General features: G+C 40.4%; 2 protein-coding genes across 8 annotated transcripts; both read left to right on the forward strand.

Annotated features, from left to right (window-relative positions):
• Positions 1-73,287: 73,287 nt before the first annotated feature.
• On the forward strand, positions 73,288-110,098 carry tom1l1 (target of myb1 like 1 membrane trafficking protein). Of its 4 annotated transcripts, XM_031893991.1 has the most exons (17): positions 73,378-73,607; positions 82,321-82,408; positions 89,451-89,537; positions 91,243-91,321; positions 92,926-93,075; positions 93,962-94,090; positions 94,686-94,760; positions 97,251-97,367; positions 99,805-99,938; positions 101,602-101,662; positions 102,211-102,364; positions 102,635-102,716; positions 105,209-105,263; positions 106,523-106,628; positions 107,817-107,898; positions 108,106-108,184; positions 109,388-110,098. In XM_031893991.1, the coding sequence occupies exons 3-16, from the start codon at positions 89,500-89,502 to the stop codon at positions 108,170-108,172; spliced, it is 1,329 nt and encodes a 442-aa protein (XP_031749851.1). In that variant the 5' UTR covers positions 73,378-73,607; positions 82,321-82,408; positions 89,451-89,499; the 3' UTR covers positions 108,173-108,184; positions 109,388-110,098.
• Positions 110,099-118,915: 8,817 nt separating this feature from the next.
• Positions 118,916-208,173, forward strand: stxbp4 (syntaxin binding protein 4). Of its 4 annotated transcripts, XR_001925405.2 has the most exons (18): positions 118,916-119,023; positions 121,585-121,641; positions 123,550-123,682; positions 125,596-125,702; positions 126,458-126,605; positions 128,687-128,732; positions 130,260-130,339; positions 137,565-137,661; positions 138,835-138,956; positions 139,354-139,440; positions 149,473-149,538; positions 154,918-155,094; positions 156,414-156,530; positions 158,632-158,681; positions 161,037-161,170; positions 168,872-169,031; positions 186,056-186,113; positions 206,470-206,484. XR_001925405.2 is itself a non-coding variant. In NM_001044504.1 (17 exon segments), coding segments are annotated over 16 exon segments (1,551 nt in total). In that variant the 5' UTR covers positions 118,970-119,023; positions 121,585-121,618; the 3' UTR covers positions 206,576-206,938.
• Positions 208,174-248,342: the final 40,169 nt, after the last annotated feature.

Here is a 248,342-nt window from a genome sequence, read left to right on the forward strand (position 1 = left end):
AAGTGGAAGCTTTGAGGGGATTTTAAGGTATTTCATGAACAAAACGCTACCTTTTGGAAAAGCCAAAAGACAGAAATGATGGATGGTTTGGGGTATGTTCGTCTTGGGGCCTTTTCATGCCAAACATTTAGTCAAACTATGCACATCGGGCATCAAACTGTTCAGCGGACCCCTACCTTTTGCATTTAGGCAGTTTCATTTCAGTATATAAGGTTTCGTGGTGGGTAAGATGCTGCAAAACAAAAGCTTGGAGGTGATTTTTTCCAAAATCATCAAAATCGCCAAATTTAGCAAAGCTGTGCGGCTGGGTATTTCATGCTATATAGATAGGTGTAGCCTTCCTGGAATCGGGGGCATGTGCGCTTTCCAAAAACACGTGGCTTTATGGGGTACACTTTTTTTTGTTTGTTTTTTACGCCACATTGAATGCTCCAAATGTGTTGATTTTTACCTTAGATTAAACGACAGAAATGATGGATGGTTTGGGGTATGTTCGTCTTGGGGCCTTTTCATGCCAAACATTTAGTCAAACTATGCACATCGGGCATCAAACTGTTCAGCGGACCCCTACCTTTCACATTTAGGCAGTTTCATTTCAGTATATAAGGTTTCGTGGTGGGTAAGATGCTGCAAAACAAAAGCTTGGAGGTGATTTTTTCCAAAATCATCAAAATCGCCAAATTTAGCAAAGCTGTGCCGCTGGGTATTTCATGCTATATAGATAGGTGTAGCCTTCCTGGAATCGGGGGCATGTGCGAATTCCAAAAACACGTGGCTTTGTGGGGTACACTTTTCTTTGTTTGTTTTTTACGCCACATTCAGTGCTCCAAATGTGTTGATTTTTACCTTAGATTAAATGACAGAAATGATGGATGGTTTGGGGTATGTTCGTCTTGGGGCCTTTTCATGCCAAACATTTAGTCAAACTATGCACATCGGGCATCAAACTGTTCAGCGGACCCCTACCTTTCACATTTAGGCAGTTTCATTCTAGTATATAAGGTTACGTTGGGGGTTCGATGCTGCAAAATGGAAGCTTGGAGGTGATTTTTGCCAGTGTGCAGCCTTCCTGGATTCAGGGGTGCTTTTTGGGGTGCACGTACTTATGTTTGGCTTTACCCTACAGATAATGCTTAAAATTTGTTGATTTTGCCCTAGCTGAAATGACAGAAATGTCAGATAATATGAGGGTACCTCTCTCTTGGGGTCTCTGCATGCTAAATACTTAGGTCAACCTATGCACATTGGACATGAAACTGTTCCATGGGCTCCAGGCATTCATGTTTTACCCTGGTATATAATACTGTGTGAGAGATGAGATTCTAGAAAGCGGAAGCCCTGAGGCGGTTTTCAGGTTCTTCATCAAAAGCACTAAATTTGGGAAAGCTTTGCGACTCAGTAGTTTGGATTAGATATTCACGCTTATTTCGTATTCGCCCAGTGTGATCACAGGCCCATTCAGTTATTATTAGAATGTTCTCTACTTGTTTTAAATAAATAGGTTTTTTTTATTTGCACCGCTGCCTTCTATTTGGTGATGTGACTGGCGTGCGCCAAGCCATAGTTTCCTATGGGAGAAAGAAAGATTCATTACGGACAATACCTGGATCATCCCATAATGTGTTTTTTAAAGCAAGAGGTTTTCTCCACAGAGCCCCCCAGCAGCCCAATAAATAGGGGCTGTCTGTGGAAACTTACAGCAGCCCTTGTGGAATTTGAAAGAACCCCCAATTGCCAGTCTGCAGTAAGCATTGTAATTTAGAGCTTCCCCCGTTCCATAAGATTTGAGTGGGGACAGCGCGTAATTGTGTTTCAATGGGGACAGTACAGCGCCATCTGTTGGTTGTCGGTGAGGTGCGCACCCCCCCTTCCTCCCTCCATAGCACTAGCAATGTGATGCAGGAGATGCTGGGGTGGGATTGCTAATAGGGCCTTAGAGCGGCCCCCCGTTTGCAGGCCAATAAATGTGGAGTGTCTGTGGCGTGTTAGAGCAGCAAGGCCTGTGTGATTTGAAAGAATCCCCACATTGATGCTTCTCCTCATTCCCCGGGATGTCCCACAAGAGTTGCTAGGTGCCACAGCAGTCAGACAGGAAGCTGGGAGAGCCAGCAAGCCTTGGCACAGGCATGTGATTTGCATGTCAGTTGTGTTGCTTGATGTTGCTAGAAAGAGGGCAAGAAGGTGATTTGTGCTTTGCCTGGGAAAGCGGAGGAAGCGGCTGGGCTAGTGTTTAGGACATGCACAAGTGCATGCAGCTGACTTTGACTTGAAAGCACAAGTCTCCCCAACTTGCCATTCTCTGCAATTGGTGGGGTATAAATACCAGTGGCTCGTGCCACTTGTTTCAGCTGAGGGGTTCACCGCTCATGCGTGTCAATATCGTGCCTTGCCTTCCATTCATAGGGACAGTCTATAGGGGGGTCAGGCGGGGTGGATCATGCTACTCTGCCTTGACATACAGCCAGGCGGTGTGGTGGACGGCTGGTACACCCACGAAATGGCTTACAATAGGGCAATCCATAGGCATGGCATCATAATGACACATAGCGAGCGATGGGCCCCTTACAGCTTTTCTTTTTACCCACCCCTCCTTTGTACATGTGGCCCCCCTCTACCAGCACTCTTCTACATTATATTCAACACATTCATATTCTCAGGCAATTTGCAATTGGTCCTCTTTTATTTTCAATGCTTTTTCAGTTATTTAGCTTTTTGTTCAGCAGCTCTCCATTTGGTATTTCAGCAGCAATCTGGTTGCTAGGGCATTTTACCCTAGCAACCAGGGAGTGGTTTAAACAAGAGACGGGAATATCAGTAGTTAAGTATTGCTCTGCGAGGCTACAATTTCATTATTATTGTCATTTTTTATTACTTATTTTTCCATGCAGGCCCCTTAACTATTGATATTCCCATCTATCTCTTGTTTAAACCACTACCTGGTTGCTAGGGTAAAATGCCCTAGCAACCAGATTGCTGCTGAAATACCAAATGGAGAGCTGCTGAACAAAAAGCTAAATAACTGAAAAACCATTGAAAATAAAAGAGGACCAATTGCAAATTGTCTCAGAATATCAATTTCTTCATTATATTGAAGACATTGATATTCTGAGGCAATTTGCAATTGGTTGCTAGGGTAAAATGCCCTAGCAACCAGATTGCTGCTGAAATACCAGATGGAGAGCTGCTGAACAAAAAGCTAAATAACTGAAAAACCATTGAAAATAAAAGAGGACCAATTGCAAATTGTCTCAGAATATCAATTTCTTCATTATATTGAAGACATTGATATTCTGAGGCAATTTGCAATTGGTTGCTAGGGCATTTTACCCTAGCAACCAGGTAGTGGTTTAAACAAGAGACGGGAATATCAATAGTTAAGTATTGCTCTGCGAGGCTACAATTTCATTATTTTTGTAATTTTGTATTACTTACTTTTCCATGCAGGCCCCTTAACTATTGATATTCCCGTCTCCTGTTTAAACCACTACCTGGTTGCTAGGGTAAAATGCCCTAGCAACCAGATTGCTGCTGAAATACCAAATGGAGAGCTGCTGAACAAAAAGCTAAATAACTGAAAAACCATTGAAAATAAAAGAGGACCAACTGCAAAATGTCTCAGAATATCAATTTCTTCATTATATTGAAGACATTGATATTCTGAGGCAATTTGCAATTGGTTGCTAGGGTAAAATGCCCTAGCAACCAGATTGCTGCTGAAATACCAGATGGAGAGCTGCTGAACAAAAAGCTAAATAACTGAAAAACCATTGAAAATAAAAGAGGACCAATTGCAAATTGTCTCAGAATATCAACGTCTTCAATATATTCAAAGTTAATTTAAAGGTGAACTACCCCTTGATGAATCATTGGCGTGACATTGCCAGCAGGGAAAATATTCTTTTATTGGGGAATCATAGCACTTGGTCTGCAGGCCTCTCCACCCAGGGCTCCCAGGTGACTCGTGGGCTAATACCTGTGCCCCCCAAAATGTATTGTTTAGGGCAAAAGGTTAGTTTTCCAGGTTTCAAAGACTGTGCTTGGTGCTATGGCAGCTCCAGCACAGTTCCCATATATCAATAAATACAAGGCCGAAAAAGCTGCCATAGTGCGGGTAGTAAATAGCTGGGGCTTGCAGGGAGAGGTCAAGGTTTGGGCCGATTTCAAGGGGGCGGCATTTTTGGAAGGTGAAGGTGTGGGTCATTGGCATTACCTTGCATGCAGGGGAAACGTACTTCTACGCCGCTGGCGTAGCGATGAGAGATGCAAAGCACTCTGACAGCAAAGTGGGCTATTTAGTACTTGAAGTGAGTTGGGGCCTCTACACGTCAGATACTTTGGTGATCCTATGCACAATGGGCATGAAACTGTTTGGGGGGACCCCTGGCATCTATGTATAGAATGTTGCTGGCCTATGATATGTAGGAGAAAGTGGAAGCTTTGAGGGGATTTAAGGTATTTCATGAACAAAACGCTACCTTTTGGAAAAGCCAAAAGACAGAAATGATGGATGGTTTGGGGTATGTTCGTCTTGGGGCCTTTTCATGCCAAAACATTTAGTCAAACTATGCACATCGGGCATCAAACTGTTCAGCGGACCCCTACCTTTTGCATTTAGGCAGTTTCATTTCAGTATATAAGGTTTCGTGGTGGGTAAGATGCTGCAAAACAAAAGCTTGGAGGTGATTTTTCCAAAATCATCAAAATCGCCAAATTTAGCCAAAGCTGTGCGGCTGGGTATTTCATGCTATATTAGATAGGTGTAGCCTTCCTGGAATCGGCGGGCATGGTGCGCTTTCCAAAAACACGTGGCTTTATGGGGTACACTTTTTTTTGTTTGTTTTTTACGCCACATTGAATGCTCCAAATGTGTTGATTTTTACCTTAGATTAAACGACAGAAATGATGGATGGTTTGGGGTATGTTCGTCTTGGGGCCTTTTCATGCCAAACATTTAGTCAAACTATGCACATCGGGCATCAAAACTGTTCAGCGGAACCCCACCTTTCACATTTAGGCAGTTTCATTTCAGTATATAAGGTTTCGTGGTGGGTAAGATGCTGCAAAACAAAAGCTTGGAGGTGATTTTTTCCAAATCATCAAAATCGCCAAAATTTAGCAAAGCTGTGCCGCTGGGTATTTCATGCTATATAGATAGGTGTAGCCTTCCTGGAATCGGGGGCATGTGCGAATTCCAAAAACACGTGGCTTTGTGGGGGTACACTTTTCTTTGTTTGTTTTTTACGCCACATTCAGTGCTCCAAATGTGTTGATTTTTACCTTAGATTAAAATGACAGAAATGATGGTATGGTTTGGGGTATGTTCGTCTTGGGCCTTTTCATGCCAAACATTTAGTCAAACTATGCACATCGGGCATCAAACTGTTCAGCGGACCCCTACCTTTCACATTTAGGCAGTTTCATTCTAGTATATAAGGTTACGTTGGGGGTTCGATGCTGCAAAATGGAAGCTTGGAGGTGATTTTTGCCAGTGTGCAGCCTTCCTGGATTCAGGGCGTGCTTTTTGGGTGCACGTACTTATGTTTGGCTTTACCCTACAGATAATGCTTAAAATTTGTTGATTTTGCCCTAGCTGAAATGACAGAAATGTCAGATAATATGAGGGTACCTCTCTCTTGAGGGTCCCTGCATGCTAAATACTTTAAGGTCAACCTATGCACATTGGACATGAAACTGTTTCCATGGGCTCCAGGCATTCATGTTTTAACCCTGGTATATAATACTGTGTGGAGAGATGAGATTCTAGAAAGCGGAAGCCTTGAGGCGGTTTTCAGGTTCTTCATCAAAAGCACTTAAATTTGGGAAAGCTTTGCGACTCAGTAGTTTGGATTAGATATTCACGCTTATTTCGTATTCGCCAGTGTGATCACAGGCCCATTCAGTTATTATTAGAATGTTCTTCTACTTGTTTTAAATAAATAGGTTTTTTTTATTTGCACCGCTGCCTTCTATTTGGTGATTGTGACTGGCGTGCGCCAAAGCCATAGTTTCCTATGGGAGAAGAAAGATTCATTACGGACAATACCTGGATCATCCCATAATGTGTTTTTTAAAGCAAGAGGTTTTTCTCCACAGAGCCCGCCCAGCAGCCCAATCAAATAGGGGCTGTCTGTGAGAAACTTACAGCAGCCCTTGTGGAATTTGAAAGAACCCCAATTGCCAGTCTGCAGTAAGCATTGTAATTTAGAGCTTCCCCGTTCCATACAGATTTGAGTGGGGACAGCGCGTAATTGTGTTTCAATGGGGACAGTACAGCGCCATCTGTTGGTTGTCGGTGAGGTGCGCACCCCCCCTTCCCTCCCTCCATAGCACTAGCAATGTGATGCAGGAGATGCTGGGGTGGGATTGCTAATAGGGCCTTAGAGCGGCCCCCCGTTTGCAGGCCAATAAATGTGGAGTGTCTGTGGCGTGTTAGAGCAGCAAGGCCTGTGTGATTTGAAAGAATCCCCACATTGATGCTTCTCCTCATTCCCCGGGATGTCCCACGAAGAGTTGCTAGGTTGCCACAGCAGTCAGACAGGAAGCTGGGAGAGCCAGCAAGCCTTGGCACAGGCATGTGATTTGCATGTCAGTTGTGTTGGCTTGATGTTGCTAGAAAGAGGGCAAGAAGGTGATTTGTGCTTTGCCTGGGAAAGCGGAGAAGTGGCTGGGCTAGTGTTTAGGACATGCACAAGTGCATGCAGCTGACTTTGACTTGAAAGCACAAGTCTCCCCAACTTGCCATTCTCTGCAATTGGTGGGGGTATAAATACCAGTGGCTCGTGCCACTTGTTTCAGCTGAGGGGTTCACCGCTCATGCGTGGTCAATATCGTGCCTTGCCTTCCATTCATAGGGACAGTCTATAGGGGGGTCAGGCGGGGTGGATCATGCTACTCTGCCTTGACATACAGCCAGGCGGGTGTGGTGGACGGCTGGTACACCCACGAAATGGCTTACAATAGGGCAATCCATAGGCATGGCATCATAATGACACATAGCGAGCGATGGGCCCCTTACAGCTTTTCTTTTTACCCACCCCTCCTTTGTACATGTGGCCCCCCTCTACCAGCACTCTTCTACATTATATTCAACACATTCATATTCTCAGGCAATTTGCAATTGGTCCTCTTTTATTTTCAATGCTTTTTCAGTTATTTAGCTTTTTGTTCAGCAGCTCTCCATTTGGTATTTCAGCAGCAATCTGGTTGCTAGGGCATTTTACCCTAGCAACCAGGTAGTGGTTTAAACAAGAGACGGGAATATCAGTAGTTAAGTATTGCTCTGCGAGGCTACAATTTCATTATTATTGTCATTTTTTATTACTTATTTTTCCATGCAGGCCCCTTAACTATTGATATTCCCATCTATCTCTTGTTTAAACCACTACCTGGTTGCTAGGGTAAAATGCCCTAGCAACCAGATTGCTGCTGAAATACCAAATGGAGAGCTGCTGAACAAAAAGCTAAATAACTGAAAAACCATTGAAAATAAAAGAGGACCAATTGCAAATTGTCTCAGAATATCAATTTCTTCATTATATTGAAGACATTGATATTCTGAGGCAATTTGCAATTGGTTGCTAGGGTAAAATGCCCTAGCAACCAGATTGCTGCTGAAATACCAGATGGAGAGCTGCTGAACAAAAAGCTAAATAACTGAAAAACCATTGAAAATAAAAGAGGACCAATTGCAAATTGTCTCAGAATATCAATTTCTTCATTATATTGAAGACATTGATATTCTGAGGCAATTTGCAATTGGTCCTCTTTTATTTTTAATGGTGTTTTCAGTTATTTAGGTTTTTGTTCAGCAGCTCTCCATCTGGTATTTCAGCAGCAATCTGGTTGCTAGGGCATTTTACCCTAGCAACCAGGTAGTGGTTTAAACAAGAGACGGGAATATCAGTAGTTAAGTATTGCTCTGCGAGGCTACAATTTCATTATTACTGTATATACTCGAGTATAAGACTAGTTTTTTAGCACCCAAAATGTGCTGAAAAAGTCACCCTCGGCTTATACTCGAGTTGGGTGCCATGGGTCCCTCCAGATTAGCGCACCCTCTGTCCTTTGTGTGCAAATTAGGCCCCCCGCAACCAGACCCTCCAGTGCCCTGGCCCGCTCCCAGTTACAATACTTATTTCCCCTTATTTTGGGACTGCCACCAGTTTGCCAATGTGCAATAGCGTGTGATAGTACTCATTGTTTTTGTTAACCCTCTTCTCCACTTACAGAGCTAGTTTACTGTTTTTCTTTTAAATAAATATTTAAAAACATATACCCCACTGATGCCTCAATTAATGTAATTTTATTGGTATTTATTTTGATTATTGAAAATTAGCAGTAGCTGCTGCATTTCCCACCCTAGGCTTATACTCGAGTCAATACGTTTTTCCAGTTTTCGTAGGTAAAATTAGGTACCTCGGCTTATATTCGGATCGGCTTATACTCGAGTATATATGGTATTGTAATTTTGTATTGCTTATTTTTCCATGCAGGCCCCTTAACTATTGATATTCCCATCTCTTGTTTAAACTACTACCTGGTTGCTAGGGTAAAATGCCCTAGCAACCAGATTGCTACTGAAATACCAAATGGAGAGCTGCTGAACAGAAAGCTAAATAACTGAAAAACCATTGAAAATAAAAGAGGACCAATTGCAAATTCTCTCAGAATATCAATTTCTTCATTATATTGAAGACATTGATATTCTGAGGAAATTTGCAAATGGTCCTCTTTTATTTTCAATGGTTTTTCAGTTATTTAGCTTTTTGTTCAGCAGCTCTCCATTTGGTATTTCAGCAGCAATCTGGTTGCTAGGGCATTTTACCCTATGTAGGAGAGGAGATGCTAGAAAGTGGAAGCTTTGAGGGGATTTTAAGGTATTTCATTAAAAAAACGCTACCTTTTGGAAAAGCCAAAAGACAGAAATGATGGATGGTTTGGGGTATGTTCGTCTTGGGGCCTTTTCATGCCAAACATTTAGTCAAACTATGCACATTGGGCATCAAACTGTTCAGCGGACCCCTACCTTTCACATTTAGGCAGTTTCATTTCAGTATATAAGGTTTCGTGGTGGGTAAGATGCTGCAAAACAAAAGCTTGGAGGTGATTTTTTCCAAAATCATCAAAATCGCCAAATTTAGCAAAGCTGTGCGGCTGGGTATTTCATGCTATATAGATAGGTGTAGCCTTCCTGGAATCGGTGGCATGTGCGCTTTCCAAAAACACGTGGCTTTATGGGGTACACTTTTTTTTGTTTGTTTTTTACGCCACATTGAATGCTCCAAATGTGTTGATTTTTACCTTAGATTAAATGACAGAAATGATGGATGGTTTGGGGTATGTTCGTCTTGGGGCCTTTTCATGCCAAACATTTAGTCAAACTATGCACATCGGGCATCAAACTGTTCAGCGGACCCCTACCTTTCACATTTAGGCAGTTTCATTCTAGTATATAAGGTTACGTTGGGGGTTCGATGCTGCAAAATGGATGCTTGGAGGTGATTTTTGCCAGTGTGCAGCCTTCCTGGATTCAGGGGTGCTTTTTGGGGTGCACGTACTTATGTTTGGCTTTACCCTACAGATAATGCTTAAAATTTGTTGATTTTGCCCTAGCTGAAATGACAGAAATGTCAGATAATATGAGGGTACCTCTCTCTTGGGGTCCCTGCATGCTAAATACTTAGGTCAACCTATGCACATTGGACATGAAACTGTTCCATGGGCTCCAGGCATTCATGTTTTACCCTGGTATATAATACTGTGTGAGAGATGAGATTCTAGAAAGCGGAAGCCTTGAGGCGATTTTCAGGTTCTTCATCAAAAGCGCTAAATTTGGGAAAGCTTTGCCACTCAGTAGTTTGGATTAGATATTCACGCTTATTTCGTATTCGCCCAGTGTGATCACAGGCCCATTCAGTTATTATTAGAATGTTCTCTACTTGTTTTAAATAAATATGTTTTTTTTATTTGCACCGCTGCCTTCTATTTGGTGATGTGACTGGCGTGCGCCAAGCCATAGTTTCCTATGGGAGAAAGAAAGATTTATTACGGACAATACCTGGATCATCCCATAATGTGTTTTTTAAAGCAAGAGGTTTTCTCCACAGAGCCCCCCAGCAGCCCAATAAATAGGGGCTGTCTGTGGAAACTTACAGCAGCCCTTGTGGAATTTGAAAGAACCCCCAATTGCCAGTCTGCAGTAAGCATTGTAATTTAGAGCTTCCCCCGTTCCATAAGATTTCAGTGGGGACAGCGCGTAATTGTGTTTCAATGGGGACAGTACAGCGCCATCTGTTGGTTGTCGGTGAGGTGCGCACCCCCCCCCCCTTCCTCCCTCCATAGCACTAGCAATGTGATGCAGGAGATGCTGGGGTGGGATTGCTAATAGGGCCTTAGAGCCGCCCCCCGTTTGCAGGCCAATAAATGTGGAGTGTCTGTGGCGTGTTAGAGCAGCAAGGCCTGTGTGATTTGAAAGAATCCCCACATTGATGCTTCTCCTCATTCCCCGGGATGTCCCACAAGAGTTGCTAGGTGCCACAGCAGTCAGACAGGAAGCTGGGAGAGCCAGCAAGCCTTGGCACAGGCATGTGATTTGCATGTCAGTTGTGTTGCTTGATGTTGCTAGAAAGAGGGCAAGAAGCTGATTTGTGCTTTGCCTGGGAAAGCGGAGGAAGTGGCTGGGCTAGTGTTTAGGACACGCACAAGTGCATGCAGCTGACTTTGACTTGAAAGCACAAGTCTCCCCAACTTGCCATTCTCTGCAATTGGTGGGGTATAAATACAGCTGGCTCGTGCCACTTGTTTCAGCTGAGGGGTTCACCGCTCATGCGTGTCAATATCGTGCCTTGCCTTCCATTCATAGGGACAGTCTATAGGGGGGTCAGGCAGGGTGGATCGTGCTGCCCTGCCTTGACATACAGCCAGGCGGTGTGATGTACTAGCCCATCCACGAAATGGCTTACAATAGGGGAAGCTGGACAGGCAATGGCATCATAATGACACATAGCGAGCGATGGGCCCCTTACAGCTTTTCTTTTTACCCACCCCTCCTTTGTACATGTGGCCCCCCTCTACCAGCACTCTTCTACATTATATTGAAGACATTCATATTCTGAGGCAATTTGCAATTGGTCCTCTTTTTTATTTTCAATGGATTTTCAGTTATTTAGCTTTTTGTTCAGCAGCTCTCCATTTGGTATTTCAGCAGCAATCTGGTTGCTAGGGCATTTTACCCTAGCAACCAGGTAGTGGTTTAAACAAGAGACGGGAATATCAGTAGTTAAGTATTGCTCTGCGAGGCTACAATTTTTTATTATTATTGTAATTTTTTATTACTTATTTTTCCATGCACGCCCCTTAACTATTGATATTCCCATCTCATTACATTACATTACATTAACATTTATTTATAAAGCGCCAACATATTCCGCAGCGCTGTACAATAAGTGGGTTACATACATTGGACATACAGAGTAACATATAAAGCAATCAATAACCGATACAAGAGGTGAAGAGGGCCCTGCCCAAAAGAGCTTACAATCTACAAGGAGAAAGGGTTGAGACAGAAGGTGTGGGAATGGGCATGACCAGAGTTGTGAGAGGTGGGGCACAGGGTATTGCTAAACTAGATTAGGGTAGGCTTCTCTAAATAAATGTGTTTTTAGAGATTTCTTGAAGGCAGAGAGATTGGGAGAAAGTCTGACAGATTGTGGGAGTGAATTCCAGAGAAGGGGGGCAGCCCTTGCAAAGTCTTGAATGCGAGCGTGTGAGGAGGGAATGAGAGAGGAGTTGAGGAGCAGGTCAGTAGAGGAGCGTAACAAGCGGGTTGGATGGTACCTAGAGATGAGTTCAGAGATGTAGGGTGGGGCAGAGTTATGGACTGCTTTAAATGTGAGGGTCAATAGCTTGAATTTTATCCTGGATGGTAGGGGAAGCCAGTGCAGGGATTGGCAGAGCGGCATGGCAGAGGAGGAGCGGTTGGAGAGGTGTATGAGCCTGGCAGCAGTATTCATTATGGACTGGAGAGGGGACAGTCTTTGGAGGGGAAGGCCAATTAATAGGGAGTTACAGTAGTCCAGGCGAGATATTATAAGAGAGTGAATAAGAATTTTGGCAGCATCTTGGGTGATAAATGATCGGATTTTGGAGATATTTCTTAGGTGAAAGTGACATGATTTGATAAGTGATTGGATATGAGGGGTGAAGGACAGGGCAGAATCAAGGATAACCCCAAGGCACCGGGCCTGGGAAGATGGGGTGATGGTAGAATTCTTAACCGTTATAGATACCTCGGGAACAATGTGGGCGTTGGATGGGGGAAAGAGAACCAGTTCAGTTTTAGAGAGGTTTAATTTGAGGTAACGTTGGGACATCCAAGTGGAGATAGCGGACAGGCAGGAAGAGACGCGAGTTAGAAGCTCTGGGTTGAGATCAGGAGAGGAAAGATAGATCTGAGTATCGTCAGCATAGAGGTGGTACTGAAAGCCAAAAGAACTGATTCGTTTGCCAAGTGAGGAGGTATAGAGAGAAAATAGACTCGCAAATAAACAAAATTTCTGTGTTTGTGCCTTTAATTAAAAAATTAAATTTTATTTGGTATAGTTAAAAATATAATTACATAACACCTACTTTATATTAAATAAATACTTAAAAAACCACATGGCAATATTCGGCCATAGTGGAAAAATCCATTACACACCACTAGTGCGAAAGGAAAAAATCAGCAAAAGTATTTAGGTTCTTATAGTAATCACAAGAACAGAACATATTCTTAGACGCTGAGATTTCCTGAGAGGAGGTGAAAAGATTGGGAAAAACGGGGGAGGGAGAGAGACCGTGGTGGGGAGAGGGAATAGCCCAGGAGCGTTTGTTAATTCCTGAAAAATCCCCAATTCAATTTTATTAGAGGTTAATTAATTCTTACTAAACTGCTCAATATGCTAGTTGCATTTATCACTACTGGATTAAGCTGCACTCAAAACAAAATATAGTTACAAAGTATCAGAGACATGTTAGTACTCGCACTCAGCTGTGGACATAGCAACACCAGCGGCAAATTGTATCAGAGGCTCCGCTGCCGTCTGCTGAGGCTTTGAAAAACTGATACTATGCAAGGTCGCACTTGTTACAAATCATGCGCTTGTCAGCCGGCTCCGAGTTAACATCAATCATAGCTTGAGGGTCCGTGCTGACACCCGCCCGCTCTGCAAAGTGCCGTGTGCTGAGACTGAGCGTTCCCTTTGATTACGGGACATACGTTCTTTGCCTCGCACCCCCCACACCCAGACTGTTAAAGGAACAGACCTCCCCCAGCCCTCACAGTGCGGCTAGCGCTCGCCGCAAAACCCCCCAGGCAGATCAATCCTGTCCCTGAGGAGAAGCTCTCTCCGTGTCCCCCACCTCCCAATCACCCACCAGTACCCGCCCAACGCGTTTCGTCACGTGACCCGTGACTTCTTCAGAAGGTGTGCATGTATGAGATCATGGGTATAGAAAGATAATGTATGTAGAATTGAGTTTGAATACGGTGTTGACTGTATAAAAATATAGTCACTCATACCCTATAGTCTCAACTATTGAGAAATAGTGAATTTCAAATTAGACTTTTCAATATGGCTGGTTTCCTCTCCACGCCAATTAACTTGGAAGATTGGCAGAAAGAGGCTGATGGGGCTTTTCAAGCCGATCCATCTCTTTCAGACCATGATACTGCTGATGTAAAGGGGCTATTCTACAAGCTTACAAAAATCTATAAGCAACAAATCAGAAAATGGTGGGAGGTAACAAGCCTCAAAAAGTATTTGGAACACGATATGATTCCAAGAGGCCTAAGGTTACAGGTGGCTCCGGCCTCACATATAACCTCAGAATCCTTTCGGGAACGATGGGAGGGCATCTTGCTCCCTCGATCTGATGGGTTTACTCCTAGAACATGAAATAGAAAATCTAGAGACCTCCAATCTGAAGCTTGATAGCGCGATTAAAGAAGCACAGGAACTAAATGATAACCCCAGCTTCAATTCATTGGAGCTTAAACTAAAATCCTCAATTGATAGTTTTTGGAAGTATATCCGAGACCGGAAACACAAAAAATTCATGAGAGACAGGGGTGATTATGAAAAGGGAAATGTGTATAAGAGGTCTGTAAAAAACATGAGCCACAAATATCGTGGCCCTGCCTCTGATCTCGACTCCTCATCAGATGATGAAAGGTACAGAACGAGTGACAGTGAAGATGGCAACATAAGACCCATCCTCAAAACAGATAGGGGTAAACCCAGACGAAAAGAGGTTTCTTTTTTAGGGGAGTCTCTAGATGGGACCCCAGGAGAACAACCCACCCCCAAATTACGAGACAGAAACACTTGGGGGTATCGTCGATCGAGGGGTCGGAGGGGCAGGTGACTACTGCCACCCCATCCGATCACCCTGCCCCTAAAACACAGTCCTCCCAACAGACACAAGTAGTGAACCTATCTTCCTTTGAATTGAATCTTAATCATATTAAACTTCTGCAGAGAGGCCTTAACTTTGTCCCTAATAAAGATATGAATAAATTTGAGTGGATAAAAGACATAAATCTTTTTGCTAGGAAACTAGCACTATTTAAGTATTTTAAGAATAAAGAGGACAAGGAAATGCGAAAACTAGGCCTCACCAGTGATGATTTACCGATATTAAGGGTATTAGAAGCACTACAGTATGAAAACGAAGTTGAGGTGAGAGGGGTATCAAGTCATTATAAAAAGCAAAGCGAGTTTACGCCCAACATTGCATTATATTCACATATCGACGCATTTGTTAACTTGGTTACCTCTGAAATCGAGAAATTGAGAATTACAAAGGGCACAGGGAATCTCTCCCCAGACCTTATTGTGGCTTTAGAGGAGCTAAAGAAATGTGATCATATTGAGATCAAACCTGCTGATAAAGGGGGAAATGTGGTAGTGATGGAAAAATCAGATTATAAAAATATGGCCCTTGATTTACTTACAGATAAAAATAGCTATGAAGTCCTGAGCAGTGACCCCACAGCCACATATCTCGTTACCCTAAAGACCTTGCTAGAAAAAGGCAAAAGTGCAGGACTTATCTCTAAGAAGGATTTTCTCTTTATGTTTCATCAATATCCCCTCATCGCGACTTTTTATTGTCTACCCAAAGTGCACAAACAAACGGCTAAATTAAAAGGCCGCCCTATTGTTTCGGGAAATGGTTCCCTTACAGAGAATGTGAGTAAGTTCATAGATACATACCTGGCACCGTTTGTTCTGGATTTACCCTCATATCTGAGGGATACGAAGGATATAATTCATGAATTACAAGGGGTTAAATTGGACCCCACTTGCCATCTGGTAAGTATCGATGTGGAGGCGTTATATACGAGTATCCCACATGATTTGGGTCTTGTTGCCAGTAAACACTTTCTTATGAAGAAGTATGATGAAGAGAAAATAAGTTTCCTAAGTGATCTTTTACAATTTGTACTTACGCATAACTACTTTCTCTTTGATGGTAGATTCTACCATCAGACCAGGGGAACCGCGATGGGGAGTTCTTGTGCCCCCAGTTATGCGAATTTATACCTAGGCTGGTGGGAAGAGAGCGGTGCACTCCACCCAGGCAGAAATCCCTTTTTTCATAGGATTAAGCTATGGAAAAGGTATATGGACGACATTCTGATTGTGTGGCAGGGAAATAAAGATGAGTTTGAAAACATGCTTGCCTTTCTCAATGAGAATGAGCTTGGTCTATTTTTCACCAGTGACTTTGGAGACCAATATCTGCCCTTTTTGGACCTTGGTTTAGCAGTTACCTCACAAGGTACAATTTCTACTACAATATATCGTAAACCAACTTCTACTAACAGTTTGTTACACTTCTCAAGTTTTCATCCCACACCCCTGAAGAGGGGGATACCGGTGGGACAATATTTAAGATTACGTAGAAATTGTACGGATTTGGATGACTTTAAGACCAAGGCTGCTGACCTAAGGGATAGATTTATCCAAAGGGGCTATCCCAAACGTTGGTTGAAAAGGGCATACAAGAGGGCACTTGATTCGGATCGGCAAACTCTTTTGTTTGCAAATAAGGACTCCAACATTGAGTCAAAACCAGATATTAGATGCATAGGCACGTACAATAATCAATGGCCTAGCATCAAATCCATTTTACAGAGACATTGGAGTGTCTTAAAAGGAGATCGAGACTTGGGGCCAATCTTGCCCCATGTGCCAAATCTGGTGGCAAGGAGATCCACCAGTTTAGGGGATCTACTTGTACATAGTCACTATAGTGAATTCAAAGAATCACCAGCACATTTTCTCACACCTACGGTGGGCTCCTACAAGTGTCACAGATGTGAGGCTTGCCAATACATGGCACCAATGAAAAGTTTTCAGCAACCCGGCTCCTCACACATTTTTCAAATCAGACAATTTATCAACTGTCGCACTACAGGAGTTATATATGTAGGTATGTGCAGCTGTCCCATGTTATACGTTGGAAAAACCTTTAGGGAACTACGTAAGAGAGTTCTTGAGCATATAGGTACTATCATTAATAATAAGGAAACTCCCATCGCTAGACATATAAGAGACTTTCATCGTTCAGATGTAACCGCGATATCTTTCTTCGGTATTGAAAAAGTTAAGCTAGGACAAAGGAAGGGAAATATTGATAATCTGTTGCTAAAAAAAGAATACGAATGGATTTACCGACTGAAATCAAGAGCACCGATGGGTTTAAATGAGGGATTTACGTTTATCCCTTTTATACAGAAAAGATGAGCTTGTCCCCTTTGAGAGCTATTGTGCACTTAGATGTCAGTAGCAGGTCTGGAAGAAAAAAAAACTATTAAATATTCTATATTGTGGCCAATAGATGGCGCTAATACACTATGTATATATACCACTGATAGTGAGACACTCATTCATTGATTGCCCCTGAAGAAGTCACGGGTCACGTGACGAAACGCGTTGGGCGGGTACTGGTGGGTGATTGCTGCTGAAATACCAGATGGAGAGCTGCTGAACAAAAAGCTAATTAACTGAAAAACCATTGAAAATAAAAGAGGACCAATTGCAAATTGTCTCAGAATATCAATTTCTTCATTATATTGAAGACATTGATATTCTGAGGCAATTTGCAATTGGTCCTCTTTTATTTTCAATGGTTTTTCAGTTATTTAGCTTTTTGTTCAGCAGCTCTCCATTTGGTATTTCAGCAGCAATCTGGATGCTAGGGCATTTTACCCTAGCAACCAGGTAGTGGTTTAAACAAGAGACGGGAATATCAGTAGTTAAGTATTGCTCTGCGAGGCTACAATTTCATTATTATTGTAATTTTTTATTACTTATTTTTCCATGCAGGCCCCTTAACTATTGATATTCCCATCTCTTGTTTCCTGTTATTTGCACCCCAGGAACTTTATCCATGCTTGTGTTGCTCCCCAACATTTGAATGTTGCTCAGTGGTGTAAAAGGTTGGGGATCCCTGCTATATAGGAAACACCAGCTGGGTACTGGGCCCAGTTGGGTTCTCTCTAGGGCTCTGTAGTATTTTATGTTTCAGCACAATAATGCCTCCATGTTTAAAACCAGGTCCAGGTTTGCTGAGATGGGAATGGGAGAAGAACCTGACTGCACAGAGCTCTAGAACCTTGAGAGTGAACCAATGCAACTCGCAGCAACAATGTTCCATCATCTATACCAGGGGTCCCCAACTTTTTTTACTCATGAGCAACAGTCAAATGTAAAAAGACTTGGGGAGCAACACAAGAACCATAAAAGTTCATGGAGGAGCCAAATAAGGGCTGTGATTGGCTATTAGGCAGCCTCTATGCACCCTATCAGCTTACAGGGGCTTTATTTGGTAGGAAATCTTGTTTTTATTCAACCAAAACTTGCCCCCAAGTCAGGAATTCAAAAATAACTCCCTGGTTTGGGGGCACTGAGAGCAACATCCAAGGGGTTGGGGAGCAACATACTGCCCCCGAGCCACGGGTTGGGGATCACTGGTCTAGTGGGAACCTTCCCAGAGGAGTGGGGGCAGTTATAGCAGCAAACAGAGAGGCAACTTCATATGAATCCCCTTGGTTTGAGAATGATATTGGACAGGCTAGTGCAGGTCTGGACTGGAATACAAAAACAGAAACCCAACAAAGTTCCGTCACCAAGTCCAGAACTTGAATATGAGTTTTTCAGAGAAAGAAGATGCAGAGCGATATGACAACAATTGCCATTGTCTCCGGTTCCTAGAATCAAGGTGCCATGCAAGGAGGCTCCCATCTCATTTCCAGTCCAGCGGCAAGTAGTTCTGCAGTGTAAGCATTAGGGTTCCGGGTAGTCATTGGAAGCTGATTGTGCTTTAGTAAAGGCGACAGTTGTATGAGTATGGAGTTACCCACAGCATGTAGCAGATCATGGCCCCCTGGTACCTTCTGGTGGCCACTGATCCATCGCTGCTTGGGGTTCCTCCGGGTTGCGCTTGGCATCAATGGGGTTTAGGAATGGGTTTTCCTGGTGTGGTGTTTTGAGGACACCTTGTTCCAGATCAATGCAGCACTGAGAGGAGAAACCAGAGTACAATATGGCAGGGAATGGGAGTGGGATACTGAGCTTGTAACAACCTTTATATCATGGCCTTTCTGTTGTGTTATTCCATATGTAGAAAGGACTTGGGGTATTATGTGACATCATTGGGGTGTGGGGTAGTTCACCTTTACATGAGCAATTCCAGCTGTTTAATGGGGATTTACTGACCCCCGGAAGCCAAAAAAAAAAATACTGCTCTATGAGAGTACTATTTAGTTGTTGTTTTTTAATTATTATTATTAAGTCTCTTTCTACTCAGAGCTCTCTTATTCATATTCCAATGTTCCACTAATAACACTATGTGGTTGCTATGGTATTTTATACCAACTGCTAAAAGTCCAAACTGAAGAGCTTCTAAGCAAAAAGCTAAATGATTAAAAAACACATAATAAAAAATTAAGGCCAACTGCAAGTTGTATCAAGATATCACTCTCTACATTATACAGGTATGGGACCTGTTATCCAGAATGCTCGGGACCTGGGGTTTTCCGGATAAGGGGTCTTTCCGTAATTTTGATCTCCATAACTTAAGTCTGTTAAAAACCCAATAGGTTTGTTCTGCCCCCAATAAGGGGTAATTATATCTTAGTTGGGATCAAGTACAGGTACTGTTTTATTATTACAGAGAAAGGGGAATCATTTAACCATTAAATAAACCCAATAGGACTGTTCTGCCCCCAATAAGGGGTAATTATATCTTAGTTGGGATCAAGTACAGGTACTGTTTTATTATTACAGAGAAAAGGGAATCATTTAACCATTAAATAAACCCAATAGGACCGTTCTGCCCCCAATAAGGGGTAATTATATCTTAGTTGGGATCAAGTACAAGGTACTGTTTTATTATTACAGAGAAAAGGGAATCATTTAACCATTAAATAAACCCAATAGGGCTGTTCTGCCCCAATAAGGGGTAATTATATCTTAGTTGGGATCAAGTACAGATGCTGTACCGTAGCTGGGTAGATACTATTGGTTAAACAGAAGCAGCCATAAGACCTACCTTAAGAGACACCAGTGTCCTGAGGCCAAGACAGATCTCTGTCAGGTCATCGTCTGAGGAGGGAAAAAAACAAAGTTATGCACCGGGATGCCTTTTACTGGCCTATTGGCCGGCTCAAGTGGGGGTGGGTGTTGTAAGTGGGAAAATACCATTGTAGCCCTAAATCTGAGAGCATATGGTACCTCTTGCCCCCGTTGCATTACTTACCCACAATCACTGCTTCACCCGTTAGTCTCTCTGGTCCCAGTTCAATGTCTACTCTGAGCTCCTTCGGAAGAGTCTTCTGTCCATTCTGCTCTGAGGGCCCCATTCTGCAAGCATAAGGCACATCTTACATACCCTGTGCCCCCCTAGCCCTAAGGGTACTGCCCCATTCCAATGAGCTTTCTCCTGAACAACTGTAGGGGGGACACCTGGGGAGGGCGGCTTGGTTATACACGCAAAGACTTCATGGGATGAAAGGGAGGAATGAAGAAGGAGACAAGGGGAAGAAGATAGATGGACAAGAGGGCAATGAATAATAGGGTGGTGGGGGTTAAATTGGTGTATATAGAAGAGGAGATGAGTACAGGTATGGGATCCATTAACCAGAAAGATCCGAATTATGGAAAGCCTGTCTCCCATAGACTCCATTTTAATCAAATAATTTGGATTTTAAAATTGATTCCCTTTCTCTGTAATAATAAAACAGTACCTGTACTTGATCCCAACTAAGATATAATTACCCCTTATTGGGGCAGAACAGCCCTATTGGGTTTATTTAATGGTTAAATGATTCCCTTTTCTCTGTAATAATAAAACAGTACCTGTACTTGATCCCAACTAAGATATAATTACCCCTTATTGGGGGCAGAACAGCCCTATTGGGTTTAATTAATGGATAAATGATTCCCTTTTCTCTGTAATAATAAAACAGTACCTGTACTTGATCCCAACTAAGATATAATTACCCCTTATTGGGGCAGAACAGCCCTATTGGGTTTATTTAATGGTTAAATGATTCCCTTTTCTCTGTAATAATAAAACAGTACCCGTACTTGATCCCAACTAAGATATAATTACCCCTTATTGGGGCAGAACAGCCCTATTGGGTTTATTTAATGGTTAAATGATTCCCTTTTCTCTGTAATAATAAAACAGTACCTGTACTTGATCCCAACTAAGATAAAATTAATCGTTATTGGAAGAAAAACAATCCTATTGGATTTAATTAATGCTTTATTGATTTTGTTTTTAGTAGACTTAAGATGTGGAGATCCAAATTACGGAAAGACCCCTTATCCTGCGCACTCTTGGTCCTGCACATTCTGGATAACAGGTTCTATACCTGTAGTTGCTTCTTTTTGCTCCTCCTATAGACAACTCTGGGACTGGTCCAGCTGGAGGGGGGGTTAAAGGGGTTGTTCACCTTTTAATTAAAGTTTAGAATAATGTAGACTGCTGTTCTAAGACAATTTGCAGTTGGTCTTCATTTTTTTTTAATGAATTTACTTTTTGTTCAGCAGCTCTCCAGTTTAAAATTTCAGCAGTCGTGGTTGCTAGGGTTCAAATTACCTTAGCAACCAGGGACTGGTTTGAATAAGAGACTGATCTATTCATAGAAGAGGGGGTGGATAGAAAAATGAGTAATAAAAAGGAGCAAATAATTAAAAAAAACTATAGAAAATAAATAATGAAGCCCAATTGAAACGTTACTTAGAATTGGCCATTCTACAACATACTAAAATTTTAATGTAAAGGGGGAGCCTATGTGAAAAAAACACAAACAATTTGTTTTGTAGTTTATAATTCTCCTAAAATTGTGGCCCCCACCCCACCCTGGTTGCTCTTACCCCAGATGAGGTTCTGTTGATGTTCCGTGCATAGCTTGGCCTTTGCGTCATGGCCACAAACCTGTGTGCAGAAAGGACACCCCCATTCTTATATATATACACATATATATATATATATCCCCACCTTATTACCCCTGCCTTTTCAATAGGGACATGTATAAAATCAATCATCCACCCCCCCCCCCCCGACCCATATTGATGCTGGAACCCAGTGGTTTAAAGGGGCAGTTCACCATTAAGTTCAACTTTTAGTATGTTATAGAATGCCCAATTCTAAACAACCTTTCAGTTGGTCTTCATTATTTGTTTTTCAGAGTTTTTAAATGATTTGCCTTTTTCTTCTAACTCTGTGCAGCTTGCAAATGGGGGGGTCACTGACCCCTGAGCCCAGGGCCGGAACTAGGGGTAGGCAGAAGAGGCACCTAGGGGCAACAGTGAGTGGGCGCCAGGCAGGCACCTCATCTTTCACTTACCCCTATTTCCATGCCCTTTACCCCCACCGTTCACCCACCTCCAGTGACCCCCGCAGCCCCACATATGGGAGGGGGGGATGGGCCAAGCTGGCTGGCTTGCCTAGGGTGCCCGGCTGGCTTGCCTTGGGTGCCCGGCTGGCTTGCCTTGGGTGCCCGGCTGGCTTGCCTTGGGTGCCCGGGTGGCTTGCCTAGGGTGCCTGGATGGCTTGGCCCGGCACTGCCTGAGGAAAAAAACTATTGCTCTGTGAATATGAAGTATTGTTACTTTATATTACTTATTTATATAGTCAGGCCCTCTCCTATTCATTTATCAGTCTTTCATTCAAACCACAACCCTGGTTGCTAAGGTAATTTGGATCCTAGCAACCAAACAGCTGCTGAAACGCCAAGCTGGAGAGCTGCTGGGCAAAGCTGAAATAATTTAAAAAAAACTACAAATAAAAAAAAAATGAAGACCAATTGCAAATTGTCTCAAAGGTAAACAACCCTCAGTTAAAAGGAGCTGTTGGTGGGAGCAGATTCTGCTCATTGGGGTAACACATTTACTCCCATTAGTCTAACTGGCCAATCAGGGCTCATCTCAGTATTAGCAGGTATACAAGTAGTTGCTAGGGGTTGTACCTTGCAGGGTATGAGTAGAGCTTGTTCCTTCCAGCCACCGGGGGTCTCCTCACCCAACTTAGTTGGCTGTATCGTCTCATCACCCTGGGGGGGTGCATCTCTCCCCCTGTTGCACGGGGAAGTTGGAAATACAGGGTTATCGCTTTCGATGCTCAGGCTGCCCCCCATGAGCCGTCTCTGGATCACACTGTGTGGCTGCTGCAATCAGATTGGACCTTGATTATAAAAATAGTAATGTACTGTTACCCTGCACTAGTAACCTAGGTCTATATGTTTCAGAAACCCTACTATAGTTTATATAAATACCCCGCTGTGTAGCCCCGGGGGCAGCCATTCCTGCACTGGTAATGCTGGGGTGTTTGCTACAGAAACGCTACTATAGTTTATATAAATACCCCGCTGTGTAGCCCCGGGGGCAGCCATTCCTGCACTGGTACAGCTGGGGTGTTTGCTACAGAAACCCTACTATAGTTTATATAAATACCCCGCTGTGTAGCCCCGGGGGCAGCCGTTCCTGCACTGGTACAGCTGGGGTGTTTGCTACAGGAACCCTACTATAGTTTATATAAATACCCCGCTGTGTAGCCCCGGGGGCAGCCATTCCTGCACTGGTACAGCTGGGGTGTTTGCTACAGAAACCCTACTATAGTTTATATAAATACCCCGCTGTGTAGCCCCGGGGGCAGACGTTCATGCACCAGTACAGCTGGGGTGTTTGCTACAGAAACCCTACTATAGTTTATATAAATACCCCGCTGTGTAGCCCCGGGGGCAGTCATTCCTGCACTGGTACAGCTGGGGTGTTTGCTACAGAAAAGGAAAGAGACAGACACTGTGACAGTTACACATAACTATTAACCCAATGAGAATGAGAAATGAATAGATATTGGGAAGTTGTATCAGGAGTCAGAACCAGCAGTGTAGAGAAGTGAAAGGGAAACACACAGTAAGAGTTACATATAACTATTAACCCAATGAGAATGAGGAATGAATGGATATTGGGAAGTTGGGAAGTTGTATCAGGAGTCCGAACCAGCAGTGCAGAGAACATAAAGGGACAGACAGACACAGTCACAGTTACACATAACTATAAACCCAGTGAGAATAAGGAAGGAATTGATATTGGGGAGTTGTATCAGGAGTCAGAACCAGCAGTGCAGAGAACATAAAGGGACAGACAGACACAGTCACAGTTACACATAACTATAAACCCAGTGAGAATGAGGAATGAATGGATATTGGGGAGTTGTATCAGGAGTCAGAACCAGCAGTGTAGAGATGGGAAAGTGACGGACAAACACAGTGAGAGTTACACATAACTATAAACCATGTGAGAATGAGGAATGAATGGATATTGGGGAGTTGTATCAGGTGTCGGAACCAGCAGTGCAGAGAAGAGAATGGGACAGAGAGACACGGTAACAGTTACACATAACTATAAACCCAGTGAGAATGAGGAATGAATGGATATTGGGAAGTTGTATCAGGAGTCGGAACCAGAAGTACAGAGAATGGAAAGGGACAGACACAGTGAGAGTTACACATTACTATAAACACAGCTAGAAGGAGGAATGAATGGATATTGGGGAGTTGTATCAGGAGTCGGAACCAGCAGTGCAGAGAAGAGAATGGGACAGAGAGACATAGTTACAGTTACACATAACAATAAACCCAGTGAGAATGAGGAATGAATGGATATTGGGGAGTTGTATCAGGAGTCGGAACCAGCAGTGTAGAGAAGGTAAAGGGACAGACACAGTGACAGTTACACTTAACTATAAACCCAGTGAGAATGAGGAATTAATTGATATTGGGGAGTTGTATCAGGAGTCAGAACCAGCAGTGCAGAGAACATAAAGGGACAGAGAGACACGGTGACAGTTACACATAACTATAAACCCAGTGAGAATGAGGAATGAATTGATATTGGGGAGTTGTATCAGGAGTCGGAACCAGCAGTGCAGAGATGGGAAAGGGACAGACACAGTGACAGTTACACATTACTATAAACACAGGTAGAAGGAGGAATGAATGGATATTGGGGAGTTGTATCAGGAGTCGGAACCAGCAGTGCAGAGAAGAGAATGGGATAGAGAGACACGGTAACAGTTACACATAACTATAAACCCAGTGAGAATGAGGAATGAATGGATATTGGGAAGTTGTATCAGGAGTCGGAACCAGAAGTGCAGAGAAGGGAAAGGGACGGACAGACACAGTGACAGTTAGACAGATCTATAAACCAAGTGAGAATGAGGAATGAATGGATATTGGGAAGTTGTGTCAGGAGTCAGAACCAGCAGTGCAGAGATGGGAAAGGGACAGACAGACACAGTGACAGTTACACATAACTATAAACCCAGTGAGAATAAGGAATTAATTGATATTGGGAAGTTGTATCAGGAGTCAGAACCAGCAGTGCAGAGAAGGGAAAGGGACAGACAGACACAGGGAGAGCTACACATAACTATAAACCCAGTGAGAATAACGAATGAATTGATATTGGGGAGTTGTATCAGGAGTCAGAACCAGCAGTGCAGAGATGGGAAAGGGACGGACAGACACAGGGAGAGCTACACATAACTATAAACCCAGTGAGAATAACGAATGAATTGATATTGGGGAGTTGTATCAGGAGTCAGGACCAGCAGTGCAGAGAACATAAAGGGACAGAGAGACACAGTGACAGTTACACATAACTATAAACCCAATGAGAATGAGGAATGAATGGATATTGGGGAGTTGTATCAGGAGTCAGAACCAGCAGTGCAGAGAAGGGAAAGGGACAGACACTGTGACAGTTACACATAACTATTAACCCAATGAGAATGAGAAATGAATGGATATTGGGAAGTTGTATCAGGAGTCAGAACCAGCAGTGTAGAGAAGTGAAAGGAAAACACACAGTAAGAGTTACACATAACTATTAACCCAATGAGAATGAGGAATGAATGGATATTCGGGAGTTGGATCAGGAGTCAGAACCAGCAGTGCAAAGAAGGGAAAGGGACAGACAGACACTGTGACAGTTTCACATATCTATAAACCAAGTGAGAATGAGGAATGAATGAATATTGGGAAGTTGTATCAGGAGTCCGAACCAGCAGTGCAGAGAACATAAAGGGACAGACAGACACAGTGACAGTTACATATAACTATAAACCCAGTGAGAATGAGGAATGAATGGATATTGGGGAGTTGTATCAGGAGTCAGAACCAGCAGTGCAGAGAACATAAAGGGACAGAGAGACACGGTGACAGTTACATATAACTATAAACCCAGTGAGAATGAGGAATGAATGGATATTGGGAAGTTGTATCAGGAGTCAGAAACAGCAGTGCAGAGATGGGAAAGGGACGGACAGACACAGTGACAGTTACATATAACTATAAACCCAGTGAGAATGAGGAATTAATTGATATTGGGAAGTTGTATCAGGAGTCAGAAACAGCAGTGCAGAGATGGGAAAGGGACGGACAGACACAGTGACAGTTACATATAACTATAAACCCAGTGAGAATGAGGAATTAATTGATATTGGGAAGTTGTATCAGGAGTCAGAAACAGCAGTGCAGAGATGGGAAAGGGACAGACAGACACAGGGAGAGTTACACATTACTTTAAACCCAATGAGAATGAGGAATGAATGGATATTGGGAAGTTGTATCAGGAGTCAGAACCAGCAGTGCAGAGAAAGGAAAGGGACAGACAGACACAGTGACAGTTACACATAACTATAAACCCAGTGAGAATGAGGAATTAATTGATATTGGGAAGTTGTATCAGGAGTCAGAACCAGCAGTGTAGAGAAGAGAAAGTGAGAGACAGACACAGTGACAGTTACACATTTCTATAAACACAGGTAGAAAGAGGAATGAATGAAGGAATATTGGGGAGTTGTATCAGGAGTCGGAACCAGCAGTGCAGAGAAGAGAATGGAACAGAGAGACATAGTTACAGTTACACATAACAATAAACCCAGTGAGAATGAGGAATGAATGGATATTGGGAAGTTATATCAGGAGTCAGATCCAGCAGTGCAGAGAAGGGAAAGGGACAGAAACAGTGAGAGTTACACATTACTATAAACACAGTGAGAAGGAGGAATGAATGGATATTGGGAAGTTGTATCAGGAGTCGGAACCAGCAGTGCAGAGAAGAGAATGGGACAGAGAGACACAGTGACAGTTACACATATCTATAAACCAAGTGAGAATGAGGAATGAATGGATATTGGGAAGTTGTATCAGGAGTCGGAACCAGAAGTGCAGAGAAGGGAAAGGGACAGACAGACATTGTGAAAGTTACACATAACTATAAACCCAGTGAGAAAGAGGAATGAATAAATATTGGGAAGTTGTATCAAGAGTCAGAACCAACAGTGCAGAGATGGGAAAGGGACGGACAGACACAGGGAGAGTTACACATAACTATAAACCCAGTGAGAATGAGGAATGAATGGATATTGGGAAATTGTATCAGGAGTCAGAACCAGCAGTGCAGAGAACATAAAGGGACAGAGAGACACGGTGACAGTTACACTTAACTATAAACCCAGTGCGAATAACGAATGAATTGATATTGGGGAGTTGTATCAGGAGTCAGAACCAGCAGTGCAGAGAACATAAAGGGACAGAGAGACACAGTGACAGTTACACATAACTGTAAACCCAATGAGAATGAGGAATGAATGGATATTGGGGAGTTTTATCAGGAGTCAGAACCAGCAGTGCAGAGATGGGAAAAGGACAGACAGACACAGTGACAGTTAAACATAACTATAAACCCAGTGAGAATGAGGAATGAATGGGTATTGGGAAGTTGTATCAGGAGTCAGAACCAGCAGTGTAGAGATGGGAAAGTGACGGACAAACACAGTGAGAGTTACACATAACTATAGACCCAGTGAGAATGAGGAATTAATTGATATTGGGAAGTTGTATCAGGAGTCAGAAACAGCAGTGCAGAGATGGGAAAGGGACGGACAGACACAGTGACAGTTACATATAACTATAAACCCAGTGAGAATGAGGAATTAATTGATATTGGGAAGTTGTATCAGGAGTCAGAAACAGCAGTGCAGAGATGGGAAAGGGACAGACAGACACAGGGAGAGTTACACATTACTTTAAACCCAATGAGAATGAGGAATGAATGGATATTGGGAAGTTGTATCAGGAGTCAGAACCAGCAGTGCAGAGAAAGGAAAGGGACAGACAGACACAGTGACAGTTACACATAACTATAAACCCAGTGAGAATGAGGAATTAATTGATATTGGGAAGTTGTATCAGGAGTCAGAACCAGCAGTGTAGAGAAGAGAAAGTGAGAGACAGACACAGTGACAGTTACACATTTCTATAAACACAGGTAGAAAGAGGAATGAATGAAGGAATATTGGGGAGTTGTATCAGGAGTCGGAACCAGCAGTGCAGAGAAGAGAATGGAACAGAGAGACATAGTTACAGTTACACATAACAATAAACCCAGTGAGAATGAGGAATGAATGGATATTGGGAAGTTGTATCAGGAGTCAGATCCAGCAGTGCAGAGAAGGGAAAGGGACAGAAACAGTGAGAGTTACACATTACTATAAACACAGTGAGAAGGAGGAATGAATGGATATTGGGAAGTTGTATCAGGAGTCGGAACCAGCAGTGCAGAGAAGAGAATGGGACAGAGAGACACAGTGACAGTTACACATATCTATAAACCAAGTGAGAATGAGGAATGAATGGATATTGGGAAGTTGTATCAGGAGTCGGAACCAGAAGTGCAGAGAAGGGAAAGGGACAGACAGACATTGTGAAAGTTACACATAACTATAAACCCAGTGAGAAAGAGGAATGAATAAATATTGGGAAGTTGTATCAAGAGTCAGAACCAACAGTGCAGAGATGGGAAAGGGACGGACAGACACAGGGAGAGTTACACATAACTATAAACCCAGTGAGAATGAGGAATGAATGGATATTGGGAAATTGTATCAGGAGTCAGAACCAGCAGTGCAGAGAACATAAAGGGACAGAGAGACACGGTGACAGTTACACTTAACTATAAACCCAGTGCGAATAACGAATGAATTGATATTGGGGAGTTGTATCAGGAGTCAGAACCAGCAGTGCAGAGAACATAAAGGGACAGAGAGACACAGTGACAGTTACACATAACTGTAAACCCAATGAGAATGAGGAATGAATGGATATTGGGGAGTTTTATCAGGAGTCAGAACCAGCAGTGCAGAGATGGGAAAAGGACAGACAGACACAGTGACAGTTAAACATAACTATAAACCCAGTGAGAATGAGGAATGAATGGGTATTGGGAAGTTGTGTCAGGAGTCAGAACCAGCAGTGCAGAGAAAGGAAAGAGACAGACACTGTGACAGTTACACATAACTATTAACCCAATGAGAATGAGAAATGAATAGATATTGGGGAGTTGTATCAGGAGTCAGAACCAGCAGTGTAGAGAAGTGAAAGGGAAACACACAGTAAGAGTTACATATAACTATTAATGAATGAGAATGAGGAGGGAATGGATATTCGGGAGTTGGATCAGGAGTCAGAACCAGCAGTGCAGAGAAGGGAAAGGGACAGACAGACACTGTGACAGTTTCACATATCTATAAACCAAGTGAGAATGAGGAATGAATGGATATTGGGAAGTTGTATCAGGAGTCAGAACCAGCAGTGCAGAGAACATAAAGGGACAGACAGACACAGTCACAGTTACACATAACTATAAACCCAGTGAGAATGAGGAATGAATGGATATTGGGGAGTTGTATCAGGAGTCAGAACCAGCAGTGTAGAGATGGGAAAGTGACGGACAAACACAGTGAGAGTTACACATAACTATAAACCATGTGAGAATAAGGAATGAATGGATATTGGGGAGTTGTATCAGGTGTCGGAACCAGCAGTGCAGAGAAGAGAATGGGACAGAGAGACACGGTAACAGTTACACATAACTATAAACCCAGTGAGAATGAGGAATGAATGGATATTGGGAAGTTGTATCAGGAGTCGGAACCAGAAGTACAGAGAATGGAAAGGGACAGACACAGTGACAGTTACACATAACTATAAACCCAGTGAGAATGAGGAATGAATGGATATTGGGGAGTTTTATCAGGAGTCGGAACCAGATGTGCAGAGAAGGGAAAGGGACAGACACAGTGAGAGTTACACATTGCTATAAACACAGGTAGAAGGAGGAATGAATGGATATTGGGGAGTTGTATCAGGAGTCGGAACCAGCAGTGCAGAGAAGAGAATGGGACAGAGAGACACGGTAACAGTTACACATAACTATAAACCCAGTGAGAATGAGGAATGAATGGATATTGGGAAGTTGTATCAGGAGTCGGAACCAGAAGTGCAGAGAAGGGAAAGGGACAGACAGACACTGTGACAGTTACACATAACTATAAACCCAGTGAGAATAAGGAATGAATTGATATTGGGGAGTTGTATCAGGAGTTAGAACCAGCAGTGCAGAGAACATAAGGGGACAGAGAGACACGTGACAGTTACACTTAACTATAAACCCATTGAGAATGAGGAATGAATGGATATTGGGGAGTTTTATCAGGAGTCAGAACCAGCAGTGCAGAGATGGGAAAAGGACAGACAGACACAGTGACAGTTAAACATAACTATAAACCCAGTGAGAATGAGGAATGAATGGGTATTGGGAAGTTGTGTCAGGAGTCAGAACCAGCAGTGCAGAGAAAGGAAAGAGACAGACACTGTGACAGTTACACATAACTATTAACCCAATGAGAATGAGAAATGAATAGATATTGGGGAGTTGTATCAGGAGTCAGAACCAGCAGTGTAGAGAAGTGAAAGGGAAACACACAGTAAGAGTTACATATAACTATTAATGAATGAGAATGAGGAGGGAATGGATATTCGGGAGTTGGATCAGGAGTCAGAACCAGCAGTGCAGAGAAGGGAAAGGGACAGACAGACACTGTGACAGTTTCACATATCTATAAACCAAGTGAGAATGAGGAATGAATGGATATTGGGAAGTTGTATCAGGAGTCAGAACCAGCAGTGCAGAGAACATAAAGGGACAGACAGACACAGTCACAGTTACACATAACTATAAACCCAGTGAGAATGAGGAATGAATGGATATTGGGGAGTTGTATCAGGAGTCAGAACCAGCAGTGTAGAGATGGGAAAGTGACGGACAAACACAGTGAGAGTTACACATAACTATAAACCATGTGAGAATAAGGAATGAATGGATATTGGGGAGTTGTATCAGGTGTCGGAACCAGCAGTGCAGAGAAGAGAATGGGACAGAGAGACACGGTAACAGTTACACATAACTATAAACCCAGTGAGAATGAGGAATGAATGGATATTGGGAAGTTGTATCAGGAGTCGGAACCAGAAGTACAGAGAATGGAAAGGGACAGACACAGTGACAGTTACACATAACTATAAACCCAGTGAGAATGAGGAATGAATGGATATTGGGGAGTTTTATCAGGAGTCGGAACCAGATGTGCAGAGAAGGGAAAGGGACAGACACAGTGAGAGTTACACATTGCTATAAACACAGGTAGAAGGAGGAATGAATGGATATTGGGGAGTTGTATCAGGAGTCGGAACCAGCAGTGCAGAGAAGAGAATGGGACAGAGAGACACGGTAACAGTTACACATAACTATAAACCCAGTGAGAATGAGGAATGAATGGATATTGGGAAGTTGTATCAGGAGTCGGAACCAGAAGTGCAGAGAAGGGAAAGGGACAGACAGACACTGTGACAGTTACACATAACTATAAACCCAGTGAGAATAAGGAATGAATTGATATTGGGGAGTTGTATCAGGAGTTAGAACCAGCAGTGCAGAGAACATAAGGGGACAGAGAGACACGTGACAGTTACACTTAACTATAAACCCATTGAGAATGAGGAATGAATGGATATTGGGGAGTTTATCAGGAGTCAGAACCAGCAGTGCAGAGATGGGAAAGGGACAGACAGACACAGGGACAGTTACACATAACTATAAACCCAGTGAGAATAAGGAATGAATTGATATTGGGGAGTTGTATCAGGAGTTAGAACCAGCAGTGCAGAGAACATAAGGGGACAGAGAGACACGTGACAGTTACACTTAACTATAAACCCATTGAGAATGAGGAATGAATGGATATTGGGGAGTTTTATCAGGAGTCAGAACCAGCAGTGCAGAGATGGGAAAAGGACAGACAGACACAGTGACAGTTAAACATAACTATAAACCCAGTGAGAATGAGGAATGAATGGGTATTGGGAAGTTGTGTCAGGAGTCAGAACCAGCAGTGCAGAGAAAGGAAAGAGACAGACACTGTGACAGTTACACATAACTATTAACCCAATGAGAATGAGAAATGAATAGATATTGGGGAGTTGTATCAGGAGTCAGAACCAGCAGTGTAGAGAAGTGAAAGGGAAACACACAGTAAGAGTTACATATAACTATTAATGAATGAGAATGAGGAGGGAATGGATATTCGGGAGTTGGATCAGGAGTCAGAACCAGCAGTGCAGAGAAGGGAAAGGGACAGACAGACACTGTGACAGTTTCACATATCTATAAACCAAGTGAGAATGAGGAATGAATGGATATTGGGAAGTTGTATCAGGAGTCAGAACCAGCAGTGCAGAGAACATAAAGGGACAGACAGACACAGTCACAGTTACACATAACTATAAACCCAGTGAGAATGAGGAATGAATGGATATTGGGGAGTTGTATCAGGAGTCAGAACCAGCAGTGTAGAGATGGGAAAGTGACGGACAAACACAGTGAGAGTTACACATAACTATAAACCATGTGAGAATAAGGAATGAATGGATATTGGGGAGTTGTATCAGGTGTCGGAACCAGCAGTGCAGAGAAGAGAATGGGACAGAGAGACACGGTAACAGTTACACATAACTATAAACCCAGTGAGAATGAGGAATGAATGGATATTGGGAAGTTGTATCAGGAGTCGGAACCAGAAGTACAGAGAATGGAAAGGGACAGACACAGTGACAGTTACACATAACTATAAACCCAGTGAGAATGAGGAATGAATGGATATTGGGGAGTTTTATCAGGAGTCGGAACCAGATGTGCAGAGAAGGGAAAGGGACAGACACAGTGAGAGTTACACATTGCTATAAACACAGGTAGAAGGAGGAATGAATGGATATTGGGGAGTTGTATCAGGAGTCGGAACCAGCAGTGCAGAGAAGAGAATGGGACAGAGAGACACGGTAACAGTTACACATAACTATAAACCCAGTGAGAATGAGGAATGAATGGATATTGGGAAGTTGTATCAGGAGTCGGAACCAGAAGTGCAGAGAAGGGAAAGGGACAGACAGACACTGTGACAGTTACACATAACTATAAACCCAGTGAGAATAAGGAATGAATTGATATTGGGGAGTTGTATCAGGAGTTAGAACCAGCAGTGCAGAGAACATAAGGGGACAGAGAGACACGTGACAGTTACACTTAACTATAAACCCATTGAGAATGAGGAATGAATGGATATTGGGGAGTTTATCAGGAGTCAGAACCAGCAGTGCAGAGATGGGAAAGGGACAGACAGACACAGGGACAGTTACACATAACTATAAACCCAGTGAGAAAGAGCAATGAATTGATATTGGGGAGTTGTATCAGGAGTCACAACCAGCAGTACAGAGAACATAAAGGGACAGAGAGACACGATGACAGTTACACTTAACTATAAACCCATTGAGAATGAGGAATTAATGGATATTGGGGAGTTTATCAGGAGTCAGAACCAGCAGTGCAGAGATGGGAAAGGGACAGACAGACACAGTGACAGGTACACATATCTATAAACCAAGTGAGAATGAGGAATGAATGGATATTGGGAAGTTGTGTCAGGAGTCAGAACCAGCAGTGCAGAGATGGGAAAGGGACAGACAGACACAGTGACAGTTACACATAACTATAAACCCAGTGAGAAAAAGGAATTAATTGATATTGGGAAGTTGTATCAGGAGTCAGAACCAGCAGTGCAGAGAAGGGAAAGGGACAGACACAGTGAGAGGTACACATTACTATAAACACAGGTAGAAGGAGGAATGAATTGATATTGGGGAGTTGTATCAGGAGTCAGAACCAGCAGTGCAGAGAACATAATGGGACAGACAGACACAATGACAGTTACACATAACTATAAACCAAGTGAGAATAAGGAATGAATTGATATTGGGGAGTTGTATCAGGAGTCAGAACCAGCAGTGCAGAGAACATAAAGGGACAGAGAGACACGTGACAGTTACACATAACTATAAACCCAGTGAGAATGAGGAATGAATGGATATTGGGGAGTTTTATCAGGAGTCAGAACCAGCAGTGCAGAGATGGGAAAGGGACAGACAGACACAGTGACAGTTACACATAACTATAAACGCAGTGAGAATGAGGAATGAATGGATATTCGGGAGTTGTATCAGAAGTCAGAACCAGCAGTGCAGAGAAGAGAATAGGACAGAGAGAAACGGTAACAGTTACACATAACTATAAACCCAGTGAGAATGAGGAATGAATGGATATTGGGAAGTTGTATCAAGAGTCGGAACCAGAAGTGCAGAGAAGGGAAAGGGACAGACAGACACTGTGACAGTTACACATATCTATAAACCAAGTGAGAATGAGGAATGAATGGATATTGGGAAGTTGTATCAGGAGTCAGAACCAGCAGTGCAGAGAAGGGAAAGGGACGGACAGACACAGTGACAGTTACACATATCTATAAACCAAGTGAGAATGAAGAATGAATGGATATTGGGAAGTTGTGTCACGAGTCAGAACCAGCAGTGCAGAGATGGGAAAGGGACAGACACAGTGAGAGTTACACATTACTATAAACACAGGTAGAAGGAGGAATGAATGGATATTGGGGAGTTGTATCAGGAGTCGGAACCAGAAGTGCAGAGATGGGAAAGGGACGGACAGACACAGGGAGAGCTACACATAACTATAAGCCCAGTGAGAATGAGGAATGAATCGATATTGGGAAGTTGTATCAGGGGTCAGAACCAGCAGTGCAGAGATGGGAAAGGGACGGACAGACACAGGGAGAGTTACACATAACTATAAACCCAGTGAGAATGAGGAATGAATGGATATTGGGAAGTTGTATCAGGGGTCAGAACCAGCAGTGCAGAGATGGGAAAGGGACGGACAGACACAGGGAGAGTTACACATAACTATAAACCCAGTGAGAATGCGGAATGAATAGATATTGGGAAGTTGTATCAGGAGTCAGAACCAGCAGTGCAGAGAACATAAAGGGACAGACAGACACAATGACAGTTACACATAACTATAAACCAAGTGAGAATAAGGAATTAATTGATATTGGGGAGTTGTATCAGGAGTCAGAACCAGCAGTGCAGAGAACATAAAGGGACAGAGAGACATGTGACAGTTACACATAACTATAAACCCAGTGAGAATAAGGAATGAATGGATATTGGGGAGTTGTATCAGGAGTCAGAACCAGCAGTGCAGAGAAGGGAAAGGGACAGACACACAGTAAGAGTTACACATAACTATAATCCCAGTGAGAATGAGGAATGAATGGATATTCAGGAGTCGTATCAGGAGTCAGAACCAGCAGTGCAGAGATGGGAAAGGGACAGACAGACACAGTGAGAGTTACACATAACTATAAACCCAGTGAGAATAAGGAATGAATGGATATTGGGGAGTTGTATCAGGAGTCAGAACCAGCAGTGTAGAGAAGGGAAAGGGACAGACAGACATAGTGACAGTTACACATAACTATAAACCCAGTGAGAATGAGGAATGAATGGGTATTGGGGTGTTTTATCAGGAGTCAGAACCAGCAGTGCAGAGAAGGGAAAAGGACAGACACAGAGACAGTTACACATAACCCACATTAACATTAACCCACTCCTGTCCCTGACCCACAATACCATAACCCACCCTAACCCACAAAACGTTAACCCACGCCTGACCCGCAATACCATAACCCACATCCCACCCTAACCAACAAACATTAACCCATTCCTGACCCGCAATACCATTACCCACATTCCACCCTAACTCACAAAACGTTAACCCACTCCTGACCCGCAATGCCATAACCCACATCCCACCCTAACCCACAAACATTAACCCATTCCTGTCCCGCAATACCATTACCCACATTCCACCCTAACTCACAAAACGTTAACCCACTCCTGACCCGCAATGCCATAACCCACATCCCACCCTAACCCACAAACATTAACCCATTCCTGACCCGCAATACCATTACCCACATTCCACCCTAACTCACAAAACGTTAACCCACTCCTGACCCACAATGCCGTAAACCACATCCCACTGTAACCCACAAACATTAACCCACTTCTGACCCGCAATACCATAACACACATCCCACCCTAATCCACAAACATTAACCCATTCCTGACCCGCAATACCATTACCCACATTCCACCCTAACTCACAAAACGTTAACCCACTCCTGACCCGCAATGCCGTAACCCACATCCCACCCTAACCCACAAACATTAACCCATTCCTGACCCGCAATACCATAACCCACATCCCACCCTAACCCACAAAATGTTAACCCACTCCTGACCCGCAATACCATAACCACATCCCACTGTAACCCACAAACATTAACCCAGTCCTGACCCCGCATTACCATAACCCACATCCCACCCCAACACACAAACACTAACCCACTTCTGACCCGCATTACCATAACCCACATCCCACCCTAACCCACAAACACTAACCCATTCCTTACCCGCAATACCATAACCCACATCCCACCCTAACCCACAAACACTAACCCACTCCTGACCTGCAATACCATAACCCACATCCCACCCTAACCCACAAAACGTTAACCCACTCCTGACCCATAATACCATAACCCATATCCCACCCTAACTCACAAACATTAACCCACTCCTGACCCGTTATACCATAACCCACATCCCACCCTCACCCACAAAACGTTAACCCACTCCTGACCCGCAATACCATAACCCACATCCCACCCTAACCCACAAAATATTAACCCACTCGATGGCCCTAGAGTAGCAGCATGGGAATCCATGATCAACAAAGCTATACCCCTATACAAGCTAACGTACATAAGGAGGGGGTGCCCTCAAAAATTTGATAAAATATGGTCACCATGGATAGACGCAGAACCCCCCTAAGATATGCAGGTCAGGGAAGTGCCCCTCCCATATCCCCCCCTTGAATAACCTACACACCCAGACACAAGGTAACAGTGTAACCCCAATATCTCACTAAGGCCCTGAAGGGCATGCTAGTAACCAGAAACACAGCTTGAATGGCAAATAGCATCGGTATCTGCAAAGAAGGCACTGCAATGTTATTATTGTTATGTTGTTATTCACTTTATTTACTTTCTGTACAACAAGTAAATGACAATGGAAACAATATACTGCAAACTATGTACATTTACACTCAATAAAAGAATTGTTAAAAAAACAATATTTACCCAGTCCTGACCCGCCATACCATAACCCACATCCCACCGTAACCTACAAAACGTTAACTCACTCCTGACCCGCAATACCATAACCCACATCCCACTGTACCCCACAAAACGTTAACCCACTCCTGACCCGCAATACCATAACCCACATCCCACTGTAACCCACAAAACGTTAACCCACTCCTGACCCACAATACCATAACCTACATCCCACCCTTACACAGAAACACTTACCCACTCCTGACCCCGCAATACCATAACCCACATGCCACCGTAACCCACAAAATGTTAACCCACTCCTGACCCGCAATACCATAACCCACATCCCACTGTAACCCACAAACACTAACCCACTCCTGTCCCGCAATACCCTAACCCACATTCCACTGTAACCCACAAACACTAACCCACTCCTGTCCCGCAATAACATAACCCACATCCCACTGTAACCCACAAACACTAACCCACTCCTGTCCCGCAATAACATAACCCACATCCCACTGTAACCCACAAACATTAACCCACTCCTGACCCGTTATACCATAACCCACATCCCACCCTCACCCACAAAACGTTAACCCACTCCTGACCCGCAATACCATAACCCACATCCCACCCTAACCCACAAAATATTAACCCACTCGATGGCCCTAGAGTAGCAGCATGGGAATCCATGATCAACAAAGCTATACCCCTATACAAGCTAACGTACATAAGGAGGGGGTGCCCTCAAAAATTTGATAAAATATGGTCACCATGGATAGACGCAGAACCCCCCTAAGATATGCAGGTCAGGGAAGTGCCCCTCCCATATCCCCCCCTTGAATAACCTACACACCCAGACACAAGGTAACAGTGTAACCCCAATATCTCACTAAGGCCCTGAAGGGCATGCTAGTAACCAGAAACACAGCTTGAATGGCAAATAGCATCGGTATCTGCAAAGAAGGCACTGCAATGTTATTATTGTTATGTTGTTATTCACTTTATTTACTTTCTGTACAACAAGTAAATGACAATGGAAACAATATACTGCAAACTATGTACATTTACACTCAATAAAAGAATTGTTAAAAAAACAATATTTACCCAGTCCTGACCCGCCATACCATAACCCACATCCCACCGTAACCTACAAAACGTTAACTCACTCCTGACCCGCAATACCATAACCCACATCCCACTGTACCCCACAAAACGTTAACCCACTCCTGACCCGCAATACCATAACCCACATCCCACTGTAACCCACAAAACGTTAACCCACTCCTGACCCACAATACCATAACCTACATCCCACCCTTACACAGAAACACTTACCCACTCCTGACCCCGCAATACCATAACCCACATGCCACCGTAACCCACAAAATGTTAACCCACTCCTGACCCGCAATACCATAACCCACATCCCACTGTAACCCACAAACACTAACCCACTCCTGTCCCGCAATACCCTAACCCACATTCCACTGTAACCCACAAACACTAACCCACTCCTGTCCCGCAATAACATAACCCACATCCCACTGTAACCCACAAACACTAACCCACTCCTGTCCCGCAATACCATAACCCACATCCCACTTTAACCCACAAACATTAACCCACTCCTGTCCCGCAATACCATAACCCACATCCCACCCTAACCCACAAGACATTAACCCACTCCTGCAGTTGTTAGAAGATGCTTATATCTATGATGAAGAGAACATGGAGGGCTGCCATCGGGACCACGATGTTTAAGATGTTTTGTGGGGGCCCAAGGATGGTAATTAGGCCCCCTATTTATGCCCCCGACCCTCCCCCGATGGCTGCCTCGTTGTTCTCGTTTCAGTGCTTCGTTCCTAAGGAGAGATTGTTCAGTGTTATCCATGGAGTAGGTGAGTATATAATAATTCTGCAATTTGTTCGTTTACTGTGACCCTGACCTGCAATTCCATAACCCACATCCCACTGTAACCCACAAACACTAACCCACTCCTGACTCACAATACCCTAACCCACATCCCACTGTAACCAACAAACACTAACCCACTCCTGTCCCGCAATACCATAACCCACATCGCACCCTAACCCACAAACACTAACCCACTCTTGACCCCGCAATACCATAACCTACACCCCACCCTAACACACTAACCTTAACCCACTCCTGACCCGCAATTCCATAACCCACATCCCACCCTAACCCACAAACACTAACCCACTCTTGACCCCGCAATACCATAACCCACATCCCACCCTAACCCACAAACACTAACCCACTCCTGACCCGCAATACCATAACCCACATCCCACCCTAACTCACAAACACTAACCCACTCCTGACCCGCAATACCATAACCCACATCCCACCCTAACCCACAAACATTAACCCACTCTTGATCCCGCAATTCCATAACCCACATCCCACCCTAACTCACAAGATAATAACTTACATCTGCAGTTGTTAGAAGATGATGAAGAGAACATGGAGGGCTGCCATCGGGACCACGATGTTAAAGATGTTTTGTGGGGGCCCAAGGATGGTAATTAGGCCCCCCTATTTATGCCCCCGACCCTCCCCCGATGGCTGCCTTGTTGTTCTCGTTTCAGTGCTTCGTTCCTAAGGAGAGATTGTTCAGTGTTATCCATGGAGTAGGTGAGTATATAATAATTCTGCAATTTGTTCGTTTACTGTGACCCTGACCTGCAATTCCATAACCCACATCCCACTGTAACCCACAAACACTAACCCACTCCTGTCCCGCAATACCATAACCCACATCGCACCCTTGTTCCTTGTTACTCTTTGCATTTATATGCATGTTTTATATCACGTTCCCTTTTGCTGCTAATTTAAAGGCCAACTACAACTGTCTAATTATAACATGTTCTCCCCTCTCAGATGTTTGTCTCTCCTGTAGATTTAGCCCAGTGTAGTGAGCTCTGCCCTAATCCAATCTAAAGGTGCCCATACACGGGCCGACTATAGCTAATCGGTCCGTGTATGGGCACTCCCGACTAGCCTGCCCGACCGATATCTGGCCTCAAATCGGCCAGATCTCGATCGGGCAGGTTAGAAAATCTGGTCGGATCGGGGACCGCATTGGCTCGTTGATGCGGTCCCCGAACCGATTGCCCCATTGCCGCAATCCGATCGGATTATTTTTTTAATAACATGTTCTCCCCTCTCAGATGTTTGTCTCTCCTGTAGATTTAGCCCAGTTTAGTGAGCTCTGCCCTAATCCAATCTTAGTCTTTATTCTTGGTGGCTTTAGTTATAGAATGATATTGTATGTAGGAAAGCAGGAGAATATTGTAGGAATGGGAACAGTAAATGGTTACAGTCTGTGCATCACATGAACTATAATGAGAATGAGCAGTTCCCCTACCTCTGTGCAGGTGTTGGGCGATATTCCTCTGCACCCCCCTTTCACCCCGGAGCTCGGCAATGAAAGGGTGCGTGAGTATCTGCCTTGCACATGGTCTCCTGCCTGGGTCTCTCTGCAGGCACTCGCTGATAAAGAAGCGGAACTCGTCGCTCCTGGAAAAAAAAATGGTGGTAAAATTATAATTGTTTGTGTTACATTTCCCAGAGTTCACAGTGTGACGACTCCCTGATCCTGCCGCTCTGTACCCAACCCAATCACAGCACAGGCAGCAATAGGGGGTGAGCCCCTTCCCTTCTTAGGGTTCCACTGCTCTGCCTGAAATGGGGGGCTATTGCGCTTACTTGGTTTTGCCTATATCTTAGCCCGGTTTGTATTGGCTGCCAGATACCGGCCCCAAGATCTCAAGCTCAGCACGAGAGTCTGCATTTGCGCATAGAGCTACACATATTACGCATCACCTTCACCCTTATTTCAGCCCGGACTGGGATACAAAATAGGCCCTGGCATTTCATATACACAGAGGCCAAAACAGCCCCCCAGCCCAATAAATAGCCACTGCCTATGACATCTCACAGCATTTACCTGCCCTCACTTATTTCCCATTTATCCCTTCCCTTCCTTACTTTACCTCATATCCCAATGTCCCCCTCACCATAAAGTCTATATTGCCCATTTACCCACCTTTCCTGACTCTCTCATTCATACACCTTCTTACACCCTTTCCTTTCCCCACCCGCTCCACCTAACTGCCTATTCCATTTCCCCACCCTCTCCACCTAACTGCCTATTCCATTTCCCCACCCTCTCCACATAACTGCCTATTCCATTTCCCCACCCTCTCTACCTAACTGCCTATTCCATTTCCCCACCCTCTCTACCTAACTGCCTATTCCATTTCCCCACCCTCTCCACCTAACTGCCTATTCCATTTCCCCACCCTCTCTACCTAACTGCCTATTCCATTTCCCCACCCTCTCCACCTAACTGCCTATTCTACCCTCTTGCTGCCTTTTCCTATTCTAGTGAAAGTGACTCACCAATTGCCCCGTGAAGATAATGATGGAATGGGACCTCTTGTTATATGCTGGATCAGCTTCTGCTTGGGAAGTTTTCTGAATGCTAGGATGTAAAGATACAACACAAAAACATGATGACTGATGAATACAACATTTGGGGCGATTTACTTAAATTGACATTTTTAAGCTTTTTCGAATCCTGTAAATTCTCTAACTCAATTTTATGTGTTTTAAAATCTTATTAAATGGGTACATTTTCAGGTTTGAAAAGTCAAATTCCAGTTTCTTTGCCTCAAAAAATTGTGTATTATGGAAACACAGCAAATTCAAATATTAGTATATCGGCCCCTTTATTTTTAATATTTAATAATACTCTATGTGACGGCGTGACACATAAATGCCCCCTGCCCATTCTACTAACAGTTCTACATGCAGTACAGTACACACACACACACACTCTATAGGGTTTACTTACGGAGATGTCCTTCCGCCATTTCAATGGCTGCGATCCCTAGTGACCAGATGTCAGCCTGGATATTACAATATGGGGGAAAAGACGAGTATTAGAGAAGATTATACACAGAGTACATGAAAATAATTCCAGTTGCAGATGATTTGGATACTTCTGATACCTATCCACCCACACCCTGATAGTGATTCTATTTGGCTTGCACAATAACAAATCCATTAGAAGCCTATAATCCAGTAGTGAATTGCTGTGACTTTTATGTCTAGAAAATGACCCCAAATTCCCCAAACTGAGAGTCTGGAGTGTTACATGGAGTGTGACATCCCCATAAAGCATAAGCAGTCTAATGGAGTTGGTTTCTATTATTCTTGTGTCCTGCACTTAAAATGCATTTCACTCTCTCATTTCAGATTCTCGTATCACAGAAACCACATTACGGCTCTGGATTCTCTGTTATGAGAGGGGTAAGTAAAGTGAGTGGAACATTTACACTGTTCACCCTGTGTAAGTGACATAGTTTAAAGCTTAATATATAAAAACTCGCCCATGTTCTATTCCTTTCTATGGGATTTTTAGAAGTGTATTTATCAAATGGTGAGTTCTAACTTTCATTCATTGATAAATTGGCTTCTAAAAATCCCATAGGAATGAATAGAAAGTGAGTTTTTCTGTGTAATCTCACATTTTGCTAAATATGCCCCTAACTCTAAACTAAAAAGAGAGAGAAGACATGACAATACCTTATGGTCATACTCGCCGCTGTTTTGGGCAAAATGAGCCAGTACTTCCGGAGCCATGTATGCCATGGTCCCCGAAGTGCTGGCGCTCCTTCCTCCGATGGTCGCAAAGCAAAACTCGCCTAAAATTGTATGACAAAAGCAGGAATGTTAATGTTTAGTTAGAAATACAAGCCAGCAGTAAACACCACGGAGAAAAAAATATCCTTGTGTCGCTTACCGATCTTCACCTCTCCGGATGAGGAGATGACGATGTGTTCGGGCTTGATGTCGTGATGGATTATATTCTTCTCTTCCAGATGGTTAAGGCCCTGAGAAATCAAGAAAGCAAAAGTAAGTATATAAATATTTTGTACTCTTTGATTAACAGGAAGGAGTTTAACAGGTGACCTACCTTTATCACATTCTTGCAAATATAGGCGATCCATCTTTCGCCTAAGGTCCTTTTGGTGGCAATTAGATCTTCTACAGTCGCACCGGTACAAAGCTCTGTAGCAATCTAGAAGAAAAAGAAAGAATATTTGGCCAACTATTTTAGTTACCTACAATTTTATTGGGAACCCGAGGAAAAGGCTTTGTGGCTTTAAGTCTTGGGGTGACTGCAGTATCATCTACATCTGACTCTTTCTTACCAAACTGGATCATGTTTGGATCCAAAATGCTAGCTTGTGTATTAGATCAGTTACAGTTGGCATGTTTGCTGCATAAATGTGTAACCTCTCCGAATCAACTTTTCCTTACCCATAGTCCTCCATGTTTCGATGAGGCCTTATGATAAAAGGCCCCATAGAAGTCGACGATGTTCCGATGGCCAGATACAATTTGAAGGATTCCGACTTCTTTTTCGATCTCCTGTTGCTTCTAGTTTCAAACAAAAGAAACAAGGTAAATAAAATGGATACAATAACAGTTTCAAACACCCCAACCTAACTTGTCGTTATGAAAAATGACAGCTTTGTAAAATCCCTACGTGAGTATTGTATAATATGACCGAGACCCCTTGTGTTCTTTTATATCAAACTGCATTTGTTATTTTACCGTTACATAGTTATTAGGGGCCAGGGTATTTCACTGACTGTATTTGGTTAGCAAGTTCTCTTTCTACTGATAACCATAATGTAGGTATAACAAAAGACTAATTAGTATCTAATTAGAGTAATAATGAAGACACATTACCTTCTGATGTTTAATTATTATAATGGCCACTTCCAGTTGTTTTCTTTGGTGCCATCCCTGTTACAAAAGTAGGGAAAGAAGCTCAGTGATCATTACTAACGGAATGCTATGGGAAAGCAAAAAGCTATACAGTAGCATGTAAATATGGAAAGAACAAAGCTGTAGAGAGCACAACCAATGGACAGAATTACCCAAAAGCATGACACAAAATGCCTCATTTTAACACTGAATAAAATATCTTACAATGTAGACAACTCCGTTGGGGTCCTGCCCGATTGGCTCCCCTAGCTTCAAATACCTCCCGGGCTCCTGAAAAATAACATTGTATTTGAAAATGTGATAATCAAACTAATATTATTCAGCTGGACAAATAACCTTTGTAACATGAGAGAAGCACAGAAGGTATAGGAGGAACTTGTGAAACAGGGTGGAAGACTGGGGGCTGGAAAATGGAAGCCAAACTGTGAATGTTGTGGCAAAATACAGCTTTACAGCTACTTACTGGGTATTTCTCAGAGAGTGGGGTGATGTTATCCTCCTGAGGAAGAGAAAAAAAAGGGTTTAATCAGAGCAACTCTTTTTGTGGAACTGCTAACATTATATTTTGTAGAACAAGGAAAGGATTCATTCATTCTTAAAGTAAATCCCCAGCTAACGGAGAACCCTCTGTATGAAAAAATCCTCTGATTGCAGGACTATGTATAGTGAAGCCTGGATCTTGGCTTTAGTCTGCATGTTCTAGAAGGGCAATGAGAGGTCTGAGAGGCTGTAACGGAGGCAAAAAGTGGTGACCAACCGCCCCACTGAGCACTTGTGCATTTGACATTCAGGTAAGAGTGGAATGGGGCCTACATAAGAGTTTGTATGATGTGGTGGGATTGGGGGCCTGCACGGGGCCTGAATAGGTTTAAAATGGTTTAATGATATATTGAGAGAAAAATATTAAATTTAGCTCAAACCTCCTCAATCTGCTCCACCTCCTTCTCGCTCAGTTTCATTGCTGAGCTCTCCGTTTGGCTGGTGTCTGTGCCAGTTTCCATCGGTGACACCTGGGAAATATAAATACAGTTTGGCAACATTAGTAAGTACAGAGCCCCAGTGGCTCCCTGCTCCCTTACTTGTGCATTTGATTGGTGGCTGCAAACTCTGCAGAACCTAACCCCCCCAATGTTAGTGTTAGTCTGAGGGGCTTAAATTGCCAACTCAAAGTGGCTTTTTTTGTTTGGTATTTAATTCATTGCTGCTTACCTCAATGGTCTCTAGCTGAGGTTCCTCACAGCTTTCCAAGGGTTCCTAGTTAAAGAAGAAAACATCATTGTATAAGATTAACTCAATTCAGTAGAGAATATGATCAAATAAATCTGTTCAATTACTTTAATTATATAATGAATTATGATCAGTGTCTTTTTCTTCTCATTGGTTATTACCTTGTAGCTGCTCGCCTCAGCTTGTTCTTCACAATCCTGGATAAAAGACAGAAAAATGCAAGTACATTTAATAAATGGTATCAGTTTAAGCAATAACTGCACCATTTTTTGCTCAACCACAACTTGAGGCTGTAAATGAGCTCGACAGAGTGGTGCTTATTTACTTGTATAGGGGGAATGGCAGATGTGGTGGATTCTCGGCCTGAGATTAAATTCAGGCTGAATATCTTCCCCCTGTACCCCAAAAAGCTTATTGCTGTGCCTGCACCTGGAGCCATTGTGTTGGCTGGAGCTATACTCAGGAGTTTCCCACCAAAATCCACTCTGTTTGCCTGAACCCAAGGCAGCGCAATGGCTCCGGGCGCAGGCACATCAAGTATTTAGGGACATGGGGTCGGATTCCCAGCCTGTGTTAACAAATTGCCCCCCCAAAGTGAATCCAAAATGTCTTTCTCTATTGTGACCCTATTATTTTTTCTTACCTGGCAGATGTCCGGTTCCAGGATTTCTGGAGTCTCCTTAATAAAGAAAAGGTAAGAGAAAGATGTTTCACGTTGTAATAAAGAAGCTAATATACAGTCTTGCATAAAATATAGGGGGATTTTTATTTGCCCCTACTCTCCCCTCCCCGGCAGTAGCCTATGAGTTACATTGTATGAGTGTATGTAATCATAGCAGCCAATAATAGTTTTTTCATTTTCTAATTTATACAAGATAGAAGACCGCTAAGTAACAGATGCTGACTGGTTGGTATGGGCAACTGCATTTGAGCAAGTTAGCCTCAGTTACACTATGTTAGTAGATAAGGTTCCCTGTTAGGTAAATGTGATTATTATCCTTTACAGATATTGTTCATGAACCCTGTAGCTGAAATAAAAACACATTGGGACCCCTGCAAACTTTTTGGCCCCCGTACCTCACAGGTGTTGATTGGAGGGTCTCCGCTCTCTTCCAAGGGTTCCTGGTTAAGAAGGAAAACCTCAGATCAGCAGAGAAGATGATAAAAATGCATTTTTTTTTTATTCATGTGTTATTTTCTGCTTACCTGTGAGTGGCAGGGGCCGGTGTCGGGGCTCTCCTGCCCAGTCACGTCTTCCTCCTGTTTAAAACAGAAAAATATTGTAAAACAAATTTTTATGGCTAAAATTAAAGCAAAGTGTGTAAAAGTGTTATTTGATATAAATATGTGAGAAATAGAAGGTGTATGTTGCTGTGTAACACAGGGCATAATAAGGAGGTGGGACAGACTCACCAACGCTGAAGTCAACAAATTGCCTCCCCAAAGTGAATTTGCATTTGATATTCTTTTAAAATATCTTTTTCTATTGTTAATATATGTTAATAAATGAACTGAACCCACAATTAAAGAAGAAATGCAACACCCAAACGTCTACATTTGCATTACCCATAAATCAGAGCTACGTAGTGGGGTGGATGGTTGTTACATTTGGTTCTGGCCTTTCTATTAAGAAACAACTAACATTTAGGACTGGGTGGAATGGGGCCTATATAGGAGTTTGGGAGATGTAGGGGCCCAAATAGGTTTAAAAAGCTATAATGTTATATTGAGGGCAAAATGATCATTCAAAATACAATTCATTGCTGCTTACCTCAAAGGTCTCTAGCTGAGGTTCCTCACAGCTTTCCAAGTTAAAGAAGAAAACATCATTGTATAAGATCAACTCATTGTAGTAGAGAATATGATCAAATACATCTGTTTTATTACTTTAATTATATAATGAATTATGATCAGTGTCTTTTTTCTCTCATTGGTTATTACCTTGTAGCTGCTCGCCTCAGCTTGTTCTTCACAATCCTGGTTAAAAGACAGTAAAATGCAAGTACATTTAATAAATGGTATAAGTTTGTGCATTATAGCTTTTCCCAAACAAAAGTATATTTCTTTGTTCTGACCCTATTATTTTTTCTTACCTGACAGATCTCCGTGTCCAGGATTTCTGGAGTCTCCTGATTAAAAAAAGGTAAGAGAAAGATGTTGCACACTGTTATTTCTGTTTTAAAGAAGCTAATATACAGTCTTGCATAAAATATGGGATGATTTTTTTTTGCCCCTACTCTCCCCTCCCCGGCAGTAGCCTATGAGTTACATTGTATGAGTGTATGTAATCATAGCAGCCAATCATGTTTTTTTCATTTTCTAATTTATACAAGATAGAAGACCGCTAAGTAACAGATGCTGACTGGTTGGTATGGGCAACTGCATTTGGGCAAGTTAGCCTCAGTTACACTATGTTAGTAGATAAGGTTCCCTGTTAGGTAAATGTGATTATTATCCTTTACAGATATTATTCATGAACCCTGTAGCTCAAATAAAAACACATTGGGACCCCTGCAAACATTTAGGCCCCAGTACCTCACAGGTGTTCATGGGAGGGTCCTCCTGCTCTTCCAAGGGTTCCTGGGTAAGAAAGAAAACCTCAGATCAGCAGAGAAGATGATAAAAATGCATCTTTTTCATTAATTAATCTTGCAACAAAATGCTTTTCAGAAAATATAATTAAGGCTATAATAAAAAAGTGCACTGAAACCTTTAGCTCAAACCTTATTCAAGGCTTTAGGGTAATAACACACAGGATGTTTTGTCACCTGTGATAAATCTTGGCTACCGTGGGTGACAAACCAGCCCTTGCGCCCTTCCCGCTGGCTAATGTGCAAATTGCGGGTGGGAAACATGTGGCACAGCTACTTTCCCAAATAGCCCAACGTTTTCTCAAGAGGCAACTTCAGGCTACTTGGCAAAGTAACCGCGTGTGTTTTCCCACCAGCGATTTGCACTTTGGGAGGGGAGATTAAGTCGCCTGCAGTAAAGCGAGTTTTATCCCGGGCGACTATTCTCCTGGTGTATCATTAGTTTGAGTATTTATTTCCCTTTCAAAGAGTTCAGGCTGGCAGGTGTTAGTGCCATATTCCTGAGGTATCTGGGGGAGTTAATATATATTAATAAATGAACTGTACCCTCAATTAAAGAAGAAATGCAACACCCAAACGTCTACTTTTGCATTACCCATAAATCAGAGCTACGTAGTGGGGTGGATGGTTGTTACATTTGGTTCTGGCCTTTATGTTAAGAAACAACTAACATTTAGGCATGGGTGGAATGGGGCCTATATAGGAGTTTGGGAGATGTAGGGGCCCAAATAGGTTTAAAAAGCTATAATATTATATTGAGGGCAAAATGATCATTCAAAATACAATTCATTGCTGCTTACCTCAAAGGTCTCTAGCTGAGGTTCCTCACAGCTTTCCAAGGGTTCCTAGTTAAAGAAGAAAACATCATTGTATAAGATCAACTCAATTCAGTAGAGAATATAATCAAATAAATCTGTTTAATTATTTTAATTATATAATGAATTATGATCAGTGTCTTTTTTCTCTCATTGGTTATTACCTTGTAGCTGCTCGCCTCAGCTTGTTCTTCACAATCCTGGTTAAAAGACAGTAAAATGCAAGTACATTTAATAAATGGTATCAGTTTGTGCATTATAGCTTTTCCCAAGCAAAAGTTTGGGAAGTAGGCGGTGCCTAACAAATTGCCACCCCGAAGTGATTCTAAAATGTTTTTCTCTATTGTGACCCTATTATTTTTTCTTACCTGACAGATGTCCATTGTCAGGATTTCTGGAGTCTCCTGATTAAAAAAAAGTAAGAGAAAGATGTTGCACATTGTATTTTTTCTTTTTTTAAGAAGCTAATATACAGTCTTGCATAAAATATAGGGTGATATTTATTTGCCCCTACTCTCCCCTCTCTTATGCTTACCCGGCAGTAGCCTATGAGTTACATTGTATGAGTGTATGTAATCATAGCAGCCAATCATATTTTTTTCATTTTCTAATTTATACAAGATAGAAGACCGCTAAGTAACAGATGCTGACTGGCTGGTATGGGCAACTGCATTTGGGCAAGTTAGCCTCAGTTACACTATGTTAGTAGATAAGGTTCCCTGTTAGGTAAATATGATAATTATTCTTTACAGATATTATTCATGAACCCTGTAGCTGAAATAAAAACACATTGGGACCCCTGCAAACTTTTTGCCCCCGTACCTCACAGGTGTTGATGGGAGGGTCCTCCTGCTCTTCCAAGGGTTCCTGGGTAAGAAAGAAAACCTCAGATCAGCAGAGAAGATTATAAAAATGCATCTTTTCCATTCATGTGTTATTTTCTGCTTACCTGTGAGTGGCAGGGGCCGGTGTCGGGGCTCTCCTGCCCAATCACTTCTTCATCCTGTTTAAGACAGAAAAAAAGATTGTAAAAATATTTCTCAAGGCTGAAAGTAAAGCAAAGTTTGGGAAAGTCTTATTTGATATAAATATATGAGAAATACAAGGTGTATGTTGCTGTGTAACACAGGGCATAATAAGGAGGTGGGACAGACTCACCAACGCTGAAGTCGTCGGTGCCTAACAAATTGCCTCCCCAAAGTGAATCTAAAATGTCTTTCTCTATTGTGACCCTATTATTTTTCCTTACCTGACAGATCTCCGTGTCCAGGATTTCTGGAGTCTCCTGATTAAAAATGGTAAGAGAAAGATGTTGCAGGTTGTAATAAAGAAGCTAATATACAGTCTTACATGAAATATAAGGTGATTTTTATTTGCCCCTATTGTTCATGAACCCTTTAGCTTGAATAAAAACACATTGGGACCCCAGCAAACTTTTTGCCCTGTACCTCACAGGTGTTGATGGGAGGGTCTCCACATTCATCCAAGGGTTCCTGGTTAAGAAAGAAAACCTCAGATCAGCAGAGAAGATGATAAAAATGCATCTTGTTCATTCATGTGTTATTTTCTGCTTACCTGTGAGTGGCAGGGGCCGGTGTCGGGGCTCTCCTGCCCAATCACTTCTTCATCCTGTTAAAGACAGAAAAAAAGATTGTAAAACAAATTTTCATGGCTGAAAGTAAAGCAGAGTTTGGGAAAGTGTTATTTGATATAAATATGTGAGAAATAGAAGGTGTATGTTGCTGTGTAACACAGGGCATAATAAGGAGGTGGGACAGACTCACCAACGCTGAAGTCATCGGTGCCTAACAAATTGCCCCCCCAAAGTGAATCTGCATTTGATATTCTCTATTGTGACCCTATTATTTTTTCTTACCTGACAGATCTTCATGTCCAGGATTTCTGGAGTCTCCTGATTAAAGAAAAGGTAAGAGAAAGATGTTGCTCGTTGTAATAAAGAAGCTAATATACAGTCTTGTATAAAATATAGGGTGATTTTCATTTGCCGCTACTCTCCCCTCTCTTATGCTTACCCGGCAGTTCTCTATCGCCGGCATCTCTTCTGGCTCTGGTTTCTCCTCCTAAGAGAAATAAAGTTACCTGATCAGTTTACTATAACTCTGTAGTTTAGTATCTAAAAAAGACCCGGTACAAAACAAATTCACTAAACTACCAAAAACCAAACCATTTCATGTATGTTTATTTTTTACTACTTACTTGGCAGGTGTTTTTGCCAGGGATTTCTGGTTGTTCCTGGTAAAGAGATAAAAGTCAAGTTATCAAATTAACTGAGCTTTTTAGAAAGAAGTTAAAATCAGTTATATGTAATATTCAGGGACTGGTGTTTTATTATTGAATTATTTATTACTCACGTGGCAAACGGCGTTGCCAGGTCCAAATGATGGTACTAGCTTAAACCTGGCGCACTTTTTGCCAGTCAAAAAAAGTCATATTAAGTTTTATACGTTCATGGTTTTTAAAAAAAAAAAAATCTTGAATTTTCCTCGGATAACCTTAATACAGGTATTGGACCCCTTATCCGGAAACCCATTATCCAGAAAGTTCCGAATTACGGAAAGGCCATCTCACATAGACTCCATTTTAATCAAATAATTCACATTTTAAAAAAATATTTCCTTTTTCTCTCTAATAATTAAACAAAACCTTGTACTTGATCCCAACTAAGATATAATAAATCCTTTTTAGATGTAAAACAATCCTATTGGGTTGTATTGATTTTTTAGTAGATTTCAGTATGGAGATCCAAATTACGGAAAGACCCCTTATCCGGAATACCCTTGGTACTTAGCATTCTGGAGAATGGGTCCTATACCTGTACCTTGTAGCGTTAGTACAGGTATAGGATCAGTTATCCGGAAACATGTTATCCAGAAAGCTCTGAATTAAGGGAAGGCCGTCTCCCATAGACCCCTTTATAAACAAGTAAATCAAAGTTTCCCAAAAAAAGAATTGCTCTGTAGTAATAAAACAGTACCTTGTAATTGGTTCTTACTAAGATATAATAAATCCTTTATAAACAATCCTTTTAGGTTTATTTAATGTTTAAATGATTTTTAAATAGACCTATAGTATGGAGAACCAAATTACAGAAAGATCACTTATCTGGAAAACCCCAGGTTCAGAGCATTCTGGATAACAGATCCCATACCTGTAATAGGCTGCTCTCAATGCAAAATTGTGATCCTAAAGTTGGAGCTGCTTGTATGATTTTATCTATATGGTTTTGTTATTTACAGGTCTCCTTCCCTTCAAGATACCACGATGAGCTCCAGTCACACCCAGAAGAACCGAGGGGACTCCACTCCGCTGCCTCCAATCAAATGGTTTGTGTGGTTCTCCAGTTTCTCTTTGCCATATGCCACACATCACCCTAGCTCCGCTAACTGCTCTTCCTGAATCCCCTTGATAGACTTTGTCTATATAGTGTGTATGTGTGTATGTGTGTATGTATATATATATATATATATATACACACACACACATACATGACTTTTTTCAATAACACTTATTTCTTTTTGCACTAAGCCCCTGTGTGTGCGATACTCCTTCTATACATTTTTACATTTAACCTGCACCCAGGGCATTTGAACTGGTGTAGGCTTTGCTCCTCTCTACTATGTATATATAGAATACAGAGTATTAGTCCACTGGCTTGACCAGTAGTAAGGGTGAAGACACGGAGTTACTTAGTAGCAGCTACTTATCGCCAGAAAATACCCTGCCATAGACAATACAAAAGAGGGGCCTGGATGAGTTTTTGAACAAGCAGAATATCCAAGGCTATTGTGATACTAATATCTACAGTTAGTATTACTGGTTGTATATATAGTTTATGTATGTGAGTGTATAGATTGGTAAGTATAGGTTGTGTGCTGGGTTTACTCGGATGGGTTGAACTTGATGGACAATGGTCTTTTTTCAACCCTATGTAACTATGTAAAAATACTGAGAATTGCCTCTGCTAAAGCACACGTAGAGACAATTATCAAAAAAAAAAATCTGCATTGTCTATTTTAGTAGCCGTGACTAGTAGCTGCTACTAGTAGCTCAGTGTGTCTTCCCCCTTATTACTGGTCAAGCCAGTGGACTAATACTCTGTATACAATATATACATACATACGTAATATATATATGTATACATATATAGTTGTGCCTCGAATTAATCGAATTAATCCCCGCAATGCCATCCCACTGGCTAGAATGTAAAGAACCGGTGGGATGGCATACGCAGCGTCGCGATTTGCCGAAGTCTCCTAAAGTTTCCTCTCAAGGCAACCTTGGCGACTTTGACAAATCGCTGCACCCCGTATGCTATCCCCCCGGTGATTTACATTCTACCCAGTGGGATGGCATTGCGGGGAGATTAGTCGCCTGTGACAACGGAGATTAAAAATCTCCCCGTGTGTCACTGCCTTAAAAGTCAGTGGAAGGCAACGGACAGTTTTGGGTGGAAGAAGCTCCCCGTGTGCCATCAGCCTTCAAGAGATGGAACATGAAAGCTCAGAGATAAGGTTGTTGAACAGCGACAGACAAACACCCCTTCCTACCTGTATCTTATACTGGGGAATGGCAAGTGCCATACTGAGTGCACATGGAGAGGTGACAAGGGGACAGTGGCATTGACTCGACTATGGAAAGCAGAGGAACCTCAAGCTGCAGAATCCATCACTTCACAGTGGAACAAGGAAAGGGAGGGGTTAGGCCATATTGTGAGCCTAAGGGGGGGGTAAAGTCCCTGTGAGCAGAAACAGAATACCATGGTTTCCTTTCAGTCTGTGGAATCAGGTATGGCAGTTTAGATGTTTTAATGCACCTTTTTCACATAAGCCCAATTGAATGAACATCAAACATGTAGGATATTTTCCCTTTAAATGAACCCTCCAGTGTCACAGGCAGTTTGTCACTTTAATGGATTGGGTTACCTGTAAGGAGATAATTCCCGAGTTCTTTGCCATGCATTGGCATTTAGCTCAGTTCATATGTTCTATAGAGCTGTGACTGGGGCACTACTGGCCATACCTTGAAGCACAAAGGAAACTTTTGTTTGGGATTTACTTCTCAGTGGGAGCTGCAGTTGCTTTTAGAACAGAGATTTTTTTGTTCAGACCACCCTCTTCTCTCTACTCTTGTAGCTGCCGATATGGGTCCCTTGGACCAATTCCGCAGCTTATTGGCCCGTGTAGGGACAGGAACAAGGGGCCTGCCCGACCGATATCTGGCCTGAAATTGGATTTAGTCGGATCAGGGACTGCATCGGCAAGTTGATGGGGTCCCTGAACCAACTGCGCCCATTGCTCCTGTTATAATTCAATCGTTTGGCCCTGGGGGGGAATTAGCCTACATATTCCCAATATCGCCCACCCGTAGGTGGGGATATTGGGAGAAAATCCGCTTGCTTGGCGACCTCGCCAAGTGAGTGGATCTTAACCTGTGTGGCCGCCTTTAGTTCGAAACAAAGTCATACGTATACAAACATTAACTCTTCCTAAGTTCGAGAGATAAGCAAGACTATAAGGCTTATGCCTTCCCACCTCAAATTGCCTTTTTGTTTGGCTCCAAGGTGGCGGCCCCTCAGTCCCAATAAAGATAAGGCTAATGTCCCACGGGGAGATGTCTATGCAGTGCTTACTGCTTGTGGGCTGAGCCCCACCCACGGAATTGCCATGCGTAATATAAGTAATTGACATAGGATTCACAATGAGCTGTTAGTCATGTATCTGCTCCAGTCAGCAAGAGTTTTGTGAGGGGAAGGAGTTTTAGGCTAATGTCCCACAGTGACATTTAGTCTCTGCAATTTTTAATAAGAGAGTTCCAGCAACAAGTCACTTGCCTTTTCCTAACAAGCGATTACTAGAGATTTCAACAACGGAGCGATTTCTATTTCCCACAAATCCAGGTGTCCTATTCCCCGGCCACAATTAGATATTACATTCAGTGCAATGGGGAAATCACAGCGACTTCCCGCTCAGTGGGTTTTACTGTGTGTAGTAAGGCACGATGGTATGAGGGGTAGGAGCAGTAACTGGCAATACTGTGTGTAGTAAGGCAAGATGGTATAAGGGGTAGGAGCAGTAACTGGCAATACTGTGTGTAGTAAGGCAAGATGGTATGAGGGGTAGGAGCAGTAACTGGCAATACTGTGTGTAGTAAGGCAAGATGGTATGAGGGGTAGGAGCAGTAACTGGCAATACTGTGTGTAGTAAGGCAAGATGGTATGAGGGGTAGGAGCAGTAACTGGCAATACTGTGTGTAGTAAGGCACGATGGTATGAGGGGTAGGAGCAGTAACTGGCAATACTGTGTGTAGTAAGGCAAGATGGTATGAGGGGTAGGAGCAGTAACTGGCAATACTGTGTGTAGTAAGGCAAGATGGTATGAGTGGTAGGAACAGTAACTGGCAATACTGTGTGTAGTAAGGCAAGATGGTATGAGGGGTAGGAGCAGTAACTGGCAATACTGTGTGTAGTAAGGCAAGATGGTATGAGGGGCAGGAGCAGTAACTGGCAATACTGTGTGTAGTAAGGCAAGATGGTATGAGGGGTAGGAGCAGTAACTGGCAATACTGTGTGTAGTAAGGCACGATGGTATGAGGGGTAGGAGCTGTAACTGGCAATACTGTGGGTAGTAAGGCAAGATGGTATGAGGGGTAGGAGCAGTAACTGGCAATATTGTGTGTAGTAAGGCACGATGGTATGAGGGGTAGGAGCTGTAACTGGCAATACTGTGGGTAGTAAGGCAAGATGGTATTAGGGGCAGGAGCAGTAACTGGCAATACTGTGGGTAGTAAGGCAAGATGGTATGAGGGGTAGGAGCAGTAACTGGCAATACTGTGTGTAGTAAGGCAAGATGGTATGAGGGGTAGGAGCAGTAACTGGCAATACTGTGTGTAGTAAGGCAAGATGGTATGAGGGGTAGGAGCAGTAACTGGCAATACTGTGGGTAGTAAGGCAAGATGGTATGAGGGGTAGGAGCAGTAACTGGCAATACTGTGGGTAGTAAGGCACGATGGTATGAGGGGTAGGAGCAGTAACTGGCAATACTGTGGGTAGTAAGGCAAGATGGTATGAGGGGCAGGAGCAGTAACTGGCAATACTGTGTGTAGTAAGGCAAGATGGTATGAGGGGTAGGAGCAGTAACTGGCAATACTGTGTGTAGTAAGGCACGATGGTATGAGGGGTAGGAGCTGTAACTGGCAATACTGTGGGTAGTAAGGCAAGATGGTATGAGGGGTAGGAGCAGTAACTGGCAATATTGTGTGTAGTAAGGCACGATGGTATGAGGGGTAGGAGCAGTAACTGGCAATACTGTGGGTAGTAAGGCAAGATGGTATGAGGGGTAGGAGCAGTAACTGGCAATATTGTGTGTAGTAAGGCACGATGGTATGAGGGGTAGGAGCTGTAACTGGCAATACTGTGGGTAGTAAGGCAAGATGGTATGAGGGGTAGGAGCAGTAACCGGCAATACTGTGTGTAGTAAGGTAAGATGGTATTAGGGGCAGGAGCAGTAACTGGCAATACTGTGGGTAGTAAGGCAAGATGGTATGAGGGGTAGGAGCAGTAACTGGCAATACTGTGTGTAGTAAGGCACGATGGTATGAGGGGTAGGAGCAGTAACTGGCAATACTGTGTGTAGTAAGGCACGATGGTATGAGGGGTAGGAGCAGTAACTGGCAATACTGGGTGTAGTAAGGCACGATGGTATGAGGGGTAGGAGCTGTAACTGGCAATACTGTGTGTAGTAAGGCAAGATGGTATGAGGGGTAGGAGCAGTAACTGGCAATACTGTGTGTAGTAAGGCAAGATGGTATGAGGGGCAGGAGCAGTAACTGGCAATACTGTGTGTAGTAAGGCACGATGGTATGAGGGGCAGGAGCAGTAACTGGCAATATTGTGTGTAGTAAGGCAAGATGGTATGAGGGGTAGGAGCAGTAACTGGCAATACTGTGTGTAGTAAGGCACGATGGTATGAGGGGTAGGAGCAGTAACTGGCAATACTGTGTGTAGTAAGGCAAGATGGTATGAGGGGTAGGAGCAGTAACTGGCAATACTGTTTGTAGTAAGACAAGATGGTATGAGGGGCAGGAGCAGTAACTGGCAATACTGTGTGTAGTAAGGCAAGATGGTATGAGGGGTAGGAGCAGTAACTGGCAATACTGTGTGTAGTAAGGCAAGATGGTATGAGGGGTAGGAGCAGTAACTGGCAATACTGTGTGTAGTAAGGCACGATGGTATGAGGGGTAGGAGCAGTAACTGGCAATACTGTGTGTAGTAAGGCACGATGGTATGAGGGGTAGGAGCAGTAACTGGCAATACTGTTTGAAGTAAGACAAGATGGTATGAGGGGTAGGAGCAGTAACTGGCAATACTGTGTGTAGTAAGGCAAGATGGTATGAGGGGTAGGAGCAGTAACTGGCAATACTGTGTGTAGTAAGGCACGATGGTATGAGGGGTAGGAGCAGTAACTGGCAATACTGTGTGTAGTAAGGCAAGATGGTATGAGGGGTAGGAGCAGTAACTGGCAATACTGTGTGTAGTAAGGCAAGATGGTATGAGTGGTAGGAACAGTAACTGGCAATACTGTGTGTAGTAAGGCAAGATGGTATGAGGGGTAGGAGCAGTAACTGGCAATACTGTGTGTAGTAAGGCACGATGGTATGAGGGGTAGGAGCTGTAACTGGCAATACTGTGGGTAGTAAGGCACGATGGTATGAGGGGTAGGAGCAGTAACTGGCAATACTGTGTGTAGTAAGGCAAGATGGTATGAGGGGTAGGAGCAGTAACTGGCAATACTGTTTGTAGTAAGGTAAGATGGTATGAGGGGTAGGAGCAGTAACTGGCAATACTGTGTGTAGTAAGGCACGATGGTATGAGGGGCAGGAGCAGTAACTGGCAATACTGTGTGTAGTAAGACAAGATGGTATGAGGGGTAGGAGCAGTAACTGGCAATACTGTGTGTAGTAAGGCACGATGGTATGAGGGGCAGGAGCAGTAACTGGCAATACTGTGTGTAGTAAGGCACGATGGTATGAGGGGTAGGAGCAGTAACTGGCAATACTGTGTGTAGTAAGGCAAGATGGTATGAGGGGTAGGAGCAGTAACTGGCAATACTGTGTGTAGTAAGGCAAGATGGTATGAGTGGTAGGAACAGTAACTGGCAATACTGTGTGTAGTAAGGCAAGATGGTATGAGGGGTAGGAGCAGTAACTGGCAATACTGTGTGTAGTAAGGCACGATGGTATGAGGGGTAGGAGCTGTAACTGGCAATACTGTGGGTAGTAAGGCACGATGGTATGAGGGGTAGGAGCAGTAACTGGCAATACTGTGTGTAGTAAGGCAAGATGGTATGAGGGGTAGGAGCAGTAACTGGCAATACTGTTTGTAGTAAGGTAAGATGGTATGAGGGGTAGGAGCAGTAACTGGCAATACTGTGTGTAGTAAGGCACGATGGTATGAGGGGCAGGAGCAGTAACTGGCAATACTGTGTGTAGTAAGGCACGATGGTATGAGGGGTAGGAGCAGTAACTGGCAATACTGTGTGTAGTAAGGCACGATGGTATGAGGGGCAGGAGCAGTAACTGGCAATACTGTGGGTAGTAAGGCACGATGGTATGAGGGGTAGGAGCAGTAACTGGCAATACTGTGTGTAGTAAGGCACGATGGTATGAGGGGCAGGAGCAGTAACTGGCAATACTGTGGGTAGTAAGGCACGATGGTATGAGGGGTAGGAGCAGTAACTGGCAATACTGTGTGTAGTAAGGCAAGATGGTATGAGGGGTAGGAGCAGTAACTGGCAATACTGTGGGTAGTAAGGCACGATGGTATGAGGGGTAGGAGCAGTAACTGGCAATACTGTGTGTAGTAAGGCAAGATGGTATGAGGGGTAGGAGCAGTAACTGGCAATACTGTGGGTAGTAAGGCAAGATGGTATGAGGGGTAGGAGCAGTAACTGGCAATATTGTGTGTAGTAAGGCACGATGGTATGAGGGGTAGGAGCTGTAACTGGCAATACTGTGGGTAGTAAGGCAAGATGGTATGAGGGGTAGGAGCAGTAACCGGCAATACTGTGTGTAGTAAGGTAAGATGGTATTAGGGGCAGGAGCAGTAACTGGCAATACTGTGGGTAGTAAGGCAAGATGGTATGAGGGGTAGGAGCAGTAACTGGCAATACTGTGTGTAGTAAGGCACGATGGTATGAGGGGTAGGAGCAGTAACTGGCAATACTGTGTGTAGTAAGGCACGATGGTATGAGGGGTAGGAGCAGTAACTGGCAATACTGGGTGTAGTAAGGCACGATGGTATGAGGGGTAGGAGCTGTAACTGGCAATACTGTGTGTAGTAAGGCAAGATGGTATGAGGGGTAGGAGCAGTAACTGGCAATACTGTGTGTAGTAAGGCAAGATGGTATGAGGGGCAGGAGCAGTAACTGGCAATACTGTGTGTAGTAAGGCACGATGGTATGAGGGGCAGGAGCAGTAACTGGCAATATTGTGTGTAGTAAGGCAAGATGGTATGAGGGGTAGGAGCAGTAACTGGCAATACTGTGTGTAGTAAGGCACGATGGTATGAGGGGTAGGAGCAGTAACTGGCAATACTGTGTGTAGTAAGGCAAGATGGTATGAGGGGTAGGAGCAGTAACTGGCAATACTGTTTGTAGTAAGACAAGATGGTATGAGGGGCAGGAGCAGTAACTGGCAATACTGTGTGTAGTAAGGCAAGATGGTATGAGGGTAGGAGCAGTAACTGGCAATACTGTGTGTAGTAAGGCAAGATGGTATGAGGGGTAGGAGCAGTAACTGGCAATACTGTGTGTAGTAAGGCACGATGGTATGAGGGGTAGGAGCAGTAACTGGCAATACTGTTTGTAGTAAGACAAGATGGTATGAGGGGTAGGAGCAGTAACTGGCAATACTGTGTGTAGTAAGGCAAGATGGTATGAGGGGTAGGAGCAGTAACTGGCAATACTGTGTGTAGTAAGGCACGATGGTATGAGGGGTAGGAGCAGTAACTGGCAATACTGTGTGTAGTAAGGCAAGATGGTATAAGGGGTAGGAGCAGTAACTGGCAATACTGTGTGTAGTAAGGCAAGATGGTATGAGGGGTAGGAGCAGTAACTGGCAATACTGTGTGTAGTAAGGCACGATGGTATGAGGGGTAGGAGCAGTAACTGGCAATACTGTGTGTAGTAAGGCAAGATGGTATGAGGGGTAGGAGCAGTAACTGGCAATACTGTGTGTAGTAAGGCAAGATGGTATGAGTGGTAGGAACAGTAACTGGCAATACTGTGTGTAGTAAGGCAAGATGGTATGAGGGGTAGGAGCAGTAACTGGCAATACTGTGTGTAGTAAGGCACGATGGTATGAGGGGTAGGAGCTGTAACTGGCAATACTGTGGGTAGTAAGGCACGATGGTATGAGGGGTAGGAGCAGTAACTGGCAATACTGTGTGTAGTAAGGCAAGATGGTATGAGGGGTAGGAGCAGTAACTGGCAATACTGTGTGTAGTAAGGCACGATGGTATGAGGGGTAGGAACAGTAACTGGCAATACTGTGTGTAGTAAGGCAAGATGGTATGAGGGGTAGGAGCAGTAACTGGCAATACTGTGTGTAGTAAGGCAAGATGGTATGAGTGGTAGGAACAGTAACTGGCAATACTGTGTGTAGTAAGGCAAGATGGTATGAGGGGTAGGAGCAGTAACTGGCAATACTGTGTGTAGTAAGGCACGATGGTATGAGGGGTAGGAGCTGTAACTGGCAATACTGTGGGTAGTAAGGCACGATGGTATGAGGGGTAGGAGCAGTAACTGGCAATACTGTGTGTAGTAAGGCAAGATGGTATGAGGGGTAGGAGCAGTAACTGGCAATACTGTTTGTAGTAAGGTAAGATGGTATGAGGGGTAGGAGCAGTAACTGGCAATACTGTGTGTAGTAAGGCACGATGGTATGAGGGGCAGGAGCAGTAACTGGCAATACTGTGTGTAGTAAGGCACGATGGTATGAGGGGCAGGAGCAGTAACTGGCAATACTGTGGGTAGTAAGGCACGATGGTATGAGGGGTAGGAGCAGTAACTGGCAATACTGTGTGTAGTAAGGCACGATGGTATGAGGGGCAGGAGCAGTAACTGGCAATACTGTGGGTAGTAAGGCACGATGGTATGAGGGGTAGGAGCAGTAACTGGCAATACTGTGTGTAGTAAGGCAAGATGGTATGAGGGGTAGGAGCAGTAACTGGCAATACTGTGTGTAGTAAGGCAAGATGGTATGAGGGGTAGGAGCAGTAACTGGCAATACTGTGTGTAGTAAGGCAAGATGGTATGAGGGGTAGGAGCAGTAACTGGCAATACTGTGGGTAGTAAGGCAAGATGGTATGAGGGGTAGGAGCAGTAACTGGCAATACTGTGGGTAGTAAGGTAAGATGGTATGAGGGGTAGGAGCAGTAACTGGCAATACTGTGTGTAGTAAGGCACGATGGTATGAGGGGTAGGAGCAGTAACTGGCAATACTGTTTGTAGTAAGGTAAGATGGTATGAGGGGTAGGAGCAGTAACTGGCAATACTGTGTGTAGTAAGGCACGATGGTATGAGGGGTAGGAGCAGTAACTGGCAATACTGTGTGTAGTAAGGCACAATGGTATTAGGGGTAGGAGCAGTAACTGGCAATACTGTGTGTAGTAAGGCACGATGGTATGAGGGGTAGGAGCAGTAACTGGCAATACTGTGTGTAGTAAGGCAAGATGGTATGAGGGGTAGGAGCAGTAACTGGCAATACTGTGTGTAGTAAGGCACGATGGTATGAGGGGTAGGAGCAGTAACTGGCAATACTGTGTGTAGTAAGGCAAGATGGTATGAGGGGTAGGAGCAGTAACTGGCAATACTGTGTGTAGTAAGGCAAGATGGTATGAGGGGTAGGAGCAGTAACTGGCAATACTGTGTGTAGTAAGGCAAGATGGTATGAGGGGCAGGAGCAGTAACTGGCAATACTGTGTGTAGTAAGGCAAGATGGTATGAGGGGTAGGAGCAGTAACTGGCAATACTGTGTGTAGTAAGGCACGATGGTATGAGGGGTAGGAGCTGTAACTGGCAATACTGTGGGTAGTAAGGCAAGATGGTATGAGGGGTAGGAGCAGTAACTGGCAATATTGTGTGTAGTAAGGCACGATGGTATGAGGGGTAGGAGCAGTAACTGGCAATACTGTGGGTAGTAAGGCAAGATGGTATGAGGGGTAGGAGCAGTAACTGGCAATACTGTGGGTAGTAAGGCAAGATGGTATGAGGGGTAGGAGCAGTAACTGGCAATATTGTGTGTAGTAAGGCACGATGGTATGAGGGGTAGGAGCTGTAACTGGCAATACTGTGGGTAGTAAGGCAAGATGGTATGAGGGGTAGGAGCAGTAACCGGCAATACTGTGTGTAGTAAGGTAAGATGGTATTAGGGGCAGGAGCAGTAACTGGCAATACTGTGGGTAGTAAGGCAAGATGGTATGAGGGGTAGGAGCAGTAACTGGCAATACTGTGTGTAGTAAGGCACGATGGTATGAGGGGTAGGAGCAGTAACTGGCAATACTGGGTGTAGTAAGGCACGATGGTATGAGGGGTAGGAGCTGTAACTGGCAATACTGTGTGTAGTAAGGCAAGATGGTATGAGGGGTAGGAGCAGTAACTGGCAATACTGTGTGTAGTAAGGCAAGATGGTATGAGGGGCAGGAGCAGTAACTGGCAATACTGTGTGTAGTAAGGCACGATGGTATGAGGGGTAGGAGCAGTAACTGGCAATATTGTGTGTAGTAAGGCAAGATGGTATGAGGGGTAGGAGCAGTAACTGGCAATACTGTGTGTAGTAAGGCACGATGGTATGAGGGGTAGGAGCAGTAACTGGCAATACTGTTTGTAGTAAGACAAGATGGTATGAGGGGTAGGAGCAGTAACTGGCAATACTGTGTGTAGTAAGGCACGATGGTATGAGGGGTAGGAGCAGTAACTGGCAATACTGTTTGTAGTAAGACAAGATGGTATGAGGGGTAGGAGCAGTAACTGGCAATACTGTGTGTAGTAAGGCACGATGGTATGAGGGGCAGGAGCAGTAACTGGCAATACTGTGTGTAGTAAGGCACGATGGTATGAGGGGTAGGAGCAGTAACTGGCAATACTGTGTGTAGTAAGGCACGATGGTATGAGGGGTAGGAGCAGTAACTGGCAATACTGTGTGTAGTAAGGCAAGATGGTATGAGGGGTAGGAGCAGTAACTGGCAATACTGTGTGTAGTAAGGCAAGATGGTATGAGTGGTAGGAACAGTAACTGGCAATACTGTGTGTAGTAAGGCAAGATGGTATGAGGGGTAGGAGCAGTAACTGGCAATACTGTGTGTAGTAAGGCACGATGGTATGAGGGGTAGGAGCTGTAACTGGCAATACTGTGGGTAGTAAGGCACGATGGTATGAGGGGTAGGAGCAGTAACTGGCAATATTGTGTGTAGTAAGGCACGATGGTATGAGGGGTAGGAGCAGTAACTGGCAATACTGTGGGTAGTAAGGCAAGATGGTATGAGGGGTAGGAGCAGTAACTGGCAATATTGTGTGTAGTAAGGCACGATGGTATGAGGGGTAGGAGCTGTAACTGGCAATACTGTGGGTAGTAAGGCAAGATGGTATGAGGGGTAGGAGCAGTAACCGGCAATACTGTGTGTAGTAAGGTAAGATGGTATTAGGGGCAGGAGCAGTAACTGGCAATACTGTGGGTAGTAAGGCAAGATGGTATGAGGGGTAGGAGCAGTAACTGGCAATACTGTGTGTAGTAAGGCACGATGGTATGAGGGGTAGGAGCTGTAACTGGCAATACTGTGTGTAGTAAGGCAAGATGGTATGAGGGGCAGGAGCAGTAACTGGCAATACTGTGTGTAGTAAGGCACGATGGTATGAGGGGCAGGAGCAGTAACTGGCAATATTGTGTGTAGTAAGGCAAGATGGTATGAGGGGTAGGAGCAGTAACTGGCAATACTGTTTGTAGTAAGACAAGATGGTATGAGGGGTAGGAGCAGTAACTGGCAATACTGTGGGTAGTAAGGCACGATGGTATGAGGGGTAGGAGCAGTAACTGGCAATACTGTGGGTAGTAAGGCACGATGGTATGAGGGGTAGGAGCAGTAACTGGCAATACTGTGGGTAGTAAGGCAAGATGGTATGAGGGGTAGGAGCAGTAACTGGCAATACTGTGTGTAGTAAGGCACGATGGTATGAGGGGTAGGAGCAGTAACTGGCAATACTGTTTGTAGTAAGGTAAGATGGTATGAGGGGTAGGAGCAGTAACTGGCAATACTGTGTGTAGTAAGGCACGATGGTATGAGGGGTAGGAGCAGTAACTTGCAATACTGTGGGTAGTAAGGCACAATGGTATTAGGGGTAGGAGCAGTAACTGGCAATACTGTGTGTAGTAAGGCACGATGGTATTAGGGGTAGGAGCAGTAACTGGCAATACTGTGTGTAGTAAGGCAAGATGGTATGAGGGGTAGGAGCAGTAACTTGCAATACTGTGGGTAGTAAGGCACGATGGTATGAGGGGTAGGAGCAGTAACTGGCAATACTGTGGGTAGTAAGGCAAGATGGTATGAGGGGTAGGAGCAGTAACTGGCAATACTGTGGGTAGTAAGGCAAGATGGTATGAGGGGTAGGAGCAGTAACTGGCAATACTGTGTGTAGTAAGGCACAATGGTATGAGGGGTAGGAGCAGTAACTGGCAATACTGTGTGTAGTAAGGCACGATGGTATGAGGGGCAGGAGCAGTAACTGGCAATACTGTGTGTAGTAAGGCACAATGGTATGAGGGGTAGGAGCAGTAACTGGCAATACTGTGTGTAGTAAGGCACGATGGTATGAGGGGTAGGAGCAGTAACTGGCAATACTGTGGGTAGTAAGGCACGATGGTATGAGGGGCAGGAGCAGTAACTGGCAATACTGTGTGTAGTAAGGCACGATTGTGTGAGAAAAGAATGACTACCTCAACTTTCCTATTAGTGTCAAAGGGCAACCATGCAATGTTCCTGCCGAGTATGAGGAAATACCTGTGTTGGAAAAGTTTTACGTTATGTCTGTGTGTGTAGCAAGCCAATCTTGGAATGCATTCCGACTGTAGCTTTGCCTTTAGAGGCAAGTTAAATCAATCCTGATAAAGCTGAGCATAGTGTGTGTGTAAAGTAGGGTCAATAAATGTCCAACCGGTACTCATGCAAACAAGTGCAGTCCAATGTATTCATTGCAGGCTGATTAGTTCTCATATACTGGTATGGGATCCGTTATCTGGAAACCCGATATCTTGATCCCAACTAAGATATAATTACCCCTTATTGGGGGCAGAACAGCCCTATTGGGTTTATTTAATGGTTAAATGATTCCCTTTTCTCTGTAATAATAAAACAGTACCTGTACTTGATCCCAACTAAGATATGAATAATCTTTATTGGATGCAAAACAATCCTAAATTTAGCAAAGCTGTGCCGCTGGGTATTTCATGCTATATAGATAGGTGTAGCCTTCCTGGAATCGGGGGCATGTGCGAATTCCAAAAACACGTGGCTTTGTGGGGTACACTTTTTTTTGTTTGTTTTTTATGCCACATTGAATGCTCCAAATGTGTTGATTTTTACCTTAGATTAAATGCAGAAATGATGGATGGTTTGGGGTTATGTTCGTCTTGGGGCCTTTTCATGCCAAACATTTAGTCAAACTATGCACATCGGGCATCAAACTGTTCAGCGGACCCCTACCTTTCACATTTAGGCAGTTTCATTCTAGTATATAAGGTTACGTTGGGGGTTCGATGCTGCAAAATGGAAGCTTGGAGGTGATTTTTGCCAGTGTGCAGCCTTCCTGGATTCAGGGGTGCTTTTTGGGGTGCACGTACTTATGTTTGGCTTTACCCTACAGATAATGCTTAAAATTTGTTGATTTTGCCCTAGCTGAAATGACAGAAATGTCAGATAATATGAGGGTACCTCTCTCTTGGGGTCTCTGCATGCTAAATACTTAGGTCAACCTATGCACATTGGACATGAAACTGTTCCATGGGCTCCAGGCATTCATGTTTTACCCTGGTATATAATACTGTGTGAGAGATGAGATTCTAGAAAGCGGAAGCCTTGAGGCGGTTTTCAGGTTCTTCATCAAAAGCGCTAAATTTGGGAAAGCTTTGCGACTCAGTAGTTTGGATTAGATATTCACGCTTATTTCGTATTCGCCCAGTGTGATCACAGGCCCATTCAGTTATTATTAGAATGTTCTCTACTTGTTTTAAATAAATAGGTTTTTTTTATTTGCACCGCTGCCTTCTATTTGGTGATGTGACTGGCGTGCGCCAAGCCATAGTTTCCTATGGGAGAAAGAAAGATTCATTACGGACAATACCTGGATCATCCCATAATGTGTTTTTTAAAGCAAGAGGTTTTCTCCACAGAGCCCCCCAGCAGCCCAATAAATAGGGGCTGTCTGTGGAAACTTACAGCAGCCCTTGTGGAATTTGAAAGAACCCCCAATTGCCAGTCTGCAGTAAGCATTGTAATTTAGAGCTTCCCCCGTTCCATAAGATTTCAGTGGGGACAGCGCGTAATTGTGTTTCAATGGGGACAGTACAGCGCCATCTGTTGGTTGTCGGTGAGGTGCGCACCCCCCCTTCCTCCCTCCATAGCACTAGCAATGTGATGCAGGAGATGCTGGGGTGGGATTGCTAATAGGGCCTTAGAGCGGCCCCCCGTTTGCAGGCCAATAAATGTGGAGTGTCTGTGGCGTGTTAGAGCAGCAAGGCCTGTGTGATTTGAAAGAATCCCCACATTGATGCTTCTCCTCATTCCCCGGGATGTCCCACAAGAGTTGCTAGGTGCCACAGCAGTCAGACAGGAAGCTGGGAGAGCCAGCAAGCCTTGGCACAGGCATGTGATTTGCATGTCAGTTGTGTTGCTTGATGTTGCTAGAAAGAGGGCAAGAAGCTGATTTGTGCTTTGCCTGGGAAAGCGGAGGAAGTGGCTGGGCTAGTGTTTAGGACACGCACAAGTGCATGCAGCTGACTTTGACTTGAAACCACAAGTCTCCCCAACTTGCCATTCTCTGCAATTGGTGGGGTATAAATACAGCTGGCTCGCGCCACTTGTTTCAGCTGAGGGGTTCACCGCTCATGCGTGTCAATATCATGCCTTGCCTTCCATTCATAGGGACAGTCTATAGGGGGGTCAGGCAGGGTGGATCGTGCTGCCCTGCCTTGACATACAGCCAGGCGGTGTGATGTACCAGCCTATCCACGAAATGGCTTACAATAGGGGAAGCTGGACAGGCAATGGCATCATAATGACACATAGCGAGTGATGGGCCCCTTACAGCTTTTCTTTTTACCCACCTCTCCTTTGTACATGTGGCCCCCCCTCTACCAGCACTCTTGTACATTATATTGAAGACATTGATATTCTGAGGCAATTTGCAATTGGTCCTCTTTTATTTTCAATGGTTTTTCAGTTATTTAGCTTTTTGTTCAGCAGCTCTCCATTTGGTATTTCAGCAGCAATCTGGTTGCTAGGGCATTTTACCCTAGCAACCAGGTAGTGGTTTAAACAAGAGATGGGAATATCAATAGTTAAGGGGCCTGCATGGAAAAGTAAGTAATAAAAAATTACAATAATACTGAAATTGTAGCCTCGCAGAGCAATACTTAACTACTGATATTCCCGTCTCTTGTTTAAACCACTACCTGGTTGCTAGGGTAAAATGCCCTAGCAACCAGATTGCTGCTGAAATACCAAATGGAGAGCTGCTGAACAAAAAGCTAAATAACTGAAAAACCATTGAAAATAAAAGAGAACCAATTGCAAATTGTCTCAGAATATCAACGTCTTCAATAAATTCAAAGTTAATTTAAAGGTGAACTACCCCTTGATGAATCATTGGCGTGACATTGCCAGCAGGGAAAATATTCTTTTATTGGGGAATCATGGTACTTGGTCTGCAGGCCTCTCCACCCAGGGCTCCCAGGTGACTCGTGGGCTAATACCTGTGCTAATACCTGTGCCCCCCAAAATGTTGTTGTTGTTTAGGGCAAAAGGTTAGTTTTCCAGGTTTCAAAGACTGTTCTTGGTGCTATGGCAGCTCCAGCACAGTTCCCATATATCAATAAATACAAGGCCGGAAAAGCTGCCATAGTGCGGGTAGTAAATAGCTGGGGCTTGCAGGGAGAGGTCAAGGTTTGGGCCGATTTCAAGGGGGCTGCATTTTTGGAAGGTGAAGGTGTGGGTCATTGGCATTACCTTGCATGCAGGGGAAACGTACTTCTACGCCGCTGGCGTAGCGATGAGAGATGCAAAGCACTCTGACAGGAAAGTGGGCTTTTTAGTACTTGAAGTGAGTTGGGGCCTCTACATGTCAGATACTTTGGTGATCCTATGCACAATGGGCATGAAACTGTTTGGGGGACCCCTGGCATCTATGTATAGAATGTTGCTGCCTATTGATATGTAGGAGAAAGTGGAAGCTTTGAGGGGATTTTAAGGTATTTCATTAAAAAAACGCTACCTTTTGGAAAAGCTTTGCGACTCAACAGCTTGGAGTAGAAAGATGCGGTTACCCATTTCGGAATGGCTCAAATATGTACTTTCCAAAAACATATGACTTACTTGGGTGAGCGTACTGGTTTTGAACCTTCACCTCACATAAAGTGCTGTAAAAGTGACGCAGTAGCTGAAATGATAGAAAGGATAAGATCGTTTGGGGTATAATTATCTAGGGGCCCCTTCAATCCAAACACTTAGGTAAGCCTAAGTATGCCAAAGTCATGGATATCTCCCAATTTAGCAAAGCTTTGCAGCGGACATGGGTATCCTTCCTGGAATCGGGGGCATGTGCGCTTTCCAAAAACACGTGGCTTTGTGGGGTACACTTTTCTTTGTTTGTTTTTTACGCCACATTCAGTGCTCCAAATGTGTTGATTTTTACCTTAGATTAAATGACAGAAATGATGGATGGTTTGGGGTATGTTCGTCTTGGGGCCTTTTCATATAGTTACATAGTTACATAGCGTTGAAAAAAGACCAGTGTCCATCAAGTTCAACCCATCCAAGTAAACCCAGCACACACAACCCCCACCTACCAATCTATACACTCACATACATAAACTATAAATACAACCACTAGTACTAACTGTAGATATTAGTATCACAATAGCCTTGGATATTCTGATTGTTCAAGAACTCATCCATGCCCCTCTTAAAGGCATTAACAGAGTCTGCCATTACCACATCACTAGGAAGGGCATTCCCCAACCTCACTGCCCTCACCGTTAAAAACCACCTACGCTGCTTCAAATGGAAGCTCCGTTCCTCTAATCTAAAGGGGTGACCTCTGGTGCATTGATTGTTTTTATGGGAAAAAGAACATCCCCCAACTGCCTATAATCCCCTCTAATGTACTTGTACAGAGTAATCATGTCCCCTCGCAAGCGCCTCTTTTCCAGAGAAAACAACCCCAACCTCGACAGTCTAACCTCATAGTTTAAATCTTCCATCCCCTTTACCAGTTTAGTTGCACGTCTCTGCACTCTCTCCAGCTCATTAATATCCTTCTTAAGGACTGGAGCCCAAAACTGCACTGCATACTCAAGGTGAGGCCTTACCAGGGACCTATAAAGGGGCAAAATTATGTTCTCATCCCTTGAGTCAATGCCCTTTTTTATACAAGACAGCACTTTATTTGCTTTAGTAGCCACAGAATGACACTGCCTGGAATTAGACAACTTGTTATCAAAAAAAACCCCAGATCCTTCTCCATTAAGGAAACCCCCAACACACTACCATTCAGTAGATAGTTTGCGTTTATATTATTCCTACCAAAATGCATAACTTTGCACTTATCAACATTGAACCTCATTTTCCAGTTTGCTGCCCAGTTTTCCAATTTTGTCAAATCGCTCTGCAAAGCGGCAGCATCCTGCATGGAACTTATAGTTTTGCACAATTTAGTGTCATCAGCAAAAATAGAAACAGTACTGTCTATGCCCCCCTCCAGGTCATTAATAAACAAGTTAAAAAGCAAAGGACCAAGGACTGACCCCTGCGGTACTCCACTAACCACACTGGTCCAATTAGAAAATGTTCCATTTACCACCACTCTTTGTACTCTATCCTTCAGCCAGTTCTCTATCCAATTACAAATATTTAGTGATGGGCGAAAAGTTTCGCCAGGCATGGATTCGCGGCGAATTTCCGCGTTTCGCCATTGGCGGATTGTTTCGCGAAACGGATGAAAAATTTCGCCGCGGAAAAATTCGCCGCACGTCCAAAAATTGTCGCCGGCGTCAAAAAAGAATAGTCGCGGGCGACAAAATAATAGCCGCGGGCGACGAAACAAGAGCCGCGCGACGAAACAAGAGCCCCGCGCCACGAAACAATAGCCGCGCGCGACGAAACAATAGCCGTGCGACAAAATAATAGCTGCGGGCGACGAAATAATAGCCGCGCGACAAAACAATAGCCACGGGCGACGAAACAAGAGCCGCGCGCGACGAAATAATAGCCGCGCGACAAAACAATAGCCGCGGGCGACGAAACAAGAGCCGCGCAACGAAACAAGAGCCGCGGGCGACGAAACAAGAGCCGCGCGCGACGAAACAAGAGCCGCGCGCAACGAAACAAGAGCCGCGCGCGACGAAATAATAGCCGCGGGAAACGAAACAATAGCCGCGGGAGACGAAACAATAGCCGCGCGACAAAATAATAGCTGCGGGCGACAATTTTTTTTGTCGCACGACATTTTCGCCGTTTCGCGAATTTTTCGCCGTTTCGCGGATCTTTTCAAAGATTCGCGAATTTTCCGGCGAAGCGAAACGGAACAGATTCACTCATCACTACAAATATTATGTTCTAGGCCAATATTCCTTAATTTGATCATTAACCTTCTGTGAGGTACTGTATCAAACGCTTTAGCAAAGTCCAAGTAGATGACATCAACTGCCATTCCAGCATCAAGGTTCCTGCTCACCTCCTCATAAAAGGCGACTAAATTAGTCTGGAAAGATCTGTTACGCATAAAACCATGCTGGCACAAACTTATAGTATTGTGAACTGCAATGTATTCAAGTACCCCATCCCTTATTACCCCTTCCAAAAGTTTTCCTACTACTGATGTCAGACTAACAGGCCTAGAGTTTTCAGGCTGAGAACGGGATCCCTTTTTAAATAACGGCACCACATTAGCAATCCGCCAGTCTCTCGGCACCATGCCAGACCTCAATGAATCCTGAAAAATTAAGTGAAGAGGTTTGGCAATCACAGCGCTCAGCTCATTTAATACCCTGGGATGAATCCCATCTGGTCCTGGACCTTTGTTTACCTTTACATGTTCAAGTCTCTTTTGAATTTCCTCCTGAGTGACCCACGCGTCAGTAGCTAAATTACTAGCACTGGGTATATTAAAAGGGAAGCCTTCATTATCTGGCTCCTCAGATGTATAGACAGATCAAAAATAAGAGTTAACAATTTCCGCTTTTTCCCAGTTCTCATCAACCAACTTACCCCCCCGTGATAATAAGGTTCCCACCCCTTCTTGCTTCATTTTTTTACTATTCACATAATTAAAAAATAATTTTGGATTCTTTTTACTCCTAGCTGCAATATCCCTTTCCATCTCTATTTTAGCTTGCCTGATAGCTTTTTTGCATGCTTTATTTGCTTCCTTGTACCTGATGAAAGTTTCTGCTGTCCCAGCTAACTTGAATGCCCTAAAAGCGCGTCTTTTCTTACCAACCTCGACTTGCTTGCTTTGCGATGCCTCTCCTTGCTTACAAGGGGGATATACTGTTGTGTATACCTGCAAAGCAATGTTTTAAAGATGTTCCATTTTCCTTCTGTGTCTAACCCCATGAAAAGCCTTTCCCAGTTGACACATTGCAGAGATGCCCTTATACTGGCAAAGTCTGCACGTCTAAAATTGAGCGTTTTAGTTACTCCCTTATAGAGCTGTCTCTGCAGCATTATCTCAAAGGAGACCATGTTGTGATCACTGTTCCCCAGATGCTCACCCACACAAATGTTAGAGATGAGTTCATTATTATTAGAAATCACCAGGTCCAAAATAGTCATTCTTAGTGGGTTCTTGAACCGCCTGAAATAAAAAGTTGTCATTTAGCATATTTACAAACCTACTAGCTTTTTCTGACTTAGCCACCCCATTACTCCAGTCAATGTCCGGATAATTAAAGTCCCCCATAATAACAACTTGACCCAGTTTTGAAGCCTCCTCCATTTGCAACAATAGCTGGGCCTCATCCCCCTCATCTATACGGGGTGGTTTATAACATACACCAATGACCATTTTCTTTGTGACCTTCAGCCCTACTGAAATTTCTACCCAAAGAGATTCGACGTTTTCATTGGTAATGTCTTTATTACATGGCTTTAAATCTGACTTTACGTAAAGACAAACCCCTCCACCATTTTTAATCCCTCTGTCCATCCTAAAAAGTGTATAACCATTTAAATTCACAGCCCAGTCGCATTTATCATCCCACCAGGTCTCAGTGATACCTATTAAATCATAATTTTCAATACATGCAATAGCCTGCAGCTCCCCTAATTTACCCAACAAGCTACGCGCATTAGCCAGCATGCAGCGGAGATTACTACTTCTCCCTCTGATGTTTACATTAGCTAATGGACAGTTAGAGCTAAGGCTCCTTATCTGATAAACTATATGCCCCCCTCACTCCTCCCCCACAACCCTTTGCTAGTCCCCCTGCCCCGTCTACACTAATTTTCCCATAGAACTCTAGCTCACCCCCCCCTTGTCTAGTTTAAACACTCCTCCAACCTCTTAACCATTCTCTCCCCTAGCACAGCAGACCCCCTTCCATTGAGGTGCAATCCGTCACGGCTGTATAGATTGTTCCCCAAGGAAAAGGAACCCAAACCCTTCCTTTCTACACCAAGACTTTAGCCACGCATTTAGCTCCCTAAGCTCCCGCTGTCTCCCTAAACTTGCACGTGGCACCGGCAAAATTTCCGAAAAAATGACATTGGAGGACCTTTGCTTAATCTTAGAGCCTAGATCCCTGAACTCACTCTTTAAGGTCCCCCACCTACCGTTCATTTTGTCGTTAGTACCGATATGTACCAAGACAGCCGGGTCATGCCCAGCCCCTCCCAATAATGTGTCAACCCGATCAACCACATGCCGAACCCTGGCACCAGGAAGACAGCAAACTGTCCGGTTGAAGCGATTCGCTTGACAGATTACCCTGTCCACTTTCATAATGATTGAATCCCCTATAACCACCATCTGTTTAGGCCTAGCTCTGCTCTCCTCCCCACCACTACTAGAGAAACTGGTCTCCCGGCTGTTAGAGAGATCAGCCTCATCTAGAACCGCCAGTCCAGAGTTCACACTCCCATCTTCTTCACACAATCTGGCAAATCTGTTGGGATGCGCAAACCCTGGAGCAGCCTCCCTTTTCCTTTTACCCACAATAGATTATTTATAGTTTCAAAATAAATGTACACCTTTAAAATTATTTTTAAAAAACTTGAACATTAAATATTGACTAATTAAAAAGAAAGATCAGGCATAAGTTGCAGTTTGAATACATGTTTATTTACAAAACTATTCCTCTTTAATAAAGGAAATATATGACAGTGATTACAGTAGATATGATACATAATATAGTTTCGCTGTAAAGATTGCGAAAGGCCCCCTCCCTTCCCTGTTATCATCATCCTCTCCCATATGTCTCACGTGAGCACCTGTGGCTGTTTGCTGAGATCCTGTTGCACTAAGTACCTCCTCCCCGGGCCCTGCCCTTTCTCCTGACACAGGTAAGGCTGAATACTCTGCCTTCAGCAAAAAAAACTTTTAAGTCTTGTTAGGAGATTACATGGAAACAGCAAACACAGAAAAGGGTTTATTCCTGGGATTTGGATTCACATTTATTCACATTTAAAGACCTGCCTATTGAATGCTTCCTGCACCGGGGGAAATCTGTGTTTAACCATCATGGCTTTTGGGAAGAGTTCCAAGGATCCGTTCAGCACTCCCGTGGGACACTTAATTGGTATGTAACAGGGAGCTGTTTTGGTGTGTCAGTCCTCCTTTCTTACACACGAATCAATCCAGTAGAAGATTTTTGAAGTAGACTGTCTATGGTGTAAATAACTGTATGTGTACATATATACAGTGTATATAGATATGTATCTGTTTATATATTTCTACTCCTATGTGCAAAGCCTCAAAACCAGCAGTGTAGAGAATAGCAAGGAAAAGGCAGACATTGCTTTTAGTGGCAACTTAATTTACAAATAACTGGATAACGTTTGAACATTGGTGATGAATGTATATTGGAAAGTTGCTCAGAATAAGGTTTTCTTTCATTAGAAAACATTTTATATTTCGCTTTACAACTCACTCAATACAATACTGCCATTCCTATTAATATATGTTGCTGCTCTGTCTGTTTTCTCAGTTTGAAGCAGCAAGTCATCATTCCAGACACAGAAAAACTAGACAAATAAGGGAAAATCATATCATACATACCAAGATTTTCCTTTCCTGGACTGTAACATGGCAGTGGGCACCAATGGGAACCTGTGCCCACTGCCATTTGAAGAAACAGGAAAAGGGAAAATAATATCATACTTACCGAGATTTTCCTTTCTGGACTGTAACATGGCAGTAGGCACAGGTTCCCATTGGTGCCCACTGCCATGTAAAGGAACAGGAAACTAGATCCAGGCTGCTGCATTTGGGGATTTGACCAGCAAATTAAGCAAATGGATGTATTAGCTTGTGGGACTGTAGCTCCCCCTTTAAAGGGATTGTTCACCTTTGAATTAACTTTTAGTATGATGTAGAAAGTGATATTCTGAAACAATTTGCAATTAGTCTTTATTTATTATGTGTATTTTTTAAATTATTTAGCTTTTTGTTCAGCATCTCTCCAGTTTGGAATTTTAACAGCTATCTGGTTGCTAGGGTCCTAATCACCCTGGCAACCAAGCAGTGATGTGAGGGAGAGATTGGAGTATGAATAGAAGAGGGCCTGAATAGAAAGAAAAGTAATACAATTTAACAATAAATTTGTAGCCTCACAGAACAATCGTTTTTAAGCTTCTGGGTCAGTATCCCCCTTTGGAAAGCTGGAAAGAGTTGGAAGAAAAGTGCTAATAATTTAGAAACTATAACAAATAAAAAATGAAGACCAATTGAAAAGTTGCTAAGAACTGGCCATTCTATAACGTACTAAATGTTAATAAATTAAGGGCTGATCTTTTTCCGAAATTGCAGTGGCCAACTTGCACTTTTCCCCACAGTACATAAAACAGCTTTCAGTAAAGGTACTTGTGACAAAATGAACTCCTTGTTCCTGCCTATAGTTGTGCTTGGCATCACTTAGTCTTTCCCACCTTCTGTTCCAAATCAGGGACTGCTGTGCCTATTGACACAGGGGAACCCTGGAGCTACCACTACCTCCTGAGCAGACAGTAGCTCCAAGTTTCCCTTTGTGCCCTGTGCAAATCAGCGCAGCATAGCTGTGCTCAATGAAAAGAAATGTAACTCGCACACCCAACACTGGAAATGATGCCAGGCATACTTAGAAAATATTCTGTGCAATTGCACCCGATTTGCAGTGAAGCCTATGCTCAGTTTCGTCCATTTTTTGTGAATCCGACACAATTGCAGTAGACACAGAGTAATTGCTTCAAGAGAATCACCCATTTACTTCTGCAATGAAACAGGAATTCTGGGCAAAAACATAGCTATCACACTTGAAATTGCACTTTGCTCATTGCACTTAAGGGCATAAATGAGCCCTTTTGTATTGCATATCACTGAGAATACATTCTTTGAAGTTAATTTAGGAAAGAAGGTATTCCATGCACAGGCTTGCTTGCTCTGTGCTTATGCAGGTTTTTTTTTAGTACTATACAAACTATAATTCTGCCTGAAGATAACATTCTGGAATAATAGATAAAGAAAGTAATTTTCTTAACTTTCATTACACTTTGTTTCACTACATTCCATAGACCTGGATAACATTTATGGCATGTGAAAGTCCAGTGGTTGCTATGGTAGTCAGGGTAAACAAGGGGCATTTAAAAGAACACCAGCCTGTGAAATATTTGATGTTTAGGCAATCCCTTTAAGGCTCCCATAGTTGTAAATGTATGTTGGAAAATCATAGATGTACAGAAAAATTACTTAGTGTGCTTTGTAGAGATCTTAAAAGGGATCTAAACCCAAATATTAATATTTTTCTGCACATATTTGCAGCTGACATTTTCTGAGTTCTAGATATTCACAGTTTCAGACTGCTCATATCATGCTTTAGGCTCAGTATCTCTAAGTTGCTGTGCCACCTAGCCTCCGAAGGGTTAACCATGCATGGTTGACCATGCAAGACGGCTTCTCCAACAGAAACTTCTCAGCACAGTCTCCTTTAGCCTAATGAAACCTGCCTAACTGCTAGTTCATTCAGAAAAAACAAACAAAAAACACCTGAAGCCTCTCTAATTTGCCTCAGAGGGGGAAAGAAAATTGGAAATCCCAAGAGGTACAAAATGATAATATACCTGGTTAAGCGCCCCTTCTCTTGTACATACAATCCCAGCATAGCCAGCCTTTTTTCTGATAAATGAGACCTTCCATACCCTTAATCAGCTTAATAGCCCTGCTTGTATATTTAATTAATATCATTTTTAAAGATTTAATAGCCAAAAGTGCACTGCATATTATTGATAGGGCCTAACTTGGGGAAGAATGATTGCTTGCTACAGTAAGTTTATTATCCACAAGTACTCCCAGATCCTCCTCCATTAGGGTGATGCCACACAAGGCGTAGGGCTGAAAATTTAGCCCTACGCCTGCTACTTGTGCCTGCACCGGAATGAATGGAATAAGCTTGGGTACAGGCACATGTAGCCGATATATGCATAAAAACGCGAGACTTTGCATTCTCTCGTGTTTTCATGCGTATATCGGCTACATGTGCCTGCACCCGAGCATATTCCATTCATGTTAGAAAATTGTTAGAGATAACTAGATCCAATATTGGGTCCTTTTTGGTTTAGTTTTAAGCAATGACATGTCGTTGTCATTTATATATACTGTTTCCAATAACTGTGCTAGCAGTATTACTTTTTCACAATCAATTTCTGGATGATTAAAATCCCCCTTTGATAAGACTTGTCCCAGTCTTGTAGCCCTTTTTATTTGTGACAGTAAGAGGGAAGTAGAGGCTTCTTTCAAATTCTCCTATCAGTGATTTGCTGCTGGCCGAATGCATCCTCAGGAGAGGTCATTGGATTCTTGTCAGATCACTGACAGGACTCAATAATTCCATAATGGGAATGTTCTGAGTTGGACAGAAGATGCTTATTACCTCCTGCCCTTTAAAAATTATAGGACACAAAGAGACATGTTCAGAGCAGTGCCTCTTGGAAATGATGCCTGTATAATCACTTACCCCTACAGCAGCCAGCCAGCACAGCAGCTGAAAGTCACATATTAACACTCCCCCATACCACCAGTGCACACTGTGGCCAAGGCTACCCCTTCCAGTGTGCCATGGAACTGGTTTCAGGTAGCGGTTGGGGAACTAGTACAGGTATGGGACCTGTTATCCAGAATGCTTGGGACCTGGGGCTTTCTGGATAAGGGATTTTGCCATAATTTGGATCTCAATAACTTAAATCTGCTAAAAATCATTTAAATATTAAATAAACCCAATAGTCTTGTTTTGCCTCCAATAAGGATTAATTATATCTTGGTTGGGATCAAGTACAAGGTACTGTTTCATTATTACAGATAAAAAGGAAATTTTTTTTTAAAATTAGAACACTTTGCTTATAATGGAGTCTATGGGAGATGGCCTTTCTGTAAATTGGAGCTTTCTGGATAACGGGTTTTTCGGATAAGGGATCCCATACCTGTATAGGGAGGCAGTACCAAGCAGAACTGTGGTCCACTGGGATTTTTTCCATTAGCCTTGTCTAGGGAGCTATTTGTACAGAACTTTTGCCATTTAATTAATAAATGACCCACTTAGTATTCTAATTAGGGTTCCACCTTTTCTGGCAAAAAAAAAATACCAGCCTTTAACCTTTTCTCCTATTAATAACATTGGCACAGGAGATCATTTTTGCCAGCCAGGTGGCAAGCCTAATTCTAATGCAAAGAAAAAACATAGAGGATGTTACCTAAAGGACATTAAAATCAATAAAAACCTTAGAAAGATTTAAAAAGTAGGACTGGACTGGGTGCAGCCAGGCCTAGCATTATCTATACAGATCATGCTGAACAGGAGACAAGTGAGACATCTCATTATCTGGAAACTGGTTATCTAGAAAGCATCACATTATGGGAAGGTCATTTTCCATAGACTTCATTTGAATCGATTATATTAAGTAAAATATTATTAATTACATTATAAAAAATTTGAAACATATTTTTTCTCTTATTAATAAAATCGTACCTTGTACTTGATTCCAGCTAGGATATAATTGATCCTTATTGTAGGTAAAGCAATCCTTTGGTGTTTATTTAATGCTTAAATGATTTCTTAGTAGATCTAAAGTATAAAGATCCAAATGACAGAAAGACCTATTACTGTATATACTCAAGTATAAGCCTAGTTTTTCAGCACCCAAAATGTGCTGAAAAAGTCACCCTCGGCTTATACTCGACTCAGGTGCCATGGGTCCCTCCAGACTAGCACCTTCTGTCCTTTGTGTGCAAATTAGGCCACCTGCAACCAGACCCTCCTGTGCCCTGGCCCGCTCCCAGTCGCAATACTTATTTCCCCTTACACGTCATCCGGGACCAGGTCCGCTGCCAGTTTGCCAATGTGCAATGAGCGTGGGGTAGTACTCATATTGTTTTTGTTGACCCTCTTCTTCACTTACAGAGCTAGTTTACTGTTTTTCTTTAAAATAAATATTTAAAAACATATACCCCACTGATGCCTCAATTAATGTAATTTTATTGGTATTTATTTTGATTATTGAAACTTAGCAGCAGCTGCTGCATTTCCCACCCTAGGCTTATACTCGAGTCAATAAGTTCTTCCAGTTTTCTTAGGTAAAATTGGATACCTCGGCTTATATTTGGATCGGCTTATACTCGAGTATATACGGTATCCGGAAACCCCAAGATCCCGAGCATTCTGGATAACAGGTCCCATACCTGTGTGTGTATATCTATATAAAAGATGATCCTTTTGTATACTTCACCCAGGCATATTATATTATCTATACACGTGAGTGCCTGCTATCATTGTTTTATATATATATATATATATATATATATATATATATATATATATATATATATATATATATAATCATAACCACTCAGATTTCCCATGCATTGCACAGTACTAAATGTCTTGTGTTGCTATAGCAGCAACACACTGGGCAGCCTACCTCCCACCTCAGACACTAGACCTACATTCTTGTTTTTCTTTAAAGGGGTCGTTCACCTTTGAAATAACTTTTAGTATGATGTAGAAAATTATATTTTGAGACATTATGCAATTGTTTTTCATTTTTAATTATTTATGGTTTTTGTGTTATTTACCTTTTTATTCAGCAGCTTTCCAGTTTGCAATTTCAGCAATCTGGTTGCTATGGTCCAAATTACCCTAGCAACCATGCACTGAATTGAATGAGAGACTGGAATATAAATAGGAGGGGTTCTGAATAGAAAACAGCAATAACAACAAATTTGTAGCTTTACAAAGCATTTTTTTACATGGTGTCAGTGTAGGCTGTAATGTAAAGTTGGATCAGATAGAGTCTGATGGTGTGGTTAGTTCCTACATCTTAGGGCTGTGACACACAGGGAGATTAATTGCCGCGTGACTAATCTCCCCGAAATGCCATCCCACCGGCTTGAATGTAAATCGCCAGTGGGATGGCATACGTGGTGCCGAAATCACCGAAGTTTCCTCTCAAGGCAACTTCGCTGATTTCGGCAAATTGCGATGCCACGTATGCCATCCCACCAGCGATTTACATTCTAGCCGGTGGGATGGAATTTCGGGGATTCTCCCCGTCTGTCACAGCCCATAATCCGACTGTATTTCAATGAGAGAAGTCTGTCAGACACCATCAGATTTTATCCTTCTGGATGAAAATGCAGCATGCAGTGTTTCCCTTCCAACAGGCGTGTTGTGTCGGACGACAGATCTTCCATGTTGTTTACACATCATATTTTTCTATCAGTTCCATTATATTTTAGCCCATGAAAATACAACCAACTAGTAGGATACGTTTTGTCTGCCCGACATTCCACTAAAGATGGAAACAGGATCCTCTGAATTCTATATCACTGCTAATACTCTATAATTGCTATCAGAGTAGGTTGTCTGATTTTGTCACACTCCGGGGAGCACACCTTACAAGATATACATCACCAGAAGCTCTCCGACTATCAAACGAAACACATTTCGCAGGTAGAAATCTGCCAACCCTTTCTCTCTAGGTGACAGGGCTTTACATTTATATCACATTATTACAAGAGGGGCAACGTCTTCTTGAGCATTTATGGTTGCAAAGGGTGACCCAAGTTATTCTTGATATATTATCACATGTGCACAGTGTGCCTTATACACCCTCTTTGCAGTCCAGATAAACGTAGGCCTAGCAAGGCTTTTTTTGTCTTCTTATTATACTGTATACACAAATCTCTGAACTATAGACAAGGATGCCGGGAGTCCTTATGCAATAATTCTGGAGTGCTGCAGGTTTCCATTCCCACATGTTGTAAATAAAATGTTTTTTTCCCTCTTATTAATAAATGACTCATGCTGCTCTGTTGCTCACTTCAGTTGAATTGTTATTATATATTATTATATATGCATGGTGTAACATCACATGGGATTCAGTAATCTTCACTGTGTTCTATTGTTTATGGAGCTCAGCCCTCTCATGTTAGGGAAATAGCACTACAGAAGCAGCTGTGACTTCACTGGCCTAAAGTACTCTTGTACTTTATATTGTATATTATATATACTTTATATTGTACAGCTTGCTTTATAGGCCAGAAAATCCTACATTGCTTGTTCATGGCAATACAAGTATGGGACCTGTTATCCAGAATGCTTGGGACCTAGGGTTTTCCGGATTAGTTGTCTTTCCATAATTTGGATCATCATACCTTAAGTCTTTAAAAAAAAAAAATCATTAAATAAACTTAGTAGGATTGATTGCCACCAGTAAGGATTCATGTAGCTTTGTTACCCTCAACTACAAAGTACTGTTTTATTGTTACAGAGAACATGCGTTTTTTAAAAACTGAATTATTTGATTGAAATTAGCTTTCTTTTTGTTTTGTTTTTTACTCTGGAATAATAATGAATTTAAATGAGGATAGAGAATAGTTATGAAAATACAAAGCAGCTGGAATTTGGAACAAGAGGTGACATTCATTAGTCCTGGGTGGAAGCTGCACTCTACAGATAAGCGGAGGCCACAGGTAGAAGAGCTGGCAGTAGTGCCGACATCCTTTCCTAACGGCAACACTGTGCAAGTGAGCAAACAGCCTGTGCAGTGACACAAACACTCATTCTTTGAAATTACTTGGACATGTCTTCACCTGCTTATTAAAAAGAATGCTAGTGAAGGAATTGAAACTTATTTTTGGTATCCTATTACACATACATGTATGCATTCATTTAAACCACCCTATGCTATAAAGTTAATTTCTGGTGCACAGTGACTGCTCATATTTAACCCCAGCCAGAGATTTTTTTAAGGGGAATTCTATTACTTATATATTATATAGCCCTTGTTCAACATGAGATTAACAAATAGGGCTTGTGTTGAACATAATCTTTGCCTATTGTATTATTAATAAACAAAATCTATGGTTTTAGTTATTTTTTTGAGTGAAAGAGAGACATTAAAGCTGCTCAATGTTTGGTTCTTGCAAGGTAGATAATTTAATAACTAACATATAACCCCCTTCCTTCCCTCTGTGTTGTGACTGTTTTGTTAGGAGGATTCCATTATGCATTGTGATTATCTGGTATGTACTGGTATGCTAATTATATCTTTCTCACAAGGACAAAACATGGAGCCGTTTAATTTCCCTGTTTAGCTCAAGCATTACAAAAACTATAATTTTTCTTGATTAAAACAATAATCAAGATGTATGTTCAGCACAAACCTTATTCATTAAACTGATGTTGAACCACTGGGTATACTGTCTCTTTAGTACATTGGATTGTGGGATGCTCCATGGATAGTCTAAAGATTACTGGTGCTTTTTTTTTTTTTTAACCCCTTACCTAGAAGTAATGTTTTATAGCCTTCGGGCTAATGTCAGTTTAGATTATTATGGGAATTTGTGACATATAATGAGAGGTATATTAATCTCCACTGTTTTTCACCTGATAATCGTGGCTGCTGAAATGTTTAGTCTGACATTTAAAGGCAAGTAATTTAGTTTAATAATCTATTAATAATCTGCAACGTATCATGGTATCCAGATAGGTTAGCAAAGCATATAAAATTTAGCAACCTGATTGCTCCTATCACATACATGCCATCCCAAATAATATACTGACAATGGAACCGGTTGGTTTAGTTCTACCCTTACCTCAACAGAATTGCCAGGTGTCCCATTCTGTTATAAACAAAAGACCTTAAAAGAGGGGCTTTTATTACATATTCACGTTTACTATTTACCTGTAAATACTGCAGCTTGTTTACTGTATATACTGCATAATAAAACTTTGTTCTCATTCCAGTTTGTTTTCATTCTTCTAGCTCTGCAAAGTTGCAGGTTCACCTATTTTAGTGCATAACTATAGCAGAGAAATTTCATGCACTCAACACCTGCCTTGACTAGGAACTAAGTTAAGGGTTCCATATAGGGTCAGACTGGGACACCGGGAAAAATCCTGGTGGCCCAGACCTGACTGTTCCTCCCCTGACGCGTTTACGCAAGCGTGGCACCCCCCAGGCCTACCCTGGTTCCAATATGTGTTCCACCTAGAGGTGCACTCCCATGTGCCCCAGCAATGTACCACCTCTTCCCTCGCAGATACAATTTGCACCCAAATGCTAAACAGTTTCCAAACAGCATCTTTAAAACTTAGCTATCTGGTGCAAAATTGTGTGGCTGATAGTGCTGGACACAGGATTGCACTGAAATTCTGGGAGATCATGTTATACTCCTTTTACTAAATGAACTTTTATCTCCCAGCATCTGGGTAAAGAATAGCATTATCTTTATACTTAAAGGGCTGCCTGAAAATACAAAGCCAACTGCTTAAATAGCTCTTTAGGCACACCGATTAATGTGCGCTTCTGCTAAGAAAAATGGGCAGTAAAGCAACTCCCAGTGGTCAGTTGGCTATAGTCTACAAGCTCATGAGGCTGCAGCCCTGAAAATATTAGTAGGGTGGTATTTTAGGTATTTAATTTTTTCTAATGGGTGAACTATTGAAATCTTTTTAAGATATGACCTGCAAAGCTTACTAAACTATACAGTTTTCCAGGTGCCTCACAATACCTGTTGGAAAATGAGACATTTAGAAACTGAAGTTTTACAAGTCTGTAAACTTCTGCAAACTTCAAAGTTCTTCTGCAAACTTCAAAGTTTATTAGAGATTAGCATAGGTCACAGTTAGAACTTTCATAAGATTACTAGAAAACTGAGAATTCATGAAGCAGCTCTAGCAGGTAATTAACTATTAAGCCACATAAATTAATTTCCAGCATATCTGTTCTCCTACCGATACCCTGTGCTGTCTGTGTACAATAAAGTAGGTTTAGTAATTTAGCTGCAATTACTTGTTAGTAATAACAAGTAATTGCAGCTACAGTGTGTTCCCTAACCAAGTAATCTAATGTCCTTGTCTATTGATGAGCACATTTTTTCGGCAAGCATGGGTTTGCCACAAATTTCAGCATTTCGCCATTGGCAAATGTTTTCACAAAACCACTACAAAAATTTTCCACAATAAAAAAAAAATTGCAGAGGGAGAAAAAGTCACAGTCACGTTAAAGTTGCAAGGTAGCTGTACAGTGTGACTAAGCACATTTTTACTTGTGCTTTCCGATGACCAGTATGCAAAAACTAGCTGCCAAATGTTTGTCCTTGCAAATGTTTAAAGGCAAGTTACTGCTCCTGTGGTTGATGCTATTCTTGTGGTCCCTAAGCATCACAGTCTAAAACAGAACTGCTTGCTCCAGGTAGAGGAGAACAGTTGCCTATTCTTACTTTGTTGTTTGGAGCAACGTGGTTGACGTTGACATCCCAGAAGGCTCATCAAAGCTGGCCAATCAACAAGCTGCAGGTAATGAGAAGAGCTTAATTTAATCTAACCTTTAAGTTAGAAACAGACAGTCTTGAGTGTTTCTGGCAAGATCCAACTAGCTATATCCATGGGCAATTTATTTAAACTTCATAGTTTTCGGCATCGAAATATAATTTTTTGCTTTAAAGTTTTAAACAAGGTATGTTTAGTTATGAGTCTAATATTAGTGTGGTTTTGTTATGTCTGTAATTATTATGGCATATTTTGTCCATAAATTCATTGGAATAAGTTTGTGTAGGAACAAAAGGAACTGAAAAACAGATTCTTTAGGTAGAAGCTAGGCAGATAAAATACAGAATAACTGGGCACAAACTGCTTCTAGATATGGTTACAGTAAGTCATCTGAGCCAGGGAACAACTAGATAGTTTATATTCAGGTGTCAGATCACTTTAAGCTTTATATAAATTTTATCTCCATTGTTTTTTTTTTACAGCAAAAATGTGCTTCCTGAAATAAGTATAGGCTACGCCAATAGCTAACCATAAAAAACATATACCCAAGTGTCTAGTAAGTGAAAATGCACTAGTTTCACTAGTTTGTTTATGCAAACAATGAGATCAATCTCTAATCAATATAGCACTATAAAAATAAAATGATTACATATAATAAAACTGAAAAGGAACAGGTGTGGTCACGCAACATTTCTCCTGGCAACAGATCAGTCACTTTGTACTGCAATAAAACCAAGATTTTGGAGCAAAAAATTGTTTACGTGCGGAGGATAAAAATAATTGTTAAAGTCAAATTAATATTGGTCTTTTGTTCGTATTGATCAATAATCTTGGTACAAAGATATCAGATGGGATCATCCGCCCACTATATATGTACTGAAAACTACACAAAGCAATTTATGGCAAATCTGTGCCCCTTAGAGCCATATACTGTCAGGTTAGGGAGCCCTGTACTTAACACCTACCTACCTGGCGTACCAGGGAAGCCCCGCCCATATACTGCTCCTCCAGCATGCAGTGCTCCATACATAGAGGCGTACAACTCCTTACACTCCATTCTATTAGCACAAAGTCAATGACCTAAGGCAGTAAACCACATCTCACTGCCAAGGAGCAGCGTGGAAGTAAAAAGTTCTTTCTTGCTCCTGTTTTTTTTTTTTGTTTGTTTTTTTTACCTTAAGCCTTGCCACATCTTAGGAGCCCTCTGTTATGCCTATCCTTTAATAGTTGCTTGTCTTTTTATAATACTCCACTTCACAAGACTTACTGAACTTAAATGCCCTTCAGACTAATGTTTGGGTGCAATCCAGTAAACCAGTTCAGATAAACAGCATCTTATGATAAAAAAAAAAATACTACTGACTTATCCATTCAGCCATTTATTGACTTGAGGCCTCTAACAATATAATAATAACAACATATCACTCAAGAGCCTTTGATAACTTTAAAATATATCTCTATAACAGGTGCTTAGTGATGTCATATACCTGATGTAAAATATGAGAATAAGTCACCTTGATGTTCCAAGTTTGTATAAAATCATTGTCTGCAGCTACATTATTTATTATGGCTACAGAGTATTAATACAGTGTCATTATTATTTACAACAAGCATTGCCTGGGATAAAAATTGTTAACAGGGAAAGGGTAAAAAAACAGTGAATCCAAGGAGAGAGACACGTGAAAAGTATTAAAGGAGAAGGAAAGGTAAAAACTAAGTAAGCTTTATCAGAAAGGTCTAAATACAGCCATAAGCACTTACAGAAACGCTGCACTGAGTCCTCTGTCAAAAGATTTGTTGTGCCAGAGACACGCAGCGCTCTGCGCTTTCCCCTCTCCTGCTCCCCCCTCCCTCAATAATAAGAACTCACTCCCCCCATTTAGGAATGTGGATCTGAGCCAATCAGCAGGAAGCTTCCTCGTAGTCTTACGAAGTCGTATGTTCACTTGGTCTGGGTGTCTGTGCAGGAGTGAGGCATTTTGGGAACTTTCTTTACACAGCTCAGCGTTTTTTCTTACTGTTTGGCTTCTGATCATCTGAACAGGAGAAATATGGGGAGACGTAAGGGCACTACTAAGACAACTGAAGGTATGCCTGCAGCTTGAGATTAACTCTTTATTAGCCTTTCCTTCTCCTTTAAAAGGGGTTCTGCCATCTCTGTTTTCATTTTCCCCTACAAAGGGAATGAATGAAGACCTGATATGTACAGACTAAACGTGGTATATGTTGAAAGGTTTACTACCTGCTCTGCATTTGTTATCCTTACATTAACAGTAATTGATATGACTAAATAGGTGCCTGATATATCATTTGAAAATCACTCTCTCTTTTATTCTATTTGCTGTTGGACATCAGTGAGTTTGTTTGAATTTTATCCTATTTCTAGCAACTTCTCTCATTATGTGATGGTATTTTATAGATCCATAGCATAGAACTGGGCAGAAGAACCTGTTAGGTCAAAGATGCCCTTTGGTGCCCTTTCTTATTCTCTGTATTTATTATTGCTGTAAATATTAAAGTACAGGTATGGGATCCCTTATCCAGAAACCCATTATGCAGAAAGTTCTGAATTACAGAAAGGCCATCTCCTATAGACTCCATTATAAGCAAATAATTCTAATTTTTAAAAATGATTTCCTTTTTTTCTATAATAATAAAACAGTACCTTGTACTTGATCCCAACTAAAATATAATTAATCCTTATTTGAGGCAAAACAATCCTATTGGGTTTAATTAATGTTTTAATCATTTTTTGGTGGATTTAAGTTATGGAGATCCAAATTACGGAAAGATCCCTTATCCCCAGGTCCCAAGCATTTTGGATAACAGGTCCCATGCCTGTATTTTATGTGCACTGAGACGTGCAGAAGTCATGTTGTATAACTTGAAACAGTAGGCCTATGTCTGAGCAACTTCATTTTCAACTTTAGTGCTTTATGTAAATAACTTGTGGTCTCTTTGCATGAGGATACAATTACAATAGTTGCTAAGAACTGGTGTCAGGCAGGGCAAGGCTGAAGTCTACGCTAATATTTATTTAACAGGGACAATCCAGCTTCAGAAAGAGAAACAGTGGAGAAAACGTTCTCTCTGGGCATTTGTATTGTAGAACCAGAATTGCTGCTGTATGCTTTTTCTCTTCTATAATGTGTTTTATCTTTGGGAACTTGTTGGTTGGAAATTGGTAACCTATTAATCCAATCGCTTCTCTGTTCAGCAGCATATAAAAACACTGTGATAAATTAGTATCTTTATTGCTCTTACACAGCAGTGTTTTAAAGAAGAACTAATAATGAAAATGGCTACAAATGCTGTCTACTATATAGTAAATGTAATTTACCAGTCTAAATATTCTGTATCTCCATTACAGTAATGATCCAGGCCTTTAAAGTTGTGCACAGGGTCTCATCATTTGGATTTTTGTCAGTGACACGCACATGCTCAGTGTGTTCTGGGAAGCTGGTGAGAAGCCAAGCTTAGGGGTTGTCGCAAATTATCAAGCAGAAAATGATGTCCATCTCTCATAGAAGCTGATGCTACAGGGCTGTTTATTAAATTCTGATGCAGATTGCATTGGCTGTATAGCTGCCATGTAAGGAGAATCAGAGTGAATTACTAATAAGCCTTAAATGATGATAACTAACAGCACCACGGAATATTTGCTGTAAATCAGCTATAAGGAAGATGGGGAGCTTCTGGGGGCATCTTGACTGCTTAAGGGCTGTGGTTGTTTTGGGCAGGTACAGAACATAATATGCAACATTTCTACCCTACTTCTTTCTTACTCTTTAGTTTACCTTTAACCTGTTGTAATTACCCCCTGGTCCAGGCTGCAAGTATTTCAAGGGTTTCCTTGATTCATCAAAGAAGGGTTTGGTTTAAGTTGCTAAGGACATAACTCTTGCTTTGAATGGACCCTTAAATGTAAAAATAGCAAACCTGTGTCAAATGTATTCCTATGCATTGTGCAGCATCCAAGTTTTGTGGCCAGTAGCAGTAACAAGACTGACTTTTCCTACTCAACATTGCTTAATAGCTGCTTAGAGCTGCAAAATCACATTGCTTGGCTTCATATGCCCATGTGATATGTTTGTGGTCCACTTGCTGCAGCAGTGATTGCTGTTCTGTCTGTATCTGTTGGTTTGTATGAGCCATAAATCAAGCTCAGCGTGTTTTGTGTTCAGGGGCCAAAGCATCAAAATATAATCCATTATTCATATTTTAGGATCTGTACATGATATATATATTTTTGGCAATAATATTTGAGTAAGTTATTAAACAGTTCAGAAGATGTGGCATGCATGTACAGTATATGACAACCATAGAGCACATTAAAGAAGTCTGTAAAAGAATTTGCCTTGAGTATATGTGACGATTCTGTGCATTTTTTTCAGTATTTAGAGTCGTATATGTTGACACAGAATTGGACAGGCATATTTAAAAAGTTTTTAAAAAATACATAGGACTTATTCTCTATGAAAAGTGCTTGAACATTGCATACAGCAATGCAGAAAGCTCTTGCTCCCCTTTTCATTTCAACAATAAACTGCACTGTGTACCTTTAAAGCCCCCTCAACCCCGCTGAGGTTGATATTAATCCTGTAAATGTTCTGGTAGTCTATTTCCTGAATTTGTTATTTCAGTACATATTTATATACTTGGAATATCTTTAGCCTGACTTATATTCATACTGTGAGTTCTGTGCCAAATAATTCTGAACAATGATGTCTTTTTATGTAAGCTCAGAGTTTGGAGGCCAGGCCAGGCATACATTTAATATATTTGCTTACTTGCACTGTGAAATTTGCAAGAAATGCAGATAAATATGTTCTGTCAACAGAAAAAGTTATTGTGTTTAATCTACTACTAAGACTTGATGGCAGGGTATTTCTCATTCTGATTACTCACACTGGCAGCCAGTTTGGCCCTAAACCGACCATTTGGATGAACCTGTTTACCTTCCAGGCAACACAATCAGTTAAAAAGATATAAAAAATTGCTTTTCTATCATGCCTGAAATGAAATCTGCTCAATTCCAGACAGGTTTCAATTGGAAATCGGGTCTTTTGAGTGAACTGGGTAAGTGCCAGTCAGTTTGGCCAGCTAGGTCTTCATGTATATACCCAACTATAGACAAAGAGAAACAGGTAATATGTTCATATTGAGGGAATATTTAGTCATAAGTACCAGTACATACACCCCAATTGTGCAAGCAGTTGTCCTGCATATGTACCCACTATGTTGTGGTGCCAGCATGCAGCATGTTTGGGTGCAAAGAAGCCCTGTCTTTAAGCACAGGACTCTACATAGAATGCAGCTATAACCACCTGAACCACAGTAAACCGCTAGTAAAGAGCATTGCTTGTGGGCAACCTGTGCCCAAACGCACATTATTTAGCACCATGCACCAATCTTTGCACCTGTATAATCAGGATAGCAGCAGGTAATCTCACAGTGGAATGCTTGGATAGAATAGTAGGTGGCTGATGCACCACTTTAATAAATTATCCCACATCATTTTTACACAAGTAATGTAAATATGTATATCCAAACAATGCTTTACACATTTATAGTAATAAAATGTACATTTTTTTTACATGTTTTATTTTGATGTATTTATTTAGATATTCACACAGCCAGTACTCTACAAAATGAAGACTGGGGTCAGTTTATGAATATATGTGATGTCATCAATACAACAGCAGATGGGTAAGTCTTTTATTCAGAATTTCATATATTGAAACACATATTAGCACATTTATCTACTCCACCGACCCCTTCGATGTTGCTCCCACTGGCCTCAAAGCAAGTGCACATTTTTTAATTTCTTGAATGACTTGACGGCAAGTTTTGGAGACATAAAGACCATGTGTACTTGCGCAACAGAACACCCTGTAGGCTACCAGTCCATATTGGGCTACCAAATAACCAATTACAGCCCTTATTAGATACCCTGTAGAAACTTTTTTTCATGCTTACATGGCTCCCCAACTTTCTTTCTATTTGTTTCTTGTGGTAAAAAAGGTTGGGGACCCCTGGTCTACTCAAAGTCCTGTGGAATTTGGAAAAACATGCATAAATTGTCCCTTAAAAGAAAAAATTGTAAGCGTAATACATTTTTTGTACATATTGTGGTCTTTCTTATTTACCTTGTAGTTTATAAGATGTTTTATTATTCAATTGTTTCATTTATTTTTCTTTTTTTAGAAAAATGTACTGGTATTGTGAGCCCCATACTAATATCAATAATATGGTTGAGAGACAAATTGTTGGTTTGTGTTTTACCTGCTCTAACAGATTCTACTGCCAGTCAAAGATTTGTAATGGGCAAATGCCAAGCAGCAAAATAAAGTTGTTAGCAGCAGAAATGTTCCCCCATTTGTGAATACATTAGTGGGACTGAGCAAGTAGGAAACAATGTTTATGCATACAACTTTATTGGTGTACTCCACAAATGTTTTTGTATACACTGGCGCTTGCATCCATGAATGTATGTCTTAGGGGGACCAGCGCCAGGAAAAAATATTAGGCTGAAAATGCAGTAATTAAATATTTAATATCGCAAAAGTCATAAGGAAAAATAGATTTTACCAAACACTGGGAGCATCCCAGGAGTCTTAGAAGATTCTCTCACTTGCAGCCATTGTTGGCTAACAGATTTGTTGTATTGGTCACAGTTATGCTCTGATCATAGCTGTGGTGCAAAACAAAATGCGTAGCTATAAAGAAAAAAAACTGACTTTAATTTAAAGCATTATATTTTATTCTGGACATTACTAACATTCTTGGCCATTATTATACAAAAGATTTTCCCACACTGTTATGTTATCTGATTGTGAGCCAATGCATTATTGCTACATCCTCTTACTGTACCTGTGTTTATTTTCCATGGTTGCAAAACTATTATGAAGACAAAGTCCAATAATATTAATCATTTACAGAAGTAAATTGTCCTGCTGTTGGGAATAATGTAGAAAGGATATACAGTCATAAGCACCAGCAAATGCAAAAACTGTAACATGGCCGTACAGGATCCGATCTATGCTGCTGGGTTGTTTTAGTGAATCAAAGGTATCCCTGTTCAGGATCTCTTCAGTTTGGAATTTTAGCAGCTACTTTGTTGCTATGGCCTTGTTGACCTTAGCAACCAGATCGTGACTGAAAGGCAAGTAATAAAAAGTAACAATAATAATAAAATTGTAAGATCCCAGAGCAATAGTTTTTGGCTGCTGGGATCAGTGACATTTGAAAGCTGGAAAGACGTAGAAGTGGAATGCAAATAATTTTAAAACTATAAAAATAAATAATAAAGACCAGTTGCACAGTTAAAGGTAAACCACCCCTTTACATTTTTTGGCCATATAAAACCAAAAACCCTGTATAAGTGTATTACAAAATGCTTTCTATATTTTAGGCCAAAAGATGCAGTCAAGGCTTTTAGGAAAAGGATATGCAGAAACTACAACCAGAAGGAAGTGAAATTTTCACTTTTGGTAAGTAGTAGGAGGATTCCATTATAAACTGTGATTGTTCCAAGAAAAGGAAGGCTTGCTCTCATTCCTTCAAAGAACAATTGCTGCTAGTTTAAAACTAGGGCATTGATTAGGTTAGCCACTGCTAGAGAGAACTTTGTGACCCCAATAGTAGCTGTTTTGGGGGTTTATTGGGCTGAAAACAGATCTCCAAGTGATTCACTTTCTCTGTTTCAAACCAAAGAAAAGAATTAGTGTGAATGAGAAACACTTTCCTTATGTACCAGAAAACCGTTGCCTTAGTTAATTTTGCTTACTTGTGGCACCCCTTACTGTAGCATACTGCTCACTGACTCCGTTCCTCTCACAGATAAGTCCAAGATGAATCTTCACCAATACCTGACATTACTCCAGACATATCAGGGAGATGATGTGACTTGGTGAGCAGTACAACAGAAAGAGGGCCTGCAGGGGTCAACATTAAATTCTGATAGTAGTGCATCCTAAATGTGGAAAGTGTCTAAAACAGATAATCAATATTACACTCACATTTAACTGTATTTGATGAAGATACCACCATGGGCAATAATACATGGCTTGAAAAAGGGCTAAATAAAGTCCAAAATTTTGCCTGGGGCACCCAGCCTGACATAATGCACAAACAAATCATCACTTAAGCTGGTATTTAGACTTCATTTTCTAATTTGAGCAATGTTACTTTTGTGGAAAAAGCATAGCATACACCAGATAAACCGTGGAACGTATTTTATTATTGTGAAACAAACTCTTTGGTTAATGCCACATTAGTGCAAACTAGAATGCTATATTTATTCTGTAGAATGCGTTACCATGCCTGAGTAAACAGCCCTAAAATCTCTTTCTGTTTAAAATAGTATCTGCTACTGATGTCAGCCTGCAAGCTGCTGTCTGGTAGCTTGGGGCTCAGATTACAGCAGGGATGGTAGGTGGTAGAGGGAAGGGGGAGAGGGAGAGAGGAGCAAGCTGAGCAGGCTCAAGCCTGATTCCTGGAAGATTGAGCTGAGAGAAGGGAGTCTAATACAGAAGCCAATGTGTACACAATAGAAAGAAAGAAATGCATTGTTTCTTTTCACAGAGAACTCAGAGCAGCAGTACTGTGAGTGTTTATGGCTGTATTTACATAGACCTTTTCTTTCTAACTTAGTTTTAACCTTTCATTTTTCTTTGTCTGCAAAACAACATTCAAACATTAAATAAACCCAGTGGGATTGTTTTGCCACCAATATGGATTCATGCAGTTTAAGGTGGCCATACACTGTAAGATCTGCTGGTTTGACGACCTCCCCAAACGAGTTGGCCTTCCTGTAAATTGGAGCTTTCTGGATAACAGGTTTCCAGATATACTAATAGATTTGATGTTCCAAAATAACAATAAATGTACTGTATTTTTATTTATGCATATGAGTGGAAGTTTCCATTGTGGCTACCTTTGAATGCTAAAAAAAATATCTATATACACATAATATGCAGTATGTGTGATGGTGTGTATATACATGTATATTTTAACTCTTATAATATGTCAGATCAGCAAATTAGGTACACCAGTAGTATTCTGTTACTACTTTAATCATTCATATTCTGTGCAGCTGCTGGAGATGTGCATGCAGAATTGTGTCCCTACGTTCCATTCCTTGGTGCTGAAGAAGGACTTTTCCAAGGATGTGCTTGTCAAAATGTTAAACCCAAAATACAATCTACCAGTGAGCCTGCAAAATAAAATCCTTTTTTTAATTATGGTAAGTTTATTAATATTTAAATAAGCAGACAATAAACCGTGTAGTATATAAATACTAATACACTGCCACAAAATGAGTCTCACTGCCACAAAATGAGTCTCAATGCCACATGTACATTTACCAAGGACATATTACCAAATAAATACACATCTGTACACATGCAGTTTCATTCTGATAAACAACAACATTTAAAAACAAAAAAAAAAATTGTGAATAAAACTTTGCCCATGTCTATTGTGCAGTCTTAGGTCTTGGACTTGGCTGAGCATGATCTGTATTGATCTCTCCAAAAGAAGTAGAACTGTAACTTACTGATAAAGTTCTCTCTTCTCTGCTCTCTCAGTAGGGGATTTCTCATACCAGGACTTGGCAGGCAGCCTAATAAAAAACATTCACACTGAACTAGTTCTGTCCATGCCTTCCCTTTCCTGCTTCATTTGGATATCTTTGACACCATTGGCTGGCAAGATTCAGCCAATCGGATCAATGAAATGCAAAAGAAGAGGGAGAGGGCAGGCATGTTAACTTCCTATTTGGGCAGAATGCAAGTTGGTGTCAGCAATCCCTTCTGAAGGCAGAGGAGAGAGCACAGGAAAGAGATTTAGTAGCATTGATTCTGGTCTGTTACATCAAAAGTACACAGTTTAAAAAATAAAGATGAATTACAAAAATGTTTATTTCTGACAGGGGCTCTTCAAATTCAGACAGTTGTGTGAAGGTAAATATCCCCTTAGTGGTCTGCATCTATTAACACAGCAAACGTGCTCCTAAATAATTTGGTGCAGCCCTGTAAAGAACAATCTTTGATATTTCAGGGTATTCTGGTGGCATAATTTTTATAAATAGTTATTTTATGTTTAATTATGAATGTACTATATTTACACAGACATGGTCACATGATCCAAAATGGAAAATCAATGCAACTGAGATAAGAGAAGTGTATCTAGAGCTGATTAAAAGGGGAATCAAATTCCCATCCTTGCAAGAAAATGGAGAAATGCTGGAAACACAAGAGGTGAGTGTGAGAAAGGATTACAGGGTTTGGATTACAGTAGCATCTAAAGGATGCCCCCCCTCCAGCCCCTTATATGTGTCCCCTTATATGTGAGTCTCATTTGCCTTCTTCCACTGATGCTGTTGGGCTGGATGTAGGGCCAAGATTCAACAGATTGGATGCACTGTTTACATTGGTCCTCCAGCCAAATGGATCCTTGCCTTTTCACAAGCCCTTGATTTAGCAACTATGAAGGAAGGCATATCAGAGTCTGACATGAGTAAATAATGGGTGCTGGGGGTGGGCAAAGGTTTTGTTTTAGAAATTATAAGGAGTGCAGTACAGATATTTGCCTGAAAAAGTTTGACTGCACCACAATAACTTTAAGGATAGTTCATTAGTTTTGGGCTGTTTGGCTACATTATAGATTGCTATGATACTTTAGTCTTAAAAAGTGACTGTGTTTGTTTTTTCATGCTTTATATGTGTTTTGTGTTTACTTTACAAAAGGCCACCTAACTTTTTGATAGTTGTATTTTAAGGCAATTGCAATTAGTCCTTATTTTGTGATTTTTTTTTTTGTGTGCTTTGAACATGACTTTTGTATTTTTTGCAGTCTCCCAAGCAATCAATCCAATCCCCACTCTCCCATCATTCAAAAGCTGATTTACACAACCTTACTCCTGAGCAGGTATAGTATAAAGTCAATAATGTACTCCTGTTTCTTTACAAAGCCACTTCCAGAGAAAGCCATTTACTACACAGGAAAAAAGATCAAATAAGAAAATTGTAGCACTTTTTTCTTCCCTATTGACCAGACCCCAACAAATGAACCCCTGAAGGCTAATAATTCTGTTAAATAACCACTGCAAGATTACATTATACATAACATGAGAATGCATGGTACAGCAATACTCTATATATTCTGCTTCTGTATAAGTAAATCTTCACAGCTTCTTTCTCCTGTGGTGGACAGTTTACCATAAATTCATGTGTTTATTAACTAGAAGCTACCAGGTCTTTAAAATATCTATTTAGTAGTACAGCTGTGGCATCCTGACACACAAACTAAGTATAATGTGCCTTTTCCTCTAGACTAGCTAGTACTAGCTAGTGTCTATGTAAGAACCCCACTCCCAGCACAATACAGGTGACATAGAACCTGCACAGGTTAAAAATAACATTGCCACCATCATGTTGTATATAAAATACACAGCTTTTTATCTGTTAGTTAAACATAGGATAGCAATACATAAATCTAATTATTCACTGTGGGAGGCTTTATACCAAAACAATATACTGCAGGGATGGTAAGACACAAGGCCTCATTTACTAGTGCCTAAGGGGAGCATAAAAATACAGTTAAATGGCTCTTGGTTGCTTAAATATATTGCCCATCTCCAAATTAGTGTGCAAGATACCTGCTCCGGCAAATTCTAGTACAAAGCATAGGAGATATTTAGACTGGAATGTGGCATATTGGTCAATTACGAATGGGTATTGAGGGAGGGTTTGTCCAATGTTTCTCTTTGCAAGAATGCTTGAAAATAAAACCATAATAATCAGTCAACAATGGAAGTTTCTCTTCTTACCTTGCAAAATGTAATTGCTTTTATTTTTCATGTTAGGAGCTTAGTGTCTGTTAATCATAAATAAAATATCTATATCTATTTACCCTGGTTTATTAGATCTTAAATAGAAATAAGAGTAATTCTCAACTTTGAATTTGTTCAGCAGAGGTGATGTCATCTTTCCTCAGAATTTTTAGAGCAAAATATGTATTGTAGGTTGAGTGCTCTACAAGGAAAACCTGGAATAAAAGAGTGATGTTAGTTAACTCCCCTTCCCCCTAAACTTCACACCAATATTACAGCTAAAAAAATACATTTGTTGGTTTAAGGATACAAATTTTAATGGTAGAGTGAATTATTTGATATGTAAACACTGTTATTTAGAAATAAAAAGTATACCATAAATATTATGACAAAATCCCTTTCTTCAAATAGAACATTAGGCTGTAAATGTACTGTTATGCATGACGGAAACTTTGCAATTCATTGCAACGTATGTTTCCAACATAAATTGATCTGTTATGCAAGTATGACTAGCATTGGCTGAACAAATGGGTAGCAAATATTAGTGGGATGCAATGAAAACTTCATCAGGGTGCAAAGTTTATCGATTCATGGATATCATTTAATTTGTCATATTAATATAGGGCAGATATAGCACATATGCCCCCATTTATCTTTGCTTGCCATGTGGCCACAATACCTGGTGCCAATGTACGCTTATGTGACTTCTAAACTTGCCCACTTTGTTCTTGGAGGCAAGAAAATAATCTAAAGACTGGTTTAATAAAAGGCCAGATAGGAGCGTACCAACAGGGTAAATTATAAACAATGTGATCTGATGTCTTAAAGGGGACCTGTCACCCTAAGAATTAACTCAAAATTGTTTTCTATATTGTTAGTTGAGCAACATAAACTTTACTTACTCTATAAAAATAATATAAATCTTGTTTCATTCCATTGTGGAATTACTCAATCAAAGCAAGCAGGCCGAGGCCATTTTGTGGACACAGTTATGAAGGCAAGCTTTGTATCATGCCAAAATCTTGTTTATGTGCCAGAATGGGGGACTTGATGCCCAGGCCCATGCACTGGCTACACAATTAGATGATGAGGAGGGAGGGGAAAAGTGAGATGTGCAGTGATCTAGGTAGTGCTGAATGGAAAGCTAAAGTTATTGTCTGCCCCGCCTCTGCCTAAAGCATAGAGGCGGGGCAGGCAATATATGATTGACAGCTGGGATTTTTAAATGCCTTTATAATGGGTTTGGATGTGTTAATATAAAAATGAATATGGGTTTGATGTTTAATTTGAAAAGGACTTTTATTATACAACTTTTTATGTCTGGGTGACAGGTCCACTTTAATATGCCTTTTGTCAGAATATTAATTGCTGGAAAATGTACAAAAAAATCAGATCTTGTGGGTTATATTACTTTAAATTCTTCTGACATTAGAATGAGCACCAAAGATGGAATTGGCTCACCTATTCACACAGAATTTGGTCAATTAAATGCAAACATTTCCTCAATATCACCCATTCTAACTTTTATTGCTGCAGTGGTTGAGAACCCAAAGTGCTAAAACATTTTTTCCTGTTGTTTTTGCCAGATAGGTAAGTTGTACAGCGAAATGGATATGGTGAGAATGAACGTGAAGGTAATGTCAGAGATTTTACTAGAAACTAGACTTGGAGCTGAAAATCCTGAGGACATGGACCTTTTAGAGGTAAGAAGGGAAAAAAATGAAAATTTTTGATAAAAACAATGCAAAGATAATTAATATGACAACCTAAGCTACTGATTTTGAGACTTTTTTTTTTACTATGATCCAGTTGATAGTCTACCTTGTTGTGGTTAGGATATGGTCAGACTAACCTCTCCATTAGTTTAGCAATTCATGCAGAATAGAACTTCCATTGTAAAAAGATGATGCACAATCTGACAAACTGGAAAACTGCAGAATAATTTCTTTTGTTTTGAAGACATGCACAGCATCTTTTGATTTTATATCACCGTTTTCAACATTCATGACTGGTGAGCATACTGTGCATTTAACTGCCATGGCCAAGTCATGCCAAGGCCTCTTACTGTATGTTCCCCTGGAGTTGTATGTAGTGTAAGCCTCATATCCACTATTAGGTAAATAATGATGATGACCAACAGAGAGAGAGATGCAATGTTTCTTATTTATTTCTTAATATTTACAAACAAGGAAATGATCTGTTATGACTTACAGAAAATATGTAATAGGGAACAAAGTTGGCCTAGGTAACACTGATGTTTGATTTTAAGAGGTGACCAGCAAATGCCACATGCAAATTGTTTGCTATTGGTGACTAGACCTATAACCCTGCACCTTTTATCATATAACCCCAGTATTGTGACTGGGTACTTTTGAAGATGTGACAACTTGGACAAAAAATATAATAAATGTGTGACTTTTTATGCCAAGAGGTGCAGGCACTTGCCTGATGAACAAAGGGTTAGGCTTAACTCTGAGCCAGATAATTGCAGAGCTGCTGTACTTAAAAAAGGCATGGGTCCACATCTTGGTGCTCTTTCCTGGACTCCATATGTCTGTGAAGGGAGTGTGGCCCTGGTTCCTGTGTAACCTTGTACAGTAAAGCAAGGATCCCTTTATGAATACCTCCCAACTGTCCCGATTTTCACGGGGCAGTCCCAATTTATCCAGCTCAGCCCGCAGTTCCAGATTCTTTCTGAAAAGTCCCTCATTTCCCTTTGATATCCTGCACTGAACCTGCACTAAACTAAAAAAGATACAATATTTCTCAAACTTAATTAAAAAAGTAGCTTTTGGCAGAGAGCCCAGAAAAGTCAACAAGCTACACCTGCACTTAGATACTATTGTAACTGATAAGCTAAACAGGTTTCTTGGGAGAACTGAGACTTGCATCTTAAAGGACAAGTTCACCTTTTTTAGGAAAACTGTAATAACACATAAAACAAGACCCCAAAACCCCAAGAAATGTGTTCAAATGGTATTTAAGGGGTGTGGTCACAAAAATGGGCACAACATTTCTTTTTGTCCCTCTTTCCAAGTGTTTATTTTGGATCTGAGAGTCTAGTTATTTCCCTGTTCTACGATGGTTCTGTTGTATCAACAATAAAGAGAGGTGAATACCTGGTGTTTAAAAAAAAAAAAAAAAAAAAATATATATATATATATTATAATAATATTAATGTACAGCTAATCCTCCATCTAACCATTGCTAACCAACATAGATTAGTACATTCTGCCACAGTAGATAAAAAGAATCATGAACTGTGTTTAAAAACCCTCACTTATTTTGGTCCTCCACCCATTTTTATGTTGTAGTATGTTCTCTCATATATTTCATTCATCCTATGGCAGGTTAAACATATATTTATAAGCAGGCCCATTTTGTTAATGTAGCACTCTTTAAATTAACCTTGAGCATTCCATCCTTCTGAATAAAATTGTATTTACAAAATTCCAGGCAGTGTGTCAGGAGTGCTGATTACTGTTAGGCATAATACACACCCTGTTAAATACTAGGATATTAGAAGTCACTGACTGTATAAACGCACAAGGCCTCAGGCTGAATGCTTTAATATAGGTCATGGAAATCCAAGGTGACTTTAGGTAGCATTGTAATTAACCGTATGGGACACTATTATTACATGAGGTGTGGTAGGGTAGGGATGTGCTGTGTGAATATACTGTAGATGGGAAAATGGCAAAGAGATCTAGAAGTAAGAGAGCAGCCTAGGCCACTTCATTTAGCATGACGCCATTGTGCATGTCACACACATCAATTATTGGCTGGACTTCAGAAGACAGACCACATACATTTTTATATCTAAACATATCACAAATTACTCAAAGAAGCTTGCATGTCTAGCTAGGTGTATGTGGACTGAGGCCATAGGGCTTATTTACAATGCTCGAAGCAGGATGCAATAATCCAAATATTAGTCCCTATTGTCAAAATGCTTATTTGGGCAATAGAGACTTTCAGGAAAGTGTAAAGGAGGCCTTATATGTAGACCTAGAACCAAATTTAAAGAAACACCTATTTTCTTTAACAAGTCCCTATTGTCAAAATGCTTATTTGGACGTTAGAGACCTTATTAATCTTACCATTACAAACACAGATTTTTTTTCTTTTGGCATTTAACAGGAACTGCATAAAGCATGTCTGGAAATGCAAAGGAGGATTCTCACACTTGTAGAAACAGTGCAAAATGAAGATGTCATTATTGAACTGGTGCAAGTAAATGATGACTTGAATAATGTTTTCCTAAGGCATGAAAGGTAATCCCATATTTTTATATACAGTTACATATTGTGCCTTGTGATGCAGTTCCACAAAGCACTATAGACTAGAACTGAACTGCACTACATATCTTAGATGGGACCATACCAATGTTTTAAGGGGAACAATGATCTTTTTGTGAATACCTCCTTTAATACAGGACCTTGCTAGCCCTTCCTACTGCTGACTGGTATTGCTTTCTACAATTTTTTATCTACAAGTGCCTTATACCTTAATACATCAGTGATTTGATAAAGGGTATAAGTAGCCTGGACCTTTATTATTGGCTCATATCAGCCATGTAAGCTCTGCTAACATCCCTTTAAACCTGCATTAACATGTTGCTTTATCAGTTGTCTCAAGTCACAACTGATTCTGGTACTGATGTAATTTCGTTCTGGTTCCACAAAGATTGTTTTAGTATCTAACCCCATCCCATTTATACAGGTATGCATGAAAGTTACCTAAAATGAACGTGTTTAACATGAAAACCTTATGCCTGGAGTCAGTTTCCATTCACATTAACGACAGGAGGCACAGTAGGGACAGTATCAGTCATTTCCCTGCTGCATGAAGTACACTAGTGGACAAATATTGCATATGCTATAAACCTAAGGTTGGACAAACATTTTGGCAGAAAAGTGATAGGTTGTGGTGTAGCCCTTATATGCAGTCCATTCGTCAAAAGGATTTTATATCACAACTAATTGCACTTCACAAATACTAATACAAATTTTCTATAAAATAATGTCATAAATTTAGTTTTCCCTTGCATTTAGAACAAGAGGAAAAAAACCTTTGTTACAAATTCAAGAGAAAATCATTCAGTCCTGTAAGTGTTCAAAAACTGTCCCTATATGTGAGTAAATACCTGATCCCAAGATGTATCAGGTTGTGATTTGTGAGCAACATGTTGCTCCCCAACCTCTTGGATGTTGCTCCCAGTGGCCTCAAAGTAGGTGCTTGTTTTTGAATTTCTGGCTTTGAGGCAAGTTTTGGTTGCATAAAAACCAGGTGTACTGCCAAACAGAGCCTCCTGTAGGCTGCCAGTACACATAGGAGCTACCAAATAGGCAATCCCCGCCCTTATTTGGCACTGTCATGAATATTTTTATTCATGTTGCTCCCCAACTCTCTTTATACTTGAGTGTGGCTCACAGGTATAAGCGGTTGGGGATCCATGGACTAGAGCGTCAACTGTAGGGACATCACTTGACTGCACAGGTTAAGTAAGTGATACAGAGAGGGGAAACCGGATCAAGTCTCTATGGGCTCTTCACACTGGCTTTCTAAGTAAATTACCCAATTTTTGAATGTAGGAGACTGTAGTAAAGCATATTGAGCTATGAACTGTTCTATGAACTGAGATTTTTTGGAGGAGTGAGGAGAGGAGTTTGGTCACAGCAGTTGCGTTTATTCTGAAAGCTGAGGAGTGCCTGTTGGGGGACTCTAGTTATACCTATTGGCATCTGGGACTGGGCATTTACTCACATATACGGACAATTTTTGAACACTTACACTTTTTGATATTGTTGTACTACATACAGTATAATTAGAGAAAGATTGCTTGTTGATTGATTGGGAGCACAGGTTACGTGTTTTGCTGTTTATTACATTTGTTAGTATTGCATTTTGTATAAACTAAACAAAATCATTTTGCAGGTTCTCCCGTGCCAAAGCTAATCAGTCGGCAGAACACAGAAGACAGGCTGAAATAATGACGGTTAGATACTGTTATCGTTCAGTGTGTGCTTAATGCATAGATTACACATACTGTACAGCCTGCAGTGGAGATTCAACTTTATTCCAATTCCTTCCTCTGCTTTTTCTCTCATGCTAGTACTCTTACTACCTGTTCCTGCTTCTTACCAGCCTTACCCATAGCTTAAACATGCAGATACTCAGATAGTGATGTTGATTTTAATAAAATTGTGTTGATCCTGAATGCTTGCTTGGTGGATACAACTTCTACACAGATAGATCCCTATAAGAGAGATTTAAAGCATTGCTTGATTTAGATAATTTCCAATCAATATTAAATAAGTAGACATGCATTATGGCATTGATTTCGGATATCTCTCGTAGCAAAAATAGTGAACAACATTTTGATTTTTATGTCCTTCCCCACCCCTTCATTTTTATTACTTTTTTTCATTGTTGACAATTTAATGCCCCGTCAACCAAGCTACCAAGAATATATAGTATCACACAATATTTTATAATGTGCATAATAGTGGTAGTTTGGGATTAACCTGTAGTTTGTTTTTGCAGTTTGATGACAATGGTCCTACAGCTCCTTTGTCTGAACTGATAGACTTGAATGTACCATCAGGCCCTGTGCATCCTGTCCATTCTAATGGTTTCCTTCTGCCAGCTCCTACTATGCCAATGCACCCTTGGCCAACACACACTCCTCATTTTCCAGGTAAATTTAAAATGGTCCTTTTGTTTGAATAGATAGACCTAGATGTACCTTCAGAACCCATTCAGCACTTGTAGACTAATGACTGGACAGTTTTCTCTTACTTTAGAGAGCCATTAAAGTTTAGATTAACATGGCCTTGCAATAAAAAGCTATCAAGGCAAAAATGTATTTTCCACTGAGATTTTATGAGTAGAGATATAGAAAGCATAGCAAAGCTGTATTAGCAATTACTGCCAAGAATTTTAATACTTATGGTATTTGAAAATACAGATAAAAGTGGTCTGGAGAACCGGGTTCCTTTCCTTTATCCACAGATGGATTTACAAGGACTACGGGAAGCAGTAGATACAAGGTGAGCAAACTAACTTAATCATTTCTCTGATATAAAAATATTTGCCCTTTTATATTATCTATCAATAGGCTTCCTCTTTAAGAACATCTCCCTCTCTGTATCTATATCTGGTCTAGATCATGGTAAATGTCAAAGAAAAACTGTTGGATAGGTCAGTTTGATTGAAGTGGTTTATTTCACGTGAAAGGAGTAGACAGACAGACGCATTGACGTTGTCCCTACAACATGCTACTCTTGCTGATACAGCCAAAAGAGACATGAAATTGATAGTGAGAGCTTTATATCAGAGACAAAAATGTGGTCTCACCTTATTCTGGCGCCAAAGGTCTCAGTATCCTTTTCACTCTCCGGTATGGCTGTTCTGCAATTTCCTCACTCCCGGGTTTCGGCACCAAAGCTGTCAAGGAAAAACTGTTGGATAGGCCAGTTTGATTGTAGCTACATTTTATTCGTACGTACGAAGGCAGTATCCAGACATTCTTAAATGAGAATTGTCTATGAGCTGATACTACATTGAATAACCCAAAGCATGTTTGTCTTATAGTCCTGAAACAGTCTTATCAGTAGTTAGCTTTGTTATCTCTAAGAACAGAACAGGCAAAGAGGCCCAGTTGACATCACCCAACACACTTTTCACAAGTTTGCGGACTCATCATAAATGTTTTTACAACAGCAAACAGAAACATTCTTATACAATGTATTTCACAACCCTTCTAATATTAAATGATATGAACAAGATGGAGAAAAGAAACAAGATGGTTTCTTTTTTCTCTAACATAAACATCTAGCTACAGCTGCAGAGAACAGCCTAGGGAATAGTGGTGTGTCAGCATGATCTCAGCAATGTCATTGATGTGGTGGTTCTGTTACTCATCTGTCATTATGTACTGCACTTGGCATTTCCCTAGTGACAAGCAAGTATCCCTGGAGAATTGCTTCCAGCATTTGGTGTTCACACTCTTTCATAGTTACCACTGAAGAGTGTGAAGTCATGAATGCATCAGGAAAGAGTACTGTGTATACCATGTAGTTAAGTGCTAAACTGCAGTGCATCGAAGACTGTGTTATTTATTACAGAAAATTATATACTGGTACCTGCCAAATAAAGATAAGTTACGACTATAGCATCCAGTGATGTGACCTTTTTAATAAGCTGTGCTTGATGTCACAGGCTTTTCATATGATATACAGTACTGATATTTAGTTAACTGATTCAGTCTCTTTCTTGCTTAGCCTGTTACGTTGCCCCGATACATAAACATCATAAGCACTTTCCATGTACCTTACAGCTGCCTACATTGTTCTTTGTAATGCAGCAGAAAGCTTAGCTCCTGCTATCAAGGCAGAATCTGTGCTGCAAATGGATTGTCAACTGTAGGGAGTAGTGATGAGAGAATTTTTTTTTCCAAACAAGGTTTGCAAAATTCTGAATTTTGCCATTGGTAGATTTTTTCGCAAACGGCCGTAAAAATTCTCCACAGAAAAAACATGCCAAGTGAGAAAAATACGCAGTTTCTGCAAATCTTTCAGCAAAACGATACAAGGCAGATTCGCTCATCACTAGTAGGGAGTAACCATTACATGCAAGAGACCAGACACAAATAGACTCTTTGTTTTGTGCTATCTGATTGGTGGGCAGACCTTTATTTATATTCATATTTTACATAACATGTTAATGTTATACTTGAGATGGTTTTGCTACATGACCAATCAGATTTAAGCACATTTGAATTACATTAGTATGATACGATACAACTTAAAAAAAACCATTTCCCCTAATTATTGTACCTTGAAGAGTACACTTTAAATCAATAGTTTGTTCAAACAGAGATGTTTGGTAACCAAAATTACATTTTTGTGGTCCCTCATAGATCAGCTCATATCGATTTTCTAGCTTCACTGTTTTACCCTTTTTTGTCATTAGTTTTTTCAGTTTTATCGAAGAGCTTATATGTAGTGATAAACAAATTTTTTCGCCAGACATAGATTTGCAACAAAATTCCACATATCACCACTGTCGTATTCTTTTGTGGAACGATCAAAGGAAAATTTGTGATTGTGTCAAAAAAAAAGTCACAAAAAAACCCACAACTTTTTGTGTCATGTTTCGTAAATTCTTCTGCGTTTCCCATTTTTTTCTGAAGTTTTGTGAATTTTCCGGTGAAGCGAAATGGGACAGATTTGCTCATCACTACTTATGTGAAAGTTAAATTAATACACATATCCTTATGTTCCTATAACATTATCACTGCCAAACGCGTTCAAACAAACAAGGTTTTATACAATTTTCTGTACATTTATGGTGGCCCAATAATACCAGCTGGCGTCTATGTACCATGGATATTGGTCTGATCAGATCTGACACCTTCATCTTCTAATGAATGACGATAATTGAAGAGGACACTCATTGTACCCACTGTAATCTGCAAGTAATTATTCCCTACAGGTTGTCTTCAAAGGATCACAAACTTAATTGTGTCTCTACTTCACAGATTTGAACTAGGAGTCCAGTTGCCAGAAGTACCTCCACAGAACATATATGACAATGTAAGTACATAAGCTGTTTGTAAATGAATACTTAAATGTCTAAATTGTTAATGTATGGAATAACTGCATCTACCATAGCATAGACAGCCATCCGGGGTAAAAAAAAAACACATTTTGATTAGTGCCTGTTACCCAGTTGTCATTGTGTGACTGAAAGGGGGATTAGTTAGTCAAGCTGGCACAATTGGGACTTTTTATATTAAAGGAGATGCAGTGCAGATGCAGAGAACAGTTTCACGTTAATTTGTAGAGAGGTCTTAAATTTTAGCCTGAAAGGGACCAATGAAATGGGTTGTTCACCTTAAAATGACTATAATAAATAAAGTAACATAAGCACATTAACAGAGGTTAACTTCCACATAGTTTGGATTACTTTTTAGGAAACTAGAAAAAATGCAACATTTTCTGTCCTCATGAATTTTATCCTTGGTAGACCAGTGGTTGATTCTATTTTCATTTTACAGTGAGTGTGTGTACTCCTTTAAAAGATGTAGTGGCTTCCTTAGTGGCCGACTAGAAGATTCAATTAGTGGCGGTCAGAGCCTGCCTTTTCTGTGGACTGAGGAACTATGACCTCTATGATTTTCCCTTATTGCAAAGTATAAATTAAGACGAGAATTGTTCTTAGTCTGAGAAAGACAGTGCCCTACATTGTCTGATGGATCAGATGCAGTTTAACCAGGGCATCTGATTATTGTAGGACCTTAACATAAGTTTTCACCCGGTGGCCATTTTCCCTCTGACGCATCATCAGTTACATTTAAATCTGCAAACAGCATACGTGCACAAAGACCCCCATTTAGCATAATTTCATCAAGAATGCAGGCTCACACAGGCAGAACTTACTTTGATAAAAAGTTCTGCTTGGATTGAGCACTGTAATGGCAAAGCTGAGCTCAGGAGAGGAGGTTAGGTGAAAAAAATAGGAGCAGACAGCTAGAGCAGAGTTTCTACGGGAAACAGCAATGCCATGTCTTCATTGGCTGCTAGAATGGTGTGAGTGTGTTTAGTAATCGGAGCTGGGAAGAACTGAGCATGCCCAGGAGCCAACAGCCAAAGTAAATTCCTGAGGGAGGGACCAAGTGGTATAGAGGAGAAGAATAAATCTAAGTGATTAAGGGGATGCTGCAGCCTTACTATTAACAACCAGAGTGCCAGTTATTTACAGATTTCAAAGAGGCTGTTCACCAATATATTTTTGTGTGTAGGGTTTACATGTCCTTTAAATATTTTTATTTTTTCTTCACGACTGCCTGCAGACTCCAGCAGAACCAACTCTCCTTCCGACAGTTCCTGCCCTCAGCCCGACTGTTCTTCTAATACCGAATAACCCAACATCCAAACAACTAGCAGAAAACAAATCAGGTATATGTGCTGTATGTCAGTGGGGAATGTAAAAATGCCATGCAAAATATATTCGAAAAATAGAATTACCTATTGTGTCCCAGAATGCAGTGCAAATCAAACATGTGCATTTCAAATTCTCCACTCTATATAAAAAGCAACAACTTGTTTATTCAAGAAATACATGCTTGCAATGTTTTATAATGGTAGATATTTTAATTAATAGCACAGGAGGTGTTGGGGTGACTTAATCTAGGCCCCCACCATCCTGTACTGTTAGCAAGTTTAATTTAGTTCTCAAAACTACCCTTCCCATCATACATTTTGACTGTTTGTTAAAAGGGACACCATCATGTTTTGCCTTGTGGTATCCCTGTCATTATAAAAAAAAGTGGCTGTACAGATGCCCAAACACTTACCCATCACTACCTTTAATAGTTGTGGTTACCCTAGTGCTACTGGTTACAGACTAAAAGTGTGCACCAACCCAACTTTAAGTTAAGGCAGCTGTAATTAAATGTGTTTCCCATCATGCACTAACACACAAATAAGCATTTAGGTTTGATTTACATCAGTAACCCATTGCTTTGCTGGTCCATCAGTGTCATAGGTGGATTTCAATAAGGCTGGGGGATGCCAAGCCTCCCCAAACCTGCTTGGCACTTCTTTTGGCTTCTGCAATCAGAGCATAGCTCTCCTGCAGACAGAAAAATTGACTAATCAAGGCATAGATGTAGGCAGGGCTGGGGAGATATTTCAAAAAGGATCTGCAGGCTGTAACTTTACCCAAGATCCTCACCAACGCCAGATAGGTTTTGAAAGTTTTTGAAGGTTTGAAAATCCCAATGGATGAGGAGTGCATCAGCGTGTTTATGTAGTCCAATACAATCGCATTGGCCAGATTTGGCCCAGCGAGTGGGTGACCTTACAAAATGAGCATATCTTCCTTGGGCCATTGAATAGATGCTTATCTAAATAGTCACACTAAAGCCAACTAACATTTACTAGAGAAGGTTGCCGTATATTTATGTGTGTGTGTATATATATATATTTTTTTTTGTTATTTAAAAAATGTTCTGTACTGCACATTTATTCTCGATTTATTCTTTCGACACATATCCCATAAGCAAACATCATCTTAATTGGCTTGTGTAATAATTCTCTTTTGTGGGGATTATAATAAATTGTGATGTCTGTTTTATTTTTCAGGTGCATCAGAGAACAATTCTTTGTTGCCAAACTACTATGAACTGTTAGAATTTGATCCATTGGCTGAAAGTAATAGAACCGAGTAAGTATACTTTAGTTCAGGTATAGGAAACAACTGTAAGAACAGAGCCATTAAACTCATTTACAACCTTTAGGCATTTTAGTGCCTTGTGTACAGTATGTATGTTTACAGCTTTATAGCCTGGGTTCAGCTCAATGAACCCAGACTTAGGATATAATAATTTCTGACTGTGGCAAGCTCTGATCCCTTTTTTTTTTTTAATTCCAGAGTCATATATGAAGAAATTGATACTTCATTGTGGAGGAAAACTGCAAATAGTGGCGCTGAGTGTTAGCATTTAATACCTGTAAGTTCTAGCTGACTTCGCTGTAGGCTGGAATGTAAAAACCTATTCACTGAAGTAGTTATTGTTTTAAAACAGTTGCATTTTGAGGACTTGAAATGTCCTCAGATGATTCAATTTGTATCAGTATTTTGCAAAAATAATAGTAAGTAATTTATCAGTTTGTAAGGCACCCCACCCCCGAGTGATGATAAACACTTAAGTCAGACCTTAGGTAAGCACTTTCCTTTTTCAGGGACCCTTGTGATTAGTTTGGGCTTTGCACATGTACAGTAGCGTAAAATCAGAACTTATATTGTGAAATAACCCTTGGCCGGAGACAGTGGCATAACTAGATGTTACTGGGCCTCACAGCAAATGTAGAACCCAAAACATTGGCAAGTTGACCCATTCTACCAAGATGTATTAAAATTGCTAATTTATTAGGGTCTTACTGGGCCTACTTGCTATTGCAGGGTCTGCTTTACCAGATTACCACCCTGGGCCAGTGTGCTTTTCAGCCAAGAGGAACACCAACCTGAGGCCTAAGCAAAGTAATTATAATCACTGAAAGGGGTTGCTCCCAGTGATTTGTTTCCATGCCAAAATCACCATATTCACTTGGGCTTGTGATGCATCCGCTAGTATATCAGTCTTCTTCACCATAGATGCAGCCAAATGTGCACCAGCAATCACTCTTCAGGATCCAGGAGGCTTCTTTTTCTTATTCATATATATCCTTTAGGGCTCTGGCACACGAGGAGATTTGTCGCCGGCGATTTTTAAAAGAGCGATTTGGCGACAAGACGCCAATGCTAAATCAAGGGAAATCGCCAGCGTCAAAAAATAAGAGGCTACTTCAAATCGCCTGCTGTTTCAAATCGCACACAGACCCTTTTCTGAGCGACTTGAGTAAACATGAGGGGGGGTTAACTGTTGAGTGTACCATGGGTAGCAGATCGCCTGGAGCTCAACTCGCATGAAATCTCTTTGTGGGTATTGTCGTGGCGACTTGTCGCCAAAGCGCCAGGGGGAAAAAACGCAGGCGACAAATCTCGTGTGCCAGAGCCCTTACATAAGTTCCAGGACCACATGTGTATAGAGAATGATTCACTATATTTTATCATTTCTTATTGTTGATATATTTTGGGAGGTTAATGTAGGAAAAAAGGTCTATAATATTGATAAGAAGTCTATAAACTGAGAAATATTTATTTTTCTTTGCAGAGCAAATCTCAACATATTTATGGAAGATGTTTTTAGCCAATGATAGGAGATGGGATGGAATACTCCCGAATATTTTTCTATGTGATGCTTTACTCTTTGGCCTAATAGTGGAGAAAACCTAAGCCATCCGATTAGACAGAGGTTTTTCATTAGGCTGCCAACCAACAAAATCTATTCATCTAGTCCTAAATCAGATTTAAATTCATTATGCCAAGAACGACATACTGAATGGCTTGACCCTGCTCTCAAATACAGCACTATTCTTTTTCTGTAGATCATCAATTGTTTACCTTTTTTTTTTCATTTTTCCAATATCACAAATGACATCTCATGCATCCACCTCAAACATTCTGACTTCAATAGTGAGCATTCAGTGTCCTTGCACAAAGAAATCTAAGGGGGAAAAGGATTGCCAAACACCCTTTGTATTCCATTGAATTAAAACAGTTAAAACTACAAAATCAAATTAATGCAGGTATACGGGTTTCAGTATACAGTAATATATGCAAAAAAACAGAGAGCAGTAACCAATGCTCCAAAAGGAATTACATAGTACTTGTAAATAAAATATAGTTATACACGGGGGAAAATACCCACCAGGCACCCCAGTCTATGGGTTTATGGTATTGCACTAAAAAAGAAGAAAATGGGGGTTCCCTAAACAAAATAGAGAATAATAAAATAAAGTTAAAAGCTCATTTATTTAGGACAGCGTTTTTCAACCGCTGTTCCGCGGCGAGATGTTGCCTGGTGTGCCGTAGGCAGGGCCGCAATTTTTACTTTCAAAGGGGGCCCGGCGATGCTACAGTTTCTTAGTAGCCCCCTTTAATAAAATCCGGGCCCTGTCATTGGTTGCGCCCCGTGTGTACGGGTGACGTCAGTACGCACGGGGCGCAACGTTATAAAAGGGCCTGTGTGCGGTCTCGTGTAGGCAGAAGTGCAGAGGCGGCGCGCGTGCGGGGAAGATGCTGCTGAAGCCGCCGAAGAGCAGAAGTAAAATGCTGCTGGGCACCAATGTATTAGGGGGGGCCACGGGGCACACTGACTTATGGGGGCACTGCTGCTGGGCACCAATGTACTAGGGGGGCTGGCTCTTGGCACCAATGTACTGGGGGGCACTGCTGCTGGGCACCAATGTACTAGGGGGGCACTGCTCTTGGCACCAATGTACTAGGGGGGCACTGCTGCTGGGCACCAATGTACTAGGGGGGCACTGCTGCTGGGCACCATTGTACTAGGGGGGCACTGCTCTTGGCACCAATGTACTAGGGGGGCACTGCTGCTGGGCACCAATGTACTAGGGGGGCACTGCTCTTGGCACCAATGTACTAGGGGGGCACTGCTCTTGGCACCAATGTACTAGGGGGGCACTGCTGCTGGGCACCAGTGTACTAGGGGGGCACTGCTGCTGGGCACAGAGTTAAATTTTTTAATATTTTCTAATGGTGGTGTGCCTCGTGATTTTTTTCATGAAACAAGTGTGCCTTTGCCCAAAAAAGGTTGAAAAACACTGATTTAGGACAAAAAAAAGCCTAACACTTTTCGTGCCTGTTGAGGGCACTTTTTGTTATCATTCTCAACTTTGTTTGAGGAACCCACATTTTCTTCTTTGTGAGTGTGATTCAAAATGTTCCAACCCTAACAAGACAAATACAGGCATAGGACATTTTTCCTGAATGCTAGGGTCCAAGGGTTTCTGGATAAGGGATCATTCCGTATTTTGGTTCTCCATACTACTAAAGTCTACTAAAAAATACAAACATGCACACATGTACCTACTTGATATAGTCCTAGGTTATTACTGATTCAACCAGCATTGGCAACAAGCAAGCACACGTAGTTGCCACTACACTTCCTTATGTTGCCATTTAAAGGCACTTTTTTATTGAAATTAATACTGTACAGCTAATTTATATTCCATATTCAGGTAAATGATATAATATCTGGAATGCTTGTGGCCAGGGATGTTCCAGTGATATTTCTGAAATGTAGATCCCCATACCTTAAGTTAAGGTACTGTTTTATTAATAGGAATTCCAAATCTGCACATATATAGCACTTGAGAATTTAAAGCAGATGTGTTCTACCTATTGAGTGGGTTTCCTCCAGGTACTTTGGATTTCCCCCATACCCAAGAACATATAGAAAGATTGATTCACTTCTAAAAAATTAACCACATTGTGTGAATGCCATAACAACCTCAGATTGTCAATAGACTGATGCCCAATATTTGTAAAAGTGCTTCACTATATATATATGTATAGAAATAAAGGATAAGACTAACAATGTGCTTACAAATGTTTCCTCTTTATTCATTGGTTGCAGGATGGACAATATTTTAGAAGGGTATTCTTTTTAAGTACAGTCCTTGTGTGATATATAATGACCTAACATTTAAATCAGAATGTAGGACTATATACAGTATTTTACACAGTCTGGGCCACAATCTTTTGCCTTTTTTTCTGAAGCTACCCTTAGACGCTGTGTTTAGCCTGGCTTCCAGCCAATGGCATATGGACACTAATTTAAGAGGCAGGATGAAAACAACAGCTAATCAGCAATAAAGAGTGAACACATTTTTTTTTTTAAAAGCTCTAATCTAGCTAACCATTTCATCAGTATGCACTATATGCCACTACTACCCACTGACAGCAATTGTCAGTCCCACATCTTTCGTATTGCTGACACCTGATATTGCCCATCCCCACACGTTGTAGATTATAAACTCTTTTGAGCAGTTCCATCTTTCTGTATTAACTAGTATTTTCATGTTTTAGGTATACACCCATCTATAAATACAGCACCATGGGATATTTGGCATTTTGTATGTTATTAATCAGCAATATTATAATAATAATAATAACAAGAAAAGGGGCATAGGAAGAAAACAAAAAGCAGAATAGGACTAATTTTACTGCTGAGAGCTTCCAATCATCTGAAACAGAATAGACACTCCCTTTGTGTCTTTTGCATTTGGCACACTACATACACTCTCGTGCACCATTCTCCTCCTTTCTTTCTATTTTACTTCTCTTTACATCAGCTCTCTGATACATTTTCCCTCTTGCGTTCTACTTGAATTTTTCTGTTATCTCCCTCATTTCATTATCCTAAATTATTCTTCTGCCATGCACTGGTTTTTTTTCCTTCGTAACTTTTGCTCCTTTTTGCTCTCCACTCTACCCTGTCCTCATCCTCTTCTCTTTCCTCAATAAATCAGTTTTTATTTTCACCCCTTATACTTTCTTTGCTTAAGTGCAAATTAGGGGCACTCTAGAGCAGCTTGATGGGGATATGTATGTATGTATATTTATTTATTAAGCGCTACTTAGGTACGCAGCGCTGTATAGTAGAATACATTAATACAAACAGGGGGTTAATAAGATAATAGATAAATACAAAGTATAATAATAAATACAGATAAATACAGCAGCAATAAGTTAAGAGTCGAGGACACAAGAGGAAGGAAGTCCCTGCCCCGTAGAGCTTACAATCTATATGGGAGGGGTAACTAACAGACACAAATAGGCAAATATAAGTGCTGTAGGTCACAGTGGGTGACACTACAATATAAGTGCCAGTTCCCTGATTAGGTGCTGGGCGAGTGCTCCAAAAGGTAGTCTTTAACCTTAGTTTTAAAAAGACTGAGGGAGGATTCTCTCCGGAGGAAATCAGGGAGGGCATTCCAAATGTAAGGGGCAGCCAGGCAGAAAGGTTTAAGGCGGGAAACAGCAGTAGCAGTGGGGGGCGCAACCAAACGATTGCTCTGCGAGGAACGAAGGAGTCGGCCAGGAACATACGGAGACACAAGGGAAGAGATGTAGTGAGGAGCAGAGGAACGGAGGGCTTTGAAGGTTAGGAGAAGGAGTTTGTAGGATATTCTTTGTTTAATAGGAAGCCACGATAAGGACTTTAGCAGGATTTTAGGATATGTATTTAGCCAGTGTCTCTGACTCTGCATATTCTATTCCCAGGTGCATGTCAGAAACAATAGGGTTAGAGAACACCACAGGTTTATGTGGGATGAAGCCACAAAAAAAATTGTTTACCCCCTCCCCGAAACTATATATTTTTTAACCCTTTAAGTTGCCAGCAGAATTTCACATTTCAGTTCCCCTCAGTGCCAGACATTTTTTGAAAATTTTGTGCTCTCTCATTTTAGGGTGTTAGTTTAAGTAGGAAAACTATATATAATTTTTTTTAAGAGAACCTGAGATTTCCACATATGCCTGAGTTTTTGTGTATTTATACTTCTGGAACAAGATTCAGAGCTCTAAATATTAAAAAAAAAATAAAATAAAATTGCTATTTATCATGGTATTGGGATTTATAACAGTAAAATTGTTTATTTTATGGGCAAAATTCCAACTGATTAAAAAAGCTTTGTGTCTCTTAAACATGCCAATACCAGATATGTAAAGTGTTATGGAGATTTCTGACTTCTATAGATCAAAAACTCACAGCAGTAAATTACCAAATTTTCAAAGCAATACAGCAGAATACGGCATACTTTAGATTCCAAAGCCAAAAATCCTGGAACATTCCCAGGTTTACCCCAGGAAACCATATATTTTGGAAAAGTACACATTCTGCCAAAATGAAATGGGTAACCATTTCTATTAAAGAACTAAAAACAAATCACCTAAAAGCTTCCACGTTCAAGCATCTTATCTCCCACAAAGCATTAGGTACCAAGAAAAAATATCCTAAATATGAAAGCCAAGGGTCCACTAAATTTTCACTTCTTGCGCTCTGGCCACTGCAATGTAAGCTCCCAGTATGTATATCTACATGTGTGACATGACCCCAACTTGCAGGACAGCAGCAAAGAATGACTGAAGTTTATGAGAACACAAGGTTGGGGGTACTTGGGAAAGTAAGAAAATGGCTAACCTTGTTTTTCTGTGCCAAAATCCTTTTAATTAGAATCCAGCAACATTGCCAACATTTGGGGACTCATGGTTAAAAAACTGAAGAGTAGTGGGTTCATAATATTACAGGGTTATGGGAGATAGCTCTTAGTACAAGTTGATCCAGGTACTGGTCCGATTGCCATCTTGGAGTCAGAAAGGAATTTTTTCCCCCTTTGCAGCAAGAGAGGCTTCAGATGGGGTTTTTTTTTTTGCTTTCCTCTGGATCAACTAGCAGTTAGGCAAGTTATATAAAGACATTTCAGGTTGAACTTGATGAATGTAGTTACTATGTTTTTTATATATATTTGCCATGAATTTCAGAGAATGTTCAGTTATAGAGACTTGCCTCTGCATTCCACATCAAAGCATAAAAGAGCATATTACCCTCTTTGTAGCAAGATCTACCAACATAACTGACATGCAAATGACCTGCACATTCTGCTTGCTTCTTCTGAATGGACCCCATTATATGTGTATAAAAGGACCATAGATATTAGATTCTATGTTCTGGTGCAATTCCGGGTGAGGAAAAGCCACTCCTTCACACCTCACTTGTTTCCCAGCCCCTAGGCAACAAGCAGAGACGGGGAATGAGTGGCTCCTGGGGTGCGATGGCCTAGAGGCCGCATAGGAAATGGCAGGCATGTGGATACTATGTGCCTGTCGCTTCCTGGTCTTCTACCTTCCCCCAGCACTGCCCTCTTACTGGATCAAGAACAGAAGATGTGGGTTCCCATTTTGGATTCACCCGAATGTGTACTTTCCCAAAATATTTGGTTTTGGGGGTCAAGTAATTTTCTGGGCATTTTGTATGCACTAACTTCCTTTTGGGGTCTCTAAATGCCAGATACTTTGGTAATCCTATGCACAATGGGCATCAAACTGTTCAGTGAGCCCTTGGATTTTTATATTTAGAATGTTTTTTCTTGGTACCTAATGCTACATGGGAGACAAGATGTTGAACGTGGAAGCTTTGAGGCGCTTTTTGGTTATTTCCTCAAAAACTGACAATTTTTGGAAAGCATTGTGACACCATACTTTGGAGTAGAAAGACATGGGTACCCGTTTTGCCCAAATGTGTACTTTCCAAAAATATATGGTTTTGGGGGGTCAATCTATTTTTTTGTGTTTTTACCCCACAAAAAATGCAGAAAATATGTTGAATTTTCAGTAGCTGAAGTGATTGCTTTTTAATGGTAATTAGAGCTCTAAATCTTGTTCTAGAAGTGGAAATACACAACAACTCAGGCATATTTGGAAAGCTCAGGTCTCCTGAAAAAAAAATGATATTTATCTAAATTAACCTTCCCCCCTGCCCCAGTAAATGCCCCTAAAATGAGAGAGCACAAAATGTTAAAAAAAAATGCCTGGCACTGAGCGTAGCTGAAACTTGAAATTCTGATGGCACTTAAAGGGTTAAAGCAATAAATGAAATATCTCTTATGAAGGAAATTACAGCTTCACTCCACAATAAGTATAATTACTATTATCCAGTTTGGTCCCCCTTGAAGAACTGTGTGAAAGCCCAAGAGGCCTCAGATAAATAATAGACTATTAATCAGTAAGATTTGTTAAAATAATGAATTTATTTTTAGCTAATTAAAATACTAGCATAGATTAGGTGGTGTATACATAAACGTTATAAATATAGTGTTATGCTTAGCTTGTGGACCAAGTCAGTTATTATTTTCTTTTGTTTAACAAGACTTGGGGGCGATCTTCTCCGTTTATTTTACACAGCTTTTTAAGCCGTTTTTTCAGCGAATTCGTTGTATACAGCTTAATGAATATGCCCCTTAATATCTGCTTGATTAAGATATAAGTATAAAGTGTTTTACAATATTTAGCTAAAATGATGACGATTTCACTTGGGTTTGCACAAAACCTCTTTCAATTTTGGTCACTTCCTAAGAGAGGCTCTGATAGCGGCAGATACTGTTGGCAACCAGGAAAAACTTTTTTTTCAAGTTCCATGGCACAAGCCAGAACTGTGAGCGGCAAATACAGATAACATCTAAGGAAACTGGAAGCTGAGGTGGCAGAGGGCATGGCAAGAAACCAACACAGAAGTCTTCTCTTATTCTCTAGGAGGTGCAAGCAAGAGAAAAAGATTTTAAGGGGATCTACTACAACTTACTAGCAGCTTCTGAATGTGTTACGCCGACTCCCAACTCCCACAAGGCAGCTTTGTGTGTTTCACTGCACTTACTTGTAGTCATCATGCCAGTCTTGCATGATGAGACTTGTGGCCTTGGGATTTTCTCTAAGATAGGTGGCTATGAACCTGAAGTTAACATTTTTGTGGGAGGTGTAAGTAGCATTCTAGGAGTATGGGCTGTGTTTGGCCATGCAGGCACCCTAGCAGCCGTGACAGCAGAGGGCTGGTAATCCCCAGAGGACTGTCCCCCTTGTCCACCCCTAATCGCACCACTGTTCCTAGACTTCCATGCATGGTCCAGGAACAGGTGGGTGAGGGCAGGGAATAAAATTGGTGGGGCAGAACGTTTTGTTTAGTGAGGATGTCACACACAGACCATGCCACAGAGTCGGGCTAGGGAATATACAACTCAAATGCCCAAGAAGTTCCACCCGAAAGTGGCTTCATTGGTTGGGTGTAATGAGCAACTCAGATTCACTAATGAATATCTCAGCATGCACCATGCTCAGCTTTTAGGGGGATGCTAAATTCAGCAGATGGGATAAAGACAGGACAGGAAATAAATCTGTGCTAGCAGCTTGCACATCACAGACCGTTACTGGCTTATTGGATAGGAAAATAAATGGTTGGTTTAGAGTCCTGTGGATGGTCCGTGTGTACCCTGCAGGGGGAGAGGGATGGGATACAGGGAGGATGTGGGCTGCTTAGCAGAGGCGGGCCAAGCCAACTCGCTCCCACCGTTCCCCCAACATGTGCACGAATGCTTGGATGCGCAGGGACCTCATGGAGTGGGAGAGCAGAAAATCAACGGCAGGGATAAGAGATCCCAGATTAGGGGTTGTCAAAAAAGGTACCTGCCTAGCCCCTTCACTGTTGAACCCTAGGCAGGTGCCTCCTCTGCCTACCCCTAGTTCTGGCCCTACTGCTTAGTTAGAACTCCATTCTGTGCTATGGGGTGTTAGAACTTAGCATTAGCACTGAGAGAAGGAGCACAGGAGGAGTGGTATAATCACCACGGGGCCAAAATGTGTAGCTCCTGTTTGTTTAAAAACTGCACCGACCTAGGGAAATTTCTGTAGAAGCTCCTTGACAACATCTTCTACAGCTTCTTCCATCTTCACCAGGTAAGTGCATATGCAGTAGAGTGAAAGTTGACCTCCCGCTCGCTCATTATGTGCATGCGTGTGATGCAACTCACCCCCATAAGTCACACGCATTCGCATAATGAGCAAGTTATTGCACTCCCTCGTTATGCTCATGCAAGTGCCACAACATGGCTGCCATCCTAGTACTGTAGGGGCTATTATTTTTTTAAAAAAACAACACTATGGTCTCCCCTAACATGAGTGCAGGCTCTATTAGCCCAAACCCCTGGTGGGGGAAGCAATTTTTGGGTGATAGGTGCCCTTTAAATTTGTTTGACCAGTTTTTGCTCATTTTTAGATGAGCACATCTGGAACAGGTATTTGATAATTTATCCAGAATCCAATTATCCAGAAAGCTCTGAATTATGGGAATAAATTATGGGAGTAAATATTTTAAAACACAATTTCTATGCAATAACAAAACAGTACCTTGTACTTGATTCTAGCTCAGATATAGTTAATCCTTATTGGAAGCACAACAAATTTATTGGGTTTATTTAATGTTTAAAATATTTATTAGTAGACAAAGTATGGAGAGCCAAATTATGGAAAGACCCCTTATTCAGAAAACTTGTCTAGGATATCTATCTAGGTAGGATATCTATCCATACTTTAAGGGTAAAAACACATGGAGCTAGTAGTAGCGGCTACTTTTTCACAGCTACAGAACACCAGAAATCCCCTGCCATTGACAATACTGAGAATTGCCTCTGCTAAAACACACGTAGGGATAAATATCAGTAATTTATCAGCATTGTCTATTTTAGTAGCATCATGTAGCTGCTACTAGTAGCTCTGTGTGTCTTCACCCTTATTCCTACTCTTCTTTTTCTTCTGCTTTTTTTCTATCCAGGCTTAGATACTAAACCCACTTAAAACCTAATTTCTTTATGGCTTCCACCCTAAGTGGTACACTCCTGAAAGAAACAATGTTTTTGGAATTGTATTTTTGTTCTGAGAGATCACATTAATAAAAAAAACAGTGCTGGGATCACCTTTCTTTTATTTAGGTTTTTACAATTATTTCCATACAAGAACCTTGAGTGCTGCCTGGTTTTCAAGATGCCCCTAATAAAAGACTAGGTTGTGGAACTTTTGTTACTTTTATACCCTCCTTTCCCCCTTCACCTGGTTCCTGGGGAGAGCAACCTCATAGCACTTTACATTAAAACAGGAGAGCTGCCGAATATAAATAACTAAACTGCAGTTTTTCTACATTTACGCTATATTATTTACTAAAATGGTTATCATTGCGATGTGACTGTTACGCCGACTCGCCGCCCCCACAATGCGACTTCCTGTGCGTCACTGCGATTTATTTGAAGTCGTGACGCCAGTCTCGCGTGATGAGACTTGTGGCCTTGGGATTTTCTGTAAGACAAGAGGCTAAGAACATGCACTTAATGGTTTTGCTGGAATTGTAAGTAGCGTTTTGAGAGTGTGGGCTGTTTGGGACACCGGAACTGTTGGGCAGTATGGAAGCTGTGTGGGGGAGGGGTCATGCAAACGTGTGGGGTTGGTCCTGAAGCCGTCAGATTCCGGGCAAATTCCAGGTGTCGGGGGACAGGTGTGCTAAGGGTAGGGAATTAACTTCAGTGAAGTTATCACACACAGACCAAACCAGTGAACATACAGCTCAACTTCCCAAGAAGTTTTGCCAGAAAGTGGCATTCATTGGTTTGGGTAACTACAACCTGTGTACTGAGCAACTCGCTAATAAACTACATCTCCCAGAATGCAACACGCTTAGCTTTGCTGGGGAAGCTGAATTCTGCAGAGGTGCTACAGACTGGACCTACTGTTTTACATACACATGGGAGCAGGAAATAAATCTGTGCTAGCAGAGTGCACCTCACATTTGTCATAATAAACATGTCTGCTCTCTATAGGGAGTTGTATTTTATCAACCGCTACATGCAGCGTTCCTTTACCTAGTCTATTGGAAATGGAAATTATTTTTATGTTGCACTTTTCTCCACTGGGACTCTTAGTTTTATACAGCAATCATTGTAGCCATTATATGCGGCTAAGTATGGAACGCTCGGAAATTAAGTTACTTTTTTAAGGCTTAAAAGGAGTTTCCACTGGGAATCAAACCAGGGTCTATAGCCTGAGATCTCTTCCTCCTGACTGCTATTGGCTTTAGTAAAATTTGTGTGCATTTTTCTATTTTATGTAATATAAGGTGTAGAGTTAGCTACAGGTCTAGTCGCCTATAACAGCCAATCGGCACGTAGCATTTAGCGGCTTCCTCTTTAAAGAACATATTCTTGGGATTATTGCACCTGGGCAATATTTATCCCTTTTATTGCTCATAGGGATTAGAAACAAATATGCTGCGGTAACAAATGGCTAATAAATTACAGCACACTATTTTACAGGCATCCAGCCGAGTACTTATAAGTGCAAAATGTGTAATATTCCTTTACTTCTAGTACGTTTTAGGGTGTTTTTAACTTTCATATTGTCTTTGCTTTTTTTATTTATTTGTCTTCTGTCTTTTTCAAGTGTTGGTCACTAAGATGTCTCTGAATTTTGAAAGAGGACGACAAGCATTCTGGACTCAGAGGGATCTGAGTCCGGAATGCTTGTCGTCCTCTTTCAAAATTCAGAGATATCTCCTTTCAGCTGCGGGTTCGGGGCTGCAAGCACCCGGACCACTACGGAACTTTGGTGAGCATTCGTTGATTTCTTTGCTTCCGAACCACCTGCTTATTATATCCAGACCTTAAGCGACTGACTCGGGGTTTTTACACCCGAGTCAGACCAACCATTTGGTATTTACTTTTCTGATTATTTTTATTTATTAAATTGGTGGATAGGCTTTGTCCAGTGGCCAGGTTGTGCTTATCGTAGCCAATTTGGCCGGCTGCTGGTTCATGTATTAGTTCAATATATTAGTTATATCTAATCATTTTTTAGTTCGTTTTATTTTCTGTTTGCGGAGAAACTCAACACAAGTTCACGCTCATAGAGCGTTACAATTTTGTACATTGGTCACTAAGATGGATGCTTAGTTTAGAGTCCTATGGATGGTTTGTGGGTACCCCTCAGGGGGAGTCGGGAGGGAGGATGTGGGCTGCTTAGTTATGAAGAAATAAAAGTATAATTCTGTTCTGTGCTATGGGGGATTAGAACTCGGCATCACACTGAGGACTCTCACACTCCACAGGATCATAAAAGAAAAAAGAATTGTCACCGGGACGGGAGGGATGTGTGTAAACATGCTAGTGATTATAATTGCTACCATGATACCCCAGGCTGGTGCTCCTGTTTGCTAAAAACTGCACTGAGCTATGGCAATTTCTGTAGAAGCTCCTTGACGGCATCATTTACAGCTTTTTCTTCACAAGGCAGGTGCATGCACAGTAAAGTAAAAGTTCAGCTTACATTACTTTGCATGAACCTGCCCACACATGGACAACAGACGGGGTGATGATCTTGGTGAATGAGCTTCTGCAGAAATATCTTGAGCCAGTGCATTTTTGGCTAACAGGAGAACTGCCTGGGGTATCAGGTAAGTAATTATAATCACTGCCCAACATTTGCCACCCTCCAGCGATTTCTTTAGTTTTTCTTTAAAGGAGAAGGAAAGGCTAATATAAAGAGTTAATCTCAAGCTGCAGGCATACCTTCACTTCTCTCAATAGTGCCCTTAAGTCTCCCCATATTTCTCCCGTTCAGATGATCAGAAGCCTCATAGGAAAAAAAACGCTGAGCTCTGTAAAGAAAGCTCCCATAATGCCTCGCTCCTGCACCTAGACCAAGACCGGTGTACATGCTCAGTTTGTAGACTATGAAGAAGTTTTTACCTTTTCTTCTCCTTTAAGGTCTTTTTTTAATAAGTGGTAACTATCATTAGTGCTTGGTAAAATACCAAGCCACTATGTTTAGATTATAAACTAGCGCTGCTTATACTCCTTATGCAAGTACTGGGGAAAAAAACAATCTACCCATGCTAATTTTTTCTTTGTTTTTCAGGTAAAATCTCTGGACCTGACATGAAAACAGCAACATGGCCAACTTCATTCAGTTGAGGTAAATGGTAATATAAATTTGTTTGACCAGTTTTTGCTTATTTTTGGATTAACAGGTCTGCTATACAGGTATATGATCAGTTATCCAGAAATCTATTATCCAGAAAGCTCTGAATTACGGGAAGGCCATATCCCATAGACTCAATTTTAATCAAATATTTTAAAATATATTTATATATTATATATATTATATATATATTTTTCCTGTAATAATAAAACAGTACCTTGTACTTGATCCCAACTCAGACATGATTAATCCCTCTTGGGGGCACAAAAAATGTATTAGGTTTATTAATGTTTATTAATGTTTAAAAGATTTATTAGTAGTCTTAAAGGAATACTGTCATGGGAAAACATGTTTTTTTTCAAAACATATCAGTTAATAGAGCTTCTGCAGCAGAATCCTGTATTGAAATCTGTTTTCCAACAACACCTTTTTTTTTATATTTAATTTTGAAATTTCACATGGGGCTAGCCATATTCTTCATTTCCCAGAGTGCCACGGCCATGTGAATTCTTCATGTGAAACTTATGTCCCACTTTATTGCTAAACCGCAAGTTGGAGTGATATCACCCCCCTCCCAGCAGCCGATCAGCAGAACAATGGGAAGGGAGCTAGACAGCAGCTCCCAGTAGGTATCAGAATTGCACTCAATTATAAGAAATCCAAGTCCGGATTGAGACTCCTCCAGTTACATGGGAGTAGGAGAAATAGGTTATCTGAAAGCAATTCTAATGTGTAGCGTTGGATCTTTCTGAAAGTTCAGAAAAACACATTTGTTGGTTCAAGAATAACATTTAAAATGGGTTGTTTGCTATGTAAACTGTAATTTAGAAATAAAAAATACACCGTAAAAATACACCGTTTAAAATCCCTTTAAAGTATGGTGATCCAAATTCCTGAAATTTCTTTCGTACTTTAGTGGCAAATCCTTTCCACTGTCACCTGGTCCCATGGGGCAGCAATCTTATGAATAGAAACTTCCATTAAAAAAAAACAGAAGAGCTGCTGAATATAAATAATTATAACTTCAGTTTTACTTAGAGTAGTCTCTATACGTTACTGAAATATTAATGTTTCTCCAGCTTTTGTCTTTAATATCACATTATTTTTTATTGTGATTTCACCTTAGATTTTTATTATACACTGTTAGGGGTTCATAACTTGTGACCAGGGCCAGGGCCCAAAATGGATCCCATTGATGGTCTAGTTGTCAATTCCAGGCAAACCTTGCCCCTTTTATTCCCTATAAGTAAGTTATATGCAGACCTGTTTTAAAGGAGAAAGAAAGGTAAAATTGTTGAGGGGTGCCAAACGCTAGGCATTCCACAGTGATTGTATTTACCTGATAACCCGGGCTGGTGCTTCTGTTAGCACAAAACTCTCCTGACCCGGGGTTTTTCTCAGCAATCACCATAGAGCGATCCTCTTCTTCTACTTTATCTTTCTTCACTACCCTGGCCCAATGCATGTGCAGTAAAGTAAACTTGTAAATACAATCATTGGGGATGCCTAACCCAGTGATTTTAACCTTTCCTTCTTCTTTAATAAACTGTTAAAAATTTTTTTTATAATTTTTCTTTTTTATAATGTTCTTTTTTTTTTATTGCTTACGGTATATTTCTCTTGAGGCCCTCTACTAGTCCTTTTCTGCCCACCCTGTCTTCCAAACTGGGGCCTGGTTGCTAGTGCAATTAAGCCCTGGTAACCAGATAGCAGTTTAAATTCCCAGCCTTACATAATAATAAAAAAAAATCCAAATAATTAAAAAAAAAAAAAAAAATAATTCTTAGTAAATTACATATCTTTCCCAGTACTGGTTCAAATAAAGGATTGTTTAGGTAAGGTGAGTAAAGGCGGCAGGTGTTAATGTCAGTACTTTTTAATAGCTTTTTGCTTCTTGTCTAGTGAGGACCCCGTCCAGATAATTACTGTAACCAAAGAAACCAGTCTTGGCCTGAGCCTTGTTGGTGGCATTAGCAGAGCGGAAGAGCCGCTGATCTACATTAAGGATATCATTCCTGGGGGAGACTGTCATAAGGTGATTATCTCTTTTAGATCCTCTTGTTGATATTATTTGTACCTTGTATGCCTGCAAGCCTGGAGCTTTTGGATCTGTTTTGATATAGAGCTCACTTACTAGCACTAGAGGCAAGCATGGGCAGCTTTACTGGGCACAATTTTGCGCCTAAGTCACCTGGACAGAAGCACTTGTCCGGGCAAAAAAAAAAAGTTTGTGATGTAACAGGGGGAACCAATATGTTAGATCCCCCCACCCCTGTGTTTTAACCTTTACTTGTCCTTTTAATGTGCTCAGAAGAGCAATTTTACATTAATTATTTTCACATCCATGTTGTTGGATGGTCTGATCAAATTTTGCCTTTCATTTTCAATCTATATATTATTCATGTATGTCGGTAGCCAAGTTTAAAGTTCATCTTTTAATACTCTGATAAACATGCACTTTTTACAACTTGAATTGCCATGTGTATATAATTTACACACATACACAAATGTCAGCATCAGTAACTCACAAAGCCACAATCCAAACTGTATTGTAATCATAATTTCTACCACTGGAGGTCAGCATGATCTTGTGTATAGAAAACTGGCATTCCGAAAATAAAAAAGCATGGAGATGTTTCTCTAGCCTCACATGACTCATGTATTCTGCTCAGGATTATGCTTCTTGATGCAAAATATAACCCAAGCGTCCGTGTAAACCAAATGAATGAGCGTATATATGAGGCTGAATGCTGATGTTGGATGATAATTCCTGTATCACAGTTGGCATTCCGAACGTCAGGGCTTGGTGCAGACCATTAATGTTCTTCCATGCCCTTCCATCTCCCCAAACCAGCTCTTTATAAACCCTTTTTTGTGCATGAGGTCACTATCATGCTGAAAGAGTAAAAAGTAAGAAGCACAGAATTATCCATTAATGTATGCTGTAGCATTATGTTTTTGTGTTACCAGGGACCTTAGCCAAACCATGAAAAACAGCCCAGACTATTAATTCTCCACCAATCTTTACAGTACAATGCATTTCATCACTGTACACACTTTATGGGTGAAACTATCTTTGGTGGTAGTGTTTTGTTATTGGGGAAAAGTCCTCTTTACAGAAAACAGCCATATAGTGACTGTTGCTAAATGTAAACTGTCAATATAAGATATAAGAAATGAAATTGTCTGCTTTAGTGTTTTAGCAAATCCATGGTAAGTTAAAACCTGTGTATCATACAGTGACATTTATATTAAATACATTGCACATTAAGATGTGGGAAGTGAGAGCTTATAACTTTGTCACTTCTTCATTCCCAGCTCTAATATTTAATGTGTTAACCAGGTCACCAACTAAGGATCACAGACCAGGATTTATTATCTTATCTACAGCTACCCAAACCTGGCAAAAAGCTATATCTTATTAGAACTTTTAGTAGATTTTGTTCCTTTTTGAAGCATAAATCACAATTTTTTTTTCTTTTAAACTGTTGCTAAACTATAACTTCAAGTATCTTCTAAGAGCCACCATAAAGCTATTGTAGGAAGCCAGGACAAAGTTGCTCTCCTGCTTGGCTATGACTGCAAGGGAGTCCGATACAGGGTGGCAAGCGTCCTATGGTGGTGCCCACCAGTGCTGCTGAGTGTGTGCCATCCTGTATAGAAGTCTAAAGTTTTGCCGTGCTGAAGAATTCCATCAAACATATATCACCATATGTCATTTTTAAATCACATCAGATGCGCAGTCCAGCCCTACAAAATTAAAAAAATCATATGTAGCATTACAATACACTAAGCAAAGTTTGTAATGTGTTTTATTGTCACAGAGCATGGTGTTGCATACAGGATAATGTCAGAGGTCACAGAGCAATTATTGCCATAAAAATAGCTCAAACGTGATATTATGAATGCATCCATTACAATAATTTTTTTCTTTATTTTTCAACTAAGGATGGGCGACTAAAATCAGGAGATCAGCTTGTATCTGTAAATAAGGAATTGTTGGTTGGTGTGTCATGTGAGCAAGCAAAATGCATATTAAACAGAGCAAAATTAAGGTATTTATTGTTTGAGTTAAGTGTTGAATATAGAAATAACTGGATTTCTGCATCTGGAAAAGAGTTTAAACCGGGTTTTCTTATTACACATAAAACCAAGGGCACATTGAGTGGATTGTCTGCTTTCCTTTGCCTGCATTTATGCACATGTAGAGGAAAGGAGATTTGCTTTTATGCGCTTCTTCCTGTTTGCCAAATGCATACCATGTAACATTTTTTTTTCCACTTATTGGAGTCCAAAATTTCATCCATCATTACTGTTAAAGAGATACTGACACAAAAAACAAACCATTTTTTACATGTATTATAATGTTGTCTTTGCATGCCTGATGCTTTTACATTACCTGATCACCGAAGTTTCTCTGTGGGGGCTGCCGTATTTGTGCAGCGGCAGTAATCCGTTCACATTAGAAGCTATAACTGGCAGGTTGAAAGGGGACAGCCAGGTTTAGGAAATTTAAGTAACTATTATTTACAAAAGCTTGTCTATCTGCAAAAAACAATCAACATGACCTATAGGTAACTTTTAATGTACATTCATAAGAATACTACAAGAGTAGTTTTTTTTAGTGTCAGTATCACTTTAAGATGACTTAAGTTGGTGCTGTAATCTGTTATCGAATGCTGATGCTTCTGGTAGGCATTCCATAGTCAGCTGACTAGCACCCATTCAGTGATAATTTCTTTTAATATTGTGGGGCTTGGGGCCAATTTGTGTGAATAAATAGCAACTACTATTTTCTCCATATGTCTAGGAAAGGCCCTGTTTGGGAGATTGCTTATATTCGACCAGTTGAGGAGCTTCAGAATCATATTTTACCGGCAGATGGATGTGTCAAAGGTGCAATGGATTTTATGCCAAACAGGATCTCTAGTCCCAGTGCTGCCAAAGCCAATCTATCAGTAAGTTAAATTCATTTGCTCCCTGTAAAAATACAAAGAACCATCCTGGGCATTATTACCTGTGAGTATGAGCTGTCATATTGCCTTATTCAGCCTGGGTAATCCTGAAGGGTTTACAATACTAAACTCATTATTTATGGCCACTGATTTTGCTGTTGTAAAAGCAATGATCGAGTAACCTTCAGATGATAAGTAACCGACCATCTGAATACTGATGTGCTTTACACTCTTCACCTCTTCCTTTTTTCATTTCTTGATTGTAAGCTCACAAATCTAATTTAGAGGGCCCAGTACTTAATACCAGGCTGTAATTGGACTTTTTGTGTAGTGGTTTTGAAAGAGCGCATAATAAGTGGGGATACTGCTTTGTTCTAACCCAGGAGAGCTGGACAGAATGGCAAAAGTGTCCCCAAGGCTTCTCTGTTCAATTGTATCTATTCAGTCATGCTGAGTGATAAAGTTAATTTAACGGTGAACAACCTTTAATTCTTAGTATAATGTAGATAATGCTATTCTGAGACAATATGCAATTGGTCTTCATTTTGTATTATTTGCGGTTTTTATTATAATTATTATAATAAATAATAATAATTAGGTTTTTGCACAGCAGCTCTTCAGTATGGAATTTCTGCAGCTAGGCGGTTGCTAGTGTCTAATTTAACTTAGCAACCAGTCATTGGTCTGAAAGACAAGAATAATGATAGAAGAGGACATAAATGGGAGATAGCTCTCAGTACAAGTTGATCCAGGGACTGGTCCGATTGCCATCTTGGAGTCAGGAAGGAATTTTTTCCTCTCTGCGGCAAATTAGAGAGGTTTCAGATGGGGTTTTTTGCCTTCCTCTGGATCAACTAGCAGTTAGGCAGGTTATATATAGGCATTATGGTTGAACGTGATGGACGTATGTCTTTTTTTCAACCCAACTTACTATGTCTACTATATCTACAGTTAGTACTAGTGGTTGTATTTATAGTTTATGTATGTGAGTGTATAGATTGGTAGGTGTGGGTTAGGTGTGCTGGGTTTACTTGGATGGGTTGAACTTGATGGACACTGGTCTTTTTTCAACCCTATGTAACTATGTAACTATGTAAAATAGAAAGATAAGTTATAAAAAGTAACAATGAAATTGTAGCCTTGCAAAGCAATAGTTGTTTTTGGCTGCTGGCGTCAGTGGCCCCCATTTGAAAACTGCTAAAAATAGGTAATTCTATAACATAATAAAAGTTAACCTCAGAAGAGTCAGTAAATAAAGAAGCTGTAGTTGCTTTTTAGCGTGTTCATGAAAGTGTTATTAGATGTATTAGATCTGCAGGTTTAAGTCTGTTTCCCTTGGAGAAGTCATTAAAGGAGAAAGAAAGGTAAAAACTAAGTAAGCTTTATCAGAAAGGCTGTAAATACAGCCATAAGCACTCACAGAAAAGCTGCACTGACTTCTCTGTGAAAAGATTTCTTGTGTCTGTAATTCATGTGCCAGAGACACACAGTTCTCTGCTGTCTCATTTCTCCTGCTCCCCCCTCCCTTAAGAATGTTAAGAATTCACTCCCCCCCTTAGGAATGTGGATCTGAGCCAATCAGCAGGAAGCTGACTCATAGTCTAACTAACTGAGCATGTTCACTTGGTCTGGGTGTCTGTGCAGGAGCGAGGCATTATTGGAACTTTCTTTACACAGCTTTGCGTTATTTCTTCCTGTTTGGCTTCTGATCATCTGAACAGGTGAAATATGGGGAGACTTAAGGGCACTATTGAGACAACTGAAAGTATGCCTGCAGCTTGAGATTAACTCTTTATTAGCCTTTCCTTCTCCTTTTAAAAGGGATCTGTCCCAGTTCTATTTTATTACATTTTTATGCTATACTAAATATTGCTGCTGTCTAACATATGTCTAACAAGCTATATACATATATACAGTTTTTGCAAAATGAAATAATTTGGGGGCAGTTGTGTAGTTGTCACTTCTGCCTTTCTTGCTCTTCAAAGAAACAAATACACTAAACACTATCGCAAATAAATATGGACTTATATTCAAAAGGTAAAACAACTTTACAAACTAACTTTTTTGTGTTTCTTTGGAACCAGAGTGAGAGCATTAAGAGCCAACATGCTGCAGAAAGCCCACTGTCAGGTAATGTTCGTCTTGCTACTTTTTAGGTTTTTACATTTGATGGATGTAGAACCGCTAGGCACAATGCAGCTTTACACAAAAGGCCCTGATACTGTTATGTAAATAATAGATTATATTTTTCGCTCATAAAAAAGGCAATATAGCAGGCCTAATTTTGTACAAGTTGTTGAGGTAACAAATATGAGCCATCCTCACAGCCACTGTCTAGGTGTTGTAATCAATAGAGTCTATGAAACACACAATAGATGTCTCAGACAAGATCAAGTTTCCATGGAAGCTGGATTCTGTCATTTTTGTACCTTGTTTAGCAGATTGCATTTCCTATTCCATTTTACAGAACAGAAAAAGAAAGTGTGTTGGAGTTGTTATAGCAGTAATGGATTGTAAAATATAAGAGGAAAAATATATTTCTTTCTATTTTAGTTAGACTTGTGTAAAAATGTGCATAAACACGATCTTCCAAAAATAAATATTTTCTTAAATATAAGCAGACATGATTTTACACATTGAAAGGAAACCACAATTGTCTGCCTATACTGCAAAAAACAGTTCACCTCATCCCCTCCCTTAGGCTCATAGTCATCCATCCCCCTCCCTCACCTTGTTCCATTGTAAACTGAAGGATTCTTGGGCTTGAAATTTCTCTTTTCTCCGCAATTTCTTTGCATTACACACTTAAATGGAAAGCAAAAGGACTTCAAGTCCCAGAATTCATCATTCATTACATAATATGTTGGCATTTTATTAATATAGAGAATACGTTAATAACAGCCCTGCAGCACTCAGAGAAGCACAAGTGATACTGACTGGCCCAAACTCACCACAGCACCTCAGTTGGGCATACTTGCCCAAATAAACAAAAACCCTTAGGGCCACGGCACATGGGAAGATTAGTCACCTGCGGTTGAATCTCTGCTACTGCGAGTGGCTACTCTCCCTGATATGCCTTTCTACTGGCATTAAAGTAAATTGCCAGTGGGAATACATATGCAGGGCTTTGTTTCCTGAATTTTTCTGTGTAGGATTCACTTTATTGACGATGGGAAGGCATTTCTGGAGATTTGCCTGCAATACCAGAGATTTAAGCGCAGGCGCCTAATCTTTCCGTGTGCCTTCACCCTTAGGGCACTGGCATAGGGAGATTAATCACCCAATCGTTAAATTAAGCGCTGTATATGCCTTCCCACTGGCTGGTGGGGATTTGATGCTTGTGGTATCTGAGATTTAACCATGGGTGACTAATCTCCCTGTAGGCCATGGCCCTTAAAAGTTTATGTAAAAGTTTGTGAGTTTATTAATATGTTTTATCATATATGTTTTGTATTTTTATGCTTGGGATAGCCAGACTGATAACAGAACATTTGCTTTTACTAATGAATCATATATTAAAGTTATTTATGGCATATCTGTTCTACTACAGGAATTGCAAATATTTAAATAACAGTACCCAGTAAACTGCACACTGTGTGTAATGACCATTGACCCCCTTTATTTATTTACCATATGCACTTTTGTTTTCCTTCTTAGCTGCTAGCCAGACATATGGTGAGGAAGAACAACTCTCACTGAATCCTTCTATTCGAATTAAAGTAGAAAAACTAGAAATGGTAAGTGATGTAACTTATTTAAGTAGATTAGTGGAGTGGTAGATGTCTGTACTTTTGAAGTAAAAAAAAAAATATATATATACAGTGGTGTGAAAAACTATTTGCCCCCTTCCTGATTTCTTATTCTTTTGCATGTTTGTCACACAAAATGTTTCTGATCATCAAACACATTTAACTATTAGTCAAAGGTAACACAAGTAAACACAAAATGCAGTTTTTAAATGAGGGTTTTTATTATTTAGGGAGAAAAAAATCCAAACCTACATGGCCCTGTGTGAAAAAGTAATTGCCCCCTGAACCTAATAACTGGTTGGGCCACCCTTAGCAGCAATAACTGCAATCAAGCATTTGCGATAACTTGCAACGAGTCTTTTACAGCTCTCTGGAGGAATTTTGGCCCACTCATCTTTGCAGAATTGTTGTAATTCAGCTTTATTTGAGGGTTTTCTAGCATGAACCGCCTTTTTAAGGTCATGCCACAACATCTCAATAGGATTCAGGTCAGGACTTTGACTAGGCCACTCCAAAGTCTTCATTTTGTTTTTCTTCAGCCATTCAGAGGTGGATTTGCTGGTTTGTTTTGGGTCATTGTCCTGCTGCAGCACCCAAGATCGCTTCAGCTTGAGTTGTCGAACAGATGGCCGGACATTCTCCTTCAGGATTTTTTGGTAGACAGTAGAATTTATGGTTCCATCTATCACAGCAAGCCTTCCAGGTCCTGAAGCAGCAAAACAACCCCAGACCATCACACTACCACCACCATATTTTACTGTTGGTATGATGTTCTTTTTCTGAAATGCTGCGTTACTTTTACGCCAGATGTAACGGGACACGCACCTTCCAAAAAGTTCAACTTTTGTCTCGTCGGTCCACAAGGTATTTTCCCAAAAGTCTTGGCAATCATTGAGATGTTTTTTAGCAAAATTGAGATGAGCCATAATGTTCTTTTTGCTTAAAAGTGCTTTGCGCCTTGGAAATCTGCCATGCAGGCCATTTTTGCCCTGTCCGTTTCTTATGGTGGAGTTGTGAACACTGACCTTAATTGAGGCAAGTGAGGCCTGCAGTTCTTTAGATGTTATCCTGGGGTCTTTTGTGGCCTCTCAGATGAGTTGTCTCTGCGCTCTTGGGGTAATTTTGGTTGGCCGGCCACTCCTGGGAAGGTTCACCACTGTTCCATGTTTTTGCCATTTGTGGATAATGGCTCTCACTGTGGTTCGCTGGAGTCCCAAAGCTTTAGAAATGGCTTTATAACCTTTACCAGACTGATAGATCTCAATTACTTTTGTTCTCATTTGTTCCTGAATTTCTTTGGATCTTGGCATGATGTCTAGCTTTTGAGGTGCTTTTGGGCTACTTCTCTGTGTCAGGTAGCTCCTATTTAAGTGATTTCTTGATTGAAACAGGTGTGGCAGTAATCAGGCCTGGGGGTGACTACAGAAATTGATATTGAAATTGAAAATTGAAATTGATAAACCACAGTTAAGTTATTTTTTAACAAGGGGGGCAATCACTTTTTCACACAGGGCCATGTAGATTTGGAGTTTTTTTTCTCCCTTAATAATGTAAACCTTCATTTAAAAACTGCATTTTGTGTTCAATTATGTTATCTTTGACTAATAGTTAACGGTTTTTGATGAGCAGAAACATTTAAGTGTGACAAACATGCAAAAGAATAAGAAATCAGGAAGGGGGCAAATAGTTTTTCACACCACTGTATATATATAATTTTTTTTTTTTTTTATAAAAAGATCCTTAAGATAATATACCCCCTTTTTGACATGAACCCATTTAGTTGGGCTTATGTAGAAAAGGTGCATAAACAATCTGAGCATCCAGATATACAGTGGAGGAAATAATTATTTGACCCCTCACTGATTTTGTAAGTTTGTCCAATGACAAAGAAATGAAAAGTCTCAGAACAGTATCATTTCAATGGTAGGTTTATTTTAACAGTGGCAGATAGCACATCAAAAGGAAAATCGAAAAAATAACTTTAAATAAAAGATAGCAACTGATTTGCATTTCATTGAGTGAAATAAGTTTTTGAACCCTCTAACAAAAAAAGACTTAATACTTAGTGGAAAAACCCTTGTTTGCAAGCACAGAGGTCAAACGTTTCTTGTAATTGATGACCAAGTTTGCGCACATTTTAGGAGGAATGTTGGTCCACTCCTCTTTGCAGATCATCTCTAAATCCCTAAGGTTTCGAGGCTGTCTCTGTGCAACTCTGAGCTTGAGCTCCCTCCATAGGTTTTCTATTGGATTAAGGTCCGGAGACTGACTAGGCCACTCCATGACCTTAATGTGCTTCTTCTTGAGCCACTCCTTTGTTGCCTTTGCTGTATGTTTTGGGTCATTGTCGTGCTGGAACACCCCATCCACGACCCATTTTCAGTTTCCTGGCAGAGGGAAGGAGGTTGTCGTTCAGGATTTCACGATACATGGCTCCGTCCATTTTCCCGTTAATGCGAATAAGTTGTCCTGTGCCCTTAGCAGAAGAACACCCCCAAAGAAAAATGTTTCCACCCCCATGCTTGACTGTGGGGACGGTGTTTTGGGGGTCATAGGCAGCATTTTTCTTCCTCCAAACACAGCGAGTTGAGTTAATGCCAAAGAGCTCTATTTTGGTCTCATCAGACCACAGGACCTTCTCCCAGTCACTCACAGAATCATTCAGGTGTTCATTGGCAAACTTCAGACGGGCCTGCACATGTGCCTTCTTGAGCAGGGGGACCTTGCGAGCCCTGCAGGATTTTAATCCATTGCGGTGTAATGTGTTTCCAATGGTTTTCTTGGTGACTGTGGTCCCTGCTAATTTGAGGTCATTAACTAACTCCTCCCGTGTAGTTCTAGGATGCTTTTTCACCTTTCTCAGAATCATTGACACCCCACGAGGTGAGATCTTGCGTGGAGCCCCAGAGCGAGGTCGATTGATGGTCATTTTGTGCTCCTTCCATTTTCGAACAATCGCACCAACAGTTGTCACCTTCTCTCCCAGCTTCTTGCTAATGGTTTTGTAGCCCATTCCAGCCTTGTGCAGGTCTACAATTTTGTCTCTGACATCCTTGGACAGCTCTTTGGTCTTTCCCATGTTGGAGAGTTTGGAGTCTGCTTGATTGATTGATTCTGTGGACAGGTGTCTTTTATACAGGTGACTAGTTAAGACAGGTGTCCTTAATGAGGTTGACTAATTGAGTAGAAGTGTCTAACCACTCTGTGGGAGCCAGAACTCTTAATGGTTGGTAGGGGTTCAAAAACTTATTTCACTCAATGAAATGCAAATCAGTTGCTATCTTTTATTTAAAGTTATTTTTTCGATTTTCCTTTTGATGTGCTATCTGCCACTGTTAAAATAAACCTACCATTGAAATGATACTGTTCTGAGACTTTTCATTTCTTTGTCATTGGACAAACTTACAAAATCAGTGAGGGGTCAAATAATGATTTCCTCCACTGTAAATATAAATCACACCTGATTCCACAGATTGTAGGTCACAATAACTCCAATGGGCTGTTTCCCAATATATTGAGAGTGTAATGCAGCCCCCTTTCTAACTTTGTTCTATTGAAAAGTGATAGATTCTGGAACTTGAAGTCCATGTGCTTATCATAGTGGGTAGTTCACAGACTCTTTAGAAAGCAGAGGGTCTTCAATCCATCACTTAACAATGAAACAAGATAAGGTTGGAGTTGCAATATATTGAGACTCTATGGGGGCTTTTATGGTTTTCTTTCAATCTGTGGAATTAGGAATGTCTGAGTTAAATTAGAATGCATATATATATTTCTTTGTAGCAGTTTAGAGAGTGTTTGTTCACATTTTGTACATAAGCCCAGTTGAACGAGACAATATATATACTTCTTAAACAGGCTGATCCTTTAGCCCCCAGGCAATGCTAGTGTACCCATGCTGACTAGATGGCAAAGATCTGTGCATGTGATCTGGTGTTGCCCTTTCATAGAGGCACTGTAGTCTTCCAAGTTATGGGTAACTTATATTTTAATACTTATTGTCCATTTCATGTAAATATGTCAAATAGCATTTACTGTACCTCTGTTAATTCATGATTTCTTTTTGAGAAATAACCTTACAGAATTTCAAAAGGCTGTTTAAAAGTATCTGGTAAGATCAGGTTTGTGTGCAGTACAGATTTTTGGAATGCTGCCTACTTAAATGGCACATATCAACCCCATACTGTTTCCCCCACCAGAGGTGCAGGCTAATGGAGCTCGCTCTCCATTTAGGGAGAGGGGGGGGGGGGGACAAAATGGGGGTGATAGGTGGACTTTAAATAGGGTTATCTCAATGTAGTAACCTTCATTAACTAATCAGCATAAACCCATAAAGCATATATTAGTCTCTTGTAGTTAAAATGCTGCATCAGTGTCAGGCTGCTGATGAGTTTTATAGACCAAGGAGAATTTTACATTGTTATAAACTATTACTATTATAGGGCCACTTTACCTCAATTTTTTATTTGGTTAATGGAAATAATAAGAGCCGAATGCATCATTTATTTAGCTTTTGCTTGTTTCTTTCTAAGCTGCTATTTACTCTCACCTGGTTACTTGTATAGGATCTCTTATCCAGAATGTTAAGAACCTTTTTTTTTTTTCCTTTGACAAGCGATCTTTATGTAATTTGGGTCACAAAACCTTAAGTCTGCTAAAGATCATTCAAACCTTAAATAAATCCAATAGGATTGTTTTCCTACCAATATGGATCCATGCAACTCTTTTACCATTAAGTACAAGGTACTGTTAAATTATTATAGAAAATAGAAAAATATTTAGAAAATTAGAATTTTTTGCTCAGTATAGACTATACTGATAATTTCTGAGCTTTCTGAATAATGCATCCCATATATGTTTTCCCTTAAAAAATAGGATCCCATTTATGCAATATGAAGTTAATATGAATTCCTGATGCCAGACCTGAAAATCAGTTTGAGCATTGGGAGTGGAAACTTTTTGTTGCCCTAAATAATCATGCAGCTGTATCAGGATGACGACATAAAGGACAAAAAATGTAAACAAATCTACAAGAGTGTATATATAGTAGAAAGTGAAAATGCAGACTACTTGATACACATTTCTTTTAAAACAAATAAATACATAACTTTACAAAGAAGAAACTAAGCTTTATGGGTTGAGATTGTTTTTTTTTTCTGGATCAGCTAGCAGTTAGGCAGGTTTCATTTAGACAAAAAAGATGAACTTGATAAGTTTCAAATTTTTTTTTTAACCCATGTTACTGTGTTACTACCCTTAGTTGCCAAGTTTTTGTGTCTGCTTAACCACAATTTGTATGAAAGGCATGTAGACAATAATACATTTATAGCTTATTGTGTATGTCGTGCAGAAGTTTTCTCCTGCAGGCAACTTTGTGCGAGGTAGCATTGATTTATCACAGGCAACTTAGCTCTCCATGGGGCATTAGCCTAAGAGCCAAAAAGGATCTAGGTGATTTTTTTCCCCTCCATATTTTAGTTTTATCTTACAAAAGCATACCTAAAATCACTGCAAGATGGATCATTTAAAGTAGAGCTCCGTAGATGCTGTCATGGCATTTAGATTTAAATTAATCTTTTAAATGCAGCCTTGCAAGAAAGACCAAAAGCATGTGATTTTAAAAGCTTAATGTCAACTCAAAAGACAAAAATTCTAACAACAAGAGTTGGCGCCCAATAACCACCCAGTGAGTGTGTGATAAATTCAAATTTATTACAAAAGATACTTGTGTATTACAACAGGATTACAATTCAATAGTGATATAATCACAATTCATTAATGATACAGATAAATACTAATTCATGCAGACCCACTATATAAAAAAATATCAATTAAAAATAATAACACAAATGAGCAATAAATTGGTTGACCCACACTCTAAACTAATATCTATTCCAGGTGCAGAATAAAATACCTAAACACAAGTTTATTGATTGTATGGGAGACCACACTAAAAACCTAAGGGCAAAACACCTTAGGAAACCTATTCTAAAAATCCCATATAGACAGAAGAAAAACCAGAATTAATACACATGAGAAACACTGAGGTCAAATTACTTATCCCACATATCTATTGCAAAAGGTATCGAGATTTTAGGTTAAAAACAAAGAAGAGGAAAAACCATGTATCAAACCCTAATTATCAGCAGATAAAAAAAATCAATTCCCCACTCTAAGAATACTCAGCCTAGGCAAATAAAGCTTGCAGGGTAACAGGGGAAGTACGTCTGTATTGATGCATAAAATACGCCCTATACCTAAATGTTCAATGAATCTTACAATACTGTGTGGGCAAGGAATAGGAGAGCTAGCCTAGGGAGAGTTATATATAATCCCAAGACTTTAATTAAAAAACTCAAAAGACACTCTTTTCTCTTTGATAATGAGAACTATAAAGGGCTTAACTAAGAAGCACGTTTATTCTCATTTAGGTGTTTTGCTGCTGATGTTTTTGATGATATTTTATAGATTTTAATGATGGGGAGTTTGTCTGCTTTGCAAAGAGAGGGCAAGGGTGCCTAAGCTCCCATCATTGCACACTAGGCATGTACCTTTTCTGCCTACCCCTAGTTCCGAACCTAGTTGTGGCATGCAACAACAACGATTCAAGCGTAGCAATGGTATGAGCAATGTCAGGATTTGGGAGGCAAGGCAAAATCCAGATGGGGCACTCTTCTAGTTACTCTTGTAACTAAAGTAAAATATCTGTTCATGTTAGTTTGGACACGGTATGACTAAATGAAAAAACACTTCTCAGACTAATTTGTCACCTACAAGGATGTCAACAGGTGCTTTTTCTTTTTGAGAAAATATGCTGCTCCCATCTGCAGTATTCCTTCTTGTATCAGGGCCTAATCTTATTGTAATACATTTGGACAAAGAATCCACCACTTATAAAGGACTCTTCTCTCATTCGGAAGAAGATCATTGACTCTGTTTTGTACTTATAACTTTGGTCAGAAAGAATGAAGGCCCATGGTGAGTGGAGGAAGCAGTTAGATTTATGCATTCTACAGAGCACAACCAAATGCTTTAATAACCTACTTTAGAGTTTTAAAGGTGCTTAGTTTTAATCTGCACTTTTTTTGTCCCACTCACCTCCCATCTAATTAATCCATTGTTGGTTTACTCAGGATATTGTGGCACAGGACAAAGCATGCACCTAGACTATATTTTTGCTTGGATTGATTTTTCTTTTCACTTCTCTGTGCAGGCCCTCAATTACCTTGGAATTCACCCAAATGAAGAACAAAAAAGGTTAATGAAGCAAGACCTAAAAATTGATGCAAATGGGACTGTAGAGTATGGAGGTAATAGTTCTGTTTTATTTTTTACACTATACACAAAGCACCCCAACATCTTTAGAAACGTACTGCCTCCTCAGATTAGGTCTTGACCATTAACCAAGATAATATATAAGGCTAAAGGGAAGTTCTGTCTGACTTTATGGCCGACATCCTAGCTATGACCTACCACAGTAGACTTCATTCATTAGAACAGTATTTTAAGCCATTGTTGTTTTTATGTAGTGTTACTTAATCCAACACTGCTGCATTTCAGTCACTTTAGATTAAAACCATGCATCAAAAAATGTCTGCTTGCCACCTGTATAGCACCAGTTATTGGCTTCATTTGGAGCTCATAAAAGTAGTAAGTGGTAGCTTCAGCCCTTAAGACTAACTTCACTTGGTTTTGTACCCAGTTCAAGTGGATGTGTCAGATGGACCTTGACAACCTATACATAAATGATCCTAGTGAGTCATTTGTACATTTTGTGTAGCATGAACATAAGACTAACTTCACTTGGGTTTGTACCCAGTTCAAGTGAATGTGTCAGGACCTTGACAACCTATAAATAAATGATCCTAGTGAGTCATTTTTACATTTTATTCATGTGTAGCATGAACATACAAACAGAATTAGACAACCAAAAAAGTATGGAGTGCAAACCAGTACCAGAGCTAAATTTTAATGCCTGCAAATAAATAACACATTGGGTGCCAAGACATTCCTGCAATGACCTCTTGGCAACCTTTGCCTTTTATTAAAAAAATATTATTTCTAGTGTCCCTCCAGTTTTCTCTAAAATGCATATTATTTAGTATTAATTCTAATGTAGTTAACCGTATTTTTTATTTATAACACACATGTCCATGTATTCATGCAGTTATGATGGTTATATGTCTGAACAGAGAAAAAATTCCACCCATCTGCTGCATAATGTGTAAAACAAGGATTGTTAACCTGGGGGTCAAGATGCAAAAATGGTTTGTCGGTTTGGTGGCTCCATAAATAAAGTGAATTTCTTCCTTGAATAGAAGACCGTAATTAAGCAAAACTAAAATCTAAATTATCAACAGGGTGCTTAAATGAGAAGGAAACCTCAAATCACTAGGACGTGCCAAATTGTTAGGAACCCCATAGTGATAGTAGAGACTTGTCCAGAATAGGAGGTTTGCAACTTTTTTTTTTATTTCCCACAGACTTTGTACAGGTGGCCAGAAAACTCTTCACATTGCAAATAAAGGAAGGAGATTTTAAGCAGGAGATGACTCTTTCTGAAGACCGTGACATCACAAGCCTAATAGACTCAAATGCCAATAAAGTAAGTGGTCTTCAGCCTCTCAGCCCCTCCATTTTGCTTGCAGAGGTGCCCACACCGAGGGCCTGAACTAGGGGTAGGCAGAAGAAGCAGCTGCCCAGGGCACAGGTAGGGAGGATTTGCAATTCCAATAATAAAATACACTCATTATGTTCTCTGCTCCCTCCTGGCTTACTCTAGCTTTCTAAAAGTGCTAGTAGAAGCAGGACTGTCAAACACTGACCAATACTGGCTGCAGATTTGTTCCTTCTTGTCTAAACTTGCAGACCATCCAGCCATGGATTGTTTATCCCACCTGTCCATTTATTTGTCCTTGCCAAATTATAAGTGGGGTCCAAATTTAAGTTGCAGAGCCCAGTAACTTTAAGCCCACTGTATAACTGTCCATTCTTCATTGTAGGATTCATTGCATCCATCAGTTTCTGACGACCCAGAACAACTGAGGAGAGAGAGAAATGAGGCATATGCAGAGCTGAAAAAGTTGAAGGTAAAACATTGTTGAATATCGGATTGAGGAAATTGCTGTTAACCTCAGGAGGGCAAGATAAAAACTCATTGTGATCACTGTCATCATTTCTGTAATGTGAAATCTTGCATTAAAAAAAGATGGTGCTTGTTCTATTTTGGGATGAACCAAATTGGTAGGTGCTGATGCCAAACTCCAGCACTGCACAGGAAAGAACTAAATTTGACTACTTAAAGGACATGGAAAGGCTAAGTCACTTGGGGGTGCCAAAATGTTAGGCGCCCCCAAGTGACTTTAGTCGCCTACCTTTTACCCCGGGCTGGTGCCCCTGTTGGGAGAGAACAGCACCAGCCCGGGGTAGCTGCAGCGCTTCCTTCTTCCTGCTTCGTGAGCACACGCATGCGCAGTAGAGTGAAAAGTCGAACTTTAACAGAGATGTCGGCTTTTCACTCTACTGCGCATGCACCTACCGCATAGCCGCAGCTTAACGAAGCAGGAAGGAGGAAGCGCATCGCTCCAGATAACCCGGGCTGGTGCTGTTTTCTCCTTACAGGGGCACCAGCCCGGGGTACAAGGTAAGTGATTAAAGTCACTTGGGGGTGCCTAACATTTTGGCACCCCCAAATGACTTTGCCTTTCCTTGTCCTGTAAAGTAGTTAAATCAATTTGAATAAAACATTTATAACTTTTAAAAGGATTTTATACAAAAAAAACTTTAATGGCTGTCAGAAACCTGATCTTTTATATATTTCGAACAATAAATCCATCAAATTTGAAAAAAAAAAAAGATTTTCTTGTTATTTTGACTCCAGATTAACAAAGTGATTATACCTTCTCCTATCAGGGCAATGACATAATGTTCTATTTGTCACCTGCATTTGTTCGCAGCTACAAAACTCCATAAAATACCCTGCCATAGACAACACAGAGAATCGTCTCTGGTAAAACACTCAAATCACGCCTTCATATACATTTTTTAGTGATTACTAGATTTGAGTGTTTTAGAAGGGTATTGCCTCAACAAAACATGGATAAAAAATAGCATTGTGTGTTATTACCCTTAGTGATAAGGTCAAATATATAGTCATTTTACTGTGCTTGTACTGTTTCCATCTATAAATTAATACAAGATACCAGTTTTTAACACACTGGCAGCCTGGTCAGACATTTTCCAGCCACTCCTGGGTATACAGCCTAATGCCAGCATTTAACTGCAAGCCAAATGAATGGTAGCAGCAGAGCAATTATGGCACTATCACCCTCTGAATTTAGTGAAGCAAAATTTTTTGTCAGACTTGTATAAAACAGGTCATATCACCACTCACCAATACGTGGCACTGTAGAATAGAGTCAGCAATCCAGTTAGGCACATCTGACAACAGTAAAGAAAAAACCATGAAAAATATACACATGTATGAAACTTACGTAGGATGTACCATCTCAGTGTTGCTATGATGCCTTTTGAAAGTGATGATTGAGTTGTTTAGACACAGATGATGAATTTCTTTCTTTATTGTATGTGTTCCATACCCTTTTTCAGGGAACTGTGATAGTTATCTCACAGTGCTTTGCAACTCACACATTGAAGTACTGATTGTGAGACCTGTTTTATAGCTAACACACTGCAAATTAGCAGTCAACCAATCTGTCATCAGTGTAGCCACCTATTTAATTGTGATTTAGTTTCTTCAAAAATAATAATCTTTTATTTATTTGTTATTTTGTCCACAGCCTTTGCATTTGTGTTTTGGCCTGGGATGTTTTTTTGTTTTTGGTTTTTTTTTAAATCAAAAACTACAAGATATGCACTGCAACATAAAATAAATCATTTACAGTAGAATTCATTAAAATGTAAAATCATAGAAATATACTGTGCGTTATAAACAGGCTGAACCACAGAAAAACTGTGTAAAATAGAGGTTTCACTGTACTTGCTTCCAGTGGAGATAAATTTGTCTATATACTATACAGATGCATACATGGCACTGTAAATCTTCACAATACATTAATAGTACAAATATACCCAGTAGCAAAAAATAAGTAGCACACCAGTGACACACCAGGAAGGAGGGTTCCGCCTTTTAGAGCTTGTAATCTAAATCTGTATATCTGACTGGATGTGCTTAGAACTTTTGCAGTACTGCCAGTTCCATATTAAAGGAACGGTAACACCCAAAAATGAAAAACTCTTAAAACTAATTAAAATATAATGTATTGTTGCCCACGCAGTTTTGAGGGAAATTACTGTCTATTTAAAAAAGTAGATGCATATCTTGCGCTTAAAGGACAATGAAAGGTTAATATAAATTAAAAGTAAGTCTAAAGGCATTCCTTTTAAGTACTTACTGCATATCTAAATTCCCAGATTCCTGCTTGCTTCTCTGAGATGTGGTGCTGGCAGCCTATAGCAGTGTGAAGACTCCAGTGACATCACTGAAATCTCTCTCCCCTTCCTGTAGGCTGCCAGCGGCAGCCTTCCTATTCTCTGAGCATGTGTGTAACTTGATCCTGTCTCCTGTTCTGAACTACACATGTCCACCAGCCAATCAGAAGCAGATCTGGCAGAAGGGAGGGGGGGAGGGAATGAAACACATGTGCAGTATGAAGCAAGGAGGGAAAGGAAGGGAGAATACCTTTTTAGAGATGGCTTCCTGTTCTAGAAAATGTGAAGTAAGTGTGATTGAGTAAATATTTGATTAGGTGAGCCAAAAGTGTGGCGTTTTTACTAAACAATAGGAGGACTATTGGGCAGTATGCTTTTTACATTTTGACTTGCATTCTCCTTTAAGGCCTTCTGTTAATTCCAGACTGTACATTCTGTAGCCCTCTCAAATCGCTTGTTTTAGCAACTTGTGAATCTGATTTTGAGTGGTCTTGGTTTATAAATAACTGACTCCTGTCCGCATATGTACTTTCAACATAAATTTCTTAAACACATTTTTACTTGTCCCCTGAAAAATGCAAAAAATGGGGATTGTAATGAATGTTGGTGTTGACTAATTGTAGGCCCATGGTAACCCTAACCTGCCTAGTGCCAACCTGACCACAACCTGACCTTTACGTCAAGTCCTTCGAGAGAAGTCGAGGAGTCGGAGGAAATTTTGGGTACCTGGAGTTGGAGTCGGCAGAAAATGAACCGACTCCGACTCCTACTAAATTTAAATGGGAATAAAAAAAAAATAAATAAAGCAACTTTAAATGTCCCAATTCACAAACAGTCATAATTAATTACTTCTCTGCTATAAGAATAAAGCCCAATGCACGCAGTGCATAAACGAACACGTTGAGTGACCATGAAGCTTTTCATTGACTGTATGCTTCACTAAATGGGACGTAACGCACAATTAAGGTGCGGCAGCTCCACTGCGTTGTGTTCCTCTGTTACAGGGAACACAATGACCACTGTGAACCTAGCCTAACTCTCACTGATAACTAATTAAGTAAAAAAAAATTGCAGGACTAGAAATACTTGTATACGTGAAGGGAAATTATAACTGCTGTAATTCAGCTGTAATGTTAGCTTAAACTTTAAACATGACTATGGGATTCTAGGGAAATCATTAGGGGTATAGATAAAATTGTCTATCAGTTTATTATCAGTTCAGTTGTGTTTTAAGTGCCCCTTCCCCCCTGCCCCTTCCTGGATGGATAAAATACATTAGCATATTAAAAACAGAGGAGTCGGAAGTATCAGAAACTGAGGAGTCGGAGTCGGAAAATTTATCTACCGACTCCACAGCCCTGTTTTAAACTCACCCCGCCCATCGTATCACATATAAAATTGATGTTGGGACACCATTACCACTGGGAAGGCCTGCACCCTGCCACTAGAGGTAATTTGCCCTCTTGAGCAGCTCTTGGGCTGGCTTCCTCACCTCTAGTTTGTGCAGGGCCGGAAATAGGGGTAGGCAGAAGAGACATGTGCCTAGGTTGCATTGATGGAGAGGCCCTAGGCACATAACTAATTTCTGCCTACCCCTAGTCAAAGCACTCCAGTCCCAGTGATGCTCACAGTCCTGCCCACATCCCTGGGCTCCTCCCCCGATTGTTCTGCAATTGCGCTGAAGTCTGTTTGATATTTCCAGTTTTTGGCATGTGAGCAACGCATGTTTCTCATTTCTTAGACACAAGGAATATGTCCACTGATGCAGTGCTCTCATTAGGAACTTTATCAAGGCTCAATAAAGGCCCTAACAAGGACTAAAACGTCTGCTTTCCTTTGTACAAAGGAATAGAAAATGTTATACAAGATATAACCATATTTGTGTGCTGGTCCTAATTATATTTTAGAGTTATATATCACTTTTTGACCATGTACCTTGTTTTTTATTTCTTGAGCATTGGAGTGCAGGCACTTAATGAAAGCGTTCATATATACAGTGGTGCTTGAAAGTTTGTGAACCCTTTAAAATTGTCTATATTTTTATACAAATGTGACCTAAAACATCTGATTTTTCTAAAAGTAGATTAAGAAAATGTAGTTAAATAAAACAAATTAATCATCAAAATTAATCATCATTACTGTATATTTGGTCATGTGTATTGAAAAAAATGATCCAATAACATATATGCATAGGATTATCATATAATTTGAAGGTGAAATCAGAGTCTGATGTTTTCAGTGGGGGTGACAGTGAGTGAGAGACCCTGTTTTATTTATAGAATAAGGATCCAGTAAAGCCTGATCACACAAAACTCATTTGTGGATGTGTATCCTAGCTCGAACAAAGGTGTTGTCTGAGAACCTCATAAAAAGAGTTGTTGATGGCCATAAAGTATCGCTAAAGAGTTAATGTAAGACCGTTGTTACCCTACCTAGACGTGGTCAACAATCAAAGATAACTCAAACTGCAAAGCATCTAATAGTCTGAAAAGTTTCAAAGGAACCCAGGGTGACTTCTAAGCAAGCGAAGGCCTGTCTCAAATTGACAAATGTTGATGTTCATGACTCCACCATCAGAAAAACACTCCACAGCAATGGTGGGTATGGCAGTTTAGAAAGGAGAAAGCCACTGCTCTCCCCTAAAAATACTGCTCACCATCTACAGTATAATAACATCTACCATCTACACTATAAACAACAAGAGGTCCTCTGCACTAAACCATTATCAATATATACAGGACATTCAGACATTCTGTACATTAAGCTGCCAAGAAATGCCCTCCCCTTTAAGCAAAACAGGGATTGTTTGTCCATATATTGCAATATACTTCAAGCTTGGCCACTACTTCAAAGTCATCCCTGGCCTGGCAGTCCTACCCTCACATTTATCTGATTCATTAAGAATTCTACTAAAAAATTATTTAAACATTAAATAAACCCAGTAGGACTGTTTGCACCCAATAAATATTAATTATATGTTAGTTTGGATCAAGTATAAGGTACTGTTTTATTATTACAGAGAAAAAGGAAATAATTTCTAAAAATTAGAATCATTTTTTTTTAATGCAGTCTGTGGGAGAAGGCCTTTCCGTAATTCGGAACTTTCTGGATAACAGATTTCCAGATAACCGATCCTATTCCTGTATAATGTTTATATGTATTTTATTTTGTCTGGTTGTGTAAGGATAGCTATTTCTATTGTTGGACAAACACTTTTGTATCCTCACCCACATAATCCACTTGCATTTTCTTTAATGGTGGAAAATCGTCTTTTTTTTTTTTTTTCTCTGCCAAATAAGTATGAGAATTTATGTTTTGCATGACTGACATTAATTAGCCACTTCAAGGCAGAGAATGGTGTGCAATGTCCCGAAAGCCTCTGGGGGAAAATTGTGAATTTGTGAGGACAGCACTTACAGCTAGCAACATGACTAGGTTTTAATTAGGATACCTAATTGCAGATTCAAACTTTACAAGCCTTCCAGCTAAGAAGCGAACAAGTTGGCTGCAAAAATACAACACTGTCTCAGTATTCTGTACTCTCTCTAAGAGCAGTACAATGTTCTGACTATAAGGGAAGGCTAATATTTGCACTGTATATACATAGTTGGTTGAGCCCACCTGACATGTACTGTGATGTCCTGCTTATAGAATATATACTGCTAATGTAGCTAGAGTAAACATTTTATAACAAAGCTTTCCACATCACCCTGATATGTTAAGTACCCCTTACACGCACTGCCATACGTACCCGAATATCGTATGAAACAAGGTTTTGTGCGATAATATTGGTGCGTGTATGGCCGGCTTTAGGGACCATATAATGACTATTTCCAAATGCTAACAAACTCCCACAACAAACCCCTGCCAGGTTCACCTCCCACAGGCAGCATAGGGCAGGCAGACTATGGCACACACAAAAAATTGTGGTGAATACTTTCTTCATATCATGAATAGTGATAATTATGTGACAATTATTCCATGTATCTTTTATAAACTAACTTGAACCTAACTAACTTATTATGTGCTTCTTACTGAGACTTGATATAAGAATTCTGAACCCCCCCCCGCTTTACCTTCTTTCTATATATACCCCCCTCGTTGTGTCTCAGAGCCCGGTATAGGACACAACTGGTCTACCAATGAGACAGCTGGGGGCTATACTAAAAACTAATGCTGCTTGAAAGCTGGCCACCAGGTTCCCCTTCTTTACAATCTAAAACAATATAATTTATGACACAGTGTGACTTTAACCTACTGTGTGTGCCAATCGAGTTAGTTACTGAAAAAACTTTGTAATGGATTTAACATTTTGGGGCAGAGGTTTTATCCTCTTCCATTTTTTTAGTGCAAAAAAACATATAAACAGCAAAAAGAAAAGCACATCCATGTTCAACTGGATAAAGAAAATCTGTTTCCATAGCAGCAAGGAAAGCCTCTAGAAAAGGTAATAGTGGTGGGGCATAATTATCTGTTATCTAGTGTATTAAAGAGCAATAGGTAATAGGGGATTTACTCAATTATGTGGGATAAACCCAATACAAATGAGAGGCATTGCTACAGGCGTAACAGGTTTGGTAATTATAACTGATTATTTAAGGTTGTAATGAAAGTAGTTGGAGAACCAAGGGGTAATTTTAGTTCCTTTTGCTTCCTCTTTATATGCATGTTTGGGTTACTATTTTTATTTCATGTTTTCATGCCGTATGTTCTAGTCAGGTGAAAATTAATATCACAGGTATTACCCAGAAATCAAAAAATTACAGAAAGACCATCTCCCATAGAGTGCTGTTTAGGCAAATAATTCATATTTTTAAAATGATTTCAGAACCTTGTAATTAGTGGTAACTAGTGGCATGAATCCATATTGGAGGCGAAAGTATCCTATAAATCCTATTTATTTAATGTCTTAATGACTTTTGGCAGACTTAAGGTATTGTAAACCAAATTACTAAAAGATAGCTTATCTGAAAAACCCCAGGTCCCAAGCAATCCAGATAATAGTTTGTATAGCTGTATTTATATCTTCTGTTGGAACAGTGTCTCTAGTGCCCAAATTATCATTAAAATATTAACAATGGCTTCAATGTAACATCTTTATTTTAAGTGAAGCTTTACCCTCTTTAGTATTTTTTTTTTTTTTTCAAAACACATCAGAATCCTGCATTGAAATCCATTTTTCAAAAACACAAATGGATTTTTTTATACTTAATTTTGAAATCTCACATGGGGCTAGCTAGTAACAATAGGTTACCTGAAAGCAGCTCTAATGTGTAGTGCTGGCTCCTTCTGAAAGCTCAGACTCAGGCACAATGCACTGAGATGGCGCCTACACAATATTACCGCTAAAAATACATTTGGTTTAATAATAAAATGTTAAATGTTAGAGGGAATTATTTGTTATACAAACAGTGTAATTTAGAAATAAAAATCATGATAGAATCCATTTAAGCATTGCAGAGCTGTTTATGAGAAGTCCTGCGCATACTGAGTAGGTAGTAGTAATGGTGGTGAAATGCATAGCGGTAGTGATGCTGCCAAGGGCAGCCTCTTGTATTGGGATGCCACAGCAGGCAGCCCCGAGGTACTTTATAAAGATAAAATGACTGCGCATAGGGCAGGAGAAAAACAATTGGTGGACCTTTGAATAATTTTTACAAAAAAGGAGACAATCCTGTGTTTCTTTTGATAGAGGACTCTAAGTGCTAATTGTATTTACATAGCCCTTTTTGATAAAGCTTACTTAGTTTTTACCTTTCCTTCTTCTTTAAGCTTAGTTAGGGTGTGAAATGGGGCAGGGGTGATCCTGTATTTCAGAAATGAAAGGGAAAGGTAAGTTAGTGGTGCCAAGGAACACAAAACAAAGATATCAAATGTACAACTTGATAGTTACCAACTCAAAATAATCTTTTCCCATTTTGTTATATTTCAGTTTTATGTTAATTTCTGCTCTTGTGCCGCAAGAAAAGCCTGTGTCTCTTTTGGTCATTTTTTTTCAATGCTGTAAGAGTACTTCACTATGAGCTGCATAACATTTGTAATATTGTGTAAGTTGTATGTGTCCTTTTATGTCCTAAGAAGATTCTGTTAATCTATGAGAAATAAAATGTGTAGATCATTGTATGTTTAGATTCACAGACCTTTTATCAGACAGTGACTCATAAATAACAAATCAGGTCCTTCTTCAAGCTTTTCATATTATTTGAAAAAAATGACATTGAGAGCAGAAAGTGTCAGTTTGTTGGAAGGTCAGGAAGATCTTACATTTTACCTCAGTAACTGAAAATGATGAGACCAAATAAAGTTTATAAAAGCGTCACCGTAATAAAGGATGTTCCAGACCTAAGGCTGCGTACTAATAGGAACCTCATCTTGCAGTTGGTTATACAAGTACTTTAAGTTTAGTCATGTCATGTCACAATTCAATTTGGATTATTATTTGTTTCCTACCTAAACAAGTCTGTTTTTAATACTTTAGCATTTGTTAAATGTCAAGCAATATTTCTTTCTCTTTTCTGCATGCACAAGACATTGTGTCATGTTATGCTGTTTCCTAGTTATGTCTTTATATGAAATTCTATATCCATTAAATGGCAATCAATGAAAATTCCTGGAAAGGCAATGGTTTAAGATTAAAGAGATTCAAGGCCTTTTGTTGCCCAAGCTTTTTCTGTCAACATGCAGATGACAAACCGCTTTGAATTGTCATTGCAGTGGCAGTCAGGCGGCCATATGAGTTCATTTGTTGCTCAAAAATATTGACTCTTGTATTTTTGAGTGACTATGCACAGTCTAGATCAGTGGTGATGAGCGGAATGTTTCGGCAGATATGGATTTGGGGTGAATTTCCATGTTTTCACGAAAACACCTGCAAAAAAGGCATGTGCGACAAAAAAAAAAGTTGCGTTTCGTGCATTTTTCGATGCTTTTGCTAATTTTTCGGCAAAACGGGACAATTCGCTCATTGCTATATCTAGATAATTACCAATGGACTAACATTAAAATCTTTTGGTTTTGTGGCATGGGTATTATGTACTCTCTCCAGTGAGCCATGACTCAAGTCATATAAAAAGGAACTTTCAGATTATATAAGCACGGAGCTGTCATAGATGCTTAATATTTTGTTTTCAATCAAAATGCCTTCCTCCGGTATGGCTCAGGAATGTGAAAAACAGTAAATAAGAGTTTGGATCTGGACTAGGGCAGTCAAAAAAAGTTGCTTTGTTGTCCTTGCACATCAACAGTCCTGTTTACTTTAAGAATGCTGTAGAACCCTCATTTTTTGTTTTTCAGAGGATCAGAACAAAATGGTGTAAAATCAGGAAAAATGCAATTATGCATTATATATTGGTGATGCCACAAAAAAAAAATTGTAAAATGGGTAATTTAAGGTAATTAGGTACGGTTTATTAGACATGTATGTGGGTTCTGAGCAAAAGATAGTCTGAACTACAGAACAAAGACAGCACAGGGTTCATATAGACTTTGTGACATAGTAGTATGTCATAAGAAATGTTGACAGAATCCATCCGGGGGTGGGGGGGGTGGGTAAATCTGCAAAATTAAGGTTTAAATGTAAATAATTTTGTTTCTAGGAACATAAACCCCCTCTGAATTTTAGATTTATCAGTTGTAAACCTGACTGAGCTGGCTGTATCTTCTTTTTACAGGAAAGGCTACAGAAATCAGAGAAAAACAGAAGTCAGTTATCTGAAGAACTTGAAAATGTAAAACAAGTAAGCTCTACACGTCAAGCTGTGTGTCTGGACAGATGTCCATTTTTGAAATAACTCATGTTTAATATATATGAATATAGGTCAAAGCATTGAGCTGACTAGGTGATCTTGATCACAGTGCCAAGGGAGACTGGTATCAAATTTACAAATCATAATCCGCATAAAGCTCCTATGTTTGCAAGGGAAAGGACTTTAGAAGCAGATGGTTTTATAGCAATCTTCATTCTCATTCTTTAGCTTAAAGTTGGCATCAAAGCAGTGCAAAATGTAAAGGGCTGAGTGCCAAAATATTCTTACAAATATGTTTTAGGTGACATGTTAAAATGAATATCCTACTTTAAAAGAACTTTTTAGCTTTTTTTTTTTTTTAGTTTTCTAACTAGAAGCCTTCCTTCTTCTGCTTGTTTCCAGCCTGCAGCTGAAAATAATATCTAGTTACCTGGGTCATTGGTCCCTGCAACCAAGAAACAGAACAAAAATATGTAGATATTTCAAATGCCAAAAGAAAACAGGGGCAGTTACAGGATGTCTTAGAATATTAATGTATACATTGTTTTACAAGTTACTTTTAGGTTAAACTACCCCTTTAATGCATTAATAGTATTAGAACTGGTCACAATATATTAGTTAGCTTGACGGCTGGCAAGCCAGATCTGTGGTTTTAACTCCTCGTCATCTGGCTACCAGTTGCAGCGATGCAAGATACAGGGTCAAATATTTGTCTCTGTGATATAATTCAGTAACAACAAGTCATCATTTTGTTTTTGTATTCTGATTGCAGCAGACTGAATGTTGAATGGCTACTATTGGTATTTGCATTGGGCCATATTTGTCCATTGTAGTAAATTAATCCCACTGTGTATTTCATATCTTGGAAAAGGTACAAGAGACAGTTTCTGATATCTGGTATGGAAATATGATTAATGTTTTAAAATTTAGGCCATATTTATTCTATACATTAAAGGGCTGCTTTCTAAAATTTTGTTTTTTTCTGGCCTTCAAAGTTGTATAAACTTGAACTAAACTCGATCATTGTTGTATTTATAAAATGCCACGATAATGCTGTTACTGGTCATACGAAAATTTCAAATTTACATTCGAAAATCACAAATTTTTTTAAGCCTAACATATCATTAAAACTTGAAAAAAAAGTTTCAACGGACGTTTGTTTCCATGCATCCACAAGATTTGCTCCAGCAGGCATTTAAGGAGCATTGTGCTCATTCTTGGAAAACAATGTGTTTGTTTCACTTAAAACTGGGTGAAATATAAAACTGTGTCAAAGACTATTCTATTCTTTTAATATTCTAACCCTCCACAGGACTTAATGGTACTTGATAGATCAAACCTGCCATTTTTTTTTTTTTTTGCCAAAAAAAAGTTATACTCGAGTATAAGCCGATCCGAATAAAACCCGAGGTACCTAATTTTCCAGAAAACTGGAACTTATTGACTTGATTTAATTATTGATTGAACTGATTTAATTATTGATGATTTAATTAGGAGGCCCTGTTTTCTTTAAAGGTTAATATAAATTAAAAGTAAAGTCTAAAGGCATTCTTTTTAAGTACTTACTGCATATCTAAATTCCCAGATCCCTGCTTGCTTCTCTGAGATATGGTGCTGGCAGCCTACAGCAGTGTGAAGCCTACAGTGACATCACTGAAATCTCTCTCCCCTTCCTGTAGGTGCCAGCGGCAGCCTTCCTATTCTCTGAGCATGTGTGTAACTTGATCCTGTCTCCTGTTCTGAGCTACACATGCCCACCAGCCAATCAGAAGTGGATCTGGCAGAGGGGAGGGGGGGTGGGAATGAAACACATACACAGTAGAAAGCAAGGAGGGAAAGGAAGGGAGAATACCTTTTTAGAGATGGCTGCCTGTTCTAGAAAATGTGAAGTAAGTGTGACTGAGTAAATATTTGATTAGGTGAGCCAAAAGTGTGGATTTTTTACTAAACAATAGTAACAACAATTGTTTACTAAACAATAGTACTTTTTAAATTTTGACTTGCGTTCTCCATTAAGATAAGGGCAATGATGCACTGAAAGATTTGTAGCCACCTTTACCGCTGGCTGCAAGTCTCTCCGAAAATACCTTAGACTAACATTGGGCAAGGCATTTTTCGGTAGATTTGTAGCCAGCGATAGTGAATTTTTTACACTACAAATCTCCCCATGTGTCAGTGCCCTAATGGTGAAGGATAATGTAGCATGTCTGTACACTGTAAATGTTTATTAATTAAATGACATATTTTTTACTTTAAGACTCTAGACAACAGAGAACTGATAACTTTAAATGAGACTTTAAAATCACAAATTCCTTCCCTTGAATTTCATAAACCTGCAGCCCTTCCTGTCATTCTGCCCCATGAAGCTCAGTATGCACTTGTAGATTGTTGGGCCATTCAGTGGTTTGTCAACCAATCGAATTTTAATTTAATTTTTTTTAAATTTAACATATTAAGTTGGGTTGAAAAAAAAGACATATGTCCATCAAGTTCAATAATCAAGTTCATAATGCCTATATATAACCTGCCTAACTACTAGGTGATTTAAAATGCTTTCATTCTCCACTATTTATGCCAGGGTGCCCAAACTTTGCAGTTTGTCACTGGGTGACTTCGACTCAAGGTTAGAGAAAGGGGGCACACCCACCCACCAACCATCACAATTCACCTATTGACTTTTATTGGTTTAAATTCAAACTGCTACCGTTCTTTAACTATTAATTAATCCTAGGGTCCCCAAACTTTGCAGAATTAGTCACTGGGTAACTGCAGTTCCAGGTTAGGAAGTGGGCGGAGCCACCAACCACCAATCAGATGTCACTCACTCACTTTCAGTGGGGAAATTTAAATTGCTGCCATTCAAACACTACTAAAAAAACAGGGTACCGAAACTTTGCACAGTGGTTTTTACTATATAACTGTAGTCCAAGGTTAGAAAAACTGGGTGGCGCCAAGAACAGCCAATCAGATTTCATTCAGTGACTTCACGTTTTTTAAACCAACATAAAGTTTGTTCTTAAATTTCCCTTTCTAGTTCACAAGGTGTAATTAGTTCAGTTATCTGTAGCAAATATATTGCATGCAGTGTCATTGATTTTCTTTTTCTTCTTCTTGGAACTTTGATTGTTAATTAGTGGGTAATCACTAAAAACCGTTAAACTCAAGTGCTTTGTAGAGATTGGTCCTAAAAATCACTTGCATTTTTTTAGTGTCATCAGTCTGTACAAATAGAAGATGCAAATGCAGTTGACAATGCACATTTAATATATTCAACATACCCCCTTAGATATTTTTATCATAAAACCACTTTTTGAAGGCAAAAGGAGCAGCATTGTCTGGGGAATGTGTGCTTTGTTTTCAGACTCTTCTACATTACCTAATACTGACATTGAAGTCTGTAAACATGTTTTGTATTGGACAAATAGAAAGTTTCTTTCATCAATATTCTTCCAACACCTTTTGAGTGAGTGTGTTCATTTGCAGGCAGACAGTCTTTTGCAGCACCTACTAAGAAGAAAATCTATCTTGTTAACCAGGCTATTCAATATCTTATATTTCAGTTGTTCTAATAAAAGAAAAACATTTTAAAACTCATTATATGTGTTAGAAGGGGAAAAAAAAAGGATACGGTGGTCCGGTCAGCATGAACACTCCTGTGGAAACTTAATGAAAAAAATAATAATAATGTAATGGAGTACTTACTGTGTACCGGTCTTTGGGAATGCTACTTTTTAGTTGCAGCTTGTTACATTCTGTGTTGGACAGGGCAGGTTGTGAAGAACAGGGGTCAGCTCAGGAATTTCTTTAAAGTAGGGATGCACCAAATCCAGTTTTTTGGGGTTCGGCCAAACACCCAAATCCACCGTAAGGGATTTGGACGAATACCGAACCGAATCCAATTCCTAATTAGCAAATGTCACTTCCGTGTTAACATGACAAAAAGTAATCCGAATCCTGCCAAAAAAGGCTGAATCCTGGCCCGATACTGAACCGAATGTTTAGTTATCCAGAAAGTTCCAAATTATGGAAAGGCCATCTCCCATAGACTCCCATAGAATAATTTTAGATGTTTAAAAATGATTTCATTTTTCTCTGTAATAATAAAACAGTACCTTTTTACTTGATCCCAACTAAGATATAATTAATCCTTATTGGAGCCAAAACAATCCTATTGGGGGGATTTTTCTAGCAGACTTATGGTAGGACATCCAAATTATGGAAAGACCCCTTATCTGGAAATCTCCAGGTCCCGGGCATTCTGGATAACTGGTCCCATACCTGCACCTTGTACTTGATCCCAAGTACGATATAATGAATCCTTGTTTGAGACAAAACAATACTATTTGGTTTTATTAATGTTCACATGATTTATTTATTTTATTTTAGTAGACTTAAGGTATTGCCATCCAAATTATGGAACTATCCCTTATCCAGACAACCCCAGGTCCCAAGCATCCTATATAACAGGACTTATACCTGTAATATACAAGTCATGATTATCCTGTAAATGATGTCCTTCTAAACAGTGCTTAGTGATATCACTGGTTGTAATTGGTACTTAGGGATGTAATTTGACATATGACTCATTGAAACTTATTATAATAAGAAATAGGTAATACAGTTATATGATAACTATTATAATAAATAATGCACCTTATGTTGTAAAATACAAGAATATTAGAAGGTACCTCTGAGTTCCATGACCTGTGTAAAAACCCTTAGGCCTTGTGCCGTTACATGGTTATGTGACTTATGTTCTCTCACTCTTGTAAATTTTATTTTAAATATTCTTTTTTAAAAAAATTACTTTTTTATCCATGAAACAATCGCTTTCTCATTATCTATTTTTGCCTTCCTGATTGCCACTTTACAACACATGATATTTGTAGGTCCTAAGATAAGTTTGTACCCTGTAGTTGTACTTTTTAAACGCTTTCTTCATGTCTTTTATCTTCTTTATTCCCAAGATAAGTTTTTTATTATATTGTGGTTCTAAACACTTGTACATTTCATTCTTAAGGCTAAGGACCCATGGAGTGGTTCAGTTGCCTGTGATAGATCAGGGGTGACTAACCATTCCGAAATAGCTTTCCACCAGTAGAAGTTGCCAGTGGAAAGCTTGCAGGAGGAAACTTTGCGCGACTTAAGATATATATATATATATATATATATATATATATATATATATATATATATATATATATATATATATATATATATATATATATATATATATATATATATATATATAAATATAGAAATGGCTGTGTCTACATATGCATTTTAACATTTTTAAAATGATTTGTAAGAATTTCAATCTAGTGCCACACACTGACCAATTTTCACAGTAGTCTTGTTGAAATATTTTAGGAGGCCAAAGGTGCCATCGAAGAGGCCAGGGCACTGAGGAACAGAATTCACCTGGCAGAGGTGGCACAGAGTCAAGCAAGCGGCATGGAGACAGACTATGAAGAAGTAATTCGTCTTTTGGAGGCTGAAGTTGCAGAACTAAAAGCACAGCTCTTGAAATGCTCTGGCCAAACTAAAGTAAGCCAGTCGCTACCCTGTTACTATGGTTTCCTTGCAGTTGTCATGTGTCCTGTTTTCACTCTCATTCTATCTGCTCTGCTAAACTAGGTCACTGTTTGTCTTGTATTATTCAGTGTGCACGGTGTTGTGCGGTGAAGGGGACAATGTGAATATTATGACCCTTTTTTCCCTGATAACATGTAGAAGCTTTCACCAGTAATTGGCACATGCACTAAGAAAGGAGGTCTGGGTTTTCACTTTCATAATGTGTTATAAAACTGCTATTTCTTTCTGGCTTATCGATACCACACAAACCATTTGCTCACATTGCTTTCTGCACAGTTATTTTCTAGCTACTACAGACTCATGTCTGTGTGTCATTTCATTTTTAATGTTTTTGAGAAAAAAAACACCCTTTAATTGGAGAGCCAATTCTATTTTTAAGAACTTTATTGATTTACTTGGGTAGGCAGTAACTTGTGAGGACATGGCATTTTGTGTGGTCAAAAAAAAAATCTTAGTTGCTGCCATATTACTTCATATATTATTTTCCTTATTGTACACAAAGTGCATTCATTCTCTGCATGCAGGGGCGGGCCAAGCCGACCGGGCGCCCTAGGCAACCTGGTCGGCTACCTTGCCCGTCACCCCCCACCCCCCTGTGCATTGGCACCTGCCTGGTGCCCCCCAATCGTTGTACCCTAGGCAGCTGCCTCTTCTGCCTACCCCTAGTTCCGGCCCTGTCTGCATGTTTTGCATTTACACCTATACCATAAGTGCATTTTTCTGTAAGTGTACATCAGCTGATGTGCCCAGTGTTGCCCAGGAATTTTTATATGTTTTTGCAAAATTATTTGTTCTCCAATGAGAATTCATCAATCTCCGCTCAACTGGCACAGTGTCATTGGTCAGATAGCTAGGAAGGCCTGTACCCAGCATTGACTGGTAAGCCGACTAGTAGTGATGTGAAGTCGACCTACGTCCAACCCTAACCTGTCCTCCCCAACACAGACCTTACCTGTCAGTACTTATACCAGCTCTTGATCTGCCCATCTCTGACATAACAAAAGGGCGTGTGGCAAAGCAGCTCGGAGGAGCTGGGGCATAATAACATTTATCCAAAAAGCCAACTTTTTCACTTTTTTTTCACAGAGTAGGAAGTCCCTTAGAGCTTCCTCTTTATTGCGCAAGAAACAATTATTTTTCTATAGAAAAGAAACAGTACATTTTTTATAAACGTGTTTATCACTTGGCCTCAGTGCTGTATTGCAGAGAGCACTAAGACATATTAGACATTATTAAATGCATGCTGTGTTGTAATTTCTCCTAATGTGCAGGATAATGTTCAGGATTTAAAAAGAAGAGCTTCTGTCCTCTGTTGCCAGCTGCGCAAATCAGAGATGGCCAGAAAGGCTTTTGAAGTGACAACTGAGAAGTTGCAGCAGTTTGCAGAGGTGAGAAATGCTCCTATTATGATATTTGTATATGCAAAACCATGTACAATGTACATTTAGCATTTTTTTTTTGTTCAGGCAGTAAAATATATTATCACTTATAAGAAGTTTTCCCCCACATCTCTACATTTTAGGAGCCCTTACAAAAATAAAAAATTTGATTCTCTGGCAGATAGACAATCAATTTGTGTACTCTATAGGTGGTGGGGGAAGCAGTGCAGCCTAAAGGCCTGTTAGGGTAAGATTTGAGCAGTAGATAAAAACGTGAAGATGAAAATAATTTAGAGGATCTGCAGGCTGGTATAGATGTACCACAGTTTCAGCATTATAGATTCTGTGTTTTCAGCTTGCATTGCATTCAGACAGGATTGGGCACCTTGTGGTTCATGTTGAATATAACCCACCAGCACAGAAATGGCTAAACTATTAAAGTGCATCTGATTAGATATGATAAAAACAAAGATACAAATATGACCGCCACAAATATAAATGATATGCAGCAAATAAAGAACTTTAGCTCATGGTAGATAAAGACATGAGAAATATGGTATGCAAGGTACTGTTCTATTATTACAGAGAAAAAGAAAAATATTTTTTAAAAATTAGCATTTTTATATATATATTAGTATATATTCGGCTATACTCGAATATACCGTATATATTCGAGTATAGCCGATCCGAATAAAAGCCGAGGTACCTAATTTTACCTAAGAAAACTAGAAAAACTTATTGACTCAAGTATAAGCCTAGGGTTATACATCTATGCTAGATGTAATACATATAAATATAAAAGACAAAGAATCTGAAATGAACATAACTTATTCAAGTAGCAGGTCTTTACCCTGTAATTTACATTTATAGAATGAAAGGCATTAGGTCAGATCTCAGTGTTTTACAACATATTTGTTGTACATCCAAAACCTTACTAGGATTCTCAGAATGGCTGGCTGTTCTAGTTAGTGTTAATGTGTTATGTGTTTCAGTGGCAACTAGTGCTAAACACTTCTCCCAACAGATTGTAACCCATCTGCACCCATCTATATTTCTGCATACAGCCTTGTAGTGGACCAACATCATACATAGAATTTCTCTTAATCAGTTACCTCTTTAACTGATTTAACTTCATATGGAAGCAGATACGACACAGCCCGCCACACACAGTGTTCCACACACAGGCGCAGCCGTAGACGCTGTCTACGGTGTATCTAGGTATCTAGGCTGCCTGGCATTCGGCGCGCACACCCCGAATGCCGGGCAGCCTAGATACACTCGAGTATAAGCCGAGCATGAGTTTTTTAAGCACATTTTTCGTGCTGAAAAACTCTGCTTATACTCGATTATATGCGCGCCGAATGCCAGGCAGCCTAGATACACTCGAGTATAAGCCGAGCATGAGTTTTTAAGCACATTTTTCGTGCTGAAAAACTCTGCTTATACTCAAGTATATACGGTACCTTATCAAAGACTCTATGGAAGATGGTTTTCCCATAATTTGGAGTTTTCTGGATAAGGGACACCATACCTGTATGGCTACTATGTAAAATGAACCTGTTTTGACTGGGTAGATGTATAAGGGAGGAATTACCACAAAATACCACTTTTTCCTAGTACCAGACACTGTATTTCTGTTAATAGTAGAGGCTGTACAAGGCAATATGCGTAAAACTACATAGTGGAGTTATTATGAACATGAAAATTTCCACTGCACAACAAAGCATAATTGTTATCACTATGCATAGACCTGTATCTCCTCAAAGAAAAAATACTGCTATTTCCGATAATGCATACAGCGGCAATATGTTCCACATATTTTGCAGAAAGGTTAATATTTTTGTTCTGCATGTACAATTCTTACCACATGCACATGAAATGGACACCAGATAGGGTGGATTTCTTAAGAACCCAATTAGGATACAGTTTATTTTTGGGCTGTAGGAGAAAAGCAGCTAGGGGCCTAGTTAGAACTGAGCTGAACACCCCATTGGTAGTAAGGCTGTGTATCACTCTGCAGCATCAATACCATAATTAGTGATGGAAAATGATGGAAAATTAGACCTTTATGAATGTAGATTTTTAATGATTTCTCTTTTTCCCCATACAGAATGTCTGTGACATTATCTCTGATGATTCTGCCAATATGTTAAACCCGAGGTAAGATCTTGAAAATGCTGTCTAAAACATATTTGTATAGTTTATTCTCTAAGATGACAGCAGGGAATGGAAACAATTGGAGCTTCAGATCAAGACAGACTAGACAATGGGTGGGAAATCTCCTACCCTTTAATGCAGAAACACAAGTCACAGTTGGATGCTAAGACCTGTTGTTCAACTTAGCAAAATATGGAGAAAGATAAACTATCTGTGTTCAGACCGATTCTATCTTTCTCCAAATTCTATCTTTCTCTAATGGTTATTATATTTACCAATTAAGAATGTTGGTTCTGCCTATTCAGTGCAGTGCATAAGGGTGACTGTTACTGAATTGCCCAATGATTGCAATATCTCTCCAGATCGACCTTTCCTTCTCCTTTATAACATTAAATCATTAATGTTCTCAATTTATTTTTAAAAAAGTAAATGTAGAAGCGTTAACAACTACCCTATGTGGCTTAATTCTGAAGTAAGGAAGTTAATGGGGAAAAGCATTTCAAAACTACAGTACGAGAGAGGAGAAAAGCTACATTTAATGAATATAAACACTATAACAGCAATCAGGAACACAAAGATAGAATATGAGGAGCCATTGCAGTAAGAGTCACCCTAAAAAGTTCAATTATATTAATAGTCAAAAGATGCAGATTGAGATTATGGCTCCTTTAAATTATGGTAACAATATGGTTATAACATATACAGAAATGACAAATGTGCCAAGTTATTTTCTTCATTATATACAATAGAGGACCCAGTGTTTCAAGACCCATCAAACAGCTGCACTTTTGGCTCAGCTCAGTCTGGTCAGTGGTTTATAAAGAACATGGTACATAAAGGGTTACTCAAAATTAATGTTAACAAGGCACCAGGGCTAGATGGAATACACCCTTTGGTAATGAGGGAACTTTGTTCAGTTTTAACTAGGCCTATAATGGTACCTATGGATTGGAGGAAAGCTGATGTCATTCCTATATTTAAAAAGGGATTACGGTCCTGCCAATTATAGGCCAGTAAGTTTGGCTTTTGTTAAAGAATATGTCAACAAAGCCAGTCTCCTCCAGTAAGACAGGTCTGTCAGTCTGCAGGCTTGTGTTAAATTATGTAAACAATCTGAGCCACCAGGGCAGAAAATAGAAAAGGACAGACAAACACTGCTGGTAATACCAATAATATATACAAATAACTTAAAAAACATTACAAATTTTCTGTGAATGTTTATTGCAAAGTTGCTTAGAATTATGTTTTCTTTTACTAGGCAAAAAAATGTTTTGGGTCAACGTATCCTAAGGGATCACATTCAAAATTATGTTTGAGAATGGCATTATGAGCAGTAATCACAATGGTTTTATGAAGGGCAGATCATGTCAGACACAAGTTTGATTGCTTTTTATGATGAGGTTAGTAAGAAGCTGGACAGAGGGTTACAATTGATGTGATCTATTTGGATTTTGCAAAAGTGTTCTAAACTAAGGTCTGTTGATGTTATTGAAGTTTTTTGCACATATATATAGGAAACTGGCTACAGGATCGGGTACAGAGGGTGGTTGTTAATGGTACATTCTCTGCTTGGGCTAAGGTTCTTAGTGGGGTCCCTCAGGGTTCTTTATTGGGTTCACTTTTATTTAATTTGTTAATTACTGGGGAGTGTATTATAAGTACTGTATGAGTGTTTGCAGATGAAACTCTGCAGCCATGTTCCATTGAGAATACGCCTTCCTTGCAGCAGGACCTTGACAAACTGGCAGTCTGAGTGGCTAGATGAGATTTAATGTCGATAAATTTAAGTTCATGCACCTGGATTGTAAAAACATGAAAGCCACTTATACCTTTAATGGGACTGCACTAGGCAAATCCATAATGGAGAAGGCCTTGTTGGAATCCTTGTAGATAATAAACTTGGCTGTAGCAAGCAATGCCAGGCAGCAGCTGCAAGGGCAAACAGGGTTTTGAGCTGTATTAAAAGGGGCATAGTTTCACAGGAGGTGGTTATTCCTCCACTTAACAGGTCTCCAGTGCTCAAACTGGATATTATTAAATTAGAAAGGGTCCAGAGAAGGGAGACTAAGCTGCTAAAAAGTATGGATATGCTCAGATACGCACCATTTCCTGTTCTTTGCCCTGGTGGTTGTGAGCTTGAAAAAATGCAGCCGATGCCAGCTGATTAACAGATCTTTGAAGAACCTTGCAGGGCTGACTTCTGCTACAGTTTTTTTAAGAGACAGAACCAGCAGTTTCCCTCAGAGCTTTTACCTGCCATTGTGGGCACAAACAATTCTTTCTGCTTAAATCTGGGTTCTAGCACTTCATTTCACTTCGGATTACTTTGTCATTATGTATTTATTGTTATTCCTACAGTGAAAAGGGTTCTCCATTCTCATCCAAGACTCTAATGACACGACTAAAACCAAGCCGACATGACATTATAGCTGCTATGGCAGCAGAAGCCAGGGATCTTGCCAGATCTGTGCGTTCCATGGTGGATACTCAGTGTAAGTTTTTGTACATCTTTTTTTTGTACATTTTTTTCTTTGTCATAACATATTCTGCATGTTCCGCTGCTTTTCACCACAAGGCAATTCACAGAAGTATAGGATAGAACATCATATAATAATCTGGTGCTTTTAATCCTTGTTTTATTGATTTTGTGTTTATGCAGTGCTTGAATGGCAAAATTAACTTACGTGTGGGTTCAGGGACCTTTTTAGTTGATATTTTTTCCCCGCAGGCTTTCTTAAATAAGAAAAAGTTTGGCAGCCTCTATGTGTCCACTCTTGCTTATTTTACAGTATATTTGCTTATATTACAAAATATGATGTATATGTCACCCTTACTCACCTCTAGGTATGTCTTGACAAATGCTTCAGTTCAGTTAAAATGGCAGTCTGGTCATAAAACCTCCCTGTTTGTAAGCTGGCATTTTAGGCAGGAGTTTATTAAGGGAGCACTGTAGAGGAAATTCTTTAAGAATTTAAATTATAGGCCATACTTTCAAAGTCAATATATGTAACTTGTAGGAGTTGTTAATACTGTAGGATAATTTTAATATCTGACTTTGCCCACCATAGAATATACTGCTTAAATTACCATAATACTAGCCCTATATATTTTTCATTTCCAGGTTCCCTTTTAATCTATTCTACAACAGGTATACTAGCAGTACAAGGAAAGTCAAGGCTGTGTTCAAATATGGTCACTGAACCTGCAGGCCAAAAGGCTATTGCTCTGTGGGCTTACAATTTTATTTATATTGTTTGGCTTTATTCTTTATCTTTCTATTCAGGTGCTGTCCTATTCATATTTCAGCTCATTCAACCGACTGCCTGGTTGCGAAAGTAAACAAGAATCTAGCAACCAGATAGGTGCTGAAATTCCAAACTAGAGAGCTGCCGAACAAAATGCTAAATTATTAAAAAAAAAACTGAAAACAAATTGCAAATTCTCAGAATTTCAAAGTCCATGTCATAGTAAAAGTTAATTTAAAGGTAAACTACCCCATTATGCGACTTGCTAGAAATTAAACCATATATTTTTTTTTTTTTTCATTAAAAGAGGCAACCTAAACAATATACTGGTTGATTTCCCCTAGAGGAAATATACATTTTCGACACTGACGAAGCAGCTGGAAACGTTATTCAAACCAGGAAGTGACCTATTTCCTTGCCATGATGTGATTAGCGACACAGAGGGAGTCAGTAAGGTCACTGTGAGTGGCAGAGATGTTGTGAAAAAAAAAATACATTGAAAAAATTCAATATTCATTTATTGTTTTTATGTAGCTAGGTCCTCATTTAGATTTAAAGTCTGCAAATAACCAGAAAGGGAGTATGAAAACATGGAGTAAGCCTTAGAGCTTTAAAAAATGTTCGGTGCTTAATTAAAAACAATTAGTTTAATTCTTCAATACGTTTATATGTATTGTGATGCGATTTCAAAACACAGGCAGCTTTTTCCATTATAGCTCTTGTAGACCTACAGCTCCCATGTAAAGGAAAATTAGTGCTTCAGTGCTTCAGTGCGTCAGAGCCTAGATTGTAGCACAGAGTCTCCGCACCTGAAAAAGGTGTCTGTTACGGTATGGTGTAAATTTTGCACAGAATATGACGTATATAGTAACGTGGTAGCCGAATTTCCAGAAAAATGAAGCAATGACGTACTATATGATTCAGAGTTGATCATCAGAAGCCTTCCCAATTTGCCACAGAGGTGGGGGAATATTCCTTCCTTACACCAAGATGGAAATTGGTTTAGTCAGTTCAAAGATTGTCCCTGTCTTACTGTGGCCACCAGTGCTACACCCCGTCTCATCGGTGCTGTAACAACTCCCTGACCCACCTGTGCCTGTATCTGTGTCTCTTATGTTTCCAGTGGTTCCTAAACATGGTACATGGAACTTATGAAGTACCAATGAAGACACCTCATTGTGGTATTTCCTATAATAGTGGGCATCTAATTCTATTTTGACTCATTTAATAGTGCAGCAAAAAAAGGCAACTAATTATATATATACAGTGGTGTGAAAAACTATTTGCCCCCTTCCTGATTTCTTATTCTTTTGCATGTTTGTCACACAAAATGTTTCTGATCATCAAACACATTTAACTATTAGTCAAAGATAACACAAGTAAACACAAAATGCAGTTTTTAAATGAGGGTTTTTATTATTTAGGGAGAAAAAAAATCCAAACCTACATGGCCCTGTGTGAAAAAGTAATTGCCCCCTGAACCTAATAACTGGTTGGGCCACCCTTAGCAGCAATAACTGCAATCAAGCGTTTGCGATAACTTGCAACGAGTCTTTTACAGCGCTCTGGAGGAATTTTGGCCCACTCATCTTTGCAGAATTGTTGTAATTCAGCTTTATTTGAGGGTTTTCTAGCATGAACCGCCTTTTTAAGGTCATGCCACAACATCTCAATAGGATTCAGGTCAGGACTTTGACTAGGCCACTCCAAAGTCTTCATTTTGTTTTTCTTCAGCCATTCAGAGGTGGATTTGCTGGTGTGTTTTGGGTCATTGTCCTGCTGCAGCACCCAAGATCGCTTCAGCTTGAGTTGACGAACAGATGGCCGGACATTCTCCTTCAGGATTTTTTGGTAGACAGTAGAATTCATGGTTCCATCTATCACAGCAAGCCTTCCAGGTCCTGAAGCAGCAAAACAACCCCAGACCATCACACTACCACCACCATATTTTACTGTTGGTATGATGTTCTTTTTCTGAAATGCTGTGTTACTTTTACGCCAGATGTAACGGGACATGCACCTTTCAAAAAGTTCAACTTTTGTCTCGTCGGTCCACAAGGTATTTTCTCAAAAGTCTTGGCAATCATTGAGATGTTTTTTTAGCAAAATTGAGACGAGCCATAATGTTCTTTTTGCTTAAAAGTGGTTTGCGCCTTGGAAATCTGCCATGCAGGACGTTTTTGCCCAGTCTCTTTCTTATGGTGGAGTCCTGAACACTGACCTTAATTGAGGCAAGTGAGGCCTGCAGTTCTTTAGATGTTGTCCTGGGGTCTTTTGTGGCCTCTCGGATGAGTTGTCTCTGCGCTCTTGGGGTAATTTTGGTCGGCCAGCCACTCCTGGGAAGGTTCACCACTGTTCCATGTTTTTGCCATTTGTGGATAATGGCTCTCACTGTGGTTTGCTGGAGTCCCAAAGCTTTAGAAATGGCTTTATAACCTTTACCAGACTGATAGATCTCAATTACTTTTGTTCTCATTTGTTCCTGAATTTCTTTGGATCTTGGCATGATGTCTAGCTTTTGAGGTGCTTTTGGTCTACTTCTCTGTGTCAGGTAGCTCCTATTTAAGTGATTTCTTGATTGAAACAGGTGTGGCAGTAATCAGGCCTGGGGGTGACTACAGAAATTGATATTGAAATTGAAAATTGAAATTGATAAACCACAGTTAAGTTATTTTTTAACAAGGGGGGCAATCACTTTTTCACACAGGGCCATGTAGATTTGGAGTTTTTTTTCTCCCTTAATAACATAAACCTTCATTTAAAAACTGCATTTTGTGTTCAATTATGTTATCTTTGACTAATAGTTAACGGTTTTTGATGAGCAGAAACATTTAAGTGTGACAAACATGCAAAAGAATAAGAAATCAGGATGGGGGCAAATAGTTTTTCACACCACTGTGTATATATATATATATATATATATATATATATATAAAGCAAGAAAAAAGAGCTGCACTCACCAGGACTTGGCAAAAATATAATAAGTTTATTTAAGCAAAGAGATCCAACGTTTCGAGCACTAACTGTGCTCTTCCTCAGGTTTTTTCCCTGAGGAAGAGCACAGTTAGTGCTGGAAACGTTGGATCTCTTTGCTTAAATAAACTTATTATATTTTTGCCAAGTCCTGGTGAGTGCAGCTCTCTTTTCTTGCTTTATATTTTTTAGCCAGCACCCTGGGCATTTGTATTTCAATAGGGCGTGCTCCGTTTGTTCTTGCTATATATATATATATATATATATATATATATATAATTTTTTTTTTTTTTTTTAACCATTCTTTTTATTTGTATAATGAAAACTAGGTTGCAAAAAGGCCGGTTCCTTAGTGCTCCCCAAGGACATGGTATCACATTATATTTTGAATTACTGCTCACACAGCTGGGTAGGCTGATTAGGGCTTACAGATGCACTCGGCTGAAAATCCTCTGCAGCAGCAATTCTTTCCAAGAAAGAAACAACCTCATTTAAATAGGACAGTGAGTTAATTAGCCAAACACATCTTTAGAAAGAAGTCTCCCCTTTGTGCATCTACAGCTGTATGCAAGCAGTGTGGGGCTATTTTATTCTTAGGCAATAGAATTGTTTTATTGATAAAGTGAAAGTCCATGGTTATGTTTTCTTTTGATAATTTTATAGGTAGGTTCTATGATGGATTAAAACTCTGGCCATCATATTTAGAAGGAGTTGATCTGCCCTAGAGGTTATTTGCTGTTCTACTGGTATTGGATCCTGTCTCAACTGCAATGGCAACTTCTTGTAAACCTGCTCAAGACCACCTTGAGTACCAATATACCAGGGCAAAAAGTAACTAGTATCTCAGCTAAAATGCAAGTCAGTGCATTAATGCATTTTGTGCTCATGACCTATAGCAGAAAAATGCAATTTAATTAGTAATGCATGTTAGAACTAGATTGTAACTTTAATATTTTCATATAATTCATTTTACTGTTGCTTTGGCCTGTGACTGGGCACTGTGTGTAAAGCTGTATTACTGTATCAGGTAAGCCATGAAAACATTTATCTGATGAGGCAGTAAATGCAGCTTGCGTAAGGTGCTGAGATCCCCCCACTTTACCTAATCTCACATGCTCACTATCTGACCTCTATAGCTGCATATAATATAGCAGTATATAATCCCGAATTCATGTATCAACCAGTAAAAGAAGCCAGCATCTGGCATGGAGACCGTTTGCTCTAATTAGGGAAAATTACTTACTATTGTCATGTAACACCACAGTCATTAGTACTGCAAGGAGATGGTAAAGAAAGAAAAAAGTGGAGCAGATTGCTTGATATCGGCTTTGATTACACAAACATAACAACTGACCCTGTCTGGGAATCATAAAACACACATATACAACTTCCTAGGTGCTAGTAATGAAACGGATATGCATAGCATAGGTCTTAGTATGAGTTTATTAGTAGCGCTATAGCGAAAAGGGAAAGCTGTGCTGGCCACTAATCAATTTTTAAACCATTAGGTGGGAGTGCAATGAGGATGTGACCCAAAAATTCATACAAAAGGGGGAAAGACAAACAAAATAAAAGATAGCAGTGTTAGTACCAAATAACTGATCAGAGATTTTTGATGCAGAGAAAAATGAAAGCTAATAACGTGGGATGTGCGTGTCTTGTGAGCAGATGACAAGGTAGTGCTCCATTCCTTGTGGTAAGATTTGGCATAGAATGACCCAGCCACTTGCCTTAGGGAAAAGATGGCAGAGACTAGGGGTCCTCTAGCTGTCTTACTAAGTGATCACCATTAGTGGAGAAAAGGAATAAGAGAAAAGAAACCACTTGTATTTCAGTAGGTGGTACGCCTGCTAGGGCATTGGTTCCATAGCAATGCAAATAGCTGTGTCAGTTTTGTATAGTAACACACCTTTGATTAGGATGCCTGTGTGTTATTAGTGACTTTAAGCAGAATCACTGTTGGCCGTCGCATTAATTATTGTTAAACACCGCAAGTATGAACGTAGGTGAATTCTGTATTGTGTGCACTCATAAGGAGCAATGTCCTGTTCAATTGGGTGGGGGGTTAACAGTTCATGGCAAATTCATACCATACATTTGAACCAGACACTGCGCTACTTGCACATTCAATTAGTTAAGGTTAGTTGACTAAAGAGCATCTTTGTGTGGTTGACTGGAATAGAGAGTCCATCTGTAATCAATTAAAATTGACATTAATTAGGAAAAATGATAATTTGTTTCATGGCCCCAGTCCTCTGCCCCTTCCCAAGAAAAATTAAAAATGCAGATTGATTTAGAATAAAAGAAATTCTAATGGATATTCCCTTGAGGGCATAACATACCTTATGTTTTAGTAGTGCTTCTAAAGCAAATCACACAGTTGGGTATCTATAAACACCCAAGTAGGTTTTGCTGGCCTACTGATGTTAGAATTAAAAAAATAAACATCTGATTGGTTACTATAGTTTCTTGAATGGGGCATTTTATTGCTATATAAAGGCATGACTGCTTTTATGTGTTTTTCAGGTACTTTTTATCAGACATAAAAATACAAGCAGTGTGCCATAAAAAATACATTGCATTGGATACCATTAACAGACTTGCCCAGTTTTAAAGGTCATTATTCTGTGGTCATGGTGATTCTTACTGATCCAGTGGTGATGATTATTTAGATTTGAGGTTATGTTGAATTTCAAGAGGAAAATAGAAGCGAATGTAAATATCTAAATGCCTTCATTGGGACTGCAACGCTGAGGGGATTTCTAAAAGCTTCTTGGAGCCTTTAATGCTGTTACAAAAAGTGGGGAAATTGCGGTACATTATAGAAAAACGAGACAATAGTTTTAAAAAAAAAAAAAAAAAAAAAAAAAAGCATATATACTCCTTTTCAATTCAATGTTGCCTTTTTTTAAAAAAAAAAAAAATAGGAATATGGCAACAGGTTGTAGGGTAGTTTATACTGAGCTTAAAAGTACCCTGTCTGCAGAGGGTAAGAATCCAGGCTAATTCGGTCGTTTGGCCCTGAGGCCAAATGATCGAACTAGAACAATAGCTATTGGAGAAGTTGGATCGGGGACCGCATCAACGAGCCGATGCAATCCCCGATCCGACAAAATTTTTTGACCTGCCCGATTGATATCTGGCCGATTTCAGGCCAGATAGCGGTCGTGCAGGCCCGTCGTTGGTGCCCCTACATGGGCCGATTAGCTGCTGAATCGCTCTAAGGGACCGATATCGGCAGCTAGAATCGGCCCATGTAGGGGCACCTTAACAGTTAGTATTCTAACAGTGGAGTGCAGTATTGGAATACAAGTTGAAAGTGTGGGATACATCTAGTGCTTGAGAAAAAATACTACATTTTTAAGCTTATTGTGCTTTTGTAGAGCAAATGTGTGCATAGCTGTATACTGTCCCTTTTAAAGGGAGCTGCACCCAAACACAACTTTTTGAAAAGTAAACTTTGCAGTATTCATAAATTAAAGAATATGCAGCCTTTTCGTGATTTTTAATCTAATATATGTTGGAAGAGTATCTAAGGCTTAGCCATGTTCTCCTGCTGATCTGGCTGACTATAAAAATGTAAAATGTAATGTCCCTCAGCCTGCACATCACAGTGCAATGCATTGTGGGTGATATAGTTCCTGAATGCTGTCTATAAACTGTGGATAAGTTGTAACAATTTGGGGGCATCAAACATCTATGTTTTAGTCCCTCCACCCCGCCAGCATTTTAAAAGATGCAGAAAGAGAAGAGCCGTTTTGTAGCTGGATTTCAGCATATAAAATGGTAAAACAATTACAATAGTTTAGAAGCTGAGGGAGGCAACATGTGACTGCCTGGAAACATAGCTGATATTTTTGGTATCCTCATCATGTTAGCCTGTTCTTGTGTTACTGTATTTATGTAGACACAATTTATTAGCCAATTAAGTGATTGTCCCTCTTGAAAAGTTCCTCTTTACTCATTCTGTCATAGGAGCTACCTGCAGAGAAACATCTACACGTTGACATTAATCAAGAACTAGTTGAGGAGCACTCTATGCCAGGAGCTCTTGATATCTATAGTATTACTGGCAACAGAAAAAAGGCCTATTTAGGAGCCAGTGACTTCAACATAGTAATCAGTAGCATCTCTGGTAAGAGTGAACTTTAATTCATGCGATCATTCATTTTGTATAATAAGATATGAATGCTTGTTTCATCATATACTATATAATATAGAACAGGGTTTGAAGAGTGCTATTAATTTGCCCCCCAGCTGTTTAATATACCTTATTAGATATACATAGTAATATAGTAACATAGTAAGTTGGGTTGAAAAAAGACATACGTCCATCATAATGCCTATATATAACCTGCCTAACTACAACTTGATCCAGAGGAAGGCAAAAAACCCCATCTGAAGCCTCTCATTTGCCGCAGAGGGGAAAAAATTCCTTCCTGACTCCAACATGGCAATCGGACTAGTCCCTGGATCAATATCATAGAGTTCTGCTACTACTAAATGCTACATAGCCAAAAACGGAAGGGGTTGCGGTATCCATCAGATATGTGTTGTTATATGTAATATGTGTAGTTTTGGCTGATCCCCCTCTGCTACCTACGGGTGAACAGTGACTGTTCCACTGTCCAACCAGTTCTGTGTGTTATGTAGGATAGATGCACGCATGTATGTACATATATTACCTAGAGCGTTGCTGTCCAACTTCTGTGGTACCAAGGGCCGGAATTTTTCCGGCCTACATGGTGGACAGCTGATAATGGAGGCCATTGTTGACCCCTCCCCTTTTTTATACCACACACACTTGAAACCACACCTGTGTTATCACATTACCATACCCATATTAATGGTGGTAGTACAGCAAAAACCTGCCATACTCTGCCTGCCCTACCCTGCCTGTGTGTGCCATACTCTGCCTGCCCTTCCCTACCCTGCCTGTGTATGCCATACTCTGCCTGCCTTACCCTGCCTGTGTGTGCCATACTCTGCCTACCCTACCCTGACTGTGTGTGCCATACTCTGCCTGCCATACCCTGCCTGTGTGTGCCATACTCTGCCTGCCCTACCCTGCCTGTGTGTGCCATACTCTGCCTGCCCTACCCTGCCTGTGTGTGCGCCATACTCTTCCTGCCCTACCCTGCCTGTGTGTGCCATACTCTGCCTGCCCTACCCTGCCTGTATGTGCCATACTCTGCCTGCCTTATACAGCCTGTGTGTGCCATACTCTACCTGCCCTATGCTGCCTGTGTGTGCCATACTCTGCCTGCACTACCCTGCCTGTGTGTGCACACACAGGCAGCATAAGGCAGGCAGAGTATGGCACACACAGGCAGGGTAGGGCAGGCAGAGTATGGCACACACAGGCTGTATAAGGCAGGCAGAGTATGGCACACACAGGCCAGGGCTTTGTGCATGAAACTACCTGCTGTTCATTTGAACTTGAAACGCGTGCCATGCTGTAGTGATATGCAGTTTCTAGCAGTATTCCTTTGTCAGACAATATGCCTTGCGTGCCATTAGTTTAAGGTTTTCAATGCGGTGGAATACCCCATCACTTAATTGAACAAAGCCGCTCAGATGAGTATTGAAATATTTTTAAAATGACTAGGGATGCACTGGACCGAATCCCTGAATCCCGCATTTTGTATGTGAAAGATCACAAATGCAGATCTGAACGCTTGTGGGTAGAACTAGGTGGAATAAGTTGGTATCGGTTAATCTCATACACTTAAAGCCCTGTGCATGGTACTGTACTTTTGATGCTGCCAAGGACTTTCATATATGGGTTCGTTTTGAATGAAGCTGCGTTAAATGTGTATTTATAGATCGAAGCACTTGCATTTCTGCCATAGCATCTGCATCTGATTGGTCCCGTCCTGTAAAAGAATTCATTCAAACCTGTGCCGTTTGACAGCTCATTGTTCCGATGACTCCTTTAGTTTCAAAAATTGCTTGAAGGTCAGTGAATAAGCACAGAGGCTGACGTTACAAACGGCACATTTCCTTTTTTCGACTCAATGCTAAACACTGGTTTCTATGGCAATCTGTACCAGCTTTCAGACGACCATGATAACAGCAGAAGTTTTCAAGGTTATTTGACTATGCAGCCAATATAGCGTTACACATGAGGTGATTGAATATTGTAGTATCCAGGTGCCATGGTTAAATTTAAAATTTCCCTTTTCATCAGGAAAAAAATGTCATGTCACATTGTGTAGTACACATAATATGAACTGCAGTCATATTGAAACCAAGGAACGCACGTATATATTAACCCTTTTTTTTTTCTCAACGTTGTGCCACCAACTTTTCAAAATGCATTAATTATTTTCACTGGTTGTAAGGCTGATGCCACACGTGGCGTTTTTACGCTGCGTATTTTCTAATTCTCTCGGCGGCTGAAAAACGCCTGATATCATCATCCATAGAAATAACTTGAAAAGACTCTAAGCAAACCACACAAAGCGTAAATACGCTAGAAAACGCCTTAGCACGGATTTTTCAAGCGTAGGCTGAAATACGCCAGTACTTGCAAAGCAAGCTATTCCTATGTATACGCAACGGCAGCTGCCAGACCTAGCAGAAATACGCAGCGTTTTTTGCTATTTCACACTATTAGCACCATGGCAACGGGATTTGCTTACGTCACCAGTTCTAGGCTGAAAAACGCCATGTGTGGCTTGTGTGGCGTTTTTAGGCTGAGAAAAAACGCAGCGTAAAAACGCCACGTGTGGCATCAGCCTAAAGTTGTTCATAACTGAAAGCAGCACCTGTGTCTGAAGCTTTGCATTCTTAAAGGGGTTGTTCACCTTTACATCTTACTTTTAATTACTTACATTTACTTTTATTTGGTTTTTAAGTTATTTAGCTTTTAGTTCAGCAGCTCTCCAGTATGGTTTTTCAGCAATCTAGTTGCTAGGATCTTATTTTGTATAGCAACCAGGCAGTAGTTTGAATAAGGGACTGGAATAAGTGTTGTAGAAGGACTGAATAGATAGATAGATAGTAATAAAAAGCAATGATAACAATAAACTGTAGCCTCACAGAGCAATAGTTTTTAGCTGCCAGGGTTAGTGCCCCCCATTTTGAAAGCTGGAAAGGCCACCTTCTTCTACCCCTTTCCAGCTTTTAAAATGGTGGACACTGACCCTGGCAGCTAAAAACTATAAAGAATAAATAATGAAGACAAACTGCTAAATTGCTTGTAATAGGCCATTTTATAACATACAAAAAGTTAACGTAAAGGGGGTGAACCACCCCTTTAAACAATGTAGCGGAGGCCAGATGATTATAGGGATTGTTCACCTTTAAACAAACTGATGATGTAGATATTCATATTCTAAAACCATTTGCGTTTGCCTTTCATTTTGTTTTTTTTTTGTGATTATTGAATTATTGAGCTTTTTGTCCAGCAGCTCTCCAGTTTGGATTTTAGCAGCTATCTGGTTTCTAGGGTCTAGTTTATCCTAGCTACTGGGCAGTGGCTTAAAGGAGAGACTGTAAGAGAGGGCTGGAACAAAAAGATAAATAATAGAAAGTAACACTAACAATTAAGTTGTAGCCTCACAGAATTATTTATAAATAACTTTTAAACCGCTGAAAATGTTTAGCAATACTGGAAACTTGCTCAGAACTGTGGAGCTGTTGCACCACTGGGGCCACATTGAGGGTAAGTTTGGCCTATAAAAAGGTAACCATTCTAGTGTTTTTTTTAATAACTTTCCTTGTTGTGGGGTTTATGGGCTTTAGAGGAGAACTAAAGCTTAACAAAATAAGTAGACCAGAAATGTTGTACTAAGGCTGTGGTTGCTAGGGCTGGTAACCACAGCCTTTAGCAGGGAAGATCCTTTCCTCCAAAGATGCCCCAGTAGCTCCCCATCTTCTTTTCATCATTCTCTGTGGTGCTGTCACTTACTGAGCTTTTAGGGACACACTCAAAGTTTACTGTATTTATATAATATAAATGTTACAATAGAAGGCTGATTTGACTGGCAAATGCCAGAGAGGCTGCTGTAAGATGCCATACTTAGTGGGCCAGTGTGGGGGGCTGTTTGGGCCTCTATGTACTTGAAATGCCAGGGCCTAATTTGAATTCCAGTCAAGGCCTAGTGATTACTATCTCTTACCTGATAAGCCAAGCCGGTGCTCCTGTTTGTAAAAACTGCACTTGCCTTGGGTTTTTCTGTCAAAGCGCCTCCTACCCATCTTCTTCAGCATCCCTGCAGTAAAGTAATAAGCCGACTTTCTCACACTACTGCGCCTAGGATTTTGTTACAGTCCAAGCATGCTCAGTGGAGTAATAAACCGACTTTCTCACACTACAGGACTTTGGCACCACCCCCAGTGATTACACCTTTCCATCTTTAATCTAATCACATCCATGTAAGGTTTCTTTTTCTCATGTTGTTAAGGACAATTTTAAAATAAAGTACTGGAGTAAATAAAAATGATCACCTGCTGGTTTACATTTGTATTAGTTATGATGCGGTGCATTATTTTGCACTTTGGATTAAAAGAAACCTCACATCTTACATTGTTGCCATTCTCATTTGTGATTCTTTTTTAAAAGGAAGAATTGCCCTTTTTGTACTGTCTAAAAAGGAACAGTAACCCACATTTCTCCTCCCCATTGTTGTTCTTTGTGGAATAGGAAGTAGTAGCGGCAGGCTGCTCTTCCCTTTCAGAACAGCAGATAAATAAAACCATTAAATAAACTGGAAAACCTTTTCGTTTTAATAAACAGCTTGTGTTATTATGTGTAGCGCAACGTTCAATGGAGCAGACTGTGGGAGTCTTTTTAGGTTACATCTTGTGAATAAAGGCAGTTGCAACTTCTGATTTCTTTTAATTTCTTCTGGTTTTTTGCCATTGAGGTAAACTTAACAGCTTCGATATCTGCTACAAGAAGAAGCTATATTTATTATGGTGTAAATTGTGTATTAACCGTCCTTATTTAACTGAATCCTAGCATTAAATGGGTGGTATAACTTCACACTTTGCCTTTGGGCATTCCAAAGTCCATATGCTCTGAGTAGTCCCCTTTGGAACCAGACTCCTTCTATGTTAAGCTGCCCATCCATGGGCAGATTTCTCACCACCCTTCAAACAATCTTATTGGCTAACCAACTTTTTAAAACGATTCATCTATCAGTTATTAGCAATATGTGGGGAGACCTTTGGTGTATCTTTCTGGTGTTTGCTGCAAGGCCATACGTATATTAGCGGATGGATATCTGTTCCTTTGTTTACCTCCGCATTTAGTCATGGGCAGTGAATGTTTAACAATGATTAACCCTTTCCTTCTCCTTTTAAGACTTCTTTACAATAATTTGTTCTAGTTATGTAATATAAAAAGCAAAGTATGGGTTACTGCACTTGGGCAAACCTTGTGCTGTTTGTATGGGGAGAGCTATACTGCGAGCATTGTTTCATAATTGGTATTACCATAACATAATGAGAAGTATTTTATAACGTGGCATAAATGTTGCATTTGTACATTAAAGTCCATACCCTCTAACTAGTCATCTTTGGAATTTGACTCTTGGCTCACCTTTTGAGAACTCAGTATAATTGTTTATGTTCAGTTTTGGTGCGTTCTGTGACAAGCCAACACTCTAACATTAGAGGTTTCCTATGGGGAAGGCAAAGACCATTACTCCAGCAAGGAACTTTGCTTATAAATATAAACTGCATATTACACCTTGAACTTTTAATTGCTGTTGCTCTCGTTGTTTCTTGTTTTCAGGCAGAGAACTATTTGTTTCTGTGTGTTTGTGCCAGCGTAAAGATTTTTTACTGACACCCACAAAGCTGGTCAGCAGGAGCCAATTAGCTAGAAAGATGATTGGAAACAAACACAAGTTCTTGCCATGTCCTTACAACAGAATTGTGAAAGTGGTACAATATTAGTATTTATAGTATTAAACTCACTAGAACAGAGGTGGAAAGCAAAAATGTAATATTTATATGTGTGTGTGTATATATATATATAAATATATATGTATATAATAAAAAAAAATATATATATATGTATATAATAAAAAAAAAAAAAAAAAAAAAAATATATATATATATATATATATATATATATATATATATATATATATATAAAATAAATACACACACACACAAAGGATGGCACACTGCTACATATCTTACCTCAGGTGCTCAGTAAAAGGCCTTGAGAAAGGTCCTGATGGGAACCGAAACGTCACATTTGGCTGTTCATGCTATTTTAAATATATATATATATATATATATATATATATATATATATATATATATATATATATATATATATATATATATATATATATATATATATATAGTCTTTAAAGAAGCCGGCACTCACGTCTAAAGATCACTGGACGCCCGGGTGCAGTATTATAAATTCAGAAAGTATGCCAAGAGAAGGATACCGCACTCGCAGGACTTACTTGGAAAAAGTTGATTTATTGTTCACAACATAACACTGACGTTTCGGCTGTCTCCACAGCCTTTCTCAAAGTGAGCACAGAATACAAAACACTCAACATTTAAACCCATTATGGCGCCAAAATACACAGATGACGTCATGCATTCCATGATTGAAACCTCCCATACGTGTATGTGACCAAAACCACAAAATCAAAATATATATGGAATAACTGAACTTATAAATAGAAATAGTGAACAGGAAAGTAGTGAAAGTATAAAAAGAAACAGGCACGAACAGTTAAGGAAAAATTTAGAAAAAAGTGGCACGTAACCTATACTGGCTGAACTGTAACTCACCGCAACGGGTAGGTCTATAAGCGCTCTTTGAGCAAACATCGGGGGTGCTTGTGGGAGACGCCTTCTCCATGATGGTGCCAACCATATAGCAAGCTGTGTAGTATTTAAACGGAGCCGAAGGAGGTGGCCATGTTCCTCATAATCACCGCTGTGTTGCCAGGCTTCATGCGCGTTACTATGGTAACGGGGACGCGAGTCGCGCTAACCCCGAACCTAGCCGGGCTTCAATCACCATGAAGCAGAGTTGTAAGGCATCATTCAGCTACCTGTCAGGCGCCACACACATCGGGCATATAGCTGTACCCCTTACCACCTGCTCGTCGGGTGGCCATGTTGGATAGTAGGGTGTACATTCAGAAATTTGAAATGGGGGTATTGACCCGCGGTTAGTGAGTAGTCACAGGTTATAGCCGTGACCCTCACTCTCCACAGAGGGTCACCCCAAGCCCTGTGTGTATTTCCGCGATGCCCAGAAAGGAGTTATCAAGGAAAAGGCCAGTTTATTGTAATTATGTGCCTCAGCTTCTATTGACGGTTAGGAGGGGGAACGAGTCATACTAAATAAACGATTTATCAAAGTGTCTACATGGTTAGGGTACATAGCCAAGTTCAGTATCCATCGCTTAAGAGTTAGTTGCCAGTACAGGTTAGAGTGCGTCTAGATAAAGAGCAGTGGTCATAAGAATATCACCTCGTGAATTTACCCATCACTTCTATAGGAAAATACAATTTGCATGTACAGGAGCAAATAAAGTAAAGAGGAGCAAGCAAAAAGTGAGAGAGCAAATAAAAGGTTAGAGACGGTTGGGACTAGTCAAAAGTAAAACACATTCAATTATATTTTATAACATAAAAGTATAGCTTAGTGGTACATGTCCCGCATTGTACTGCCTAAATGTATTTACCACTTTGCATATGTAGAACAATCTCTATATAGACTGAAGTCAGTATCCTGATATTAAAAGTCACTATGCTTCGTTCTGTACAGCAATGTCCTATATCAATGTGTAAAACATCTGAAGTAACCGTACTGGAGCAGAGCAGCATAGTTTAAACAGAGTCTCATTTAGTGTCCAGAAAATAGATTTCTGCAATCCATCGACTGTTATTACAAATAGAACGCTGAATAAGAAATTAGTTCATTCAGTCCATAAGAATTCCTCACTGAAATACTGACTTTTTGTTTGTCATACAATTATTTTAAATTTGAACATTCTTACTATTTACAAGTCAGCGGTACGAGTATGGGGTCTAACGTCGCGCCATCCTTTGCCAATTTATACATGGCTCAATATGAACAGTCCTACATCTTACCATCTTACGGTAAATTTATACATAGGATGTACCGTTTCATCGACGATTTACTCCTTCTTTGGACTGGCACGGAGGATCAGTTCTGGTCTATGGTGAACAATCTAAACCAACTCCCCTCTTCAATACGTTTCACAGCACAATTTGATAGCACATCGATTGTGTTTTTGGATCTGAAACTGACAGTGACAAATTCAACTCTCACCTCAACTACGCATAGAAAAGATACAGATCGAAATACATTGTTGCATTTCACGTCATGTCACCCCCCACATACACTACAAAGTATCCCATATACACAGATGGTAAGAATGGTGAGAAATAATTCTGATCCTGTGATCCTACAACATCAACTTGAGGATTTGAGAACACGCTTCACCCAGAGAGGTTATAAACCATCGATCCTCGACACTGCAGAAAACAAAATTTCAACTCTAACACAAGCATCAGTTCTGAGACCAGGTACCAAAACCATACAAACAAAGGCTGAAGATAGACTCACCTTTACCACCACATATACTCCAGACAATAGGCCCCTCATCAATGCCATCTTTTATCACTGGTCCGTTTTGGAAAAGGACCGTACCCTTCCTCCCATCTTTAGACACAGCCCACGCATTGCTTACAAGAGGGGGCGCAGCTTGAGAGACATTCTCGTGAAGACAGACCCCAATCACTGTTATCAGTCTGGCACATCTAACTCCTGGCTTCCGTCTTTGAAATTGGGGTGTTATAAATGCCCAAATTGCACCACCTGCAGTGCATTAATCTCAGGACCCACATTTAACCACCCACATACGGGGAAGGTGATCCAAATCAAATACAGATTGACCTGTACTTCCAAATACATCATTTATTTCATTAAATGTCCATGTGGTCTGATGTACATTGGTAAAACTGTCACCACATTTAGGGACCGAATGGCTAATCACAGGTCGGCGATCCGGACAGCCCTCGCCTCTGGAGAAGCTAGTACCCCAGTGGCTGCCCACTTTTTAGTGCACAAACACACATTGGCAAGCCTGAGATGCATGGTGATTGATCACATCCCACCCTTGACACGAGGTGGTAATCGCGAAAAACTCCTTTTACAAAGAGAACTTAGATGGATGCATCGGTTGAATACTATCAGCCCTTATGGACTGAATGAACTAATTTCTTATTCAGCGTTCTATTTGTAATAACAGTCGATGGATTGCAGAAATCTATTTTCTGGACACTAAATGAGACTCTGTTTAAACTATGCTGCTCTGCTCCAGTACGGTTACTTCAGATGTTTTACACATTGATATAGGACATTGCTGTACAGAACGAAGCATAGTGACTTTTAATATCAGGATACTGACTTCAGTCTATATAGAGATTGTTCTACATATGCAAAGTGGTAAATACATTTAGGCAGTACAATGCGGGACATGTACCACTAAGCTATACTTTTATGTTATAAAATATAATTGAATGTGTTTTACTTTTGACTAGTCCCAACCGTCTCTAACCTTTTATTTGCTCTCTCACTTTTTGCTTGCTCCTCTTTACTTTATTTGCTCCTGTACATGCAAATTGTATTTTCCTATAGAAGTGATGGGTAAATTCACGAGGTGATATTCTTATGACCACTGCTCTTTATCTAGACGCACTCTAACCTGTACTGGCAACTAACTCTTAAGCGATGGATACTGAACTTGGCTATGTACCCTAACCATGTAGACACTTTGATAAATCGTTTATTTAGTATGACTCGTTCCCCCTCCTAACCGTCAATAGAAGCTGAGGCACATAATTACAATAAACTGGCCTTTTCCTTGATAACTCCTTTCTGGGCATCGCGGAAATACACACAGGGCTTGGGGTGACCCTCTGTGGAGAGTGAGGGTCACGGCTATAACCTGTGACTACTCACTAACCGCGGGTCAATACCCCCATTTCAAATTTCTGAATGTACACCCTACTATCCAACATGGCCACCCGACGAGCAGGTGGTAAGGGGTACAGCTATATGCCCGATGTGTGTGGCGCCTGACAGGTAGCTGAATGATGCCTTACAACTCTGCTTCATGGTGATTGAAGCCCGGCTAGGTTCGGGGTTAGCGCGACTCGCGTCCCCGTTACCATAGTAACGCGCATGAAGCCTGGCAACACAGCGGTGATTATGAGGAACATGGCCACCTCCTTCGGCTCCGTTTAAATACTACACAGCTTGCTATATGGTTGGCACCATCATGGAGAAGGCGTCTCCCACAAGCACCCCCGATGTTTGCTCAAAGAGCGCTTATAGACCTACCCGTTGCGGTGAGTTACAGTTCAGCCAGTATAGGTTACGTGCCACTTTTTTCTAAATTTTTCCTTAACTGTTCGTGCCTGTTTCTTTTTATACTTTCACTACTTTCCTGTTCACTATTTCTATTTATAAGTTCAGTTATTCCATATATATTTTGATTTTGTGGTTTTGGTCACATACACGTATGGGAGGTTTCAATCATGGAATGCATGACGTCATCTGTGTATTTTGGCGCCATAATGGGTTTAAATGTTGAGTGTTTTGTATTCTGTGCTCACTTTGAGAAAGGCTGTGGAGACAGCCGAAACGTCAGTGTTATGTTGTGAACAATAAATCAACTTTTTCCAAGTAAGTCCTGCGAGTGCGGTATCCTTCTCTTGGCATATATATATATATATATATATATATATATATATATATATATATATATATATAATATACTCCCTCTGAAAGCACTCACGGTATATAATAAAAAAAGAAAATTTTATTTACACAAAAATGTCTACGCGTTTCGATCCATATAGGATCGTCATCAGGACAATAACAGGAAGTGAGGTGCATGGTTAAATACAAACATTGTCCAATCAGTGTATCCATGTAATTTAACTTTTAACCCATTACATACCTATAAAGGAAACCCCATACTGTGTCACTATTATAACAAGTGAACATATATATTAACACTCTCTAGTGTACAACTAGAGTATAAATTTCATTAAAAACATTAAGCACATGTATATATTATAATTGTAATAAATACATCCCCACAGGGAAGTGAAACTAAAAAGACATATTCAAGAATTATTCTGATTATTCCCATTTCAAAAAAGAAAAAGTGCTAGTGCAGTGAGCCCCTCTATATGTGATATCACAAAAATAAAAACTGAATATAGGAATCAATGTGTTAAATGCCATCTCATAACATCGTGGCATATAAAAATGCCATACTACAATGTGATTTTTTAAAAAAAGACTATAGCATTAAAACCATAGATTAAAAAGTGGAAAACCGATATTTGCGAGACAAAAATCTTACATAGAACAAAATTTATAGCTTAATAGTCCTAACTCACAGATGATCACTATACTAGGAGACCTATATGGGTAGGCATATATCACATGACTACCCCCTTCATTGTAGAGACATAAATACTACTTAGCATATAAGGCCATATTAGTACATAATAATTTATCTTGATCTTAATCTTAAAAAAGACAGTGGCCAACTAGATTGCCTCATAAAAAACAAGAAAGTGAGAACATCTCGTTCAGGCCCCGTGGAGCAATGGTATCCAATCTTTGGATCCATTGGGCCTCTCTCTGTAAAAGAAGTTTAGATCTATCGCCACCACCTGACAAAGGAGGAACGTGATCAATCAGCATAGCTCGCAACATTGGCAATGAATGTTTATATTGTACAAAATGTCTCGCCAATGGGCTATCAGAGTTTCCAGATGCCAAAGCTGAACGGATCACAGACCTATGGTTGTTCATCCGTGTACGAAACATGGTAATACATTTGCCTATGTAATAGAGGCCACACGGGCACATTATACAGTATATCACAAATTCGGATGTGCAGCAAAGCCTGTATCGGATGGAAAACCTTTTCCCAGAATGTGGATGGGCAAACGTGGGCCCTGTAATCAAACATCCGCAGGTCTTGCAATTGTCACATCTAAAACAACCGAGTTTACCAGTCTTCAGCCATGTTCCTGATGATTCAGATCTCAATTCGGTTACCATCAACATATCTCTTAGAGAGCGCCCCCGTCGATAAGCACACACGGGAGGTGACGTTTGGTTAAAAGGCAGGCTAGAGTCCAATTGTAGAATAGGCCAGTTTCTCTTAATAATCATTTTGACATCATGACTTGCAGGGGTAAAATTACTTACAAAAACCATACGATCTGTTTGGGTGCCTGTACATTTAACCTTAGAGCATCTACCCAAAGTGTTCTCCTTAGCTTTCTCCAGCTCAATGTTCAGGAACTCCACAGCATAGCCCCTTTCAATAAAGCGATCACGCATTTCATTGGCTTGCTGTAATGCAGTTGCAAGGTTAGTATTAATCCTGAACACAATTGCGTGTATGGAATGGACCTAATCACACTGGGCGGATGGAAGCTATGTGCATGAAGAACGGTATTCCGGTCCGTATTTTTACGGAACAATGTGGTCCCAACTCCACTAGATGAGCGGAATATCCTAACATCTAAAAAAAAAAAATAACATCCTTGTCGCAATTTAGAGTAAATTTCACTGGAGTGGGTAAATCATTTAGGCCGGCAACAAATGATTGGACTCCAATGTGGTCCCCACGCCAAATTATGAAAATATCATCGATATATCTCAAGTACAAAAGCAGATTATCTGCATAGTTGGGAAAAATATACTTGCACTCAAATGAGTCCATGTATAAATTTACGTATGAGGGGGCCACATTGGAGCCCATCGCCGTGCCTGTCTTCTGTAGATAAAAAATCTGCTCAAACCTAAAATAATTACAGGTCAGAACCAATTGTAGCAAGGAACACACAAACTCTATAGGTGGAGCCCCCTTGTGTCCCTCAACCAGTGCCTTCCTACATGCAGCAATCCCCTCATCTAAGGGGATGATGGTATATAAATTGCGCACATCAAGTGTCACAAATAAAGTGTCAGCTGGTAGGGTCTCACAGCACCGCAAGATATCCAATAACGCTGAAGTATCAGGCAAATAAGATCGCATGCGAGCACATAAAGGTTGCAAAAAATTATCAAGATACACAGCCACATATATATATATTGATAATTATACTGTTTTGTATTATAGTTATGAGTTGTATTCTTTGATTGTAGAACAGTAGATATAGTAGGCTGAGATGGAATCTAAAGCAGCAGGATAATGGCCTCTGGGAAGGGGCTGTGGAATAACAGCTATAATAGGGATACATCTAGAATATGCTGTTCAGTTTTGGTCTCCAGTGCTCAAACGGGAGATTATTGAGTTAGAGAGGGTCCAGAGAAGGGCAACTAAGCTGGTAAAGGGTATGGAAAGTCTCAGTTATGAAGAAAGACTGGCCAAGTTGGGTCTGTTTACACTGGAGAAGAGGCGCTTAAGAGGTGACATGATAACTATGTATAAATATATAAGGGGATCATATAATAACCTTTCTAATGTTTTATTTACCAGTAGGTCCTTCCAACGGACATGAGGGCACCCACTCCGTTTAGAAGAAGGGAGGTTCCATTTAAATATTCGGAAAGGATTTTTTACAATGAGAGCTGTGAAGTTGTGGAATTCCCTCCCCGAATCAGTCGTACTGGCTGATACATTATATAACTTTAAGAAGGGGCTGGATGGATTCTTAGCAAGTGAGGGAATACAGGGTTATGAGAGATAGCTCTTAGTACTAGTTGACTCTTAGTACTAGTTGATCCAGGGACTGGTCCGATTGCCATCTTGGAGTCAGGAAGGAATTTTTTCCCCTCTGCGGCAAATTAGAGAGGCTTCAGATGGGGTTTTTTGCCTTCCTCTGGATCAACTAGTAGGCAGGTTATATATAGGCATTATGGTTGAACTTGATGGACGTATGTCTTTTTTCAACCCAACTTACTATGTTACTATGTTATATTGCTGTATTTATAATTGCCTTCAATTTGTTTAAAAACAAATTCCTACAATCAAATTAATGAAGAATACTTTTGTATCATCTGTTGTACTATATCTTGCAAACAATTCTTCTCGCTGTACTTATGTCCCAGCCAATCCATAGCATAGGGAACACATTTATTAGACATATTGACCTCTAGTACTCCTGGGTGTAATATTGGCAAAAAACATTGATCATATAGAAACATAACAAGGTCACAAATACAAGTGTAATCAGTACTGTCCTTTACTGTTGCCCCAGCTGCAAGCACAATGCTGTATTTGAGGAGTATACTTGCCTGCTTGCCTGATTTTTTTTTTAAATCCTCTGATTTTGGTTTACATGGTTCCTAATTAAATTATAGCCTTTCTTTTTGCATTTCTATAGACTGCACAATGGCAAAGTTACATTTAGCATTAGCTCCACTTCTCTGCACCTGTGTTTTGTAGCCAGGTCAGAGAAGTGGATCTGACCTCCCCTGCAGCTCCATGTAGCTGCACCGATAGGCACAGATTTGGCCTAAGTGCAGGGAGCAGAGATTGGTCTGAAAAACACAAAAGCAGGCATTTTGGGCCTATCTCTGCTAAGTGTAGCTACAGAAGCTGCTACCCCTGCCAGCCTACAAACACACCAACGTCACTTTTTCCAAAAGGCACAGTCAATAATAAAATTGGCTTTTAGGATGCCGTTTAAAGGACTAGTAACATAAAAAATATTACAAATTAATTCATTCAAATTCTGTATTTGTTAATTCAGCACCAAGTTGGCAACAAATATCCCATTTCATATTTCAATAAAGGTTTTTAATTTGTGGTTTAGAGAGTCATGAGTGGCATTTGAACCTTGTTTATCTCCCTGTGTAAGAACTAAATCCATTGTATCATGCACTGCTTATCTGTTTTGCAAACTTGCTTTTTCACCCTATTTATCTTGAATGGCTGCCCAAAACTGAAGACCAGCAAACGAGCAGCAACCAAAGACAGCTACAGAGAAGGCCTAGCAAAGCATTGGGAGGAAATCCAGCATTTGTTTACATTGTTTAAATGTAAAAGGAATTCACTCTGGAAACCAATTAATTTTTTTTTTTTTTTTTTTACAAATTCCAATATTTTCATACATCCAAGATTTAGCTTTAGCCCAGATGTTCAAAGGCATTGGCTTAAAATGATGGGAGCTGAAGTTTAGCAATAGTTGGAGAGTTCAACACACATTGTTGTGTTCACATTAGCCTTGAGGTACTACGCACAGTGTAATTTGTTACTGCCTCCGTTGGACTTCATTATTTTCCTCACTATTATTTTTGCTTTGTATCTTTGACATCTTGTTTTCTGTATTTATTGTAAGAAAGACACAGGAAGGGTGGAACATTCTATTTTATGCAGATTTTAGAGCACTATAGAAATAAAGCCAATTAAGAAGACTTAAACCATTCTGTGCTTTTGCAATTTACGGCTTTTTGTTCATGCAGCATATTAAAAGCTGGAATAAAAGTCTTACCTTGCATATAGTGACTAGTGTGTTACTTGCAAAATCCTCTATTGCTGCTTTAGGGCTCTGGCACACGGGGGAGATTAGTCGCCCGCGATTAACTCCCTGTTCGCGGGCGACTAATGTCCCCGAGTTGCCTACCCCTGCCATCCCACCGGCAAAAATGTAAGTCGCCGGCGGGATGGCAGACGTGGCGGGGCGATTTGCGGAAATCTCCGAAAAAGCCTCGCGAGTCTTTTTCGGCGATTTGCGCAAAATCGCGCCACCGCGTCTGCCATCCTGCCGGCGACTTACATGTTCGCCGGTGGGATGGCAGGGGTAGGCAACTCGGGGAGATTAGTCGCCCGCGAACAGGGAGTTAATCGCGGGCGACTAATCTCCCCCGTGTGCCAGAGCCCTTAATGTTCAGTATTCTGCCTTCCCTCTGCTTCTTATCCTTGGATATTTTGCCTGTCAACATTTAAGCCCCATGGAAAACCATTAGGGCAACTGGCCTCTCAGTGAAAATTATTTGGATTGTATCAGATGTCTTTTCCTCAAGTTAAGGGGTAGCTTTTCAGTAAGAAAAAAGATATTCTGCTGTCTTCCTGTAGCGTTTGCTAAAATACTTGTAAGTAGTTAGTGTTTGTTTGGAAGCACCTCTTCACCAGCAAAAACAATCCACATTTTAATAATCTTTGTAGTTTTTTTCTTTTACCAGTTTGTTTGCCCATCTGTACTTTTTTAAGCTCAGCACTGCATACTAAAGGTAAAGTCTTACAGGGGATCTATAAGAAGCTATTCTTTTGACCCTGTTAATGCCATTAAATAAAATCATAATTTATTGTGCTCATTCTGAATTGCAGTTTTTTTCATCACAATATCCATAAAGTTCTAAACAAAATCAGAGACTGTTTTGACCTTGAGACTGCCATTTTAAATACTAAAGACCAAGGACAGACCCCTGAGGTACTCCATTAACAACACTGGTTCAGTTAGAAAATTTATCTTTTATAATCATTCTTTGTAATCTATCAGCTAGTTGTCCAAGTTCAAATATTATGTTACAGGCAACTATTTTTAAATTTAACCAGTAACCATCTCTGTAATACTGTATCAAGTGCTTTAGCAAAATCTTAGTATATCACATCCAATGCCACAATGAATGTACATGTTGATGACATACACAAAGTTGCACCATTCTTATCAGTATGCCATCCGTAATTGACCAGCATGGATCACATGTATGTCTTCACCCAATAAAAAGGGGATAGGGATAGGCAGTAAAAAGTGCAGGAACACAATATACCGTAGCTTTGTAACCAACCGTAACCAACAGTTAGATGTTACAGGATTGTGTGTGCATAAATCTCAAGGTGTATATAGCTATGGCTGCGCTTGCTTGTCTATTAACCTGTAGCAGCAACTCTACAGTTTTTATTTTACCATCAGATTTCATACTGTATGTAGTAAATGTAATAAGACCATCCCACAGTGGCAGGTTTGGAAGTTAACAGATGCCAGAGGGGCACAAGTTTGAAATTCTGATCATGAATTCACTAGGACACTGACTATTTCTGGTTTTACACTCAGATGCTGTTTAGGTCTTCATTAAACAGCATTAGGTAAAATATAAGATGTGCCTTCATGTTCCTGAGAGTATTTCTGATCAATTGTTTTTCTGTTGCTCCTCAGGCCTCCCTTACGGCTTGGAAGAAGCTTACACAGCAGATGGAATCAAGTACTATATCAAGTGAGTAGTTGGATAACGCAGAGTAAGCAGTCTAAGTCACATCTGGCAGGGAATAGGGGGAAAGGAGCAGAACACATTGCAGAAAAAACACGGGAAAGAACGATTTCAGGATATAGGGAATTGTTTTAGCAGCTTGAACATTGATAGAAGCAGAGTTGCTTTAGAAGTGGATGTTAGAAGAAAGGCCAAGCAGTATTTGCAGTTTGTGGTTCAAAAGCTCCTGAAATGAAGATCTTTGAATATAAACTGTGTTCCTGTGTATTATTATTGTGCTTGCAAAAAAAAGCTGGAAAACTAACCTTGAGTCCACGCTGTGGTCATTATTTTAATGAGGCTGTGTCCACCTGTGTGGCCTTGGCTCATTACGACTTGTTTCAAGCCAATTAACTAATTATCCACCATGTCTAAAGGCAGTTAAACACCATATGTATTGATTTGCACAATTGTCCCCAGGAAAATTAGAGCAGCTGCACCAACTGCAACCAGTGATTTCCATAAGGGCTCGTACTCACAAGCATTTGTTTTTCGATCCACCTGCGTTTACATGCACCTGTGTGAGTACATGCACATACAGAACTATGGAATGCATTCCTTCCTTCACTCCCCTGCGGTGGAACGCTCGTGAGCATGAGCCTATATGTTAATATAGCCCCATTAGAAAGAATAGCTTTCTAACTGTGCTCCCCTGTAGTGAAATGTGGGAGGACGCCACCACAGGAAGAAATGCTGGGTCCTTATAGTTTATAGGGAGGGTATGCCCTATGGGGCATATAAGCTCTCATTGTGAGAGCAGACAAACATTAGTTTTTTCTTTTATTACTCCACAGTGCCAGTGGCATTGGCAGCCTTTTTCCTAAGAATAGAACATAAACCAAATCACTTGCCATAATATTGCTTACAGAGAAGGAAGGCAAGTCTGCCATGCAGCCAGACCTGTGCTGCACGTTTATTTAGCCAATAAATAGAAGAATGCATTCTGTGAAATGTACAAATGTGCATGCGATGTACGCACACTCGTGCAGCTTTTAAGTGAATTGGAACAGTATTCCTATGCTATAGTAATTGCGCACCCTTTATAAAGTGATATTCTTCTGTGGTTTCCATTGACAGTCCTATGTTTGGAAAAGTTCAGTAACTTGAAGATAGGTAGAAATATAAAATAGAAGATACCATTTCAGATATCTTGGTTAAGGTCTGTATATTATGTGAGGTGTTTGTGTCCTAAATTGTGGGCTGTGAAGGGGCAAGACTTACCTGGGGTGGTTTAGTTAACAGGTGGATTTGGGCAGGTGATATTATCATCCGAAAAAGTGCAACTGAAAACAATTTGTAATGAAAAACATACTGTTTTTTTAAAATGTAAAATTAGAGAATATATATAATTCTTTCTATAGGATTCTAGTTATGTAGAAGAAAGGCATGATTAGATTAAAATTACACATTCATATTTTATTCATACTTCTTCTGACAAATGTTATTGGTCATACATTTAAATGCAACGATCTGAAACTAACACTAACACTGAAATTCTTAGGATGTTCTGAACGTGAAATAGTTGGCAGACATCAATCGTCGTCGACTAAACAATTGATCGCCATGGTATGAAAAATTAATGGGACAATAATTCTGAGCCCACACGGGGTCCGAAAATTGTACGAAACTAGGTTTTTCACAATTTTATCTGTACGTGTACGGCCAGCTTATGTCCCCAATGGCAGATAATGTTAAGAAAGCTACCACATTGCTTTACATGAGCACCTCTTACTGATGGTATCAGACAAAACTTCCACTCCTAAAGCTGGCCATACACATGGCGATCTAACGATGTTTCATGCGACCATCGGTCGCACGAAACATCGTCAGATCCGCCACACACAGTCAGGGCTGAAACAGCAGATAAGGAGGTAGAAACAATAGGATTTCTACCTCCTTCTGCCGATTCAGCCCTGACGGCAGATTTTGGTCAGGCGCCTGCTATGGCACCCGATCAAAATTTTCTAACCTGGCCGATCAGCGAGTCGTCCGATATCAGCAGCTTCCTGCGATATCGTTCGTTCGCCGACATGCCATACACGCACCGAATATCGTACGATAGTATCGGTGCGTGTATGGCCATCTTAACACACGTAAAGTAAAACCATTTGTTAGTACAAGTGTTTCCCACCCTTTATTGATTGAGACAGACTAGAGTTGATTATTTGTCGATGATGATGAACTTGGTAAACTGCAAGCACCAAGGTAGGAAAGTTAATGCAGTGAAATATATTATCTTCAAAATGATTTTAACAATTGATAGTATTTAAAGGAGAAATAAACCCTAAACCAATTTGGCTTTGAGAACTTCATGAAAATGCATAAGGGGTCATTTAAACTGACTGCGAAGTATTAGAACATCAAGGGCTGCAAAATCATGCCTCAGTTGCTTATTCACTAAGTACGTGCATCTGGGTTGTTGCTACGCTCTGCATTAATTCCCTACAAGGAGCAGTGCTAGCGTGTGCAAAGTTGCACTTTCCTTCCCACCTTCCAGAGCTCTCTGCTGTGAGATACAGAAGTTGGGGGAAGGAGGGAGACAGCATACATGCCTACCCCCTGACTGCTCCATAATTTTGTTTACATATCCAAGTTAGGGTGCATCAGGGGTGTCTGCTACATGAACCCCCCCCCCCCCCCCCCCAAAAACCTGGCTCTCTTATATACACATTGAGATACAAATTGATTTTATATGGGTTTTTTGTTGTTGTTTTTGAGAAAGAGGCATGCATGATTCCTCCTCATAATTATTTTTTTCTATCTTTATTTGGAAATGTTCTGCACCCTCTTCCCGTAATCACAATCAAATAAACCACAGGCAGCCTTTAAAATATGGCAGGGCTCAGGAAGCAAATGATCCTCATCAAATACATTATACGAACTGCAACTTCATTTTAGTTACCACTTTCCACCCTGCAGTGACCAACCCTCTTGTATTGTTAATCATTACAGTCTTTTTGCTGGTGGTTTTCTTGCCAAGAAAATCATGGTACTGTTATTCCGAGCCCAATCACTGTCTTATTTATTATGAAAAAAAAAATTCATATGGATATAACCTTCCTTATTATATGCACCCAAGATACCACTTTTCAGATCAAACTGTTATCGATCAGTTATGGCTGACAATGCTTAAGAAAACCTTTAACTCTTTTACTGCCAACGACGTATGGGATACGTCGTGGCAGTAAAAGGGCTTAAATGGCAACGACGTGTCCCATACGTCGTTGGCATTTAAGCGCTGCTTTCTGCCGCCGCTGCAGAGAGCTTCTATACATGACAGCCCCCCTGGGCAATGTGCCAGGGGGGCTGTCATGAGGGTCCTGCGAGCCGATCGCTCGCAGGACCCTCCAGGAAGCAGCAGACGCGATCGCATCGCGTCTGCTGCTTCCTACTTCCTATCTGCCCGAGGAGCGCCGGCCCACTGAGGAGGAGGCGATCGGGTCTTCAGGACAGGTAAGGAGTTTTTTTATTTTTTTCATTTACACACTTACACACACACACACACATACATTTATACACACTTACATACGTTTACACACACAGCACACATTTTAGCAGTTTTTTTGTTTTGTTTTGTTTTTTCATTTTTCACACTTTTATACACTTATTTACACTCATATACACACTTACACACTATCACACAACTTTTACACATGTACACACATGTATACACAAACACTTTGGGTTTTTTTTTTTTTTGTTTTGTTTTGTTTTTTTTTCATTTAACCACTTTGTTTTTAGTTTCTTTTACCTAAAAACTGTTTATTTTGACAGCGTGACTATTGGATTAGATATTCTGACCACTAATTACGCTGTCGTGTGACTTATTTTGTTGTTTCACTGATTTGCACAATTTTTGTGGTTTTATTGCATTTTATCCCTGTATAAGTGTTCCTAATCTGTTTTTAGCGTAGCTTTGCCAGGTGTAACTTTGGTGTACAAAAATAACTTTACCTATTTTGAATTCATCAGAGTGTGTACTTTCCAAAAATATATGGTTTTCTGGGGGTCTCTGTATAGTTAGGGGGGGGTTACTGCACATAATACACTGTCAGGGGTCTCTGTGTGCAAAAGCTGATTTGGCAGGCGAGAAATCCTTATGCGCTATTTTTGTTTTGGGTCAGTACATACCGCAGATTTTGGTATATCTATGCATATTGGGCATCAAACTGTTCAGTAGACCTCTGGTGTTCCTATTTGGGGTGACTTGCCTTTGTACGCAAGAAATTGTGTGAGATAAATGCGGCAAATTGCAACATTTTTAGGCGATTTTCTGAAATGCCATAAAAACCAATAACTTTAGGAAAGCTTTGCAGATTGGTACTTTGGTGTAGAAAGGACTCTTTACCCTTGTTGGATTTGTCAGAATGTGTACTTTCCAAAAATATATGGTTTTGTGGGGGTCTCTGTATAGTTAGGGGAAGTTTTGGCACATAATACACTGACAGGGGGCTCTGTGTGCAAAAGCTGAGCTGGCAGGCGAGAAATCCTTATGCGCTATTTTCATTTTGGGTTCAGTACATACCGCAGACTTTGGTATATCTATGCATATTGGGCATCAAACTGTTCAGTAGGCCTCTGGTGTTCCTATTTGGGGTGATTTGTCTTTATCTGATCTTTATCAAGAAATTGTGAGAGATAAATGCGGCAAATTTTTTTGCGATTTTCGAAATGTCATATAAATCTGCAAACTTAGGAAAGCTTTACAGCTTGGTACTCTGAAGCAAGAAGAAATGTTTACCCATTTTAGATTCGGGGGGATGTGTACTTTCCAAAAATATATGGCTTTCTGGGGTGAGCGTACTTTTTTTGTAGCATTATCCGACATAAAGGATGTAAATGTGTTGATTTTGCAGGAGCTGAAATGACAGAAATGATAGATCATATGGGGGTATGTTCACATTGGGGCCCCTACATGCCACATACTTAGCTAAACCTATACATATTGGGCATCTAACTGTTCAGGGGACCCCTGGTGATCAAATTCAGGGTGTTTTATCTTGGTACCTAATGCTATGTGGGAGATAAGATGCTGCAAAGTGGAAGCTTTGAGGGGATTTTTGGAAATGTCATCAAAATTGCTAACTTTAGAAAAGCTGTGTGGCTTGGTACTTTGGAGTAGAAAGACATGGGTACCCATTTTAGATTCGGGGGAATGTGTACTTTCCAAAAATATATGACTTTCTGGGGTGAGCGTACTTTTTACTAGCTTTATCCCACATATAATGATGTAAATGTGTTGATTTTGCAGGAGCTGAAATGACAGAAATGATAGATCATAGGGGGGTATGTTCCCATTGGGGCCCCTACATGCCACATACTTAGGTAAACCTATACATATTGGGCATCAAATTGTTCAGTGGACCCCTGGCGTTCATATTTAGGGTGTTTTATTTGGTTACTTTATGACCTGTAGGAGATAAGATACTATAGACTGGAAGCTTTAAAGCGATTTTTAAAAAAAAATCACAAATTTTGATAAAAACCAATAACTTTAGGAAAGCATTGCGACTTGATAGTTTGGAGTAGACAGACAGTTGTGCCTATTCTGGATTCCCCAGAATCTGTTCTTTCCAAAAATGTACAATTTTCTGGGATAAACCTTCTGTTAGTGGAAGAGTTAAAAAGCAAAGGACCATGGACTGACCCCTGTGGTATTCCACTAACAACACTGGCCCAATTAGAGAATATTCAATTATCACCACTTTTTGCAATCTATTCTTCAGCCAGTTTTCTTTTTAATCCACGTGGTCTTTAAGTCATAAATTCAAAATTGGCCAACTGCTCTGAGGCCACTGGGAGCAACATACAAGGGGGTGGTGAGCAACTAATTTTTCCTGAGCCACTGGTTGGGGATCACTGCCTGTTTGTGTGCCACCTATAAATCACCTAGTGCTACCAAGTACTAGAAGAACCGTACAGATGATCTTGATATTAATACCCATTCTGTAAGATTAGGCTGGTGAGCTAGAAATAGTGATACATTTTTAAAACTCAAGAAAAACAAAATTTTATAAAGGTTGAATTAGATATAAACAGTAAAAGCACAACAAAATGTTATTTATTGGTAAATCAATGTAAATTCTATACAATTCTAGACTGACAATTCTGTTTTCAGCTACTTTAGTGGATTACCTATTCATGTATTTTGGATATAAATAATGAAAAGCTACAGGAATATATTTCCCATTACCTTGTTCTTTTGTGCAAAACCAAATGAATTGTTAGTTTTATTGTTGACTGCAGTTATTCCACTGAAATTAAACACTGAAAAGCAAAAATATCTTCCGATGAACAGCTTCCTTTTTTAAGTCCTTAGGACACATTATTGTCATTTTTTTCCATTAACAGCCATGCCAGCAGCCCTCTAGTGGTAATTAAAAAGAAAAGTAAGAAATACAGTGAAATTTGTTTTTAAATATTACTTACAGAATTGACACATTATCAGGCTGTATATAGGGCAAACCACTGCCCCAATATTATGTGGACAGGGATCAGTCAAATAAGTATTGGGCAGGTTCAGATGGATTTGGGTGAGCACCCTGTTAGTCCATTGGCTTAGGGCCAAATAATTGAATCCACTTGACTCGCCACTTGACGAATTGCCTAGTTGAATAGATATCTCTTTTGTTTGTTGGCCTTTTCAAATGAGGGAATCCTTTCGGATTATGGCCATTTAACAGTGGAGAAGATTGCTTCCACCATTTTTATTTTTGGATATAGCCAGCTTAACCATGTGGGGATGGGTTTCACCATTTTTATTTTTGGGTATTGTCAGCATAACAGTGTGGAGGTGGCTTCCACCTTTTGTATTTTAGAGCATGGTCAGCTTAACAGTTTGAAGATGGTTTCCACCATTTTTACTTTCACCCTTTATTCAAACAGATCACCAGAGCATTACCAATAAAAGTAACATAATTCTGTAAAAAACATGATAAATCTAGACTAAGCTAATATTAATAAATTTAACAAAGTTAAATGTTAATTTCTGGCATGCTTGTGGTGAACTTGATAGCATGTACTTTAAAAGTTTTCAATTTTTACTTCTAAAAGTTCTAGAAGAAAAAAACTATATGTATTAACCTCGTATTTCTGACAACATAAAAATATTATGGTCTTTTATCCTGAAATTAATGTTTAAGGCTTGCTGCGGGAGTCCTTTTTGCCGTTCTCCCGTTTCTCATAGAACATCTATCTTGCTTTAAATGTAATTAGGTCTTCTGAGATTTTTGAAAATCAAGTAGACAGGATGACAGGAGGCCAGCAGAATATCTAAATGTTGTGGATATTTCTGAATAGCTCTTCCAGCTCTGCTTCAACTATCCTTACCTTTCATAATTCACATTCGATTCTCCAGAGTGGTAGTTGAATGAGTACGGCTTGGATTTGAAGACACCGGGACATTTTTGATGCTTCTCTTACATCCAAGAACAAAGTTGCTTTCATCTTGCCCTTATCCTCGTAGCATTAGCAAATTAATAAATGGAGGGGAAAAAAGTTTTGCAAAAGTATCTGCAAATTGTGTCCGTCAAGAACTGAAGTTAACATAAAATACAATGATCTTTGTAGGCTTTTGAATAAGACCATGAATTAAATATTATTTTGCACCTGGCTCAGAATCCGATCGGTAGGCAAAAAAAAAAAATAAAAGATGGAAGCAATAAAAAATGATTAAAAGATCAGGGGTCATAGGAAATCTCTGCAGCAAATGATTGCCGGGAGATAAGATAATCATTGTGGGAGTACGCAAGTCAATAAAATAATGTAGTTTAACTTAATTGCAAAAGTGCAGAAGTGGCAGACACCTTGCCTCAGCATTTCATTTTTTTTTTCATTTATTTGGATCATCCTAGAAAATAATGAGATCTCAGCATGTTACCTATTCCACTTGGAGAAAATCTTCTTGCAATGCAAGATAGGACGACAACGCTTCCAATGATATCTTTTCCTTAATAGTAAGGTATAATAAATATAACTGCCCTGCCCCAAAGCTTCTCAGTGGCACAGTATATTTGAGTCTTTAAGAATGCTTATTTATTTTTTAGGCCAGTCTACAAGTACAGGGTGCCTGTGTGCACAAAGTCCTTTTTAACTGGTTGATTTGCTTGGTTTATATTCTTTTATTGTCTTTTTATGTTTATGTAAGTGCTCATCATAATGAAAAACAAAACTCTCTGTACTACTCCTGAAAAAGTACAACTCTAAGTACAATACATCATATTAAATGCATAATATGTCTAAAAAGAAGCAAGAGGACCAACTGGCAATAGGCTGGCCAATTAGGTTTAACCTCTGCAGGTTCAGGGGTGCCAGTTAGGTGAGAGGCTGTATAAACTCTGCTTTTGTAAGGCAACTGTGAGAGAAAATGTAATAGAGTCAATATTTATAAATGCAGTTGCAAGTGAATTTTCTTTAACGTTGACACAACTTGTTGCTCCCATTGGCACCATTTATGAAAGGTATTTGTGTCCAAAGAAGTCTCTTGTACTTCTATATAGCTACACTCAGCACCAGTGCACCTTTCTTGCCTCTTCTTCAGAATCACCATGGTGCCTAGCCAGTCTGTATGATAATTCATGATGGCCTGATGGTATTTCCAAGGGAATCATGCAAAGATGTCATAATGACACAGAGCAAAGGATTTTCAACTAAACTTTTAAATGCAGTTTCATTTGATTCGTCAAAACACATATCCGTAGTGGCAGCCATTTTTATGCTTCAGACACAATTACAGAAAACATGGGTGTGGATGGGCAGCCACCAACAGTGCTCTATAAGATCTGCTTTGTTACATTAGTTAGAATCTGATATACAATATTTAAAGGGCTTGTACTGACTTTAGGCTAAAAACAACAATGGGGGCTCATTTATAAACACTGGTGGCCATAGGTTACTGTCCAGGGGTAAATTTGCCCAATCATATCTTTGCTTTTGTTGCTCAACCTGCAGCTCGCTGAAATCAGTCAATCACTGATTAGTTGCTATGGGTTCCTGCCCATATATAAATTTGCTCAGTGTTTATAAATGAACCCCATAGGGCACATATATCAAATTCCGAATTTCGGATGTTTAAAAGTATGATTGGCAAAATAATTTCTGATGTGCGTTAATTGTGCAAATATTCAATGCATGATTTTGGAAGCTTTCCATAGGACTCAATGGCACTCTGCAGCTCCAACCTGGCCCAAGGAAAGTCTCCCATAGGGCTCAATGGCACTCTGCAGCTCCAACCTGGCCCAAGGAAAGTCTCCCATAGGGCTCAATGGCACTCTGCAGCTCCAACCCAGCCCAAGGAAAGTCTCCCATAGGGCTCAATGGCACTCTGCAGCTCCAACCCGGCCCAAGGAAAGTCTCCCATAGGGCTCAATGGCACTCTGCAGCTCCAACCCGGCCCAAGGAAAGTCTCCCATAGGGCTCAATGGCACTCTGCAGCTCCAACCCGGCCCAAGGAAAGTCTCCCATAGGGCTCAATGGCACTCTGCAGCTCCAACCTGGCCCAAGGCAAGTCTCCCATAGGGCTCAATGGCACTCTGCAGCTCCAACCCGGCCCAAGGAAAGTCTCCCATAGGAATCAATGGCACTCTGCAGCTCCAACCCGGCCCAAGGAAAGTCTCCCATAGGGCTCAATGGCACTCTGCAGCTCCAACCCGGCCCAAGGAAAGTCTCCCATAGGGCTCAATGGCACTCTGCAGCTCCAACCCGGCCCAAGGAAAGTCTCCCATAGGGCTCAATGGCACTCTGCAGCTCCAACCTGGCCAAAAGAAAGTTATGATACTGAAGCTTGAATAAATTCCAAAACTTTTGTAGTCGTTGCTACAAATAGGATTTTGTCGCACAAATTGACGCAAAGCACGAAAAAGTTCTTAATTTAACAAAAATATCGTAGAAAGGTTCTAAAAGTTTCTCATTTTTCTCATTTCTACTGATTTGGACTTTAATGAATGGGCCCCCATGTGTGTCCCATGTGTGGGCTCTAAAGATGCAAAGTCCAAAGGACAATACTTTTTATACAGACATTCCTTAACTGGAATTCCCTGTTTCCTTTGGATGTATCTGTAAGAAGTAGATTAAATACATGTGTAGGCAATAAGCATGGCATCTCCCATTTACATGAATAAATGTTAAAACATATGGTAACACAACATTAGCCCTACTTATAAATCGAACTCTTAGCAGATCTTACAGGGACTGCAGAAAACACATTGCCATTTCAGACATCAGACAGAGAAAATCATAGTCTCAGGCTGAGGCAGATTCGGTTAATCAATTTGAAGCCAATTTGCAGAGGTAATTGATATGGAAGTACTCAGCGACTCCATAAGAACCTATTAAAATAAAGCTGCTGGAAATTGTACATAAGCAGCACATCCTTAAGTGGCGGTGGTGTGATTCTTTAACCCCCTGCCTTGTCAATCAATAACTAAAAACATATGAACAGGTTTTCTGTTACATCATGGGTTTAAGCCTTACATTTTCTTTACATTTATATTTTGTTTTTGTGTTTTAGTCTCCAGCACATGTGCCAGAAGGCTATTCCATTAGCAACACCATTTGCACATGGATATAAATACACTGATGCAACAGACATATAAGCAAGTAGGGATGACCCTTCAGTAAACAAGTGTAGAACAGGGATAGACAACCTGCATCCCTCTTGTTGGCAAAGGCTGGTAGGACATGTGGTTAAGCAGAAGGGTTGGGCTATAGCCCACCCCTGTGTGTAGAACATCTGGCCAGAGGGCCTAATACAAATTACTTGCCTATATGTCCATTGCATCAGTGTATTTATATCCATGTGCAAGTGGTGTTGCTAAAGAGCTTTGACATACAGTAATCAGCCCATTGAATAATCTCCGATTTGTCTGCACTAGTGCAACTGCCCAGCCAAAGAATAAAATACATAAGTATTTGAAATTGGTTCTAGGTGACCTGTTCTGTGGCAGAAGGACTTTAAAAGGAGATTATGTGAAAATATTTTATAAGAAAAAGACTTTTAGACACAGCACTTGAGCACAATGGCTATAATCCTGCCAAATGTCATTAAATGCTGATATTTAAAATATCGCATGAAAGGCATTTAATGAAATATAGGAATATACCTTGTTTATCAAGAAGAGTTATCTATAATTTCATATATTATGTGCTTTAACGATAGGTATTGTACACCGATATTAATGCATGCGTAAGCCAAATGTTTAATCCTTGAATTAAGAAGCAGTACACAATAGTTATTTGCTAACATTATGTACAGAGTAGAAATGTTTAGTGCTATCAGAAAGTTATATCCTTGTACTTTACAGGGGGGATTAAATAAAAGTGAGTTCCGGAATACAAGTGGTATATACACACTTGGGGGTGTGGGTTTGCTTAATTGTCAGGCCAGCAAAATAGCCGCTAATATGCACACTCTTGTACTCACTATAAAACTCACATGGACTGGGAATTAAAATAGGCATTTCAAGTATGTTGAAACCCAGGCAGCTGCCCCCACAGCGCCAAAACAAAACAGAGCTTCCAGCAGCCCCTTGTATAGAATATTCATTTAATGCAGAGTTACTTAGTATTCCACATCACAAGCAAAAGTATGGGAAAAATAAGCCAAATTTTAAAGAATGGCATATTTCCTCTTATGCTATTGTGTTTGCTTTCCATTATTTGTTTCATTTTTATATTAGTGGGATCAGATACGAATATGAGACAATCCTCCTTGGCTTGACCATGTCCATCTCTCGGTGCAGTCGAGCAGTCATCTGGGCATCACAAACTGGTGGCATTACTAGCGGGTCTCCCAGAATGGCATGTACTGCTGCTGCTGCCCGCATCTTCTCATCTGCATCTAAATCTCTCCCCACCACCTCACTACTAAAGTTCCATCCTGGCTTCCTATCCTTCAGATACCCCCATACACTCCCTCCCGTGCGCAGTGCTCAGCACAGGACAATATAGGTCACCTCAAGAGCTGAGTCGTGCATCAAACCTTTCTCACGGATTGCACCCCATATCTAGAATACTCTACCTCCTTGCTTTAGGAACACGAACACTTTTCTCTGAGCTCCTTAAAAATCGTTTTCTAGAGAGGAAGCATTTCCATAGTCTTCCCCTGCAGTTACAAACCTTTAACTTATGCACTATGCCCACTCTTTTTGTGTTCTCTTTCTGATAGATTGTAAGCTCTTGGGGGCAGTTAAACATATATTTATTTTCAACTGTCTTAATTTATCATAACTATACATACAGGAAGGAAGGAAGGAGGGTTTACATTTCTAGATTTTTTTTTTTTAACAGCAAAATGGAATACTGGAATACTTATACAATAAAATATTGTAAGGGCTCTTGAATAGGGATGGGCAAAATGACTCGTGTGGCGAAAAAATTCACTGTTTTTTTTTATTAACGCGCACATCATAGAAAGCGACACCCGTTGTCAAAGGAAGCGCAAATTTTACTGCCGCGCCAATCATTCTGCCCATCCCTACTCTTGACTATTCCTGTTGGCTGCTGTCACACATACAGTGTGTCTCTTTTACTGAAAAGCTTGAATCTGTCATTTTAGTAAGGTAGGCTAAGGAGGTAGGCTAAGGCTGCAGCAGGAGAGCACTTGGGACATATAAGAGGTCAATCACTATGACCCAAGAGGCAAATGCAGGAACACTAAGGGGCACAAAAACACACAACTTAGTGCACATTTAAAGGAAAAGTAATGCCAAAAACTGAAAGTTTCAGATAATGAACTGTTGCTCTGCACTGGTAAACATAGTAACATAGTAAGTTGGGTTGAAAAAAGACATACGTCCAAACATTGGTAAACATTTGATTATTTGTTGTTACTGTTCCTTTAAAAAAGCATACGTATCCAGGTTCTAGCTCCACTCTGCACCTAGCAGGGGATGTCAAACCCAGTACTTGATTCAATGAGCTAAAGGGCATGGGGTCTGAAAGACGCACAAGTTACATAACGGGTAGGAGGCAGAATGCCTCATAAATCCACACTGCCGAGTAGAGGCAGCTCTTTATTCATAACTAAACTGTGGCAGAGTGCCCTTTTGCACTTTGCACCCTGCCCTGCAAATAGTAAACAACCCTCTCTGTCTTGGCTCAGTGCCATATGCCACACTGTGTAGTACACAATCATTGTGCATTTAATGGCCAGCACTAGTGTTTCCCCAGCACCAAGAGAGGCCTCAGCATTCAGAGACTGAAGCAAGACACTCGTGTGGCTGAATCTCTGTGGGGCCCTGCCAGCCGTTTCCCATACTGTATTTACATGTTGAGAGATTCTGACTCCAAGAAGCACAGGAAATTTTTATGCTCTCTCATAACATAAAGTACTTTAACATCTCCTTTATTAGATTATTGGCCTAATTTAGAAAAAGGTCATAGAAATAGTACAAAACGGGAAAAAAAAATCCCTTCTCCACATATTTCTATTTGAACAATTTAGGATAATTGTGGGCCATTTATAATTGATTTAACCAGACTTCCCATTAAATGTTTGTTCCGCTCCAAGTATGGCAAAACAACTTTATTTCCTTGGGGAAAATGTGAAGGAAACTCCATTTTTTTTTTTAATTCATCTCATTGAAAATATTTTAATAATGTTTGTGTTGTATGTAATTTCCATTTAAATGCTGGTAACACATTCTGTCCATGACAACGGAACATTTTTGGGTTCTTAAAACTCAATCATAGTTCCATTGGGTTGAAACCCTTCCAAGTAAACCCAGTTTTCACGTTTGACAAACAGGCCCCTTGCGTTTCAGTATATTAAACAAGAGGGACATGGTTCAGTTAACCATTTATACAATTTAGTAGTGTCAATACCCTCAGCTAAGAGGTAGTTAAAGGGTGAATAGTGCTAACAATAAGAAAGCAAAGAGAAATAGACACATTGGGGTTGATTCACTAGGTCGATAAAACGAGCGCTATTTATAGCATGCGTTAAAAATTTTATCGCTTCTTATTTTTTGCGACAACGCACGATTAACTAAAAAGACAGGCGTCGTAATTAAGAAGCGATGTTCTTTGCTTTATTTGACTCGCGATGAGCGTTTTCTTGCGTTATTTACCGCTGCACGCAATATATTTCACTGTGTGCTATATTAGCGCACGATTTTTTACGTGCATAACTATTACTTTCTGAAAACTACTGTTCTGAAAATGCCCATTTCCCTGCAAACTGGCGGCTGCATCACTCTAGGGCCAACACAGACTTGAAAAAATCCCACTGCAAAGTCCATATTGTGTTGCCAAAAGCTCACCAACTGCAATTTTCTTTAAGTACCGCCTGCCCCAAGTAGGTGTTAATATTCGCACAGACTAATGCAATATTTAGTGCATTTATCGCTTCATACAGTGGTGTGAAAAACTATTTGCCCCCTTCCTGATTTCTTATTCTTTTGCATGTTTGTCACACAAAATGTTTCTGCTCATCAAACACATTTAACTATTAGTCAAAGATAACACAAGTAAACACAAAATGCAGTTTTTAAATGAGGGTTTTTATTATTTAGGGAGAAAAAAAATCCAAACCTACATGGCCCTGTGTGAAAAAGTAATCGCCCCCTGAACCTAATAACTGGTTGGGCCACCCTTAGCAGCAATAACTGCAATCAAGCGTTTGCGATAACTTGCAACGAGTCTTTTACAGCGCTCTGGAGGAATTTTGGCCCACTCATCTTTGCAGAATTGTTGTAATTCAGCTTTATTTGAGGGTTTTCTAGCATGAACCGCCTTTTTAAGGTCATGCCACAACATCTCAATAGGATTCAGGTCAGGACTTTGACTAGGCCACTCCAAAGTCTTCATTTTGTTTTTCTTCAGCCATTCAGAGGTGGATTTGCTGGTGTGTTTTGGGTCATTGTCCTGCTGCAGCACCCAAGATCGCTTCAGCTTGAGTTGACGAACAGATGGCCAGACATTCTCCTTCAGGATTTTTTGGTAGACAGTAGAATTCATGGTTCCATCTATCACAGCAAGTCTTCCAGGTCCTGAAGCAGCAAAACAACCCCAGACCATCACACTACCACCACCATATTTTACTGTTGGTATGATGTTCTTTTTCTGAAATGCTGTGTTACTTTTACGCCAGATGTAACGGGACACGCACCTTCCAAAAAGTTCAACTTTTGTCTCGTCGGTCCACAAGGTATTTTCTCAAAAGTCTTGGCAATCATTGAGATGTTTTTTAGCAAAATTGAGACGAGCCTTAATGTTCTTTTTGCTTAAAAGTGGTTTGCGCCTTGGAAATCTGCCATGCAGGCCGTTTTTGCCCAGTCTCTTTCTTATGGTGGAGTCGTGAACACTGACCTTAATTGAGGCAAGTGAGGCCTGCAGTTCTTTAGATGTTGTCCTGGGGTCTTTTGTGGCCTCTCGGATGAGTTGTCTCTGCGCTCTTGGGGTAATTTTGGTTGGCCGGCCACTCCTGGGAAGGTTCACCACTGTTCCATGTTTTTGCTATTTGTGGATAATGGCTCTCACTGTGGTTCGCTGGAGTCCCAAAGCTTTAGAAATGGCTTTATAACCTTTACCAGACTGATAGATCTCAATTAGTTTTGTTCTCATTTGTTCCTCAATTTCTTTGGATTTTGGCATGATGTCTAGCTTTTAAGGTGCTTTTGGTCTACTTCTCTGTGTCAGGTAGCTCCTATTTAAGTGATTTCTTGATTGAAACAGGTGTGGCAGTAATCAGGCCTGGGGGTGACTACAGAAATTGATATTGAAATTGAAAATTGAAATTGATAAACCACAGTTAAGTTATTTTTTAACAAGGGGGGCAATCACTTTTTCACACAGGGCCATGTAGATTTGGAGTTTTTTTTCTCCCTTAATAACGTAAACCTTAATTTAAAAACTGCATTTTGTGTTCAATTATGTTATCTTTGACTAATAGTTAACGGTTTTTGATGAGCAGAAACATTTAAGTGTGACAAACATGCAAAAGAATAAGAAATCAGGAAGGGGGCAAATAGTTTTTCACACCACTGTATGTGTTTGGGAATAACTGTGGTTTTTTGCGCATGCAAAATGACTTTGATGAATCGGGACTTAATTATCACATGCTTTTTAATGCACAAAAGCATGCAATAAGCGTTATCGACCTTTAGTGAATCGGCCCCATTGTATCTCCCACAGCAGTCTGGAATGCTGTCAGTGGGTGGTGGAGGAGGTATATCCGCTTGTCTGTGCTTTCTGTACTGTCTGTGGTTATAGTTGCCCTGTTCCTAAATTACATTTTTGTACACAGCCCACAGATTGCAGCCCTGGAACTCAATCAGTATCTACAGTATATACAGTGGTTCTCAACCTTCCTAACCCTTTAATACAGTTCCTCATGTTGTGGTGACCCCCAACCATAAAATTATTCCTAAGACCATAAGAAATATGTGTTTTCCAATGGTCTTAGGCGACCCCTGTGAAAGGGTCGCTCGACCCCCAAAGTGGTCCCAACCCACAGGTTGAGAACCACTGATCTATAACATTGTTCTTTTTTCATTAATTGAGCAAAATAAACTTTACTTACACTATATAAATGACTATGAAGATTTTCATTCATCCAGGTCATGGTATATCTAGTATAAATAAATCTAAAGCAACTGGATTTGTTAAGTAATCATTGAAGATGTTTATAAGCAGCTTCTTCAGTTCAACTGACTGGTATGGGAAGACCTCAGCATATGTACTCTTCCACTAATCCAATCACAATGGCACTTTGTAACTCTTCAGAAAGGTGACATCTGAAATTTACAGAGGTGTGAATGCTGTGGAGTTACAAAGTAGTGAAACATCTTCAGTGATTACCTAACAAGTCCAGTTGCTGTAGATTTATTTATACTTGATATACTATATAAATGACTTAGACTGTAAGCTCTACGGGGCAGGAACCTCCTTCCTACAGTGTCTAATACCACATGGCACTTACTCCCTGTGTATTTATACTTATTTATTGTATCTATTATAACACTTGTCCTCCCTGTGTGTAATTTTGTATATTGTAAGACTGTACAGCGATGCGTACTCTTGTGGCGCTTTATAAATAAAGTTATATATACATACATTTAAATCTTGTTTCCTTCGGTCTTGGAATTCACAATCACAGCAAGTAGGGAGAAACTGTTTTGTGGACACTGTTATTTAAGGCAAGTTTTGTATCATTCCTACATCTTGTGCCAGAATGGGGGATCTAATGCCCATGTATTGGCTACACAATTTTAGACTTTGAGGAGGGAGGGGGGATGTGCAGAGTGCAGTTGCATCTAGGAGTTGCTGAGTGAAAAGTAAAAGTAACTGCCTGTCCTGCCTCTGTCTAGAGGCAGGGCAAGCAATATATGATTGACAATAGAGATGTTTTAATTAAAAAAATAATAGAATTTTGATTATACAGCATTTTATGTGTGGGGGTGTCAGGGTCCCTTCTAACTGTAGTTTAAGGGGGCAAACTGCATCTACAATAGTATGACTCCAGATGAGCTCAGAGCGTGCTTTTCCATTATGGAATGTTCTTTATACTTGCTGCTCCAAGTAGGTGTATTAAATTACTATTCAAACCTTACAATTGAATAATAGGCATTTTGCAGACTTGTTTCTATGCCGCCTCGAGGTGACATGGATGTGATTTTCAAGGAAATGTATGTATGGGGTAATAACTGTTCACATAATACAGGTTCTAGGAAGCTCTTTATGGTTTCCGCAAAGATATCGTCATGACCTGGAATTTCTTACTCCTTTATATATCACCTTTACGCATTTAAATATGGTTTGCAGGATCCAAACTGACGTTATTATTTAGAATTCATGTAGATAATACCCGGAGAAATAGAGAAATGTTGAGTTAGTATTTTAAAGGCATATTATCCCATTTTCACATATTTTTTGATGAATGTGTCATTTTAGTGAGAGAAATACATGTTCAACAAGCGCAATCTCTGAATTTGTTTTGTACATAATGCTGTGAAATGCATTAGCAGTTTGAGATATTCCCACTGAGATTATCATGGCCTGTTGCCTTGAACAGTAGAATACATGGAAAGAAAGGGATTTTTATGGTGTTTCTGTTTGCTAATTACTGTTCAGTTCATTAAGGGAACAAATGACACGTTCATGCCCTAGGCAAAATTCAGATGTTTCTCCCACTGCAGATAAAATATCATAATCAAGGTAACAACACCTAATATAACAACACTGAGTTTAAAGGGTAAATTCTGCCTCATATACAGGAATAAAAGAACATGACTTTAACTTATTGTGGGGAAAGAATATTCCTCCTTTGCATTTCTACACATTATTACCTTGGTAAGGCATTCTCTATAGACAGCCAAGGAACGTCACACTAGATACTTTATTCTTATATAATGGTTTCACAGTGCTGTGCTCATATTGATATGTCAGCCCCCACTCATCAATGGACGTATTCAAAAGAGGCTCCTCATTGTGAGCGCAGTCAGTATCAGCAACAGGGTCCTTGTGCGTCAAGTTAGCAGTTTACATGTGTTTTGGTAATTCCCTGAGAAAGTTAAGAAATTCCAAAATGGTTTTTTTTTTCCTTTGTGTCCATTCTCGCAATTTCTGTCACAGATACTCCTGATAAAGCAATTAACAGAAATGACTGTGACTTGTTGTTCAGATTCAGAAGGGTTCCTTGTTCACAAGGTTGTTTTACCACTTGTCTGTAATGGTCTACTCCAGATGTCTTTCTTTGGGGCTCATTTACATCTACAAGTGCAGTGGGAAACTTGTGCTTTTCCCCGCAGTGAGCTTCATGTAAAACCACTTTCATTAATTAGGAGCAAAATGCGTTCCTTGCACTTCATAAAGCTGTATGCAATCCTTTTCACCAGTTACTGCTTGTCTTGTAATCACTTGCAACTTATTACTTTTCGTGGTATTGGTAGTAATATATTCATTTCTGTATTTTATAACAGTATATTGACAAGTTATAAATAGGAATGCATCTGTTATCCGTATATTTTGTGGATCCTGTATAACAGAATATGGCAACATAGTACAGCAGCTAGCACATTGTTCCATCTAACATAAATGCTTTTGAACTTATAAATTACTTGAACTTACTTGAATATATATAGTTTTTCAGTTCATAGTTTACATGGAAAGCTTGGATTACATTTGGGGGGGACATGTTTTATTAACCTCAGGGAGGGAAGCTGTTATATGGTGTTCTGACCCCGAGGTGGGTGGCCACTGTGGCTGTCTAAACCCCAAGGTGCGTAGCCATGGTGTGGTGGCTTCCGTGCAAGAAATTAACAGATAGAAATATTGGGGCAGATTTATCAAAGTACAAGTTTGAATCCCAAAATGGGTAAAATTCGGATTAGATACAATAATTTCTGATGATCGGAAATGTCACAAAAATGCTTCTGAAAAAATCGTAATATTGACGATAATATCATATTGGCGATCCGGAAGTCACAAAATTTTCGTATTCGAACGATCGTAAACGGCGGGAAAACCTTTCTGACTTTGATCCTTCTGTGCAATTTTTTGAAAGTCTCCCATAGGGCTCAATGGCACTCTGCAGCTCCAACCCGGCCCAAGGAAAGCCTCCCATAGGGCTCAATGGCACTCTGCAGCTCCAACCTGGCCCAAGGAAAGTCTCCCATAGGGCTCAATGGCACTCTGCAGCTCCAACCTGGCCCAAGGAAAGTCTCCCATAGGGCTCAATGGCACTCTGCAGCTCCAACCTGGCCCAAGGAAAGTCTCCCATAGGGCTCAATGGCACTCTGCAGCTCCAACCCGGCCCAAGGAAAGTCTCCCATAGGGCTCAATGGCACTCTGCAGCTCCAACCTGGCCCAAGGAAAGTCTCCCATAGGGCTCAATGGCACTCTGCAGCTCCAACCTGGCCCAAGGAAAGTCTCCCATAGGGCTCAATGGCACTCTGCAGCTCCAACCTGGCCCAAGGAAAGTCTCCCATAGGACTCAATGGCACTCTGCAGCTCCAACCCGGCCCAAGGAAAGTCACGATACCAAAGCTTGAATGAATCCGAAACTTTCGTACTTGTTGCAACAAATAAGTTTTTGTTGTGTAAATTTTGATGCACAGTACGAAAATTAGCGGAAAAAAATGCGAAAATATGTACAGTACGAAAACTTATTTGTATATTGTAAAACAGACTATTGAAGCAAAAATATCTAGCAGTTACACAATGTAATATGTACTTTCTGCTTATATCAACATTTTGCCTTTTCTGTAAATTCTAGACCACCAAGTTTGAGATGTAGCAGACCAATGCATAGTATTTATAATAACAATGTAAAACATATGAGGCATTTTTATTTTCTCTCACTAATTCTTTTCAATTTTCCTTCTAGTCATGTGACACAAACAACAACTTGGACCAACCCGGTGCTCAGCACATTGCTTTCTGGGGAACTTGAAGACATCCAAGGAGATCCCCCTGAGAAGCAGAATTGCTAGACTCAAAGCCCACAAGAACTTCGTTTTTTACCAAATCAAATGGTTTCAGAACATCCCTAGTGCCTATTATTAGTATAAACGTGTCTGGTACCAAATCAGCAATCCCTACTATTTTCCCAATGGGCGTATGTATGGAGCACCATGCCATAAGGCTACCAAAACATTTAAAGTTTGAAACCCCATTAGGATTGTTTTACCAGCAATATGGATTTCTGTGAGCTATTATTATGGTGTATTTATAAAGTACATTGTACTGGGGATAAGACAGAAGCAAAACCGTGGGAGAAGAATAAATAACATACAAGGTCACGGGGCCTTGGCTGGGAAAGCTTACAAATACGGGAGTATAAGCTCAATAGAACAGGGAAAAAGAAAATTGGCTCAAAGGAACAGTTTGTTGTAAAAATGAAGCTGGGTAAAATAAATACATAGCCTGCACAAAATAAAAAATATATCTAATATAGTTAGGCAAAAATGTAATATATAATAGCTGGAGTGAGCAGATGTCTACATAATAGCCAGAATTCAACTAACTGCTTTCAGCTCTTTAGCCTCTTAGTGACTTTAGGGGGGCCACATGGGACGTAACTGTTCAGTTAGTTTGTGAGCACACAGGTCAGATTCAAAAGCAAACTAACTAAACAGTTATGTCCCATATGGCCTCCCCTCTAGTCACTGATTGGTTACTGACTGCTAACAGCTTAGAGAGCTGTAAACGAGGAAGTGGTGTTCTGGCTTTTATGTTAGACATTCGTTCACTCCAACCTTTATCGATTACATTTTTGCCTAACTAACCATATTGAAAACATTTTACTTTGTGCAGGTTATTTATTTTACCCAGTTTAATTTTTACACTAAACTGTTCCTTTAAAATGAACTTTGTTTAAAAGGGACACTAAGAGAAATGACACAGAGCCTTCTAGATAGCAGGATTCTATATAGTATATGCTATAAATATATATGCTGGCCATACCTCATGTTTATAAGTTACCGTTAAGTTACTGAACACATTCCGAGACGAGAATTCCCATGCATTGTGTGCATGCCTCCAGACTGGGATTCACAGTAGGCCCTGGCATTTCATGTAAACAGAAGCCCAAACTGGCTCCCACTGGCCCACTACATAGTGACTGTCTATGGCATCTTACAGCAGCCCCTCTGGCATTTGCCAGACTGAGCCTGCGCATTGCCACCGTTCAAAAAAAAAAACACGATGACAAGCAGGAGGAAAGCCACCTCCCCACAAAAAGGGCTACAAATACTAATAATAAACTGTCTGGTGGGTGAGGCTTTTCCACCTTTTCAAGAATAACTGAAAGTAATTTAGCTGCCTGTACTTAAATGTCAGTGTTTAAAAAAAATATACATAGAGCTTTATTGTCAGTATTTCTTGTAGGTTATATAACCACACTGCCGGGGATCAAGCACCAATGTATAGACTTTAGTGCCAGTACTGGTTTTATAGAAGTAAGGAGACCCTTTTTTACACATATATTTCTAAGTTATAGAGAATTGAGGTACCTAGGGAGCGTATGTACATTTTATGTTTATTTAAACTGTAACTTTTTTATTATATTTTTAAATTTCAAAAACTTCAACTTTGTGTCTATTCTTTTATTGCGTGGCACAGTACATGGCTGCCTCAAGAATTCAGAACGTTTTCTAGAATATAGATTTGGAGGCGGTTCTGTCTCTGAATGGGGGTGGGATTGCCTCTGGGGCTTTTGCTGGAGGGTTCACAGGGGCAAAATATAAACAGCACAAATATTTACAGGGGTTTATTTGCCTCTGTATTTTTATGCTCCTTATGAGTTTATAAATAGGGTTAAATAAGATCTTGCAGCATAAGTGATTATTACTAGTCAAGAGCAAATGCTTTCCAGGTATGGATTCCAAGCAAAATTCCACATTTCGGCATCAGCAAATATTTTCACATAACCGCAGCAATATTCCACCGCAAACAAAAGCACAGAAACAAAATGCTTATTATATAACCCCCTTTTTCACAAAAAAACTTCCAGCAAAGAAAACAAAAAAACGCCCATAGACTCCCAATATATTATGTGCAGAAAAAGTCACCACCAAAAAAAGCCCATTGACTTCTCAACTGGAATCCTGTCTGGTTGCCTTTTAATGTCTGTATCTGTCTGAGGTTTTCAGCCGCATTAATGCTGAAAATTATTATGGCCCAGAGAAAGTTTATCTGCTATATATAAAACTGCCATCATTAGTGGTATAGTAGCATCTGCAGTATAGTAAACCTCTTTTTATACCTTTTATATCTGCACCCTTATTCACAAACCCTTGTACATAGCAATGTAAGCAAAGTAATAGCCATGGTCCTGGAGGCTCTGCTTTGAGGAAAACAGTGTCTATATGCTTCCATAACTTGCCCCCCAAGCAGGAGATTTAAAAATGGGCACCTACTTTACAGCCACTAGGGGGCGATAATGAAGTGGATGATGAGCAACATGTTGGTGGCGAGCCATTGATTGGGGATCACTGATCAATTTCTTCAGAACTTGCACAAAAGCGTTTCATACAGTGTTGTGTTGCAAATCTGTCATGCAGAGATGGTGCTGTGCCTATTGGCGCAGGGCACTGAAGGAACCCTAGAGTTACTGGCTGGTTAGGATGCAGCGGTAGTTCCAAGGTTATCAGGAATAAAGCTGGCCATACATGTTACAATTACAATCTTTCCTGCCACCATTGACGTTCAACGCTGAATTATCAGATATTCTACCTCTATCTGACAATTCAGCCCAAAATGCAGATTTTGCTTGGGTGCCTTTGACGGCGCCCAATCAAAATCCTTTCTCCCGCACGATCGACGAGACAACCAACATTCAAGGCTTTTGCCAATATCAGTCGTCTCGTTGATCCACCATGCACACAGCGAATATTGTATAAACCTCATTTTGTACAATATCTGTGCTTGTATGGCCAGCTTTAGGAGTCACTATACCTGGTCCAGACTTCCATATCACCCCCAGATTCCATCTATCATGTCATAATCCCATTGCAGGAAGCCTGTGGCTTAGATAAATGGACAAATGGTCAAAATAACTATACTGGCATGGTTGCAGCAGGCAGTTGTTTGTTACACATAACTTGTTCAGAGAGATGCCAGTAAAGGTATCACCTTGCAAAAACTATACATTTGAAACATGTATGTAAAACCTAACCCTGTTTATGGATACAGTTTGAAACAAGAGGCATGAGGATCTTTTTATCAAGTGAGGGCATACAGGGTTATGGGAGATAGCTCTTAGTACAAGTGAGGGAATACAGGGTTATGGGAGATAGCTCTCAGTACAAGTGAGGGAATACAGGGTTATGGGAGATAGCTCTCAGTACAAGTGAGGGAATACAGGGGTAGGGGAGATAGCTCTCAGTACAAGTGAGGGAATACAGGGGTAGGGGAGATAGCTCTCAGTACAAGTGAGGGAATACAGGGGTATGGGAGATAGCTCTCAGTACAAGTGAGGGAATACAGGGGTAGGGGAGATAGCTCTCAGTACAAGTGAGGGAATACAGGGGTATGGGAGATAGCTCTCAGTACAAGTGAGGGAATACAGGGTTATGGGAGATAGCTCTTAGTACAAGTGAGGGAATACAGGGGTAGGGGAGATAGCTCTCAGTACAAGTGAGGGAATACAGGGGTATGGGAGATAGCTCTCAGTACAAGTGAGGGAATACAGGGTTATGGGAGATAGCTCTCAGTACAAGTGAGGAAATACAGGGTTATGGGAGATAGCTCTCAGTACAAGTGAGGGAATACAGGGGTAGGGGAGATAGCTTTCAGTACAAGTGAGGGAATACAGGGGTAGGGGAGATAGCTCTCAGTACAAGTGAGGGAATACAGGGGTAGGGGAGATAGCTCTCAGTACAAGTGAGGGAATACAGGGGTAGGGGAGATAGCTCTCAGTACAAGTGAGGGAATACAGGGGTAGGGGAGATAGCTCTCAGTACAAGTGAGGGAATACAGGGTTATGGGGGATAGCTCTCAGTACAAGTGAGGGAATACAGGGGTATGGGAGATAGCTCTCAGTACAAGTGAGGGAATACAGGGTTATGGGAGATAGCTCTCAGTACAAGTGAGGGAATACAGGGGTAGGGGAGATAGCTCTCAGTACAAGTGAGGGAATACAGGGGTAGGGGAGATAGCTCTCAGTACAAGTGAGGGAATACACGGTTATGGGAGATAGCTCTCAGTACTAGTTGATCCAGGGACTGGTCCGATTGCCATCTTGGAGTCAGGAAGGAATTCTTTCCCCTCTGCGGCAAATTAGAGAGGCTTCAGGTGGGGTTTTTTGCCTTCCTCTGGATCAACTAGCAGTTAGGCAGGTTATATATACTGTAGGTACTAAGGTTGAACTTTATGGACGAATGTCTTTTTTCAACCTAACTTACTGTTACTACAGGTATGTGTCTGCCTAATTGTAATGCTGCCCAGCACAAACAGAGATGGAATGGAAACAAGGTGAACTTTTTATAAAGGAATTTTGAGTCTGGTGAGAAAATAAAATGTATCCTCTGTTTTTGTGTCAGGAAACACACATTTTCAGTTTCAGCTATGTGTTTTCTTTCACGCCAAAATGGCAGGTACACACTGTTGTTTCTGTGCAGAAGTCCGTGGCCAAGAAACACCAGGAGCTTCATGGAGTGTCAAAGCAAACAAATATACTTGGCAAATGCAGATTGAGTTTTAAGATAAAAGCTGTTGATCAGAACATAACACACTGCAGGAACTGCGAAGAATCATTAGCACCTCCCTGCAGTAATCTGACATGCACTGGTAAAACAACCCAGAACATTTATTTGTTAAATATTGCTCCTTTAGATACAGGGTAGCCAAACACAGCCACATGTCCTTGCATGGCACTGGGATAAAAATCCTACTTTTATTTGTCGAATAGCTAAGAGGTTCATGTATAGTTGTTCACGAGAAACTATCAAGGTGTCAGGTTCAATAATACTAGTGCAATAACTAGCTAAATTGGGGTTATAGTATATTTCAGGGATCCTTGTACTTGTAGTAGTAACAGCTGCACAAGTGGTATTATTATCCAAAGCAATCATTAGACACTGCAGTAATGCACTACTCTCATAGGATTTACCTATCTGCTGTTTGATGTCAGACTGGGTCCCAGACTATGTTACTAGGCCACAATTGCCCAAACAAGCTCTTTCGGGCGATTCACACAGAAGGCAGTTTGAAAGCAATTTCTTCTATTTAAGCCATGCTTTCTAGGCTGCTAGCAATCATGGCTGGCATATCACCCCATATGCCCCTTAGGCTGGGGCCTGATGTGTCAGTATTTAGAGGCATATTAGCAAGTGACCCCAGTAACAATCACTGATGATGGCCTAAATGTATAATATACAACTGGTCTCTGAAGGTTATCTTCTTACTATGAGGATTGGTGAAAAAGTACTACATGCTGATAAGTGAAACCCCAGTTAGACTTGAGAAGGACGATGATTGATGGTTATTGCCCACTGGCCTACTTCTGCAAAATGCTACAGGCCACAGTGTTAAGTGTTTAGTGCATTTCTTCCTACTAGAATTGACACAATTTGGTTTCCTTAGGTCTGAATTTTACTGCCATTAAAGTCCAGAGTCATTTATTTAAAGGGATTCTGTCACAGGAAAACATGTTTTTTTTTTACAAACATGTTGGTTACTAGCTTAATCTTGCATTGAAATGCACTTTTCAAAAGAGCAAACAGGTTTTTCTAAAATTTAATTTTGAAATGTTACTAGGGACTAGCTATGTTCTTAGTTTCCCAGGTGCCCTCAGCCATGGGGCTTGTGCTCTGATAAACTTCAGTCACACTTTACTGCTGTACTGCAAGTTGGAGTGATATCACCCACCCTCCCTTTCCCCCCACCCCCAGCAGCCAATCAGCAGAACAATGGGAAGGTAGCAAGATAGCAGCTCCCTAACACCTGTATTGCTAAAAATTCTCCCATGGCCCAAAAAAAGTCTGGCTCATCCGTGTTGTTTTGGGTTTTTTTTTTTAGTAACTTATAATTATTATACTTTTCATTAAACAAATTTTCATTACAAATTAAGACATTCTCTAATTATTAACATAACAGCCAGTTCGTTAGCAGAGAAGAAAGGAGTAGTAAAAACAATGTTAGAAATAGATAGGGCAATCAGGTAAATATGATGACCAAAGTAGCTTAGGTATAACAGTATATGTTGAGGTGCAATCATTTCAATCATGCAGGTTAGGGTTTCCATATTCTTGTTGGTATCAGCGCAGGATATGCCAATACTGAATGGGGAGCATTGTTGTAATATTTCATAATTCCCAAGGAGTCCATATTTCCACAAAACACTAAACTGAATCCTAAAATGACATGACTTTTTTGTCACATAAAGACGGAAGTTGAAAATTTAACCGCGTCATTTAACCCTTCCAAAACCTTATTAGCCCATGCTAAGTAGGATTCAGATTCGGTTCATAATTCGGCCCGAATCCTTTACAAAAGATTTAAGGTTGGGTTGAATCCAAAAAAAGTGGTGAATCCCTAATTTAAACCCTCCAGTTACATGGGAGTAGGAGAAACAATAGGTTAGCTGAAAGCAGTTCTAATGTGTAGCGCTGGCTCCTTCTGAAAGCTCAGACTCAGGCACAATGCACAGGCGCCTACACACCAATATTACAGCTAAAAAAATAAACTTTTTTTATTCAAGAATAAAATTTTACATGGTAGAGTGAATTTGTCTTGTTAAAAAAAATACACCATAAAAATCATGACAGAATCCCATATAATATAATCAAACAGATATTGCTGTTCGACATCTGTTCCATCTATGGGCGCATCATGGGCCCAGTGCCCAGTGCCTAGGGACAGCACCAAACCAGAATACAGCCTTGGCTCTCCCTCCATGCACAGAAATAGGATTGGGCCTCATGACTGCTACTAATAAGTACAGATGATGCTCACGCCTGGCAGTGACTACTGAGTGACTCTACAACCTATTGTATATAAGATTCGTTAGTTCCTGTTTAGATCCCTCTAGCTGGACAAGAATTACTCAGAAATTATATCTGTTCAGTTTTTATACATTCTTTTTTGTAATATGGGGTTTCTAAAATGTAATGTTCTTATAATACAGGCTTGTTTGGGCCCATGTTATAGAAAACGTGGATTGGATTTGCCCACAAAGCTCCAAAGGTGTTCACTGGGTACACACATAAGAACAGCAAGGAGGCAGAACCTGCCTGCCCTAGTGACTACACTGCACAACCCTGTGTGTTCATATAAACTGTGTTTGGAATGGGCAAAGGCTTGGCAATTATCATTTGCTGTTGGAGAGCACCCTATAGTAACCGTATATACGCAGAAGTGGGGAAAAAAGCTGATATTCTCAGCAAAACTTAAAATCCAGTTTCTTTTTGTTAAGAAAATCAATTACATTAATGATGTCACTCAGTTACATTAATGATGGGGGCTAAGCGTCTACACAATTACATAAAGTATAGGAACAACTAATCCCACTCGTCGAACAACAGAAAATAAAGCACTAGTCTTGTATAGTTAGAAGCTCATGATGTTAGATAAGCCAGGCTCTGCTTGGTATTACATTTAGCTGGTAATATGCTTTAACTTTTGTTATATTTTAAGGTTATGTTAAGTATCATGGCAGTAATTTGTTGTTACAATTTAGATTGTACCAGGGGGCATATTGTTCCCAATACAACATAAATGATGATAATTATGAGTAAAAGAGAGTAGGGGAGCTGACAAAGATGAATACAAATGTTATTAATTGCGTTATTGGAGAGTGAAGGGCATTTTTCTTTAAGATGAAGAGGGAGACAGAGAGAAAACACTATAGGGCTCATTTGCGTCCATAAGCACAGTGGGCAACTTGTGTTTTTCTCCTGGTGAAGTGAGTTGTGCCTAAAACCAATTCCATCAAAGGTACTTGTGTCAAAATGCGCTCTTTGCGCTTCCATATAGTTGTGCGTGGCGCTGCTCATTCCTTCCTGCCTTCCATTTTGAACCAAACGCAGGGGAAACCTGGAACTACCACTGCATCCTAACCAGCCAGTAACCCTAGGGTTCCTTCAGTGCCCTGCGCCAATAGGCACAGCACCATGGGCAGATTCTCATTAAACTTGCCCCCCCCCAAACCATTCTGGCACTTCTGAAAGAAAATGTTTCTGCTTACTTTCTAATGTGCAAAGTCTGTATGGAGCTGGGGATGCTACAGCCAGCCGATTGTGTCAGATATATGTGTGATGGAAGAGTTACTGTGTGCCTGCTTCAAATATCCATGAGCACAGGTCAAGTGAATTATCTCCTCTCATGTCTGCTAGAGCTTCATTGCTGCAATTTTACCTTAAAGTGCCTGTACAGTTATGGGGAAGCCGATTGGTTGGAGGGTGAACTGTGAACCTCCCTCCAGCCAATCCAACTTCCTCTCCCTATTCAGGGTCTTGAATTTTATGGGTAAAAGCAGAATCATGGAAGCTGTGCAGCCTTTGCATCAGCAGGTCAGTGAAGGAGCAGCGATATGTTATGATGATTGGGAGAACAAATATGAGAACACATATAGAGCAAATAAATGTAAAGAACATAGAATTGAGAGGGTGGATTTAGGAAAGGCAGATGATACACAAGCAAATGTAGGAAGAGTGGGGGACAGAAAAATGTAAGTTTCTGAGATGTGAAGAACAGGAGATGCACAGAAAATACCATACAAAATGTATATGTGTAACTATTATCTCTCACTGTACAATGTGTTTGAGTGAAAATGGGTGTGAAAATATTTGGCTCAACTGTGTCCAATTTTCAAAGCACACTGGCAGTTGCGTCCATTTTTTGAGAATCAAACACATCTACAGAAGGTGCAGTGCAACTGTATCATGACCTTTTAGGTCCTCATTGATGCCGGAATTCTGGGAAAAAATGCTGCTTTATAAGAAAAAAATGATGACTGTACTCTAAGTCGCACTTTACACACTGCATCTAGGTAAGTATAGATACGTTTTTGAACGTTTTTGAATTCAGCATTTAGATAATGACATGAAAATGACTGCTTCTGTATGGAGACAAAGTGTTTCACAACAATAGGTTTTATATACGAAGATTTTACTGGCCATTTTGTTCTATATATAAACGTTGGTTCTCACATAGAAGTTCACATTCAATACAATTTTTGACTTACAAAAATGCAATAGCTACAATTACACATATAAAATGGTTATTCTTTGTATCTACTGCAGTAGAAATGTTTGGATGACGTATATTATATCTAGAAATTTGGTTCAGAAGACCCAAAATGTCTCTCTAGCTGAAAGTAAAGTGTGGTGCCCCAAAAAACGTCTCTGTGTAGCACAATGCCAAATTGTAAGCCACTCTCCCACTTTGGCACTACCTTTAACCATAATTATTCAGATATCCCAAAAGGATCTTTACTATAAATGGACAATGAGTACTCTATTAACCCCAGGCACTCTAGTAAGATTAGAGCAGAAAATGGATAATGAGCAAACTTTTCCCAGACATGTGAGTAAGATCACTGCAGAATTGGAGTGCAATCCACAAACCCCAGGCATGCCAGTAAGATCACTACAGAAAATCAATAATGACCACATTAACCCCCAAATATGCCAGTAAGATCACTACAGACATGAACATATTAATTTGCCTCTCCCACACTTGTAAAACAGACTACCTCAATTTTTTTTTTGCATTGGTGTTCCCATGCCATTGGATATGCCTGAAGTTTGTAGTAGCGCCAAACTTTCCCAGTTACAGATATAGTGCCCCAGAATACATGACAAGAGACATACAGTGCCAATTCATACAAAGCAGAACATGTGGCAGGATAAATACAGTGATACTATATATATATAGATATATATACATATATATATTTAGAACACATAGCCCAACATGTCACGTTACTCATTTCAATGGAAACAAGTGTGATAATGAAACTTTATTTTTGAAATCTCTGTAATGTACAGTTGCAAATTACATTTCCAAAAGTGCAGAGAATGAAATGCAGTTCTTTTATAAAACTCACCCACTCATGAACTGGTAAAAGGTCTGGTTCTTCTTTCAGTTAGTCTTTTTTACTGCAGCTTTATTGGGCAGCTTTAAGTGGAAAGGAAACAATTAAGAGAACCCTAAGGTAACACTTTTCTGCTTCATTTCAGCTGCTGAAAGTCTCTGCCATTTCCAGCGGGGTCCTTGCTGAAAGAAGCACTGCAGGAGCTATTAAAGAAGGTGAGACTGTGTCAGCTTTAATTGTACCTGATATAATCACAATAAAAACCTTTTCACTCACGGGGCTTACAAAATATCAAACTTTAAAATTACTGACATTCGCTCTTCTGCAAAATCATCTGCTGCGAAGAAAATGGTCACATTTTTCAATTAAGGGACAAAGGGGTTTGTTTCATAATGATGGTTTTGCTCTTAAATCAAATTTATGATTTTATTACAGAGAAAATATACCATCATTCTTTTCACCTTATTTTTCTATTAATGTTCTGTAAAGTATATAGGCACAATAATTCTGCTCTTTTTTTTCTGCCTAGACATAATAGTTTCACGGGCAAGCAAAGTTAAATACCTATAACCTGATATGAAACAGATCTGAATCACTGGCTACTAAGCACTTTGCCAACATTGAGTATTGGTAAACAAAATTGCCAAATATGTCTAATTAACAAACAAACCAATATCCATGGTACTATCATCAGTTGAGAATGTACATCCACATACTGAAAATTGGTATAGGTGTATGGAGCACTTGCTCAGGGTCAGATTTCTGAGCCAAGCGCCCAGAGGCCGGTACTCTATATCACCCCACCCCCAGGATAGCACGCATGCGCGTTGGTTGACTTACACCCAGAACACAGGGGACAAGCACCGGGTCTGCAGTGCTCCAGGTACAAAGAACTTCATGTGTGGGTGGGCAGCATGCCACCCCTCAATTTGTGCCGCCCTAGTCCCGGACCTTTGTGGCCTCACCACAAATCTGGCTCTGCACTTGCCTTGAGTGCCTTAGATATTGCATTGGGGATTTACCGCTTAAACTAACATCCCAGATAATGTTGCCCATGGCAACCAATCAGATTGTTGCTTGTAGGTGACCATTCAAATCTAATTTCTAATTGGTTGCTATGAGCAACACTGGTGATGTTGGCTTACACACTATAATAAATATGCTTAATATGCTCATCCCATATATCAAGGCACCTATGGGATACATTTATTTCCACTTTAAATGCTTTACAGGTTATATATGTGTGTGCTTACAGATATTTCACTCTACTACTTACATACATGAAGTATCAGTTATGTATCCCAACCCAAAGTTAATGTCATCCTTCCTACATATATACTATAAGTAGTTGTCCAGAAAGAGATACTTATTTTGATAATCTTCTCAAAAAAGATGGACACAGCTGGATTTATTCCTCCTTAAAGGCTTCCCAAAGCAATCGCTCTGTAATAGGGTGCTTTAGGAGTGCAGTGTAGACAGTGATATTATTAGTAGCTGCGAGGAAGGGTTAGAACCCAGATAGACTTGTAAAAATGCCCTTACCCAGCACTGAGAGAAGCATACACCTACACATACGCCTTCCCTGGTCTCCAACAGCCACTGGATCTGCTTCCCATATTGTTAGTGGTGGGGTAGGGTAGTGTTGTGGACAGTTCTGCATGCCCCAGGCCAATTATAGGGGGATACTTTATCAACGGCCAAGTCTGATTTTCTATTGAGTTTTTTTGGGCTTGAATTCAAGTTATGCTTCAAAAACTCGATATTTGTTAAGTGCAAAAAATAAACTTTGTTGCAAAAATTCGCCATGTGAAAGTTTGCAAGTTTCTATAGAAGTCAATGGGAGTTGTCATAGATAAAGTCAAGCCATAATAGATTTTAGACCTGGTAAGAGTTTTCCTTATTAATAAATAAGCCACCATTTGATATGCAGGTTATTTTGATTTATTAATACAATTAACTCGAACTCACAAACCTCAAAAAATAATAAATAAGCCCATAGGTGTATGGAAGTATCAGCTTAATGAACTTTGTGCAAAAATGACAATTCTTTCACAGCTAAGGCTGATGGGAGATCTTAATCAGAACTTGTCTCCGGGATCAGCAGCTTATTCCTTATAACATGTGGGCTTTGAACTGCAGTTGTCCATGCTAAAAAAATTTATAATATATCACATATTAAAAATGTCTGGCACCGTGTGTCAATTTAGCTAGATGGTTTTTTAGCTGAAACAATGGAAACAAAAAGTATATACATTTTTCCTACATCGGTTCTACAGGGAGATAAGATAATAACTTGACTTGTATGATCCTGCAAATATAATTTCCTGTATCATCGTTTATTTTACCTGATGCAAAGGTATTTCTGCAGTCATACACAATCGGGGACACATTTAGGGAGCAGTTATAATAACCTGGAATATTTGCATATAATTTAATTTTGGAAAGGAATATAGAATTCAATATTACCTTGCAGTTCCAGCAAACTGCTTACGGTGTATGTGCGTAAGTATTGCATTCACCTCACCTGGTATAATTGTTATGAGGAACATATATCTGGGAATTCAAGCCTGCCGTACTATGGATCCTTAAGAAAGGTTGAGTCTGCATTTCCTACTTCCAGAGACTGCATTGCGCTAAGGTAATTTGTGGGGCTGGGTTTTATACAATTTTAGAAAAACTTTTCCAAGATGAATATGGTTTACAATAGGTATAAAGGATTTCAATTAATGTTAGTATCATGAATGAACTTTAGTATCATGTACAGTAGACAGTTATTTATTATTTGTCTTTTATTATTTTTTTATTTGATTTGTGATGTCTTGATGTATAATTTGACATCTATCCATGTCCCCTTTGCACCTGGTTTAATTTATATACCAACATGCCCTTCTCTGACATAATTTGAGGGGGCGGGGTGAGCATGAATATATATAATATATAAGCACCATCTCATCACTGCCGCCTGAAGCCATCACCCACACTATATTCTTTGGTATCGGAGTAGGCCAAGTGCTATTGTGCTCTCTGCACTAGAAGAGCCATTTCCATTTCCTTCTGGCCAGAGTGGCCCTGCCTCTGGGGGCAATTGGACATCCAGAACCTGCCCAACTTGCTAGTAAACCTGTGGTTTTGGGTCGACCTGAACATCACTACTCTATATAGAGATCCTACAAAAGTAAACTGGAATTAGCAAAGCATTACCAATATCCTTTACATATAAATCATGTTAGCCAGGCAAAATACTACAGGCTAGCCCTCTTACAATGTTGTTAATAATCAGGAAAGCTGATTTCTTCCATGTCTCATTTTCCTACAGTGCCTGAGTACAGAAAGGGTAGGTTGTGAACAGCTGAAATTGTCTCCTCACTCTCTCTCCCCGAGTTGTCGTTTGTATGACCTGTGTTCTCGCTGAAGAATATTTCACACCAAAGTCTCAGGTAACAGTAAATGTGCAAGAAAACAAGTGCAGCTGCAAGGTGCTTGGGGGGCAAGTGTATCACCCACCTGGGAATCCGAACTGAGCCAGAAGTTTCACATAACAAACAATTTCACATGATGAGGTTTCTGCATAGTAGTTTCTATACTCTGTATTTCTAATACTACAACATACACCTACAAAATGGATATATACATACCCAGCAGTGTCTTCTCTTTCTTGCTGATCTCTTTTCAGGGTTGTCTGTTTATATTCACTGTTTATATCCAGTCCTTAAATGAGAAGGAAAGGTAAAACCTAAGTAAGCTTTATCCGAAAGGTCTATGTAAATACAGCCATAAGCACTTACAGTTATGCTGCACTGAGTCCTCTATCAAAAGAAACACAGGATTTTTCTTTTTTGTACACATGTTCTTCTGTGTCAGACTTCCTCTCCTTTACAGCTCCTTCAGGTTTGGGGCACAAGTCTGTCCAGTCTGTCCATTCTGCTCCTCTGTCCCTCTTCCTTCTCCTGCTCCCCCCTCCCATAAAAATTCATAAAAACTCACTCCCACCTCCTATCAGAATGTGTGATCTCTGCAACCAACGGCTAGAGCTGCAAGCAGGAAGCTACGGGAGACCAAGCTAAAATGGCAGCTGCTATCTTAAACAAATGGATGGAGCTTCTAGGGCTTATTACTCATGTATGCTAAAGCTTTCTGCAGAATAAATATAATGTTCTAGGTGGCACTAATGTGACTTATCTATTGGCAGTAAAATGCCAAAATGCCTTTCCTTCTCCTGTACTTTTTTTTTTACTGTTTTAATTTGGGAAACCGTCAGATCGTACTGTTATTTGTATATTCATATTTAACCACAACAAATCCTCCATCCAATGTGAGGAAAAACAACTTCAGTTATTCACCGCTCATGTCATAAAGGATATCCTTATTGGGAATCAGCCAAATCCTGAACCAGAAAAAACATGGTGTTGCTTTAGGAAGTGCTTTTCATTTAAAATCCATAAGCAGAGAAACTTTATAATCCATTAAGCCTATGGAACCAATGCTTATAAACACACTTATAAAAGCTAATGTCGGGTGAGAAATAAGCCCTGTGACTGAAAGCTAGGCCCATGTCAGGGGGCACTTATCCCAAAACTGATCACCATATGGTGTTTAGCTTGGCTCAGCATGCTGGCTTTTCAATTGTATGATCATATCTCTGTAACCAAAAAAAACCCTGTATTTGAAAATAAGTTTAAACTGCAACATTCAAGCTTTGGTAGACTGCACCCTCCAGCTGTCCCATAAGTTTCAAGGAGATACTGCTAGTTGTAGTGAAAGAAAAGCAAGGCAGAGACCTGACACTTTACTTTCTGGAATCTTCTTCAGAGATTTGTAGTCATAGACACATACTATCTAAATGTCCCTATTTTAGGAAGGAAATCCTGTATTTACATTTTCCAAAATGGGAAAGGTTTATTAAAAAGTGGGTTTAATGTTGGCAAATCAATTATGCTGCCGGGCCTTATTGCACGTGATGGGAAATGTATGGATTGTCTGAAGCAGAATGTTCAGAGCTATAAACTCAGTTTACAGGCCAAAAGCTTAATGGCCCGAACAGGTGAGAAAAGCCAGTGTAGAACATGATACATCTGCATTGGCTGGTAACCTCCAACAGGGCCACAGCAAGAAAGTGGAAGACTCCACTGCAGGAATATACGTGCCCCCTGCTTTAGAGAAAAAAATATTAATAATAAAAATATCTGTGACATAGGATCTGTGAAAAACTCCAGCTGACCAGAGAGCAGGCAGAAAGTAGGCTTATCCAAACTGCAGGCGACCTCTGAAGGGGTTATATTACAGCTTATAACAAAAATGTTTTTTTCTTCCTAAAAAGCTATAGGCCTGTGGTTGGGATCACTGAGTACCTACAGTAGCACCATGCGAAAAGGAGCCCTAGACCTAGCACCTGGGCAAAGGTGTTAATTATAGGGCTTTCTTGCACTGGAACATACTGCACCTCGATGCCACAGCTTTTGATAAAGTGGTGGGACACAACGAAACGCGTCAAGCGTGTGGTCTTTTTTGGATGTGCACACTATGCTTTTAAAGAAATTTGAATAAAGTGGAAGACTTTTTTATCAGCAGTGTTTGTTTGCTCCGTACTAAGTACTATACATTGTGGAGTTTTCTGCCGTCTGGGTTCCAGCGTGACGTGAGCATACACTGACTGTCCGGTAAGTGCTCCCGTGAGTTTGAATATAAACCTCGATGCCACATGAACCAAAACAGATGAGTATAAGCAGAGTCGGACTGGGGCCCACTGCATACCCGACTCAGCTCCCACCACCCAGTCACCCCTGCTTCCCACTGTGAAGTAAGTAGCACAGCGAAGCAGGGAGCAGTGGAGGTTGGGGGCAACTGGCTTGCACGCAGATGGCAGAGCCCAACAGGGTTGAAGGCCATCTTGATTTTCCTGGCATCCCGTCAGGCCAGTCTAACCCTGAATATAAGTACAGATGTGTACAAGAAGGAGCAAGTATTTTGTATATGGAGTTTACATAGGCATAGTTCTGCACCCATATGCACTTAGCACTGTTCCAATGATTGTAACTTGTTTTTGAGCGCTTTAAAACTTGTTGTTAGGAGGCATTGGGCCTGATTCACTAAAGTGCGATAAAAATTATTGCGCGCTTTTTTGCGTTAAATAAGTCGTGATAATTAGCGCGCCATTCACCATAGTATTATTGCATGCGATAAGTCGCCATTTTCGCATGCGGTATTTTTTGCGCTAGTTTTAGCGCATGCGTTAATTTCCGCGCTGAAAAGACTACGATTGCATAATTCACTATAACTTTGGCGCGCTAAATATCTCATTCGGCTATGCGAAAATTAACACCTGCAACAGGCAGGCGAAAAATTATAGAAAAGTACAGTAAATTAGTTTTTGGCAATAAAATATGGACTTACAGTGTTATTTATTCAAGTATGTGTCTTTTTACTCAATTTTACTAAAGTCTTGGTATGTATGGAATTTCGCTACTAATATACAGTACTATAGCGGTGAATATTTTGTCGCGATAATGTACTGTACTGTAGCGGTGAATATTTTGTCGCGCAAAATACATTACTATGTATATTTTGGCGATTGTTTTTTTATCGCGATTTTGTAATCTCGCGACTTGCGGACATTTTGTGGCGTTTTTGTCATCTCGTGACATGTGCGACTTGGGGCCATTTTGTATCATTGAGCCTGCAGCCACCAAACTGAGAGGACCATGCCTGGGGTTTCTGATCTGCTACCAGGGGAGAGGCGCTATATCATCAGCATACTCCTGCGTGCAGGATATGATGACCCGCCGCTGGGGGACTTAGGGGTCCACGAGAGGAAGAGGGCAATCCTGGGCGAGCTAAGAGAGGGTTTGCTCGCCGGGTTTGCCCTTGATGTGGACCCCCGCCAGCTCCGGCGTCTGTGGTCTGACCTGAAGCGCAGGAGTCCAGAACTTTGTATTGATGTGAGGGTTCACAGGGGGAGGGGCCATTGGGGGCGTGGGAGGAGGGGCCCAAAAAATATTGTTGTGAGGGGCCCCGTTATTTATAATGGTGTATGAATGTATATATATATATATATATAATATATTACACAAAATAACATCTTGCAATACTATTTCACAGAACTTCAGCTGGCCAAATATGCCCCTGAGGCCCCAGACACCCCCCCCCTTCTTTCCTCCCCCAGTTTCCCCCCAGGCCCCGGACTCCCCCCAGGCCAAGCGCTGGGCGCCAGGTTCTCCTGCAGGACCATCAGTGCAGGAGGACCTGGCCAACATGAAGGCTGAGCTGGCCCAGCTCCGGGGGGAAGTGGATCAGTTAAAGAGGGACATGGAAGAACTCAAGGGCAGCAAGCCCTAAGTTTTTTTCCCCCACTTTTTTCTTATTATAGTAAAATTTGATATTTTTATACTTTTGAACTGAGTAATGTCTCATTATTTTTCCTTCCTTGATATGGTATTCTATACTTTCATGTATATTCAATATGCTATATGGGTTAAATGTCTGCCAACAATTTTGTCTTTAGCCCATTTTGCTGAATAGTAAAACTTGCGTTAATTAGTACGTATCGTATGTTCTGGCGAGTGTGATAACTGCCAATCCAATGTTTTGTTGCCAGAATAATTGCAATATTATATTTGTCTCTGTTTAATAAAGTGCCCATAACATATTTGACATTTATTCTGTGTCTAAAATCTCTAACTTAATTTAAGCCACTTTAGCAAACGGACCCCTAAATATTTGGCTAAATATTCTTAAATGCCCCCCCCCCCATTTTATTATCTCTAGCACTTCTTTTTTTTTTCTTACTTATATTTTTATTGTTTTTTTTGCAAATAAACATTAATACAGCAACTCTCTAGCCACTCTGTGCTCTCCCAGGGCAAAATGTCGCCAGTTTTATGCTACCGTAATGTCGCGACAATTAGCGCATGCGATAAATAGCGTGCATGCGGAAAATACCGCGCACGCTATTTATCGCGACAAGAATACCGCATGAAATACTGCGTGTAAAATAGCGCGAGTATGCTTATAGTGAATCGTGCGAAAAGTCGCGAAAATTAAGACGCAATAAAAATTTTACCGCACGCTATAAATAGCGCATGTTTTATCGCACTTTAGTGAATCTGGCCCAATATATTAAAGAGCAACTGCAGATAAACATTTAAAACTCACTTGCTCTACAATTACCCAGTTTGTTGTTTCACCCACAGGCATAAACAGACAGAAGCAATTTTGTGCTAAGAAAATTCATCTAGAGTGATAGCACAGTGCCTTAAGAAAAGCACCTCCCTGCGTCTTCACCCTAAGGTGAGGTTCCTTGTTTTTAGGTCATATTATATTTTCATAAAAAGAGACAATACTGCCCTTTCTGATGCATTTTGAGTAACCATTTCTAAATGATTGGTTAAATACAAGTGTGAAAGCTTCCCAAGTCCAAGAACATCTGAGTGACTTTTAATATGCATACAAACTGCAGAAGGGAGACCAGGGCTCATAGACGTACACAAGTGCAATAAGCAAAGCAAAATTGTCATGTTTTTTCCAACAGTGCAGTGGTTTCTTCCCCAGAATTCTGGTGTCACTGCAGTTCCAAAGGGACAACACTCTTGACACAATTCAGCTGGCCCTAACACAATTGGATCCAATTTGTCAAAAAGAATGCAACTGACCATGAGCCTGACATTATTTCTGATGTTCTGCATGCAAGTGGCATATACAACTGAACTCTGGTGAATGATGCATTGCACTAAGGGAACCCTGGAGCTACTACCTAGTCCCTAGGCAGTGATAGCTTCAGGGTTCACTTGCATCAGTAGGCACAGCAGCACTCTATTCAGAACTGAATGCCTGAGCAGCGCCATGTGTAACTATATAGAAGTGCGAGGAGCGCATTTTGACACGACTACCTTTAATGAAAGTTGTTTTATGCACAACCGACTGTGAGCAAAGTGCAGGACAGGCCCGGACTGGCAATCAATAGATTCTGGCAAAGGCCAGAGGGGCTGCTATAAAATGCCATAGGCAGTCACTATTTAGTGGGCTGGAGGAGGGCTGTTTGGGCCTATTGTACTTGGAATTCCAGGGCATATTTTGAATCCCAGTCCAGACCTGCAGGGACCACAACTACACTTGTGTCCCTACATGAGTCCTTATCCCTTAAAATACATGAGTGATTCTCAGTCCCCTGACCTGCAATACAGTCATAAAGGGGTATTTCACTCACTGATATTTTCCACCTTAACTCTGCCCCACATTCCATTAGCCTGATTTTAATTGTAAATTTTCATGTTCAGTCCCCTGACATTTGGAAACCATATTACGAGACAACAAATTCCAAAGTAAGACACTCTGGACTGTTATACAGTGATTTTATCTGGCAAAATATTTGCTCAAAGATAAAAAAATCTAACAATACCATAAAGATGACTCAGCGGAATTTCAGAGTTAAATTTGCTATAGAAGTAACAGAGGTGATAAATCTGTAGTGAAGAGGAAGTGTAATTACTGTAAGATATGAGGACTCTTTGCCTAGGCTTAGCTGATGCTCATATTTGGAAGATTTATTTGTTAGGAAGAGAAACACAGAGAAATATCCCATACAGCACTTTGCTACTTAGCAGAAAATAGGATGTAACTTGCGGAATGTGCATTGTTAACTATATTACTATGGCTGTGTCTGGGGGATCATTGTGAGCTAAATAAATGTCCATATAGCACTCACAGCCAGAGGCCACAACATAATAAAAGCAGTGTGTTTAAACAAAACCATCTTCCCTCTCTACACACTGTACTACGTGGTTTTATTGTGTCCAAAATAGTTTTATATGAACATCTCAAAACTGGGGAAACATTTTTTGATGGGGAAGTTAACCCTAAGATTAAGGTTAGGTTTTTGTGGTAGGCCCTTGGCATCCCAGTCCAGGACAGGCACAGAGAAAAATATATGGCACTGCCACATCTCTTTTTAGCCATTATTTTACATCCACCCCCTGGTAAAAGGATAGTGGTTTTGCTTGTCATGACATATGTATTACCGTTAATGTTCCTGAACATGCCTGCCATGCTACCAAGATTGCCATCCAGCTGGTATTATCAAGTTTTCTCTCTTAAGGCTGATGCCACACGCAGCGTAGGGCTGATTTTTTCGGCAAGCGGAAAAACGCTTGCCGAAAAATCAGCCCTATGCCTGCTACTTGTGCCTGCACCCGAATGAATGGGATACGCTCGGGTGCAGGCACATGTAGCCGATATACGCATGAAAACGCGAGAGAATGCAAAGTCTCGCGTTTTCATGCGTATATCGGCTACATGTGCCTGCACCCGAGCGTATCCCATTCATTCGGGTGCAGGCACAAGTAGCAGGCATAGGGCTGATTTTTCGGCAAGCGTTTTTCCGCTTGCCGAAAATTTCAGCCCTACGCCTCGTGTGGCATTAGCCTTAGACTCTGACATTTGTTCCTTTGGCTTCTGAAGCTCCTGTTGTGACCTGGACAAACTATGACTTCTGCCTGTACTAATTTCTGCACCTGAGCAGCCTGAGCTGGATTCATATGACCCTGCTTACTATCCTGACCCTTGGTACTTCATCTGATTGCTCTTTGGCCTCTCTCTGGCCACTCGTTCCCTGTCATTGACTTTAGATAAACCAGTGTAGTCTGAGGGTCTCATGAGCCACTTGTTTGTTTGATCATGGAGACATTGAGCTCCCATGCATCTACACATTGTATGATTACAACAGATGGCTGACATTGGGGCTCAACATAAAATATAGCAGGGGATTTAAATATGGAGTTTTTTTCATGTCCACAAAATGAGTTGAAAAACCTTATCAAAATCTCATTGAGTGCTTGCCAAGCAATACAAGGTCTCAAACATCTTATTCTGCTCCAACCACCATTTCTCCAAAGTGGATATGATTTGGTCTCACTAGCAAGAATAAAGTTATATAAATTCAGTCCTGCTTTTAGTCAAACCATGGTATGGTCATAGTGAATTTATTGATAACATAGTTCTCAAGTGGAGGTTTGAAGGCTGAAAAAAGCTAAAACTGCAAGGGAATACAGGGGGTGATTCCAGATGCCAATCTCTGTTAATCATTTGGCTCTTTTATAAAGATTCACAAGCCTGGGAGGCTGCTTTTTGCTCAGCAGTGGCATTATGGTAGATCCCTTAGCTGCTTTTAGCACTGCACACACAATAGTTTCAATACTCTAATAGGCAGAAGAGACTATTGGCTCAAAGGAGGCAGTTAAGAGCTGAAGGGGCTACTGACAGATATTCTAAACCAGATATTGTAATGGCAAAAGTACTATGGAAAAAAAAAAACATTAACGTAGGTTTTAGATCAGCACCAAGATAAATACGTAAAGGCAAATCCTCATAAGATGTATGGAACATTGAAATATTACTAATATAAACTTTACAGGAGTTTACAAAGCCACGGACAGCGGAAAATAAACAGAGTTAGGAAGAACTGTCATCTGCCCATGTCTAACAGCAGTGCATTAAACAACGGTAAGTAGGAAACAGAAAAAATAATAATTGTGATAAATCAAAGCTGGAAATGCACCAGACACAGACAGACTGAGAGAAAGAAATATAAGATCTACTATATGGAATGCTCAGGGGGTTTCTGGATAAGGGATCTTTAATTAATTTAACTCATCATACCTTAAAAATCATGTAAATATTAACTATACCCAATATGAATATTTTGCCCCAATATGGATTCATGCAATTTATTTACCATCAAGTACAAACTACTGTTTTATTATTTAAAGGAGACATATTGGATAATTGGGAAAAACCCTAATTTTAGGCAGTTATGAAAAATATACGGTGCTGGTTTCACTTTGGGTTTTCTATAGATCTGATCAGTTCTCTGTCCGTGTTTCAAATAAAGGGTGGGCGTGTCCTAAAGGCCCCCATACACGGTCCCTTGGACTGATTCGGCAGCTTATCGACCCGTGTAGGGGCAGAAACGAGGGGCCTGGCCGACCGATATCTGGCCTGAAATTGGCCAGATATCGATCGGCGACATCGCCAAGCGAGCGGATCTGCCCGTGTATGGGCAGCTTAACAGTCCGTGCCAGAAGCACAGCAGGAGGGGGATAGCCAATCACAGCCTTGCACTCACACAAGCAAAAACAGGCTTCAGTTCCCTATCAGGTCAGCCTAGCTGCTGATTGGTTCCTATCCTGCAGTGCCTGTACTGAGAGCGGCCGGCTCCCCTGCGCATCCAGAGAATCGGCCGGCAGGAAGTGGAACAGATGGGTGGGATGGTTTTTGTTGGAATTTCTCAATAAATCAGTCCAAAACACAACTTTTTTAAGCACAATCCTTCTATATCTAGAGGAGTATAATTCACTGGTACATTCCTAATTTTTATATATGTCTCCTTTAAAAATGAAAAATATGTGGTTAAAAGGAACTGTGAGAGGCTTTCTAAAAACAGATCTCTGGATAAGGGTTTCTACTTGTCTACTTTAATGTTCATAGTTTGTATATATTTGTAACCTGTATGACGTATAAAGTTTAAACATTAACCACAATTAAAAAAAAATTACAAGTAGGGGAACCTGAGTGATCCTCACACCCAAGAAGTATTTATCTTTCCTGCACGAACATTGGCTTGAGCAATAAGAGTGAGCCACGACACCTATGGGTTGGAGGATGTGGGAGAGTCAATATAAAAGGTAATTATTTGAAATTTCCTTGTTAAGTTAATTAAACTTAATTTTTTAAGTATAGATACTTTTCGTATTCTGAATTCTATATTAACCCAAATATAGATTCTTTCTATGTATTCAGCTAAGTTGATTAAAGAACTGAAATTAGACTAAAATAAATGTTATAGGTGGAAAGGATAACAGAAGTGGTGTTACACAACTGACTGCAGGAAAATTGCAGGGATGCAAAAATTGAGACCTCTTGTGTCTTTATAAAAACACAGGGTGGGTTTTTGGTTAAAAATTGGCAAATATATAAACTGGAGTCATACATTCTGCTTTGGTGAAACTGGAAAGGTAAATTGCTGAATTCTGTGCTATTGGTCTGTGTTCTTAATGAAAAGATGGCCCCTTCTCTCATAATTAATAGTGTTATGGTTTCCAGTACCCCTAACAATGCTTGCTGGGTTTGCCTGACAGTGTGCAGGTAAGTACTCTGAGTAACTTGGGAGTATTAGTAACTTAGGGGCACCTTCTCCTGTCCAACCCCACCTGGTACACTCATCACTGGTACATTCATCTTGAAATAAAAATGGATGCATGCTGCAGATCTGTCCAGGCAAATATTGGGCAGCTAGCTACAATATATATATATATAGTGGGAAGCATGGTGGAACAGTACGGTCCTAGGTTCAATTTCAGCCAGGGAAGTATAGTGCAACCTCAATAATAAAAGAGAAGGAAAGGTGGAATCACAGGGGGCAGGATGCAGTTAAACACCCCCACTGATTATTATTATTATTATTATTAACATTTATTTATAAAGCGCCAACATATTCCGCAGCGCTGTACAATAAGTGGGTTTCATACATTGGACATACAAAGTAACATATAAAGCAATCAATAACCGATACAAGAGGTGAAGAGGGCCCTGCCCAAAAGAGCTTACAATCTACAAGGAGAAAGGGTTGAGACACAAGGTGTGGGAATGGGCATGACCAGAGTTGTGAGAGGTGTGGCACAGGGTATTGCTAAACTAGATTAGGGTAGGCTTCTCTAAATAAATGCGTTTTTAGAGATCTCTTGAAGGCAGAGAGATTGGGAGAAAGTCTGACAGATTGTGGGAGTGAATTCCAGAGAAGGGGGGCAGCCCTTGCAAAGTCTTGAATGCGAGCGTGTGAGGAGGGAATGAGAGAGGAGTTGAGGAGCAGGTCAGTAGAGGAGCGTAACAAGCGGGTTGGATGGTACCTAGAGATAAGTTCAGAGATGTAGGGTGGGGCAGAGTTATGAACTGCTTTGAATGTGAGAGTCATTAGTTTGAATTTTATCCTGGATGGTAGGGGAAGCCAGTGCAGGGATTCTAGTTGCTTAATTCCTACCCAGGGCTGGGTGAAGGTGCAAAACAGAATCTGGCCAAAAAGTTCTGAACTTTACATGTGCTTGCAAACAGCGATAGAGTGATGGATGCCAGAGCCATATGGCAGCACTCACAGAAAAAATACTGTGTCGGAGCACATTGTTGAAGAAGTAGTGATGGCCCATGGAAGAAAGTAGCAACTAGAATCACTTGGGGAGTGCCAAACAGAGTTGGACTGGGGTACATGGGGCCCACCAGGTACCCGGCTCAAGGGCCCATTACCCAACCACCAAAGGGCCCACTACCCATCCACCTCCACTCCCTGCTACACCACTGCTAATCCCACTGTGCTACTAACTTCACAGTTAAAAATGAAGGATGACTGTGTGTTCCACTGTGAAAAGCATGGCAGCAGAGTGGGAAGTGATGGTGGCTGGGCAGCTGGTGGGGCACAACAGGGTTGAGGGCACTGTAATTTTTCCTAGTATCCTGATGGGCAGGTCTAGACTGGGATTCAGGTATAAAGAGGCTCAAACAGCACCCCGCCCCCACCAGCCCAATAACTAGGCACTGTCTATGGCACCTTACAGCAGTCCCAGTAGCATTTGCCAAAATCCACAGATTTCCAGGCCTGCTGGTGGGCCACTATGATGCCTAATAACTAAGCACTCTACCAGTTACTCTACCTTTTCTTTCAATATTTTATGTATCCCGCATTTTACACTGTTTTTTTGTGCTTTCACCAATTCTTTTGCGCAGGAAAGTCACTGGTTGTGGATGGAAGCACGTGCCATGGGCGCAATGGGGAGCGCTGGGACCCTAGCCACCAAACTCTTCTGCCTCCTCTAACTTGCACTTCAGGATAGGCTGATGGTGACGTGAGTGTGACAGGGAGGGAAGTAGAAGAGGGGATAGTTGTTGAGTGGGTGGGGGGATTGACAGCCAGGGGTCTGTTCTGGGAGCCATTCAGCTTTGGCCAGGCTCTGCTTAGGCAATTTCTTGGATGATCTCCCTGCACATTTTACACCAAAATATGTCCCAAAAATGGCTGCTTGTCACCATAAAAAGTATTTTTAGTAAAATTAAGTTTATCCGCGTAGGTCACCCTTCCTATCAGGCCTTACCCGGCAATGTGGATGCTGGCAAATGCCAGAGGGGCTGCTGTGAGAGCCATACACACTGAGTAGTGGTTGTGTATGGGGGGTAGGTTTGGCCTGAGTATTTTAAAAGCTGTAAGGTGCGTGTTAGAAACAATAGTCTGTTAAGAATGATATATTTTAGCTTTGCTTTTTTCACTAAGCCGTTGAACTTATAGCATAACCCTGGGCAAACTAGCAATTCCAAAGCTACCAACGCAAATTATAACTTCAGCGTCCTTATATGGAACTTTATAGTAGGAGATGTTCCATAAACGTCACCGAACCACTGACAAAGCTGTGCAGCCCCACACAGAGATAAACAGCATAACTTCCCACCACCCTATTCCCTAAAGCGCTACCGCGGCGGCAGCCAGCGCCTTTAGCCTTTTGACAGGGCGCGTCCCCGATGGCTAGACACTGCGCGCTCCCAGGGACCACTTCGGCTTTTGCACAGCACCCTCCCCACCTGATCCTCCTTCTTCGGATTCGAAGCTTTTTTTTCCCGTCTGCTTCTCCGCTATTGGTCCAATGTAGGTCAGCCCCGCCCCATCACGTGACGAGGCACCTGCCGGCCGGCATTGCTTCCCTCAACGTGAGCTTTTAAACAAGGTTGATTTAATGGTTCTCTGTGGGCCTTTTGTGGCAGACTAAATGCAGGCGGGTGGAAAGTTATTTCTTAGTAATATGTTATTTGTAATACAAACGTGTTATATACATATATATATATATCAGGAGTAAATAAGGGCTTTGAGCTTTTCCATCCTCAATTTGAAGAACTAAATGCTAAAATTTCTTTGAACTGAGAGACCCCATGTTTTTCTAACATGTTGCTATTATAACTAGTAATGGGAGATTGTTTTGTTTTTCCCAGAAATATCTCTCCCTATCCGCCTCTAAAGAGGGCCAAAATAAAATATGCCATGTCTAGCTTGGCAAACATTTGGACCACACCCATTTTTGCAGCTACACTACCTAAATACCACTCCCATTTTACAAAATTTGGCAGGTTATTTAAAGTTTGAACACAGTTGTGGGGGTTTGGGGTCTTTTTTTGTGTTATTACAGTTTTGCTAAAAAAAAAGTTAAATTGCCCTTAAAAGGAGACATATTTTATAAAAATTAAGAATGTACCAGTGAATTATACTCCTCTAAATATAGAAGGATTGTGCTTTAAAAAGTTGTGTTTTGTACTGATTTATTGAGAAATTCCCCCAAAACCCCACTAGTCCCGCCCATCTGTTCCACTTCCTGCCGGCTGAATTCTCTGGCTGTGCAGGGCACTGTAGGATTGGAACCAATCAGCAGCTTGGCTGACATGATAGGGAACTGAAGCCTGTCTTTGCTTGTGTAAGTGCAAGGCTGTGATTGGCTATCCCCCTGCTGCTGTGCTTCTGGCAGGGACCGTTAGGACACACCCACCCTTCATTTGAAACCGGGACAGAGAACTGAGTGGATCTATAGGGAGTTCCAATAAAGGGGCCATTTTTACACATAGGATTCATTGCCCAAAGTGATACCAGCACCATATATTATTCATAATTGCCTACAAAATTAGGGTTTTTTTTTTCATTTATCCAATATGTCTCCTTTAACCTGCAAGGCTCAGTTTCCCCAAGAGACCTGTTTAGCGTTTTAGTTACAATTGTATCTAAGTGTAAGTGTAGTTTGGTAACTTTTCTGGGCTTTCTGCCAAAAGCTACTTTTTTAATAAAATTTGAGAAACATTGTATCTTTTTTAGCATTTGGTGCAGGTTTGGTACAAGAGATCAAAGGAAAATGAGGCACTTTTCTGAAAGAATCTGGAACTGGCTGAGCTGTCAAAATCCGGACTGTCCCACTAAAATTTGGACTGCTGGGAGGAATTAAGGTTATGTAAAAAATTAGATCTATTAGATGAATAAATCAAACTCATATTTCCATAAGCTGCAGCATTTGCCTGGCTTTAAGACAAGGAGCAACTCAGGACTTTGCTGTGGACTGTTAACTTTTTACTGTGGCTTGGTGTGGTTTCAGGTTTAGTATGAGAAATACAAAATTAATAAATGTAATAATTATGCTTTTATTATTTCAACAAAGGGATATACTGATATGCAATTAGGTTATATGTTGCTTAGTAGTGATGTGCAGGCTGGCCCACGGGTCAGGTGGGATCAGGCCGACCTCGTCACATCACTCACGGGTCACGGGCTTGTTCAGTATCAGCTCTCCTGCCCGCGGCCTAACACTGCCGGCCAGCTTCTGAATCTATAGGCGCACACCTGGTGGGCGTCAGTACAGGGCAAAAGCTGGGTCATGTAGGGTTCAAGGTGGGAGCGGGCGGGTTAGGGTCAGGCACGGGTGCAGGGCGAGTTTTCTCAACTCTAACATGGCTATTGCTTAGATATCCCAACAGTACAGGTTGTGTCCACGCCTATTGTCAAAAAATTGTTACCCAACTGGAGGTGGGGGCTAATAGAGCCTTCACTCTAATTGTTGGGGGCTCGCTCCATGTCACACAAACACACATACATAATGAGCAAAAGCTGGGTGCCCAACATGGTCACCTACACTGGGAGCTCACCTACACTGCCACCTATACTGGGGTGGTTACCCCACCAAAAAAGATTGGTGGGGTAACATTTTTTTCTTTTTTACAATGGGGGCTTGGTCCTTTAATAAAAAAAACTAATTACAGAAACATATATACTGATTTAATAGTGGAGGTGCTGAATTATCCTACATTTTACAGCAGTGTTGCAAAACTTCAATTCAAACCTTAGAAACCAGACTTACAGATAGATCAGTGTACTAAAAACATATTTGGAAATGTTAATTCACAGGTACATTTCATGAACTTGAAAGAAAATGGTGTTTGCAGAATGCAAATATTGACACCCTTATACTTGTGCAGTGATGAACACTGTTTTTGCAAACAGGTCCTATTTACCAGTGCAGAGCTAAATAAAACCTCTGAGACCCTTGGGCTGTAACTCAACAATTATGGTCTTTTCTAAGCCACTGAGTGAAGATCTGAATGAAGCTACCTACCTACAGGGTACAGGAAGGCTATAAATAGATTGAAAAATGCTTCCAGCTCTCAATTACCACTGTCCGTAATGTCAAAATGAAATGGCAGTAATAGGGAACTGTGAAAGTCAAGGCAAGATGTGAAAGGACAATAAGACATCTGAATGTATGCTGCCCAGAAAGGCAAAGGGAAACCCTCATATGACTGCAAAGTGCCTGCAGGGTGGTTTGTTGACTCTAGAGTTGTGTATCTGCCTGTACCTGTATCTGCATCATAAATATTAATGTGTCAGGTACGTGAAACAGCATCTGAACAAGCCAAAGGTCCCTTGTTGTGTGGTTCATGAAGTCTAAAAAGGAGCACAAACACCTTTCCAGCTGTTAAACATGGGGGTTGTGTGGCAGCCAGTGGCACAGGAAACATTATATGTGTAGAGGGATGAATGGTTTCCACTAAATATCAGTAAATTCTCTATGCCAATTTGAAACAGGCAGCCAAGAAGCTAATGCTGAAAAGGGGATTTGGCTCATATATGGCTCATGTTTATAACAGTTTTGCCTATTTAAGAATATTCTGTCAAATATTATCTTTTTTTATAACTGTATATATAATTTACAGACACTTAGGGGCCGATTCATTAAAATCCTGAATGGGATAAATTCGGATTGGATACAAAAATTTCTGAAGATCGCAAATATCACGATTATGCTTACAAAAAAATCTTATTAGTCAGGAAAATATCGTATTGGCGCTCCGAAAGTCACAAAATTTTCATACCGAACGATCGTAAAATGCAGGAAAACCTTTCCGACTTTGATCCTTCTGTGCATGATTTAGGACTCAATGGCACTGTGCAGCTCCAACCTGGCCTAAGGAAAGTCACGATAACAAAGCTTGAAGGACTCCGAATCTTTCGTACTCGGCACGACAATACGATTTTGTCACTCAAATTTTGTCGCAAAGTACGAAAAAGTCGCGACAGTGATGAAAAATCGCACAAGGTATGAAATTGTTGCAAAAAAACTGCACATTATGAAAAAAACGCATTCGGAGCGTCCGTGCGTTAATAAATCTCCCCCTTAGAGTCTAGAGGCTTAAAGACATTTAACTTTTCTTGTTGCCCAATTCTCTACTTAAGTAGTTTTACTCTTCTTTGCAAATTCTGTAAAAGGAGTATGGCCCAACAACAGCACAAATATGCAGCTCTAACTTTTCTTAAATTTAGCACAGGGTGCAACATGTTTAGCTTTTCTGTCCTCTGCAGTTTGCCCCACTGTAGAACCAGATAAAGCCTTATCATGCACCACTCAATTTCACTTTTAGGTTAGGTTATGTACACCAAAGAGACACTGTATAAACCTTAGCAATGTATAATTTAACATTTACTGTTCTGAGAATTCTATTTCCATTGGATACATTTGCATTATAGCTTGACTAAGCAAGCATGTGAAGGGTATTGACCCATCTTGTCCTTCTAAGGAGTCGATAATATTGTGGCGTTGGGGGGGGGAAGAGGTATGCCCACTGTTGTTCCCATTAGCAGCCATACAATGTGGTCTGTAATTGAATATTTAGAATCCACAGGCTATTAACTGTTCTTAAAGATAACTGAGCTTGTCCTTGAGTGAGGCCGGAAGTGACTTCAGGTTGTTATGAAAGCAGTGCTCTTACACCCGTCTTATCTCCCACTTGCCTTTCGTGGAAAATTATTTTCTGTGAAAGAGTTCAGCTCTCATCTGTTTCAGAGGTCACACATCTATTTTTCTACCTTTTAATTAAATCTGTATAGTACACGGATTTATGATATACGGTGCCTTGCCAACGTCTTCAGACCCTTGACCAATGCTCTCATTTTCTGACAAACAAATCCTACATTGAAACTGTATGCTGTGTGTTGGGATATTTCTATTTCATGCTATGGAAACTAAAACTCTCTTTTGTGGTTTTTTTTTGTTTTATGGATAAAACTAAAACAAATTAAACATTTTGTAGCTGAAAAGTTATTCAAATAAAAATATCACATAGTGCAATTAGTTATTTAATAAAAGGAGAACATTTTCCAAAATTCACATAATATTTGTAAGGCTCTGTATACTGAAAATGAAAAAACACACTGCTGGGTATTTATAGGCTCTTTTTTAATTCTATTTTTAATGCTAGATATGTATTTATTTATTTATTTGGACATGTATTAGCCTTTATTGCTTTTATTATAATTGCAAAATCACCACAATTCACAAAACTATACAGCCTGTTTTTTCAGAGCATATTGACTCCTCTTTCACAAAGAACGTATGATGCCATTTAATCGTATTCTGCAGTTATTATGAGCAGCCTCACATGACAAGGGAAAATCTCTGCCTTAGGCAGAGAGCAACTAGATAGTCAGCCATCATGTGAACACCTTATAAATGAATAAATGTTGGTATTTCCCCCTTTTTGGGGGCCTCATGGATTTGAAGAGAGAGGATCATGTGAATTTAAAAACATCATCTCAGCACTCCTGCCTGGGGGTAGGAATGGTTAATTATTTCTAAAATGATGCTGTGGTCCTAAATTATCTCTATTTAGTTGCATCTTTTTTCCACTGTACATATAATTCATTGGCATTTTGTGCGTAAATCCATGATGCAGGTGATGAGGTGATGCTTGTAGGGAGAGATGGTGCCTATAGTAGCAGTGGGGATAATAGCCTCTGGGAAGGGACTGGGGCTGTGGGATAGCAGGTATAGTAGGGAGAGATGGTGCCTATAGTAGCAGTGGGGATAATAGCCTCTGGGAAGGGTCTGTGGCTGTGAGATAGCAGGTATAGTAGGGAGATATGGTGCCTATAGTAGCAGTGGGATAATAGCCTCTGGGAAGGGACTGTGGCTGTGGGATAGCAGGTATAGTAGGGGGAGATGGTGCCTATAGTAGCAGTGGGGGGATAATTGCCTCTGGGAAGGGACTGTGGCTGTGGGATAGCAGGTATAGTAGGGAGAGATGGTGCCTATAGTAGCAGTGGGGGGAATAATAGACTCTGGGAAGGGACCGGGGCCTATAGGTATAGTGAGGTGGTGCCAGTAGAGGCAATGGTGATAGTTGCTTATGGGAATGGATTGTGGCCAAAGGGTAGCAGCTGTAGTAGGAAGGAATGGTGACTATCTGCTGTTGAGGTAGCATGAGTTGTTAGGAGGAACTGGTGGGCTATAGATTGGATAGTTCTAGTTTATATAAGTAAGTAAGATAGATAAGTGAGATAATATATAGATATTACAGATTTTCAAAAATGTATGATAGATTTTATTTCCTAAGAAACTCCTTTACACGAAAACTAATCTTATCTGTTAAATAACTGTATTTGTGACACTTCTGAAAATATGTTAAATATGACGAAAGAAAACCAATTATGAAACACGGATTAACCCAGAGATACAGCATTTAATTCTCTAATCAGAAGCCTCAATCAGACTTAATTTAAAATATGAATATTTTTTATTTGCCATTGCTAATTGATTTTGGTGTGTTATGACTGCAGGAAATGAAGTGTGTCATTCACGTTATGTGGAGTTTAATATGGAGTATGTCAGAATTCACTGGTGATTAAACAAATGTCAATAAGATGAACATGTGGTTGTGCTATATTACCATAAAGCAATGTGTAGCACAGCAGAGTATGTGACCACGCCTGTTTGCAACCACATCCACTAAATACCACTCCCATTTTACAAAATTTGGAAGGTTATTTAAAGTTTGAACACATTTCTGGGGGGTTTTGGGGGTCTTGTTTTATGTGTTATTACAGTTTTGCTAGAAAAAAAAAAAGGTGAAATTCCCCTTCAAGCTGCAAGTCTCAGTTCCCCGAAGAGACCTCTTTTGTTTATTAGTTATAATTGTATCGAAGTGCAGGTGTTGCTTGTTAAGTTTTATGGGCTCTCTGCCAAAACCTACTTATTTAATTAAGTTTAAGAAAGTTTAAGAAACTGTATCTTTTTTAACATTCAGTGCAGGAGATCAAAGAGAAATGAGAGACTTTTAAGTAAGAATGAGAAGGGAGCGCGGACTAGGGGTAGGCAGGAGATGTTCCTGTCTGGCGCCCCCCAATTGTTGCGCCCTAGGCAGGTGCCTCTTCTGCCTACCCCTAGTTCCAGCCCTGCTGGGGGGTACCAAATGTTAGGCACCCCCCAGTGATTGTAATCACTTACCTTTTACCTCCTGTTAGGAGGAAACCACACCAGCCCCAGGGGTAGCTGCGAGGGAGCGATCTTTATCTGTTCAAATTTTCACTCTACTGCGCATGCGTAAATGGTGCAAAGACAGAAGAAAGAGGATTGTTCCTTTGCAGCTACCCCGGGCTGGGGCAGTTTTCTCCTAACAGGAGCACCAGCCTGGTGTTAAAGGTAAGTGATTACAATCAATACACAACTTTCACTTTTTGCTAGAGCAGGCTACATTGTTTTCTGCAAGGGGACATAAGGTATAAAAAAGAGAATTGACAAATTTTGTCAGGTTGCAATAACTGCAGTAGCGAATTGTCAAAGGGACAAGGAATTTATGTTGTAAATTGTGGCGACATTGCTTTACTCTGCTTTTTCTTAAGCTAACACCACTTTTTATGCTACAGTTTTACGCTCAGCTACACATTTGGATAAAATTATTGCACCCCTTTATACAAATGTGTGATATTACAGCAAGTGCCGTAGTGTTAAAAAGCCAGTGTTTGGTGTTTTTTTTTAATTTGATAAGATTTCTGCTACAATATGTCTGGCATTTCCCTGTTTCATTAGTTATAAGCAGCTAAGGCTGTATTGATTCTTCTGTAAGATATTTTATAAGGGAATGGTAGGATTGCGGATTTCATAGTTTAAGTTCTGAGTGCAAAGTGCAGTGAATTCTTTGTCCATTACTGTAGGTTATTGAAAGTATTATACCTTGCAGCTGCAACTTTGTAGAGTCTGCAACTTTATATTTATATATGTGGGGCTAGAGTTATACACAGTACAGTCAGGGCATCTGCACTTGGGACCAGTGTGATAAGGAAGATCTTTTGAAAACCGTATAAATTACAAAAAAAATACATGTGAGTAATATTCAGAATTCCTTGATCTTTATATTTCAGACTGAAGGCTTGTACCCTTTGTGACTTATAATATCCTTATCAATTACATTTAGGGCTTGATTTTGGGCCTCATTTAGAAGTTCAAAACACTAAAAAGGATACAAAACGGAGTGCATTAATGCAATTCACAAAGTTATTTGTGCCAATCAATGAACAGTTACAACCAGTCACGAAAGCCAAGTACAAATACAGCCTCAGCACAAACAGAATATTAGGGGTTTTTGATCATTTATTGTTAAAATATTTTATTCTTTATTCTTGTTTTCTTCTGTATACCGTTACATCATTGACAATGGAGGAGCATCAAGAATGAGGCCTGTGAACCATAGTGAGTGAAAAGGTAAGTATTTTGACAGCTGATCTTGAAAAGGCTTTTGTCATAAGACCACTATCTGTTTTTCAAAATGTTTGCAATAACATAATATAAAAACTGTTGTATTCTGGACACAGTATTATAAAAGAGGTTCACAGCAGGTGGTAATGGAACAAGCTTTACTTAGAACAAAACATGGCTGAACTGCCAACAAGTTGGGAGGAAGGAAAGGATAGACAGGCAATGCTAGGGGAAACAATTATTAGCAGAACCGGATGACACATATCAGTTTTTTACATGTAACAGCGCCATCTAGTGATCGCACATTAACAGTCAATACACAACAAAAACCAAAATACACTATAAGGAGAGAATTATCCAGACCTCTTTGAAGTTGATCCTTACGTCACAGCCTCTTCTCTCCTCTAAATTCCCTTGGGTTGAGGTTAAATGGGTGTCCACCATTTGCAAAGTCCTGCCAGGCTGGTAGGACTTTGCAAAAGAAGATCATTACCCATGGGATATATTGCTTACATGACCCTCCCCATAGGCTATTCCTCTGGAAGACAGGGTTTGCAAACTCCCTTCTCTTCTACAGACATGCAGAGATCGTCAGCAGAGGGTTATATGCTTCTGCGCATGCCCAGCCTCTTCGCCAACCAACCGGGTTACTGTAAAAAGGAATGACGGCATCCAGTCATGCTGTCCCACTCCCAGCTTACAATCTCTGCTTCTGTGCTTAACCCAGAATTGGGTAAATGCTTCATTTTAATATACAAAGGAGGCATCTTTTTATTGTTTTACATTAGGTATATTAGGTTGACATCCCCTTTAAGACTCTTTCCAGGGCACTTAACTTTTACCACTCTTCCATCACAGCCAAGCAATCCTGAATGGTCCTTCCTTGTTGCACTGGGGGACACAGGGCTGAAGGGCCAAAAGTCAATAGTGCTGTAGATTTATGGGAATGTACAAGTGGGTGCCCTACAACTCCCAGCATCACCTGGCAGTTCACTTGGCATGTATGTTTCAAAATGCTGAGCCTTCATGCCAAATAACTCAATTGCTGCTTGGCAAAGAAAAACCAAGTGATATGTGGCTTCTTTCATGTTTTTCTCATAAATAACCAAGAAATTAATGTCTTATGTGTTTGTTAGACAATGTAAGGGTGAATTGGGTTGAATTTTACATCTTCTTCAAAGTTTTTTCCAGGTTTTCTATCAGATAGGAAAGATGGGCAGGTGGGGGGTTGAACTTGATGTCAGTCAAGAATGGTTGGACCCGTTCCATTCCTCTCTCTTCAGAGCACAAGCTGCCAATCAGTAATCAGTCAAATGAAGCAGATTCCCATTCATGATAGTTCCCTTTTAAAGGACAAGGAAAGACTAAGTCACTTGGGGGTGCCAAAATGTTAGACACCCCCAAGTGACTTTAAGCGCTTACCTTGTACCCCAGGCTGGTGCCCCTGATAGGAGAAAACAGCACCCGGGGTACCTGTAGCGAGCGCTTCCTTCTTCCACGTTTCTTCTGCCGGCAAAATCCCTGGGCCGGCACATGCACATTAGAGTGAAAAACTTGTTAAAGTTCCGCTTTTCACTCTAATGCGCATGCACAAGCGCACCAACGCAGAAGAAGGAAGCGCTCGCAGCTACCCCGGACTGGTGCTGTTCTCTGGGGTACAAGGTGAGCAACCCTAACATTTTGGCACCCCCAAGTGACTTAGGCTTTCCTTCTCCTTTAAGCTTCTGAATAAATACAACAACTTAGACATTTAACAAGCTAACCTGTTGTAAAGGGGTGGGGTGGGGGGGTCATCAATGAGTTTCACTTGCAAGTTACCTGAGCTCTTCATTACAGCCGTTTATTGCTGGAGATAACATGGATGTGAAATAGCCAGTTCCACTGATTATTAAGGGTATGCAGATGGTTTTGGCCACATACATTTTCATGTTTAATGGAGACTTTCAGATTTCTGAAGTATGTCCCAAATATAGCAGACCCCTCATTTAATCCGTTTTTAATGCCAACATAATATTTACAGTATTCTGGCTATGCCCTCATAGCTGCATATGGACTAAGTAAATATTCCCTCATGTAGCACATTATTTGGCTTTATCATTTAGCAGCTGTTTCTAGCCATTCTGGCTTTATGAACACACCATTCCTGTATAAAAACCAAACCTTCATCTATTCATATTTTTCAGTCTTTTCAGTGAGCTGGAAAAGTATCAGATACACCATGTTTCAAATCCACGTCATTCACCCACATTTATTTGGTGAAAAATAATGATCCTGTGGGTGGGTTATTGTGTTTGATTTGCTTTGCCTTTTATATATCAGAGAATATGACAAAGGCAGGAGGATAATTGAGCATCCTCATTAAAGCCTCTGATTCATGGGCATTATTTGCTATTTTTCTGCAAATTCTGAAACACAGAAGCCTGGAAGTGTTTATTATTGATGGGGCTGTCCATTTTTTCTTTTTCTTTTATTCTTTTTTGTCACCAAGTGTATTGTACAAAAATATTGGCGGGACGTTAAAAAACTGATGTGATGTGAACTACAAGTTACCGATTCCAAATTTTCCTAAGCATTATGGTTTTAAATGATTATCACACGTTGTGAAGCTCCTACTGACAGTATGCCCTGTGTCCGTTAATTACATTTCTTTATTGTGACATTTATGCTACCTTTCTATTATTTTACATGACTTTAAGCATTATAGGATGTTAATGCCTTAATTCAGAACCAACACCTGTATTCAAGAAAGTGCTTTAAATATTCTTCAACTGTTTGCTTATTTTAGTATATGTATGGGATCTATGATCTGGAAACCCCGAATTACAGGAAGGCCATCTCCCTTAGAGTGCATTTTAGGGCTCTGGCACACGGGGAACGCTGAGCTAAGGATTCAGCCAAATCGGAATCCTGCCGCCGTTCTGGGATTTAATCAAACTGAATCCTGTGGATTTTAAAAACAAATCCTTGTCTACTTGTTAATACACAAAACTACACAGGCAGGGCCGCCATCAGAAATAATTGGGCGCCTCACAACAAAATTTTCTGGGCCCTCCTCCTCCCACGCCCTGCCCCCCAATGGCCCCTCCCCCAGTGACCCGTCTCATCAGTACAAAGGACACACAAACAATACCCAGCAGCAGTGCCCTCCTAATACATTGGTGCCCAGCAGCAGTGCCCTCCTAATACATTGGTGCCCAGCAGCAGTGCCCCCCTAATACATTGGTGCCCAGCAGCAGTGCCCCCCTAATACATTGGTGCCCAGCAGCAGTGCCCTCCTAATACATTGGTGCCCAGCAGCAGTGCCCCCCTAATACATTGGTGCCCAGCAGCAGTGCCCCCCTAATACATTGGTGCCCAGCAGCAGTGCCCTCCTAATACATTGGTGCCCAGCAGCAGTGCCCTCCTAATACATTGGTGCCCAGCAGCAGTGCCCTCCTAATACATTGGTGCCCAGCAGCAGTGCCCCCCTAATACATTGGTGCCCAGCAGCAGTGCCCCCCTAATACATTGGTGCCCAGCAGCAGTGCCCTCCTAATACATTGGTGCCCAGCAGCAGTGCCCTCCTAATACATTGGTGCCCAGCAGCAGTGCCCCCCTAATACATTGGTGCCCAGCAGCAGTGCCCCCCCTAATACATTGGTGCCCAGCAGCAGTGCCCCCCCTAATACATTGGTGCCCAGCAGCAGTGCCCTCCTAATACATTGGTGCCCAGCAGCAGTGCCCCCCTAATACATTGGTGCCAGCAGCAGTGCCCCCCCTAATACATTGCTGCCCAGCAGCAGTGCCCCCCCATAATACATTGGTGCCCAGCAGCAGTGCCCTCCTAATACATTGGTGCCCAGCAGCAGTGCCCTCCTAATACATTGGTGCCCAGCAGCAGTGCCCTCCTAATACATTGGTGCCCAGCAGCAGTGCCCCCCTAATACATTGGTGCCCAGCAGCAGTGCCCCCCCTAATACATTGGTGCCCAGCAGCAGTGCCCTCCTAATACATTGGTGCCCAGCAGCAGTGCCCTCCTAATACATTGGTGCCCAGCAGCAGTGCCCCCCTAATACATTGGTGCCCAGCAGCAGTGCCCCCCCTAATACATTGGTGCCCAGCAGCAGTGCCCCCCCTAATACATTGGTGCCCAGCAGCAGTGCCCTCCTAATACATTGGTGCCCAGCAGCAGTGCCCCCCTAATACATTGGTGCCCAGCAGCAGTGCCCCCCCTAATACATTGCTGCCCAGCAGCAGTGCCCCCCCATAATACATTGGTGCCCAGCAGCAGTGCCCCCATAATACATTGGTGGTCAGTGTGCCCCCATAATACATTGGTGCCCAGCAGTGCCCCCATAATGCGAGAATGGGCACAGGCCCTTTTATAAGGTTGCGCCCCGTGTGTACTGACGTCACATGTACACACGGGGCGCAACCATCCCTATGACCAATGACAGGGCCCGGATTTTATTAAAGGGGGCCCGAGCTACTAAGAAAACTGTAGCACCGCCAGGCCCCCTTTAAAAGTAAAAATTGCCCGGGCCTGGGACAGCTGTCCCCGCTGTGCCCCCCTGATGGACACATTTATTTTTTTTTAAGATAATCTAATGTTAAAAGCAAGCAATTGCCTTAAGCAATTAATGTATGCAGAGAAAAAGGAAATCATTTTTTAAAATTAGAATTGTTTGCTTAAGGGCTCTGGTACACGGGGAGATTAGTCGCCCACGACAAATCTCCCTTGTTGCGGGCAACTAATCTCCCCGATATAACATCCCACTGGCGAAAATGTAAATCGTCGGTGGGATGGCATACGCGGCAACTTTGCCGATTTCCGCAAATCCACGAACGTCCGAAAAGCGCCCGAATACGTATTTTTCGTAATGATCGGTATTCTGCGACTTTTTCGCGAATTGTCGCAAATTTTTCGAGCTCAATGCGAAAAAGTTGCGACAATTCACGAAAGTCATAATGGCTATGAAAAAATCGCGACAATTCAAGAAATTTGTAATGGCTATGAAAAAGTCGCGACAATTCGCGCAAGTCGTAATGGCTACGAAAACGTTGCGCCGGTGACGAAAAAAATCGCAAAAAATACGAAAAAGTCGCAAAATGTTTGTTTCCAATACGATTTTTTCCCATTCGGGCTTCGGATTCGTGGATTAGTAAATCAGCCCCTTAGTGTGGCCATACATAGATTGGCAATTCAGCCCCTTAAGACCGATTTGGCAGTTTATCTGCCTGCTATGGGGCCCTCCAACAGGTCTACACAACCAATATCTGGCTGAAAATCGTCCAATTGGGCAGGTCTAATTTTGCTGTTGGATCAGCGGTTCAGTAGTCTGTATCCCAGTCAATTTGATCGAATTGCTTGCCTAGGGCCCTAAGGATCAAATTAGTCTGATATCACCCACTTAGATCAGCACATCAGGAGAAAATCCACTTGTTTGGTGAGGTCACCAAATGAGCAGATCTTCACATGTATGGCCAGCTTTAAAATGCTTTGTGTCCGTATTAACCTTCCTGTAGTTGTTTGGGTCCAAAACAAGCATTCTTCTCTGGCAGCTGCAGCTGATTTGCTAGGCTTGGGGGCAGTGAAGAGAACTTGGCATGATGCTCCAATTTTTTTTTTAACTTAATGTTAAAAGTTTTGTGCCATTTTCTTTTATTTATCATACCTCCAAAAGTCCCTGGGGCAGTCCAACATTGCAAACCTAAAAGGGGGGTGGGTGGGGATTACATAAAAGTCTGTGTGGTTTTTGTTGGTTCAGAAACATTTCTTGGAATTAGTGGATATGACTGGGCAAAATGAGCATGGCCAATTTGTCATTTCTTGTTAATATTAGATATTAAAAGCTATGCTTTATCAGTATACTGCTGGGAGATGTATAATGATATTCCCTAGATGAAGGGAGTCTTCATTGAGAAAATGAAACCGTATGCTGTTCACCCCAGAACAAAAATACACTTGCAATTAATTCAATTATGATTAGTGTAGAGGAATAAGTTTTGCCACTTTATAAAGACTATGTAAATGTCTATTCTATGTAGTGTTCCATTTAGCGTCCACAGTAAAATCAGGCTGCACCCCTGTTAATGTCTTGTTGAGTATAGAATGGGAGCTGGCAAGGAAGGCTGTGGCTAGCCAGCCTGAGAATAATGGATGACTAGTCTAGACTAAACCTGAAGGCTGTAAAGCCATGTTAGAATCCAGGGGTACAAAAGCAAAATGGAATTAAAAACACTGAACACTATACATTATAATTACAATACAAAGAATAATAATAGGGCATAGTGCCCACTTAAATCTTAATTGACACTTTTCCCAAGAGTCAAATGGAACAATTTATAAAATTATAGTGAGCTTTCACTTAGCCAAACATTTAAGAGATTGATTTATTTGGTTTCATGTTAAAATGAATTTCCTGTTCCTGAGACTCCGGTCTCTGTTTATAACCGCGGATGTGTTTTTATGTACCAGTGTCATGCTGTGTTTTGGGCTAAGCTAAAGTTGATTAGGAGGTGAAGAATCACCCTGGAACAAAGCACTGTAACTGCTTGATTTTCTTTAACAAAGCTAGATTAAATAAACGCCCTAATCACTAAAGATTAGCCTACAATTTTTGACTGTGCGGTGTGCCGTGCATTTAGAGACTCCAATTACTTCTTTACGTGCTCCTAAAAAAAAAAAGAACTTGGTTGAGATTTTATGTCTTGTTGAGGAGAGAAGATCTCAGCAGACAACCTTGTTTTCAAAAGCCTAATAATGAGCCGTAATTACACTCAACCTTTCAGTTTTTCCCTTCAGCTGGTTTCCGCGCACCTGCTTTGGAGCATGATGAGTAATGGGGTCTATGGCTTCAAACCACAGGAGCGCTGCTTTTGCATTATGGCCCAGCTGGATTCTATAGGAAAGTAGCAGGTATGAATTTTAGGTTGTTATTTGGAATATACATTAAAGCTTATTTGGCACTTAACGTGAGAAAGCAGTGTTTTCTCTGCACCAGGGGGAACATTGAGAAAATACTATATAGTTTGGGGTTAAGTTGAAGGTACATTGTTTTTTTTTTCATTTACAATAGGAAATCATTTTATCAAGTGCAGGAAAAGGATTTCTTCAGCTACTGCTGAAATAGTAATGGAGGACTGACTGGGCTGCACTGCAAAAGGAAATAAAGTTGCCCATATATGGAAAGAAAATGTGTCTCTGTCCAACTAATACTGAAAATAGCCCCTTTTCAGGAAAATAGGGAGTCATTTACATTTTCTGATAGAGGGTCATTTACCTTTCCCTGGAATAAGCTGCACTCTGCCTTTTGGGCTAGATGAAAATGTGGCACAAGGAACAGAACACAGCATCAGGAGATGCAGGTTAGCACTGCCCTTACTGCCTGCCTTGCCCCTACTGCCTGCCCTGTCCTTACTCTGAATGATGCACCTGTAGACAGTCAGACCAATAGAGTGTAGCATAATTTATATTGTTTTGGGATTTAGTGTAAACAGTGGGTTCTATAAACTGAAACCTGTATGTGGATATTACCACGATGAAGCCCCCTCTAAGAATAAGGTGCAGAGGACGGATCTGTATCCCCCAGTATTTGTGTAGCCAACAGTGGAGCTGGCTGCATTGCTGTTATTTTTGTATTGATACAACAAGCACACCCCTGGTGGGTGTAGTTTTAAAATTTGTCCAGCTGAAGGGAAAGGAGATCATAATAGTGCGCACCCCTTTGTAAATGAGCCCCTGTCTTTCTGGATAATTTAGGCAATAGAATAGCCATATTTGTGATTAGTGTATTTGATGTGCTTATCGCGAGAAAATGAAGGATTACATCAGTTAAATATGTGCTTCAAAAATAAAACAGATGCATTTTTTTAAATGTACTGTATTTGTCCCATGATTGAAAAGCAGCATCATGAACAGATCATAAAGCTTTGCTGTATGTAGGTAACAGGCTGCCCTGGGGGATAGGGCTTGAATGGATTAATGGCAGAATATGAGAACATTTTTGTCCTCCCATGGGAGGGGGGGATCATTTCACTGAGCCCCTAGGAAAGAAAGTTAAATTGTTCAGTTAATAGTGGGTAAGGTGAACTACAGAGGATATATTTTTTAGACAAAGGCTACAGCACAAACTTTCCAGGTTCCAGACACTCAGTCAACAG

This window comes from Xenopus tropicalis, chromosome 10, assembly GCF_000004195.4.
Source record: "Xenopus tropicalis strain Nigerian chromosome 10, UCB_Xtro_10.0, whole genome shotgun sequence".
In the NCBI taxonomy this organism is placed as follows: Eukaryota; Metazoa; Chordata; class Amphibia; order Anura; family Pipidae; genus Xenopus; species Xenopus tropicalis.

Bases quoted from the DNA above. Each gene is read 5' to 3' on its own strand.
- tom1l1 (XM_018097674.2), top strand. From the start codon at position 73,550: ATGGCTTTTGGGAAGAGTTCCAAGGATCCGTTCAGCACTCCCGTGGGA. The intron at 91,322-92,925 runs GTAAGTAGTAGG...TATTCTGTGCAG, and splicing joins AAGTGAAATTTTCACTTTTG to CTGCTGGAGATGTGCATGCA. The intron at 94,091-94,685 runs GTGAGTGTGAGA...TATTTTTTGCAG, and splicing joins AAATGCTGGAAACACAAGAG to TCTCCCAAGCAATCAATCCA.
- stxbp4 (XM_012952511.3), top strand. From the start codon at position 121,619: ATGGCCAACTTCATTCAGTTGAG. The intron at 156,531-158,631 runs GTGAGAAATGCT...TTCCCCATACAG, and splicing joins AGTTGCAGCAGTTTGCAGAG to AATGTCTGTGACATTATCTC. The intron at 158,682-161,036 runs GTAAGATCTTGA...TTATTCCTACAG, and splicing joins GCCAATATGTTAAACCCGAG to TGAAAAGGGTTCTCCATTCT.